The sequence below is a fragment of the Vigna angularis genome, chromosome 6 (assembly GCF_016808095.1).
Source record: "Vigna angularis cultivar LongXiaoDou No.4 chromosome 6, ASM1680809v1, whole genome shotgun sequence".
NCBI lineage: Eukaryota > Viridiplantae > Streptophyta > Magnoliopsida > Fabales > Fabaceae > Vigna > Vigna angularis.
This window is the reverse complement of record NC_068975.1, coordinates 28,707,189-28,995,546: the sequence shown is the minus strand read 5'-3', so window position 1 is coordinate 28,995,546 and position 288,358 is coordinate 28,707,189. Positions and strand designations below refer to the sequence as shown.

The window sequence follows — 288,358 nt, the reverse complement described above, 5'->3', positions numbered from 1 at the left end:
AACCACCACAACCAAGTCAAGATTCCATCCGAGATTTAAGTGAGCCAATACAAAGGCAGAAGTTAAACATTAGAAGAAAAGATCCATAGATTTAGTTGAAAATTTGGATGTATTAATATGTACTCTTCTTAACTACTTTAATTGTGGATGTATTAAGCACTTTCATTGTCTGTGTTGAATTCTTATCAAACACTTTCATTCTGTATGTTGAATTCTTATTAAGCACTTTAATTAAATATGTTGCACTGATATTATGTTGTGATATTTGGAAGTAGTGATATTATGTCATTATATATGTTTTTTGCCAGGTATCCTTAATATGTATTATAGTAATATAGTAAGGGACCAATTTGAACAATTTTTAAAGGAAAAAGGGACCATCGTGAACAAATTCAAAAGCAAAGGGGGACCACAATTAACATTTTTAAATCAAAGGGGGACTAAAACGAACTTCATTACACGAACTCAGATTGTTCACTCATATTACATCCATAACCCTTATTTTTTCCTTCATCATGGGGTGCCAAAACATCACTTCCCACCATTGAAACACCAGGACCAGCCTAAGAAAAGTGCAAAAAGTGCTTAAAACTCACCTTTTTGGCCAATGGTGACCCCAGTTCACCTGACTGAGTACCTATGTTGGACTTTCTGTACAAAATCCAGTTTTCTCTCGGGTAATCGTTTACAGTGTCCTTGTAATCGATTACAGTGTCAAAAAAGGTGTAAACTTGATTTCTAAGGCATAATTCGAAAGGTCTTTGAGTATAGATTCCAACAAAACAAGAATCAACTCATTTGGAGTTCGGTGGAGAAAGTTATGAGCAAAAGAACAAGCAAAGGTCAGAGTTGGCAAAAATATATGAAACGCTAACTTGAAAGAATAAACTGTACCAACTCAGATGTCCAAAAAATACAAATTAGTAGTCATTGGAAAGATTTTTGAGTCTAGTTTCTAATAAAAAAAGAATCACATCATTTGGAGGTCGGTGGGAAAAGTTATCAGTAAAATAGTCAGCAAAGGTCAAAGTTGACACCATGTTATCTCACCCAAGTTGCTCATCTCATAAACATTGTTTTTTTCCTCCATCATGGGGTGCCAAAACATCACTTCCCACCATTGAAACACCAGGACCACCCTAAGAAAAGTGAAAAAGTGCTAAAACTCACCTTTTTGGCCAATGGTGACCCCAGTTCACCTGACTGAGTACCTATGTTGGACTTTCTGTACAAAATCCAGTTTTCTCTCGGGTAATCGTTTACAGTGTCCTTGTAATCGATTACAGTGTCAAAAAAGGTGTAAACTTGATTTCTAAGGCATAATTCGAAAGGTCTTTGAGTATAGATTCCAACAAAACAAGAATCAACTCATTTGGAGTTCGGTGGAGAAAGTTATGAGCAAAAGAACAAGCAAAGGTCAGAGTTGGCAAAAATATATGAAACGCTAACTTGAAAGAATAAACTGTACCAACTCAGATGTCCAAAAAATACAAATTAGTAGTCATTGGAAAGATTTTTGAGTCTAGTTTCTAATAAAAAAAGAATCACATCATTTGGAGGTCGGTGGGAAAAGTTATCAGTAAAATAGTCAGCAAAGGTCAAAGTTGACACCATGTTATCTCACCCAAGTTGCTCATCTCATAAACATTGTTTTTTTCCTCCATCATGGGGTGCCAAAACATCACTTCCCACCATTGAAACACCAGGACCACCCTAAGAAAAGTGAAAAAGTGCTTAAAACTCACCTTTTTGGCCAATGGTGACCCCAGTTCACCTGACTGAGTACCTATGTTGGACTTTCTGTACAAAATCCAGTTTTCTCTCGGGTAATCGTTTACAGTGTCCTTGTAATCGATTACAGTGTCAAAAAAGGTGTAAACTTGATTTCTAAGGCATAATTCGAAAGGTCTTTGAGTATAGATTCCAACAAAACAAGAATCAACTCATTTGGAGTTCGGTGGAAAAAGTTATGAGCAAAAGAACAAGCAAAGGTCAGAGTTGGCAAAAATATATGAAACGCTAACTTGAAAGAATAAACTGTACCAACTCAGATGTCCAAAAAATACAAATTAGTAGTCATTGGAAAGATTTTTGAGTCTAGTTTCTAATAAAAAAAGAATCACATCATTTGGAGGTCGGTGGGAAAAGTTATCAGTAAAATAGTCAGCAAAGGTCAAAGTTGACACCATGTTATCTCACCCAAGTTGCTCATCTCATAAACATTGTTTTTTTCCTCCATCATGGGGTGCCAAAACATCACTTCCCACCATTGAAACACCAGGACCACCCTAAGAAAAGTGAAAAAGTGCTTAAAACTCACCTTTTTGGCCAATGGTGACCCCAGTTCACCTGACTGAGTACCTATGTTGGACTTTCTGTACAAAATCCAGTTTTCTCTCGGGTAATCGTTTACAGTGTCCTTGTAATCGATTACAGTGTCAAAAAAGGTGTAAACTTGATTTCTAAGGCATAATTCGAAAGGTCTTTGAGTATAGATTCCAACAAAACAAGAATCAAATCATTTGGAGTTCGGTGGAAAAAGTTATGAGCAAAAGAACAAGCAAAGGTCAGAGTTGGCAAAAATATATGAAACGCTAACTTGAAAGAATAAACTGTACCAACTCAGATGTCCAAAAAATACAAATTAGTAGTCATTGGAAAGATTTTTGAGTCTAGTTTCTAATAAAAAAAGAATCACATCATTTGGAGGTCGGTGGGAAAAGTTATCAGTAAAATAGTCAGCAAAGGTCAAAGTTGACACCATGTTATCTCACCCAAGTTGCTCATCTCATAAACATTGTTTTTTTCCTCCATCATGGGGTGCCAAAACATCACTTCCCACCATTGAAACACCAGGACCACCCTAAGAAAAGTGAAAAAGTGCTTAAAACTCACCTTTTTGGCCAATGGTGACCCCAGTTCACCTGACTGAGTACCTATGTTGGACTTTCTGTACAAAATCCAGTTTTCTCTCGGGTAATCGTTTACACGGATGCTGTAAACGATTACCAAGCCCTTTTTTGAACACTCTTAGTCATCCCTTGCAGAGCTTGCTCCTCCAACTAATGAGGGGTCACCCCACACTCATTGGACTCACATCACATCACCAACCACCCTCTCCCACCACTGAAACACATGGACCAGCCTCAGACAGGTGCACAACTGCCTAAAACTAAGCTTTTTTTCCAATGGTGACCCCTGTTCACCTGGCTGACTACCTATGTTGGACTTTATGTACAAAATCCAATTTTCTCTCGGGTAATCGTTTACCAGGATTCTGTAAACGATTACCAGACCATTTTTTCAACACTCTGACTCATCCCTTGCACTACTTCGTCCCTCTACTCATCACGGGTCACTCCACACTTCTTGCGTTTATGGAAAGATTAAATGGTTGCTATTTTCCTCTCAAATAAACAACTTTAAGCAAGTGATTAAATGGTTGCTATTTTCTTTTTGTTTGAGGTGCTGACTATGATTTATGTGTAACTTATTGCTTTCCATTTCAAGTCATTTCCCTTGATCGTTTGTTCTGGTGCATCTAACAGGCAACCGCAGGAAAAAACAAGATGGCAACTCTTGAGAATTTATGGTGTTGCAGAAAAATGTTACTATCATGAAGGTGATTTGGAATGTCTCAGTCTGTTTTATACATCTTATTGTTTTATACATCTCAGCTGGAAGTTCACTGATGTGGTGCAATGATTGCATTATGTGCTATTGCAAGGGTGGAAGAAGGAGGAAGAGAAGGAGGAGAAGGAGAAGGTGGTGATGAGAAGGAACGCCATGGGCATATGGGAGGAAGAGAGTTGGGGCAGAGGTTGAAGGTTGCAATTGCAAGGTGATTGCCATGTAGAGTGCCACGTCAACAAAAAAATGTACAGCTCATCAGTTTTCTTCCAGCTGGGCAGCTGTGCCGTTAGTTTTTTAACGCCGTAACCAAAAAGGACTAACTTGCACCGTTTTTGCGAAAAGTGGGATCTTAGTGAACTTTTGAAAAAAAGTAGGACCAATTTGAACAGACCCTACGAAAAGTGGGACCAAAATAGGAATTAAACCATTTTTTTTTCTTCAAATCGCACCTGTTTCATTACATATCTCATTCGTCACCATCTTCATTATTTTTATCGTCATACACTATAATTGAGAACCATAACACCTTTTTTTTTACTTCTTCTTTCCATATATATATATATATATCTTTATTTATATAGATATATCAACAAATTTAAAGGATAGACTTAAAATGAATATATATAATTGAGACTTGAAAAACACAATCGTTTCAATACTTTCTTTATAACGCATTAAAATGATTAATACGGAGACAATTTAAATGACATGGGAAGAAGGGAAGGGAAAATTTAGTAGACATTTTTTAATTATTGTAATTTCTTCGCATTCAAAAACATATTAGGTAGCACAAAAAGAAAAAGAAAAGATAAGCACAACATTAAATTGAAAAAGACAAAGGGTATCAACTTTTATCCATGGATAAAACTTTTTCTCAAAAAATGGCCAAATAGTTCTTTCGTAACTTATGTACCACACTTTCTTTTCACCATCATATACACACACCATTTTCAATAGTCCCCATTTCTATCATAAATAGTATATTTGCTTTCTCTACTTAAAAATTAGCAATGTAAATTCTCTCTCTCTCGAACATTTTCGTGTGATGCACTATTATAGAGTATATACCTCTCGCACTACTAGACCAACTTACGCCAATTATCATAGAATATATATTCGTTTTATTACATGTTACTTTATTTCCATTTAAAAAATTGCACTCTATTTTTTTTTACTTTACCTAATAACAATATTATATTTTATTCACATACAGTTAATTTTTTTAGTCTAATTTAATTCTATATTGAAATATTTATTATTTATATATTATAAATTTATCTTATCTTTACTGTAAATTTTTTAATATATCTCACACTGCTAGACCAACAGTGAATGACATAATATATTTACCAAAAAAGTTACAATAAACTCAAAAAACAACAAATTTTGATATGATTAATTTTTTAAATAATTTTGATAACATTTTAAAGAATTAACTTAAACTTAATTTAATTTATAAGATTATTTTGTAAAGTAAAACTTTTTCATTATTATATATTATTGAAAATCTCATCTCAATTAAATATAAAATAAATTTATAATATATAATATATAAACTCTGTTCACTGTTCAATACGCACCAAAGACACAGTCATGCAAAAACCTAACGAAAGAAAACAAAAATGATAACCAAACCACACCTTTAAAATTCCGTGTGTTTTATGCATGCCTTTCATAATAACCAGACTTGGTATTTCCCGTGCTTGGCTTCAAATAAAAATTACTTACATCTTTATGTTTTGTATCTTTCTTTGAAGCTATACTCCAAACCTTCGTTTGTCAATGCTATTTTAACTAAGTCAATAAAAACATTCCTGTCACAGATATTTCGAACATCAAGAAAGGCATAAACATTATTCACTGTGACAAAAATTAACATTTGAAATACTGTGTTTCATCCACTTATTATATACTAACTATATATCTTGCTTCTAAGATATCCTACCAAACAGGCATGAGAGAAAAAAAAAGACAAGGAGAAGGGATTAATTTCATAATATTCTGAATAATGGGTTTGAAGTTTGAAGAATGTATCAATCGTAGAGTGAGAATGTGGGTTATGGTGACCTGGCCATGCATGGGATTCAAGCAAAATGACAAATATGACGGTTACTGTTCCAGCTGGTGGTCAAATTTCCACAGCAGAACGTAACCATTGATGTTTATTATAATTAACCTTGTCATTTGTAAACCTTTGATCCAACAAAAAATGAATAAAAAACAATGTACCTACCTTCTCTCACACATATACAAAGGTGTACTACGTTCTAGTCACTTCTAGGGTTTTAAGCATAAGATCTTGAACCTTTTACTTTATGCAAAACCATATCCAATTATGTATAAACTTCATAACCAACTTTCTAATGATAACCACCATGACCCAATTCCTCTATGAAACGTTACCAACATAAAAGTTGATAATGGTCCCCTACACCCCAAGATGCACTACAGACATCTGTCACTAGATAACATAAGTAGCACTCAACATCTGCCACATCCATATTATATACAATGTGAACTCTAACTTCAAAAGCTATGGATAATGGTAAATCCTCCAATTTTGAGGCGTTTGACAAATCGTAATGGATGAATACGCAAAGATAGACGTACAGATACATAGAATAATTTGACGAAGACGAAGGGTGTTATTATTATGATTAATTGTGTGTAGTGGGTTCTATAAGGAAGAGGGTGTAAAGGAGAGAGGAAACACTAATTATATAATTTAGGAATGGATTGAAATTAATGTAGAGTTGGAGACAAACATAGTTACGTATGCTTTTATAAAAAAATGAGAAAGACTATGAATGGGTAACATAAGTTCACGCTTAACCTTAAAATATTAATTTGTTAATGTTATGATTTTGTTTTAAGCTGAGGCGTGCGTCCAAGGGACCGGACACTGGTGCATGGTGGTCGTCCTTTTCTTCTCTTCTGCTTTGCATTGGCGGCTTCTTCTTTTGACGCCTTATCAAGGCATAATTGGATGTGTAATACAACTTCATTTGTTTTCACCCTGCATTTCAAGTCACTTACTATGTAGTAATCTAGTTTAAAAGCAATCAATTGAGTTACTGAATACTTGAAATAATTCCGTAGATATTAAATATATAATACTTACAAGATGTGATACTACGTAGTATACAGTAGCTAAAGAGTATTAGTCATTTATTTTATTTATAGTAGTTATATCAAAATAGGTAACTTGATTCGACCCACCATGGTTGATCACTTAGTAAGTCAACCCAATCCAGCTCATTTATTAGCGAGCTAAAAAAATTGAACCCAACTTGGTCCACCACAGGTTGGTGGGTTAAATGAGTTGACTCACTATCTCACTTAATTATATTTTTTTAAAATAAAAAAAATTACTAGTTTTTGTAATTCAAATATAAATAAATTTCACTCTAAAATGATGTTAAACTCCATAGATAATTCAAAATAAAAAAAATACTATATAATTCAAGTGTAATCCAAAAGTAAGCACAAAAAGCAAACAAATAATTTTTTAAAATTGATAGTTTTTATCTCACTTATCAATTTATAATATTAGAGTCTTGAAGGAATAAATCCATAATATTTTTCTCTCTTGAAACATATTTTTCTTTATCCTCGTCTATAACACAATAAAAAAGTGTTAACTAATAATATTGAAATATAAAGTAATAAATAATTAAATCAAGTTAAGTGGGTTGGAGTGTAGATTTCAGCCAACTTGGTTCACCTCGGGTTCAATTCGGGAGAGCCATGTTCTAAGTGGGCCATATTGAAAATTGACTCATATTGAAAATTGACTCGTATAAAAAAATGACATTTTTTTCAAACTCAACCCAGTCTGAATTTGTGGTGGGTCGGGTTGGCTCGCAAGTTCTAACCCATTTTAACAACACTAATTTTTAATATATCATTGTTACAAAATTAAGAAGTTTATTTAGGAATGACAACAAGTTGGGTAACTCGGTCCGACTCATCATGAGTTGGTCACTTAGTGAGTCAATCAAATACGGCTCATTTATTAGCGAGCTAAAAAAATTGAACCTGGCTCGCCCCACTACAGGTTGGTGGGTTAAAGGGGTTGGCTCATTGGCTCACTTAACTATATTTTTTTAAAATAAAAAATTACAATTTTTTGTAATTCAAATCTAAATAAATTTCACTCTCTAAACTAATGTTAAACTCAAAAGACAATTAAAAAATATATCCAAATGTAATCCAAAAGCAAGCACATAAAGCGAACAAATAATTTTTTAAAATTGATCGTTTTTGTGTCACTTATCCATTTATAATATTAGAGCTTTGAATGGATAAATCCATAATGTTTTTTCCTCTTGAAACATATTTTTCTTTATCCTCATCTATAACACAATAAAAAAGTGTTAACTAATAATATTGAAACATAAAGTAATAAATAATTAAATTAAATTAAATTAAGTGGGTTGGCGAGCAAACCCGGTTCACCACGGGTTACACCTTGGTGAGCCAACCTGGTTCACCTCGGGTTCAATTCGAGAGAGCCGGGTTCTAAGTGGGTCAGATTGAAAATTGACTCGTATTAAAAACTGACATTTTTTTCAAACTCAACCTGGTCTGAATCTGTGGTGGGCTGAGTTGGCTCGCAAGTTTTAACCAATTTTGACAGCACTAATTTTTAATATATCACTATTACAAAATTAAGAAGTTTATTTAAGAATGACAACAAGTCGAGTCAGACACATCCAACTATTTGGTCCACAACAAAAAGATTCATATGTTACTAATTTCGTTACTCGACGAATACCCATTTAAAAAATAAAGGTGAGCATTTTAAAACGCGCGATTAATACCCCGTGAATAATTAAAAAATATATTTATAAAATTTTAAAATAAAGTTTAAATAAAATTACAAAAAAATATTTAATTTAATATAAATTAAAATTTAATTTTAATTATATTTAACTTAATAATATATAAATTAAATTTTCTTTAATTTTTTTGCATATAATAAATACTCACAAGTATGAATAGTATGATATCTACATCCCACTCATGCATTAAAATACACACTACTCATAAATAATAAATGTGTGCGAGTACCAACTATCCACTACAAATTTGATCCACGAACGTCACAAAGGTATTTTTATCATCTAAGTGTAATAAATCTAGGAGTAATAAAGTGGTAAGTTCAGAAAAATAATATTTATTCATCAATTTACACTAAGAAATTTAAAAGCGGTAAATTATAATTTAAAATTGTTATTAAGAAGGAAATGTAGTTTTTATATTAAGGTGTATATACTACTAGGATCATTTATAAAATTTTGGCACACTAAGTTCAACTATAAACCAAATACAACAATTTGTTTTCCTAGTCAATTCTAATTTAATGAGTCTTTTAATATTGTCATTCCTAAAAAAGAGCTAAATATTAGTTTATCATCAGTCTCTCACAATTCTAAAATGAAAATTAATTTATGAGATTAGGCAATAATAATAAACAAGTGGCTGAGAAACGTGGAAGTTTTTAGTAAGATCTTTCATATGAAAAAAAAAAAGAGATAAATTTGAAACAACGGTCATTTAAATGATAACATTGAAAAAATGTGGATATAAACAAGAAAAATCCATTTTGTATAATAGTATAGATTACAAAACGAAATATAAATAATTTTTATAATTTATGGAAAATATTTTTTATTTATTTTATAGGTAGATTTATAAATAAAAAAAGTTGTTAAATTTTAAAAGATGGTCAAATTAAAAAAATTAAATTTAAAAAATGGAAAAATTTATAAAATAATTATTTTAATTTAAAAAACTTATATTTTAAGATTAAATTTATAAAACAAATGTGGATAAAAAAAGGAAAATATCCTTATATGTATAGATAATAACAAAAACTAAACAATGATAATTATAAAAATAAATATAACCATTTTTACAATTTGATTATAGATGATTTTTATTTGTTTTGTAGATACATTTTATTTATTTAAATTATAAAATGGTTACATTTAAAGAAACAGTTAAATTTGAAGAAAAAAATCATTAAAGAGTAAAATTGAAAAGAATGTGAACACTAAAAAATAAATCCACTTTATATAATAATACAGATTATTATTATTATTATTATTATTATTATTATCAAAATGGTTAATAATAATAACTGATATTGTTATTATAAGTACTATGATTCACGTGCTAAGGTAGCAATTATCAATATAATGAATGTTAAAAATGTTGTGTTTTGTAGAATAGGTTTTGCGAATCGTTTTAGAAGTCAAACACGACATATATGATTGCTCTCACGCTTAGCTTTCCATTCCGTAAATCCTAAAATACTTGCTTATCACTTCTTTGCATCATTACACTTTGGTGACTTGCTTTGTTCGACGTCAAGGAAAGTTATGTATATTCTTTTGAGTCTGAAATGAAAATGTGAAATTTCATTGAGTTTTAAGAGACTTATGACATTATTTTCAATCAAAAACTTTAAGGAATAAACGGTGGATTTATAATTATATATATATATATATATATATATATATATATATATATATATTAACTTTATTATTTTTATTCAACGTGAGATTGTGAGATTTAGAGTTAGTGTTGGATTATTATTAACAATTTTTTTTAAATAAATCTTTTTTATATGATTTTTCTTTTTTAAGTATAAAGTAACCTTAGTTAAACCGCTAATATTGTGGTTGTGACATTGTTAATGTTAATGTTACAACTGTTTAAACTAGTTACTGAAACAAATTATAAAAATTTTGAAAATAAGAAAGATATACAAAATATGTTGTATGAAAAAACTTCTTATTTTATTTTATTTATGTAAATATTATTTTTTAATTATACAATATTAAATGGAACATAACAAGTTTGATTATTCTATCACCATCCCTAATACTGTAGCAAGAATTTAAATTATAGTCATTTTTATCACCAAAAATAAAATCTCATCTTTTCTCAATTCCTATCACTAGTGCAGCAAGGGGCTTTTACCGCGGTTCATTTTCACTATACGTCGCGGTTTAAGAACCGTGGCATATTCAGCCGCGGTAGTAAGTCAGATACTTTAGGCCGCGGTTATAACCGCGGTATATCGATTGCCGAATATGCCGCGGTTGTCGAGGGAACCGCTGCCTAAATCCCTTTTTTTTAAAAAAAAAAAAAAAAAACAATCCCCTATATGCCGCGGTTCAACCGCGGCAAAAGAGGGAACACGATATGCCGCGGTTGGTGTTAGAACCTTGGCCATATGTCTCGTTTTAAAAAAACGAAGCACTATATGCCGCGGTTGTGGTTAGAACCGCGGCATATTCCCCTGCAGTTTTTTAAAATTGCAGGTCTGTTTTTGTGATATCCACTACCACAAAAACAGACCTGCATATAAAAACATGTACACAAATTCAATTTGAACATAACAAACACATGTTCAAATGTAGTTCAACATCAAATAAAGTACAAAGTCTAAGAAAATTCTATCTAATCAAATGCATTGTTTAAATCTAAGAGCTATTGTATAATCTAACTATATACTTCGCAGCAGCGTTCCTAATGAATAATAGTGACTTCTCAGGAACTGGTGTAGTAGTCTTGAATCTCTGCAAAATACAATTCATTTTATTTAGTGTATAGGAATTCAACATTTGTTAAAAAATCTAAATTTGTTAAAGTTAAATATTACCGTTTCCCAGCGACTTGTGATGTGAGAACGAACAATATGGGTCATCCAATACATTACATAGTATCCACACTCATATGACCCATTTTGTCTGTTACACTACAATATATCATCACAGTTGATAATAGTTAGTTAATAACATTTGTTATAAAACAATTATAACAAAGTATGACTTTAGCATATGTCAAACCTTGAGAGAAATCCAAGCAATCTTTCTACTGTTAACAATTGATCTCCCACCCATCATCATACTTGCTGGAATAGAACTGTATATAAAAAAATGTTTTAGCATTCAGTTATATAACAAAGAAAGTCCAAACATTGAGGTTCTTACCAATCAATTGCTTGTTTGAGTTGTGTGGGAGGAGGCCTGTGCAATGAGCAGAACCACAAAGCATAGTTGTCTTGCATAGACATAACAAGAAGTTGCCAATGGCGCCTGAAATTCATAATAACGTAACTATTAAATATTAAAATCACATATGGAACATTATTATGTTAACAAAGTTGACTTACCCGGATATATAAGGCAAAAAGTATATTTTCTTGCCCCTTCCAAAACTTCTTATCAGACTCATGTTGATATGCTCAAAATCATTTGATTCATGAATTGATTGGGGATCAATGAATCCATAATCATCAGAACGCCCCAACTTATTAGTGACCCCAGACATATACCTGAAATCAAAAATTAACTGTGATATAAGGATACTTGATATACAAATGAATTTTATATATAAATAATTGGTCATAGACTTACATCGTCCATAGTTGAATAATTGAAATATTCAACTCTTGTGTTCCCGACGCAAGCTCACGGACATCTTGGCTATTAAGGTATATTGGGACCTCAGAGCCTGCCCCAAATACATTAGCATCATACTCAACCTCCAAAGGCTTATCATCAAGGATGTCAGCAAGTAGATGCAATGAAGAAAGAGGGTCATCCTCAGATAGAGGAATCTTCTCTTGTGCCTGCGTCTGTTGTTACATGAAAAGATAAGATAAGTTTTGACATCAAAAACCTTTAAAATTGAGAAGTGTAAAGAGGAATTTCATACCGAGGGGTCAGAAGCTGGTTTAACCAAAAATTTAGGCCAACTGATAAACGACTTATATGCTTGTTCCATAGTGAAAATCTCTTCCGTGGACAGAGGAACCGAGGCATCTGGTATGATCATTTCATCCACTGAGACCTTCACCTCATCCTCTAATAGTTGCATACCATGACATACAGTCGCTGACCTATACTCTGTTCCACGAGCTACCAGCACCATCTCAGTATCCTCTAAAATGTATAGCAGACATGGACTACCATCGTCCATGTCATCCTCTGGGATGGCTGATGCGGAACAACTTCCTTTCGCGCTTCTCCCTGTCAGAGTAAATGTTAGATTATACAAAAGATAGAAATAATTGCACATAAATGTTTTTTAAGTTTACCTGTGGGAGGGGGAGGGATAACATGTTCCTCTATAGGAGACGACACCGGGCGCATGCTCTGAAACTGCTGCTGGTATAGCATCTGGAATTCAGCCCTCACCTCGGCCCTGATCTCCTCTTTAAGGTCTTGTCGGACCTTTTTTGTGATCTCTTCTGTCATCCTTTGTGTATCGCTGTATGAATATGAAGGCTGACGAGAAGAGCTCCCAAAGTAATCTGTAATTCCTACTCCAGGACCTGCAGCACGTACACGTCCAGGGTGCTCAGGTCGTCCAATCGCAGCAGCAAGAATATCCTGGCGACCCTCTGGAGTGAATTGGCCTTGGGAGCTCTGCTCAACCAAGGTGTCCTGTAACATTACAAAACACCACTATTCTTTAAATAGTTTAATGTAGTATGTATAATGACAATACTTATTATTTTAGGAACAGTGATAACTTACAATTCTTTCAGAAATCTCTCGTGCAGTGTCGGAAGAGTAGGTGCCCGATGGTCGCATACGGGCCAACTTCCATTTCTCATGTCTAGACGGTGGAGAAGGAGGCTGAGGAGGGCTACCACCCTGAGATGGTGGTGTAGCATCTGTCTTTTGCTTGAGGATTTTCTCCTCAAGCTTCCTATACCCACCACGAGATAATAGGTGGGGGTTTTTGTTGTGAGCACTTGTTCCTTGTGCTTTGCTTCTAATTGCCTGTCACATACACATTAATTAATTAGTTCATATGATATATATTTGTTAATGAGGAATTGAATAATATGAACTACACAAACCTGCCATTCCTCTCACATCCGACTTTCTTTAAAAAGCCGCCAAGTCTCCTCATCAATGAACTTATATGCACTACATGGACTTTTATGTTTAAGGTGTCCAAAGATGTATCTTGATGTCAACTTACTTTTAAAGTTTCTGAAATTTTCTGCAACAGTTGACAAACACTTATTTCTAAGTGATGTGACATTTGGAATGTCAAATGTCATTTGAAAAAAACATAATAAAGTTGTATTAGTACAAAATTATCAATATAAACAAATTTTAATTCAAATGCTATTAACTAACTTACCAATATATCTTTCCAAATAATGTTCCGATCAACCTCGGACACATGATCAAAAGATGGAATGAGAATGCTAATCTTATCACGTGCCACTACTCCAAGGTATGATCGGAAGTCATCTGCATAGGGGCCAGTTGCCACACCCGTGGTGACATTCACATTCACCGGAGTTCTTTCACCACTATTTTTCCTGATCAATAGTTGTTTCATCCTAGTGGGTCCTCTAGTGATTTTGGTTGGGGGAGCCTCATCCCCTGAAGAATGTGGATGATCAGCCATATATCTGTCAAAATAAATAACAACATTAAATTTTATTTCAAGACTTATGTAATATCATATAAATTAACAAAACATGTAATAGTAATCATAGGAAATGTATAAAAGGAAAACTTATGTTATATTAATAAAATACTTATACAGAAATTGAAAATTCATACATAAAGATATGGATTCATCATATGTATATTCCCTCATCATGATCTGACCGAATTGCATGTAAATCATCGTCAACTAGAGATTGGTCATCCAAATTTGTTGTAGTTTGAAATGAATGGTTGTCAGCAATATAAATATTAATCAGATTGTCTTCGTTAACTTCAATTTGTTTTTTGCCTTGAAGAGCAACATACCAATGGTCAGACGCAGTATCTTTGACATAAAAAACTTGAGATGCTTGATGAACCATGATAAACGGTTCGTCTCGGTAACCCACCTTGCGAAAATCAACCAGTGTCATACCCGAGTCATCTATTTTCACACCACTCTTATTGTCAAACCACTTACACTTGAACAATGGAACAAAAAACTTGGTGTAATCAACCTCCCATATCTCTTCTATTATACCATAATATCTCATTGATCCAAGTACAGGAGATTGATCTTTTGATGTGGAAAATTGAAGTGACTCGGCTTCTAAACTGATTCCACTATTTTGTACTGTGCTTTTATCATCCAAAGTCTTCGTATAGAATGTGCAATTATTGACTTCATAACCTGTACAACACACGACATCAAACTTCAAACCATTTGCAAGCCACAATAAAGTTTCAGAAGAATGTGGCTCTTTGTCAATTTCAGATTTGAACCAAGACATAAATGTTTTGTTATGCTCCATCAATTGCCATTTCTCTGATTGTCTTGGATTTTTATTCTTAACAATGGCTTTGTGTGCTTCCAAAAAAGGGATCACCTCATCTGTGTTGTTCAATATATAAAGATGTGCTTACAACAATTCTTCGCAATCTTTTGTCACCACATTGACACCTCGGATGCTTTTACTTGTAGAAAATTTATTCAACCATGCTGTGCGAGGAACTCCTATTGGATTCGTTGATGTCATGTAATCTGAACAAAACTCGATACTTTCTTCAGCAATATACCTTTCAATCATCGAACCTTCAGGACGATATGGATTTTTAACGTACCCTTTCAAAATCTTCATATAACGCTCAATAGGATACATCCATCTTAAGTATACCGGTCCGCACAACTTGATTTCTCTAACCAAATGAACAAGTAAATGTACCATGATGTCAAAAAAAGATGGAGGGAAATTGTCGATCAATATTTTTCCATTGCTTTGAATCAGCTGGATGACGAAGCAGCCCGTCAATTTTTCTCTCATCTGCATGCCATCTAAGATTTTTAGCATCTTTGGGATTCGCAAACAAACGCTTAAGTCTGGGCACTATTGGAAGGTACCAAACTACTTTCAAAGCAGATCCATTTTTTTCTATCTGACCATTATCTTCACTATTGTTTTTTGACTTGTATCGTGATAAGCCACATTTTGGACACTTTGTCAAAAATTCAAACTCTTTCCTATACAAAATGCAGTCATTGGGACAAGCATGTATCCTTTTATACTCCATACCCATTGGACAAAGAATTTTCTTCGCATCATAATTACGAGTGGGCAGTGTATTTCCATCTGGCAACATTTCATTCAACAACGTCAACAGTTCTGTAAAACTCTTATCAGTCCATCCATTGCTCGCCTTCAAATTCATCAGCCTTAACACCGCTGACAAACGTGTGAACTTAGTTGAACCTACATACAAAGGTGTTTCCGCATCAGTCGACATCGTCTCATACACATGAGTTTTGGCAAAATTTTCTGCTCCAACATCGCGGATCATGTCCTCCAATTTGTCTTCATCCGGTCGATCTTCTTCGATGGTGGAATCAGTAACATTTACACTTTGAGAGTCATCGGGAAAATGCATTTCTTCGTCGTGCCAGATCCATGTTGTATAGCATCTTAGAAAATCATCACATATAAGATGTTCTCTAATTTGAGTTGCGTTCAACTTTCTCCCATTCAAACAGTTCACACAAGGACATCTAAACTTCACTTCATCATTACTTCTCCCCTCATTACGTTGCGCAAATTGTATAAATTCCTCTACACCTCTCTCGTACTCAGCACTAATACGTGGTAAATTAATCCAATTTCGATCCATATTCCTAAATATTACATAAAAAGATAAGCTACTAAAAATCAAACTTGCAATTTCATACAAGAACTACATGCCACATTACCAAAACTATAGCAAAAATCATACCATACATTACCAAAACTATAGCAATTTCATGCATTACCAAAATTAAAGCAAAAACTATACCATACATTACCAAAACTATAGAAACTTCATACATTACCAAAACTATAGCATTATGCAAAAACTAATGAAGAAATCATGATAAGAATGCAAAAGGGCATAAATACCTGGAAGAGGAACGGCGAAAACGCTTGGTGCAAAAAAAACGAAATCGTAGTGGAGGGGGAATAACGCGTTTCAAACGATTTTGATCGGCTAAAACTATTTTTTTTTCGTCACAAATGACAAATGACCGAACGATTTTGAGTTTAAACGGTGAAAAACGAGTTATCTGAGGTTGGGTGGTTCGGACGGGAGAAGAAAACGCGAAAACAGTGAGCAGCAGCGCGAAGAAGACGATCATTGTTCCAAGTTTTGTTTTTTAACTCTGAACGGGGGAATCTACCGCGGTTCCCTACTTAACCGAGGTATAAAAGGGGTATATGCCGCGGTTTCACAAGCAACCGCGGCATATACTTATTAAATAAATAATTCTAAATGGCATTTTTGAAATTATTTTCAAACTATATGCCGCGGTTCAGCGGGCAACCACGGCATATACCTCGAAATATTTCAAATACATATTAAATTAATTTCAGATAGGTGAATATGTCGCGGTTGCTCCTAGAACCGCGGCATATACCCCTGTAACGTGCTGAACACAACTGTCTGCCCAACTGCCTTATGGGGAATTTCAGTAAATGTGCAGGGGTATATGCCGCGGTTGCTCTGCGAAACCGCGGCATATACCCCTGTAACTTCTGAAATTCTCTGACTGGCAGAGCAGTTGAGAAGTTACAGGGGTATATGCCGCGGTTGTCCAGAGAACCGCGACATATACCTCAGTAACGTTTGACATTCTCTGACCCAGTCAGCACCTGCAATTAATTGGCAGGGCTATATGCCGCGGTTCTCTGGACAACCGCGACATATACCTCTGTTATTTAATTTTTTATTCACACGTGGCGTCAAAGTTAATGGTTGACTGGAGTATATGTTGCGGTTCTGATATGAACCGCGGCATATGTGTTCGATTTATTTACCAAACTGCCACCGCGCACCATTATGCTGCGGTTTCCTTGTAACCGTGGCATAATGTGCGCTGTAAAAACCCAATTTTTTACTAGTGTATATTTAACGAGAATAAATTTTTTATCTTATATTTATTTTTATTAAAGAACGAATATAATCATATCTTATCATATTCGTTTATTTACTTTTTCAAATATTAATTAATTATTTTTTATTATAAAAGTAAATATAAAAAAACGTATTATATAATCAGTTATTTAGTGTAAAAATAATACACATTTTATTTTCAATCATCAAAAAGAAATTATAATTATATAAATGTTAATTTCAGTAAAAAAAAAAAGATGCAACAATGTTTTTTCCTCTCTTCGCATATATTTTTAGTATTTTATTTCGATTTATAGATTATAATTAATTTCTTCATTATATATTATCTTCAAATGGTATGGATATGTTTCATTAATCAATCATTTTAGAAAAATATATTTATAAAAACTAAATTTTTAAATAACAAATTAAATTTTACAATATTTACATTAACCGATATTCTTATTTTTTATCATCTTCGAGCGTCTCTTTCCATTGTAGTCTTATTAAAATAGTATTTAATGGACACTTGTACAACCATTTTGATGATAGGAATCATTTTGGAAAGTAATTAAATTCAGGAATATTGAATATTAAAATGGACAGACTTAAAAAAAAGGAATTGTACATCAATGAGATGAAATTTCTATAAATTGAGTTGTGGATAGCAATGAACAAAGAATTATACATCAATGAGGTATGGGGGAAAAATCCCTCCGATTAGTAGTAATAATATATAAACACAGTAGACATAATATAAGTATCAAGCAAATACAAATCGAAAATAGGCTTTCTATATCGAATACGTTATTATAAAAGTTTTTGACACACTTATTTAAGAATATAACACAAGGTAGTGATAAAATAATTATCTCTTTATTATTTTGTTATAACTAACTAAATAGTAAATATATATTATTTTATTACTAGCTGTTTCGGTAGGAATTTGTGAGACCGAGACACTAACCTTCGACTGGTGCGCTCCGCTTGTCTGCTTCCAGTTTGAACCGATCGGTCACCTTCAAAATTGGCCGCTTGGTCCTCCTCTTTGTAAAAGAGGAGAGGTACCTGCAAAAGGCACTCCGACGCTCAAGTTAGGAGCGGTTTTATGAACTGTTTGTTACAGTTAAATATTGAAGTCCTAATAGGACGTAAACAGGGCATATGGTAGTATTAGTTGAATCTGTCTTTACCTCAAACCTAAACCCTTATTTATAGAGTTTAAAAGAATCTGACACATTAATTTACCTCTTAATGGTCATTAATGCAAACCTTAATTGTTTAACGACAGTCGTTATAACATTCATTGTACGTTACATGTGTTTAATAATTGTCGAGACCGAACGGCTGAGAAGTTAGCCGAGATCGAACGGCTAAGCAACTGGTCGAGACCGAACTGCTGAACAACTAGTCGAGATCGAACAGCTGAACAACTGGTCGAGACCGAACGGCTGAGCAACTGGCCGAGACGGAACGGTAGAGACCAAACGGTAACTTGCGGGCCCATAGTAACACTAGCTAATCAGTTTATCAAATTGACTGACAAAATATTGAAATTAAACTTCAAATATTTGAATTGTGGGTACGTAAAATTCTAAAGAAAAATAATCCACAATAATAAAATCATTGAAAACCTATATATGTATTTCTTCCCTCCCGAAGTTAGTATAGTAAAGCGCGTAAATTTGTACTGAGAATTGTCAATGGTGCGCATTGTATGGCATTACAGTGTCTAATTATAGTTTACGACAAGACATCACAAAAAACGACATTCTCATGTACAACTTTTCATGAGCAAGTGAATATAATGGATTAATTCAATGTCCATGCCACATTTTTCTACTCCTTTTCAATACCTACCATAGACAGACATACATACATACATATATCTTAGTTCTTCTTAAGAAGGGAGAAAATACACGCTTTGGGTTTCAAAGAGGTCAAAAGATTAGTGAGAAGAAAAAGGGTGGCAGTTAACGAATGTGAAGAATTTAAGTCAAAGACGTTTTCAAAGCGAAAGATGGAAGATATTATAAAAAAATTCACCATCTTCATTTTGAAATGTAACTGTTCTTCAAACAAATCATTGAATTCAGTCTGAAATTAATTTGGAATATTAATTAAGTGTTAATTGTCTTGTCTTAGGAGAAGGATTACACCGTCCATAAAGGAAATGTCAACCCCATGGATCCAGAAAACCCGCTTATCTTTTTGACAAAAAGACCATACAAACTATACATCTTGTCACTCTCATTCGACCCAAAATATTCCTTCTGACACAGATCCCAATTACATAAACCATTATTAACTTAACAATTTTGCAAATTATGGTAATTATTACTTAACTAAATAACCCGATTGATTAGAGTTTGGTCAAAAATGCTCTTATGCATATCAACAATTTCCTTCACAAGCTTCGGTTTCGATTAATCAATCACATGCAAAATTTCCACTACAAGTTTCTTGCGTAACAAGTATATATTGAGTGAGTGATTTAGTACAAACATCTCTTGATTATAAACAAAACCAAAGGGTGATTGAATATCTCTTTGACTTTTCTTCCATCTTTGATCAATGTGATTCTATATTTTCGTCTTTCCCATTCGTCTTGTTCGTTATCTCTTCACTAATATTTGCGAAGGTTGCTCAATTCGAAAACCGTTTGGAAAAAAAACGTGGACGATAATAGTGAAAGAAAAATCAAAGCTCGACTGAAATTACTACAATAATGGTAATGAACCTGTAATGGGTTGTGACCAGTTTTGACCATCGTTGCTGTTCTAAATTTTCTAATTCCTCCCAAAGGGATCGTATCTGGTGGGCGTAGCACGTGTCCAACACTAATTAGATAACCATCATCCAACTTAATAATATGCCATTTTTTAATTTAATCTTTCCTTCTAGTTTCCTTGTGGGGAGTAGGAAAATGATTCTATCTTTAGTGTTGTGTCTTCTGTAGGAGACCCCTTTTCACATTGTGTCCCCAAACAATATCATTATTTCTCTTGGTAACGATAAAATATAAGAAAATTATATTTTAACAAAAAAATTTACTACTTGATAATACAAATTTTTAACACAGTTTTATAGGTGAAAAAGTTGTTGTTCTTAATGCAGAAATCTATTTTAACTGTTACGAAGATTAATTAAGTGTGAAGGATGTTGGAAAACAGCTGTCAGCAATAAATTAAGGAGGATAAATTGTAGTAAGATTCATGAAACGGCTACGTTTTAACCTGTGATTAATTTGTACTAATTTAAAAATATAAGTTACTTGAACCTGGTTGATTATCATGATGGTTATTCACCCTCCACTCACCGTGCAGCGGTAAATATCGCAATATTAGGTAAGGTTAATTTTTTATCTCTTAAATTCATAAAGATTCCTGCTGCAAGATAAAAATCTGATCAGCAACTTATCCGTTACTCCCACGAGTATTTATTTAAAAAATATTTGTATATATTTTAAAATTTACATGTATTCGCAAATATCAAAAAATTAAAAAAAATTATTTTATACATTTTTAAAATAAAACCTGTGAATAATTTTTAACTTATATCTTGTCTTTGGTAAAAGGATAACACACAATTTAACCTGAAAAAAAAATGTTAACGTAAATAATTTCACTAAATGTACTTAGTAAAAGTTAATAATAGATAAATCTAGGGATAAAAATTATAAATAATCTTAAATTATATTTATAATCAATCAAACATAAGATTTTATTGGCACAAAATATTATAAAATATTCTCAACAAAATTTTTAGAAACTTCATAGCTATTCAAATTTAATTTTGTATAAAAATTGAGTTACTAAAAATATATTTGTGAATTTTTTATACTGTCTAACCAATCCAACTCACCACATGTTTAAAATTAGTTCATATCATTTCAAAATGCTTTTTAACTCAACCCATCCCAAATCCGTTGAGGATTAAGTTGATTCACGGATTTCAACCTGTTTTGTCATTACTTTATAGTGTTTGTAACTAAAATTCAAAAAGAACAACTTAATTCAATGTTTTAGACAAATTTCATATAATTAATAATCAATTATATCATTTATATTAAATATATTATTAAAAAATTAAAAAATAAAATAAAAGTGAGGTTAAAGTAAATTCATGTCCTAAAATACAAAGTAAACTTAAAAAAAAAAGCTAAATTACTTTAACCTTAGAAAATTAGTATTTATTATAAAAATATTCAAATTACTTTAATCAATTATATTATTTTCTTGGAGAATTTTGAAATTTTATATAACTTTTTGGTTCGGTTTTAGAAAAACCGTAGCGATATTTCCTTTCTCAAATAAAAAAAATTGAATAAAAAAAGTGACAATTTTGAAACCATATACCTTTTAGATAAAAAATTTAAATAAATAAATTGATAATTTTAAAATTTTCTGTACATTAATTATGGGAAAAATGAAATCTTAAATATACATAATCTCGGTTCTCTGGTAATGAGATCATATACTCCTTTTTTAAAAAAAAAAAGTATTTATATGAAAGAATGGATTTTTAAAAAAATTTAGAATACTTTTAGCATCGATTCTTTAATAATAGAAGACATAATCTTATATATGGCCTCGGTTATTTTGAAACTAAAGTCAACTCTTTTTTTTCTCAAATAAAATAATTAAAAAATTAGCAAAATTTTTAAAAGAATTTGAAAATCTCATGCAAATTACGGTTTTTTTTAAACCAAAACTTATTACACAAATTAAAATACTAAATTTGCACCAACGAGTGATGAAAATGATAGAAGAGTCGAGATAAAGATTTTAAGAAAAAAAATCAAAATAAATAAATCATTGAATTATATTAGGATATAAACACATATCATTTAAATGGGAAGCATGACAGACAAAACATATACCAGAATTGTCTTCGCGTTGATTTTGTTAACAGTTTGTATTAACATAAGTTTCCAAAAAGATTAAGTTTAACCAATTCATGTTTAAATGGTGTTAGGTAAAATGCCAGTGAACATTTACAGTTTTGTAAATCAACGGTATAAATAAATAATGTTACCAAAATAACATAAGTAACATTTTGATGTATCAAATTCACTTACTCTAAAATAAGCACATAGAGGTCACAAACTAGTATTATCATTTTCTTTGTTAAGTTAATTTATTTTAAATAGCGCAGTTTCGAAAACTATAAATTATTGAATAGTTTATATAAGTTTTATTAAAACTAATAATTCAAGAAAGATATTTTTTTATAATTTGAACTTTAAAATATAATTATGAAACTAATTCCAAATTTTGTTGTCTACTTTTTGCAATAATTTTTGCAATAGTATGTTAAAATGATGGTTTTTCATTTAGATAAACATCACAATAATGTATTTTGTTATGGAATCTTTATTAAGTGTAATAATGTATCTTAGTGTTTTATAATTAAGTTAAACTTATAAATGAATTATAAATTCCATCTTAGTTTTTTTTTGTAATTAAGTTAAATTTAAAGTCTATTTCTTGACCTGAGATCAAGGATTAAAGTTTATCATAATGACATTGGATATTTATCTGGTCTATTATGTCATTCACTATTGAATTTTTTTTTTATTTGTTGTCGTGTTATTTTTTTTGGACTATTCATTAATAACTTGATTTATATTTAATATATATATAAGCTTTAGTGGAAATGGAGTATGTTGAAAGTCCTAAATAGATAGATTAGTTATAAAATCAATTTATTTTATATAATTTGATATAAACTTGACAATTTTATGAGATTAAATTAGTCTTAAAATTCACTTTACATGATATTAGAGTCATAAACTAAAACCTATCTTAATAAGATATATAAACTATCATTATTATAAAAACTGCCTATAACGTCACGTATTCAACGTCCAACAACAACTGAATAACTAACGTTAAAAATAATCGGTGACATTTTTGTAAATAAAAGTTCAATTAAGACGTTAGACTTAGTCTTGTCCGACATCAATTAATTATAAGAGGTCAGATATTGAGAAGTCTGACGTTCTATTGGATATTGAGAATGTTTGACGCGAAGGTGAAAATGTATTTATGTATGACGTCGAATGCCCTAAAATTAGACGTCAAAAGATTATAAGACATCGAATGTCCCAAAATAAGATGTTATATGTTTGTGAATTCAATAAAAGTTTGGCCGAAAAGTTAAAAATTCATTCACTTTATCTTAGCGTGATACCTTATCCTTTGCTCAAACTTTTCTCGAACGAAGTTTCACGACTAGCATATGTAATCTTTTTTTCATTTGATACAAATGCATGTTGATTAACTACTTTAGGTATGATTTTCGTTTGTTTTGACCGATTGTTTTCCTGTTCTTCTCCTTCGTAGGAGTGTTATGTTTTCTCTTTCATTAGTGACAACACTTTATTCCAACGAACTCACCTTTTCGAAGGTTAATTTTCGTTTTCGTTTTCAAGAACTTGTTTGTTGAACTTGTTTGTTAATCTTATTTGTTGTTCATACTACAATATACGTTATATCATATATAGTTCATAATTCATGTTGTATAAAATATCAAAAACTGAATAACATTTGTTGTTTTTCTGCTTTTCATGTATCGTAGAGTTATAAAAATGAATCATAATTAATTTAAAAAAACAAAAAAATTAATTAACGTCAAATATAAAACAATATACGATGTTATTTTGTTCTATGTTTAATATCATATTGCTTCATGTCCAACATCAATTAATATCAAATTTTCTTAATTTAGCGTCAATTTAACATTTATAACATGACGTCAGTATTTTCAAGATGTTAAAAGCCAAAAAAAACACATACCTCAAAGGCTTTTTTTTGATATAGTATATCTTAATCAGATTTTGATATTTATTCAATCCATTATAAAAAAAATTATTACTTATTGAACCGTTTATATTTCCACAAACAAATTACTATCAAACCACCCGTTAATTTTAATTCCACATTCAACATTCTAATATTAGTGATAAAATTAATTCATATTATATAAATAAATATAAACTTACTTTTATAAATCAATATTGTACGATCCTTACAACAATAGAAAAGATGAGTAACTCTTCAAACTTGTTTTATGATTTTATGGTATCCACTGTTATAATCTGATGTGATATAAGAATAGTGACTTGCTCAGAACATGGTAATGAAGGCAAATCATTGCCCTTACTACTGTAACGGATAAAGTTAAATACAAGCAGTAGATAAAGTGTCAGCACCACTACTGAATTCTTTTGCTTTCAGCTATTTGGATGATAACTGGAAAACAGTTTCATTGGTTAATGGGTTTGTCACTTTTATCATTCAGAATAATGTATGTAATACTTCTGACATCACATTCACATTAATGGGAATGATCATACATATGCTGCTAAAATTAAAAAATAAAAACATCATTAAGCCTCAAACATTCTAACATAATGTGATAAATCCAACCCAAAAGAGTTTCTAGAAATGCAACATTCTTAAATGAGATTGGAGAAAACTAAGAACATTCTAAAACAAAAATTGATGAATAACAGGAACAGTTGTGGCAGCAGAATAAGAACCAATGAAAGATGAATTTTATGGAATCCCATTTTCCTTTTGAGAGCAACTAATAGGACTTTAAAGAAAGCCCCTACCAACCTACCTAGCTACCTAGCTAACACGTCCTTTTAATCCACAGCAACATACCATTATTTAACCAAACTAGATCCTACTTCTTGAATCTTCTTTTCTTAATATCAATATTAAAATATACACTGCTTTATTCTATGCCCTCTGTTTATACAATAAATAAAACATGAAGTGTGCCAACAAATAGTGCAAAAATATTCAAATACAAACTCATTATAGACGTGTTCAAACATGCTTCGTTTTTTCCTTACCATAAATATGAAATTCGCAAATTTCATATTTATTTTTCTACACACCCCTCTTAACAAAATTTTAAATCCACTGTATACCAACAATTTAATCAATTGGTTAAGAATTATACCTAAATTATTGTTATTAATATTGTATTGTATGGCTAGATGCATAGTTAGAATCGAGCAAAAAGAGTCATTAAGAGGGATCAATTGGTCATGTATGTCTGAACCCATGAATGTGGACAACACAAGACAATGGTCGCTTGGCCAGACATGATTAAGGACCGAACGGACAATCTCATCATCAAAACATTTTTTGTAAACCAAAATTACGGATAAATGTTAATTAGTGTTTAATGGACCTAGATTGGGCGTGATGAGAGTTTTGCTAATCTTAAAGTCATATAAAAAACTATAAATAAAGGTCAAAGGTAAGAGAGATGTGATTGCATTTTTTGTGAGTTTAAGACTTTGCTCCGAATTAATTACTGACTTAAACATTGGAGTACCTTTAACAAAAACATCGGAGTTATCCAAATAACTAAATAGTAAAATGTAAAAGTGTATTTTTGGAATTACTCGACCTCGAAACAATTATTTTTATTATTAATCTCTTGATATTTATGTTAAGTTTTCGTGAATAGTAAAATAACACACTCTCGAGAATCGAGAGGACAAATCTGCAACAATCAATATCTTTGCAATGTCTACCGACCATGGATTCTATTTGTTTAGAGTTTTTTTTTTCAAAAGTAATTAAATTTATTTCATTTTATACATGGTGGAATTAGTTTTAAAATTGAAATTAACTATTTCTGTCGTAGTATCATAGTTTCCTTATAATCGCAGGGAATCCCGAGAAAGAAACAACAAGTTGATATAGTAAAGTAAAATATATAAAACCTGAGAGAGAAACTACTGCACACCGAATATAAAACTCAACAACAAAGTAGCAGAAATCCCGTGGACACTATCCAACATAGTTCATGTTCAAACTTTACATCTGATGCCACATGATTGTCGTGTAATGAAATTGATGTCGCTCACGACCATACGTATCATCATAATCACCCATATGCGCATATACAAAGATATTAGTATATATACATATATACGTATATATAAACAAGTACTTGTATTATAAAGTTTTATGATATACTAATTAATAATAATGAAACAACATGCATGTAGATTCCACGCAGCCAGCAAAACAGCTTGTCCTTGAGACTTTGCAATCTTATCCTAAGAAAATGATTTCTGAAATCTAATTCGAGAAAAATGGTCGAATCATGGAACAATGCATCATTCTTTTCCCCCAATCACATTAAAAATTCCAGTGCAAGCTCATAATAATCATATGGTGGTCCAGAACAAAACTCAATTTATAATACAAAGCATATAAAATCTGAGATTGTGGCAATATTTTAAGAGATATGTCAATATTAAATCATCTAATACATGTCGATATTCAATGGAACTCTAGATTTCTTCCACACCCACTTTGCATTTGGGTTATATAATAAAACTACAGACAAAACAACAAATGCTCATACATTTTACCAATAAAAAATTCTATTCATTTTGATTTCAACTTATGAAGCAGCCCTGTAACCCTAGCAGCCTCATTGGATATGATATGAACATATAGCATACTGGTCGGTACGTAAAAGTATACATGATTTTCATATGGGTCATAAGGGTTTATGTAATTACTCAAATTTTTTTCCTTTTTTTTTCTCTCCTTGAGTTGTTTGAGATATATAGTGCAATTATTGGCACGTTTCACCCTAATTTTTTAAAGGGGAAGAGAGAAGAAGAAAAAAAACTCTTTCTTTGGTTTCTTGCTAGCTACTATTTTGTAATATTTTAAAGAGTGAAAGCCATGCGATTAAATTTAATTAATCTTTTTATCTAGAAAATGTAAAGTGGGATTACTTTATGATCTATATTCTGGTGGTCCAATCCAATTGACTGCTACCAATGTACTGTAATGGTGGCATTTATAGAAATCTAAAGTAGCATTTTTACTAATTAAAGCAATTTGAAAAAAAAAATTAACAATTCAATTAATTCAGCCTATTCTCCAAAACGACTTACCTTATTTAGAAAGGAATGAAATCTAGGTACCATTTTTTCCCAGTAAGCAATGTAGGAACCTATATAATGGAGTTTCTGGTTATAATTACCAGTTACTTGGACTCGACCGTGGTTATTTAAATACTAAAAGTTTATTATATATGTACAAAAAAATATCAGTTTTGATTGTAAAAAATACCTAGCTTCGCTTTTAAAGAAAAATGTAAATAATTTGAACTTAAATGAAGTGATTATTTATTAGGGTGATATCGTATACGTAATTCTCGATCGAGAAGAAAAAAAGTAATAAGTAACTTTAAACTGGGATTTTAGTAGATGGTGTTCCCTCACCTCTCATTGTCAAAATTCAAAGGAATAAATGGAAAATTTATTGTGGCCGTCCTAGTTAATAGCACATGTAGAAGAAACCTTGGCCTTTGAATTATGACAAAGATGTTAGATTTTATAATCCTTATTTTCATTGCAAAAATTAAATCAGGACCATAGATGTTGCTGAGATTTTTGCTGATAACATTGGATGGTACCCCAAAATTTATTATAGTAGAAAAATATACTCATGCAAACGAAAAAAGGTCTATATAGAGTACACATATTCAGATTTCATAAATAAGATTTCAGATTCGAATTTTCTAAATATAAAATATATTACTCAATTATTTTTTTATAAATACTAATCACTATTAAACTTGATAAATGTTTTACATCAACAGCAAATTTCGTATAAATTGTATGTAGCTTACACTAAATAAAACTTGATAGTTTTCTGTTAAACAAAAAATTCACAATTATATGTAAAAGACAGAACACAGTTTTATGCCCATAATTTAAATTATATTTTTCAATTGATAAACAACAATTTATTAACATTTCTATTATAGTAATAATTTAAGTAATCGATTGATGTAATTGTTAGATTTCTTATATGTTATAGGGATTATGTAAGGAGGAGTTTATAGTCGCATTTTTTTTCAATAAAATTCTATATCTCAGTTATTTTAAATCCATCTTCTTCCAATAAAAAATAATTATAATTTTCTCATATTAAGATGCTCTTGTAATTTCTAAGATATTGACTAATTTTAAACAACTTAAGTCGTTCTCGTCTTTTTTTTTCACGGACCATTTTTTCACGGAAGGGAATAGGATCATTATTGCAATAAATTTAAATTATTGGTCCCACTAATAAATTATATTTGGCCCCACTATTAAATTATAATAAATTTTTAAAATTAAAGCATCATTTAATTACGATATTGAACTTTTTCAGGTTAATTAATTGTGATAAAGGAGAGGAATAAGCATTTAGAATCCTAGGGGGTGTAAAGTCATTGGGGAATATCTGGAAACATATTTAAGAAGAAAAACAGATATAGAGGATCTCTCAACAACCCCAGTATTCACTTGAACTTCAATTATAAAAATGAAAATCCTCTTTTAAAAGTACTTAGTATACAGATATATAATTTAATATTATCTTACACAAATTCTGAAGTTTTTTTTTTAAGTATTTCAAAAAACTTATTCCTTTTATTGATTTTTTATTATTTCTTCTTGTTTCTTTCACTTCATCACTATTTATTAATTTATTCATATTTTCGTGCATATTTTATTTCTGATAGCAAATCATCTGTTAAATTGTTAAAATCTCTGTCAATTTTAAAGTAGGATTTTCTTAAAATATAATTTGTTGACGCTTAAACGATTTTATGTTAAAGTTACACTTAGTAAAGTTTACATAAAACACAAAGTTTCAGTCACATTAATTGACAAATAATAAATTTCTACAAAACTACTCAAATAAATCGATAACAAACCAAAGTGCTACTAAGAAAATATTATTCAGAAAATTGAAAGCAAAGTTTCACCGAAAATAATAAGAGAAATTTTGACGACGGAGAAAATTAAGACACTTCAGACAAATAAAATATGAAAAAACTACATATATATATATATATATATATATATATATATATATATATATATATATATATTATATCCAATCCTTAGATCAGAATATTATGTAATTCCTACACTCAATACTAATAATATAGAAGCCAATTATACTATTCATCACTTTAATGACAGTAATTTAATAAATTATATATATTTTTTATTAGAAAAGTTAAATATGCATTTTTTTTATTTTCATTTGTAACTAGGTTAACCATTGTGTACAAAAGGGGCTGCAAAATATTATTATGAGCACGTAACAACTGATAGAGTTACAGAGCGCACGCGCGCACACAACGAAGCCGGAAAAGTCAAACTATAGCGTCAAACTTCGTAGCCTTTTCTTACTTACAAGCCATAATAATAATTATTTTCCTCCTAATACTCGTTTAAGTTTTCGTTAATTAAATCATTATCTTTTTACTACTTAACCTTACTTTCTTCTTTCTCTCTCTCTCATCATCTCTTCCAACTCTATCGTTTTCTCCTTTCTTTCTTTTATTTATTTATTTTTAAATTTTCTCGCAAATTTTCAAAGCTTCATGCTTGAGTATCTATATAAAGGCTCCACCCTTCTTTATCCTCTTCGTAATAAGCCAAAACCCTCTCTCTCTCTCTCTCTCTCTCTCTCTCTCTCTCTCTCTCTCTCTCTCTCTCTCAATCTATCTATCTGTTTCTCTCTCTTGATTTCTTTACCTCTTCAACCCAAACACACTAGTTAGATCAAAAGCTATCTTTGTTGTTGTTTTGGGTTCGAATCAATCAATCAAAATTATTTGAAAGTGGGTGAGTCATCATGGAAGTGAAAGGAAGGGTAAGCAACTCCCCAAGCACCATAGTCCAAAGTGACGATGAGATGGACCTTCGAAGAGGTCCTTGGACCGTCGATGAAGACCTTGCTCTCATCAATTACATTGCCAATCACGGAGAAGGTCGATGGAATTCCCTTGCACGTTCTGCCGGTAACATAACATAACATAATAACTTTCTTTTTTCTTTCTTAGACTTTTCATCCCAATATAATAAAACTACAATACTAGTAGTGATGCACATATTTGATGATTGCAATTGTTGACGGCAATTAGTTCCACTATTTTCTTCAAGCACTGGCTCTCTCTATCTTCCACACCTATATGATTGTGAAAAGCTCTTAACCTCTCATCCCGTTTCGTCACCAATCAATTTGTTGGGTGGAAAAGCCAAAGTTTGCGGTTTTCTAATATATAAGTAGAAGGGCATGATGATATGGTAGTGGATTATTTTGGGTACGACTTTATAATGGCATATACTTGTTCGTGGTGGGGGCATAAAAATGAAATATGTAATTATAGGTTGTCGATACTTGCTTGGCCGCATCCCCATTTTGCCAAAATTCAAAAAAGATGTGTGAATTGATACCACAACTAAAAAATCGCACACTCAAAATATAAAGTACCGTAAAGAAAAAACAAAATGCTCTTTCTTTATTTCCTTCGTTACTTCCTCAAGACTTTACCAATTCAAGCAATTTCTTCTATTGCAGGACTCAAACGAACTGGCAAGAGTTGCAGATTGAGATGGTTGAATTATCTCCGCCCAGATGTTCGTCGTGGCAACATCACTCTTGAAGAACAGCTTCTCATTCTCGAGCTCCATGGCCGCTGGGGAAACCGGTACGAAAACAAATCAAATATCTATAATTAACATAAATATCTTCTGCCTTTTCTCTATCTTTGCATTTACCATTTTTCGAAAGTGTGTACTCATGCAACCAAACGTTTGGCCACTTTTTAAGTTAACTTATGTTTTCAGATTTTGATGATCATTTGCTTTTTTATATTCATTCATCAGATGGTCTAAAATTGCCCAATACTTGCCTGGAAGAACTGATAACGAGATCAAGAATTACTGGAGAACTCGTGTTCAAAAGCACGCCAAACAGCTCAAATGTGACGTGAATAGCAAGCAATTCAAGGATGCCATGCGCTACCTTTGGATGCCGAGGCTGGTGGAACGCATTCAAGCCGCCGCCGCCACCACCGCTGCGGCCGCCGTCCGTTCTCCCACGGCTTCTGCCAGTGCTACTACAACCATCACCACCAACAACAATATAACATACAACTACAGCAACAACAACAACCTTAACAACAGTTTTGAGGTGCACAGTGGGGACATGATGTTGAGTCCAGCAATTATGAACAACAACTTCGGTGGTTCACAAAGTTACACTCCAGAGAATAGTAGCACGGGTGCATCATCTGACTCGTTTGGGACTCAGGTTTCACCTGTCTCGGAGTTGGCTCAGGATTACTACAATAATGTCACAGTTAGTAACAGTAACAGTCACAATAACCCTAATCCTGATTACTACCAACAAGCACAAGATCAACTCAGTTTTTTGGATTGCATCACAAGCCCATCGGGGTTGTTCTCTCAGCAGCTGGATTTCCATTCCATGGAACCAAACACCCCATGGATTCAGAGTAATGGGGACACATCCAACGGTTTCTGGAATGTTGAAAACATGTTGCTGTTCCAACAACTCACTGACAACATATGAAACATTGGTCGGAGACGGGGAATTTACATAAGGGGTGAAAAAAACAGAATGGGCAATATCGTGAAATTTACAGAAGATAAAATCATATAAGTGTAGCTAGAAAAATGAGGAAGCAAATAGAATAAATTCATATGTAGGACACAGAGGTAGGATCCACGATGAACATAGATTTTAAACTAAGGATAATATTATAAGGGAAAAGGGAAGGAAAATGTGAATTACTTTACTTTGTACCAACTTTTTATTGTTCTTTTAGTTTTTCCTTAATTTAGAGGGGGTGTGTGGGAAATATTTGTAATTTGAGTTTTCTTTACAAGAGATTTCATTCTTTGAAATTATTAATCTTGTTCGGTTTTTATTTTATTTGATTCCGGCCATCTTAATTCCCTAGCAAGGTAGCTAGCAAGAGCATCATGGATGCATGACAGTACAAGTAAATTAAATTATATCATAGCCTAAAGACGTGTGCATAAATGATTCCATAGCCGAACCCTTTTCTCATATGTGAAATCCCCATTATAAGTGTTATTTATTATATATAAGTAATAAGTAATCCCACTTGAAAAACCTTGTCCATGGGACCTGAACCAAAGCCCGCAAAGTGTTTCTAGATCGTTAGAAAAGAGGTGGAAAGCAAATGTAATATATTAAGAGGTGGTGTTGTATTATTGGCACCCAACGTTGAAGTTAGCCCTCGGAGACAAAACATAGAAAAGTTAAAACATAAGGCTCCATTATTAGGATGGTTAATGATCATAAAGGTTAAATTGCCACCTAAGTACGATTCCAACTCTCACGCCTTGTTGGATTTCGTACGAACACACCTCCACTATGATCCAAAATCACCAACTTTCAGTCCAATCCATACAAACCAAGATGCCCTCAGGGGTTCTTTCGTAAAATCCTACACTGCACGTGCAGACTGTGAGTTGCAAAACGTGAAGGAATAGTAGAGAGAGAAACAAGATGGTCGTGGCGGCGCGGTATCTTTGTAGGCCGCGTGCCTACACCACAACCCTTCAATGTGGTCCCCAACAAAGCTCTTCAGAACTTGCCACCAGTTCCATTCTATTATATTAATATTATATTATATTCCCACTAAATCATAAAGTAAAGCCCAATGTTTATATAATAATGTAGAAATTTTTATTTTTTAGTTAACTTTTAATTCTTATCATTTTCCTCCAATATAAAATATTTTTCTAATAAAAAAATTTCTTCACTCATAAGACTTATGCTCAAGACTTTTCTTCAGAATTACGTGTGCCTACAATCCAAACTAATAACCACGTGCTTGTAAAGAAAATAACTATGTATACAATAATCATAAAATAGAATGTTTATTTCTTATATAATCAATGTTTTCGTAACGAATTGCAAAAAAATGAATTTTTTTATAATTGGAACGTGACAAAAAGTATTATTCTTTTCCTATCGTCCAAAATAATAAACCTAGTCAAGGTGAATTAGCGCCGGCTAGTTCATTATATTAAGGTAATACTACATGGCTTAATTTATTCAAATACAGAAAAATGTGATTTAAATATTTGTTTATCTCGAGCAAATATGTTGAATATTGAGCGTTTATTGTTTATTTTACATTACATGAATTAATATTAAAATTTACGAGTTAGATAGGTATAAGAAACGTATTCCAGTGGTACAAAAAGAGGAAGTACATAACTGGACTCCACATGAAAACAAAGAACAGTGCGAAGACTTTTTAAGCTTTTATCGTGGAGCCACGTTTGCGATGTTGCAATGTTATGTTTGTAGCTCACGATTCTAGCAGGAAGATGATGAGTTGGGAGTCAAAAAATGGGGCCCACAGAGGAACCACGTGTGCATCGAAGAAGCTAAGCAGACCGGCGAGGAAGATATGGAAGTAAAGTTTGATTGCAGCATTAAGGTATCTGAAAATACTATGTATGATGTTATGCCCACACAACACAACATACATTCTTCCATCTGAACACTGTTGGAAAGACACTTCCCCACCGTTCCTTACAATGAACCTGCGCCCTTTAAACTTATCATTCAACCACACTCACCTGTCGCTTTCTTTTCCATTGCAACATAATAATACCACCTTTTTTATTTCTTTTTTAATTTCAGTTCTTTGTTTTCCTTTACAATCATCAACCCTCCTAAGAATAAACCAACACTTCTTTTTATTAAAACCAACACCTTGCTTATCTTTAATTGATTCTTCGTTACCAGTAACCATGACTATTGGATTTTTAAAAATCATTCTTTTAAGAATTTGATACTTTTTACGTCAGAATTCAGCATATCAGTTTACGCAATCTACTCAAACAACTGAATTAGATTCCTTAATATTTTAAGAATTTCATGTCTATTTTTAATCATGTAAATCTAATCACGATCATTATTATTACTATTATATTAAAAATTATAAATATGTAAACTAACTAACTTATCCTATCAATAGTTTGTTATTATATCCTAATGTAAAACTACTTTATACTGTTAATTCGTAACTTTCTCTATTTAATCTAAATCACAATTCTCTTACAAGAAATCATATTTTATCAAGATAAAGACTGTTAGGAGTGTCTAAGGAGACTTTTTCAATATATTACGAAAATTGTACTATATATTAAAATTTAAAATTCAAAGTAACAAAATGAACCTAAACATTCACATGTAAGTTGATTATAACATATTTAATGAAATAGAATCAATAGGTGCGAACCGAATGGCACTCTACTTTTGTATAGAGAACCAAAAGGAACATTTAGTCAATAAAAACTGCATATATACTCTTAAATTTTGGAATAATTTGACACAGCACAGTAAAATTTCTATAAATTAATAATAGTTATTTTATCGAGTTTTTTTTTCAAAGAATTGTTAATTGATTTAATAAATTCATGATTTTTAATTTTTGAATATATTATTTTGCAATGGACCTCTTTTCTTGAAATCACTTTTAAATTTATATTAAAGTACACCTTTCTAATATCACATGTAAATTAAATATTTATAATTATTTAGATATAATAGAAGAAAATATAGTAATATAACACCCAATGTAAATGTATAACAGGAAATAAATATAAAACTAGTAGTAGGTAATCTATGTTACTGATTAATAAATTTATATTCATTTAAACAGAAATAATAAAAGCTAGTGTAAGAATATAATTATGTGTATATATAATATTTTATTTTTATATAAAAGGTCCGTCGTTCTCTTCTCTTTTAGTGGGCATTACTAGTCGGCGTGTTTCCTTTCAACCGATGGCAAAGGGAAAAGGTCCCCCGGTTCTGGTCCCTGGTCCCTTCCACTTTTCAACGATATTTATATAAAAATATGTACACACTTCTATTAATTAGTAGTGTATAATTTATAGACACAAATTAAATATGTATAATAATACGTATTACTAAATTATAATCTTTAAAACATATATATATATATATATATATATATATATATATATATATATATGTACTGATAAGTCCTCCCACATAGACAGAGCGAACGGTTAACAAGGCCGCCCCCCAAAATGGCAATCAGGACCAAGGCCGCTCGAGCGCCACAAGGCCGAGCGTTCACCCCTGTTGAGTACCAAAGTCGAGCGCCCACCCTGGACGACTCGCATAACACAAGAACCGGACGTCTATCTAAAGTAGCACGTCCGCCTAAAGATTGAACGAGCGTCCAATCACTCAAAAAGGGACGTCCAAGATGGAACGTCCGTCCAAAAATGGAAAACAGGACAAGCGTCCAGCCATTTGGACGTCCGCCCTAAGATGGCAATCAAGACGAACGTCCACCCAAGATGGCATGTCCGTTCAAAATGACGAGCGGCCACCCGTGTCAAGCAACAAAGACCGAACGCCCAAATAAACATTAGTCCGAGTTTGCATGGATCCAGCGGTTTTCCAAAAAGACGCCCATCCAGGCACGGACAACCCCTTCGCACAATAAAATTATGCTCGGGCTTCGGGGGCTTATGTACTGATAGGTCCTCCCGGCATAAGACACGCCCGCCCAGTAATCCGGACGTCCGCCAAATAGTCTAGGACCGTCCGTCCTTAGAAACCGGACGACCGTCCAAGGACGTCCGCCCAGGAATCAGGACCGAACGAGCGGCCAACCATCCGAGAAGTGGAGTGTCCGCCCAAAGTGGAACGTCCGCCAATGTGGAGCGTCCGCCAGTGTGGAGCGTCCGCCAGTGTGGAGCGTCCGCCAAAGTGGAGCGTCCGCCAATGTGGAGCGTCCGCCAGTGTGGAGCGTCCGCCAATATGGAGCGTCCGCCAGTGTGGAGCGTCCGCCAAAGTGGAGCGTCCGCCCAGTGAGGAGCGTCCGCCAATGTGGTAAGTCCGCCCAATGTGGGGCGTCCGCCCAAGGTGGAACGTCCGCCCAAGAGCTGGACGTTCGCCCAAGAAAGTAGGACGTTCGCCCAAGGACTGGACGTCCGCCCAAGGATTGGACGTCCGCCCAAGCAAAGGATCGTCCGCCCAAGAGCTGGACGCCCACCCAGGGTAACATCCCTGACCGACCATCATTCCCAACCGACGCACTTCGATGATTACACGGTTAAATGCTAATGACACATTAAGTCCTTAATAAAGATTAAGGTATTATTGGGCCGTTTGAAGGCCCCCAAAAGGTAAAAGCCCATTACGATCAGTATAAATAAAGGTCTCAGGTATGATTTCGGGACAGATTGCTTAGAACGCAACACATGCATGCATTATTCAACGCCCTGTCATATTACTGACTTGAGCGTCGAAGTGCCTTTAGCAGGTACCCGGCCCCTCCCCACTGGGAGGGTGGAGCAGCGCTAAGGAGAGGAAGGACGCCCGCCCGGCTTGGAGCTGAAAGCAAAGGATCATCCGCCAGGAGGGGAGGACGCCCGTCCAGCTTGGTGCAGAGAGCGAGCGTCCGGATTGAAGGACGTCCTCCCGGTTTGGAACACAGAGCGATCGTCCATCTTGGTGCCGCCCGCCAGTGAAGCTTGCTTCGGTTCGTGGGATCCGGCTGAAAGTGTCCGCCCGTTTCCGACGTTCGTGATCACTCATCCGCCCGTCTTCAGAATTCGTCATCCGCCCGTCCATCATCAACAGTAAGCTCGTGTGTTTTTACAGGGTCCATTCGGACACCGTCGAAACAATATATATATATATATATATATATATATATATATATATATATATAATTCAATTACGATGGGCTTAATTCACAGCAGATTATTCACGGGTTAGTCAACTGTAATTAAATACACTCGGGTGAGAGTACCCCATCCACTCATATATCTTTTTTTTGAAACAAAAAAGAAAAACTCAGTCCACTATTTATTAAAAAAATCATAAGTACATATGTATATATAAAGTAACTTATATATTTTATATTATATAATTAGTTATTATATTATACAACATAATAATGAATTTAATAAAATTATAATTATAAAAAAAATTAATAATAATCAGGATAATTTAACTATTTTATGATTTTTAAAAAAATCAATAAACTTAGTGATAATGATCAGTATTTTTTTTTGTTTGAAAAGAGAACAACCATAATGGCGGCACATTGAAAAGTTATATTAATTTTGGGATATCTGTGGGACGGTTATAGAAGAAATGGATCCACACTATGCAACTAGGCATACAAATTTCTGAAAGCTTCACAGCAAATGGTTACAGAAATTTGGAAACATGAAATTTTATTTCAAATGACAGAAACGATTTTTTGTTGAGTGACATGCTTCACTTTTGATTGGAAGCAGTTCATCATCACTTTCTCTTGTGTATCCGTGAAGTAGTACATCCTCGAGATTATTAGGTACAAACAAAATCTCACATCAGATAAAATAGGAGATGGACATGAGTTTATATACACATAAGATAACTTCATTATTAAGAGATATTTTGAAGTAGTATCAAAAGCAAATCTATGAGGCTTTGACCCAAAACAGATAATATTTCTTCAATGTGGAGATCTATGTGTGTGTTACAAATCACACTAAATAGATATCATATTCATGGAATACGATTCACTTTCAAGATGCCTTGGTGGTGAAATGGTAGACACGCGAGACTCAAAATCTCGTGCTAAAGAGCGTGGAGGTTTGAGTCCTCTTCTTCAAGGCATAATATTGAGATCTCTTATTGAATTGGAATAAGTTCGACAGCGAATCACGAAATCTTGGTGATCTTCTTTATCTAATGAATGGGTAATCGGTTTTGAAATCGTCCGCCCTGCACCCTACCCTCCCCGAGGAGTATATGCTTCAACAAGAATCACACAGGGGTAGATTGATACAATAAAAACCTCTGGTAAAATACCCACTCGTAGCCCAGCGGGCGGATAAAGTACATTAAATAGTTCGTTTTAGGAATTGGCGACTTACCCATTCAATGACTTTGGCACCGGACGTTCCAAAAAAGGATAGTGTACTTTCGGGTCGGGTGAATTCAAAATATAGACGCCTATTGGCATTCCAACCTTTCTTCTCCTTTCAGGGCCTATCCGAAAAAAAAAATAAAATTCAATACTTCTTGGTTGTGAATATCTGAATAGGACAAACCGCCCCGTGGATCTCTTTGCTTCGGAACAAAACAATTCGAATTAGGCTCGGTCAACTGGAATGTGTATTATCGATATAGGGGATCTTTCAAGTGAGAAGATCCATCGACCTGAGACGAAGAGAAAGAAAGGTCTATCTATTTTTTTTTTAGTTATTCAGTTAAACCAATGATTCGTTATTGGAACAGCTAGCAACAACTATCTCATCTGGGAAAAGCCATCTTTTTCTCAACAATGTCTTTGTCATTTGATCCAATAGCGCTTCGTTAGATAGGAACAGATTTGATAAATATTGATAACTCTCAGATAGAGTATTAGAAGGAAAAAATCCTTTAGATGATGAACTATTGATTCTAAGCCATCTCTGGCAATGAATCAACAATTCAAAATGCTTTTCTTGCATATTCTTGATAAACCAGTGTTTATATATAGATGTAGGAAGATCTGTTTGAGAAGTAAGAAGTTCCCTTGACATCTCTTCATCTGTAAAGAATTGTCGATGTGAAAACACCGTGAAGTTTTGTGATGAAACAATCATAGGTAAATAAATAAAAGTGTTGAAACTTTTTGTAACATTTATCACATATTTTCAGCTGTGCTAATATATATGTTATCGTGTCAGCAAATACTGTAAATTAAAAATAAATAAAATCATGCCATCAAATTAGAAAACCTTATTTAATTATAAATAAAATAACAATTAAGCATGTATGGTTTTAGTTATGGGCAATTCAGGTCCTCTCAAACCTTCACGGGCACAAGTATACGCCAACAACAGGTGACAAACTCTTTGTCAACTTTCATTGGTCATTTCCTCAAAATGTAGGAAAGTTGATTCCTTCCCGTAACAAAGAAAGTGGATGCTTTCCTCGGCCTTTCCTCTAAAAGGAAAAATAATTTTGCAATTAGTATTTACTTATTATCACATTCAACCATATACAAATCTATTAAATGTTATGTATATTTTAATTTTAATTCAAGTTTACAAAATTAATTTATAAACTGAAGTTGAAGCTTGAGCCTAAATATTAATATGATCTAATAAATATATGGATTAAATATTAAAACTAAACATTAGTAAATGATTTTATATAGCTGTTAGAATAATTGATCCAACAAATAATAAGTTTTATTGCAATGTATGACGGTTCGGTTAATCTGGAACTGAATAATTTATACAGTAAAAAAACATCAATGAGACCAGCTAGTATCCGAGCAGCTATACCAAACAAACCCAACGCTCACCCTTAAACAACGATTAGACTTGATTAACACCAATTGGGCCATGAGGTCTTCAGTAACCCAAAGTTCATCCTTAAATCTATAAATACAAGTTTGAGATAAAGAAGTAGGAGATTGCATTTATTACGTATTAACTACTGAACTCGTTGAATCTTTACTGACTTTGACATAAGAGTATCTTCTACATGTAACCTCGGTATGAAGTCAAATTTCATTCCGGACTTCGGTGAAGATGAACATCGGTACACTTAGAACTTAGTAAACACATAACCACAACCCACAACTCTAATGTTAAGAAATAAATTTTAAGTTATCTAACTTTGTAAAATAAAATTTACACCAATTTATATAATGATAATGGACTTTTTTGTAATTGATGTGTCATTCTCAACTCAAAAAAATAATATGTTTCGGTTAAATTGGTCTCAGAGTCGGTCGTCCTTCTTTGCTCTACTCTCTTTTGATCTTCAATCCTCTCCGAGAATGCGTTGTTGACCAAGAAGACACTCTGACGCTCAAGTCAGATATGTTTGATAAAGAGAGGTCACTATTTTATTATGATAGAAAAAAAGATGATTGTACCTGGACATCAATTGTATATTTATAGGACTTGTGACACCTAAGTCCATTCACCTAAACCTAAGTCCATTGATTAACCATTAGTGTGCAATATATTTTTAGGCAATCAAACCCAATAATACCGTATATTTGTAAAGGGTAAGAGAATCTGACATATTAATACCTGTTAATTGTTCATAAATGACAATTAATTCTGATCGGTATATTTCATATAGTACATAATATATCATAAACTTTTAAATAACTTTAATATGGAAGACTTTAAATATAAATTTAATTTATATATATTATATTATTCAATAAATTACACAAAATTATTGTCTTATGATAGATTTTGAAAATTATTATTATTCAGTGGTGGGTTTATATTAGACACAAATACTTGTCATGCAATGAATCCAAAATATGAGGATTAGGTGGTCGAAATGTACCACTATAGATTAGAATGAAATTCTTTTGTCCAATCTCTATGTTTCCTCCAATAGTATTTCTTTTTCTCTTAGTATTATTTCTCAATTATAGTGTGTTGTTTTTAGTCGACTTTTCACATCTACCTGCATGAGATATTTTTCTTATTTGCCTATATTTTGGATTTAGCTTCTCCAAAATAAGAAAAGTGCACTTCAAATTAATTGTGAATTAGAAAAAGTTATATATATCAACATATATGAATGTTTTTGAAGAAAAATACAGATACAAATCTTACGTGAAAAAAATCTCTTTTTATTCGTAATCCATCTTCATTGCTGCTAATGTTTTTTTACAGAAAACATTGTGGCCAAGCAGATTCTGGTCTATTATGCAGATTCTATCTTGTGCTTAGCCAAAAGGGTAGCTTAATGAAGTAAAAAGAAATAAACGTAAAATAGATTAATTGGTACAACAAAAGGAAATAAAACCATGTTTTTATGCGTGATTAGTTGGGAATTAGGGAGACGTGTTCTTGGCCTGCATAAGGTTTTGATTAGATAAGACCGAAAAGAACTTTTATAGTCTTATTATTACGTGATGAAACTACTAGCTATTCACTATTCAGTTACGTCTTCTCCAATTCTCCCTTAATCCTAATTAAGATCATAACTAATCCTTTTAATTAGTTTGGCTCCAGATTAAGGATGCTCATCTTCATACGAAATTACCATTTTAATACACAAGCTTTATAACGTAACTATTTGAACCAAAACCCCATTATAAAAAAATATCCTCCTCAGACTCAGTATTAAATATATAATACCTACCATTTAGAACTGTTTGTTATAGAATCTCAAATTAAAACAATTTAATAATCATTGTTTAAAATGATTTAAATTATTTAATAACCTGGGTAACATAATAAATAATGTGTGGGGATAAGAGAGTAATATTTATTGTTTTTCCTGTTGTATGTGTTTTCATCGTCATCGTCGCTTTTCTCTTAGCATTTTGTCACCCCTTTTCAACAACCATTCGTACAATAAACTTCATAACAAGACAATGTTGTAATCAAAACTTTTCTTATATCATTCATAAAAGTTGAGTTGCCAACTCTCAAACCAGTCTTTTATTCTAACAAATAAAAAAATTCAATGCAAGAGATCCACCACACACAGAATTTTGATAAATATGTCTTTGAGCTTTACATATTTAATTAAAAGATACATATTTATATCACCTTGTTACTTATATAAGATATCTCTCTTTGAGCTTCAAAAATAAGAAAAAAAAAATTAGACAAATTTAAGTATGAGTTTAAATAACTTAAACAAAATCTACCTACATTAAATGATGAGAGATTACTTTACTGATCATCAAATTTACGGGTCAAAAATAAGATGGAACAAATTGGTATATATTTTTTTTTAAATATTATTTTTTATATTATATTTCTTTAAGGTGCTAATATATAACAGTATTTAGCTTAAATTATTAGCAATTACAACTAAATTATAATTATTAATTATAATAAAATAGTTTAACATATAAATATAGCAATTATATTAATTTATTTAATTAAAAATATTAATTAATCAATTAAAAACTTAAAAAAATATTTATATGATTAAATGTATTTTTAATATTTATATATATATATATATATATAAATATTTTAAAATTTTAAAAAAATATATTGTGGGCTAGACCGTGAGCTTGCTAGCTCTTCTTCATAGAAGATCACTATTCCTTTTTATTATGATGGATCCATCTTTTGATTGTCCAATAAGAAACTAAACCCAAATGTATTAGACTCACTCATTTTATTATTTCTATTTATCTGGGATCCTCACGAAGTTTATAATTACAATTTGACTTTCTTAAAAAAATTCTTATGATGTAAGGTATAAAAGGAATTTGTTATTTCTATGTAATGGATACTTTTCTTAAATATTTTTTAACTTATTTAAAAGATTGTACACTTGCTAAACATATAAAAAAAATTCCAAAAGTTGATATGCTTGGCAAAAGATCAATAAATGTGCAAGGATTATTGTGTTAGTCAACCTTAGAATGTGTATCAGCAGGCGAGGTTAAAGTCAAGTTGAATGAAAAGTATACAAACATTCAATTGATGTCATATGGACAATACATTGTTTTTAATTAAAAAAATAATAATTATGTAATTTAATGAATTCAAAAGTAAATATTTCTTGGCCAATTTTAGAGACAATTAGGGAAAATGAAAAATACGTGGTCTGAGTTTTGACTAAAATTGGAAAAAAATAGTGATAGTTGGATACTCAAACAAAATAAACACTCCATTTATTATATATTTTATTAGATAAATTCATTCTTTTAAGGGAAAAATCATCATTTAATCTGTCTGTTTCAAAACTTTAACATTCGATCCAATTTAAAAGGGTTTTAATTAAATTGGTTTTTTATTTATTTCTTGCTATTATTTTTTACAAATACTTCTATCTATTTATTTTTAAGGATTAAATTTAGAATTAGTCCCTTATGTAAAACTTTGAACCAATTTAGTCCCCAAACTTTAAAAATGTGTAAATTTAGTCCTTTTAACTAAATTTTATTAACTTTATTTGATGTTTTAAACACATTTCTCAGTTAACATTGAACCAAAAATGTGTCAAACAGTATAAACAACTCAAATGTTCTCATAAAACGCACTTGAAACATCAAATAAACCTAACAAAATTTAGGTAAAAGGACTAAATTCACACATTTATAAAGTTTGAGGACTAAATTTGGCTAAAGTTTTGAAGAGGGACTAATTCCAATTTTCATTGAAACTTAAAGGATCAAAAACATATTTAACCCTATTTTTAATTATCGAATAATCCAGAGGTTTATCTTCACACTTTAAATCACTTCTCGTGACATTTATTTTCTATCTTCCACTATGTCTTATCATATCTTCTTCGTTGAGGTCTAAATCTGAACGAAATGGTACATTTCAAAGGCACTTTGACCCAAGTTAGTTTTCATTTATATCGATTGGTTAGTTAGTTCTCAAATGTTTAATAAATACAATCACATACCTCTCTCGTTATCCAATATTTCAAAAACATTTTTTTATCTTATTAATCAAATTGTGGCATTCTCAATATATAAGATATTGTTACCAACACACTTCATGACCATTCGGTCAATATTGTTTTAAAAATTCCAGGAGTTAACGTTCTAAATAGTTAACAGACCAGATTCCATTGATCGATTAATCTATACAGTACAGTTAAATTTATAATTTTTGAATATTTCATTTCACTTTCTTTTATATTGAATCTATTTATCGACACCCCCAACCACTTATACTCAATCAGTATAAAATTATAATGCATTTCTACACTCTTCAAGAAAATAAGTGTAGGTATGTTTTTATGTTAACTGTAAACTTACACTAAACTCAACTGAATTGTAGGTAATTTATAAAGTTTGGTATTTGAATTGAAAATTTTATTTTCATCTAACTCAATGTTAAAAATATTTATTTATTCTTGTTTGGGTAGTTTGTTTTTCGTTAATAAGGTGATGTTGTGACTGCATTTTGTTTATAATACTTAATTTATCTAATAACCCTTTTGACTTCGTTTTCTTTCGACTTACATATTTAGTGGCTCAGTCCATATTCAAGAGTAGATAGTCAAATTGGAAAAAAATTGAAATAAAGAGAAGCAAACTGATAGACAAGTAAGAAACGGGAAGAAGGAAATGAAGATGAGATTTTCTTATTGGTTGCAAAACCAATTATTTTCGTAAAAAATCCAATTAAAAAGATCGAAACCAATAAAATATATAATACGTAACTAAATCTTAAAATTATGAACAACATTATAAAAAATGTGTTGTGATTAGTAATTAGGGATAAGATTAAGATGAGTGATGTTTGACTAGAAAGAAAACATAGTTGAGTGGAGACTTCTGTTAAGCAGCGGATAAATTTCTTAATTCATATATGAATCATTGCTTACGTCATAAAACACACTAACCAACCACAGTTTCATTCTTAATTCTCACGTGCTTTGAATTATGCACCATACCTACACTAAATTCCTCTTTTGCCTCATAATACAAAATAACCCTTCTTATTAAATTCACTTTTTTTTTAGTTAGGTATATTTTCATTCAGCTATGGAATTCCACACATTTTTCATTTTTTTAAAAATAACATTGTTAAATACATTTAACGACTTTAATTAATACTTTTCTTTTAGTTTAATATCAGGCACTAAATTCTGGATCATTAAGAGAAATATTTCGATATCACTTCTCAGTTAAATTGTGGATTTATATAAATATGGAGATTGTCAATTAAAAAATATCTAACCATTATTATTATTATTTTCTTAAATCTAAAGTTGCATATTAGAAGATAATGGGCCAGCATGTTGGTCCCAGCCCAGGCCTATGTGGAGTGAAATACGAGTGGGCCATAAGAGTTGGAAGACACATTCAACTCCCAATTGCAGCTTGAGTGTTTGATCCTACACCTCCAACATCTCATCCTGCACCTTCAAAAATTCCAATTTTAACCTTCTGACATTTTCATCTCTAACTTTTCTAAAAATTTTACTTTTCAATAAATATATTTTTATTTTCTTCTCTCTTATTAAAGACACTTTAATAAATATCTATTTTTTTCTTTCTTATTAAAATGCACCATCTTAATAATAATCTAATTTAATTTAAAATTTAAATATTATTTAATATAAGTTTATATTTTAATAATTATTAAAATATGATTTATATCATAATAATAGTTATATTAAATAAATAAAAATCAAATAACTAAAATAAAAGTAATAACGATAAAAATAAAAAATAAAATAATAATAACAATAATATAAAATTTAATTTAATATATTCAAATATATTAAATTATATTAAAATATTACAATAAATTAAACAGTTATTAAATTTTAAATAAAAACAAAATTTTTAAAAACTTATTTATTGGATACCGTAAAATATGTTAGTAGTTTTTTATTTAAAATTTAATAAATATTTAATTTAATTAAAAATAATATTATTATTTATTATATTTTTCTAATTTAATAATTATTAAAATATTATTTATATCTTATAATAATTTTATTAAAAAAGTAAAATAAAATAACTAAAATAAAAGTAATAATAATGAAAATAAAAATAGTATTCAAAATCACATTAAAGATATTTAAATATATTACATTATATTAAAATATTAATTTAATTAAATAATTATTAAAATTTAAATAAAAATAAATTTAAAATTTGTTAATCGAATATAGAAATCCGATAATATATGAATCGGATATGGGTATCCGATTAAGAATCTTTCTAAAATTTTGTTTTTTATTTAATTTTAATAATTATTTAATATAATTTAATAATTTAATATAATTTAACATTAAATGTGATATTAAATATTATTTTGTTATTATTTTTATTATGGTTACTTTTAGTAACTTTAATAAAACTATTATAAAAATATATATTATATTTTAATAATTATTAAAATATAAAAATATAATAAATAATATTATAATTTTCAATTAAATTAAATATTTATTAAATTTTAAATAAAAAAACTGTTAGCGTATTTAAAATTTAATAATTGTTTAATTTATTTAATATTTTCATATACTTTAATATATATTAATATATCAAATCAAATTTTATATTATTATTATTATTATTATTTCATTTTTTATTTTTTATTTTTATTATTATTTTTATTTTAATTATTTTATTTTTATTTTTTTAATATAATTATTATTATAATATAAATCATATTTTAATAATTATTAAAATATAAAATTATATTAAATAATATTTAAATTTGAAATTAAATTAGATTATTATTAAGGTGGTGTAGAATGACTTTAATAAGAAAAAAAAAATATTTATTAAAGTGCCTTTAATAAGAGAGAAGAAAATAAAAGTATATTTATTAAAAAAAAAATTTTAGAAAAGTTGAAGATGTAGATGTGAGAAGGTTAAAAGTGAAATTTTTTAAGATGTAGAATGAGATGTTGGAGGTGTAAGATAAAACACTCTAAAAAGAAATCAAGTTCTTAACTAGAATATATAGCACAGTCCAATAAGAGTCCAACCTAATATAAAGTTGAAGTGAAAGCATAATATTTTATTAACTTAGTCTTATTTGAGAGCGTTACTTATAAAACATCAAGAAATTGAATACTTTTAATTAAAAATGTCAAATTTAATTTATAAGATCACAACCTTTTATATTTTGGGATTTTTTGTTCTCATTTGAAGAAACCTAGTTTATGAATGTATCTTTCATTATGCCTAACCTAAAATTGGATTTCTTATAATCTTTCCACAATGGTGAAGGTTTGTGAATCTTGTTCCTCCTTTCATTCTGAGAAATATCTGAGAGTAATGATTGTAGGTTGATTTTGTATGTACCGTTTTAGAAATCTAACGCCTCAATGTTCAAGAAGTCGCCGTCCTTTTCTCCCATCAGAAAATGACACAACCAAGATAAAGTCAATAAAAGACAGTTTTAAATGACCAACTTAAGACCCTTCAGACAAGTCAACATAGTAACAACATAATTACATTACATAACAATCATAATACTTATTATTATTCACCGATTCCTTTCCTAACAATGATTTGCGGCAAACGTGAACCAATCAGAAAACTATTTATGTTTAATCCCGGCAGCGTCGATGTAGGTTTTAAATTTTGGGCTTTTTTGTTTCAGTTAGCATAATTTAAGGATTAAACAGGTTCATCCCGTGAAGGTATATTTGTAATCTAAATGACAGTTTTATGTCAACTAATCCATATACTGCGAGACCTTTTAAATCATAGAGATTAATGTAAATGTAGATTTCATTATCCAAATTTGTGTAACAGTTACAGGTTATTTAATATAACATTTATAGTCTTTTACTTTTACTATTACATTAGAACTTATAAATGATCTCAGTGATTTTATTTTCTTATTTAAAAATTAAAATACTTAATTTCTTACATTAGCTAAGTTTATTAGTTATAAAATAATTTGTGTCATATATAATCGAGATAGTCTCGTCAATTTAGAATAGAATCATATAAGCAGATGCATTTTGATCATAAAGACTTGACAATATAAAATAAAGTTATATAGGAAGGATATCTCAGCCATAACAACAACATATTTCAATCTTGAATTTATACGCAGATAAAATTTAAGTATGATTGACAAGAAAATTAAAACATAAGATGGATTAACAAAACCTTAAGCAGTTTAAGAAAAGTAATAATCTAAATGATAAAAGACCAATCAAATAAAAAGCCATGAAATTAGTATATTTACGAAGTAATTATTACTTATTTATTTTAAAATTTATTACATCTTTCACACAAATCTTAACAATGTAAGAACAATTTTGAATTTGATTTTACATGAACATATACATATAATTTAGTGAGAAAATTTTATTGTTTCCATATATTCAATATTCAATAGTTTCGTACTATTTAAAAATCAAATTAAAATTAATTTACACATACCTTTTCTATTTTTAAAATATTTTCAAGTATAAATTTGTAAAAAGATTCAAATACCATTATAAAAATAAAAAATAATTTTTTTTTATTTTTGTAAACCTCAACTTAGAGAATGATTTAAATACGTTTAATAATCTTATATTGTTTATGTGTAAAGATAAATTATTCATTGGTTGAAAATCATGGTTAGGTAATCAATACTTACAAGGCACAAGAAATTAAATCATACATTTTGAAAAAGGGCTTCAGTTCAATCATGGATTTTTTTGTCACATGGAGAAAGAGTTTGAATTTTAAATCACTCTCGCCCTACTTGAACTTTTAAATCAATGTTGTAAAAAGCCGTTCATGATACGACTTGGAGATATTGTACTTAATAGCTATTTTTTCTAAGTAAAACTAGTAATACCCTACTTAATATATTGCTTAATGGGGGCACTAATGAAAGTTTAGATTAAAAAAATTGAATAAAATAAAGCAGGCAGTGTTGTTTATGTTATTTTCATTCACAAATTCCAACACTTTGACCCATCTCAGAGCAGTGCGAGTTGAATTAAGTTCCCAAATTTCAATGTGTCAATTATAAAAAGATCGTATAAGCTTCTCGTTTGACCCTCTCAGTGTTGCTTTAGTTCATCCCCAACTTCAGCTTAATTATCGCAACAAGTTTTGCTACTAAACTTGTGACAATCTTCACTGTTCAACATCTTTTCTTCTTCCTTTTCTCTTCCCACCACTACCCATCACCATCATTTTTTTCAGTAAAAAGTCCAAAATCTCGGGACAGAATTTCGGCTAAGTTTGAAACCTTTATCTTTATTGCACACTGTTATAATAAAGTATGCCAATTTCATCATCAACGTTCTGGAAGGAACCCAAAACTCAAAATGTACCTCATTCTTAATCATTGGAAACTTACGTGTATCTTTTTCCTAATATCTCACTCGGTGGAATAATTTATTAAGACTTCAATCAGATTACTATCAACATCTAGAAGAAAAAACAGCTCTACTAATCTAGCAATATTCGTTTTCTGATTTTTTTTGACATGTTTTGAATATGGCCGTAATATTTAACATGTTCACTTTTGATTAATTATTTTATTATCAGATATTTAGCGTTTCTTCTATGCTGGCTAAGTATGCGAAAATATATGGAGAGAAAATAGTTAATTTTAAAGGAAAACAAGTTTGATATCTAATGAATCGTGTTAACAGACGTGTCAATTTGAGTTTGTATTTAATTATAAAGCAGGTTTATGATTAGTTTAGGTTTCTGCATTCACACCCACTCAGAAATATTCAATACCCTTATAATTTATACCCACTTGTTGATATAATTTATTATCATCATGCCCTAAAAATGCATATTAAATCAGGACGAAACTATGAGCGGCAAACAAAACTGCATAAAATGGGCCCCTCCGCAACCCCATACTTTACTTTCTGCAACCCCATAATTTCTTCGAACAGCCCATCAAAATTTCAAATGTCAATTTTGCCTTTCGTGAAGTGACTTGCGGAATATATCTTCTGAAAAATATTTCTGGAATAAGAATGTTGGAACGCATGAAATACATTTTGGAATAAGCTTTTTAAATTGAGATTTCGGGTTAAATATTTTGAAACTCATAATACTTTCTGGAATAAGTTTTTCAAAACTACATATAATGTCTTTTGAAATGAGTTTTCTAAAATAATTCCACACTAAATATGTTCCAGAATATATAAAATATATTTTGAAAAAAGCTTTTCAAAAATGAGTTTTTTTTTGGTAATTTTCTTCCTGTGTAACGTCTGTCTCTCCGGCAACAGTAATAACAGAAGCGGCGGTGGTTGGTTTGGTATAGTGATGAAGGATGTTTAAATTTTTTTCCTATTATTATAGAGTGCAGTTAGTAACTGTGGAGATGCAAGAAGCAATAGTTTCAGAAGATTTTAATGTGGTTTAAGGCCCAACCAAAAAAACCGGTCGAACAAATTATTTGTCTCTGGATGCCCAAGGGATTTTAATGCCTATACCCAAATTTTCCTGATACGCCATTTCCTTAAATATCAATTTTCCGCCTTCAAAGATTCCTTGTTGTGATGCTCTTCATGGGGCTATTGTTTTGGCAAAGAAAATTGGTGGAGAACAAAGTTTGTTTATTCCCCCAATAAACTTGATTAATAATGGAGGTGTTATAGATTAATCAAATAAAAAACCATTTTATCGGTGACAATTTTGTAACTTAAATTATCAATAGAAATTTTGTAAATAATGAATCCATCGATTATATACGACAGAAAATTATATTTTTTTTATTATCAATGGATACTTTCATCAATTACCCATCCGACGATCTCTTATTAGGGAATTCCATCAATAAATTATAATTTTTATTTTGAACGAGTTTTTCCACCTAATTTGAGTGACAATTTTCCCACCCAATCTTATGGGATTTACTTTTTTACATATTTAGTCAAGATATGTGTGAAGAAAAAGAGAATAAGAAGATGAAAAAGTGAATGAAGAGGAGAAGGAGGAGATCGGAATCAAGGTGACAACGGATAGTAGCAGAGGCACAATAATAATAGCAACAATATTACGCAGTGGTAAGACAATTGTGTTTGTTGGAGTTAGAAGAGATGGAGGAGACAAGAATGACTATAGGGTTAAGAGGCCCAAAACAAACTTAAAAATAAAACCTTTTTATTAATTACTAAAACAATTTATGTTAAAAACGTATCATAATTTATTTTAGCTTGTTGTTATGCAAAATTATATCAGGTTATCGTAACTAATTTTTTTTAACAAATTTTTTCAATAGATGATTAGGTCAATCCCGTTTAATCTCAAATAACTATTAATGATATTTTAATTAAATTTTATTTTCAAACATAATTTTACAAATAATTTATATAGCTATTCTAGAGTTGTGGAGGTTTTTTTGAGGATGCCTAAAGTAAGGGATTTTTCTACTTGGGCTTTAAGTATCTGGAAGGATGAAAAATAAGAGAAAGAGGGAAGAAGGAGAACGATGAGCCGGAGGTGAAGATAATCATGATTTTTATTGACTATATGTAGACTATTTTAATTTATAATTTTTTATTCATATTAAATGATATTTTAGATATCAATAATTTTTTATTCATTAATTGATTTTTAAATTAATCATTATAATGACTAAGTTTTGTATCTTTAAAATTGGTTCTTATTTAATGTTTTTCGTGTATTAATTAAAAAATGAAACTGTTCAAATTTATGAACTCAATTTTTTTCGATGGACATCTGAATTAACAAGCTTCTTAATTTGAATTTGAGGTAAAATGATAATAAAATACAACGTTTTCATATTAATGAAAACATTATGATTTGAAATAAACTCTTGAAGTTTGGAACATGGGAATTGTTTCATTCTAAGTGAAAATAATCTAAAACACATTGTACATTGAAGTTTATAGTGTTTCTATGTTGATAAAAAGTGATCGACAAGAAATAAAAGACTTTGACAAAAAAAATTACAATTTCTTTCGACAAATTTTGTGAGTTGACCTTTTTAATGATAAATATTCAATCTAATGCATGTTTTAAAATATAAAGATATTTAAGCTTAAAGAAACGAGGAAAAAAATTGGATAAGAATAGTTTGACTTAAAAACTAGTATTTTAATGTAATAATTTTCGTTTATTTATAATATCATTACAGAAAATAATACATATAAAAATAATAATATCAAGAGTTAAATAGGAGTTTCATTCTAATACTATTTTTAAAAATTATGTTTTATGTTTAAACTATATTATTTATCTGTTTTTTCCTTACACTTTATGAAAATTATATAAAATATTTTTTCTCAACAAACAAATGATAAAAATTATACTATAGTTTATTGTATAATTTCATTTATCATATGAAAAATGTCATTTACAAAAAAAAAAATCTTATATGACATTCACAACGTATATAATTTATATTAAAGACACATCATATTTTTAAAATTAATGTAAAAAAATATATTTAAACTAATATAAACAACCGATTTAATTATATAATTAAATTAACAATTAATCATAAAATCAATCATTACTTTACATTATTATATTATTAAAATATAATTATTTTACGAGGTTGGTAAAGTATTATTTTTTGTTCGCATACATTCTTTATTTAACAAAAACAAAATTATCGTACAAAAATTAATCGGTACTTCATAACTAAATATTTTTTGTTATAAATGTGAAGAAGACGAAAGAGGTTGTAATAAAATAATATGAAAAAAGAAAAGAAAAATAGCATATACAAACGAAATGGAGTAAAAGTTATAATAAGCATTCAATAAACGAGAATCCCTGATATCACAACAACGAACAGCACCACCTGAACAGAAAGAACCTCAAACAGAGATTCGTTTGAGTTAAGAAGCAACAAGAGTGGTTAATGGGATCCAACGTTAGCAGTCCATGAACAAAAACTTTTTCTCTTTGCTTTTCCATATAAAGTTAATTCACAGAGTACGACGCAATGGAAAATTTGGTGGCATATTTTGGCAAAGTACATAAGGAACACCATGACAACAACAATGGACACCGCAGCAAAACGCAGTGGTATTGGTCTTACGAAGAGTAGTTTTGAGTGTGGAGTTGCGTGCAGTTCCTGAAAAGGTCAATGCGGCGTTCTCCGAGCCTCATTGAGTAGGTGACTTTCTTGTATTCAGCCCAAGTGAAGGGTTTGAAGAGGGAGGGCCTCTGAGGTGTAACCATAACTGAGGGAGCAACAATGCATGCATCAAGCGGTGGACCCCCAAAATAAGCCACCGACATTCTAGACTTGTGTGAGTTTGTCACAGCCCTGTGTCTCACGCTCACAAATCTTCCATTTGTCATAACCTTAACACATCAATACACATAAAAAAAATCATTCACTTCCCATTTTTGTACCACCTCTTGCACACAAAACCGAAAGCTAATTCGTCACCACCCACCACACTAAATTATACGAAACAATTTAAGGAAATTCAGTCAAAATACCCACCATCTATTGTAATTCCCCTCAAATCCCTAGCTTCAGTACTTAAGTTATTGATGTTGAGCCAGCGCTTAAGTTATTGATGTTAGGCCATAATTGTGACTATGGTTCAAGATATTGTTATTGGACCAATGGTTTGGGCAAATAAACAACTAAGAAATTAATACTAGATTGATTAAAAATATGATTAAAATTATTGATAACTCATTACTGGATAAGTAAGTTGTTTATGAGTAACAGATTGAATTTAAAGGTAAGTTCGTTTTATTTGACTTATGACAGTTTAGGATCCATGAAATAACTTATAAATAGAAGACTACACTGCAAAGGTAAGCAGGTTGAACTAATGATGACTACTTACCCTCTATTAAATATTATCACTATTATCACCCAAAGTCACTAACTTGAACGTCGAAATGTCTTTTGCAGGTAACATATAGGGATCTCAACCCTAACCCAAAACACCCCTCTTACGCCTAAGATACTCTCACCCGTCCATCTCTCAATTCAGCTCTCACAAATGCATATAAATCCATGAAAAGAAACATGAAAAATATTAGTCATTCCGTAGACTATAACAGTAAATATGTTAAAGTGAACATGACCTTAAATTGTTATTTAGCTTCTTAAAGAGATTTGTTCCGAAAAATCTCTAGTATGTAGTAACTAGAGAACAATTCAAATCTCAAATACAAAAACCACAAATAATATATATCAAGAGCATCCACGAAACACCAACTTCTTTACTCATATACGTAGTTTGGAACATGTCCGCAAAGGTTCACTTTGAAGAAAATTAGAGTTATGAAAAAAAAAGTTTCAGTAAAAAATTGTCCTGACATAAAGAAACTCACCTATAAAAGCGAAAATTTGTTTGTGCTTAAATTAAAAATAAAAATTGGAGAAACAAATATAAAAAATGTTTGGGGGTGTATGAGTCAAGTCTTCCTTTTAAGCTGTCTTTTTCAATCTTTTACTTTGTGTTTTTCGATATACATGCTAAACATATTTCGACATCTAAGTCGGTTGAGTATCAAACAGATTAACAATTACTATTATAATAAATGTGTCACAAACGTTTTAACAATCATACATTTTACTCATATTTATAGATTTTTCTATGAATATATGATTATAATCAGCCTAACCACAGCCCAATTCCATCAAACATGATTACTAACATGTTTAGCTTAATCAAATGACTAACAAGATCCGACTAACAATTATCGATTTCATCACAACTTTAGAAAATCGGTTTAATGTGATTTAGTCGATCTATAATGATACATACAGTACAAAAAAGTTATTCCAACTTTTTTTATCGAAAGTTTATTTTCATTTTCATGTTATCCATCTAGTTTATCTAACAAAAAGATGAAGATCCATATTTACCATAACATGTGTTAACTAAAATGATTAAGCTAACCAAGTATTCTTGAACTGAAATGAGAAAATTTGAAACATGATTATATAGATGAATGTTCTTAAGTTTATATATATATATATATATATATATATATATATATATATATATATATATATATATATATATATATATTCTTTAGGTAACTCTTCACATTACATAAAGCAAATCTTATTAAACCTTAAAAAAAGTCTTAATATTAAAATAATACTAAAATAATACGCAACAAAATAACGAAAGATTTAGTGAGACATTGATCAAGAAAACAGTCTAAACTCCAATTAATATCAAGTACGGAATAATAGTAATATGCAAAATAAAATATATATTCTAGCAATTTAAGTTACAAAATAACTTCTATTAATATTAATAAAAAAATCTAAATGACATTAATAAAAAAGTAGTTATTCGATGATTTTGATTTGATATTATCTAAAGTTTTAATGAATGAATAAAATCAACTCGATATAAATTCTTTTGCAAACAGTTAATAAACTTATGCTATATAGGAGTGTGTCACTGTTTATGAATCTTTCATCAAAACATATTTGTAATGCTGTTAAAATGGATTATCTGATCCTGATCTGACTAGTTTTTTTTAAATTCAAAAAAATTATAATTTTTTTAATTTAAATTTAAATAATTTCACTCTAAAATTATGTTAAACTTCAAACACAATTCAAAATAAAAAATTAACATATAACTCAAATATAATCCAAAAGTAAAGTTAAATAACGAATAAATAAGTTTATAACATTGATAGTTTGTGTGACTTATCCATTTATAAAATTAGAATCTTGAATGAATAAATTTATAATATTTTGTTCTCTTGAAACATTTTTTTCTTTATTCCCATTTGTAATACAATAAAAAAAGTGTTTACTAATAATATTGAAACACAAAATAATAAATAATTAAATTAGACTAGGTGGGTTGGTGAGCCAATCCCTCACCACTGGTTCAACCCGGATTCTAAGTGAGCTGAGTTAAAAATTGACCCGTATAAAACCTGAATTCGTGGTGAGCCGGATTGACATGTGAGTTCTAATCCATCTTGAGAGCACATGAACAATTCAATTGTGACATGATTTAATTTCACAAATATCCTCAAATAATTAGTTTCTTTATTAATATATATTTCAATCAAGAACTCATGCAACCTTTTTAACAGTCATATTTTTTGCATTTAGAAATTGAATGTTAAACTAATCATAAAGATAAAATGGAGAAGGAAATAGACGAGAAAGATAGTGAAAAGGTATTACAAAAATGTAAATAGTAATAAAGTAAATTATCGAGGGTAAAAGAACTCGAAAAGGAAATCAGTGAAAGTAGTGACCAAAATTATACCAATTAAAATTGGATTTGTCATTTCTTCCTGTTTAACATTTGAGTTTACTTATTTATATATTTTCCTGTTTTCTAACAATTAAATGATAAAAAATAAAGAAGGAAAAAAATACATAAATGAAATAATTGCCTTAAATCACTCATGCTCTAGGTGTATGTGTACCCATTATTTTCATGTTTTGTAACAGTTATTGTAAATAACAAAAAAAATCCTATTAAAAGCTCTAATCCAATCACATTGCAAATCAAACTCCAAATATTTTATTTCAACTTTGCTACCCCAGGATGCCAAGAGTGAGAGGTTCCACTGCCCCAAGACTCTTTGAATAAATTTTTTAATTTGTGTATGTGATTTATTTTTTATTTTTTTGGCATGCTGCATATTCTCTTTTTTCCAAACTTCTTTTTTAATTTAAAAATGTCAGAAAATTTTACGTCTTAAAATTGCTAAGATTCGTGCTTAAGAAATTATATTTCACCATGTGATTGTTGTCATTCTTCTGCTCCACGAGATAATATGTCATGGGACAATAGTGCAGTGCTTTAAGATAATACTAGACCTGAACAAATGGATTACCTGACCCGTTACAGAGTAACTCCATAAAGACCAAGGTTATCTTATGTTGGGCCTAAACAGTTTGAATTGAATTTTAGGCTCTTTCCTTCAACACCCCATAGTTTTTTCTTGCACCTTTGCATATATGGAAAAAGATTAAATTATGTATGGATAGAAAATGTTATGGATGGTACAATTTATAATTATTACAGATTACATAATATGAAAATGTATTCTGAATTAAGAAGTCTAAAAATGTATTTTAGATTAAATTACATAATTTGAAAATGTATTTTAGATTGTGTCAGATGTAAATGAAATTTGAATTATGTTCTTTGTATCTATAAAGGTATCTTGTATTGAGCTATTTAAAATGCATTAATTTATATCGTGAACCTCCCATCATACTTTCGTACCCTATGTTGTTATATGAAGAATTCATGAAAATAGACCAAGGAAGAGCCCAAATTTTATTTAAATTTTGAGGGGTAGTTTCTTCTAGTACCTCAATATGTTTCTTCCTGCGTCCATGTAGAAGATTTTTTTTTTTTTTTGGATTATGTAATCTGGAATTAAAAATGACTTTTGGAAGTTAAAGAAGGTTAAAAAAGATAATTTTATAATTTACAATTCAAAAGTAATTTGGCTTCCCATTAAATAAACCAGAATCCGTTTTTAAGTTTTAGACTTTGCAATCCTAAAATGAAAAAGAACAAATTTTTTTTATATAGAAGTACATGAAGAAATATTAGGAAATGTAGGAAAAAACTGTCATTTCGAAGATACCCAGGCCTTGCCATGTGAGATGCAACTTTTTACCGAGTCACCACCTTGTGTACGGTTTGCACAAGCTTATTGATGTTGAGTTCAGTAAATTCATCATCAACCTAACCCATCTCACGTCATGTTCATCATGTTAAAGGGTTTTATACTTTTATCTTTACGGTTTAGAAATTGTAATCTAAAAATCTTTAAAAATTTTCAATCGTAAATTTAAATAATTGGAAGAGATAATTTATTTATTTGAAGAATTTGAAATCTTTTAAAATAAAATAATTTGTTTGGATAAAAAATTTAATAGAAAATTAAAATTAAAATTTTTTAAAAAAGTATTTCAAATAACTAAAATAATAGAATTTAAATTCATTAAAATAAATTCAAATTATGTAAGTTGTAGAATTCTTTATTTATTAGGATGAACAATGACAACATGTGACTCATATTATCCTTTAATATTAATTGAATCATATTGTATTAAGTCATATCAAAGTTGAGCTGAGTCGTCAGTTTAAAGGTTAAGATGAGTAAACCTAAAATGAGGTTAAGAGGAGTTTGACCCAGACCGAAGGTTGAGAGGAGTCTGACCCGAACCGAAAGTCGAGTTAAGTCGCCATAAAGTCTAACCAACTTGACCCAGGCCGAAGGTTAAATAAATTATTTGGGGGTAAAGGTCGAATTGAGTTGACCGAGAACAAAGGTCAAGCCAATTTGCATGAATAAAAGGTCAAAACAAGTTTATTTGAAACAAAGGTTAAGTCGAGTTGACCAAGGTAAAAGGTCAAGACGAGTCAATATGGGTTGAAAGTCGAGTCAAGTCAACCAAAACAAAGATCGAGCCAAGTCAATCTAAGACAAAGGTCATGGCAAGTCAACCTAAGACAAAGATAGAGACGAGTTAGCGTAGTCTAAAGTTAGAGACGTGATGGCCTAAGACAAGTGTCGAGACGAGTCAGTCTAGACAGTAAGTCGAAGGGAATCAGTCGTACCAAAGGTTGAGAAAGTATGCAAAGAATGAAGTTAAAGTCGATTTGACACAAGCCAAAAGTCAAGACAAGTTAATGCAGTTTGAAGGTCATACTAATTTTACACGGGTCGAAGCCAATTCAAGTCAAAGATGAAGACGAGTTAAATCGAGAGTGAAGACAAATCATTATAAATAAAAGTTAAACTAAAACAACTTAGATTAAAAGATCAGACGAGTTATTTAAATATTTTTAAAATATATTTTTTCTTAAAAGAAACTTAATTGTTTTATCCAAATACAAAAATTAAATTTTTAAGATATTTTTATTATTTCATATAAGAAATAAAGTGAATTTTATTATAAGTGTTTCAAATACTATATATTTCAATTTCTTAAAATTGTTGAAATCTTTTTGTCCAAACACAAGTAAGAATTTTTTAGTAAAGGACAACACTAAGGATGGCTCCAGTATAGTATACCTATTCAGTCATAGTCGGACAGTGTACACACTGCGAAGATTGGTCCGTCGAACTAAATCAGCTTAACTTTAAAATCATCCACTTAACAATTAAATCATGATTGTCCTCTTTGATTTTTTAGCGATTAGTTTTGACTAAACTTGTAGAGAAGATCATACTCATCGTGAAAACAATGAAAGAACTGAAAAGTGGGACATTCGATGTGAGATCGTTAAAATGTTTTTGATATAAAGTCTAATAATTTATTTCAACTACTTAACGTTTAATAAGATGATTTTGAAATTAATTTGCTTCGGTTGGACTAACCGGTCTCCAGCGTTTAGACCATCCTGGCTACTGATTCGCGGTCACTAAACAGCTATACTGTAAAGCTTCCTTTACTGAGAGGTATAGATATAGGCTTCCCAGACTCTGATATTTTAGAGTATAGAGAGTAGTGTTGAATGTACTAAACTTGAACTCATACTTTCATGTATAATAAAATACTTTCAGTGTTAAAAGTTGCAAAATTGCATCACTGATCCACTGTCATGTAATTATTTAACAAAACTAAAATCGCACGGTCTCCTTGACATGCTAGAAATGTAATAATTAGTTTGTAGCCCTACTAGTTGCACAACTGAGAATCGTTTATGTATGTCAAATTTGGTATAGGCCCTGTGATACACAGTGTGTGAGTTGCTGGAAAAGAAGCATTGAATGAAATAATTTATTAATTGAAGCATCTGTTTTTTCCATGAAGGCATTATTGAGATGTCACTCCCTTAGTCTGGAAAGGGTCATGAATGGAATGATGTTGAGGAAAAAGTAAGAGGTAATGAAGGAGCCATGTTCGCATGTAACCTAAAGGTGGAAAAAGGCTTGACCAAGATGGGGCCAAGGGTGGTAGTACCTAATGCCAAATCACCTCAAAAGGAATACGTGAAGCATATTATCACTGTAACTTAATTCAAGCTCAGCCTTTATGTTGTCCCTCTCTCAATGCCACAAACTACAAACACAAAAAAGAAAAACAGGGTCCCATTGGTGGGGTAAGGGTAAATAGTTACTAACTCAAACCCTAGGGAAAGGCATTTAACTTTTCAATGTCCATTCATAGACATCATCATTTTGTGCCACAAGTCACCTACTTTGATCCCTTTTGGGCACATAAAAAATGTATACAAACCCTTTTTCTTATACCTTTACTGCCTTCTTTACCTTCCACACTTCCATATAATCCATCCCAGTCAAACCTTTCATTCATTCCATCACATTCAATCAACATTTTATCTTCACATTCATTTTCCTCATCTGCCTTTTATGCATGTAGAATGCTTCTTCACTTCTATGTCAGAATTAATACTTCACAAATCTCATTTATTGCTGCATACTATTTTTCCACTCTACTTCTACACCTTCAGGCCTATATAGAGAAAATTCCCATTTATGCTCAATTTTAAAATATGGTCGCCGTCGCGGCTACGTTTCAATTAGTAAAATCGAGAAAAAATAAAGTATAGCAGTGCATAAAAGTTGATGCAGTACATCTGTGATTAAAAACCTGAAAACCATAATAGATTATTAAAGTCAAGTATTCAGTTGAATTGAATTTGTATGCAAAAAGGTTTCCGTAATTGATGCGTCACGATTTCTTTCTTTCTTTCTTTTTTTTCTTTCCCTAGACTTGCATAACCATCACACAAATCGTGTCAATACACAAAATTTTATGCATCCGTTTTGGAATATACTGCATACAGTATGTATACAGAGAAAAATCTTTGTCTACGCTATTAGGTTGGGCTACCACGTGCCGATGATTGATGGAAACAATGTGTTAGGCATCTGAAATGGAATATGGTTAAAAACACATCAATTCCACCCCCACCCTCTTGTTTTTTTTATGATGCCGACATGTTTGATATTTTGCTGTGTAGAAAATGAATTGAAGGAGAAAGTGGTAATTTGAGAGGTATTATTCTTCACTATTTGAGGGTGGTAGGTGTGTGTGGCAGCCCCATCAAAAACATTGGGGTGTGTAATATTCCTTATGGGCTCAGGTTGTATTCTATCCCAAAGTGCTTGTCCTTCCCCTGCCATGTGAAAGGAATGGCTGAAGCACCCTTCCAAATCAAGAGAGCGAAAGGGAAATTGGGTTTTCAGCGTCAATTTTGCTGTCATCTCACTTGCTTCGAAAGTTATCACACTTTCACACTTGGTCTATGCTGTAGATAATTGAACATTTGCATTTCAAATTACACTAGAAAAAAAGGAAAAGAGAGAAAGAAAGGACTAGTACTAAGCAAGAGAAGGGTGGTTCATTCTTCTGCTTCATATGATTCAAATGGAGGGAGTAGGGAGTGATTTTAATGGGTTTCAGTCCTATGCATTGGATGGAGAGATGGGGCTCTAGCAGCCTAGCACACATGTAGTGCCAAATTGAGCTTACTCATGACATTTATCTTACTTGTCTTGCATAAAAGAAGAAAACAAATCAACAAGATAGGGAAAGATCAGGGAATTATCTCTCTCTCTACTTCATTCTGGGTTTTTGTTTGCTTATTTCACCATTTACTAATTCAATGCTCTTTGGGTGAGGCTCTATGATTATGTTGGGGGTGGTGAAAAAACCTATAAACAGCAATCAGCTTTATTGTATTGTAGTTATGTATGAGGGTGAGCTCGGATTTTATTTTTAGCCTTTTTTTTCAAAAAAGAAAAATGTAAGGCACAAAGCTTCCGAATTTCAGAGAGAGAGAAAGAGATAACTCCAATAATACAGCGGATATTTGTACATTGGAGCAGTCACGAGGGAGACCCTTGCTTAGATCTAAAAGAATATGTATGCAGTTGCACACTTTCTCAGCCAAACAACATATAAAACAACGAAACAGATGTCTGCAACAGCATAAATATTCTGCACACAATGATACAAGCGAAATTGATTGCCTTAACAGAAAATTACACAGAAGGCTTTTGAATTCCTCAGAATACAAGCAACATTGATTTATTAACTATGGCCAATCTTTACAACTTACCATACATACCTACCTACCTTAAGGACCACGACCAAGCATGCTAGCTGCTGCACAAAGTACAAGCTACATTGATCTTTCGCAAATAAAAGAACAGCAAATAAAATATACCCAGTTGTACTTTTGGAAGCCATGGTCTCCGAATAGCTAGCAGATTTGAAGAACATTATTTGAGGGAGGTTCTAAGGCTTAATCATTTTGTTTGAAGCCATGGCATGATATTAGTCGTTGCATCTTGGTAGGCCAAAATTGTAACAGCTCAGGAGGGATAGACAAGGAAGGAGAGGATGAGTTGGGTGGCAACAGGGAAAGAAGGAGATCAAACTCTATATCAGTGGATTCTGATATAGGGTCTTCCACAAAAGCAAAAACAAAGAAAACAGATAGGGTGTGAGGTCTTACAAGGTCAAGAAAAGGTCTTACAAGGTCAAGAAGAGTCCAAAGAAAAACAAACAAGTGTGGTAGAAACTAGATGAAGAAGAAAGATGAGAGAAGGTAGAAAAGCTCAGATAGGATAGCACCATATTAGAATGAAGCTCCTGCAGCTGCTGCCAGCACTCCAGGAGAATTGTCAGCTCCAATTTCAGAGCCACTAATGGCTTCTTTTTGGTCACAGCTCCCAATTCTCAGAGGGTTGACCATGGCCACCTTGCTGCTAGTCACGTGCATGATGAGAAACCCCTTATATGGACCTGCATCATGTATCATGCTCTTATTTAGTGCAGAGAATAATGAAGAAGAATGGCAGGGCCAGAAGCAGGAGCCAGCTTTAGATTAGATAAAAAGTAGCTAAGAGAGAAAAAAGTAAGTATAAAACAATTAAAAGAATACAAGAGAATATCTTCCGTTTACCATAAAGTAAAATAGTTGAGTCAGTCACAGAATAATTATCTTATACAGCGTAAGCTGAGCTAGTACAAAAAATTACACCTTTAACAGGAATTACACATATTAAAAAGGTTCAAGATAACTGTGCAAGCTATGACTCTAGGTGATGCAAATTTTATTCTGCAAGTTCAACTCATGCTAACAGTGGTACCTTCAACAAAAAACCCGTCTTTTGGTTTCATCTTTGAGACCCTTTTTTCCTCTCTACACTATTTGAAGAGCGTGAAAGGAGAGAGAAAGAGAAGCACAGAAAAAAGTGAGAGTGAGAGTGAAAGAGAGAGGGAACTTTTTGTTATGGTAAGATGGGAGGGAATGGAGGAAATGCAGAGGTTTATATGGAGGAAAAAAAGGAAAGATGAGTGCATGAGGCGGCCAGTGGGCTTTCCCAATGGACCTGATTGCGACAGGTCCAAGGCCCAGAAAGATCTAAACGGACCTGTGACATCATCAGGGCCCAGTATAAAGGAAAAAAATGTTAAATGTTGGAAATGTAGTTTTCTCTGGCTGACTTAGCAAAGGAGAAGATGAAATCTTTTTTTTTTCCTTTTGCTTTTTGCTTTTCAACAATTTCTGTTTCTCATCAAAGTTATTAAGCAATTATGATGCTTTCCATATAAATATTTTTATAAGCAGTCACATTGCTAAAGTAGTAAAGTGGAGAACATTAGACAGTGAATGAGAGCATTTTTCAGTAAATAATAATATAAATATTAACTGATAAAGTTTTATTGTTAAAATTATTTTATTGAGTGCAGTGTTTGTGCTTGAGTTGAAATCCGTACTTTGGAGGACAAAAGGGTCTTCAGGTTTTGTGTGGGCCATGTGGTGGCTGTAGCTGTGTCCCAGTGTTTGGTCGTGTGGTTTCCCCAAGCTCTCATATTTCTGAGTGCAACTTCAAACTCACCATAGCAGACTACCACTTCTGTAACCTTTTCAATTTTTCATATTTCTTTAATCACAAATCTCACTCCATCTTCATGTTTTCAACTCAATTTCCCTTTTTAAAATTGTTCTTTTTAATGTAACCCTTTTAAAAATTAATGTATACACAACCATATTTTCTATGAAAATTCTTTTGAAATACTTTTGGATTAATTATAAGCATTACAATTTTAAATATACTTTTTCTTTTCTTTTCCTCCTATGCTTTCTAAATTTTATAAATTTTATAAATTGATTACATACTCTTTTATTTATGATCGTAACATTTTATTGTTAGAAGATATCAAGAAAACGCATTTTGTTTTGATGTTTACTATCTTATATAACTGTATTTAGGTCAATAGGGCTCTATATACTAAATTTTAAGATAGTTTCTATACGGTCAATGAATTATTCATATTTTAATATTTATTTAATATATCCATCCAAATCATTAATATTTTTAATTTTTAATATTTCCATTTCCGATTTTGTTTGATATAATACTTTTAAATACGTTATCAACATAAAGTATCTAGTTATTCAATACAGTAACATCCAAAATATTAAAGAAATGTGTATACATGAAATTGTGGAAGTATGACATCTAGGATTTAAGATTTATAGTTAAGTATCTTTTTAGTTACACGAAATTAAAATTTATTTTGATTTCAAATTTTGATTAGGTCACAATTTTAAAAATAAAAGGATATGATTTTTTAATCTAATAAATTAAATTATTTTTAGGTGTCAAATATGTTTCATGGTGATATTTGAATGATTTATACTGATTGACTAGTTTTGAGTTCAAATATCAATATAAACATAAATCCAAATAAATCAACATTACGAGGTTAAAATAATTATATTTATTTATTTATTAAGTTTCAAGACTAAAATATATAAAAATTTGGAACTGAAACATTTTTAAACTAATTTAGAGATATTTTTAAACTAAAAATATATTTTTAAACCATCTAAAACAACTTAATTTAGAGATATTTTCAAGAAAAGATGAAATTATTATACTTTTAATTTGTAGATGGTAGAAAATATATTATGTTACAGTGCTTTAAAATTTCATTTTGCTTTTGGCATTCTCCAAGATGTTTTTTTATTTAATTTTACGTAGTTCAAATAAGGTTATGTTAGAATTTAATTTATTACACAGTTACAATGTATATTTATTATATTGTATTTTATGGGTTTTTTTTTCATGACTAAATATGCTTCTTTTATATACTCTACATGTTTTTTATACAATAACTAGACAATAGCATGTGAGAAAAAAAAGAGAGACTGAAATAATAGAAAGATAAATGCTAAAAATAGAATATAAAAAAACATAGTGGGTCTACATAAAATAGGGACTTATGTATATTACTTGACTTTACCATTTGGAAAAGAAAATGAATTGAGCAACATTTATATCTAATATGATAATCATACATACATATGGTAGATGAAGCCATGAAGGGTGGTTTAGTCACAATGTAGGGTTACACATGGTTGAATTTAAAACAAAAATAATTTTTATAGAAGTGTTAAAATTGAAGCAACATCTTTCAATCATGAATGAAAAATTACAAATATTATTATTAAACTCTAATCATCCCAATAGCTTGTATTATTGATAATAACAATAGCAAAGGAACAAAATGGTTGGTTTTGAATAGGACGCATGTGGTGGAGTTGGAAGGTTGGTAGAATGTAATATCTAGTGAGACAGGAACATGAAAATCCATTGATGATTTCTCATATCGAATATAAGATATTCTGTTTCCTTGTTGTAGTTTTGATATCTGTTAGTATTACCACACTTAATATATTCACTTAGTTTAGGAGTAGTTTTCAGACACTTTAAATATTTTTTTAGTTTTTATCTTTTAAGATGTTCCTTAAAAATAAATTTTTATGTTTTATACTCTAAAATGAATAAATATCAAATAGTTTAGATACTTGTTCTGTTTTTTTTTTTTTCAAAATGTTTTTTAAAATAAAATCCCAAAGAAATTTCATCCTCTAAAATAAACAATATTTATAGGTGATTTTCTTACTACTGATCTTTTCAATTTTATTTTAACAAGTGAGTTTCGTTTACTAACCCGTCATAGAGTAGAGGGTAAACTCTGACGGAATTTGGCTATAGTAGATGTAATGTCAAATCATATAAAATTATGCATCAATTATGTAAGGGTTTTAATTAATACATTTCAAAAGTTGTTCTTAGCTTAAATTTTATATTCCATAATTTGTATTTACAAAATTATTTTAATTTAAAACTATTTGACACTTAACCCACAATTTAGTGCATATTTGGATTTCCTTTAAATCGAATATCCCAATTTTCGATATACATAAAATAGAAGTCAACAATTTTATTTTGTTTTTGTGACTTATGTTGAACGTATCTAAACATGATTTTAGTGGTTTATAAACTAAAAATTAAACCACAACTTTATACAAGGGACAAAAGTATAAGGTTAAAATATTAAATATAAACTTATTGTACAATTTAAATAATGATTAGTAAGTTCAATTCCTAACTCATTTACTTAATAGTTAAGCATATGACCAATTGAGTTTTAATGAAACTGTATGGGAGTGTGTATATGTGTATCTGCATCAATCTGTGTGTTTTAAGTTTTAATGTTTTTATACATCTATTATTTTCATTGTAAGAAAATATTAATATTGAAATTTTGTCAATGAAAAAAAATTGTTGGTGAAATAATATTTACTGATGAATTATACATCGATAATTATATATTTTTTTAAATTTAGATAATTTTATTGATAAATCTTTTAGTAAAATCATTATCAATTAAATAATGAATTTAATTGATACGTCTGGCATGGTTTTTTTATTGAATTTTATGAAGTATTTGGTATAAATTAAATAAAAATGAATAAAATTAGAAGAAGAAAATAAATAGGAGGAAAAAATAAAAGAAAGAGAAAAGAGAAGAGGTGATATCAATAACAATGATAGTTGTGGTTGTAACAATGATGACAATACAAAAATAAGAAACGGAAGAAGAGAAAAAAATGAAAAGAAAAGAAAATGAGAGACTTAAAAAGACATTAGTAAGACAAAGAGAAAAAGAAAGAAGAAAAAGAAAAAAAAATATAAAGAAGAAGAAGATGGAAGTTTAATTTAAAAAAAAATAAAATTTACTTCTAAGTTGACTAATATATTTTAAGAAATGAAAGATTTTAGTATGGAAAATAATTTTCATCAAGAAATCATAAATTCACAATTAACATTTATGTTTTTATTTAATCTATCTATACCTATATAAATTTTTCATTTATGTACACATTTATTTTCTATTTTTACTATTTAAATAATTTTTTTAATTTAAATATTTTTCTATTAATATTATCTTTTAAATGACCATATATTTCAATTTAACTTTTTTTATTTGATATTTTTTAAACTTAACCATTTTTCTAATTAAAATTACATGTAAAATAAATAAAAATTAATTATAATAAAATTATAAAAATTATTGATATTTAACTTTTATTAATATAATAATTTTATTATTTTAATTATTATAAAAATTATATAAAAAATTAGTTTTCACTATTTTATGATAGATTTCTTCACATATTTATTTTTAATTTTTTAATAAAATGTTCATATAATAACATAAGTCTATTTAAAAAAAATATCAAATTACAATATCTATCGATAAAAAAATTATTTATCATAATTATGGACAAAACTTTGAACCTTTAATAATTGTATAAACTTTGTCGACAAAATTTGTATTAGTCAATAATTTTGTTGCATTTGTTAATTTTATCTACCAATAAATTTGATTTTTATGTGTTTCTTTCAAACCTTAATTTTATATCACCAATTTAAAGTTGTATCACAATTATTATCATTTTGTAAATTTATATTCAAAATTTCCTTGCCTTATATTTTCCTCTCAAAACTGTTTAATCTTACCAATTCTTTTAAATTTACAAGAGTAACGGTACAAAAAACAGAATAGTTTCCTTTTTTTTTTCTCAAAACAACTTCAATTTTACTTTGGTTGAGTAGTTATCCTTTCTTTCTCAAAAAGAACTTCAAAAATAGTATAAAATTGGTTTAATCTCATCAGAAGTTCATATTTTTTTCTGAAATCTTAAATAGGTCCCTTTTCTTTTTGCCGTATCAATTGGGTCCCTATTATTGTAAATTTGATTCAATTAGGGATCTGCCGTCAAATTCACTAAACGGCCGTTTAATATTTGGGTCCCTATTATTGTAAATTTGATTCAATTAGGGATCTGCCGTCACGCCTTTTTAATTGATATGCAACTGAAACGAAAAAAAAAATTGGAGATTCTTTATGATTAGGGTTCTTAGATGGTGGGGTTCTTCTTCTATCTATAAAGCAAAGGGAGAAGAAATTACAGATTGTTCATCGTTCCAGAACCGTAATCTTCAAACCTCTCATCGAAATGCGTTTTTTTTCTTCTGGGTTTTCAATTTTCTTCTCTGGGTTTTAGGAATTATGCGTTTATGCTTGAAGGGTTGGCAATCGAAGGGCGAATCAATTTCCACGTTATCCGCCATGAGGGAGCGCCAAAACCGAACCCTGAACCTTCACTCCCCAAGTTTGATTTTTGTTCACTTTAATAATTCCGCAACAAAACGAGAAATTGAACGGTGAGGAGAACGCAGAGACAATACGCGCCGGTAAAAACCCTAATGGAATTTTCAGAAAGCCCCAAATTTTCAGAAAGCCAAGCCCGAAGAACTGAAACGGATCGTTCGGGAAGGCCACGTTGAGGTCTCCAGGGATGGGTTTCCATCATGCTAATTTGTTGAAAGGCCCTTTGTTGTCTCAGTGATTGGTTAATGATTTTAAGCCTCGGTGTTTCGCCCCTTGTTGTTCCTGGTGCAACGGGGTCTTTCTCTCCCATAGCTTTTCTAGTGGTTTGAATTTGTTCCATGATTCCATCTTTCAGGCACCTAAAATGGCGACAACTCACTTTATTGTGATGACGACGATGACATATTTTATATAGATATGAACACCGTGTAAGAAGGTTTTGATGAAGACGGTGATTGTGATTTTCTGGAGAAAATTTCGACTCATTTCAGATATAAATATCGAAGGTTATGTTGAAAACACCACTGGAGGAGTTTCTGGACAACAGGAAAATGGTTCATGTACATCTTTTGAAACATCCATAATTTATGGATGCTGATAAATTTTTACATGTTGCAACTTCACCTGATTCTACTATTGGTCAAGGTTCTCGTGGTTTCAGTGATTTCATTGATTACCATTAACTACCATGGATTTTCAACTTATCATCTACCCTATTTTCAGAGATGGATAAAGACAGACAACCCTTAAAATTTTTAATCTTTTCAGCTTTGCCCTTCCTACAATCTGATATCAACTCTTTCCATAATTTTTTTTTAAAAATAATTCAATTTTAATGTTACATGTCATTATTCATTCAACTGAAGATGCTACGTCACCAAATATTAAACGGTTTAGTCAATTTGACGACATATCTCTAATTGAATCAAATTTACAATAATAGAGACCCAATTGATACGCCCAAAAGAAAATGGACTTATTTAAGATTTTAGAAAAAAATAGGGACTTCTGATTAGATTAAACCTATAAAATTATTATTATAAATTATTTAAGCTATCTTAACATCCAAACAATCATCACAATAATTTTCCTTCACAAAAAACATAAAAAAAACTTATATTTACAAAATTACAATAATAGACATTATCTTCTAAAACTTTAAAAAGCTATTTGCTTGATAAAAAAAATTATGAAAAACTAAAATAAAATCAGTCTTTAACTAAAATTTCTGAAAACACTTTTTACCAATATGTTCCAAAACATGATCCACAAATTCCCCATAAATAAAAATCTACACGCTTAAAAAAATTAAAAAACTATCCACATATGTATCCTAACTTCTTTATTGGCACTATCATATATAACCAAACCTTACGTATATAAATAAAATCACAAATCACTCTACCGTCTTTGATTGGAATATTAAAAAATTCTAATACCAAATAATCAGACACAAATTAAATCATTTGATTCTTGGATTTATTTTCAACAAGATTGTTAACAAAGCTCAACAAGTGATTTCTTTTCCTTCTTTCTTACTTTCAGATTAGCAGTATCTTGAGCAATGGGTATGGTTTAGACTATAAGCTGCTTCACCACTAAACGAAAGCAAAGAAAATATTTCTCTGCCAAATGGACTGAGATCTATCAAAATAGATGAAATTTAAGTAAAATATTTAGAATGTTTAGCAATGAATCTAACAAAGTTTGACCAATTTTACGGTTTCAGAACTACTACCTCAGAATCCTATGGTAATAATTACTACAATGACAAATCCTACACAATGTAGACTGGAGTATTACACAGGCTATCAATTTGACAATCTGCACACTGCAAGAACAAACTTCACAACAGCAACTCTAACAAAAAAGAAACTAAACTCAGAATTACCTTAATAACATTTTATAGTCTAGCTTATTGGAAGAAAATTGGATTAGGAGACATTCCATTACTTCCCAAAAATATGCAGACCCAAGCATCCAACTTTTCTGTTCATCAGTTTTGTAACTGGCTAGCAAGGAGTTTCTTGTAAGTCATGAAGAATTCATTGACCTCTTACTTTGAGAGCAAAATATGAAAATCTCTAGATTGTTCTTGAGAATCTAGCTATGTTTAGCATCACCCAAGAAAAGGGTAAAACGAGTTGAAACAGGATGCTCAGTAAATAGATATGACCAACCTAATCGTACATAGCAAAACTCACTAGAGGCTTAAATTAACAAGAAACTGTAGGTGTCTCTTGCTAGAGTATTCCCTATAGATGAAAAACGTTATATACAAAGAACTGAAATCATTTTATTTACCTGTTATATTCTCGAATAGTGATAAGTCAGCAACCGAAGCATACTATTGAATGTATACCAAAAAATTATATTGAAAGCACTCTTTGACCTAAAGAAGAAAACAGGTTTATAACAGGTACAGAAAAAAATTATTCATGAGTTGATTTCAAATTATGCCTACTGACACCTCGGAAGAAATCAGGGTCGAACCAGCATGTGCAGGCTTTCTCCAATCCATTCTTGACAGCTTCCTTCTTCTCCATGATGTTCTTGTAAAGTTTAACCCATTTGTACATGGCTCGCTTCAATCGAGCACTCTGGCCTCTACCAGACGCAAACTTGATGCAGTCCCTAGCTAGCTTTATAAGTTCTAAGCCATTGATGACAAAAATATACTGGAAAAAGAAGTAGGGTATTATAAAATGGGACATGGCACAAGCATCCTACCAACTTTGTTAATCAACTAATCATATCTAAGAAGGTAGTCAAATATCATCACCAATCTTGCATACAAGAATATTTCAAGCTCAACCACCTTATGCATTCTAAATAATTCAGAAAAAGTACACAAAATTATATTTACGGACACAGTTAGCCACAGTTATTATATTAGGATCGTCACTTTGGTTTCCTTCATTTTTCACACAATAAAACAATAAAGAAATCTTAGACTAAATGAATAAGTAGACACGCACAATTCATGCAACGACAGACCTTACCATTATTACAAAGCAAAGGGTTGCTAAAACAACTTGAAGATTTTCGTTTGACATCCCATCTGATCCCCCAGAACTGCCCCCATCGCTTCCGCCACCACCGCCACGGCGTCCTCCAGGAGGTAAGACTCCACTGCCTCCCTTCTGCATTTGCTGTCGCAATATATCCTCTATTGACTGTCCCTTAAATTGTTCCATAGCTTCTTGAAGAGATTTGCTCTGGAAATCCTAATTATATTTCTAGTATTTAGTAACTAAAGAACAATTCAAATCCTAAATACAAAAACCCCAAATAATATATATCAAGAGCATACACAGAACGCCAACTCTTCTATTCACACATCGGTTGCAACTTGTCCGCAAAGTTCACTATAGGAAGAAAACTAGAGTTATACAAAGAAAAGTTTTTCAGTCAAAAATTGGCCTCACAAAAACAAACTGACCCCATTTCTCTACCTAAAAAAACAAACTTATCCATAAACTAAAAATTGTTCATGCATTAATTAAAAACAATTTTTGGAGCAACAAATATCAAAAGGCTTTCACAATTTTTTATCAAAAAGTTATTTTTATTTTAACCACATAATTTGCATCTAACTGGAAAAAAAAATCAATAACTAGCAATGTAAAAGATAGGTGTATTCGTACCCCATTATTTTCCATCATTCCTTGTCCACCGGCCAAACATATATGAAGAGGTTGGCAAGATTTAAGGACAGGTTGGCCTTGAGAGCGAGATAAAGATTTAGGTCTGAGGCAAAGTGAAGTCACATAGAGAGGGTCAAAAGCCACCGGCAATGAACATGCTTCAGAATTAAAATCGCGGTGCAACCTATACAAGTTGGGGGCATGAACCCCGCGAACACGTGGACCAGGACCAACTTTTATGATGTTCATTCTCACCAAACAGAACCAGCACCTCAAAATTCACGCATTAGATACCTGAAAACAAACCTTGTTTTAGGGTAGATTATTGAACCTTAAAATAAAAGCGTGCATGTTCAAATTGAATGAAAAAATATGCTGCTAGCAGAAAATAATCAAGAATTGATGAACAGAATGAACCCGTAGAGGGAAAATGAGAAGGTAATGAATGGATAGAATGAAAGGAAATGACTCACCCATGGAAGGGTTAGACGATGCAATCAAGAAGGATTTGAAGTGTGTCTTCTCCCAATGGATCAAAAGGTGGATTCTTCTGCAATTTAGCTAGGGCTGTGTTAAAGGCGGTGGCCACAGAGAAGAAAAGAGGGTTCTAGATTCTTTTGCTTGGGCTCGTGGATTCTTTTTAATATCAAACTCCAGCCGTTGGATTGAATTTTAGTTTAAGGATCTCTCTGCAAAAAGAGTTTCTACAGAGGGAGGTGGAGAAATTTATGAAATTTTCAGCGTCTCTTCAGCAACCTATCGATACATCTGATGGATCATATTAAAAATTGAAAATCAGCAAAGGCAAAACATATTGTGACCCCTTAGATCCATCTTACGGTTGAAAATTAAAAGTTAATTGTTTCATTTTAATAAATATATGTTTGATACTATTATTAGGGGAAAGAAATAGATAAATTTTAAAAGTAAATATATTTAACAAGATTATTAGAAGAAAGAGATAGGTAAGGTTGAAGTTTTTATAGAAATTCAAAAGTTATTCAAAACAAAATATCAAAAAGCTATTTTGAAATCAAGGTCAAATAAGTAAATATATAGATAGAATTAGAAAAAATAAAGTGAAATTCCTTTTTAAAAAACTAGATTGTCAATTTTAACTTACAAATATATTTATAATAGGGTGTATTTATGCTATAAATATATTATAATTTTTATAAATAAATTTTAATTTTTTATTTTGATTATAGTAATGTGATGTTTAAACTTTGATCACGAAATCAAGGTTATGATATTAAACCGTGCTTGTGATCAAGGATAAAAACCATTTAATTTGTAATGTATGAAAAAATAATACATCAGTGTGAAATAAGCATATTGAACAATCTTATCAAAAGATTCTGAGAATTAACAGTATTTTTCTTATTTTATTTACTAGTTTTAATATTTGTAAAAAAAAAATTAGTGTTAGACAAACTTCCACGTGTCATTCTAAACTATTCAATTTCAACCAAATTCACAAATAAGTCAGATGAAAATATATAGGTATAATCAATCAATTAATCATTATAAATTATGCAAATTATAATAAATAAAAAATAACGTTCACAATATAATTTGTTTTGAATTATAATTAGTTAAAAAAAATTATTTTTAAATTGAATTCCTTCACCATTTCGATTAGAAATCATAATGGAAATTGTGCATGCACTTAAGTTGAATATAAAAAAAAATCATTTGCTTGTTATTAATGTTAATGATTGACATTGTTGATATTTTCTTTTAATAAATTTGTGAACTACTTCATTTTATAATAAATTTATCACTATAGTTTATATGAACGATTTTGTCACGTTTCAAATAAGTTTTATTCCATTTTGGTTGTAAATTCAAATAGAGTATTCAAATGAACTTTGAATGTGTTTTTAATTTTCTTTTAATATTTGATATTTTGTATACTAATATCACTTTTATTATTATCAAATGTTTGAATAAAAGGGTTGAGAAAATATTTTAAAACATGATCGCTTACTGTAAAAAAAAAATCAATTTTTATTCAAAGTTAATGTTATATATTAATTACTATGTTTTTTTTCATTTTATTAAAATTTTAAGATAATCTTTTAAATTATTATTTATTTTGTAAGAAGCAATAAAATTGTCTTTCTAGAATTGGTAAAGTGATTAAGTAACGAGACTCTAATATTTCAATATTAAAAGTTTATAGTACAAAATAGAAGTTTTATAGTTTCATTAGTTCAATTCACATCATTTCTATAAAAACATTTTTCTCTATTATTATTCCTTTTCTTTAGGTGTTCTACCTGTGATCATCTGTTTGAACATCAGAGAATGCTCAAGTGATTACTGTAACAAGATCTTATAATATAGTTAAACAGTTCTCTTAAAAGAGTAAACAAATTTCTATTCTTTTTCTTGAGTTATATGAATCTTCCATACATGTGAAGATTTGTCTGTGGCATATGTCTTTTTAGTTTTGTAGTATGTTTTTTGTTGATCAGTGGTTCTAATTGCGTAACCTAATCATGATTTCGTGGTTGGTAGGTGTAGATAGAGTTCTGTGAGTTGAGGAAGCGGTTTTATGTCCTTTCGAACTGTTTAAACTTCTATCAGATAAGGGAAACTAAATACCATGTTTTTAAATTTGTAGTAAATTGATAATCGGATTTAGAATGTGAAATTGTATAGAATCATTGTTGAATCTATATTGAATTTTTTGTGATAATTTATTGTATAATATGTCAAATTGATGGTTTAGTATGGTGAATCTTGGTTGAAGACAACTTGTTAAGTTGAAATTGGTTTGAATGAGTTAGCATGATAGAAAATCTGTTTTAGGTTGGTCTTTAGCTATTGAAATGTGTTTTAGTAATAAATTAGAATGATGGTGAGAAATTGGTTAAGAATTAAATGGTTTTTTTAGCCCAAATTAGGGTTTCAACAAATGAATTTCTATAGGAATTGATTTGGAGGAGAACCTGATGTTCAAGGTTTATTGTTGAGTAAATTGTGACTTGTTTGGATATTTAGTTTATCAAAATAAGATTAGAAATGAAGAGAATTGAATAACGAGCTTTTAAATGATGATTTGGATATTGATGAGTCTAATTGATGGGAAAATAGTTTTAGTGGTGCCTAAGTTTAATCATAAACATGTTAGTAAGTTACATTTAGGGTATAAATTAGTGGTTTGATTCATATGTTTATTGGGAAGTACATTTGAGGTAAGGAAGTTTAAGGTTGGTAGGTTCAAATTCTATAGAATTGTTATTCTACAGTCTAACGGAGCAAAAATATAGGTGCTGAGCGATCAGAATCCATGTCTAACTGAGTGAATATAGGCGTTGAGCAAGCAGAACCTACTATTTTTGTACTCGCTAAGCGAGTATAGGCGTTGAGGGAGCAGAACCCACTATTTTTGTATTCGCAGAGAGAGCTATGAGACCTGAACGAGTTAGTTTAAGGGAGAAGCTTGTTGTAGCATTGGATAGGCGAGAGTACTCGTTGAGCGATAAATTTTTCTTTTCACTGAACGAGTATAGACGCTGAGCAACCTGTTTAGATCATATGTTTTGAGTCTTTCTTTCTTTTGCTTTCTTGTAACTTTGAGTTATATTAGGGTTTTGAGGATGTTTTTAAAGTAACTATTGAATTACATAATGGTTTATATATATTAATTACTTACTTGTGTGAAATTAATGAATGTTTTATGGATGGTAAGCAGGGATCTGCATATGGATTTTAGTATGCATTATATGTATGATGATATTCAAATGAAATGGAAAGTGTGGATTAAGTATGATGTGAAAAGGATTCGATGAAAAAATCCTTATGATTGTTATGTTGTGTAGTGTATTAAGGTAAGGGCTCCGGGATTCGGGAATGATTTTGACACTCTCAACAACTCTCAATCTCAAGTAGAGATGAAGGGTTATGTCGTGGAGAATAATATGAGGTCCTTAGTCTAATGGTCATGTATTAATCATAAATGTTTGACGGATTACTTGGTGTGTGGTAGTTTGATGGAGTGGTAATATGATTTTTGGCGAGTTGTTTCACCACACACAGGACAAGTCCCCATGAGTCTGACATCAATACTTGTATCAGGATGGTCGAAGTTCAAAATTGATATAATTATTTTTATATTGCTTGATTTATATCATGAATATGATATTGTTGTTTTAAAATGTTTGATTGTTCTTTTGATACTTTGGCTTACCCTTCTGTCTTTGCTTGTTCGTGTGTGTGTTTGTTTTTTCTTTTGTAATGATCACCATAAAAGTATAAGTTTAGGGGTGTCTCCAGTGAGTAAGACCTTACTGGTGCACTAACACAAAAATAGTTTTTAATGTCGATTATTTTAGGTTTTTGACATATGTTAAATGTCTGACGTTATAGCAGAAGACGTTAGATTAACGTCTATTGCATTTATAATAGACGTCAACGTCTATTGTTCTTACAACATACGTCAATTTATGGGTTTGTGTTTTAAAAACATTTTGTACTATTGAAATCATGGAAAATTAATATACAATACAAGAATACACCACAATTTTTTTTAGAATTTTAGAAGTAGTAATAACCAATAAAAAGTGCAACAACCAATCTACATAAAAAGCCAAAAATGAAACTAACTGTGAGGATGAGATAGTAGACAAGTGCCGCTATAAGGGTGAGGAGAAGACAACCACCGTCAGAAAGGAAAAACAGAGAACTCAACGATGCTCCAAATGGTGTTTATGCACAAAATCAATCAGTTAAAATGAAACTAACTGTGAGGATGAAGAAACATTACCTTTGTTGGTCGTCGAAAACTTCCTCAAAGATGTTTGACCTGCAATGAAGAAAGTGTGCACAAAAATAGTGAAGCAAGTGTTTTTTCTCACGCCCTTAAAATATCTTCACGCTCAAATTTTTATGAATTTGAACATAAATGTATGCTCTTTAACCAATAGACATCAAAAAAACAATTAACATATGTTTCTTTAACTAACCGGCTTTAATCGCGTGATTTTATTTACGATATTGTCACTAATCATTTTTAACCTTGGGTGCTTGATTGTTAGATGTTGTATGTCCATTTTACACTAGTGGTGACAGAGCTAAAATTTAGAGTAAGACGTTTCATAGTTCTATCTTTGTTTTGTAACATCTTTATTATATTTTTGTTTCAGTATAATATATCTTCTGGTAGTATAATATATATATATATATATATATATATATATATATTATTTATTGCTTATATATTAATAATTATTAGTTTATATTTTTTTTAATATTCATTGATGTTTAAAATATTATATCTGACAGTAATAAGAAGAAAATTTGTGAGCAAAACATTAATGCTTACATGGCTCAAATGTGTACATTTTAATATTCATTTATAATATTTTGTATATTAAATAACAAAAAAACTTAAATAGTTTTTATGTAACCAAATTTTTCATTCACTATCCACATTTTCTTCTGAAAAAGTTTGATATATTTTATATAACTATGTTATATTTAGGTACAGAAAAAAATATTAATTATTTCTATTTATATCACAAATTATTGAGTAGAACAAATTTCAAACTCTATTTATATTTATAATTATAATAAATATTCATATTTTAAGTAATATTTGTTTTTATGAATATATAATATTTTATATTAGTTTATATATCTATGTATATATATGAGAGAGAGGTAAATAGATATATAAGAGACTTTAAATATTAATTTAGTCCAGTAATTAAATGTAGTGAAGGATTTTCATTTTAGTGTTTGAATAAAAGATAGTTACTATTTTATTCTACAAGATTTGAAATTACTTTTTTAATCTTTATAAATTACTTAATTTAGTTTTATTCTTTGTAAAATATTTTCTTTAATTTTATTCTTTAAAAAATGTTAAATAATTATCTACAATCTTTAACACAATTTAGTATATTAAATTAGTATTTACCTTTTTAATCTTAAAAGTTTTGTTTGATATGATGTGACATTTAAAATCATCATCTAATTTTTTTTTCAATGAGTGTTGTAAAATAAAAATATATAATTTTTTTATTTTTATCTTAATTTTTAAATATATTTCAAAATGAGACAAGTATTGCATGATTGATGTTTTATTTAATATATTAGCATTTAATACAATAAGAAGAAAATTGATGTTCTAAGCATTGATCTTCATTTATAATAATGTTCTAATATGTCACAGGTAAGAATTAATGTTTTAAAAAATAATTATAACAATAATTAAGCATGAATTACTGGTATCCATGTGAATGCTTACTAATTTCTTTTGTTTGTCTCTTTATACCAAGTTTTATAAAAGAAAATAATAAAATAGTTTTTTTACACATGTTTTTCTTTTTGTTTCTCTCTTGTACCAAGTTTTCTAAAAGAAAACAGTAAAACATTTGGTGATCACCTGCCAATAATATCTTAATAAGATAAAAGAGAAAGTAAAAAGTGGAATGCAAAAAACAAAATTCCACAACTTACTTTTCTTCTTCTTCTAGTGCATTTACCTTCCTATTTTTTCTCCTCTATTTTACTTACAATCACATTTATAATTAAAGGTTTGTGGTCAGATAAATAATTTTTGTATTTTTGAGAGAAATTTGAATGTCACTTTTTTTTTTTGTTAGTTTTTCATTGTCTTGGTAAAATAGTAAAACCCTATATTTTACTTTATCAATTATTGGATGAGACTGAATTTTTTAAACATTTGTAATACAATTTTTTGTTAAGTTAAAAGTCTTTGATTGGATATATTTTATTTATAATCTTAAGAAATTTTGTCAAAACTTAAAGGATGAACTTCTATAAATATTGTGTTAGAGTAAATGACATGAATCTTTATGTGGTATTATGAATTGTTGTATCTCATAGAGTGAGAGTAATATTTTGATGTTACTCTATCATGGTCTGGTTAGGATGGTAAGTTTTAATTCTTAAATCTATAACTATATTTCATAAAAGTATGAGAGACATGACACGTGCAAAATTTCTGAGTCACTTAATACATTAGGCTTCTAGAAGAAAATTTCAAATATCATATTATGAATGATTTATGAGTATTAAGTCATGAGGATTGTATTATATAAATATTTAGTGGTTCTTATTGATTGTGTATGCTAAAGATAATATAATATGTTGGATATTAATTAGAATTATTGAATTTTTTGATTATTGAAGTTATGGACTATATTCACCGGTTTATTTTTGTATTTTTTGTAAATGTGGTTTTCACTTCATATATTTTTGTATACGTGAGTAGAAAACTAAATGAAAATTATTGTAGAAAATCTTTAAAAGTATAATAGAATGATGAAAATAATTTTTGTATCATATTATAAAAAATGAAAATATATTTGTGTATTAAATATTGAAACTAATTTGATTATACTAAGTTAAAGATCTATCGTAAAAAATTTCATATGTATCATAAATAAAATATGTGTTAAAATTTATTAAATAATGTAATTAGTAGTATTACCTACTAATTTGGGTTTGGGTTGTCCCAAAAAAATAACAATTTTCAATTTTATAAAGGTAAAAAACAAGAAAAATTACACAGATTAAATATGGAATAAAAACTATAGTTTTTATCATTACATAGTACTTATTAATATTTATGTCCTAATCAATACACTTTTATCCAAGAAATTACTATTCCCTTTATGTACTTGATTTTAAATTTTATTTTACCTAGTTACTTACTTAATTTTAAATTATATACTATTATATATTAACTACATTTCTCACATTAACCTTATGCATAGAAGTATAACTTAAGACTATAGCAAACTTCAATACTATGTAATTAAATTCACTTAATGCTAATGATTAATATTAAGATATCTTAAAGTTATGTTTGACTCCAAATCTCATGCAAAGAATGTGTATGCATAGAATGTGCAATGAAGTTGAGACACTTCTCCCCTCCTAAGAAAATCTTTTAGTGTTCTCATTCCAAAAAAAATAAAATTCTCAATTTTAATGAAATTATTTAAGAAAATATTTTGGTGTTCTAACTTTTTATTCAATAAATACTACTAATTAATTAACATTTTGTTCTACAGACATTAATATTTGATGTTAATAATTATTTGATGAACTTTAAAATGATAAAATAACACTATGTTATTATTAAAACATCTATTCAATTATGAAACTGATATTAAACTTTGGTGGTACTTAATTAATGAAGTATCACTCTGTTTAGTGTGAAACAGAAGTTGTACTATAAGTTTGAAATTACTTATTAAATTGTATTATCTTTTCCCAAACCTTTTAATTCAATTTAAAAAATAAGAATAACAACACTAATGTACAAATAATTTTTTTCACTTATTAATCCAACTGAACTAGTTTTACATTATTTATCTATTTTGTTTTTTTCAAACATTCTTTACTTTTAATTTTTATTATTTTATTATATTATATATCTTATTATTTTAATATATTATGCTAATATTTTTATTTTTTTATTGTATTATATTATATTATATATAATAATTTATATTATGTTAACTATATAATGTAAAATTATTAAATAGCGTAACTGATAAATACTAATAAAATACGTGCAGGTATGTACATGTATCAACCTTTTAAAATACTAATAAAAACAATTATAATTTTTTTTAAAATAAAATAATAAAATAATTTATATTAATAAAAATATAATTAAAAAAATATGTCACAAACCAATTGGTTCAAATGGAATAATCCATTAGACTGAATTTATTATTTTTCTTTTTCTTTTCCCGTTTTTTGAATGGCTTCTAGCAGTGAAGCATAAAATATGAATTATGGAATAGGGTTTGGGAGCTAGATCTAGGTCCTGGTTGAAGTCTATTATAAGCTTTTATAGAGCTCTAATGGAAGCCTTATCTCTTGTGATATGCTTTCTCTTACAGTAAATGGAGCTTTCCCCTTTCGGCATCTTCAAAGCAGATTGTAATGCTTTCTTAATCTCATTTTCTTCTAATCTACTTTGCAGTGGTTTTCCTTTCCTCTCCGCCGCTGCGATTATGGCTTCTGTTAGATTCCCGAGCCAAAACCATTTGTTCGGATCAAGATGACAGCCGCTGCACCAGAGTTAGCACTCCAGCATCCAAAGCTGGCTCGACGCAGTAGCTCCTTCTCCGCAACCATGCAGCTCCTCCAAACCAAAGACTTCGTGCCTGATCGAACTTTACAAAGCCTCATCTAAAAGATTAATGTTTCGGTAGTGTTGCCTTGCATTTGTTTTATTTTGGCTTGAGATTTCTTATTGCTGTGTATATTTTGACAACTTGATGCAGCACATTTTTGAATTCAATTCAATTCTTCTATTGATTCTAATTTCATTCATCGAAGTAATAGGCATTGGTTAGTGATGGTTTTGGATTGACTTTTGACAAGATCCAAACGTCTTTAGCGTCACAAGTGAAAATTCTAATTTTATAATTTTATTATTATTATTTTTAATTATTTTCATTTTCTAAATCTAAACAATCCCTTTTTTTTATTATCTTTTTCTTTATTTTCATTCTTTTTATGTCAAACTGAAAAAATCCGGAAAAACAAACCCACCTCAAGAAAGGTCTCCTTACTCAGGTATAGATATAGGCTCTCCAGACCCTGATATTTAGAGTATAGACAGTGGTGTTGGAAGTACTAAACCTGAGCACAGACTTTGTGTACAATAAACTCTTTCCAGTGTTAAACCTTGCAAAATTGCATTACTGATGCACTGTCCTGTAATTATTTAAGAAAAATAAAATCACACGGTCTCCTTGACATGCTACAAACGTAATAATTAGTTTGTAGCCTTTCTAATTGCACAACTGAGAATTGTTTAAGAATGTATGTTAAATCTCAGTTGCTGGGAAAAGAAGCATTTTATGATATTATTAATTTATTCAACCATCTGTTTTTTCCATGAAGGCATTGTTGAGATGTTATCCCCTTAGTCTCCAAAGGGTCATGGAATGATGCTGAGGAAAAAGTAAGGGGTAATGAAGGAGCCATGTTCGCATGTAACCTAAAGGTGGAAAAAAGCTTGATCAAGATGGGGCCATGGGTGGTAGTACCTAATGCCAAATCACCTCAATACGAGAATCATATTGTCATTGTAACTTAATTCAAGCTCAGCCTTTACGTTGGCGCTCTCTCATTGCCACAAACTACAAACACAAACATAAAAAACAGGGCCCCTTTGGTGGGGTGAGGATAAATAGTTACGAACTCATACCCTAGGGAAAGGCATTTAACTTTTCAATGTCCATCATAGAAATCATCATTTCGTGCCACCTTTGATTCCTTTTGGGCACATAAAAAATGTATACAAACCCTTTTCCTTATACCTTTACTGTCTTCTTTACCTTCCACACTTTCATATAATCCACCATCCCAGTCAAACCTTTCATTCATTCCATTACATTCAATCAAAATTTTATCTTTACATTAATTTTCCTCATCTGCCTTTCATGCAAGTAAAATCCCTCTTCAGTTCTATATCAGAATTTATACTTCACAAATCTCATTTATTGCTGCATACTATTTTTTCACTCTACTTCTAAACCCCACAGGCCTATATAGAGAAAATTCCTATTTATGCTCTATTTTAAATTATGGTCGCAATTGCGGCTACGTTTCAATTAGTAAAATCGAGACAAAAAAGAGAGTATAAAAAGCAGTACATAAAAGTTGATGCAGTACATCTGTAATTAAAAACCTGAAAAACCAGAATAGATTATTAGTCAAAGTATGCTGTTGAATTGAATTTGTAGGCAAAAGGTTTCCGTAGTTGATGCGTCACGATTTCTTTCTTTCTTTCCCTAGACTTGCATAACCATCACACAAATCGTGTCAATACACAAAATTTTATGCATCCGTTTTGGAATATACTGCATACAGTATGTATACAGAGAAAAATCTTTGTCTACGCTGTTAGGTTGGGCTACCACGTGATTGATTGATGGAAACAATGTGTTAGGCATCTGAAATGGAATATGGTTAAAAACACATAAATTCTACCCCACCCTCTTGTTTTTTTTGTATGATGCCGACATGTTTGATATGTTGCTGTGTGGCAGCCCCATCAAAAACATTGGGATGTGTAATATTCCTTATGGGCTCAGGTTGTATTCTATCCCAAAGTGCTTGTCCTTCCCCTGCCATGTGAAAGGAATGGCTGAAGCACCCTTCCAAATCAAGAGAGCTAAAGGGAAATTGGGTTTTCAGCGTCAAATTTGCTGTCATCTCACTTGCTAGGAAAGTTCCCACACTCTCACTTGGTGGTGTGCTCTGTGCATTAGATAATTGAACATTTGCATTTCAAATTACACAAGGAAAAGAGAGAAAGAAAGGTCTAGTACTAAGCAAGAGAAGGGTGATTCATTCTTCTACTTGATGTGATTCAATTGGAGTGAGTGTGTGACTTTAATGCTTTTCAGTTCTATGTATTGGATGGACAGATGGGGCTTTAGCAGCCTAGGACACATGTAGTGCCAAATTGAGCTTACTCATGACATTTATCTTACTTGCTTTGCATAAAAGAAGAAATCAAATCAACAAGAGGGACCACGACCAAGTATGCTAGCAACTGCACAAACTACAAGCTACATTGATTTCTCACAGGTAAAAGAACAATATACCCAGATTGTACTTCTGGAAGCCATGGTCTCCGAATAGCTAGCAGATTTGAAGAACCCCCATTGAGCGAGGTTCTTTGAAGCCATGGCATGATATTTGTTGTTGCATCTTGGTAGGCAAAAAATGTAACAGCTCAGGAGGGATAGAGAAGGAAGGAGAAGATGAATTGGGTGGCAACGGGGAAAGAAGGAAATCAAACTCTATATCAGTGGTTTGTGATATAGGGTTTTCCATATAAGCAAAAACAAAGAAAATAGATAGGGTGTGAGGTCTTACAAGGTCAAGAAAAGGCCTTACAAGGTCAAGAAGAGTCCTAAAAAAACAAAAAAGTGTGATGGAAAATAGATGATGAAGGAAGATGAAAGAAGGTAGTAAAAGCTCAGATAGGATAGCACCAGATTAGAATGAAGCTCCTGCTGCTGCTGCCACCAATTCAGGAGAATTGTCAGCTCCAATTTCAGAGCCACTAATGGCTTCTTTTTGGTCACATCTCCCAATTCTCGGAGGGTTGACCATGGCTACCTTGCTGTTAGTCACGTGCATGATGAGAAAACCCTTATAGGGACCTGCATCATGTATCATGCTCCTATTTAGTGCAGAGAATAATGAAGAAGAATGGCAGGGCCAGAAGCAGGAGCCAGCTTTAGATTAGATAAAAAGTAGCTAAGAGAGAAAAAAGTAAGTATGAAACAATTAAAAGAATACAAGAGAATATCTTCCATTTACAATAAAGTAAAATAGTTCAGTCAGTCACAGAATAATTATCTTATATAAGCTGAGCTAGTACAAAAAATACACCTTTAACATGAATTACACATATTAAAAAGGTTCAGGATAACTTTGCAAGCTATGACTCTAGGGGATGTAAATTTTATTCTGCAAGTTCAATTCATGCTAACAGTGGTACCTTCGACAACAAACCCGTCTTTTGGTTCCATCTTTGAGACCCTTTTTCCTCTCAACACTATTTGAAGAGGGTGAAAGGAGAGGGAAAGGGAAGGACAGAAAAAAAAAGTGAGGGTGAAAGAGAGAAGGAACTTTTTGTTATGGTAAGGTTGGAGGGAATGGAAGAAATGCAGAGGTTTATATGGAGGAAAAAAAAGGAAAGATGAGTGCATAAGGCGGCCAGTGGGCTTTCCCAATGGACCTGATTGGGACAGGTCCAAGGCCCAGAAAGATCTAAACGGACCTATGACGTCATTAGGGCCCAGTATAAAGGAAAAGGGCGTTGCTCCCTCCACCCCCACATGCTTCTCCCTCCACCTCCCCAATTTTATATAATTCCAATTATGTCCTAAAGTTAAATTTTTTTACTTTTTTTATTTTAATATTTTAATTAATTTAAATTTACTTTTTTCTATTTACTGCCTACACCTACCAACCTTTCATTTCCATCTCTCACTTCTCACTTCCGTAACCTCTCTCTCACTTCCGTAACCTCTCTCTCACTTCTCACTTCCGTCTCCAACTTCTTAATTTTCTTTCTCCATTTCTTTCTCCACTTCTTCTTTGTTTTTCGTTTTTGTAGAAGACCGTTTGGTGTGGAGCAAGACTGGTGCGGAGGAATAGCGTGTGCGGAGGAACAGCGTGGAGGAGCGAGATCTGCGTCCAGGTTGGTTCTTTCACCGTGCTCTGTTTGTCGATTTTACTGTGCACGAAAGGCTAAAACGGATGTGGGACATCCGTTTTCCTTCGACGGATGTCCGACTTCCGTCGACGGATGTGGGATATCCGTTGAAGGCCAATCGGATATCCCACATCCGTTTCGGCTCTGTTGCATTTTTTTTACTTTTTTAATTGTTTTTAAATTATTATAACTGAAATATATATTTATATATTTGATATATTTATTGTTAAATGTTTTTAAATTTTCTTTGACTTAGATTATTATTTGAATATTTTATAAATTTTTTTATTTGTAGTTTGTAAATAAATTGATTAAGAATTAGATACGAAAACTTTTATATATTTAAATTATTTTTATTTCTTAAAATAAATATTATCAATTTAATTTATTTAATATTAGTAAATTTGTAACAAATTCATATTTTAACAAAATTATTACGTTTAAAAACTAACCATATATAACATTTAAAATTATAAATTTAAATATAAATTACTGTAAATAAAATAAACAAATAAAATAATAACGAAACGTAAAAGGAACACTGCCTCTGGACGGATGACATCCTTCAACGGATGTCAACATCCGTTTAAGGCAAAACGGATGTCGACATCCGTTTCGCCTTAAACGGATGTTGACATCCGTTGAAGGATGTCATCCGTCCAGAGGAGGCAGTGTTCCTTTTACTTTTCGTTTTTATTTTACTAACGTTTTGCGGCTCATGTAAGGATTATAGGCTTGGATATTAAAAGGATAATTGGAAGTATGGGAAGGGTTTAGGGTTTAGGATTATTGGAAGGATTATGACTACGTACCTGGAGAGGAACCACGACAAGGACACTACACCACAAACGCACTGCACCACGTACTGCACCGAGAACAAGAGGAAGATTGCTTAATAATTCTTTTCACGATCACCAAGCTTTGCAGAAAAATATTTTACTCATACAAGGAACTACGTAGGTTATCAGTGAAATATGTTATAAATGAATAAAATTAAAAAACAATAATTTTAAAAATAAAATTTTACTGAGGGACAAAATAGTAAAGGAAAGGTGGAGGAAGGGGCAAAATAGTAAAGGGGAGGTGGAGGAAGAGATGTGTAGGGGTGGAGGGAGCAACACTCAAAGGAAAAATGTTAAATGTTGGAAATGTAGTTTTCTGTGGCTGACTTAACAAAGGAGAAGATGAAATCATTTTTGTTGTGCATTTTCAACAATTTCCGTTTCTCATCAAAGTTATTAAGCCATTGTGATGATTTCTTTAAAAATATTTTTATAACCAGCAACATTGCTAAAGTAGTAAAGTGGAGAACATTAGACAGTGAATCAGAGCATGTTTCAATAAATAATAATATAAATATTAACTGATAAAGTTGTACTCATAATATTCTTAAAATTCTTTTATTGAGTGCAGTGTTTGTGTCTGAGTTTAAATCCGTACTGAAGGAGGACAAAAGGGTCTTCAGGTTTTCTGTGGGCCATGTAGGTGGCTGAAGTTGTGTCCCAGTGTTGGTCGCATGCTTTCCCCAAAGTACCAATTTTCTGAGTGCAACTGCAAACTTACCATAGGAGATTGCTCTCTTACAACCTTTTAAATATTTCATATTTGTTTAATCACAAATCTCAGTTCATCTTCAAATTTCCAGCTCAATTTTACTTTTCAAAATTTTTACTTTTAATATAACCCATTTAAGAAATAATACATCACCGAAACTCTAATGTAAATTCATTTTAAATACTTTGAAGTTAATTATAAATATTATTATTTTAAATATATGTATAGTATGACTGCGTGATGAGTGATGGACGAGTGACCTACGATCAATGTGTTATGATAACCGTTTAGTCAGATTTCGAGGATGACCAAATGGTCACAAATCCTTAAAAACTTTAAATACAATTCATGATCAAGTTTACAAGTAAAGCGTACTTATTAGGTATTAAAACATGATTAGGACTATTCTAATCACAAATTCATCTCAAAACCTAGAAATATAAGTATGAGGTAAAGATATAGGTGATTACATATATTATAAATTTAAAATTTTACTATGATAACATATCAATCATATCACTGACTTAAGCGTCAGAGTATCTTTGACAAGTACTCACCCGCATGGGTTGGAGTTGGAACACTAAGGACCTAGGAGAATTTTATAACGGAAATTGAAGACGACGTTAAGATACTTGGAGAAAAAGTGTAAATAAGTGTTTTGATTGTGATTCTTAGCTCCACTAAAAACAATATACATTTTTTTATTTTTCAACCATGCTTTCTAAATTTTATTTAAATTGATTACGTATTTTTTTTTATGTATGGTTGTGAGCATTTTATTGTTAGGGCATATTAAATAAAATATTTTGTTTCAGTATTCACTAAATAAGTGTATTAAAACAACATATTTCTACATACCAAATTTTAACATAGTTGCAATACCATCAATAAATCATTAATATTTCAACTTTTTTTATGACCATTTCAAACTCTATTTGATATAATACTTTGGTTTAATCATTTCGGATGTTCCTATTTGTACATAATTTTCTCAATTAGGTCCTAGTATTTTTTTTATCCCAATTAGGTTCTTTTTTCTCTAAAATTGATCAGTCAATTTTGATCTTGCCGTTAAATTTAGTGGACAACGTTAGAATTTGTGTATGGTGACATGCTGACTCGGCAATGGTTAAGCACGTGGCAGGGAAACTTCATACTCCTCTTGACTCACTCAAATACCCAAAATGTTCAATCCTCAAACCTCGTCACCGTCACCGTCGTTGTCGGTCATGACTTTGTCGGCAACCCTTCTCAACCATGAAACCACATCATCGACCTTCCCAAAGGACGACGATGATTTACGTATCCTCAATTTCACTCCCGCAAACACTTCCTATGGCAAACGGAAAAGGTTCATGGGAGAATCCTCCAACATACCAAAAAATGAGCTCAATAAAAAACAAATGATAATTTTTTTTAATAGTTTTTAGAGTGAATTATTCTAGTGTTGGTTCTAGTTTGTAGGGTTGACAGCGGTGAAAGCAAGTGTTCCGTTCAAGTAAACAAAGATGAAATTATTTTATCAATCATAGTAAATGCAGATATTTTGTTTAGCTACAGATAAGCCTTCAGATAATAGAAAAATTAACAGAGATAAAACATGAGAAAGGTTAAACGAAACATAATATATGATTCCAGTGTCAATAGAAAAGATCTAAAATTTACAAAATTGGAATAGTGACGATGAAAGGAAAATGAAGAATCCTAATAGGAAGGGGTGGGAGGGGGTGGAATGGTCATAGGGTGAGAAGAAACGAAGGGAAGGGTGCGGAGGATGAGAAAACGAACTCGTCTAGGGATAGGGGCGGAACGGAACACTGCTCCATCATTCTCCGCCACCGCCTCAGACTAAGTCCGAACCCACGGTTTCTCCACCTCCCAGTTCTGCCGCATCTTCTACCTAGTCCCCAAGCTCTTGGTATGTCCTCGCTATTTTCATTGTGGCACTTCTGGCTAAAAGGGCTGTTTCGAGATAACACATTTCCAACAACATTTTCAGGTGAGTAGATCTATTAACATTTAGGGCATCAATGGCAGCCCCATCCATCACCATTACTGCCACCACCTCCATCAACATTCAGACACCTTTTTAATTAGGGATTCTCTCAAAATTAGGTCAAATTAGGGATTTAAGAAAATTGCATACTTTTCTTTTATAACAGGCAATTAGGTATACAAAGAAGAATTTGAAGAAGAATCAACAGCATAGGAAGGTGGCCATGGAAGTGTCAACGACACAAGTGTGAGATCCATAGAAGTAGCCATGGAGGATTTACGGAAGGGGATAAGAAACTGTCTTTCTCTTTTGTTTTTTCATTTGTAAATTGCACCTAATGAGACAATTATGTGCAACGTCATCAAAAATTACACAATCAGCAAGCCAAGACACACAAATTTTAACGTCGTCCACTAAATTTAACAGCAAGATCAAAATTGACTCAATTTACAAAAAAAGGGACCTAATTGGAATAAAAAAAATACGATGACCTAATTGAGACAATTCTGCACAAATAGAAACATCCGAAATGATTAAACCTAATACTTTTAAGTACTCCACCTACCATTATGAAAGTTTAATACAACGACATATAAAATGATTAGAAGAAATTTCTATAGTTATGAAAGTGTAGAACAATTGTATTTTGATAAACTAAAAACAAACTTAACGTCTTTATGGATTTTTTTAGGACAAATGAGATTCATACAATTTTAATCTGTACATAGTAGGAAATATATTATGTTACAATGCTTTATGTTGTTTTTAGGAATGTCTAAGATGTTTTTAATTTGACATTACATAGTTACAATAGTATATTTATTACATTATATTTTAGGATTTTTTATGCGTGCCTAAATATACATTCTTTACATATTTTAATAGATTGAACAATGGCCCGTCCTATGCACGGACAAAAGAAAAAGAAACTGAGATAATAGGAAGATAGATGTTGAAGAAAGAAAGAAAAAACTACACATAATAGAGACTTGCGACAAAAAAAAATTGATATCATTGCTATAGATTATATGACTTTACTAGTAGATGAATGCATGAAGGATGGTCGACACAATGTGGTCACAGTGTAGGCTTACGCATGGTTGAGTTTAAAACAGAAAATATTTTTGATAGAACATTAAAATTGAAACAACATCAGTCAATCTTGTGTGAAAAAAACACATTATTATTTAAACGCTAATCATCCTAATGAGCACGAAGATGAAGCTTGTAATAATAATAATAATAATAGCGAAGGAACAAAATGGTTGGTTCTGAATACGACCCACGTCGTGGAGTTGTAAGGTGGGTAGAATGTAATATTCATTGAGACAGTGACACGAGACTCCATTAATGATTTCTCATATCGAATATAAGATCCTGTATTTCTTTGTAGTTTTGGTATGGTTACTTGGAAACTTGGTTAGAAACTCAAGATTATTTTTTATATGATTAAACTCAAATTTTGTTGTATTTTTTTTAGTAAATATCTCTTGATAAATCTAATAAATAGGCTAAGGAAAGAAGGAATCTTAGGTGACCGAAAGAAAATATGTTAAAGTATAGGTGAGAATTCTAAGCACTAAAGAAAGTAGGATGAGAACGATGATGGCAGTTGAAAATCTTAGTTGCAACACAGTCTCCAAAGTAACATGGTCAAACAAGTTACAAAGTCACACCCTCCCCAATTTCTTGGCTTCCTAACTTGATAATTAAATATGACTTTGTATTGGTGCAGTGCTTTTTGGAGTGAGGTATAGCAGTAAATTAATTAATGTGAAGGATTTCATAGGTACTACTTATGGATTGACCAAAAGTCTCTGTACCCTATGGTAGGGTCAAGTGTCCCCACATTCTGCTAAAGTCCAATATCTGAGACACTGGATAAATGTTAGACTCACCAAACACATCATAGAATTCAAAGTGTGTAGTGTGGTGCAGTGGTCATGCATATCTTATATTTTGTAGAATTTTAAAAGTGAATGACAACGCTCATAAACATTTACTCTTCTGTTATTTCCCACTGCTTTCGAGATATTTATTTATTTTAATTGAAAAATGTATTTTATATTCTGAAATTTGAAATGATTTTTATTTTTTATTTCTTAATGTACAATTTTTAATGAAATATAAATTTGTATTTCAAATTATAATAATATTAATGTTTCCATTTTGCTTTTGTATAATTCGAAATGTCTGAATTTAACAGTCTCAAACTAAAACTGAAAATGAAAAAAGAAAAGGTCCTCCGTTCTTTTATTCATTGAGATGCACTTTAGGCCCAGAACATTAAAAAGAGACCAAACAATGACGTAATAGATCCAATGCAGATCTAGACTAACAATAATATATACAAAGATTTTACTTTTTGCAGCCGCAAAATTTCTTGGCACATCCTAAATTTTGAAAATGACTATTTTATCTTTTAGAAAAATGACTTATCGAGTCTTTTCCATGGAGTTGCATTTAGTAATTGTGGGGTGTATAAATCAATATATACACAATTGCAAAACAAAGCACCTTTTGGTTGTAGACAGAACATTTTTTTTACTGAAGAATTATGTGTAACAGAGAGGTTGCTATAAGAGATTGACAATGATGTCGTTAGATTCCATTGTTGTGACAGTATCAGGGAAATTGTTTGACAAGTGAGGTTGCAGAGAACAGAGTGACAAGTAAACGAGCAAGAAAGATGTCAGTAACGAAGTAATTATTATTTCTGTTCTAATTTAAACGAAAGTATTTTCAACGTTTTTTCTATGTTGCATGAAAAGATTAAATATTATCATATGTATTATATTTATATTTATATTTTTGTGACCATAATATTTCATAATATCGTACTTTTCTATCGATGACATTAATTATTTTTTATGAATAATTAATTAAAAAAATAGAAAATAATATAATTTATAATATATTTAATTTTGGAAAAATACTATTACAAAATTACATAGTCATTATTTTCTTAAAAAACTATCTTGTTATTTTTTAAATAAAGATTATTGTTTAAACTATAGAATTTATAATTTTAATGTATATTTTTTTATAAAAAGGGTTACTTTTTGAGAATTGTTTTAGACTTTTAGGACCATTAGACATGATGTACAGGTCAAATTAACCCATTCTATGGGACTTGGCAAGAACAAAAAAAATTTCTTATTAAAAAAGTTCTCATAGTTAAATATTCACAAAATCAATCCATAAACTTTCTTTTTTTAACATAAAAAAGATATAATAATAAATCATAAATCAAAATATAATTAGATATAAGTATAAAATACCACAAACTGTGGTTGTTGCCTTAAGATTGTTGCATTAAGAGGGGTATCCGAAGCAGTTTTAAGGAGTTCATTTACCATCTTAGGACAACACAACCATTAGATATAAGTATAGAATATATAGAAAATATAGACAAAACAATAATAAAAACAACGCCGGTACCAGCATAAATGTCATAAATGTCCCACAAATAAATACAAGAATAGAATTATAATAAATTTCTGCTTTCAGTCCAACTCTCATGAAAAACATCATCCTCTAACATTTTCAGGCCAAGAACATAGAATTATAATGAATCCAAAGTTATAAACATCATCCTCAAACATTTTAATATTCCCCTCAAATCTCTACTTCCTTATGAGTTTGTGTGATGACAATACCAATAGCGAATCACTATTGAAATCTTGTTTCTACTAGATGGCACATTTTTTCTAAGGGAGCACCCCAACACTAGGATCTTTTTCATTTGTTTTTTAACTTCAATAGAGTGTGAATTCTTGATAGCCCTAACGAACATTCACGTAAATCCTATTTTCACATTCTAACCCTCTTTAAAAGTACAGTAAATTGCTTCTTCTGGAACTCCCTCCAAGATCTCAATAAAACCATATTCTGATGATTTACTGCAAATTGGGAGAGCTACATGCAACAAAACTCAACTTTAGGGAGTTTTATACAACAGATGACGGGATAGTTCTATATTAATATGTTGTTTAATCTATTATGTGGAGTGTTGAAGAAGCTTTTCTTCTAACAAGTAATGACTCATTTTAGGACGTGATTTTCCTTTTTGCTTTTCTAGTGCTTGGTTAACAGTCTCTGCAATGGGTTGTTTAGCAAATACTACATAAGTGATTATAGAGCTTTATTGTTTGTCTTGTTTGTTTGATTTTTCCGTTTCTTTTTTATGCCTCTGCAATGATATCCATCCTTGTGAATAATGTTCACAGTATGTTAACCATAACTCTAAACATGATAGTAATTCTTGTATGCTGGATGTTATTCAATTGTTCATTCTATGTTGTATTTTTCCTAAGTAGATACTTCAGTTGTGATATTTAAGTTTTATTCACTAATTTTGAATTTTATGAATATTCATTTTGATTTTGTTGTCGAGTGAAGGTATTATAATTTTATATTGTCCTTTTTAACCATAGGAGTTGAATCATTTTGGGATCAAGTAACTTGCCACTTTCTTGAGGTCTCTTTATTTTTCTTACTGTTTCTTTGGTGTGGCAGTTTCATTTTCATCTCACTGGATATTTTGACATGCTCTTTCAGCTAGCTCATCATTCTAATCCACATTTGAAAAACATGGCGCTTGATGCACTTGATCAATTTATATATGCTGTCTTGGGTTCAAATAGGTTGCAAGACTATAAACAATCCAAGTCTCTTGAAACATCACAGGAAGTGAGACCTTCTACCATTTTTATTCTCAGTCACACATAAGTTATTAAAAGACGACTTAATGTGTGTTCACAATATTCAAATGGAAGTCGATGTGGACAAGTTCAGGTCTCTTGAATGTTCAGTCATATCTCCCATAAAGTTTCTTTATTTTTCTACTAAAGTGTAGATGTTCGTGTTGGATCTTTGAAAATTCTTTTGCACGTCTTAGAGTCACATATATATTTAGAACTTGATTTAAGGAAATAAATGGAGTATACATTGATGTAAATGTTTGAACGCATGATATGTTGTCCAGAATTTTACTCTAACGTGATTCATGAACCCCAAATTCAAAGAAGTTTCTCTTAAATTTTCAATAGTAATCTTTTATTTTTTGTTATTTCAATTAAAAATAATAAATATTAATTTAATCGTTATCATTTCTATATTGATTTTGGTAAATAATTCGGATTAGACATACAAAACACAAGTCCCTTAGGAGAACAATACTTGAAACTTACACTTATCACTTGAAACGATTTGGTTAACTTGTCAAAAAGTTATCAATAATTGTAACGACAACGATAAAGGGAATGATAACAATAATGATAACGGTAACGACAATGATAACGATAATGGTAACAGTAACAAAAATAGTAACCACAACATTAACGATAACAGTAACGGTAACGATAACAATAATGGTAACCATGAAGGTAAAAGTGATGGTGATGGAAACCATGACGGCTACGGTGACAGTGACAGTGAATGTGACGGTTACAATGACAATTATAGTAACAATGACGATGAGAATCACGATGACGATGACGATTATGGTGGTGAAGGTGACAATGACAATTACGGTGACAATGATAGTGACAGTGACAGTTACTATAACGATGATGGTGACGGGGATGGTTACGGTGACAGTGATAGTGACAGTTATCGTGACAGTTATGGTGAAGGTGATGATGACAGTGATAGTGACGGTGATAGTGATATTATGGTGACTGTTACAATGAGGTGACGGTGCCGGAGACATTGACAATAACGGTGACAATGACGGTGACAGTGACAGTGACGGTAATGATGACGGTGACAATGACAGTGACGGTGATGATGACGGTAACAGTGACAATGATGATGACGGTAACAGTGACGATAACGGTGACGATGACAATGATTGTGACAGTAACGGTGATAGTGACAAACATGATGACGGTGACAGTATGACATAGTGACGATGGCGATGACGAATACGATGAGAATGACAATGACAATGACAGTGACAATGAGTGTTGCATAGATGGTGATGTTGCATAGACGGTGACGGTATGACACAGTGACGATGACGATGACGAATACGGTGAGAATGACAATGACAGTGACAGTGAGTGTTGCATAGATGGTGATGTTGAACAAATAATTATTTGCGAGTCTCATTTTCCTATTAACACAATAATTAAATTGTTTTGTTAGCTTCACAAGGTCAACGAGGGAAATACTTTATATTCTAAATCCTACTCCTTTATCCTTTTTCAAAAACTCAAACCGTATTTAGTGTTCAACAACAATACTTTATTACAGAGGACCTCTCAAAAGGAAAACTATCACGGATAACCCATATGGTTACGGTTTATACTTCACATTAGACACTCCTGTCACCATGTCAATTCATCTTTAGTGAGCTTCTACCAAAAATAAGCCTAAAAATACATTATAGAGACTGCAAAATAGTAACTGAAATTGATTACCTTCGTCCCGTAAGGATAGTTAAAAACTTTTTTACATGATAGATTGAAATCAAATAAGATAATGATGTTGCATAAATTATTAGTCGCTAGAAAATAGTTTAACGTATAAGCCCATCTATTATATGTCCCAATATATTGACAGTAGCGGTGGCAATGATGATGACGGTGACAGTGACGGTGATTGTGACGGTAACGGTGACAATGACGATGATGATCAGGATGATGGTGACGGTGATGGTGACAATGACAATGATGGTAACAGTGACTGTGACGGCAACAGTGACGATGACAGTGATTTTGACAGTAACAATGACGATTACAGTGACAGTGATAATGACGATGATAGTGACAGTGACAGTGACAGTGACAATGACAGTGGCGGTGGCAGTGATAGTAACAGTGATTGTGACGGTGACGGTGACAGTGCTGGTGACGATGACATACGTGGTGATGATGATGGTGTCGATGACAGCGACAGTGACAATAACGATGACGATGACAATCACGATAACGATGATAGTTATAGTGACAGTTACGATGACAGTGTCGGTCACGATCATGGTAACGATGATGGTGACATGACAATGATAGTGACGGTGACAATGATGGTGATAGTGACAGTGACAGTGACAGTGACGGACACGACGATGGTGACAATAACGATGATTGTGATAGTGATGATGACAGTGAAGTAATAGTAATAGTGACAGTGACGGACACGGCGATGGTGACAATAACGATGATTGTGATAGTGATGATGACAGTGAAGTAATAGTAATAGTGACAGTGAATGAAACGATGACGATAATGTTGACAGACATAATAACGGTGATAAACACGGTAATAGTAACAATGAGTGTTGCACAAATAGTGATGTTGCATAAATGTTAAGTTGTTATAAAAGAGTCAAACGTACAAGCCCATCTATTATATATCTATATACTTTGAAATACATTAAATCGTTCATCCAAATAAAAGATATACATCAAAATCTGCACCTGATGAAGAATGGAAAAATCTAAAAATTGACTTATCTGTATTCAAAAGAAGATATAAGATTTAAATCATAATTATTGTGATTCTTCGATTTAATTTCATTTACAATCATATAAACTATATTAGGTGTAATTACTTTCATTTAATAAATAGATTTTCTATTAATTTTATACTATTTCAATTTCATTATTATGAATTCTCTAATTAAACAAAATATATTTTACAAAAAGAAAATGAAACTAAAACAACTTATTTAAAATATTTTTTTTTCGATGAACTTTTTAAAATGAAAAAAAATTAAAAATCTTCTTTACTACTAACATTAAGTAATTCTTTTTACATATCTATTAATAACTAATTTTCAATATTTAAATACTCAATTCCAAAATATACATTCATCTTATTATTAACTTTTAATAATTATTTTTAATAAAAAAATATAACTACATAAAAATTAATTTTTTTTTTTACAAAATCCAACCATAAATATAATTTTTCTCATCTTATATATATAACATTTTTTCATCCAAAATTTTACAAAACACTACAAATGTTCCTACATTATTTTTCCCCATATTAAAATATTATATTACTTTATTTAAAATATATTATTTTTAATTAATTTGAAAATAGAAAAATAAAAAAACCAATTCAAAATTTGATTGGTATTCCGACAAAGATACTGCTGAGGTAAATATAGAAAACACTATACTATATGTGTACTTAAAAGAACAAACAGTGTCCTGTCAGCATAAAAAATCCCATAATAAAATATTAAATATGAATATTATAGGGATTAGAAATGGCTTGCTAATATATCTTTTTAATTTTAGCATATGTATTTTGTATTTTTTTTTCATTGGGTCTCTCTTAAATTATTTTCAAACTGAGGTAGTTAAATTTTCATTTTTATTTCATTGTATAAAATTAATATATATATATATATATATATATATATTAAGAAAAATAGATGAAAAATATTGTTAAACACACCCTAAGTTGTGTATTCTTTTTAATAGATAATAACAACAAAGCTTGATATAGGTTAGGCGAAATTTTCACTGACAAATTACTACATATCTTATGTCTAAATACTGTCTAAACACAAACTTATAAGACGAAATATATATATATATATATATATATATATATATATATATATATATATATATATATATATATATATATATATATATATATATATATATATATATATATATATATATATATATATATATATGTGTTGCTTTTGCATTTGAGGTTGTCGGATGAAACATTTGTGTTTGATGAAATATATAATACTTAAAATGTTGAACGAATATAGTTTATTAATTTGTTTTGCAATAGATGATAAAAACAATGTTACAAATATATTCTATTAATCTGTTTTGCAATAGATGGTAACAAAAATGTTTGATACATGTATATTTCCACAATTCATTCATATTATTGTATGCAATAAATAAACTTTTTAATCAAATTAAATATATTCCAATTATCTTTTGATCACAAATTGTAATTTAAAAAATCTCATATTATTAAAAAAGAACTAAAATGTATATTGACAAGATGAATACTTTGTCATAGAATTCAATTATAAGAAACTTTTAAAAGATCATTAAAATAGGATCCTTTATTGAAAATACAAACATATCAAATTTAAAGATAATTATTAACTATAATGTTAACTGTATAAGTCTAACCTCTTTCTTCACCTACTTTGTATACTTTAATTATTCTCAAATATAATATTTTTTTTTACCGAGATACAATTAATTAGTTTATTATTATTCTATCTTATACACTAGTGCATTCAATTGTATCATATATGTGGAGATTTATAATTCGTAAATTAAATTTATAGTGCCCTTTTAAATATCATGTTTATAGCAATTTCTTAACTAAAATTTCAGTTTGATAGCAAACAAGTAAAACAATAAAAATGATTATTTTTGTTTAATACAGTTAAGCTAATAGTGATTATTTTAAGTAGTGTGATTCAGTTAAAAATTAATTTTTAAGAAGTTAGATATTCCTTAATTAATAAAATATTTATACTGTTGAATTTAGAAAAACACCATAATATTATAATTAATAAAAATTTATTAATTATATAATTTTTTTAAATTTATTTGACAGAATACATAGTTCTTATGAGGTTACTTGCCAGATGAACTAAACAAAATAAAACCCTCTATTGGTCTTAATTCTGCATTCATCACATCAAATACATCCTAAGTTTACTCGTTTATGTCTACTTCTCATTCTTCACATACCAAGTTCCTTCGATTCGATCCCCTTCTCTCCCTCTATTTTCATTGTGCGACCAAATTCATATTTCATGCTCCTTCTCATTCCAATCATTAAGTTCTGAACGTTTTCGGGTAAACGCTTAGCCATATTATATATTCAATCTTGCGTGTGTGGCGATAATGACGACATATCCCCCATTATTTTTTTCAAACGTAAACGGAATTTGAAGACCCATTGTTCGCTTTCCCATTCTCCAACCATCGCAAACCCACCACCGCCCCAAAGTTGAATCCTTTCTTCATCGGATACCCCGAATTTTGTTCCGGTAAGAAAAGATCGAAATTTTAACTTTGTTCTTTTGGGTACCCGAGCGTTTATTTCGTGTAAAAAAAATCTGCTATTCATGTTCTGATTTCGTATTTGAGGTTCTCCGTTATGGATATGCGAGGAGATGGGATTTTCCCGGATGAGGTTGTCATTCAGATTCTTGCAAGGTTGCCTGTGAAGTCCCTTTTCAAGTTCAAAACCGTGTGCAAACTGTGGAATAGGTTGTCTTTGGATAAGTATTTTGTTCAACTCTACAATGAGGTTTCTAGGAAGAACCCCATGATTCTGGTCGAGGTTTCTGATTCGTATGGGTCCAAATCTAGCTTAATATGTGTTGATAATTTAAGGGGTGTGTCTGAATTTTCACTGAGTTTCTTGAATGATAGAGTTAAGGTTCGAGCATCTTGTAATGGCTTGCTGTGTTGCTCTAGTATTCCTGATAAGGGTGTCTTCTATGTCTGCAATCCGGTCACTCGCGAGTACCGGTTGCTTCCCAAGAGTAGGGAAAGGCCTGTGACTCGGTTTTATCCGGATGGTGAGGCTACCTTGGTTGGCTTGGCCTGTGATTCTTCTTATCAGAAGTTCAATGTTGTTCTGGCGGGCTACCATCGCACTTTTGGTCATAGGCCAGATGGGAGTTTCATATGTTTGGTCTTTAATTCTGAGTTGAACAAGTGGAGGAAGTTTGTCTCATTACAAGATGACCATTTCACTCACATGAATAAGAACCAGGTTGTTTTTGTCAATAATGCTCTGCACTGGTTGACAGTTAGCTCTACTTATATACTTGTGCTTGATTTAAGTTGTGACGTTTGGAGGAAGATGCAACTACCTTATGACTTGATTTATGGAAATGGTTATAGGATTTATCTCTTGGACTTTGATGGCTGCTTGTCTGTTATTAAAATTTCAGAAGCATGGATGAATATATGGGTGCTAAAAGATTACTGGAATGATGAATGGTGTATGGTGGATAAGGTGAGTCTGAGGTGTATCAGAGGAATGGTACCAGGCATTTTCCCGATCAGTCAGACAGGTGAATATGTTTTTTTGGCAACTCATAAGCAGATTTTGGTGTATCATTGCAAGAGTCAAGTTTGGAAAGAAATGTACTCTGTGAAGTATAGCTCTACACTCCCATTATGGTTTTCTGCTCATGCATATCGCAGCACAATGTTCTCATGCAACTGAGTCACGGTGACTTCATCAAATAACTTTTGTACATATATTTTTAGTTACAAGTGTTCTATATTCATTTAAGCCAATGTTATTTGCTTTAGATATCATTTGTTTCTGTAGTCATGTTAAAACTATGGTGTTGGCTTTGCCATGGAAGCTCCATTATATTGTTCCACCGCTGTCTCTTGTAACTGAGTTGTGGCTTCAATAAATAGCCTTTGTACATATATTTGTGGTTGCGTCTGATACTCATTTAGCCAATTATTGTTTGCTGGAAGATATTGTATTTTCTGATACATTTTATTTTAAAATTATTTCATTGACTTTGCCATGAAGGTCCTATCACAAAATATTTTAGCATCATCTATTGGATTTATCTGTTCACTCGCACAAAGTACAAAACAGGTGAGATTTATCTCTCTATCAACTAAATCTTGTGGCGATATTGTTAGCCACTTTTATGTATTTGATGTGGTGGATACCTGATAATTCCACAATGATTAGGATTGCTAAGGGGAAGAACTGAAGTTAGCTTCTCTTTTGCATAAACTAAATCATAGAAGTTCTCTCATATAAACTTCTCTAAATTTTTAATTTGCACATAAGCTAATTTTAGCTTATGGAGAACTTAATTTCAGTTTTCTCTCCTAAAAGAGTCTATGGAAAAGTTTGTCCAAACAAAACCCTTTTTTTATTTAAATAGTCAGCTATTTTAGTTTTTGTTGTTTATTTTTCTTTCCTTATCTTGATAATATCCGCATATAGAATTCCTGATTTCAAAAACTTTATATCATTATATTTTGTTTGGATAATTGTTAGTTATGATCCTATTGATCATAAATTTCTTTATTTTATCATTTAGGTACCATATTGTTAGAGATTTTATCCTTCAGGCACCATATTGTTAGATATAATCCTATTAATTTGGGTTCTCTTTCTCCCTTGTCAATTAGGATAATTCTTAGTTATGATGCTCTTAACGAGGGACCTTTGTGGCCTTTTATAGGACAGACCTATTTGGAATATTACCAAGACAAATTATTTTTCAGAAAAGGAAAAAACTTACGTTTGTCAAAACTATGAGTGGGATAATTTCTGATCAGTAACACTGAAAAAAAAATTTAAACTAGGAGTGCATGTAAATTATATGTAGTGTATAATACCCTGTTCACTGAATAGCCAGTTATGTATTTATTCTATTTTATGTTATCTAATTTTCTTTTCAAGCTTAAACAGTCCAACTTTAGCATGTCTGGTTTCAGGAGCCTATAACTAAATACTGGGTTTGTTATATTTATTTGCAATATTCACATGCAACTTCCTAAATTACATACTATTTTTCTTTTCTCTTGGTATGAAACAACATGAACACTTCTTCTTAGTCTCATGCACAAAAGACTTCTTCCAGGAATGAGTTGAATTTATTATTAGCGCTTGGTAGATATCCAGACCCTTCTATTTTACGTAGGCGAATTTAGCATTGCTATTTAAAAACAGGTGTGCTTGTGAATAAAACACTTAAACACTATAATCAGCGAGTCAACACTCAGCATCAGTTTATCATCACTGCAAATTCATGCTCATTGATAACACTTGCTGGTTGTTACATGAAATGACAATTTTTTTCACATGTAGTATCTATCTAACTTCTTTAGTCCAAACTATCACTATTTTGTGACAAGCACGAAACACTTTTAGTAGCCATTCTTCTGATTGAGCAGTTTTTTATCTGATATTGTCATATAAAGCCTATGTAAATATTGCTCCAGCAACGAAAAGCACTAGTTGTCTAGGACCTGCAGATTTCACTTTGTTCTGTTTGGAAATTTAATAATGCATATTATGAAATGCTGCAAGGCAACATGGATCTCATGTAGCGGTTTCATGCAACAAAACATTTCTTTGAGACTTTTGGGTGGACAGAATAAAAAACTGTTGGATAGACTGTATGAGCAACACAGTTGAATCACTTCCCCCTTGCAGAATGAAGACGGTTTGATCTTTCACATAGGTAGTTTTGTGCATGTCAATATAGTAGTCAGTAGAGAAAAATATCAGTTTTGGTCTGTATTGGTTAAATGAAGATACGTTTTTTCATGTTCTTGTTTCATTTGACTGAGTGTCCTATTTAGGATGTTTTTGCTATATATTTCAAACTCCAGTTTTCTCTAGAGGTTGTTTGGAAGGTGTGAAATTCATAGGAAATTTGAGTAAAGGTGACCAAACATACCTTATTTTTTCATTAACATTGTTATAAACAAAAGAAAATTATATGGTAGATTCACATTACTGCACGATCCTTTCTTTCTCGTGAACCTTTGACATTTCCGTTTTCTGCACATTCTCTTTTTACACGTCCCCTACCTCTTGCTATGTGCAGTTGATAGTAAGCATACAAGTCATTAATTTAGGCCTATATAATTAAATGTCTATATCATTTATTATTATTATTATTGTTATTATCTGTATTAGAGTGTTGTGATCTGGGTAGAGGGTAATTAGCAACTATGCTAATCATGTTGGTGTTGGCGATAATGAAGACAGTCAGTATTGCTCAAGTGAGGGAGTTACTTAAACTAAAAAAAAAATTTACAATATTTTAATATTTTCAAATTAAATGTAAAAGTTTTTAAATTTAATTTAATTTAACTGCATTTTATTTTTGCGTGCTTTATTTTGGAAATTATATTTAAAACTCGCAGAAAAAAGCTTGCTGCCTTAAGGGTCATTGAATTAGACGTATGATACGTTATTTTACAACTTTTTCTTGTCATAATCACTTTAGATGGATGCTTAAATAATTGAAGAAAAAATGTTTACGTTCAAAGAAACAATTTTACAGTGTAGGGGCGTGAGTTTGAAAAAATATAAAATTTATACATATACTAGAAAGTAAAATAAAATAAAATAAAATAAAATGAAATATAATATATATATATATATATATATATATATATTAAATATACATCTCTCAAGACACAAATTATATGGCCATTTAAAAAAATAAAATAAATAATAACAAAGGAAACACTTTTTCCTTTGAAAAAAAAACTTTTACATACCAAAACCCATTAAATCCTTTTCTTTCATTTTTAGAACATAAAAAATTAAGTTTTGGACAACATTTTTCGTCCCAATTAAATAGAGGGCTTTTTATTTCTCATTTTTTTTTTAACTTTTATTTCTCCTCAGCAGTCAAAACAACCGGAGAATATTTTGGAACCAAAACAAAAGAAACTAAAATTAAAGGATATACAAATAAGAGTAAAATAAAGGATAAATAAAATAAAGAAGGTTCATATTTTTTTTATTAAGATTAAATTAGGCTTAGCATGATTAAAATTACCTTATACTTAACCTCATCAAGATTAATTTAGGCCCAACATGATAAATAACAGGTTAAGTATGACTTAAGTCAAGTTAACTTGAATATTAGTCAAATTGAATTGGTTAAAGTTTATGTAATATTATTATAATTTAAATAATTAACATTCATAAATTAATTTTTATTTTAGTATAATATAATAATTTAATATGTAAATGTAATAATTATTTTTATTTATTTAATTAAAAATGATAATTAATTAATTAAAATTTTAAAAAAATTATATATGATTAAATATGCTTTAATATATATAAACAAAAGATAAAAAATTAAAAAAGAAAATAACGGCCAATCCATCTTATAAAAAAATAAGTTGAGATTTATGATTGTTTTTTTTGTGACGGACCAAACTGTTTTTGACAAATAAAAAACAAAACGGATCAAAATGGATTAACTCGTGTTACCAGTCTTATTTATACGCATCCATTTCCAACGACAGCAATACCAATACCCATTTGTAACAAAATTCTTATTATTATTTGACTTTTCACTTTGAGAATTACCTTTTTGTGTCATGAGTAATATATTGACTTGTAAGAAAAAATAAAAGTTGAAAGTTATTGATTTTAAGATTTTCTTTTAAAATTTAATGTTGCATTTTTAATTACTTAAATTGATGACTCGATTCAATTCCATATTAAACAAATAGGAATCTCTTATTAAACTCAATGCAATTAAACCAATTTAATTTGATCACTCATATTCCTAAAATACATAAGAAAAAAAAACCAAAATAATATTTTATAGCATAAAAAATATTTAAGCCTATTTATAAAACGAAACACATGAAAAATGTAAAGGGAAAAAACTCACTTATATTTTGTTTTATAAAACCACAAAGCTATTTGACATGGAGTTGGTTGGGTTTTAAAGGAAGAAACAAACTTATTACAGTAATTTGTTCAGATAAGTGTAAATTTATCTTTCCAGTATGACCTATTTTTTCTAAATAAGGCAAATACACCTCATAATTTCAAGAGAATTTAGTACCATATTTGTTAAAGAACATTAATATTTGCTAAAGAACATTAATTAAGAAAGAAAAATTAAATACCTACCTCATTTTGAAGTAGATTAGGACAGATAAAATTTCGATATTTTTGTGAAAAAACAATAGTGTAAAAATAATGTAATATGCTAATTACTGATAATGGACTAAAACTTTGTTGATAATCATATTAATTAGCATGAATAGGTAGGGGAACACGTGAATTAAGGTGTGTTTGGTTCGTGACGTGGTAACTCCGTTTGCATTAAAGTGGTTTGCGTTGAAAATGCGAGTAGTGAGTGGATGACACATTAGCCAGTCCTCGGTCAAGAAACAAGATGCACAAATTGTTATTATCTTTCTCTTTTTCTTTCTAATTCCCTTCGCAACACTGATTCTCTCTCACAGAACTCTCTCTCTCTGTCACACACACACACACATACACACACACGATCCTTCTGCGTTTAGGGTTTTTGATGCTCTTTCTCTCGACGTTCTCTAATGGTAGCGCAGCGTAGTTCGAGTTACACGTTCTTCGCATGATCTCTTGGTTTTACCTGTATCGGTTTCTTTTGTGTGATCACTCGATTATTGTTTTACTTCCTTATCTCGAACCCTAATCATTTCCTATTTTTAATTTATTCACGTGGTGTACGGGATTTTATCTATTCTGTGATTTTAGGGTTTATTGTGCACATGTGACGTTGAATGTCAATTTTTTTTTGTGTGGAACTACTTGCTATTTGGTCTTAATGTGTGGATGATTGCGGCACGGTGATTTTGGGCTTAATCTATCGTTTTCCTGTTTTAATCAGGGCGTAGTGCTAATGGAGTTTGGAATGGTATGAGTTGGAGCCTTTCTTTGGAGTAGTTTCCTAAAAGTTTTCATAGCTACATGGCTCGGAAGGGTAATCAGCAGAAGAATGGAGTGGACCGTCAGGGATTGAATCACAAAAAGGGGGTTTCTGATAGTGTGCTTCCGGGAATGAAGGGCCATGTTAAAGGAGGGCCGGTGAAGGTTTTCCCGAGAGAGGACCTCACTGACGGTGATAGCGGTGTTGCGCGGACTGCATGTGATGCCAGTTCTTCAGGTGATGACTTTAACAATGAACATAAGTCTGAAAATATTTCTCTGAAAGAGAAACAAGGGATGGCTGGAAAGCATGACCTGGAGGAGTCCTTGCCCTTTGAGAGAGATTCGAGGGATGACAGTTTGAATTCCGAAGGTTCAGTACAAGAAGAAAATGGGTCTTTACCTAGAAGTGATCAAGGTCTTCAGAGTATAAATAGTAGATTGAGCTGTATACTGGATAGTTTGCACCTGAAAAGTGTGGTGGATAAAGTAGACCTTGCCGATAATGTGATAATTAGAAGATTAAGGTTTTCACTGTTTTCCATGTTCACAGCAATTTCAGAGTGGCTAACCAGGCAGACTCCATTGTTTGTATCTCTTAGAACCATCATGTTTAAAGCCTATCATGATTTCAGAACGAAAGTTGTGCAGGCATATCCTGTTATTCTGAAGTGGCTCATGCATTTTGGAAATGTAGTGCTCCTATTATCAGTATTTTGGTTGGATTGTGCACTTCGGGGTATTGATTCATTTGTACGAATGGGTACAACGTCCTTCTTCTCTGTTATATGGTGTAGCATATTTTCTGTGATTAGTATGATAGGGGTGCTCAAGTTTCTTGCTGTCGTGGTAAGCCTTGTCTCACTTGTCATTGTTTTTTATTATCGAGTTAATCTGATGAAAATAATCTCAATGATTGAAGGTTGTGTTAGCTATTATAAGTAATTAATTTTATTCTATTAGTTTTTTCGAAGACACTCACACACTACTTGTGTAGATGCACTATAAGTATTGTCGTATTTTCTGTTGGTTAATTCCCTACCATTGAATTTAATTACTCTAGGAAAGAGCAGTGAGATGAAAGAATGTTCATTGAACAGGTAGATTGAAATTCTATCTCTTTTTCTGTAGACGTGCATCTTATTTCTTTATTATATATGCATTTCTTTTTGATTTTTAATTTACTGTCTTAAGATGCCTGTTGCAATTTTAGGTAAGATATGGTAGTGATAGTTCAGCGAGAGGGAAGAAAATGTTTTGCCTTGTCCAATTAATAAACAACCGCGTGGGCTGGGAGTGTGCATAACAAATTACAAAATCTATTGTGCAATTTGTTTCAGTTTTTGCATAATTTAACCAGCTTGGGTTGCACCTTCTTGTAACTATTTGACTTTTGAACTCCACATGTAACAAACATGATAATTTGGATGAATTTAGGGAACATGTTACTCTTTAGTTCTAGGTATATGTTCTTACATTTGTATTTGGGATGTTTCGTGCATTTGTTCATTCTATTTGTGTTCTAAATTGGGGCTTGTATTTTTCTTTTCTTCCCATACTGATAGCTTTTGTAATTGATTAGGGCCTGGCTGCTTTGATTGGATTTTTTCTTGGGCTTATGCTTGCAATTTTGATTGTTGCAATCATTGGAGTTGTTATCTTGTGGTTTTATGGTAGCTTTTGGACAACGGCATTTTTCATCATCCTAGGAGGTGAGATGTTTGCCCTTCTGTTTACATTTGAACAAAGTCTTTGTATTTGTGGCATTCTCTCTAGATAGTTGGATATGCATGTTATACAGCCTTATGTATGTACATACAATATCTATTTACGCTGCTTGATGTATCTTCTTTCCAAACTTACTAAATGTTTAATTTTATTTGAATTCAGGATTGGCATTTATGTTTAGTCATGAACGGGTGGCACTACTTATCACCACAGTGTATTCTGTCTATTGTGCACGGCTGTATGTTGGGTGGCTTGGTTTGCTGGTGGCTTTTAATTTAGCTTTTATCTCTAGTGATGTTCTGATATACTTCCTCAAGAAAAACATAGATCAACAGAGTAGATCCAATCCTTTTGAGCAAAGAACTGGAACGTATGGTCAACCTGGATTCAGTGACGGATCAACACATGCTTCTTCCTCTGAAAATGGACCTGGACCATCAGCAGATCGCAGTGCTGGGATCCCTTCAACTAGTGGGGTTGATTCTGATGTAACTTCTGAAGATGAAGTAGTCCGTTTGTTGAACTGCTCTGATCACTATGCAGCACTGGGCTTGATGCGATATGAAAATATAGATGTTTCAATACTAAAGCGGGAATATAGGAAAAAGGTTAGTATTCTATAATATAAATAAATGCAGCCATTCTTTATTTTTTACGCTTCTTTCTAAGATTTTGCATTGTTTTGAGTTATCAGTGGTTGGATATTGAGCTGGAGGATGAAAGTATAGTTTTCTTCTAGAACTCGTACAATTATTTCTTGTACCTGATAATTCTCTAAATAACCTCTGTTTTCACTGATTATCAGGCAATGTTGGTACATCCTGACAAAAATATGGGTAATGAAAAGGCTGCTGAAGCATTTAAGAAACTTCAAAATGCTTATGAGGTGCGTTTCAAGTTTTTTTTTCATCCTGAAAATCAAGGGATAATTCTTCCCTAATACTATATGGTTGTAATGATTTCCAGATTCTAATGGATTCCTTGAAGCGAAAAGCTTATGATGATGAGCTAAGGAGAGAGGAGCTATTGAGTGTCTTTCGTAGATTTCATGACGCATCTGATAAGGTATGATTTATGATATTTTAGTATTTAGGAAGTGGGAAGAGAACATTATGGGTCATGGAATCATGATAATATTGACACATCGTGATCAGGATTAATATTCATTAGTATTTGGGATAAGATCCATGGAAAAATAAGGATGAATGTTGTTGTTTGTGAATGGTAACAAATTAGTGAAGTTTTTCTACTCTGATGTATATATGTCTGTGTGTATGTATATATGTAGCTAGGCAGGTAGGTAGATAATAATTTTCACCATTACTCTTGAAGTAACCTAACCTCTCCGCGTAGGAATTTTTTTATCACTATTGATGGCATGGCTCAAGTTAAGAGACCAGCTTCCCAAACAATGCAATTGTAATGACTAATGTTTTAATGCTGATTTTAGAATATTTGTACATAACTTTTTGGGATATGCAGCTGACTTCTGCTCATGCATTTATTGTTCTGTATCGGGAAGGTGCAGTTAGCTGTTTTTCTTTTTCCCTAGACATGCTTGTGCAGACCATTTAGAGAACTTTGCAATTTAGCTTTTGATTTAATTATACTCGTGTCTAACTCTTGCTGTGAATGCAACTAATTTGTCAGAATGGTAGGCATGGATTCTTTCCTTCAGGATTTGCACGGTCTGATGCAGATGGCAAGGACCCATTTGGTGATTCAAGGCGAATAGCCTGCAAAAGGTGTGGTGGTTTTCATGTCTGGATACACACCAAGAAACAAAAGTCTCGGGCAAGATGGTGCCAGGTTTCTTCTTGATCTTTCTCGTTCTCAATCAAGCCCAGCTTTCTTAACTGACAATTGGCATCATATATCATTAAATTGCATAATATTTGTCAATATTGTTATCTACATATTTTCCCTACGGAGTATTTTTCACAAATATGATAGCAGTGTTTTAAGGTGGGGTCTTTTGTTTTAAAGGATTGCCAAGATTTTCATCAAGCTAAGGATGGGGATGGATGGGTTGAACAATCTTCCCAACCATTTCTTTTTGGTTTATTGCAGAAGGTAAGAATCATTGTATTTTTTTTGAGAATCTTATTAGAAAGCACCTTAAAACCTATAGTTTAGATTTTATCTTGAGCCAATTCCTGGTTCCCGGAGATTTAGTCAGAATACAGTTTTGCTTAATGCTTTGAATTGTTTTTACTTTAGGTGGATGCTCCTTCAGCGTATGTGTGTGCTGGTAGCAGGATATACGATGCCACCGAATGGTATATCTGTCAGGTAATTTATTAGAGGATTTATATGATTGGCTGACTATCAGTCTCTTTGATTATTAAATGGACCAATGAGGTATTTGAACGAGGAATTGATATAAAAACTGTTTTCTCTAGCAATGAAATGTAAAATAGTGATATGGATATTTCTATAGTTTCCGGATGCTAGATACATCATCTCTGTCTTCTCTGGTCGTTAACAATTTCACTTGTTCATGCTGCATAACTTACTCATTGAGACTTATGAGGAGATTAGATTCACAAGGCATTGCTGATGAACAAATTTCTTGCAGGGCATGAGATGTCCAGCGAACACTCATAAGCCAAGTTTCCATGTTAACACCAGTTTAATGTCCAAGAATAATTCTGGTAAAGGAACTAGTTCAGGTCAAAGAGGTGGGCGGATGCCAGCACCTAATATCGAAGAAACCATGACTGAGGAAGAATTCTTTGAATGGTTACAAAATGCAGTCCAGGCAGGTGCGTTTGACAATTTTAGTGGCACTGCAACAGAGAGCCCATCACCCAAATCTGGAAATGGGATGAAAAGTCCTAGTAGTAGTGGTGGTGGTGCTAGTGCTAGTGGCAGTAGCAGCAAGAGAAAGAAAAAGGGAAAAAAGCAATGGTGATAACCAGATAATGTTATATCTTAGTATGGCAGTATTGCCTTGAGCCCTACCAAGGCTTGAAAAGCATGTAAGTTTCGAAGCCGCTATCTGTTAAATGAAGCCCCAAAAATTGAGTTGGAGCCACATTGTACAGCGTTGTCTTTCTCGAAAGTGTAGATTTTGTTGTCCAATAAAGTTTTTGGTAATCTTTTAGCCTTTTTAATACAGCCTTGTACCAATGATTCTCCTGCCCATGATTTTCTTATTGCAAAATTAGAAAATGACCATCGTGAATCATGACCTATCTCCGCCGAAGGAACACTTTAATGGTATACCTAAGAACAAAATTGTATCCATAAGAAATTCTCGACAGCCACGGTATTAGCGTATACCATACCATTGGCCGTGTTTTGACTACATACATAACTATGGATTTCTGGCCAGTGAATTAAATATTTAGTTAGTTTAAAAGTCTTTCTAATTGAGTTCGGACAAAATAGATTTCTAATTTAGTTGACTAAAATTGCTTTCTTCTTGTTCCTTTAGATACTTTTACAATACCCAAATGTTTACTATTTTTGTAAACTACAACTATTTTTCACCAGAAGTAAATATATACTTTAATTCATATAGCTTGTGTATTTTAATCTTTTAAATACCTTATTACATAAATTAGTTTCTAAAGTGATCAATACGTTGACAAGTTCAGCTGGAGAATAATTTGAACAAAATCGAAAAATTTGCTAGATACTTGTAACATGTTATGTGGCATAATTTTTATATTTATGTAAAACAAATTCTTTCAAATAAAAGCTATAAGCTAATTTGCAACTTTCTCCTCTAAGAAAAGTATGCTACTTGTAGATTTACTAGAATGATTTTTTGTAAATAAAAAGAAAGGTAGAAATGATAATTAATATATTATTTTCATTAATAAAATTAAAACTTTAAACCCTCTTCAATTAAATTTCCTAAAAACACAACAAAAACATATTTTAGTTAAATCTATATTTAAAACTAATTCTGACACTCGTTTTAATTATAGTAAAAGCTTAGATTAATTTTTCGTCAGCTTTTGAACACATGTACCCTAAACTTACAATTGATAAATTCCGTTGAACTGTGATTAAATTCATAATTCATGAAATAAAATAATCATAGAGATATGGATTATGTGTCCAAAACAAAATGAACCCCACTCGGTGTTAGCATTGTATCAAGTCACTCGAAGCCTTGAAGTGTGTTTAATTCACTCCACTCTCCATGGACGCGAAGTCACTGCTTCAGGGTTTTTTTCTTGCATCTTCTTATCCCCTCCCTCAGCTTTCAAAAACCACCATGACGACAACCAACTGCGTTAGCTTCAATTTCAACCACAACCCATGCCTCATATTCGCAAATAGCTATCCTACTTCTTCGTCTTTGCTTCCATTTTCTATTCACAATAAGCCCAGAAAATCAGCATCTCTGATTGTGAGTGCCCGCAAGAAAGACAAAAAAGACGATACCCATAGCTCCGTACCCCAACCTGACGAGGCCACGGGTTTCTTCCCTGAAGCTGTCTTATTTAAAAAGGTCACTTTTTTACCCAACCCTCCATTTGCTTTTGTCTTCCCCTCTCAGTTTAATTTGATTTTATCGGTTGGTTCAATTTTTCATCAGTTTTGTTTTTAGGGCAAGACACCCTTTTGAAGACTCGTTCAGCTTAAACTTGGGTGTTTGTTTGAAGGGAAGGGAGTGTTCCTAACAGTCTAGAAAATCTTGATGTTTTATGACACTCATTATTGCTTCATTGTCTGTGGAATTTAAAGTTAACTCTGTTTATTCTTTATGGGATGGAGATGAAGTTTCTTTTTCGTTGATTTCTTTTTTCGGGATTGCGATTTTCAGAGATCAGTTGAGGAAGAAGGGAAGCTGCTCCCGGAGTTTGAAGATGCCGAGGAAAGTGAGTCGTCATGGTTCAGCTATTTAATCTGTCCAGGAATCTTAGGGCTAGTTACTTGCATCTGTATTGTTAGGCTAAACTGTTCGGGATTTCAGAGCTGAGATTATTTCGTTTGATAGTTTTTAATTTTGATTTACAGGAGAACTCTTCGAAACGCTGATGCTTGAGCTGGAAAGTGATATGAATGGTGAAATATGTACGTAGATTCTTTTTCCTTTCTGCCAGAGAAGACAATTTTATCGAAGTAGAAACTTTGTTACATGTCTTTCGTAATTATTTTCATTGTTTAATTCTTTTAGTTGTTTGTGAGCCGTCTAGTCTTGTATGTATACTGTTGTTCAAATACTATAGTCATAATGTGATGGATCGTTCCCTTCGAAGATTTGGTCTTTGCAGGGTATCCAGAGCTCACAAGCTTTGATCATCAACCACAATCTGTACAGTTTTTTTTTTCTTTATCCAATGGCATCTGTTGATTCATACAACATCAACTCCTCCAACCCTCTTCCTTCCAATGACTACAAAGACCTCTTCCACCGGATTGAAACTTCAATGTATATTCTTGTTAAACTAACTAGTGCCAACTATCCTGCCTGACAAACAACGGTGTTCTCTTCTAGTTGTCCAATATCTTGTGAAATAGATTGGTTGTACCAAACCATCCTCAACTGAAACCATCAAGGCCAATGATGTTACTGTGCTTAACCTGCACACAACTTGAGTTGCCCTGAACAACTATTGTATCTCAATCTTCTTAGCTTGTATCTAAATCTCATTTGTCAACGTTCAATCTTTTGCGCTGAACTTGTAGATGTTTGCCCACATTATTTTATAGTTTTGTTACAATCAATTTCCATACATTCTGATAATTTAAGTTACATTGCGTGCGTAGAGGGTAAGTCCTGATGCAACAGTAAGGTTGTTGTCTTGTTTCCTGAAGGTCATATGATCAAATCCTGGACACAGTCTCCCCACTTGTAGGGATAAGGTTGTGCACATCTACTGTTGACTGACCCTGCTTATTGGGAGCACTGTGTAGGGACTGACGCATATGTGCATGTGCTCGCTTGTTTTCCATTTAAGATGTCATATGGCTTCTTATTATAGTTACCAATCTTCCGTCAATGCATAGTAAAGTAAAAGATCTCAGGTGCTAATCTTTACCTATATTTCAACTGCTCTATCTCACACCACACTGCTTTCTTACCTCTGCAGTACGCCACTATGAGGTCATGTACTTAATCCATGAGAAGCATGAAGATGAGGTTGCAGCTGTCAACGAGAAAATTCAAGGTAACCTTCATTGTATACTCTGTATCATTTTTTAACTGTTCATATTCCCTGATGTGTGATGTGGAATGAGTTCAATAGTTTACCATTTCTATCAGCAAGTCACGTTCTGCTGTAGCCATTCCTAAAGTGGCTAGCTGGTTATCAGGTGGAGGATGGTGGTCTATGACAAATGGAAACCTTTATAGTTGGCTTGTTGTTTTCTTACTGCCCTTATTATCGAATTAACTCTAATTGTATTTTTTATTCTAGCTTTGCCAAAAGTTTACAAGTCATAGGTTCATAGCTGGTAAATATAGTCTCTAATGCCCTCTCCTGAAATTTCATGAGGGATTTCAATACTTTTGTTCTTATTCATTCAGTAGGACAAGATAGGGCTTAGCAAAAGTTCTGCACTCGATATACTTCATCCTCTTTCAAGATTAGGTAGTCTCTATGATCCATTGAACTGGTGGTGGTAAAATATGTAACTTGTTGAATTACAACGAACAAACAGTCACTATCTGATAATTGGATTTATTTTTTTGGCATCAAACGAAACAACTGCGGTTCCTTGATATGATAGTAGTGGTTTCTTAAAACGTTGCTGCGATCTGCAGATGAAAAAAAAGATGTTCTGACTAGTTTTTCTCATATTGACAGACTTCATGAGGGAGAAGAAAGGTCAGATTTGGAGGTTGAATGATTGGGGTATGAGAAGGTTAGCTTACAAAATAAAGAAAGCTAATAAAGCCCACTACATGTTGATGAACTTCGAGTTGGATGCAAAATATATCAACGACTTGAAGACTTTGTTGGACCAAGATGAAAGAGTTATTCGGCATCTTGTGATAAAGAGGGACGAGGCAATCACTGAAGATTGCCCTCCTCCTCCGGAGTTTCACACTCTGCGGGCAAATGCAGATGATAACGACGATGAAGAATTTGATGAAGAGTATGATGAAGACTGGGATGGTGAAGATGAGCTTGATGATGATGATGATATTATATACGTAGATGGTGATGACGACGATGACATGGATTCAAGAAATGAGACATCTGCAAATATTAGACAAGCAGAAGATATAAGAGAGTTGAGGACTGAAAACATAGGTAGGTAAGTAGGTGTTATCATTTTATTCTTCATTCTTTTCTTCCTTTGATTCCATAGAAAAATGTACGTAGAGCAGTTATAAACGTTATGCATCTGAATACAGGATCATAACATCACTTTGAAATGATTTGAGTATTAGTGTTCTCGTGTTCACTTGGAAATGATAACATCACTTGGCTTAATGCACAACCATAAGAATCTGTTTTTATTTTTATTTGTTCAAATATGCACTTCAGCTATATAACGTGAGGATGTCAAAAAGCTTTGTATTCATCTATAAAAACCGCCGCAATAATACTAATCATGAATATCTTAATTATCTATTTATTATTGTGTTGAAACAAATATCATAATATGAATCCCCATATTTATTAGTCATTAGTAGTTTTTCTTTTAATTTTTTAATTATTTTTTGAAATTAAATTCTAAAAAAAAGTAAAATTATTGGCAAGAAAAAATTACGTACAATTTAATTTATAAATTTATATTTTGAATTGCATTTATTTATTTGTACTAATGAATATAAAATAATTACAGGAATGGATTCAATTATTTTTCTGCAAAAAGTCACGTGATTTTAATTAATTTTTATGGATTGAGTGGACAATTTCATTTAAAAAAAATATAAAATTGAACAAAGTTAATTAAAATTATTTCAGGAAAAAGTTAAAAGTAAGTAAAGTTAATTAAAGTTACTGTGTCTTTTTTTCGGAAAAAAATAGTCACTTTTCTAATAATCATCGGATAATATTGATTATCTTTTACTTGTTTTTTTTATTACCCTCGTCATTCCTTCTCATCAGTTAAAGTAACTAAAAATCCAATACCATTACTTGGAGTTTCTTAGTTAATTGTGAAAAAATCTAAATATTGACATTACTTAACGAACAAAACGAAGAAATAAAATAGTCTATTCAGATTTCATATTTTATTGAAACTAATCCAAATCCAACTGAAGTTTACTCATATTTGGATAATCTAACTTTTATGCTTAAAAATTTAAACAAACTGTGGAGTGCTCATTCTTGTTTCTTCTTCTTCTTCTAAATCATTCCTTAACTCAAATGCATGTATGTTTATTTATCTTAATTTTAATTTTTAATTAATTAAATAATTTTATAATATCTTAAATCAAAATCACGATATGAATTAAACTGAACCAAATTCACTGACGTTACTCGCATTTCATACACTGACTTAGATACATTTTTTTTATAAAATATGTATTAAGAAAGACAGATAAGTTGTTGATAAAGTGTAACCAAAGTAGAAAGTAGCATTCTTATTATACTAGCTTACTGCAGTAGAATAACCACAACAGTTTGATTGAAGCCACAAGTTGTAAAGCAAATGCTGAAGCTTTAGATGGAATGCTTCAAGTAAGGTGTTGCTATGCGACCACTTGCTCCTTTAGGGTAGAAGCCACCAGGAACATGTTCATCACCTGTTCCATATATTATCCTCAATATTTCCTCTGGGGTTCTTGAATATGCCAATGAATCTCTGTCACCAGCCAGAATGTTCCCATTAACTTCTGTCTCAGCACCATACTCCTTAGCAACCACAAGACCCTCATCTTTCAAACCTGCTTTTCCTAGCTTGTTCCTGAGACTTGAAATGCGATCTGTGAACTCTCCCACGCTCAATCCATAGGGATGCACCAATTGCGTTTTCCGTTCATACAAAAATGCTCTTATAGCTGCATCTTGTCCTGATTCTACTCCCAGGAGCCCTGCCACAAGCTGTTCATGTGCATGCACATATTGTCATTGTGAGAGACATAGAGTAATAATAAGAATGCAGTTAGTGGCATCTTCTATAATAAGAAAAGAAATAAGGCAGATTGTGTAGAATAAGAGTGACTACATCTAAACTCTAACACATGAGAATGATTAGCAGTGCAGGGTTTGAGAAATTACCTTCCTGGAAGTAGCATTTTGCAGCTTTGGATTGGCACCAACATAGCCAGTGAGGCCAACATAGGGAATAACGTAAGAAGCAAGAAGAAAGTTGATTGAATTAGCATAGGGGTCAAAGGGTGGACTCAGAGTTCTCCCAACCGCATTATCCATTACTTTGGCGAACGATGAAGGGCTTAGATCCAGCAGAGGCCTGGGGAATCCTTTCACTGTGCTCTTTATGGCCCTACAACAAATTAGACTCAGCAACACTTCGCAAATGTTCGGCATAATTTTTCATTTCTTGCCTTGAAAGTATAATTATAACTGCTGAGAGTAGTAGTTAGAGATAGAACAAAACCTCAAGTGTCCGACTTCTTGCAAACCAAACTGCAATATGACATCCTTGAAAAATTTGTCGAGTTTGGCAGCTTTGGCACCAATGGGAGGAGGTCCTCCCCCGGCCAGGTTTGGAGCAACCACATCCAATCCATGACCCAAAGCTCCAAACAAGAAGAACTCAGCCTCCAAGTATTCTAAGTTTAGAGGGAATTCTAAAAGATCAACATCTGATTTTGGGGCTGATGCTCTTGCAATGAGCACAGAAGAAGAAGAAGAACATTCTGGGAAAAACAAGGGAAGGACTAGGGAAGCAACCAAAACAGAAAAAGAGACTCTGACTCTGGAAATGCGAGGTGCCATTTCAGGCTTTTTTCAAAGTGATGATGCAGATGCTGATGATCCAGACACCCTTATATAAACCCTTTCGTTTCATGCAGCTATACAAGAAAATGATACGTGTCAAGGTGTGCAACTTTCTCTAACTTTTGGATTTGCTACGTGGGATGATCCTGGCCACGTGGGTTTTGTACATCATATAGGTTTGCGTGCTTAAATATGTGTTGTCTTTTTTGGAAAAACCAAACCGTCTCCTTCTCTGTACCTGAATTGTGCATGCTTGTGGTACCATGTTTAGTCCTCTTTTGGTTCTTGCTTTAGTTTCAGTCAGAGTAATATCACGTACCATATATTACATTCATTTCGCATGAATTTTTGTATTTATAAAAAAATAAAGGTTAATGTCAAATAAATATAAAAAATTTATGTGTGAAAGTATTATTACTTTTTCAATAAATCAAGCCTAAACTTTTTATTGGACTAAATTACGTAAACTTATAATCAAGAAATCCTTTATAATCACGTAATCGCGCAAAGTTGCACTAATCTTGGAAACAAAATGAAAAAGCATTCAGTTATACTAACAAAGAATGAAAAGTCCACAAGTCGACCACCCATTGTAAAAGTTTTAATCTTCAAATTTTTCGAACATTCAATCTTCAATCAACCCACACAAAATTCTATTTTCCTACTCTTTTCAATCTTCACAAAATAAGACATTTTCCACCTCAATAACATAACTCACGCGATATCCAACTAAACTCAAAATGTTGCATATTAACCATGTTTTGCTTTGTAGTTAATCGTTGCAACAGTGTTAACAGATGGGACCACATTAACTCTTCATACCAAAAGTAAGAATTACAATAAAAAAATTAAAAACCAGGTTGAATAATTATGAAAAAAAATTGCGATAAAAAAATCATATTAACCTTTTATTATAACTTGATTTATACTTTTACTCAGTACGTACTCCTTCTCGACCATTTATATATAAATAAAAACTAGTATAAATATATACTTTATATTTACATATTATTACTAGTATAAATATATACTTTGTATTTACATATTATTACTAATATAAATCAATTATTGAAACAAAATGTAATACTAAAAAAATAGCAATCAAATCAAACAAAACATTTCAAATTAGAATTTTGACAATTTAAAATTTATATTTAGTTTTTTTATAATTTAAAATATTTGTGTTTAGATGAGAATTATTTATTACACAAGCATAAGGAAGAAAACACTAAAAACACAACATAAGAAATGTACTTAATTCAATTTTACAAAATTGATTCTTTTAAAGTAAAGTTTGTATTTATATATATATATATTACAAATTGGTTTTATCTCTAGTTGGTGTAAGACTTCAATATATCTCTTTACATAGAGGTATATATACATTGAGCGTGAACTAAACTCTAATGGATGATTTGATAACGAGTGGAATAATAAACCTAACAAACAAGTTTTGTTAAGATAAGCTCTAATCCAAGAATTTGATATCATGTTAAGAAATAAGGGTGAAAATATGGGTTAACCCAACTCGTTTAGGCCCACCGCACACTTGGTATGCAATATGTGGGTCAAACGGTCTGCCTTACATTGGTATTAGCCCATGCACCTGTTGCGAGAAGAGATGCATTGTTACGAGAAGAGATGCACTACTACAAAAAAGACAAAGGAGAACATGGAAAGGTGAGTGAGAGAGGTTGTTGTGTTGTAAGAAGGACAAAGGAAAACAAATAAACAAACCTGAGTAAGTGAGGAGGGGAATTGTGAGAAAGCGGGCAACCCGCTTTACCTCGTCCTAAGCTTGGACTGGCTAAAGATTAATTATATGGGTCGAGCTTCTATGGGCTAACAGGCTCAAAATCTCAATCTGCTTGTGTTTTTTATTGTAGACAAACTAACTTGCCTGATCTGTCTCGCATTGTCACTTCCATTAAGAAGTTAACTTTAAGTTTAACTCAATTTTTCAAAATCAGCTTGTATTATAAATTAGTCTTATCTCTAATCAATGAAAGACTTTTATCAAAAATTTCTAAAATTATAACAAAACATAAGTAAATCAACCAAAATAATCCAATCAACAAAGTTAACAAAAACTTTAAAAAACTCACAAATAAAAGAATTTTATAATAAAAGAAAAACTGTTATTCAAAAATTGATCAGTTGTAAATGACACATGTTAATCACTTTTCTAAATGATTAAATATGTTGAAGAAAAGGATAAAAAAATATTTTAGAGTTACTTTTATTAAATGACTATAATTATTGCTTCCTTTATGTAATATAATTAGGCAGGTTGGTCCTTCTTTAAATCAGATAGTTTTATCAATCATGAAAGGACTTCAAAGAGTAATTTTTTCTCGAGTTATTACATTTTTTTTTCAATTTTACTCTTTAATTAAATATTTTTTAAAATTAAAATATATTTTTTTATCAATTTTACTTTTTTTAAGTAATTATTTCTTTAATTTTATGTATTTTTTTTTTCATTTGACCATTTTTTAATTTAACTATTTTTAATTATAAGATTACTTACAAAATAAATAAAAACTATTTACAATAAGTTACAAAAACTACTTTAATTTTATAATAATATTTTTATTATCATAAAAATATTTGAATTTACCTAAAGAAAATTCTTATTTTTTATGTTTACATTTGTTTTACTATTTTACCTTTTAAATTAATTTTTAAAATTAAAATAATTATTGTATCAATTTTATTCGTGATTTTATTTTTTAAAATTTAAATGTTTTTTTAGATTTGATCTTTCTTTAAACTTAATCATATTTTTAATTAAAATTACTTATAAAATAAATAATAGTTATTTATATTAAAATTATAAAATTTATTTATATTTAATTTTATAATAAGGATGATAATTTCATTATTTTTTATTGTCATAAAAACAGTAAACACACATAATATATGTGTTTTTATTAGTATATAATAAATAATTTTGATTGTTTGTATAATTATAGTTTTAATTATTAATCTTATTTAGAAAAACATTGAAATTTAAGCTGTAGGGAAAATATTTAAAATGATAGATTAAATGAGACAACAAATTAAGAAAATAATTAATTATACAAATAATAAATTATAACGAGTATTAACTGATAAATCTTACCGTTTTCTATCATTTGTCTCTTAACTCAATATTTCAAATATTAAAATCATATTTGAAATGCAAAAATTAGAAAAATATAATATCTAATATACTGTTATGAATAAATGATTGTTAATTAATTTGCAACCATTAATTAACTACTTTTTTACAAGATTTAACTATTTATAATTTGAGTTTATTCTTTGGGTTATAAATAAAATTCTTCCGCCAAAAAAAAAAGCCACACAAAATTAACTTTTATTATCTCTTATAATCTTTAATTTTTTTTTCTCTTTATTATCAACATTATTTATAAAATATATTTCTTAATAAGATAACTAATCGTAAGATTTTCTTCTTAAAATGCTAAAATTTTAAATTTTCACCACTTTATAAGAAATTATATTAAATAATATCGATTGAATTCAATTACTTTTTAAAAAATTTAAATTATCTTAAAAATATTAAATAAATATTTAAAACTTAAAAAAGTACTTTTCTTTCTCAGAACAGTACATGAAACCCTGTATATATTTCACCCAACCGGTTGAAGGTATAATAGTATCACAACCGTTAATTATAATATATAAATATATATCTAACGGTTCCAGATCGAATTTCATCCGTGTGTCACATTCCGGAGATTCCACCCTGTATCTTCAAGTTTTGAAGATCTGTTAAAATTGACAAGAAAGAAAGGGCTAAGGAGTAAAAGGGTGGTGTAAAGTGTGTGTTTTCTGCGCGCACAGCATCAATAACAATTTCTCAAACAGCGTCGCAGAAGGTAAAGGTTTTTAGGTTGTTCGTTTTTTAAATCTGGTATCGTTGTTTTTGTCAATCTCTGATATTTCCTTCCATCGGATTTCATTCGCAATTTCGATTCAAATAATGGCAATTCCATGTCGATTTTTGCTGGTTATTAGGAGACTGCCTTATGTATCTGTGACGGTTCTGTGCTGAACTAAATTAATAATTTCTGGTTTAGTGTTGCCGTAGGACAAAGCTGACGCACTTGATCGGGATTTACTTCCTGCATCTCGCTGAGACTTTCGCATTGGTGTTTGTGTGAGTTGCGGGAGTCTCTGTAGCTGAATGTTTGATTTCAATTCTCTATGTTAGCGCTTAGCAAGTATTTTAGCTGAACTACATAGGCCACGAAACCCTAAATTGTAGCTTTTAATTTTATTAAATAGCCGTTATCTATTATTTTGTTTTTGTTCTTGACAGTTTGTGCATTATATGATATGATATATACAAAGTTATATATGTTTATCCTTTTATTCTGTTAATTTTTCTATGGGGTTGAAATTTTACTTGAACACGGGAGTTTATGTGCCAATTTTGAATGTTCAGGTGGGACGGGCAGCATTGAGGTATACTGAAATTTGATACTAAACAATTTGGGGATTTTGAGAGTTATTATAGTTGGCTTTTGGGACGATTTGAGTTCCAGTTGTTTAATTTTAATTTTGTTTTCCCCTTTTTTGTGTGAGTCAAGCGTCCTAGTTGTTAGTGACGCAACTAGTTAGGTCAGTGGTCGAGAGTTTGTGGCTCATTGTTAGGTTCCTTTATGCAAGGAACCGAACAGCAGCAAATAATACTCACACACACTCAACAGTATAAGAAATATGTATGTATATGTATTGATATTTCCTCTGTAATGATAAGAAAAGATGAATACAGGTATCTCACTCTCCCCCAAGGAAGGCTCCCTTCCTCCACTGGCCAAGAGGTCCAGTCTTAATTCCAAAATCAAAATCCCCTACCTCTCTCAAACCATTTGTTATTTATACTCTCTCTCTCTTCTAACAAACTCACCCTCTCTCCTCTAACTGATTTCCCCTCTACCCGCCACTAACTCTCTCTTCTTTTATTCCTCCTCATATACACTTTTAATGGTCTAACATTACCCTCCTCCCCAAGATCAACCTTGTCCTCAAGGTTGAAATCAGGGAACTGCTGTCGAATGTATTGTTCCTCTTCCCAAGTAGCTCCATCCAACCCACCGTCTTGCCATTGTATTAGAACTTGGGGAATTTCCTCTCCTTGTTGCAGCTGGTTTCTGCGCTCTAATACCTTTAGAGGTGTGTACATAGGGTTGTCAACCTGCAGTTCAGTGGGAAGCTGCCCTTCCACCGAATGATCCCCTATAGCTAGCTTCAATTGGGAAACATGAAAAACAGGGTGGATTCTTGATGTTGTAGGTAACTGCAAGCGAAAAACAACTGGTCCTAATTGTTTCTCCACCAAAAATGGTCCATAATACCGTGCAGAAAGTTTTGGGTGTAAGCGTGTGGGCATAGAAGTTTGTCTATGAGGCCGGATTTTCAAGAATACCCAATCTCCCTCCTTGATCTTGGTGTCCATTCTCTTCCTGTTGGCATAGTGGGTCATCTGATCTTGAGCTCTGGCCAGATGATATTTAAGTTGTGTCAAAGCCTCATCTCTTGTTTGTAAGTCTTGTGCAATGGCTTCCACCACTGTTTCGCCAGGAATGAAACGTGTGAGAGTTGGAGGGGGTCTTCCATACACAGTTTCAAAAGGTGTGCATTTTGAAGCTCCTTGGTAACTAGTATTGTACCAATATTCCGCCCAAGGCAAGACTATACTCCAATTTTTTGGTTGTTCAGAACTAAAACAACGCAAATACGTTCCCAGCACCCTATTCAGCACCTCCGTTTGGCCATCTGACTCTGGATGATAAGCAGTACTCATGTTCAACTGAGTTCCCTGCAGGCGGAAAATCTCCTGCCAAAAAACACTCATGAATGTTGAGTCGCGATCACTTACAATGGTCATGGGTATCCCGTGAAGCCGAATCACTTCCTTCACCAACAATGCAGCGATGGATCTGGCTGTATAAGGGTGTTTGACTGGGATGAAATGGCCATATTTACTAAGTCTGTCCACTACCACCAATATAGTATCAAACCCCTGAGATTTGGGTAATTTTACAATGAAATCCATACTAATCTCCTCCCAAATGGCTTTGGGTATTGGCAAAGGCTGCAACAATCCTTGGGGAGAAGCTGCCAAGTATTTATGTTGTTGGCATATGAGACATGCAGCCACAAAATCTGTAACAGTTTTCTTCATTCCTATCCAATGCAAAGATTGGGCCACCCGTCTATAGGTTCTGTAAACCCCAGAATGCCCTCCCGTGACACTACTATGGAATTCAGCCAACAAGCGAGGGATCCAAACAGATTTTGCTGATAATACAAGTCTCCCCTTGTAATGTAATCTTCCATGTTCCAACGTATAAGCTGGATGAGAGTTAGGGTCTACCCTTAATTCCTCCAACACTTTCTGCAAACTCTCATCTTTTTCCACCTCCTCCATGAGCTCTTGAAATTCAAGCCAATATGGTCGTGATATCATCCGTAGCATCTTATCTGTTTCCTCCTCCTCCATGCCTTTTCTGGATAACCCATCCGCCACATGATTGGAAGCACCTGTCCTATATTTGATTTCAAATTCGTACCCCAAAAGTTTAGCTAGCCAATTTTGTTGACTTTGAGTTGTGATGCGTTGTTCCAGTAAATAACGCAAACTCTTCTGATCAGTAAAAACAACAAACTTCTGACCCAATAGATACGGCCTCCAATGTTGTATAGCAAGCACAAGTGCCATTAATTCCTTCTCATAAATGGACTTGGTTAAGGAAGAGTCAGATAACGCCTTACTAAAGAAGGCTATGGGTCTGTTTTTCTGGGACAAAACAGCCCCAACGCCTGTACCCGAAGCATCACATTCTACAACAAAGGGTTGCTCAAAATCAGGGAGAATCAACACTGGAGCTGTAGTCACTGCCTCTTTAAGCTTCTGCAGTGCCATGGCCCCCTCTTTAGACCATTTAAACATTCCTTTTTTCAACAAATCAGTAAGGGGTTTAGCCATTTTTCCATAATCTCTAATGAACCTGCGATAATACCCTGTTAATCCAAGGAACCCTCTTAACTCCTTGATGTTTCTGGGTTCTGGCCATTCCAAGACAGCTGCCACCTTCTCCCTGTCCATCTCCACCCCTGCTGCCGATATCTTGTGCCCCAAATATCTCACTTGTCTTCTCCCAAATTCACACTTTTTTTTGTTTGCAAAAAGTTCATGTTCAGCCAAGACTTTTAAGGCTTGAGTGAGGTGTTGAGAATGCTCCTCCCAAGTCTTGCTATAGATAAGTATATCGTCAAAAAATACTAACACGAACCTCCTCAATAGCGGCCTTAAAATTGAATTCATCATGTCCTGGAATGTGGCTGGTGCATTTGTTAATCCAAAGGACATCACAAGGAATTCATAATGCCCTTGATGTGTCCGAAAAGCAGTTTTTGGAATGTCTTCCCTTTTCATTCTTATCTGATGATACCCAACCTTTAAATCAATTTTAGAAAAATATGACGCACCTTGAAGTTCATCCAGCAGCTCCTCAATGACTGGAATGGGATATTTATCAGCCACTATTACTCTGTTTAATGCCCTATAATCCACACAAAACCTCCAACTTCCATCCTTCTTTTTTACCAATATTACAGGACTAGAGTAGGGACTGTTACTGGGCCTAATAATGCCCAAATTCAACATCTCTTCCACCTGACGCTCTATCTCAGCTTTCATTCCATGGGGGTACCTGTATGGCCTCACATTGACGGCCTCACTACCCTCTTTTAAAGGGATTCTATGATCCACTCTCCTCTCGGGTGGGAGGCCTTGGGGGTCTCGGAATACCCCTTCAAAAGCACTCAGAATTTGTTCCAGCTCTACCTCCTCCTCTTGCATTAAGCCACTATCTTCCGTCTTCTCATTCACCAATTCTGTTTGGCTTAAGCTCCATACTAAAGACAGCATTTCAATCCCTTTTTCTTTTATAAGAGCTTCAGGAGTCACCACCCTACGTGTCAATGATGGATCCCCCTTTACCTCCACTTCTCTTCCTCCATGCGCCACCTTCATGATGAGCTGTCCCCAATCTACTTTGATCTCTCCTAGGGAGGATAACCAGGTCATTCCCAATATTATGTCCACACCGCCTAATTCAAAGAGATATAACTTATCTCTAACTTCTAAGTTTTCTAATAACACCGAGACTCCTGTGCAATACCCGCTGGTTTCTTTCCTTTGTCCATCCCCTAAACACACTTTATAAGGGCGTGTGTCGGTGCATTCCAGACCCAGCTCTTCCACCAATCGGGTGGATATAAAACTATGGGTAGCTCCACTGTCAATAAGCACCAGAACTCTCTTCCCCTGCACCCAACCTTGCAGTTTCATCGTGTTCGATTGCGAGAGGCCACCCGCGGACAATCCCGACAACTCCATAGCCTTATGTTCTACTTCGACACTTGCCTCCGCTTCTTCATCTTCATCCTCCTCCGCCAATATCATCACCCGCATGCTCCGTTCAGCGCAACGATGACCTGGACTGTAAGGTCCGCCGCAGTGGAAACAACGTCCTTCTTCTCGCCGCTTCATGTATTCTTGATAAGGCAGGGTCCGAATGCCTCGTCCCGCGGTTCCTCCTCCACTGTTACCAGCCTTCGAAGCCATAGTATTCACACTAGCGTCCTTCTTCATTCCTTGCCCTCCGCCGCCATTCACCGTTCCCTCTGACGGTCCGCGAAACGTTTCTGTCCTCGCCACCGTCCCTGAACTCGCGGAATATCTTCCCCACGTCGCTCCGCCTCTTCCTCCCACTCCACTACTTCCTCGCGACGTCCATCCCACTTGTTCGATGTCCCTAGCTCTCTCCATCGCCGTCAACAAATCGCGTGGGTCATGCGGTCTCACAGCGTTTCGTAATCCCTCCTGCAAACCCGCGAAAAAATATCCCAGCAATTGGTCTTCGGTTACTCTGGTCGCCTGCGCCACGAGTACCTCGAACTCCTGGATATACTCATCGACGCCCCCTCTCTGTCGCACCGCGGCCAACTTCTCAAAGACGGTTCCCCTAATTAATCCGCCGAACCTCCTCGTCAACGCCTCCGTGAATGCCTTCCATGTTGGATGTCGGGTTTTCTTCCGCCAGAAGCGGAACCAGTAGTTAGCGCTTCCGTCCATGCAGATATACACTAACTTCATCTTCTCTTTCTCCGTCACTCCTTGGATGTCAAAAAATTTCTCAGCCTTCGCTATCCATCCTGTTGGATCAGTACCTTCAAAAGTTGGAAGCTCAACTCGCTTCATCCAACTGCGTTGTACGTCGTTCCGGTCCTCCTCCGATTCTTCATCAGAGCTCTCTGTCGACCTTCGTTCTCGATCACCCTGGACGGAATTTCGACTCCCCTCAGAACTCCTATCGCGGGTTCCAGAACGTCTTCCGAGGGCTCGTCGAAACTCGAGAGTCATCGCTCGCATTTCTTCCTTCAACTCCTCCATTGTCGACTCCACAGCCACCATTCGCCCCTCCATTCTTCTCCGATCACGCGCACTCCTCTTCCCTCCGAAATGATCCGGCAGGTCGGACCAAATCTGTTAGGTTCCTTTATGCAAGGAACCGAACAGCAGCAAATAATACTCACACACACTCAACAGTATAAGAAATATGTATGTATATGTATTGATATTTCCTCTGTAATGATAAGAAAAGATGAATACAGGTATCTCACTCTCCCCCAAGGAAGCCTCCCTTCCTCCACTGGCCAAGAGGTCCAGTCTTAATTCCAAAATCAAAATCCCCTACCTCTCTCAAACCATTTGTTATTTATACTCTCTCTCTCTTCTAACAAACTCACCCTCTCTCCTCTAACTGATTTCCCCTCTACCCGCCACTAACTCTCTCTTCTTTTATTCCTCCTCATATACACTTTTAATGGTCTAACACTCATCTTCTTTACATTCGACCATCCCTTTGAAATTACCTGTTGTTAACCTCAGCGGACTCTTGGATATTGAATTCAGAATTCAACTGCATGATTTAATATGTATTATTTCTACCAAAAATCATTTGACTCTGTTTCTATTTACAGAAACACATTACACTAGGCAGATAGGTATGGCTGTAGGTGGGATGGGCAGCATTGAGGTATGCTGAAATTTGAAGCTAAACAATTTGGGGATTTTGAGAGTTATTATAGTTGGCTTTTGGGACGATTTGAGTTCCAGTTGTTTAATTTTAACTTTTTTTTTCACCTTTTTTGTGTGAGTCAAGCGTCCTAGTTGTTAATGACGCAACATAGTTAGGTCAGTGGTTGAGAGTTTGCGACCCATCTTGTTTACGTTCCACCATGCCTTTAAAATTACCGGTTGTTAACCTCAGCAGAATTGCTCTTGGATATTGAATTCAGAATTCAACTGCATGATTTAATTTGTATTATTTCTACCAAAAATCATTTGACTCTGTTTCTATTTACAGAAACACATTACACTAGGCAGATAGGTATGGCTGTAGATTCAGCTTCATCAGAGAAGAAATCAAGCAATGCAGTGAATGAGTTGCTGACTTTTAATGCTGAGAATATGCAAAGCAACATGAAAACTATCTATTACAGGTTTCGTTTGACTGTTGGTTATGAACACTATTTTGAATACATAATTTAGCTTGAAATGTTATATTTGGTTTGGACCATGGAACTGAAGGGTTTTTTTTCCCTTTTTCTCTTCACCTAATTATGGAACATGGCGAGTTACCAAGCTGTTTGGGGTGTAAGTTTTAGTATGGGTGGAGTTGTTTGATTTTATCTGTATGAAATAGTCATCTGAGTTCATGGTATATAGATGGAGAAAAAGGGAACTGGTTGGAGGTATGAAAACAAACACCAATATAATGTCCTCTAAGGTATACAATTGAATCTTTTTCTCTTTTGCAGCCGAACATTTTTATCTATAATTGGTGGAGTTGTTGCGGGTATTTTGGGATTTACAGGCTTGAAAGGATTTGTGTTTTACTTACTTCTCATGGCACTCACTTCACTTGGGCTCATTGCGAAAGCAAGTTTTTCAACCCACACATACTTTGACTCCTGGAATCGAGTGCTACTTGACGGCTTTCTTGGTGGCTTAATGGTATGTTGTTTATGTTCATTTCATCTTTCATTTTGCTTGGTGTATGGGACAGTTTATTTTTTACTAAAGAAGAAATTATTTTGGATAAGATGGTTAGAGGCGAATACAACAAAAGAATGAATATCACATGAAAGAAAGGCACACAGTTTAGATTAGCCGAATTTATGAAGCATGTATACTAATGATACCCTGTAACCCAGCTAATGAGGAGAACTGCCATCTGCTAAACTTAAGCTCTAAATCAATGCAAGTGTAGGAAGATCTTTTCCCTTAAAAAAAATAAACATTGTTTTTCAGCCAAAGACATCAAGGAATAGCATACGTAGTGTACTACCAGAACAAATAAGCTTTATAATACTGATGCTCTCAAGCCAAACCTCTGAAAGAATTTAATTAAAAGAAAATGCTTCAACACTAAAGGTACACATACACTAAGCACTCACCAAAGATACACTTGCTGATTAGCTGTTCAGTAATGAAATAAAACAAAGAAATATTATAGAATTTTTCAAAGTTGGAGTTTCACATGACATATTTGGAGGCAAAAGCTTTGTTGGGTATCTGTAACATATCATTAGAATTTAGAATTGATCTTGTTGAACAATGCAGTCCAACAGCTCCTTGATGTTTCTGAAATTGCATACTAGAATAGCGTTTTATGTTATAATAATGAAATTTTTGGATAGGTCTATATATTGTCTTACTGGTCTTATTTGACCGGTTCAACCTTTGATCATAAGATTATGTTGGGGTTTTTCTTCTCTCTGTGATGTTTAGCAATTTTGAATGTGTTCAGCATTATAACTTTCCTTTTTATACTTCTGCAGTCGTTCGTGCTTTTCTGGACGTATCCTTCTCTTTAATAACACTTTGGTGGTGATTTATGACTGAATACTGGTTTAATTCAATTCAATAAATTGTCAAAAAATAGAGCACTTTTTTGTCCTCAACTGTACATAATGGGATAAGATTTTCTGAATTTAACCAGAGCATAATTTACAACTTCCAAGTTTGAAAAACAACTTGATTTGGTGGGGAGTGGGTATTTTCGTAATTTCAAGTTTTAGTAACAGGAATAACTGCCAAATGTTGAGTAAAACTAGAGAAAATTTCCGAGTTTCTTGAGGAGCAGTTCCCATGTTAACTCAACTTGTGCTATGTTTGTTCTAAACTGTGGTTGCTCGAGTTTGGCAGTCAATAAAACACAACATTGTTCTTAACTTGCTGTGTACATCTCTTCTGTCGAAATTCTTGCCATTATGTTGTTCTTTGACAAAATAAAGATTTGCCTATGACATTGTCCACATATTTTGATGGATGGAATGTGCAAGTGTTTCAAGTGAAGACTATTTGGACACCTCTAGCTCTTACCGATCCTTACTGGAATACAGTTGCATTCTACAATTACTAGATAGCTTTTGATGATATTCTCGTTTCTAAACTGAGGTTTACTACCAGAGTTTTGTCTGTTTATGTATTATTTACAATAGTATCTCAAGTGAGAAGGAGGCTTAATGCCGTCCATTATTTGTGGTTGTCAGATTGGCTCTAGGTTATTGTTTTTGAAGTTTGTTTCCTTATATAGATTGCAATTTCGTCAAATTTTATTTTAGGCTTATTGAAATGTTAGACTTCTGGTTTTTCTTTAATAACGGAAGTGCGAATTTAATTCTGTAAATTTAATCTAGATTTTAATTATTATATCAAAGTCGTTTCTTGTTTTCTTTCGCGTAAATCTTCCCATTTTTATTAATTCAAAATATTCACAAATTAATTTTATGAAATGGTTGTGAATATAATGCTCAAAATGTATTGCTTAAAATATCAATCTTTTTATGAGATTGAAGCTTTCTTCTTGTCACTAGATCGTTTAAGTTTATTATATTTTTTGGTTAATTGCCCACTTTAAACGTTTGAAGTTCTTTTTTTATCTTGAATTTGTCATGATTCTTTAATCATCTCAAAAGAACGAGATTTTAAAGGTTTTCTCAATAAAAAAATTGGGCTCGTTTGCTTGCTAAAAGTTTATCATTCTTCCGCGTTCTTTTTTGCGTCGATAAAGTATGGAAAGACATCATGAAGGTGTTATTATCTTTTGTTTTGGATTAGGGTTCGAGGTTAAGTTTCTATACGAATAACCTTCATATTATAAGCTTAGTTCAATGTCTTACTCTTTGGTTTTCTTTTGGTAGGATTGAAAAAAATATTTCGATGTTAAAGTTAGTGTTTGATTAAGTATTGTAATAAAAAATACATAGTAAAAGTAATTTACTGTGTCTGAATGTTAAATTTATATTTGTAGATTTTGGGATGAATTTTTAATTAGTGTTTCCAATTTGATAATAACTGAAATTAGGATTAATATAGTTATTCTTTTTGTTAATTTTGCTTGAGGTTTGATCATTTCACAGATCGAATTTCCATGAAACAAGGTGTATAGTCGGCTTAATCTATGATTAACCGAGTGATTATACTGTACATCTTTGATGTTTTGACCATCGAATTTATGACCAAAATTTAAATATTTTAAATGCCCCGTACTGCTTAAAAAGCTAATTATACTTTAAGGATTTTTTTGGCAGTTTTACCTAATTATTTCGTAACTCGTTGGATTTGTAAAATTGCACAACGAAAATGGTGTTAAGCTGTGTGTTTTAATTCTCAAACTTTGAATTTGATGAGTAATGCAAAAGGACGAACGTAAGATGAATGTTTTTTAATGATTTTACAAGAGGAAGGTAAGAAATTAATCCATGTGACATAATCAGAAGGTTTGAGAGAAACATGTGAAAGTCACTGTACTTAGATGGCCTGCCAGTCCACATAGAAAGCGCGGATACCTACTGGTCCAAATAAAGATATGATATTATAAGTATTACTGGTATTTATTTTTAATTAAAAAATTATTTTACAAATATGATTTTCATGCCTATAATTACAATTTATTGTGGTTAATATAAGTAGAATTTAGTTTTAATCTTTTAAATAAAATAAGGCGTCAAATTTGAATTTTTATAAATATAAAAATATAATTTAAAAAGGAAAATTGATTAACTCAATGTTGGCACGATTGACTTATAAATAAAGGGAGTCCAGGCATGGATGCGTGGAAGGATAAAAAAAAGAAGGTTAAAATTTGAACTAAAAAAATGAAATTCATGTTATTTTTTCATGGAATTGTATTATAGAAAAAAGAATGACAACATGTTTGAGTGGAGAGTGTAACAGTGGCAGGTGACTATGTTTATTTCGGTTTGATGTAAAATTTCATTCATATTTTATCTTTAAAATTTGATGGGTATTAAATTATAAATAAAACTAAAAATGGGAGAGAGAAATACTTATTATAAATTTTGATATAGCTATGTCAGTACATAAAAAATATGTTGCTAATATTTTTCATTTCAGTAGTACCGAAGATGGAAGGAAAAGTAAAAGGTGTAAATTAAAATAACCTACTTTATATTTTAAATGTAATGAATATTTTGGCAACAGAGCCTTTTTATGTAGACAATATTATCAATAACATATGGAAAAGTATACTCACGATTATCACGTAATTAAAAGAAAAAAAAATCTGGGGAGTGGAATTTTGGGTTTAACACGTGTTAAATCATGTTTGTGTAGTTCCTATATATGCCCCCACACATAAAAGAAGACTAATAAATGCTTCAACATCACAATCGAAAGTGAAATTGTAAGGGAAAAGGATAAGAGGGAGAATAAGAAAAGGGTAGAAGAGGAGAGGAGGATGTGGTGGTGGTACACGTCAAGTTTCCGGTGGCCGGATTTAAACCTTTCGGTGCCGTGGTCGATTTTCAGGTGGCCGGAGTTAAGCCTTTCGGTGCCGTGGTCCATTTTCCGGTGGCCGGCGTTGGACTTTTCGTATTGGAACGTAGAAGGCGTGATTCAGTGGAACTTGTCGTTGGTTGATGACGTGTTATGGGCCTTGATTACGGGCCTTGAGTCCATAGCTTTGGTCGCCTTGCTCTGCTACTTCTTCGTCTGTTGTGGTTGTACTCTCTGATCTAATTCTCATTTATTTATTTTGTTTTTCTCTCTCTATATATTTTATATTTAAAAAATGAATTGTAGTTAATATATTTGTAAAGTTGATTGTAGCGGAATTTTATCCTTTTTATATGTGTTGTGCTGTGAATTTGGTAGCTGTGATAACTTTTTGGGTTGTTTTGGTTCTGCTTGATGAATGACAAACGGATAAAACCAGTTCTTTAATGAGTTTCATTTTGTTTTATTTCTTTGAATGTGCTTGATTGTTACAGTTTCAGCAGACATTGTCATATTAATATTGCCACTATAAGTTTATTGATTTTATTATACTTATAATAAAAGTTACATTTGCAATAGTTTATAATTGATTGATGAAGTAGGATCAACACACCACCTTACTAACACTGACATTTATTTCCGCAAAATAAAATTTTAGTTTATCATCTAAATTTTAGGTTTTTGATTTGATTTTCTATATTTTTTTAAACAAAATCATTTCTCAAAGAAAAATTACGTGTTTTGTTTGTCAAAAATGTTTTCGTTACAATTACATATATATGTATATATATATATATATATATATATATATATATATATTACGTAACTTTAATGGTTATACCTATTTGTATTATAATTGATGTGTTTAGTTAGTTTGTAGTGTTTATCTGCAAACTAAGCTCCACCTCATAATTAAAAATACTCAAAACTTCTAGATTCCTTGCGTTTTTTTTTTCAACGTTAAATTTAACGGACTTGTCACATCCAATTTTTTGCCCTGAAGTAGGCACCATACCGAATTCTGTCGGCAAAAATCGTGTGTGAAAAAACTTAATCCAAACTAAGCACATTCACTGTGATTTCTTCTTTCAATAAATAATACTTATAATGTAATATTTATGGCAAGTGTAAAATAAAAAAAAATTAAGGTAAAAATAATATATAATTATTTAAATTTGAATGCTCACTTTTCCAATCGTGAATATCGCATTAACATGTATTTAATTCTATGTAGTATTAGTCAATATTTTTTAATTTTGTTTATTATAAAATTAAAATAATTTGATAGATTTTTTTGAATGAGTATAGTTGTACTGATTGAATTATATTTTTAATATTTTAAAAATATTAATTTTTTTATATATTATTCTTAAAGTATTGTGCTGGCTAACCTTATTAGGAGATTATATAAATGTTTGGTAAATGAGATTCGTCGGATTACTTTAATATTATTTATTATTATTATTATTATTATTATTATTATTATTTATTAATTATTACTATTATGGTTTGAGTTCATAAAAATGAAAGGATTATATTTAAAAAAAAATTAAATAACATTCTTTTATCTCAAAAAGTGGGGACCTTTTTATTTTACTATTACAAAATTGTTGATTTCTAATGTTCAAATTAATAAGGAAGTAATAAAATTAGCATGAAATTTGGTTTTGACGTTGCAAATCCTGATCTACCTCTTCATTATTCTCCAAATATTAATATAGTTTCTAGTACGTATCGTATGTGGTATATGGAAAACTTTTTTAAATCCAAAAAAAAGAGAGTTAATGTTGGGAATCACACATTTCAATTATGTTATTAAAAATCTATTAATAATTTGTCTTCACCTAAAATTTTATTAAAAAATTAAAATACAAAATACAAAACATGAAAAATTATAATAAATTATTGATAGAAACTGCACTCTACCATAAACCAATTATACTTATCATGAAAAAAATAAACTAAATAAATATATTGATGAAAAACGTTAAATTAATAATTTTTCTTTTTACAAAAATACATATCATCTTTTTATAAAATTACAAAAAAATCACTTATTAGTCCAAAAAGTCTAACATATTAAAAATTATTCACTTTCCAACTAATATCTCTAAAAGTCTTTTCTTTCAAGCATGTTCCAAATCATAAATGATGTCCATAAACTCAACATAAATATAAATATGCATTCATAAAAAGCTAAAAACTATCTACATATTCATCTAACTTTCTTTAAAAATATTAATACATGAAACCAAATTAGAATAACTCTTAATTAGACTATTAATATTTACTTGAAGCTAATTAGTAGATAAAACTTGTCATATTTAAAGTTTACATATGTTTTTGAAAATATTTTTATTCTACTCTTTCAAAACATTATAACACTGCAATTTCCTTTGCATAATCAACCCAAAACAACAAAAAATTAAGAACATTCAAAGAACTATTAATAAAGGAACGACAATCCAGATGATACATTCACAACTTTAGAAATCGAAAAGAGGATGATTCAAAAACTTAGAATAAGAAAGAAAAATGACATATAATGATAATTGAAATAGTTTCGAGATAGAATTGATTATCTATAATAAAAAAATTGATAAGTACTTTGATGGGAAAGTGTAATGACAAATAAAAACAATATATGAATCGGAGTCATTAGTCAATCTTCACTCACATTATCACTTTATGAATGAAAAGATGCAAATTGATTATGAGAGGAAAACATAGAAGTAAGATAAAACGAAAATAAAAAGATTTTTTATCTCTGCATCCCTGTAGGATACGCAATGCTCGATACTCTAACTTAGATTCCCATGCATACTAGCTTTAACATTTACTTTTAATTTATTGTTTTGTACGTTTACTTTGTTAAATACAATGGTAATGATATCATTTCATATAGCATTGTCAAAAGTGTCATATTAATAACTGAAATCATTGAACCTTAAATTAAAAAAAAAATACATATTTACGTAGATTAAAATGAAACTAGCTAACATACTTATAGGAATTAAAACAATAAGTACTATAATCAGAAGTACTATATTTACAAAAAGAAAACAAAGTAAGCATTATCCTTAAACTAATATTCAATCACAAGAGATTTTAGGTAGAAGAAAAACTAGATTTAGGTGATGATGGTCTTGAGTTTTCAACTTATGTGCTGTCATAATTAATTGAAGGAGGTAAAGAGTCTAAGGTGATAAATAACTGTAATAAATCAGGAAGAAGTTTGAGTGAGAAGTAAAAGTCTACGCATGGAATGTAGTTAAAACCACATTTTCAACTCAAATATTGATCTCTATCACATTTTTTGAAGTTATTTCTCAGTCAATTTATTAAGTATATAATTTCTCATGTTGCATGTACTGTTTTTTATTTTAATATTTGTAAATATGTTATTTTGTTAGCTATGTATTTATGTTATCTTTATTTGAATTCTGGTAAAATATTTTATTTTTTAAGTTTAGTCTTACAAAACATTCGTTTATATATATAATTTCAATGCATATAAATATATTAAGTTTTTTAAGTCTCTAGTGATGTTATTTGCTCACCTAATAGTTTTATTGATATCACCATTGGTAAATTGACATTTTTTATGATATGAAATACAATAACAGTTGTGATAACATCTCTCTCTCTCTCTCTCTCTCTCTCTCTCTCTCTCTCTCTCTATATATATATATATATATATATATATATATTCTTTTAAATTTGTGTAAGTGATGCATTAAATTTTAGGAAAGAGAAATCTTTATTCTATTAAATCAAATATTTTTTAAGACTTGTTTAGTTATTTCTGCTCATTTTTAGTATTTTTATTTATTAGTTACTTTTTTATATAATAATGTCTCAATTTTAATGTCTACGTAAACCTTTACTATGTCTTTTTTATATTAAATAGTTAATAATATCATTGTTTTATTATCAGTTTTCTTTTTTATAAAAAATTATTTAATTAATGTTTAAAATAGTAAAATGATAGATAAAAAAACACAAGTATAATCTTACAAAACAAAAATAAAGATGAAATAAAAATTTCAAACACATTATGAAAAAAAATTACCTTACTTTAAAATTAAGGACAATATAGTGAAATTAAGGACACTCTCATTATCATCAAGCTCAACAGATTAAGCCGATAAATGGAAAATGCTTAACGGATTAGTTCACATCATTATTAAGTCAACCATGTTATAGTCAAAGAATACGAACTGTTTCATGTAGCTAATACTTTAATATTGTAATAATATTATTATGATTATATCTGGTACTTAACTTTTAATAAAATTAATTAAAAAATATGAAATATACGGTTTAAGTTGATGGACTAATAATTAATAATTTTTAAAATTTAAAACTGTAGATCGTTGATAAAAATAATTAAGGTGCACTTTTTTTAATTATTTTATTATTTTGTTAACAATAAAATACAAATAAACACGTTGAATGTTAAGATTAATGTTATTTTTTTATATTAACAATAAGGTTTAATAAAATGAGATTCATTAAATCTGATCATGACTACATAAAAATTATATGAAATATTTGAAATAAAAATGATTTGAATATGTGTTTTATAATTTTTTTAATAAATTTTAATGTGATAACAAATAATTAATGGGTAAGATAAAATGTCAAAGTTTACAATAATGTTTAACATAATCGTATTTAAATGAGTTTGTCATCTTATTTTTTTATCTCTGTGTTAAAATTACCAGGTTTTGATATAATTAATACAAAACAACATTAATATCAAAATAATATAACTATAATATTATTTTATATTTTAATAAAAACATTTAATAAAATTTAATTAAAAATATCTAAATTTATAAAATCTAGTTTAATTAAATTTATTGTATTTATGTATAAAAAATAATAATTAAATAAAAAAGTAATACACATTTATAAAATACTAAGTCAATAAGATTAGATGCTACATTAATACTTATGAAATAAATATAATGAATGTAGTATATTTAATGCTTTGTTAAATATAGTTAAGTACATTAAAGCTTATTAGAACTAATAGCAATATTTTGATTATACAATAACTAAATAATAAGAAGAAAAGAAGTTTTGGAGAGTAGAAAATGGTATCAATCTGAGTAGTCATCCTCAGTAGTGAACTGACAGTTGGCTTCAAAAGGTATTGCCACGTAAACAATTTTTTTTTATATAACAAAATTTTCTTCATTTAAATAACAGAAAGATAGATCTTCGTTAACCATATTTACTTCCCTCTTATTTTTGTTTGAAAAAAAATGCAAAATGCTGCCATTAAACGCGTGAACGTTAGCAGTTTGAAGACTGGGAGTGCACAGCAAAAGAAAAGCAAGAAGACAGATAGAAGAAGGTAGTGCTATTGCTAAACATAGGTTGCAATGTTCTTATTCAGAATGGTCGCAACGGAAAACCGTTTTCTTTGTGTTTCTTTTTTTGTTTTTAGAAATTCGTATAACGACCGAACGCTGTTTCTTTTTATTTTAACTTTAATTTTAATTCGTTGTTTTATTTTTGGGTTTAGCAATTTCGGAAAGAGGTTTTTGTCATCTTGCATGGAATTTCAATCCCCAACTTCTCGCCCTACCAGCAGTGATGTCGTTTTGAACCATCATCCACCATTTCCGATCATTCACCAGTTTCTGTTGCCGCCGCCGCTGCTGCCAACGCCCTCCACTGTGCTGCTTCCGGTACCTTTCAACCCCTCACTTTTCTTCACGATGGATAATCAAAGGTCCATATCTCTGCTTCAGGTAAACCTTTTTGGTTTTGGGTTATTTATTTATTTTTTTGGGGTGTTTGGGTTTTATTTAAAGTTTATGACTTTTTGTTCTGGGGTTTATTTGAATATACGCAGTTCATGGTTGATGAAGGACTTGTTCCGTCTGCAGAAGAGGAAGATAAACGAAAAAGTGTTATTCGGAAGCTTAAACAGGTTTTCTTGTGCAGCATTCCCCTGCTTGTTCTTAATGCGTGGTTTTTACTGCGACCTTTTAATTCTTTGTTTTCTTTTCGAATGCATGGATTGCATTTTGGATGCGTTCTATGTTTTCCTTGAAGGTTGCTTCTTTATTTTTTTTACCTCAAGCTTTATTTGCATTTTCTTGATTTTTTTTCCTCATGTATGACTGGAAAGTGTTTATTGTGTACGACAACAATGTCCTTACTGGTTACTTCAACTAGGTTTTGTTTATCCTAGAAAGAAGTGTGTGTTTGGCGATGCATTCTGAATTTAGTTTTTCACGTTTGAAGCGAGGAGCTAGCAGTTTCAGCAAACGTAATAATGTCACCTTAAAATTTTTTACCAGTAAGCATGGACAGAAAATTTAAAGAAACTTGTCGTTGCTTGTTGTTTTAATAGTAATAAATTGTTTTAGGTAATGAACTATTTTCTGTGTAATTTATATTAAAAAACCAATAAATAAGTAGATTTATTACTTAAAAAGATGTTACTTTGTTCGTAATAGTGGTAAGATTTTAAAACTGTGCGAATTATTGAACTCATTTACTAATGGCAACACTTCAACAAACAAGTGCACATTTTCCCAACAAGTATAACTTTTTAATTTTGTGTGAATCCAGGGATAAAATTTGTATTTTATGTTAGCAAATCCCTGCATTTCTTTAAATTTAGTTTTCTCAATTTGCATCATGATATTTGGTTAGGTACTTACAGTACTATCTTGATGGTATTCCAATTAATCACAGATCCTGCATTTATATTTTATTATCTAATTACCTTATTTATCATGCTATTCACGTTGCAGGTAGTCTCATCGTGGATCAAGAAGGTTGCATGCCTGCATCAACTACCAGACCACCAAATTGCTGTAACATCTGCCACAGTATTGACTTATGGATCTTATGGCCTCGGAGTAAGTTCTTCCATTTGTTAATCCTGTACCGTTTGATTTTCTTGGTCTATAATAAGATGAGAAATAAAAAAAAAAAAGTAGTCGTATTAGGATTTCTCTTAATTTGCTTGGATGTGATTGTTAAACTTTTTCACATATCTAAAGCTTGCTTTCTCCTTTTTTTACTTTCAATAATGTTTAGGTTCACAGTTCAGGTTCTGACATTGATGCTTTGTGTGTTGCTCCTTTCTTTGCGTCAATTGCAGTAAGTTAATTGTGTTTCTCTTGTGTATCATTCCCTTAGGCTCAGTAACATTTGCCTTAATTTTACTGATGATCTATACAGGAAGACTTTTTTATTGTGTTGCACGACATGCTTAAAAGAAGACCTGAAGTATCATATATTCACTGTGTCAAGAGTGCAAAAGTCCCTCTAATGCGATTTAAATTTGAAGGGGTTTCCATTGATCTTCCATATGCTCGGCTTAACGTACTATATGTTCCTGAGGTCAGTGTGAGGAAACATGATGCAGTTCTCAAAATGTGAAAATACATTGACAAATGTTAGGAGTTTTGCATGTGTGAAGACCTTTTCCAATCATTATGCTCAATATTCCGTCAAATTAATGTCATTGCCTCTTTGCGTTATGCATTAAACCATTTTTATGGTAAACAAACAATGCCGTTTATTTTGCAGAATGTTGATATATTAAATCCATTTTTCATGAGGAATATTGATGATACCAGCTGGAAAAGTTTGTCTGGGGTACGAGCAAATAAATACATTCTCCATCTAGTTCTTAATATAGAGGTAAGGTGCACACCAATAATTTCTTTTCTTAGTAAAAGAGAATAGCTAGATTCATAAGCAATTGGACAATTATCTTGATGATCCAAAGGATGTGAAATATATTGATTTTTGTTGACGTTCTTTGAGTTGAGGATAGGCACTAAGTTCCCTTTATATTTGGTTCCATGCAAGTGGGGGTAGTTTTGCTTTATTGTTCTTGTGCATTATCGTCTCTTTAATGCAACTCATGTATTTCAGAAATTTCAATGCATTCTACGATGTCTTAAACTGTGGGCAAAAAGGCGAGGAGTTTATGGAACTGTAAGTGCATTTGTACTTTCAAGTAATGGTTGCTTTCATAACTGTGCTTTAATTTTATGCTTAACATAAAGTAATATTTTCCTTTGCAGTCGCTTGGTTATTTGGGAGGAGTTCATATGACAGTTCTTGCAGCATATGTTTTTCTGAGACACCCTGATGCCACCTTAAACGCTCTAATTATGCACTTTTTTCAAACATTTGCGTTTTGGCCCTGGCCTACACCAGTGATGTTGCAGGAAGGAATGTTAACAGTTATAGATGGGATAGAGACACGGTCCTACATGCCTATATTTCTGCCATCTAGCCGCTATGAGCATTGTCATACAAATATTACTAAAAGCACTTTCTTTCGGATCAGGAGTGAGTTTCTTCAGGGACATGAAATGACAAAGGTATGTTGCGTTGCTTAAACCACCTAGGACTCCTTTTGATATACATTTTACTTACCTGTGTTATACACATTTTCCAGAGTGACTTACCTGTGTAATTAAACACATTTTCTGGGGTGACTTAATCATAATGTTGTGTGGTAGAATCCACACGGTTTATATGGCTGCTAGCTCTTAAGAATTCTTCGATACAAAATATAACTAAAAGAACTTTGTATTGGACCAGGACTAAGTTTCTTTACGGACATAACATGACAAGGGAATGTTGTGTAGTTTAAACTAGGTGTCCTTTTGGTATAAATTTTACCGGAATAATATTTTCACTTGTTGTATGACTGGCAGTAGATATATAGTCGTTCACATTATCTCATGTGGATTATATATTAGAAAGAATAAAATACTTACTGAAACATTTAAATGATAATAAATTTAGTTAAAATCAACATAACACTCTAGAATATCAACCTGTAATTTACACTACCTTCACTTGTTGTATGACCTCTAAGGGTGAAGAAATACACTTATGACAACTTATATTCTTCTGTGTAATATATAGTATATTAGTGAAAGAATTTCAAAGCTAAAAACATCAATTCATAATATTTTCCCCCAAACAAGCTGTTAGGTCACAAACTATGTAACTTTATCTTCTATTGTACTTGGATATGCAAGGGTAAGGGCTCGCCCTTTTTAAGCTGAAAACGATAAATAATAACTAAACGCTTTGTACTAGATCAGGACTAACTCTATTCGTGGACATAATGCGGCAAGTGTATGTTGTGTTGCTTAACCTAGATCTCTTTTTGGTATGCATGTTTCTTACCTCTGTTGTTATTTATATTTTATCCTGAGCGACTTAATCACAATGAACTGTGATGATCCTATTTAAATAAGTCTCTCATTTTCTGTATCTGGCTGCATTGAAGGATATTTTGAAGCCAGATTTCCTCTGGGATAATGTATTCGAGCCTTTCCCATACACAGAAAGATACTCCCGATTTCTCAAAATTTGTCTCTCTTCTCCTAACCATTATGCACTGGTAGAATGGGTTGGCTGGGTAAAGTCACGCTTTCGAGGTCTTCTTTTGCATGTAAGTAGCTCAAATGGTAAATTTGGTTTCTCATATAATTAAACTCAATTTTACTTTAGAAGTGACTATGATCCATACCATTCATTATATCACACTGGAGACGCTTCACTATTTATTTGTAAATATTTTTCTTTTACGAGACATGATGTTTTCCCATTTAGACCATAACTATATTAAGGTCACTTTTATGGGCTTGGCATAAATATTTATGTTGTAAAAATATCCTCTGCTGCTGTTAATTTTAATGTTACTTTTGGGAACCTCACTCATAATCATGAATCAATCAGGAATGAATTTTGTTGTCATTTCCTCATATAGCTTTGTTTGCTGCAGCTGGAGGCTACTCAAGGATTTTGTGACCCTAACCCTACAGAATATGTTGATAGTGAGAAAACAGAGCCAAATGTAGTTTTCTATTGGGGTTTGAAATCTAACAAGAATAATTTCCTGGACATCGATTCGGTAAAGGGGGAGTTCATGAAGATTATAAAGAATGGCTATGAAGGTTCTCCTGGGAGGATGGAGATGTCCATCCTGTTAGCTTCTCAGCTGCCAAATTGATGATAAGAAAAGGAATCCGGTCTTCCATATTGCCTTGTTTGCAATGTTTCACCAGTTCCAGTGAGGATTATAGTGGCTAGATCTATTTTATTTTGATTTATCTGCTATCTTGTTGTACTATAGACCTGTATATTCTTGTTCCCCTTTCGCCACCTCTTTTTGTCTTCTAACTTCTGTAGGGTCATAGGTTTACTTAGGAACACCAAAAGGATGAGTAGTCTTTTAGTCTTGCAGTAGATGACAGAAATTTTTGAAAAGTCAAAAGAGTTACAAGGGATTGGACATGTAAAGTGAATAAACCTTCTTTTTCCTTTCAAAATATAGAGTTAGATAAATCAATGATTAGTTTGAACTTGGAAATTTATCACTTGCTTGTTTAGTCATAGTATTTCAAGATACTAAGAATTTCAAGACAGATCAATAATATAGCTCTGAAAGAATTAACACATCATATTTATGTGTTTTTGAAGCCATTAATTCTTAATATAGAGTTTGATAAGTGAGCCATTTATTTGGTATGTCAGTAATATGAATTTCTCTACTGTGTGGTCACATTTCACCTTATTTTCATTAGTTAGGCTATTGAGTTACTTAGTTTTCTTGATTTATTTTCTCAGTATGTTGTATTTCCTTCATACTATTTTAGTAGTTTCAGCTACTGTTTGAATATAATGTTTCGTTTATTATCTTTAAGTTATTTTTACATTCCAATATAACTCTAACTAAAAATGTTAGAACAGACATTAAAGGATAAGATAAAAAGTATATTTTGACACGTAACTAGCTTTATTGATTAATTAGAATTCATTATCAATTCATCAGTTAACTGTTTATCCATTATAATTATGAAAATTAATTGCGGTAGAGATTTTTCCAGTTCGTTTGTTTGTTTTAATTTTTCACAATTATTTTGACAAAATATAATATATGTATTGATCATTTTATTTTCTATATTTGAAATATTAAAGTGAAAATTATTTTTTAATCAAATGAAATAAACATAAATTAAGTATAAAATATACAAAAAATGAAAAAAAGCTCTTTATCAACTCGTTTTGGCTGTAGTATGCAAGCTCAGAAGAACATAAACAGGTCACATAATTTATCCCGAGGTATAAATTCTTTGCGTTGTCGGTCATCAATATGGTTTGATGCATATATATTTATATTGCGTCATTAATTAAAAATGTTAACTGACCTATTTTGTTATGAATGTGTTAACTCATCATTGAATATTATCTATATATATATAACAAATTTATTTGTTGTTTTCTTTAACTCATTTCACTTAGTAACTTCTGATAAACTCTAAATTCCATTATCAACCATGTAGTGCCTGTTGTTTGCTGACATATGTATGTGCAATTTGAATATATACAAAACAAACGATAAAAGTAACACAAGTGGATCTGTGGCGCAATGGTAGCGCGTCTGACTCCAGATCAGAAGGTTGCGTGTTCGATTCACGTCAGGTTCAATTCCCCTTTTACATTTTATAAACAAGTTATAACGTAAAATGGTTCGGTCCAAACTAAATGAAAAGTTAAATTTTAATTATTGAGAAACTTTGGATGTTAATTACAATTAGCAATTGATGATATCACTAATAAGAAAAATCACCTACTCAATATTTGGCAAAATAGCAAATGCCAAAGAGCATGAGAAATCTTAAAGTTTTCTTCCCTAAAATCATAAACAGGTCTCAACGAAGAGAATACGAAAGGTACAAAATTTATATAACAATATTTTTAATGTTCCATAGATCACGTAAACAAGATAAGTGTATATTTCAAATAGTAAATTGATAGAAAAAATTCATAAGCAATGTGATGAAGTTTGATCATGTAATGATTCCAGTAATCAAGTTTCCCCGTATAAGTATAATGATCATAATATTGAAAAAAAAAGAAAAATTATTATCAAACAGAAAGATGATTCACAAATTTTTATTTTTTTGATGTTTTTTATGAACTAAACCCAACACAACTTATTGAGCAAGAGACAATTATTTATCTTTCTTAATACTCTAGACTTCATTGCATTATTTCTCTTTTGACTCAAAAATAATTAGAAGATATATAAAATAAATATTAAATTTGTCATAGTACTTTGAAAAATGAAATATATATTAATCAACCAGGAGAATATGTAATAAGAGGAAAAGAAAAGAAAATTTATAAATTAAACAAAAATGAGTCCAATAAAGGACTAAGAGTATCGTCAATTGATCTCAATTTTTGTAGTGTCAAAAAGTGAGTATTTTTTGTCAGTTTATCTACTATCGTCCACAGTGCATCATATCCATGCACACATTTTGACAAATATGTGATAAAATCAATTAAAATGTTGTCTCATTTTCATTGAGAAATATCTTACTGCTGCATCATACCTCTTATATATTATTTTTTATATTCAATTTTAATTTTTTGACATACCAAATAATAATTACACCTTTTTTATAACACATCTCCAAATTATTGTATGAAAATGAAGTGTATAGATATCAAAGCTATTGGAAATTATCGAGTTGTGTGTTTCTTATTATGCTAGTGTGATAAAATTGGACGGTCCAAATTTTTTTATAATTTAATGTGCAATTCTTTTAATATGAGCGACTAACATATTATCATATCATAATTTTAAAGTGAATTTGGAATTTCATTTCCAGCATCCACTCTCAGTTTGTCAAGTACCAAAAAGAAATTTATTAATAGTATATAGCATAAGTCATGATATAATATATTTTGCAAATATTATATGTGGATCCGTGGCGCAATGGTAGCGCGTCTGACTCCAGATCAGAAGGTTGCGTGTTCGAATCACGTCGGGTTCAATTTCCTATTTTTTTATCTTTTTTTGACATTTGCTCATGCTGATGCTCTCTAATTATGATAGGCGAATTTTCATTTGCCAAAGACAAACAATTCTTCATAAATATCTGTAATATAGATAATTTTGTTTATAAATTAAAATGATTTTTCAAAGAGGTTAACGTAATATATAAATATTTTACAAATTAATTTATATAAACCAAATTTGACTTATAAAAACGTAAACTATTATACCATTCTGGACTTAAATTAAGCACAAAATAGATACATGATGAATTCGATTGTAAAAAAAATTAATTAATGTTTTTTCATGATATCATTCCAAAACACTTTTTATTTAATTGCAATTATATTTTTATTAATTTTTTATTTATGATGTCAAGTTTCAATGAATAAAATGAAATAGTATTAATTACCTTTCTTAATTAATCCAACTTTTTGTTTATTTTGGTTATTATTCAAGTTGAGAATACATAATCAGTGCACCCTCCAAGGTAGAGTATTAAAGTTTCTTTCTTTTATTGAAACAATAATTTCATGGCAACAACATGAGAATAGCAAATGAGTTAGAACTAACAAGAATTGAAAGTCTCAAGGAGAGAAGCAGACGACAATGTCGGTTATTCTTGTTAACTAGCACATGTCTTTGGTGCCTACTTCATGATTCGGCTTCGATCTTAGAAAAACAGAGAAACATGGGGCTGCTTTGTTTTAATGAATGAAATCTGCTAGCAAAACAGTGGTCGTGTCTGTCTCAGGCCCTCTTTTCTTTCTTTAGTTCCAAAAGAATGGTTCAATGAAGAAAGCATCCTCTAGAAAGTTCTCAAGTTTGGCTTCTTCTGGTAAAGCAGGGGACACAAAAGAACACGTGGCGTTCACCATAATAGCCAAGAGAATAAGACACCCGTGAACCATTGCCTAAGTCACTTTAAGCAACAGATATATCAGTATTTAACATAAAAAAAAAACTGCAACATTTCAATAGCATTGAAGGTCCAACAATCTTATTTTTTAGATGTAGAAATCAATCTAAGGCATTGGCTTCTTCTAATGTGCTTTCTTTATATACAAAATCTTGAATATAAAACGAAGAAAACTCTGTCAACCACAATAAAGTATGCTTGTAGAACCCTGTTGTTTTACACTAAAATTCTTACATCCACTTCATGTTATTTTTCTCTCTTTTGTTTTACCCTATTAGAAATTCATTTCTCTCTGTTCCCATGTGAGGTATATACTCCCAATGATCATTGTGACCCTAAATATAGGAGCCAAGAAAGAGCCTACACCATCACCACAAGAGAAAATGAAGAGGATCTCAAGTTGTGTGTCTTCTTTTGCAATTCAAATTATTCTTGTAGCTTCTATTTCTGTTCCCTTCACACTATCCCAACCATCTTTCCATGGGGATGGTGACTTGGTAGACCAAATATGCAGAAAAACACCCTTTTACGACCTCTGCAGCTCCATCCTCCACTCAAACCCACTGAGTCCAAAACCTGATCTCAAAGCGGTGGCCCTCTTGATGGTGAACAACATTGTGGCAAATGCAACTGATACACTGAGTTACATCGAGGGCCTCATCAAGCAGACCGGAGACCGTGAGTTGGAGCAAGCCTTGGCCTTCTGTGCCGAGTCATATATCCCTCTTATCAAATACATTCTCCCACAAGCTGCTGATGCTATAAGCCAAGGCCGTTTTGCCTTTGCCAGTTACTGCATTTCTGATGCTCTCAAAGAAGTGAGTAGCTGCGACAAGAAATTCTCTGCCACAACTCAGGCACCCTTGGGGGACAGAAACAACATTGTCCAGAAGCTTGTGAATGTGGCCTCCGCTATAATCAAACTGCTGCTAAAGGGTTGACTTGTTCATCTCTGCTTTGTCTTCCATTCCTTGCAGTTGTAGGTAGTAGCACTTAGAATAGTACTATACTAGCAGTAGGCTCTTGTTATTCTTATTCAGTAAAGGCATTTAGATGGTTGATTTTGCATAGTGTATGCTTCATCGATTCATTGTTTGTGTACTTTGAAGCAGCTCTTGATAAACCATACGATTACTTCTCCACAAAGAAAGTGCTGTGCAACAAGCATATGAATGCAACTCACATTACATAAACCAAAACATTTTCTTTCACTATTTCAGAAGTTTCTTCTTCCACAGATTGAGAGCTGTCACAAGTGTCAATGTTCTATGCTGACAAACTCAGAGCATCCTTCTCTGTTTATTATTATTTAACTTTCAGCCCCTAACTTCTTGTTTGATTGCTAGTCAGTCCTCTCTTTTATTGCACATTAAGAGGGAAATGAATGGAGGAGATTTAGAATGTGCAAGTCAAAAGTTACTTTCTGTTTGATTGATATGCAAATACGGAGAATAAAAACGTACGTTACTCATGAGAATAAGGTCAGTTTGATTGATATCTTTTCTTTCTATAGAAAAAAATAATATTAATATTGTATCTTAAAACACAAATAAATTTATTATTGCGTTTTATATTTTACAATATCTAACATTGTGTGGCCATGTAATTGGACCTGAGATAATAATTAGCAAAGGACTTTCCTTCAAACACAGATTGTAGTAATTTGAAATTTTTGGGAAACCAGCTTTATATTATAAAACTGATGAATACAGCTAGCTCATCCTTATTTCTTTCAAAAACAAGTCCAACTATGAGCACTTACTAGAAGCACGTTAAACGTCTCCCATTTGAAGATAAACTTTACTTTATTTCTGTTGTTGGGATCCCATATGAAGCAATTTCACGTGTTTATGCTAATAAAAGTCAAACTGGAATAGCATAAAGAGAGCCACATCTGACACCTTTTTATTATTAATTGAAAGTTAGAGTGCCACACGGCTGAACCAGAATTTTTCTTTCTGAAAAGATGAGTAATTGATGAAGCCCCTTCTGTTGTGTAATATGCTTGTTGTACGTAAAATATTTGTCACAAAAAGCACATGATTACATACCAGTTGTCTTTGTGATAACAAAAGAAACCAGAACAAATAAATAGAATCATTCATTAGCTTGGTCGCGGCTTCAAAAGAATAATCTCCAACTCTCATTGAGAATAAGCAAAAGAAAGTTGCTGACAAGAAAAGTAACACGTGTTTGGCCCAAGGCAATGGAAATTTCTAGCAGCACCGTTCTGGTTATTTAATTCACCCCAACATTGATTAATATACATAATAGGGATAAATTAACAATATATAAATAAATATATGTTCTAAAAGTCAAGACAAAGAGGCTGTAGGAGAAACAATACTACCGTTTGTCATCTTTGGTTTGAATACAGGAAAATTATATTCTTTGTTATGATAGAAGTGTATTATCCTGAACCTCTTCTCCATTTTTCAGGCAAATCTGAACCGACCACCTGCTGTACAAAACTGCAAGGTGTACCATTTTCGAATACCAGCAATGAGCAAAATTGATATTGGGGAAGAAAAATGAACCAGCAATGTGTTTTTATGAGGCTAAAGAAGGGTTCAAATATGATGCATTTGAGCTTACTCGTGAGATTCTGAACCAGGAACATTTGAGTTGCTTGCAGAAGGATTGAGTTGGTACTCAACTGAAATTAGACCTCCCTCTGCTTCTACCGTAGACACAGGAGATCCCTGGAAACTTGCCACTGAGCTTGTTCTAGATGGCACGCCTGCAAAACCAACGTCTAATTAAAGAAAATCAAGAAAGCTAAAATGTTGTCACTCGACAGAAAATCAAAGAAACATGACTATTGGGAGTTTTTTTATTCCATCTAATCAACCTCTAACTTAAACAAAAAAGTAATAGATGATTGATTCATGGTGTGTCATGGAATTTATAGACTACACAAACTTCAAGAGGTGGGTTCAACTATTATCAACATATAGAGAGATGAAAGGAAACTGAACAGCTGGGAGCCTTGCTGCATACTAGTAATAAAAAGGAGAAATTTTAACAGTTTCATTCCAGGCAACTGGAATGAGAAAGCAAAATCATGTGACCTTCATTATCTCAACAACTAGTTGGGCAAAATGTGATTAATTTAGACCAAAAAGAAGCAGATTGATGAAGATCGTGAAAGCATTAAAAGTACATGCAACCATAGTTAAAAGGTAAGTGCTAAAACCTTGTCTGGTTAGCCAGAAGAATAAAATCCATATGCAGTACATAATGTGGAAAAGAAACAAGTTCTGTAGAGTATGTAAAAAAATTTCTAAACAGTTCAGGTTCCACAAGATTTTCAATTAAGTTAACGATTGTCTTGATGTCTGACAGAACCATGTTTTAAATGGAAGTTTTATCACAAAATAGTACGTAAGTATCAATCTGAAAATTAGGAATCGCCTGGCTTAGGTAGCAAATGCTAAACCCCTCCTACATGTTGTAAAGTGCATGCTTATAATATAGCCACAGCCGTTACAAATCTACTTTCATCCCAAAAGTTACCTTGGAATATTATCACAACAAAGAAGACAACAGTGAAAACCATAGCCAAAAAGCTGGTACTGGAAGATGATGATGATCGTGATTTAGCAATTTTCATCTTCTTCAAGGCTTTCATTCGCTCTATCCTTGCGCGTTTTAACATGGCAAGTTCAGATATCTCTCTGATTAGCTTAAGGTCAGCTGCATCCAATGAAGGAGCTTGTGGAGATCTTGGAGGTTTCGGAGCCTTCTTATTAGAGGCCTTTTTCCGTTTCTCCTTCGTTGGGGTTTGCAGTGCACGGTTCCCCGAATCTTTCCCCATCAATGGCGTGCTTGTTACTTTCATCAAATCGCCGGAAACTTCACTAAAACTTGATTCATTGTGGATTAAACTTGGCACATCATCACCTTTGATAGAACCTCCAACAATCCCACCAGAAACCTTAGCAAATAATGTCTTTCCTTGTTTTGCATCACTTGGGACAGAGACTTTCTTTGAATCGTCTCCAATTAGTGGCAATCCACTTTCAAGATCAACTTCGATATTCCTATTTTTTACACTTTTACTATCCATCCAAGAACAACAAAACCAATTTAACTTCTCCTTGCTTGTTATCCTATAAATCACAAATATACTCGAAACTGCCTCCACAAATTCAATGCTTGAACTCAACCCATCATACAAAATGACCTCCTAATCGGATATTATGTACTAAGGGTTTAATTGCTCGTAAATCATCAAGAAGGCAGTTTTCAATACATCTCAACTCCGATTCGGATACCTTTCTCTGCTTCTCTGGCTTTTCCTAACATTACACAGATCCAAGCAATAATAGCCCAGCAAAATTTTTTCTTTTCCTTCCCAGGGTCTATTTTCCACAAGCAATACCACTCTTTCAAGATCTAAAGATAAAAGAATGTAATCCCAGGAACAGACAGACCCTGCATCATAAATTAGAGACAAAAATTCAATCAGCTGAACCTAACCAAATTAGCAATCTTACTATAATGATACACCTTTAAGCAACCGAAATCCCCGATTCAAACTTTTAAACAGAACAGACAAAGAAACAATCATTGAGATAAAAAAAAAAACATAAAAAGCTTTAGGGCACAAAAAAAGGTGGAGGAAATCTAAGCAAGGGAAATACACGAATGGTTCTCAGGCAGGAAAGAAGCAACGGCAACACAACAAATTATCCCCAGAAAGATTATATTCATACATTAATACCCACCCACATTACATATACATATACATAAACATATAAACTTACACCGCAACGTGCGACCACATATGATTAAAAATGGGCACCCATGAAAACGAAGAAAGTCAACAACTTTAAAGTAGTCACAGCCATGGCAACATAAATAATATAATAGAAAGAAGTAAACAGAAGAAAAAGAAAGTGGAAATAATACCTTTACCTGAAGGGGAAGGAAGGATAGATCCAATGGCGGAAGAGTTTGTAATTACAGAGAGCGATAGATAAGGTATGAGAAAATACAACAGATAGCGAAAGAATAGGGAAAAGGAGCCAAAATTACAGCAAAATTAAGATTTGTTCAAACAAAAATCTCCCTCTGTTGATTTCATGTATGTGCTGTCTTCAAAAACTGTGTATTTATAGAGCGGAGATTGAGGAGGTGATGTAACCATTATAGACAACACTTGTAGACAGTTGGCAACTCCAAATTTCACAGTGGCCCCTCCTATGTACTGTTTTCTGTCCTTTTTCTTTACACTTTTTCGCCATTCGTGCTTCCCTCTTTTATGCCATTCAACGTTACAAAGTTTATAATAACAATATTCTATTTAATCAGCTCAATTGGATTCCATTCTCTTCGTTAGAATGTGTTACACTTTGTTCATACAAATGTCTATAAACTTTTCCATAAAAAAAATTAAAATTTTATTTAATTAAGTAGGCTATCCCTCAAAACATGTTAGACCGGATTTTGAAAGGTTTGAGTTTAACTTTCATCAAAAAAATAAATTATTGACATTTAGCGTAAATATTTTTTAAATGTTCCATATGTATGCGCGAAAGTTTTTAGGTTTAATAGATTAGTTTTATAATTTGTTTATACTATCATGATATATAGTATATCTATTATATATACATAATTATAATTATATATAATATGATATAAGTTATTTAAAAACTTACTCAAAATAAAATAAAATTATTTTCAAGTTTCACAATTATATAAATGTACATGTTTAATAATTAAAAAAGTGAAATAATTTCATCATTAATATTTATAAATGACAAGATGTGACCCAATTAAACTTTTATAATTATATATATATATATATATATATATATATATATATATATATATATATATATATATATATATATATATATATTAAATAGACTGCTTAATTGGATGTAATTTCTTTAATAATTCTGAGCACAATCTTTTTAACGAAATATATATTTTCTTGTTATTTAAATAATTAATGAGTATGTTGTAACTACCATTGTACCAAAAAAGGAAGAAGGAACCTAGAAACAACTTTTATGCCTTTGTTTCCTTCTCTTCCAATGAAACACAGGAACATCTAATCCGCAATCTTTTTCTAAAACTGAGTCTTTTTAAAACGACACTTCGTTTCTGGATTTTCCTAAACCAATAAACTGTGGTCCCGAATTCAATGGCATTATATTTTGTATAGATGTCCCCAATTTCAGTAAACCTAACTTTTATGAATTTTTTTTTTTAACACTCATACTATCTTAATTATTCACATGAATATAAAGTTCTATAAGAAATATATATCCAATAATAGAAATTGATATAATTAATGTACTTTAGAAAGTTACAATAACTATAATGTAAACTATGGTTCAGTTACACCAACTCAAATCAATATTACTTTATCTACACATTGTACAACACTGTTTGTTTAGAAATGTAACTTCAATGAATACACAATAATGTATAAATATTTTTATGTGGTATATTTAGTTTGGGTGTTTTTTAGAAAGCAATACCTAACTTATTTAAACAATTTTTTTTTGTCTAAAAGCAGGGTAAGTTCGTTATACAAATAATTATACAACTATAGTAATATTTAGGCTTAAATACTTACTTAGTCTCCATGTTAAGAGTGAATTTCTGTTTAGTATCCGATTTTTAAAAATATATCTATTGAGTCTCAAAGTTATAAAAATTGTATAAATGAAGTCTCCTCCGTTAAATTGGCTTATACGGAGTTAACTTCTACTAAAAATATGACTTTTTTTCTTCTTTTTCGTCTGCAACTTTTCAGCTTTTTCTCTTTCTTCTATTTACAATCATTCATTTCTACAACTCATTCTTCTCTCTCTTTTGCATCGTCCCTCACATCTTCTTCGTCAATTTCTGTGTGCCAAAGCTTCCTTAAGCTCTTCCTCCCACGAATCTAAAGCACAACAGAGTGCTTCTTCTGGAACTTCCATCGCCACTGCTCCTTCTTCCTCCACCTATTTTGTTGAGTCTAGGCTCCCTAACCCTGCCTTCAACTACGCCATCGCCAACCCCAACGGCAGCCTCCTCGTTAGGTTCATTCGAGCCACCGAGTCTTCCATTGAAAGGGTATTGCTCCATCTTTCTCTCCTTTCTTTCATACCACTGCGTTTTTCATACATAAGAAAAAAGAAAGTACGCCTAATTTTTACCTAATCTTGTTAAACAACCTGGATCTATTCCTTTTTTTTAATATCAGTAATTATATTTATTTTTTCTTTTACGCGCATTATGTACACTAAACTTATATCAGGAAAGACTAGAATGGCAAAAGGCCAAGCCTGTTTAAGCTCGATAGTCAACATTATTTAATATTCTGGATTGCCCTAAAATGAAAATCCAAAAATATAAGGTAAATTTGGAATTTTGAATTTTACGGAGCTGCATGAAGAAGCTGCCATACGAGTATTCTAATTAATGGACCATGATATCCAACTTGTGGTTACTTAATAATTATTAATAAATTATATACGAATATTTAAAAAATAAATTATTATTAATGAAAGAAATATTATTGTTTAAATTTAGATTTTATATATTTGTTTTTATTAATTAAATGAAATTAAAGTTCCCTTAAAATCTTATTTTTTAAATTTATATTTTGATGTAAATTGTTATATATTTCTTTTTTACAAATATCACATTTAATTGCATTAATATTTTAAGATGTAATTTTATTTGCATTTAGTTGAAAAATAACTTTTTTATTTGAATTTATTTCTTAAAGATTTGGTTTTAAATAGGACTTATTGACATTTATAGGAAAAGGGAAAAACAGAGGAAATTGGAATGCATGTATTTTTCTCCCATTCCACTTTTTTTAATTGTGTTGGACTGTAGTTGAGATGTGTCTGCATAATTTTTTAAAATTGTCGTAATATATGGATACACCAAAACATAAATCATCTCATCTTAATTTAATTCACTCTTTCTCTTGTTTGTGTTGAATTTGATGTGAGGAAGAAGAGAAAGAGAAAGAGAGTGTGGAGCAGTGAAGAAAAGTTTGAGTGAGTGAGGTTGGTGTGATGTTGGTGCAAAGTGAAGAAGGAGTTGCAGCATGAGGTGAATGATTGGAAATAGAAAAGAGAGAAAAAAAGCTGAAATGTTGAAGAGAACAGATGAGAGAGAAGAAGAAAAAGTCAGATTTTATAGCCACGTCAGCATGGGCTTAACTCCGTTTAAGCCAATTTAACGGAAGAGACTTTATTTATACAATTTTTACAATTTTGGAGCTCTTTAAAACCGGATACTAAAAAGAAATTCACTTCTTAACATGGGGACGAAGTAAGTATTTAAACCTAATATTTAACAATAATGCAAAAACTATCCATTTTTTAATGTTTGATGTTGATATCTTAATATATGTAATTTAAATGATATGTAAAGACTATTTCTTTTCATTAATGTGTGCATGTATTTAATACTACAAACTATATATTGATATACTATATTACCTTGTGTTTGATCTCAAACCAACATAGCATGCTGAATTTAATGCATTTTATAATTATTCAAATGCAAACAAAGTAGATTAAATACTACACCATTTAATATTACACACAGTAGATTAAATGTTAGGTGGTATGAGCAAGTAGCTATCACTTGAACAACATACTCTCTTAAAATAGAGTTTGCTAACTATCCCTCATTCAATCTACAACATGGTAACTAAGGCTGTATTTGACCATTGCTTATGTCTCATGTAATAGGGGAAAAACAGTTAAAATGACACTAAAAAGCTTTTGGTGGTTTAAATGAAGCATCATCGAATCACCCAAAACATAAATAAAAGGATAAATTAGTTCAGAGAATGAGACTTCCCAAAAAGAACTAGTAAAACTGTCATAACAAATAAATTCAATGAAATTAAGAATATTAGACTTGTTGAAGTTCTTCATTCTTCCATTGAAGCTCTTCTTGCGCTCTGATATCATCTTTCATTCGTTGGCCAAATTCTTTTGTTTCTTAACGTAATACTTTCTGTGCTTGTCATGCCACATTAGCTCTTTGATTCTTCTCTTGATTTTGTTGTCTCTGATAATTCATTATAGACATGATCTTTTGCATAATAGAGGTGTCATCTTTCTCTGATCATGGAATATTCTTCAAGTTTCTTACTTGTTTGGTTCAAATTTTTGTGTGAATGGTTTTATCTATCTTCCAATAAACACCAAAAATATATTATCCAAAATCTTTATAGAATTACTACTTATTTTCCTTAATATATAAATGTTTATTGAACATGCTAGATAACAGCAAGTCATGTAACATGATTCAGTGAAACTTACAAGTAGAGAAGAAAATATTATACCTGTCCCACTAATATACGAAGACCTTGGTTACAAAGTCTTTGTCTACAAATAAAAAAAATTCAAAAAAGAGAGTCAAATAAAAGATCTTAATGGATTAATTAAAGTTCCCTTTGACTTTGACGAGAACAAAATCTAATTATACATTCCTAATATTATTATATATGCCTTCAATTAGTTGATGGAAGGAAAAGGAGTGCAAAATCTTTCAAGCGGTTATTTCTGTTTCCTGCTTTGTTTCTTCCCTCGCACGTTTCTGTTAATGGTCTATATTTTATTGGGTTAGTAAAAGATGATTAATAATTAATACCTCATAGTCAGTATATTTTTAGGAAATCAAACCCAATAATCAATAATTAATACTTCATAATTGCCCATGAATGATCATATTTTTAGGGAATCAATAATTAATACCGTATATTTGTAAAGCGTAAGGTAATTTGACCTATTAATACCTCGTAATTGCCTATGAATGACCATTAACTCCGATCGCTATATTTCATGTAGTACATAAGTCCCCCAAAACCAAGCAAGCTCTTTTATTCGAAAGAGGTGCGTAGGGATTATTATGAACTTTAAAAGAGGTCGCTCACGTTGTATTTAGGGAGTCTATTTTCGATACTTTAAGTCTTCATTGCTCTCTGTACCGAGCGGCAAACTCTAAGAGTTCTCTTTGGATCTGCTCCCTAGACTGAACAGAAAATGCTAAGAGTTCTCTTTCAATATTTTATAATTTATTTTTATAATGAAAAGGCATTCGAACCTCACAAAGTTGAGGGGGGATTTCGGAAGCTCATTTTCGGACTTCCCCCGAGCGGCTTGAGACAGGAGTTATTTTTTCTAACTACCTACCTTGAGCGGGGATTTCTGAAGTCATTTTTCTGACTTCCTACGTTGAGCTGGGATTTCTGAAGTCATTTTTCTGACTTCTCCCGAGCAGTCTTGAGGTAGAAGTCATTTTTCTCACTTCCTGCATTGAGCAGGGATTTAGGGATTTTTGAGGTCATTTTTCTGACTTCCAACAATGGTTATTATAACCTAATACAGTTGAAGGTAGGTCTGAACCTTTCTGCACATGATATTTTATAATTTAAAATTAAGAGTTGGTAGAACCCGACCAATTTGAGTTCTGAACCTTCCTCCACATAATATTTTATAATTTATAATTTAAAACTAAGAGTCGGTAGAACCTGACAAGGTTGAACGCATTTCTGAACCATACTGTGCATAATATTTTATAATTTATAATTAAGAGTTGGTAGAACCTGACCAAGTTAAGGTCTGAACATTCATGCACATAATATTTTATAATTTATAATTTAAAACTAAAAGTTGGTAGAACCTGACAAGGTTGGAGTTGGTAGAACCTGACCAGGTTGAACGCATTTATGAAGGTTCTTCTGGAGGATATTTTTACTCCCAAAAATATGAGTTAAACAAAATAAAAATTATAATTTATAAATTACAATAAAAAGTATTGAAATCTCATAAGGTTGGATGTAGGGCTGAATTTTCCTCAAAGTTCTCAAAACAAAAGACATGCCTTTAGAAATTATTATGGAATCTTGTTGCAAAACCTGGTATTGATATGAAGCAACAATGTCGAGGCCGAGCGCACGTCTACACGTCTGGTTCCTCATGGTTTCATGGGGATGTCGCTCGGCTCCACGGTGGACGCCAAAATGTTTCGGTTGAATTGGTCCGAGGGTCGATCGTCTTTCCTTGCTCTGCTCTCTTTTGATCTTCAATCCTCTCCGAGAACGCGATCCACTCCAATGGATTGTTGACCTGCAGAAGACAATCTTCAAGTCAGATATGTTTCAAAGAGGTCTATATTTTATTAGTATAGTAAAAAATGATTGTACCTGGCATCACTTGTATTATTTCTAGAGTTTGTGGCAGTGAAGTCGATTGATTAATTATCAGTATATTTTCAGGGAATCAAACCCAATAATCAATAATTAATATCGTATATTTGTAAAGCGTAAGGTAATCTAACCTATTAATACCGGATCGATATATTTTATATAGTACATGTGGTAAACTTTTTGTAATTAAATGGTGAATATTTATATTTGACCTATAAATATTATATGTAATTTTTTTATGTCTTATGCTCATATAAAGAAGTAAATGTTTAAAAAAACTGAAAACATTCATTTCTCCTCATTTTCTCCCTTAAGCGAATTATTATGTATGAATGGAGGATGAACAAGAATTTGACGCTAATTTAAGAATAAATAAATAAATTATTTATGTTAGTTATAAAATCAATCAATATAAATTTATGTCTTCCGCAATTATGATTGACCTACAAATAAACATGAAAAAACTTAAAATAATATAGGTAAAAGGTATTTTTTGTGTGTTAGTGTTTCATTATTAAAAAGTCAAATTATACATAAAATTTCAATAAAACTAGATGCATTTTATAAAAAACTTCATTTCTATAAAACTTTTTTATCTAAACCTCGTGTAACTTTTCCTTTAGATCATAACCTCTCCTCTTATTTGTTTGAAAATTTCGGCCTATCTTATAACTTTTGGTATTAAGGAAAACAAATTTGTTTAATCATATTTGTTTATTAAATAAGTTTTTTTTTATTCTTTTCTTGAGTCAATTTTAAATATTGTTGCATGAGACCTCTAAGATATTTGCATGCTCTTTAGGTAGTTGTAGTTATTTTTTTACTCTTTTGTGATCATAAGGTATGTTGAAACCATTAATCTAAGCTTTCTTTATAAATTAGAACTTCCTTAGAGTTTTAGTCTATACGGAGTCCTTAGGAGGGAAGACTCTTATCTAAGGTAAGAGGGACTAGTTTATTTATAATTATTGAATTGTTTTTACATTGATGAATTGAGTATGGTGATGGAATTAAACTATGGTTTTCTTGCTTGAATTGTTGATTTTTTTTATTGAATTGAAGTCATTATTTATGGAGTCAATTTGACTTGGTTATGAGTGTCTAATTTGCTTTATCAAAGGGTTATTTTGAACTAAAATAAGGTATTATAAAACTAAGAAATAGATATAATTGCTTAGATAGTCAAGTTCAAAAATTTATCTCAGTCAAATTAGAAGTTGAGAATCTGATACGTACTACAAAACTGTTGGGTGCTATTCGCAAGACTCAAGTTAGTGAGCTTTAATGGTCTAGGGTGTCGGACATTACTTTGGGGTCATTAGATTCTCACAAGTCAATCACTTCCAATAGTCCAAGACTTTGGGCACCATTTTGGAACTATTGGACACTCACTTAACAATGGGCATCAGGGAGACTTGACTTCAATTCCAACTATTCTTGGGATTCGCTCGAGAACGTTCACTAGGCATCAACTTCTATTTGTGTGTAATTCAAATTTTTATGTTTTCTTTTAAGCATATATATTGATATATGGTTAATAATTGTTGATTTTAACATAAAAAGGTGTTTTATTGTATGGATGATGCTTGTGTAGAGATTTTCAAAGAGGAGTTGCTACGTTGATCTTAAGTTAGAGTTTATTGAATATTGATTTTGTATACGAATTATTATGTCTTTACTATCATACTCACTTAGATGAATATATCTAGTTATGAGAATTGAAAAAGATTTGTTTCAGTTTAAGGGGTTGAGGATATGCCTTCTCACTCAGCTGCCTCCAAACTTGATCGTTAAATAGTCTATAAATCCTTTTGAACTATTTGTTCCATGTGAGAATTACCTACAGAGAGCACTCTGAGGATTAAGTTAGTCATGTCAAATATTTTACTTAATATTTCTATGATAAAAATGGATAATCAGAAATAATTACGTGATCCATTAATAAATGATTTTTACTATTTTTATTAATTTCCAATTAATGACTATCATTCTTATTAGTTGTCCATTAATAATTATTATTATTTAGATTAATTATCAATTAATTATTATTTTGGACCAATCAACCTGATCTTTGACTCATTAGTACAAAATTTATATTTGAAATTTGAAATTTTGGTGAAATACCAAATTTTTAAATATCGAATTCACTTTGTAAAGTTGTGGAAAAGAAAGTTGTTTGACTTTGATACGTAGTTATAATTCTTGTGAATCTCAAAGATGAAAAATACACACTTTTAAGTCTACTTAATATATATATTTTTTGAATTTTAAGTCAATTTAGAGAGAAAAAAAAAATAAAAACATAAATTCAAGATATTGATAAGTATTTAAAGATATTAACACCATAATGTAATTTTAAACAAATTAAAACTCAATTAAATAAAATCATATTAAAAGATAATTAAATACTTGAATATTAGAACTAAAGCATTATTTAAATCTAATACAATAATATCACATGTGCATTTTAATATTTTAATCAAAATTCTCTAAATAATATCAATGTTAATTTAAAAGAAAAAACCACATTAAGTTTTTCTTATTATAAAAAATCAATTAAATAAAAAGTAAATGTAAAAAAAAATTAAATAATGATTAGAAATTAAATACAAAATTTTGATAAAAACAAAATTGTTAAATATTGTTTATTAACTTGTAAATAAAAAAGCTTCGTAATCATTAGACTCTACATATCTGCTTCCCTGCGTAGTGTCGTACACCACTGAGTGGCAGTACTGAGCACAGTGTGCAGTCATGCAGAGTCATGCACAGTGGCAGTACTGCTAATTCTCAGCATAAATAAACCCTTTCATTCATTTTCCCCAATTTCTTCCCTCACACGTTTCCAAACATGGCCAGAGTCATAAGCCACACGCACGTTTCCGGGCACGACTTCTACACCATCGACGTTGACGGAGACCCTGTCAGGGTCACTGTCACGTCCACCGCCTCTGTCGTGCGCCGTTGGATCACCTCCAGTCTCAACCTCCATCGCCGCCACGTTTACCTGCGGCGCCTTGTTGTCGGCCTCGGAGTCCAGTGGAGTCCCGGCGGTTCAGATCCTCCGGCGGATACGTTGCAGCTCTGCGTTGGTCGCCGCTGCCTCATCTTCCAACTCGCTCACGCCGACCGCGTGCCGAGGAACCTCCGCACGTTCCTGAATCATAGGTCTCACACCTTCGTCGGATTCTGGAACCATTCGGACCGCCGGAAACTGGAGAATTCGGAGCAGTGTTTGGATATGTGTCGCGATCCTCTGGATCTGAGGTTTTTTGCGGAAACTGAGAACGATGAGAATCTCGTTCAAGATTCGGTGAATGAGATAGTGGAGAAATGCCTTGGTTACATAGTGGACCAGAGGAGGGAGATCAGCATGAGCAATTGGAATAGAAAATATCTTAGCAGGGAGCAAGTTGCTTATGCTACCGTTGATGCCTACTGTGCGTTCCTCGTTGGAAGAAACAGCAGAGTGTGGAACGTGGAAACCCGTTAGGTATTAGGTAACTCATGCTAATTTCTTACTATAGCACGAATGCTTCTGGTTCAGTTCTTACTTTACTCATTTCACAGTATTATGCTGTTTCCTTATTTTGGATATGTTAGCATGAGAGGGTTTATTTCTCCATTTAGGGGATGTATATTGCGTTCACTACTTTCGAACGGCATTCGGTTTGATGCTTTTTTCTCATTGGAATCGCTGAATTTTTACTAAAAAGGAAGGACTTCTGATCATACGACTGCTTTTATTACCATGGCTGAAGGAGAAAGGAAATTTGAAACTTGATTTACACAGAAAATAAGTAAGAGTTTTTTTTATTTTTTTATTTTTATTTCAATCTTCTTTTTTATACTACTTTATTTTTTCTGCAATCTAATAAATATATATTTTACCACCATCCCTCATTACAAGATATTATCATATATACATCTTCTAAAAGAAAATCTTTCTTAAAAAATATTCTAACTAAAATGTTGGATTCTTTGCTTTCATTATTGATTTCGAATACTAAAACGGTTCATTTTTTAAGGGCTTTCTTTATGTTATTACTTGATCAACTAAGTATATAGAAAGCTTGCTCAAGTAGGAACTATAGACATTTAAGAGAACATTATTACAAAAGAAAGAAACTCCGCATTTTCAAATAATAAAGACAGTATGTATGTGTTGGGGGTCGGGAAAATTAATTTTGAAGAGATGTAATTCATGTTTACATTTTTTATTTCAAAATAAATTTTACAACAACACTAAATGACTGTTTGTTTTGATTTAATTTGAAAAACATGCATGCTACTACATTTTGTACCTCAACTTCGTAAAATATGATAAGCTAACCTTTTATACATAATTTTGGATGAGCAACTAAAAAGATTATATTTTTTAAGTAATGTGTTTTTGGGTGAAAGACCTACCATAATTTATATTTAGACATAGTTAAAAAAAAACATGAAACAAAGTAACCTTTTGTTTACCACCTTTATTTAAAGTGTGTATTAATTAAATAAAAACAATTTAATGTATATTATTGTTTTCATTAATTTTTTAAGTAATCATTTGTAAAGTTCTATTAAAATGTTAACCTAGCTAAACATTCCATAATCTTGACTTGCACCATCTCACATAAAGAAACACTATAGTCCTTTTTACACGAGACGCTAAGACTAATCCATATTCCGAATCCATGTTCATGACAGACGTTAAGACTGATCTCGTTAACAAGAACTAAGATCCAAACACTATTTTCGTTTATTTTATTCTGTTTGTATCTTTCACTATATAATAACAAGGTAGGCACGATTCTTGATCAACTATGTAACATGATAGTTTAAAAAAAAATTGAACTAAAAAATTGAAATTTCCTTATTAAATAATGGATTTGGTTCATATGAAGCAACTGTAAATCCGATTAACTTGTCTTAGGTCTCACATTTTTTAATGCTTTCCCTTTTCTTACTAATTATCAATCGTTACTTCCCACATTTCTTATAAAGCTCATTACATGACATGTGTTCAAACATTATGTTTTAAAAATTACGATCACTTCTACCACTCTTAAATTTATTTATGGTAGATATAATTATATATCTTACATTATAAATAGTATCAGTTTTTATGTTAGATTTAAACTATTATTTTATTTAATAAACATAAATATTCATATCCATTTGTCTTGTGTTTTCTGTAATCATATATATATATATATATATATATATTTATATATATATATGTATGTATATAATTTAAAATATTTGAAAATATTAAATACCAACAAAACATATATGATCGATTATATAAAATACGCACTGATTACGATAATTTCATTTCCTAATCAGTATTCAATTCCATTATTAAGAACGTATGTATTGAAATGCTTAAAAGAATTACAGTAGAATAAGATTGAAAACTACAACAAAAACATGTTAAGAGATATTCTCTTATAAAGTTTTTTGTTTTTGGATTGTGTTTAGATTGAGGAGTGAAATTGAGTGCGAAAAAAAAAACTAAAGAAAGGGAAAAAAGAGAGCAAAAGGTGCAAGCTGAAAAACTGTAAGTGATATTGTTGTGATAAAATTAAAAAAGAGAGTTATAAAGTGATATATTATTATGTGATTAAAATATCTTTCTGTTATAAATTAATTTTAGTTAAAGATTAAATTATAATTATATTAATTTATTTTGTATGATTTTACTTTAATTACAACCACTTTTAATTATACTATTTCATGATTTTATTTATTTTTAATACAAATATTTATTATTTTGGATCTTGTTGTAATATCTCATTTAATAGTGTAAAACTAATAAATAAGACCTTATAAATGTGATAATTGATAAAAGTTAAACATGGCTACATTATTAAGTCATCCAAAATAATCATACTAGTATATAAATTCTTTTCCATCAAGACCTCAAGGATTTGAAACGAGTATTAGTTTTCCAAAAGGTTGAAAAAAAAACGTAGTTTCTATAGTCATATATCTACATAATTACATCATCTTCTTTCTAAGTAGCTCAACCCCTACATCCTCATCTACTCAAACCAATGAATGATGATTATTGCACAAGAAAAATGCACGACCTACAAAAAGCACAAACATATCCGAGGATAAACCAGTTGTAAAAGAAATATTACACATTAATGAATAAAGTTATATTACAATACAATGCATTAAGTTAAGTCATATCATAATTGCAATTCAACCTAAACTAACCACAAAGCATTCATAAAACATACATTTCACAAACAAGGTAAAATTAGGCTAAACTATCCATATACAATGCGTTGATATCAAATTCATTAGAGATATGTGCTTGTGGTGACCTCTATTACTCTACAAAGTCATTGTTAATGTGTTTTGTCCTATTATTCACAATGTTAGTTTCGTTCGTGTCTTAGACCATTATTATGTCTTTAGATTGAGACTTGTCACTCCTCTCACAACATAACTTATTCTACTTTATATGAGTGTGAATGCTTATTAGAGTGTCAAGATATCTCCTTGTTTGAATCTATATATTAATGCATACACTAATGAAACATACATCAAAAGGATTTATTCAATAAAATCCATTACATTCTCATCTATTCATAATTCATTATCATATATACTTTACATTCCATATCATACATTCTCAAGCGTATTGCACAAATTTAACAACACATATACAAATGATTTGAGATTTTAAAAAAATAAAATTGCAGCTTCAAAAAAACTTAAAAGATTATATTTTTAAATTCAAATTAAAGATAATTAAATCAAGAACGTAATACAAAAATAATCAAATTATATAAAAAAAAATTTTATAGCACTAAATAAGTAACAAAGGTCAAAATTGTTAACGATCTAAATTACTATAAACTTATGTTTTAAGAGAATATGGACTCCCCAAGACAACTTATGTTTAAAGAGAATATAGAATTTATGTAAGTTACCAAAGAAATGGAGATTGAGAGTAGAGTTTTTTTTATAAGAAAAAGAGGAACTCCCTTTTGTTGCGTAATGTGCTCCTAAGGAGGGCATTTAAATGATTTCACACTTCTTATTATTATTATTTTGACATTTATTTATTATTATTACTTATAATTTTATGATTTAACTATTAGTATTATTAATTTATTGTATTATTTAACATGATAACCAATTTTATGTTATATGTCATATAATTAATATATTATGGAGTGAAGGTTTGAGTAGAAAAAGAATAAGCATGAGAATATAATGAAAGAATGTCATATAATTACATTCTTTCATTTTTATTTTTTCTTTTTGCATAGAACTGTGCATGTATTATTTTCCTATCCGGGCCTTTATCCAGCCCTATATAATTTAAATAAGGTCACTTACAAACCTCCGGTTACTGGAGCCAAAACAGTATAGCAGAAGCACTGAAATATAAACCATGGCTATACTCCTTTCCAAAACACACTGCACAACTCACCAATTCTACTCCCTTTTCCTCGGCGGCCGTTACTTCAACGCCACCGTCACCGCCAGCGCTTCCATCGTAAAGCGCTGGCTAGACTCCACGCTCTACTTCAGCCGCAAATACGTCTACCGTAACTGTCTTGTCGTCGGCCTCGGCGTTCATTGGACTCCTGGCCCCGACGACCCGCCGGCGGAAACGCTGCAACTCTGCGTCGGCAGCCGGTGCCTCATCTTCCAACTGGAGCACGCCAACCGCGTACCGAGTAACCTCCGCACCTTGTTGAACAATCCTAACCACACTTTCGTCGGATTCTGGAACCAGTCTGACCGGCGGAAGCTCAAGCTTTCGAAGTTTGAGTTGGAGATGCACAGCGATCCTCTAGATCTGAGGCTGTTCTTCACGAACCTTACACAGGCTTCGGTTGAAGAGATCGTGATGATGTGTCTCGGTTACGAAGTATCCCAACGGAGGGAGAATAGCTGGAGCATGTGGTATGATTTTGTTCTCAGTGACAAACAAGTTACTTACGCCGCAGTTGACGTTTACTGTGCGTTCCTCATCGCTAGGAATTTCAAAGTCCGGAATTTCAATTAATGTCAACAACAATAATATTTCATTACAGGTAACTAACTTTTTTTTCATTAATTTCTTAATTAGTGATACATCGATTGCAGGCAGCGTATTGTAGTTTAATTCATGCATGCTTTTGAAATTTTCCGGTTAAACACAGTGATGAAGGTAGAAATGGTTAAGTTCTCGGAGACTGCAGTAAATCTGGCAGCGTTCTTTCAGATTTCACTCACGGCGTCTTTGTTCACAACGATTGGAAACTCCTGTGTAGATTTGTAATGAAAGTGGGAAAATCAATGTGCAAAAGCACGAAAACAATGTATTTTCTTTTTTTGAAAAACTCTGTAAGATGCTAATAAAGTCGTGAAATTCAACGCAATACAGACATAATTGATTAAAATAATCAAATAATCGATATCATAAAAACAAGTTAAAATTAATTAATTTAAATCTTGATAATTTATTTTAACATATTTTAAGTAAATTTACATTTTTCAAAAAATATTAAATTAAAATATTTTAAAAACATTATTTTACTAACTATTATTTAAATATAATAATTTATTAATTAAATTATTTACAAGTGTTCATTTATTTTATTTGTTTACACTTCTCGGTATCTCTACTTACCAACGAATTTTTATAGACTAAATAAATTTGTCTATAAATTTAAAATTGTTGATACATTTTACCTACAAAATTTTTAAAATAAATGAAATGTGATAAAATTTAATTTTTCTTTGAGAAACTTGATATATTTACCATATAAAAAAATGTGAAATAAATGAAATAAAGTTTCCAAGGAACAAGTTAAAATATAAAAGTATCAAGGTAACAAATAAATTAAACTAGGAAAATTTAAAAATATGGAAACCAAAATTATTTAAATGACATGTTCCACCAACAAAATTACTTTTGCAAAAATTCTTTCTACAAAAATGCAAAATCATAATAAGACCCTTTCAATCCAATCATAGGACCAAATACAGAGAATCATTTCCAATTGCTCCGTTCACAAATGGACATTCTATTTCTTTCTAAAAAATGACATATATACTTAATGCGTATTTAGTAAAACAATAAACTAACACTTCTTTGTTTGAAATAAATAAAAAAATGTTACATATTTTATTTTAAGTTATTTTAAGAGTTTCTAATTTATAAAATATATATTATTTTAGCTGATTTTTAACCTATAGTTTACTTAATTTACCATCTTTTATATTTTAATACATTTTTATTATCAATTTTTCAACATTTTAAATTTAAAAATCATTAACAATACAAATTAAATTAACATGTATTTAATTATGTGATGCTGACTTAAAATTAAGAATAATAAAATTTATAAAAAAGAAATTTAGTTTATCATGAGTTTAATTTAATAAATAAATAAAATATTTTTCTGAAAAAAAAATTAACTTACACTTTTTAAGTAAACTCATTAAAAATAAATTAAATTGATTAAATAAAAACATAAAGAAATTTAATATAAACATACTTTTTATATATTTTCAGCTTTAGTAACTATTATAGTTTTATTTAATTTCAATATTTTTATTACATATATGTTTTTATTATAGTCTTTTAAAAACTATTAGAGTTTAGTTTAATTTCGGTGTTTTTGTTACAATTATATACAATCTCTTTATATATATATATATATATATATATATATATATATATATATATATATATATATATATAAATGAGTTTGAATAATTTTCATTTTAAAAAAAATTAAAGAATAAGAAACTCCTAAACTGTTATTCTCATTTCTCTTATCCCTCATTTCTCTTATCTATCATTCCTCTTAATCCTTTCTCTTTTATCTCTCTCACTTCAACCTTCTCTTTGTCATTCCTAGACTAGTTCCTATTGAAAAAATAAAAAACACTTACCAACCCTAATTCACCTTTTTCACTTATCTAATTTATTTTTCTCTTATGTCTATCCTCTCTCTCTCACCCACATACAACAACTCACGACACCGCAATTTGTTGTTCTTGCTCTTAATTCATTTGGTTTTTACTTTAATAACAAAATAATTGATGATGTTGATGTTGATTTTAAATTGGAAGGCTGTGTTATTATATGATTTAATGTGCATTGTAATCTGATTATGTATTTTTAGGGTCTTAAAAGTAAAAGAGATAATCAAGTAAATAAAACATATCTTTGACATTGCAGACTCGGTCATATTGGAGAGAAAAGAATTAATAAGTTACACAAAGAAGGTTATTTTGACAATTATTACTATGAATCATATCCAATTAACGAATATTGTTTCAAAGGAAAATTTACCAAATCACTATTTATTGGAAATGGAGAAAGAACCTTTAAATTATTGGTGTACTCCTTCAAGCTAAAGGAGAATTATTTTATTTTATCACCTTCACTGGTTATGTTTCGTGATATGGTTTTCTATATCTCATAAAACATAATTTTGAATAATTTGAAATGTTTAAGAAATTTTGAAATGAAGTTGAAAAACAAAATGGTAAATTTCTTAATTATTTGAAAGAGAATGAGATTCTCTCACAGTGATACCTCTAGGAACATCACAATACAATGGTGTTTCTAAGATGAGGAATCAAACATTACTAGATATGGTAAGATCCATGATGGGATTCATTGATCTTAAAATAAACTTGTAGGAGTTCATTGAAACTCCAACGATTTCATATCCTTATTATGTTATTTTTCATTAATAGAGTTTCTTGTTTTGTTTGTTTTGTATTTTTTAATAATATATAAATCTTGAAATAAAAGAAAAATTATAGAAGGTGAGAATTTTAAATTTTTAGTATTTATAATTTGCATATAACATTTATAAAAGGAACAAAGAACAAATTCAACAATTTTAATATCAAATAATGTAAATTAATAAATCATTACAATGTCATTTGTTCTAAATAAGAAAAATAAACATAATGAAAAATTAATAATACAATGTTTGATGTTAATAATTTATTTATTTTATTAAGAACACTTTCTTGATAAGATACATAATATATAAAAATAATGATAAATGTATAACTTTCCAAATAATAATATAAAACATATATTAATTTAATTAATTTTTAAAATTTGACTCACTCTTTTCCCTATAAAATTGAAGAAAAAATATATCACACATAAAGCCAGAAATATCTATTCCTGTTCCTGCTGGAGCTATTGCGATCAGTAGATTAATGAGTATTCCAAACCATGACACTTACAAATATCTTAATTAATGGATATGTTTGACAGGTTCTGTAATGCATGAGCAAAAATGTGTATGAGAGAGACAGGGAGATCTGGAACATATATGCCAATAACAAATCCAAAACCATGAAACTTTTTTCAGCAAATCCAAAATCATGCTATTTTTTCAATTCAAAATTTAAGACAATGAAATCTAACTCCTTAAACATTAAAGTGGTGAAATTCATAAGAAAATGGCCAACTAAATCCAATTCCTTAAAATCACTAAGTCACAACAAAAGAAAATTTCTTAAGAAAAATTTATGTCCTCAAAACGTTGGGACTATAAATCATCAATGTCTTTTTTCAAAGAATTCAATAACAGGATTCAAACCTGAAGTCAAAGACAAATTTATATATAAGATTAAATACAGATTCAATAAGAAAACATAAAGAGTGATTCTCCCTGCACCTCACGGTCTTCCTCCTGCACCTCCAAAACATATTTTAATTCCAATGATACCCTTCACAGAGAAACTGCATTTTGAACTGCGGCAACTTCCTCCTGCACCTCCAAAACCAATGATATCCTTCACAGAGAAACCGCAGTTCAATCTGTGGAAAGCACAAACCCACCACCGCAGTTCAAAATGCGTAAAGCACGGAGATCCCACCGCATTTCGATCTGCGGCCGAGACAAACCGCACTTCGAAGTGCGTTAGATTTTTAGGGTTTAGTTTTTTAATTTTTTTATTAAGTTAGTATATATTTATTTTATTAGGTTTTATTTTTATTAGGTTAGTATAATAAATTTAATTTTTTATGTTAGTTGTTAAATAAAATGTTTTGTTTTAATATATTTTGAATTATTTTATTTGTTTGCTAAATTTTGTTGAATTTGTTATTTTTTAACATATTATTATTTTCTTAATATATTATTTATTATGTATTTAATTTTATTTAAGTTTTTTAATTTTTTATGAAATTGAAATAATTATTAAATTGTTTATTGAATTAAATTATAATTATTATATGTAATGTTAAATATTATTTTGGATTTAAAGTGCAACAATTAATTAAAACGCACTTCGAAGTGCGGTTAGGAAACAATTAAATAGATAGGAAACGCACTTCGAAGTGCGGTTAGGAAAGAAACAATTAATTAAAATAGGAAACGCACTTCGAAGTGCGGTTAGGAAAAAATTAATTAAAACGCACTTCGAAGTGTGGTATTAATTTTTGACATTTTGTTAATAAAGGGTAAAAGAGTAAAATTGGGAGTGCAGGATGAAGGCAGTGAGGTGTAAGAAGAATCACTCAAACATAAAACTTGCATATATATATTTTCCGGACGGGAAATGGGTTGAAAGAATAAAAGAAAGTGAGAAGTTTTAGTCTAACTGTGCTCCTAGTGTTTCAAACTACAATTACTTGCTTTAATAGAATCCATATGATATATACATAAGAATTCTCAATGAAGTTTAGTGTTTGTTTCTCAGTGAGCTTCATGAGCTCTGATAAAACCATCCCTCCACTCTGATATTAAGCATCAGGAGCTGAGTCTAATGCAAAGGAAAATATGAAACAATGTTACAAAGACAACCGTTTAGTTGGTCTTACAAGGAACATATAAAACCGTTTAGATGAACACTGTAATGGATCAATCTTATTCTACTGAGTTATTCCCTTTTTTTCCTTTTGCCATATAAGATATTTTAAGCACTCTTCCATTTCAGACTCTGCCCTCATTTGGCCATGAACCTCAGCTTTCCGCACACGAAAATATGAGCTTTTAGTTACAGTAAGCAAATTTTGGGTCAAAGAGAAGTCGTGATGGGTCCAAACGACTTTTAATGAAGAAATCGTGTCCCCTGCACGACTTTATACTGTTTATTTGATTAATGTTGAAGTCGTACACCCCAAAAACGACTTCATGCTGTTGTAATCGATTACCAAACATTGTAATCGATTACCACATCTTTTTTTCGTTAAAAATAATAAAAGTATTAAAGTTGTACCGAGAGTGACGACTTTAATACGAGAAGTCGTACACCCCCCACACACTTTTACTTTTTTTTTAATTTTTAATTTCTTTATTAATTAAAATGATTTATAATTAATAAATAATATTTTTAAATATATTTAAAATAATATAAATTATATCTAATTAATATTTAAAAATTATATTTCATTATAATTTAATTTTATGAATTTTAATTATTATATTATACCTTTTTTGAATTATAATTAATCAATAAATTTTTTTTATTATAAACTATTTAAAATAATAAAAAATTTTAAAAGTTGAAAACGTTTGGGGGTTGACAACTTCTTTACTTAAAGTCGTGCACCCCTTCACACTTTTATTTCTTTAGGTTTTTATTATTTAAAAAGATTTATAAGTTTTATATAATATATTTAAATGTATATAAAACATTTTAAATTATACATAATCAATGATTAATTTTTTTTAATATTTTTAAATAAATATATTTTATGATTTTAATTATTTTTGTAATTAAATTAATTTTTTTATAAAAGATATTTCAATTAAATAATTTCTAACCATAATTATTGTGATTACATAAATAAAAATGTATAAAGTTATTATATTTCATTATAAATTATTTTTTATTATAATTAATTGGATTAATTATAATAAATTAATTATAATAATTATTTTATAATAAATATTTTTTTAAGTAAATTTATTATATTAAAAAATTTATAATGAAATATAATTCTTTTTTTAATTTTTAATTATATAATTACAACAGTTATAAATTATTTAATTAAAATCATTTTATAAAAAATTTAATTTAATTACAAAAATAATTAAAATTATAAAATTTATTTATTTAATAATATTAAAAAATTTAATTATTAATTATATATAATTTTAATTATATTAAATATATTTAAAAATATTATTTAAAAATTATAAATGATTTTAATTAATAAAAAAATATAAAAAATAAGAATGAGAGGGGTGCACGACTTCAATAAGAGAAGTCGTTAATCCCCCATACAACTTTAAATTTTTTTTTAATTTTTTTATGATACGACTTCAACATTGGTCAAATGAACAGTGTGAAGTCGTGCAGGGGTACGACTTCTTTATTAGAAATCGTATAAACTCCCACGACTTGCTTATTTTCGTAATTAAATTTTTTTTTGCCTATTCTCTGATCTCTCCCTCATTTTTGCCTATTATGGTACAAAAGCTCCCTTTCTTCTTCATTTCACTCATACAACATCCCAACACAACATAAAAAAACTAGTTAAGAAATTTTATTAACTTCTTGGGTTAATTACTACTATGCCTAAAAATGGAGGCTTCTTTGTATCTTTCATCTTTCCCTACTATTCCTACGGGTCTTCATCAGAGCAGAAGAAAGGTTCACATATAACGTTAGAGTTCTGAGAGCAAGTTATGAAGGAAATGAAGAGGCTAAACTAGTGGATGAGAGCATTGCTCAAACCTTTTTCTGCTTTCTTATGAAATTTTCATTCTCATTCGACTTCTCCTATTAAACTCTCGAAGATAATTTCTCAAAAACTGAGAGGACATAAACGAAAAATCGGAATTGGACTGTGACCTATATTAAGTTAGTGGTGGACTTTAAAAAGAATTTTGATATATCAACAAATATGTTTAATGTTTAACAGAGCACCATATAAAAAATCTTAATAAACAATATGAACTCTCCGGTGTTAAAAAGATAATAATATTTGTTTGTATGTAGAGAGAGAAAAAAAAAAGAATTTTATAGAAAAACTGTTAGTTGTTGTTGGATGAAACCGTGAAAGAAGGATGATATCTGACCCAGTTCTACCTATCTCCGCATATCCTCTTCAAAGATTTCGACCATGGACGTTTTTAACACTTAATATGCGGAATCAAATTGAAGTTTTTATAAATACATACTATTCTTCTCCACATTCATGAAAACCTCCCAAAGACACGGAATAATGGAATTCCAAAAAGATTTTCTAACTCTCTCCCTAGCAGGTTACACCGACGATGGTGGTCATGAAAATGGCCCTGTAACAGCTTTGTTACTCGCAACAAGTCCCGTGTTATCACCACATACAGCGTCCGGCAGCGGCAGCAGCAACAACAACTCAGATGACTATGGTGGTGCTCCTGTTCCTGCTCCTGAAAAAACAGCAAAGGGAACCATTCCTCCACCTTTTCCATGGGCCACTAATCAGAGAGCGAGGATCCACAGTTTCAGATACCTGATGCTAAACAAGATTAATAGGATCAGCGGGACCGTTCAGTGCAAGAGGTGCTTGAACGTGTTCGAGATGGAGATTGATGTGAGGAAGAAATTATCTGAGTTGAGGAGATTCACTGAGGGGCAAAAAGAGGACATGAAAAATAGGGCACCCGTTGAGTGGATGAAGCCAGTGTTGCCAAAATGTGAGCATTGTGGCCGAGAAAATAGTGTGACACCCGTCCTTGCCGGTGTGAAGAAGAAGGCCATCAATTGGTTGTTCTTGTTTCTCTCTCAGACGCTGGGCTGTTGCACCATTAAACAACTAAAGTATTTTTGCAAGCACACCAAAAATCATCGAACTGCTTCAAAAAACCACCTGGTTTATATCGCCTATTCAGGACTCTCCAGACAGTTTGCGTCTGAATGCTTCGATTTTTGATCGTACGTGTTCCGGGTACGAGAAAATTATCGTATGGTCCGGAACCATACTTGATCTCTTCTTCACAAGCAGTCATCTATTTTAGTTTAAACCCAAAACAAATATATATATTAGCCTGCTATATATTAGTCTACTGGGATCAACCATTTGATCCCGGACCATAAAATAATTTTTTCCTTCGGTACCTAGGTTTTTTTTTTCTTCTTTTTATCTCAGTTGTAGCCATGGATTCTTTTTCTGATTCTATGAATCTATGCCGTCTGAATAAAGTGGTGATTTTGAAATTTGGATTTCAGTATCTATTGTGTTTAATTTTGCTCTCGGTCACGGTCAAGAATAATTATGAGTCTAAGTCCCTCGGTAATGCTGGTTAAGAATCGAGTTTCAGTCACTTGTCGAACAAAAATGACAAAGTTAAAAGTAATGTAAAAAAAAACAATCCAAAAGTCCAATCTCATGAGATTTTTAGTTAAAAGTGATTCATTTGTTCAATTCATATCACAAATTTATAACCTATTCCCATTAAAAATCTTTAGAAATTAATAGACTCTTCATCAGAGTTCACATGGTTTGTTTTAATGACGGATTACAAATTATTTTATATACAAAGAGAAAGTATACATACAGACACGTTATACAAAGAAAAAATATATATATAAAAATTCATTATCAGAGTCGTAATTGGAACATAACAACACAAAAACTATAATAACGACAAGTCATAATACTAAAACTATAATAACGACAAGTCATAATACTAAAACTATAATAACAACAAGTCATTATGCATAGAAAAAAATTATATATATATATATGGACGGATTATCCTGTACATAAAAAAAATATACATACGAAATTTTTTTATTAGAGTCGATGTTTCGTCTTAATGACTAACTTAAACCATTATAACTACGACATAGTAACACTACAACCATAATAAGGAAAAAAAAAAAAAAAACGTGTAGAAATAGCATAAGCCTGGAATAGCATTATATTTGCTCAAATAATAAGAGGTGTTTTATTAATAACCCAATGCTTTATTAAGAAATATATTATATTACCTTCATTGCTAAAAATTAAAAATACTCCGTATACTATTTTTTCAAATTTCAGAATGCTCTAAAGATTATATGGATTGGAAGAGAGAAATGTATATTAAATGCACATATAACAGCGTTCAATTAATGTTTCATCTTGATGACTAACTTAGACCATTGTAAGTGCAACATAGAAACACTACAACAATAATAACGACAAGTCATCCTACACATAAAGAAAATATATATAGATATATACAGGTCATCCTACAGAAAGAAAAATATACATATGAAAACTCATAATTAGAATTGATGTTTTATCATGATGACCAACATAGACCATTGTAACTGCAACATAATAACTCTAAGTTCATAATAACTACAAGTCTTCCTACATAAAAAGAAAATATCACTAGTGTAGAACGGGCTATAGACGTCTGTTCTGTGGGCCTTTTGACGTCCGATCTCTCCCGGACGTCTATGCGAGTAACGTCTATGTAGACGTCCGTTGTGTCAGGTCGGACGTTTATATAAATGTCTGTTGTGTCAGGCCGGACGTTTATATAGATGTCCGTTGTGTCAGGCTGGACGTCTATATAGACGTCCGGCGCCTCGACCCTGGACGTCTACTTGGCTATATTGTTAGTGGTAGGGCTGGGGGGTTGGACGTCTGTTTGTGCACTGTCGGAACGGCCTACGAATGTATCCCAAAAACAGTCAAAGGGAGGGAAATCGAGGAGGGAACGACATAAATCGTAGCCCAAAAACAGTCAAAGAATTCGCCCAAGAACACGCAAGACACTGCAAAAAAACGTACCGAAAATAATTTTTAATCGGTTCAAATCAAAGGTATTTCATCACATAGCAATGTAATCGGATTGAAAGTCAATTTAAACGGTCCAAAAGAGAGAAAACGCACCTGGAAAATCAATGGCGCAGACAACGTTCGCGGGGGGAAGACGAGCATAACTGCTCGCGAGTTCGCGTTTACAATATTAATACTGTTATAGACGTCCGCCCCCCTCCCAGGACGGACGTTCAAGTGGCTGACATGGGGAGTTGAAACGTTCAGTGTTCAGCCTAGTGAACATCCGCCCCCCTCCCACAGACGTACCGCGCCCTCCCAGGACGGACGTTCAAGTGGCTGACATGGGGAGTTGAAACGTTCAGTGTTCAGCCTAGTGAACGTCCGCCCCCCTCCCACGGACGTCTATAATATTATAAACGTTCGCGTCCTCCCAGGACGGACGTTCACGTGGCTGACATGGGGAGTTGAAACGAGCCAATTCTGCACTAGTGAACATCCGCCCCCCTCCCACAGACATCTATAATATTATAAACGTCTGCGCCCTCCCAGGACGGACGTTCAAGTGGCTGACATGGGGAGTTGAAACGAGCCAATTCTGCACTAGTGAACGTCCGCCCCCCTCCCACGGACGTCTATAATATTATAAACATCCGCGCCCTCCCAGGACGGACGTTCAAGTGGCTGACATGGGGAGTTGAAACGTTCAGTGTTCTGCACTAGTGAACGTCCGCGTCCCTCCCACGGACGTCTATAATATTATAAACGTCCGCACCCTCCCAGGACGGACGTTCACGTGGCTGACATGGGGAGTTGAAACGAGCCAATTCTGCACTAGTGAACGTCCGCCCCCCTCCCACGAACGTCTATAATATTATAAACGTTCGCGCCCTCCCAGGACGGACGTTCACGTGGCTGACATGGGGAGTTGAAACGAGCCAATTCTGCACTAGTGAACGTCCGCCCCCCTCCGACGGACGTCTATAATATTATAAACGTTCGCGCCCTCCCAGGACGGACGTTCACGTGGCTGACATGGGGAGTTGAAACGAGCCAATTCTGCATTAGTGAACGTCCGCCCCCCTCCCACGGACGTCTATAATATTATAGATGTCCGCGCGCTCCTAAGACGGACGTCTAGAGTTTCAGTTATTTACGAATATGCCACTGGTCAATTATTTACGTTGGGGCTTTTTTGGACAGATGTTTATGGAGGGACGTTAAAAGCCAATTCTGCACTAGTGTATACATGTGAACGAGTCATCCTAAAGAGAGAAAAAATATACATATGAAAATTCATAATCAAAGTTTGTTCTGTCTTGATGACCAACTTAAACTATTATAACTACAACATAGTAACACTACAACTATAATAATGATAAGTCATCCTACACATAGAGAAAATATAAATATGAATAGGTCATCCTAAAGAAAAAATATACATATGAAAACTTATAATCTAAGTCTGTGTTACGTCTTGATAACCAACTTAGATCATTGTAACTACAACATAACAAAACTACAACCATAACAACGAAAGCTCATCCTACATATAGAAAAAAAAAATAAAAAAAAAATAAATATATATATATATATATATATATATATATATAAACATGTCATCTTTTAGAGAGAAAAAAAACATACTTATGAAAGAGAGTTACTCTTAAGAAAAAAAATGGTTAATATAAATCTAATACTCACACTATATAGAAATAACAAGGTAAACACAATATAAAAAAATATTTTCTACTATTCTTAATGATCAAGATGTTTTAAGAATTTAGATTTTTTTTGTGTTATTCTCTTGTGTTTTTCTTTATTATCATCAACATGCCGTGTACATTAATTTTTATGATTTAAAATATATTTAAAAAAATTTAGTTATATCAACCGTATGTATTTTGAAGGCTCGACTAGCAGATAATATCAACCAATCAACAAAGAATTCGAATTTTGTTTTGAATTTTGGATTTTTGTTGAGTTTTTTTTTTAACGTTTATTCCATTTGCGCTGATTATAATGTTCTAAAATATATTAAAATCTTTTCAAATACATCAACTTAATATATTTTATATATTCGACAGAAGAAAACACCAAAAAATCAACACAGAATTCAAACTCTGTTTTGAATTTGAATTCTCTTTTTTCTATTTCGGTGTTTCTCTATTTTGTCTTCAAAATACAATTATATACAATAATTATGATGTTTTAAAATATATTATTTTAACATACCAACAAGACTAAGTAGAAAAACAACACAAAAAATATTAACAGAGAATTGAACTCTGTTTTATACTGGGATTTTAAAATATATTTTTTTTAAAATTTGTGTCTTGAAAATATACTGATGTACTTTACTGGTTTTTAAAAGCTTAATATCATATATTTAAATTAACATCATCTTGAGTATATTTAGATACGTAAGATTTAAAGGATTTAGTTGGAATACGATTCAACATTAAGTAATGCGGTGTGACAAATTTTTTGAGAAGGAAACTATTGTATAAAAAAAATTAAAAGTTTAGTGCTTTTCTTGTAGAAAAGTGTTTAAGGCTTTGTTCACTTGAATGAATTTGGGAGAGAATGATTGTAGAGATTTGAGAGAATTTGAAAATAATTTTTTGTTGTTATTTATTTAAGTGGATTTGGAGGTAGTGAGAATGGATTTGGAAGTAAATTTTTTTAATATGTCACATCAATCAAATCCTACACTAATTCTTACAAATGTTACTTTCAAATTCACTCTCACTTACCTACAAATTCACTCAAATAAAACAAAAAAATTTATATCCAAATCCTCTCAAATCCACTCAATCACTCTCTCCCAAATATATTATTCAAGTGAATAAGAGAGGTTCTCCCTACACCTCACCAACATCATCCTACACCTCATTTCTTTTTTTTATTTACAACTCTATCCTTTTCAGAAACAATATTTTAATTTAAAAAAACTGACTCATTTAATGATTAAATTGAAGAAGCCCTACACCCCTTTCTAAGGGAGTTCAACCTTAGGCATTTCAGATTATTTTGTAAACACTACACCCCTTTCTCCTCATTGCCTCTCCTTGTCACATTTCATTTCAAGCTTACATTTTTTTCCTCCCGCACTCCTCTCCTCCTCCCTTGTCACCAACTTCATTTGTTTTTAAGTTCTTCTGGTGCAACAGTGTAGATCTTCTTCTTTTCATATAGTTAATTTCAAGGGCAGATTTCCCTAAGGTCATTGGAAATATTGGAGCCTTAATCGTACTTGAAATTGCGGATCAGGCACCGCCACACATGAAACTGCGGTAGGGAGGGATGAGAACCGCACTTGGAACTGCGGTTGACGGGTCGCCGCAGTTGGACCTGTGGTTAGCATAGCCACACTCCACACTTCGACTTGCGACGGTGGTTGTAAGATCCTTGAAAATATTTGTAAGTTAAAATGTAAGATCCATAAAAAAAAAATATTTATAATTGTAAATTTTAACATTTTATTAGTAATAATAATTTTAATGGATAGAAAAATGTAAATTTTTGGATATAAAGTTATAGTAATTCTAGAGGGAGAGCTTCAAATTTTTGATAACTTATTTAGGATTTTTTTTAAGAAAAGTGAATAGTGAATAGTAAATAGTAAATAGTGAATAGTGAATAGTTAAAAAAAATTTATATTAAAATAAATTGTGGAAGAGAACACTCCACGTAGAATTAATCATTCAGAGATAAGAATGATGAATAAAAAATAATTTTTGAATAGTAAAAATGAATAGTAAAAGTGAATAGTAAAATTGAATAGTAAAAATGAATGTAAATTTTTTTGGCTATAAATAGCCAAGCGGGGGAGGCTGAAAATTTGCACCAAAATTCTAGAGAAATTGTGAGAGAAGAGAGTTGGAGGAAATTATAGTTAAAAAGGGGAAATTCTGGAAGTTTCCGGAGAACGGTTTGAGAAGATGAAACTAAGTCTGGAATAGAGGTAAGGGAAGCTAACTTTGAGTATTTCTTTTTGTATTATCTTGAGTCTTGAATATGCTATAATTTTTCTTTTGTCTGATTTTAAATCTTGAATATGGAGTATTTTGTTTCTGTATGATTTTGAATTTTAAATAAGAGTATGTTTTGTGTTAATATCCAAGTGTGATAGTTGTAAAATATGATGTTGATTATGTTATGCCAATTGTATGTTATTAGTGGTTTATTTTTGTATTTTGAAAGGATTAGAAGTTGTCTAACCGGCTCTGCCAGATTCAACTTCTTGTTTCCCCATGAATTTTTATATTAAGATTATTTTTATGATTGTCAAATATTGTATTCTTCTATGACCATTTATAGTAATGTTTTATTATTGTTAATTGTTTATAATTATCTTGTATGAATTCTATTATGGATGTTTATTGTGATGAATTTATTGAATGAGTTTGTTGGCTGAAATTAATCTTGTTGGAAGGTTTGGAATAAGGGTTCTGTAATAGCTTGTATATGGGTATTAAATATATAAACAGTGTTTGAGGTTGTTGTGAGAGGAAGTAAAATTAGGCATTTTAAGATTTAGAGCATAAGAAAACAAGGCAGATAAATTAAATAAATAAATTGTTAATTATTGAAGGCCTCCCTTCGTTGGTAGGATAGAGGAACCTTAAAAACCTGAGTTGGCACATCCCTGATCATAGAGCAGCCCTGGCCTGATCCAGTCAGTTGTGACTAGTCATATGTGCTGGCGTCGAAGGTGAGTTTGATGCGTTCAGACATCTGGGTCCTCTCCGGTGACCAATTGGGGTAAAGAAAAATCTCTACTAGGAAAAAAATAAAATAAAACAAGTTGATTGTAGATGCATAATATTATCATGGTAAAAATTTCATATATATTTTATTTATCATTATATTGAGCCCAGACTTTAATATGTAGTTCCTAAGATATGTTGATATATTTTGGTTGATCCATGATCTTTGTTTGGTGAAAATATGTTGAGTTATACTCGGTATGGTCAAAATGAGTTTATAATATGAAGTATGATATCTGGCAATATGTTTAATTTATTGACACCAAAATAGGTTATTGTCAAATTATGATTAGAGAATGAACATGATTGAGTTATGCGGAGAAGAAGTTATGAATTGTTGATTTGATGAAATGTTGGAGTGGATAAGAGGGTATGAAATGTTGATTTGATGAAATGTTGGAGTAGATATAAGAAATCATTGCTTATGAAATGATGTTTCCTACGGGAAGTAGTATGTTCGGTTTATACCATGGGAGCTTGATATGAGCAAAGTAACACCTGAGGTTTATGAAAGCAGGCAGCAAGTGGTCTGACCATAAGGCTTTGACATAAATATGTGGTTCATAAGTTTTATAGAAGCAGGCAGATAGAGGTCTGACCATAAGGCTTCAGAGAGTAATACATAGTATACAGGTGAGGCTTAAGGAAGCAGGCAGAGAGCGGTCTGACCATAAGGCTTCGTGAGTAAGCATGGTAAAATTGTAAGGTTTATGAAATTGAGGAAGTTGATTTTGATAATGATGAATTAATGACATCGGGGTAATGATATTTTAGTAATTGTAGAAATACATGTTTGAACTATTCTTATTACAAGTTTAATGATTGATATGATATGGTTGGCTTACCCTTATTTGTTTGTTCTATGATCATATAACTCATGTTATATGTGATTAGATAATGTTGCAGATGCGGTTGAAAAAGCTTAGAGATGAGAGAGATGCGGGGAAAAACTTTCAGGGATTTTTGTAAAAAGAATAAATTTGTATTGGGAAGATTATGTTGTGTAAAACTTATAAGTTGAAATTTCAATGATGAAGACTATATTGTTTAAAGTTTGTAAGTTTGGTATTGTACTTTGGAGTAATTGAAATAAAGTTTGATTGTTTATATGAGATATCAAATTAATTTAGTCTCTACTATCAGTAATACCCTTTAAAATATTTGGGTGTTATGGTGGTCGCACTGTGCTGCTTGTGTTTTTAGAGTTTCTTTTATTACTTTATTTTCTTTTATTATATTTAATTAAATTTGTTTAAAATTTATAAATTTTATTTTCATATATTATTTATTATTTAGTATTTTTTATATTTATTTATAGTATTAAATTTGTTTAAAAAATATATGTATAAAATATTATGTTAGTATATTTAATTTATTTTGGTTAATATTTTATATAGTTTTTTGTTAATATTTTATATTTATATATTCTGTAAATTTTATTTTTATGTTATATATTATGATTAAATAATATTGAATATGTTTTTGGAATATTTTTTTATTTTTTGATTTGTTTGTTATTTTATTTTAAAGTCAAAAAAGTAAGAAGATACATGTAGGATAACAAAATGAGATTTAGAATTATTGGTGGTTACGAAATCATTAACTCATTACTAATTTTTATTTGATTTTAATAAATAATTTAATAAATGAAAGACAAATGTATAAAATGGGAGGTATAAAAGGAAATTGGTGAGTTGCAGAGAGGATTGCTCAGTCAACAAAAGGTAAAGGATATACAATTATGTCAGTTTCTACAAGTTTAGACTTTTGTAATATTATGTTGCTTTTTTCTATGAACAAGGTTAGATTGTGTATAGCTTTATTTTTTACTTTTTTTTATGGGTTTTGATTTTGTCTTATTTGATCAAGAAATATTACAATGTTTAACAAGAGTTTTATTAAAAAAAAAACACTTTAAAATAATTCACAAAACTTATATGTATTAAATATGACTTCTACAAAAATAAAAGTAAAAATAATGAATCTCAAATACAATTTTTATATAGAAAAAAGTAAAAATTATAATATTAAAAACTAATTAATAGTTATATTTGTAAAACCCAGCTTATTAAAATCGCTTTTATAGAACACTGTTTATTTAATGTAAATATCTACAAATTTATCTTGTAAAATTTTGTTTTAAAAAATCACCATTGTGATAAAGTTGGTCTAGTACTAATCACTGGATAAAAGTATACCATCAAAATAAAAGTAGACTATGCGTACTATTTTCTAGTGCGAACACTTTACTGTTTTCATCTTGCACCTCTAATTATTTTATTGAAGGTGTATAATGAAACAACCCAAACACTTTCATGTGAGTTTGTTTGACTTTTTTTTTTCTTTCTCTTTCCAAAACCATCATTTCCATATTTAGAACGATGTTTCCTCCACCGCTCTAGTTTCTCGCTATTCCTCTCCAATTTCTTTTCAAATTTCAAATTTATTCTTTTTACTTTTTATTTTTACCAATTTTATTTTTTAATTTTTAAAATTTTAATTTCAATCTCTTCTCACTTTCACTCTAGCCACAAGTTCCTGTCTTTTTGTCATTTTTTTTCTTTCTCTTAATTTTCATTTCTGTTAACACAATATTTTTTATTTCCTTTCAAATTTCGCGAGATTCATCGAACATCCAGTGATAATCGAAGAGAAGTTCAGCTCCTACGACCTAAACGGTTTAGTTTACAATGATAAGGGTTATCTCCTGATGATTCAGAGTTTCAAGTTTAAGCATAGATTTTTAAATTTGATTATTTAAAAATAAAAAAATGAAAAAAAAAAATTTAACAGATTATATTATAGAATCATGATACTTCAAAATTCATCAGAAGTTATAAATGTTTTAAATTTATATCATGCAAAATTTGTTTTTTTTATCAAATTTTGTGTCAACGAAAATGAAAATTAAAGAAAGAGAGAAAGTAATATTACGAGAAGAAACGGCTAAGAATGAAAGGAAAAGTAAAAATGAGAAGGGATTGAAATTAGCGTTTTAAAAAATAAAAAATAAAATTAATAAAAGTAAAAAAAAAAATAAAAAATAGAATTTAAAAAAAATTAAGGAGGTGTAAAGAGAAGATGTAGTACTGAAGGGAGTATCACTCCCATATTTAATGAATTATAAAATGCATGTGAGAGAAGGCAGATTCATTCTTGTGTCCTGCTGACAGATCCTATGGCTTCAACTAACTATGTACGTATATGAGACATACCTTAATGTAAAAGTTATAGATAAATTACATCTTTAATAAATTTTCAAACAAATTTAATCAATCTAACTTCATAATATTATTTTAATGATAATGATTTCACTTACATTTTTATAAAAATCTTAACTAATAATAAATATTTACAGACTGTTACACATATATGTTAAAATTAACTGGTCCAATAAATTTTTGCATAATTTTAAATTAAATGTAATCTTTTAAAACTTTTTAATTCACTCAAGAGAAAATGTGTTTATAATGTTAGATGATGATAACAAGCTTGATACTAAATAATTGTTACGGTTGGATTTACATCATATATGTATGGATATTATTAATTAATAACCTTTTAAAGTCAAATCTAACTAGTTTCGGCTTTACTACACTAAGTTATAACTATTTTTTAAATTGATGTTTTATCAAAGTAAATTAGTGTTAGCACAATGACAAATTAAAAAGAAAAATTGGTATAGTACCTCCATATTTAATAAATACAAATAAAAAAATCATAAAGGATGAAATAGATAAATGTGTAGAAGGAAGCTGAATGTGGAAGGAAGAAGTGAGTATGAAAGAAGGAGATGAGGAGAATAATCTGGATGAAGTAGAAGAGAAGAATAATATGACTGAGGATGTGAAAAAAAAAAGAGTAGAAGAATGTGTGTGAATGGAAGATGAGTGTGGATAAAGGACATTAGGAGATATTAGTGTGGATAGATCATATAAGTGTGAGAAAATTTATAAAGGTGAATGAAGAAGATCACTCTGATGAGCTTTATATAAGATTATATATATATATATATATATATATATATATATATATATATATATATATATATATATATATATATATATATATATATATATATATATATATATATATATATATATATATATATATATATATATATATATATATAAAGGGAAAAAAATGAGTGAAAAGATTTAATATGAAGAGCACACACGTTGAATCCATGTTCACATTTTTTTTGTTTTTTTATAGTTACAATTTGCTAAGCCGATACTAACTTAAATAACTAAAATATTATAAGAAATAAGGTTAGTGTCTGATATGTGATATAATTGATTTTTATGTGTTTTGGTGTATTGGTCTTAGTAAATAAAATCAACTACCAGTTTTTATCTTGTTTAATTCTTAAATTTAATGTGTTTTTGCATTATTTTGTATTCTAGTTATTTTATGTATTTTTACTTATTTAGGATAATGATACTTGATAATATTTTTGGACAAAATTTTAACAGATTGATATTTATGATTATTATTATTGATTATGAAATAATTTTGGATCAATTATAGAATATAGATAATATTAAAATGTTATAAAGAAATGTTTAAATATCATTATTCTAATATTTATTTTGAATGTGCCAAATAAGTGAATTAAAAACATTTTTGGAACAGTAGAAGAAGATAAGACTCAAGGAAAGGACAAGAAAATATTAATTTATAGAGCAAATATACTCGCACCGGGCGCCGCTGAAATTGAGACCAACGCTGCAAAATCAGCGAGCAACAAGTGTTGTAAGGGAGCTTAGTGTCGGGTAGTGGATACATGGCGTTGAGCGCAGAAGTTGTTGGCGCCGAGCAATACATATGTGGCTTTGGGTGGTGGTTTTGCAGAGGCCATTGTTTTATTTGGTTGCGCCAGATAGTAGCAATGCTAACATGTCAAAAATGGATATCTATACATGTCTTTAACAAAAGTTTTGGGCAATCCTCACTTGCACGAATATAAATCACATTTTGGTGTTTGGGAGAACCTTTTGGAGGTTGTTAGGAGTGTTGGGAACCTCTCGCACTCCTATTTGGGTCTTCTCCATTCATGATTGTTTTCCCATTTTTGGATATGTGCGAAAGGAAACTTTATGTTACTTACCAAAAGGCACTCAGGACAAGTTTCAAGAGATTGCCTTTAATAGAAAGCAACCCCTGTCTCGAAAGTGTAGCGAGACCTTTCAAGTTCAAGTGACCAAGTCGTTTCTGCCAGAGTTTCATGGAACAATCCTTTACTACATTCACTTGAGGCATAGACAATTTTGTTGATGTCCAATAGAAAGTATTTTTTTTCTCTTCTTTTGCAACCACCATTTCCTTTAGTGTACCTCCATTTTCCGTCACGAAAGGAATTTGTAATAACCTTCATCATCAAGTACTTGAATAGAGATCAGGCTAAGATGAATGTCAAGAATATGTCTAACGTTCTTCAAATGCAACTTACATCCGATATTTGTCTCCAACAAGATTTCTTTAATGCCAAAAACCTTTCTCATTCCCTGGTTTCTCATTTTCACATGTCCAAAATCTCCACTAATATAGGTTGTGAAATAATCACGGTGGGGTGTAAAGGCAAATTCAATAACCCAATCATACTTTTGGTTGGTGAGCGTTGGAACTCTGAAAGACGTGTTTTCTTAAGTGATGCAAATAACTTTTGTCCGCATCACAAATTAACATTAGCCCCAAAAACCAATTAATTGAGTTTACGATTAATTGGGTTGTTATTCATAATGGCCACACGAGGATTCACTTTGCTATCTTGGCTTTATGCAGCAGATTATTAAGCCTAACAACCAATTAATTACTTAGACACAGTATTAAAAGTATTAAAATACATACCTTCTACTGTGTGCCTATGAACTCAAGGAAATCAATTATCTTAATGTTAATGATTTTAGTCACAATATATATTATCCTTTTTATGTGTCTTAGTTCGACTTATGGCTATATAACCAGGAAGATTGTTGTTTGATCGGTTCCTAAATAAATCGAAATTGGACTTTCTTGTGACCTATATTAAGTTAGTGGTGGAGTACTTTAAAAAGAATTTTGATACATCAACAAATATGTTTAATGTTTAACATCGGACAATATAAAAAAGGTTTAATGTCTCTGTAGGTCTTTATTTTGGTCCGGAATCTCATTTAAGTCCCCTTTCTTTTTGCCGTCTCAATTGGGTCCTCATTTTTGTAAAATTGGAGCAATTAAAGGCCTACCGTCAAATTGGACAAACGACCGTTTAATTGTGCGTTACGTGGCATGGGCATTGTTTTCACTAATCACACGTGGAATTAAAAAAAAGTTTTGTATTAAAAATTTGGATTGAATCAGATTTAGGGAAGGGCAAAGTGGAGAAAATGTAAAAAAAATTTAAGTGCAGTCCCAGGGTCGCGTAAGGGAAAACTCTTTCCCATCTCTTCTCTGTTCCAGTTAAAAGCAAAACTCCAGAAGCTTGAAGCTTCTTCCCTTTCTCCTTTGACGCAAACAGACTCAACGTTGGGGGAGAGAATATTCTGCGTTTTCGAGCACAGGCAGAGACCTTGTGGAGGGGCAGCGGAGGCGCGACGATAACAAATCGATGGAGCAACAAGGTCGCGGCGACTGCACGAGGACGTTGGTCGGTCCGCTTCGTGGTGCAAGGAGGGAGGGTTCGTTTCGGCATCTCAATGGTCGTTCTCGTGGGTGGTGCGGATCACGTTCTTGGTTGAGTTTCAGATTAGGGTTTTTTTTTTTTAATTGAAATTAGGGATTTGATTCATCTGTTTTCTCTGCAGATTGATTCATTTGGGAATTAGGGATTTGATTAATCTAGGAAAGGTCAGGACTTGGGATTGAACCAAGTGGCTTATGATGAGTCAACCATGCCATCGTCTGTATGTTCTTGTACCGGTGTCCTGAAGCAGTGTTACGAGAATTCCATTCATCTATAATTAGTGGATTATTTGATGATCTTCCACATCATTGCAACATTTGTGGCTTTAGACTTAGATGGTAAGACTTGATTTCATGCAAATTTCTTATCAGATAACTTGATTTCAAGTGTCCCTGAGATGATAAGACTTATTACTTGATATTCGTGGACAGAAATGGGGTTTTGTTTAAGTTCAATGTAACACACCTTTCACTCACAACATGATGATGGAACATCAGAAAAGCTTGGATGAGGGAGATAAATGCTCCAGAGATTAATTAACAATATAAAAACCAGAACTTTAACGAATGAGTTTTCCTACTTTACCCTTCCCTAAATCTCATTCAATCCAAATTTTTAATACAAAACTCTTTTTTAATTCCACGTGTGATTAGTGAAAACACTGTTCATGCCACGTAATGCACAATTAAACGGCCGTTTGTCCAATTTAACGGCAGGCCTTTAATTGCTCCAATTTTACAAAAATAAGGACCCAATTGAGACGGCAAAAAGAAAGGGGACTTAAATGAGATTCCGGACTAAAATAAAGACCTACAGAGACATTAAACCTATAAAAAATCATAATAGAGAATATGGACTCTCCATTGTTCGTCTAAACATAAAAATAATGTGTTAAAAAGATAATAATATTTGTTTGTAGAAAAAAACGGTTAGTTATTGTTGGATGGAAAATTATATTCCGTCAAATTATATTAGAACATAATATTTGACCCAGTTCTACTTCATAGATTATGACAACTCCACTATCAAACTCTTTTTTTTCTTCTATTTTATTGTTATTGTTCCTTGATCTCTCTCGCTTGAGGGTTTAGTACTCTTTTATCATATATCTAAGAGTGATTCTTCCTGCATCTCACAGTCTTCCTCCTGCACCTCCAAAACATATTTTAATTCCAATGATACCCTTCGTCTTTCAGAGACATCCGTAGGTGCACAGAAAAATCGCATTTCGAACTGCGGCAAAAACAAACCGTAGTTCGATCTGCGGAACGCACAAACCCACCTACGCAGTTCAAAATGCGTAAAGTACGAAGATCCCACCGCATTTCGATCTGCGGCTGAGACGACAAACTGCACTTCGAAGTGCGTTAGATTTTTAGGTTTAGTTTTTTAATTTTTTTATTAGGTTAGTATATATTTATTTTATTAGGTTTTATTTTTATTAGGTTAGTATAATAAATTTAATTTTTTATGTTAGTTGTTAAATAAAATGTTTTGTTTTAATATATTTTGAATTATTTTATTTGTTTGTTAAATTTTGTTGAATTTGTTATTTTTTAACATATTATTATTTTCTTAATATATTATTTATTATGTATTTAATTTTATTTAAGTTTTTTAATTTTTTATGAAATTGAAATAATTATTAAATTGTTTATTGAATTAAATAATAATTATTATATGTAATCTTAAATATTATTTTGGATTTAAAGTGCAACAATTAATTAAAACGCACTTGGAAGTGCGGTTAAGAAACAATTAATTACAACAGGAAACAATTAATTAAAATAAGAAACGCACTTCGAAGTGCGGTTAGGAAACAATTAATTAAAATAGGAAACGCACTTCGAAGTGCGAAACAATTAATTACAACGCACTTCGAAGTGCGGTTAGGAAACAATTAATTAAAATAGAAAACGCACTTCGAAGTGCGGTTAGGAAACAATTAATTAAAACGTATTTCGAAGTGTGACCACTAGGAAACGCACTTCGAAGTGCGGTATTAATTTTTGACTTTTTGTTAATGAAGGGTAAACAAGTAAAATTGGGGGTGCAAGATGAAGGCAGTGAGGTGTAGGAAGATTCACTCTATATCTAATTGTTACAATAAAAACATATGATATCTTTCTTTTGGATTTGGTTTTCCCCTTGATTTGCTATGATTATAGAATCTTTGAGAGCGATATTAAATTTATGAGAATTTTTACTGCTACCTTTCCTCTTAATTCCTTTTCCTCTTAGTTCCTGTAAGACATTATGATTACTATGTCAAAAGTCATGGGTAGACTTACTCAAAGATACCGTGTCCTACAATAATGAGCTAGATAACACTGGTGTCCCCCAACTGATAAATGAGTTAAGCAATCATACCGCTAGCAGTTCATCTTTCGATACAATTTCCATAGTGATGAACATATTCATAACCTTCTGAACACTAGTCAAGTGTTCAATTATTTAGAAATGTATTTCAAGTTTACTAGGTTTTGAATAAAGAAGGTCTTATTTAAGGAATTTTTAGGTTTAAAACTCACCTAATCTTTTCCACAAATTTTAAAGTCTCACCTTATACATGGTAAACAAATTCATCTTTCCAGTGCCAGATCACACTAATAGTCTTCCAGTTTATCTTCTTTCAATTTCTCTTGAATTTATTTGCTGGTTTGACACGCTTAATAGGATCGTACATATCTTTGCAAAATAATAGATCTTTCATTCAAATTTTTCATATGCAGATGAGGAACAAAGCTCTTAACTAAAACTCTGATAGTAGTTTGGAAATATAACAAAAATTACAAATAATAAGCAAAACAAAACCTCAGATTAAATGTTTTCCAATAAATAATAAGGAGTACAAAAATAAAGAAGGAAGAAATGAGGAAATATTAAAACTTTTATTATAAAATACTTCAATATAAAAAAAAAACTCAGGGAACCCACTAAAACAACTAATAGGTCCAACAAAACTCAACTTGGAACTTCCAAGGATTTAACAAAAAAATATTTTCTCACTTCACAATGAATAACAACAAGAGAAAATACCGCACTGAATATTTAACTAAACAAACAGATCATCATTCTCACTCTTTAATCTCACCATAACACTCTTTAGTGACTTCTTTTGTGTATTTTCATTTTGCTTTTATAACGTTAAAAAAATTATATTAGATGGAGTTGGTGATATTTTGGACAATTGCAAAAGAAACTGCGTGAAGAATTATTTTTATGTGTCCAACCACCTTTATGGCCTAAAGAATCGTGTGAACCAAATATTAATAACCAATTTCTGATTGAATTTTATAAAATTAATTTATAAAATGAGAATTACACCTCATTTATATATCATAAATAAATAAATTGTTAATCTTATTCGTAGTTGGTTGGTGTATATCTCCAACAACTATTTCATTCATTAATATAACATAGACATCACACAAATTTCTTTCTATCACGAAAATAATAGAAGATGTAGCTTCTTCATTTCCTTCCTACATTGATCTAAGCATTCTTCCTTCTTATATATCCTGATAATAATAGCTTTCTATTCCATCTTTACGCCTCATCCATCTCAACTATTACATTGAATTAAAAGCCAAATTAATTAGAAGAAATACCAATAACGACGTCAACTATAATAAATGTGATTCACTAGTCAATGAGTAATCACGCTACTTAAGTCAAATCAAATGTTTCCAATAACATCTTCAATAAATCATTTTTCATTTCCAAATAGCTACAAAACACATAAGAACACGACATCACCTAATAAATTATAGAAACTATAATTTATTGAAGTTATTAAAATAAAATTTTAGTTTAAGTACTGAAATATAGTGTTTTACTATAAGATTTAAACTCTCACGGAAAACTTATATGAATTTTAAGACCTTTAATATTTCACATTACTTTATTTTAATAATTCTTTTTATAAGATTTCAGTTTTGAAAATAACTTCTTTCCTGAAAAAAAAAAAATAGTGAGCAATCGTCATCTAATTTCTTTTTTCTACTGACCATAGTAACTTTCTATAGCCTTTTAAATTCCTTCAACAAGATGCTCACATGTTGGGTATATAAGATTTTGGCACATTTCTAACACATGCTTTTGTCCGACGCGTTCTTAAACTTTCAGAGCAAGCAAACAATAAAGAAATTGTTGAAGGAATTACCTATACTTGCTCTCAGGAATATGTTAATGATTTGCCTCGTTTTATATATTTAATTATTATAATTATACATATTACGTTTCTTCACATGATTAAGATTTCTTGCAATTATAAGATACTAAGGAACCTACATTCCAAGCTTGGACTTAGCAAAATGTAATTCAACTCTATAATTACATTCAAAGTTATATCCATAATATTGCATAAACTTTTGACTTTTATATGATATAATTAAAATTTATATACATAATTTTTCTAACACTGCCTATTCTTTAATATTTTAAATCAATTACGAACCATTAGAGACATTTTAATCGGGTTTAACCTAATAAGATTGTGGATTCGGACCATCAAGTACTAGAAAAGTCAAATTAATCCAATCAAAAGTTCTGAGCTTCTAACGTCTATGTTGTCATTGTACATCTACAAAATTTACTTATAGTCAAATATAATAATTCCTTTGTCAACCAATTTTTTTAATTTGTTTTCGAAATTTCAACACCATATCAATTTAAGTTTTTTTTTTAACCTGCATGCACTTTTATATTATTCTTCAAGACATTTATTATACTTTTTCTCATACAAGATTTTTCTTAAAGTTAATAAATATATTAAAAATTATTTGATGCTTTAAAGATTTTACATCATCTACAAATTTTTTCACATACTAATAAAATATTTAGCTTATAAAAAAGAATAAATATTTTTTAATAATATGTTTTAAAAAGTTTTCTTAATTTTTTTAAACTTTATTATTTGAATGGTTTCCACTTTGATAGGAGTATATGTCAAGTTGATATATCCAGTTTTAAAATTTTTTAAATTATGTTCTAACTTTTGAAAAGTGTCATTTTACATAAAAAATATTACTAACAACGTGTGTCGTCCATTAAATTCACTGCTGAATCACCACTCTGCTTCCATTAACGCCCGGGACACGTGTTCAGTGCCATTAACGACACGCACGTACTCACTTGCATGCGACGGCCAGATGTCATTTTTGGAACGTTCCAAAACGTTAATGGAAGACGGGTGGCAGCAAAAGAGTGGACGCACGTCCTGCCTGGGAAGAGAAACTTAATTTCTGGAAAACTCTCCCCCTTTCTCTACACGATTCATCTTCTCCCCCAGGATTTCTGAATCTCAAATTCTCCACCTTCTCTCTAGAACTCTTCTCCTTCTCTCTTCCACAACTCACCATTCTCTGCTCCGTTCACGTTTCAGCACCGTGAGAACGATCCCTGCAACGTGAGCTTCATCTGGAACCGATCGGTTTTGGATTCTGAAACGGGTAAGTTCCAGACTCTTCATTGTTCTTCCTTAGCTACATGCAAGCCTCGTTCTGAATTTGCATGCACTTTCCCTGAACCGATATTAGTTTTCTGTATTTTAGCTTAAGGAGTTTTTGGGGCTGAACGTTAAGTAGTAGAAGAGTGTACTGGAATCTGGTTTTCCTTCCGTAGAACGAACGCACAATCCGGGTAAGGGAAGCTTATTGTGATTTAATTTATATTGTGTGTTGTATGCATGTTTGATATGGATTGTATGCATGAGATGTATGCGGATGTATTAGTTATGAACGATTGTTGTTACAATGAATGAATATGGTATGTATTGGTTGATTCGTATGCTGATGGTTGCTTGGTGTGAATGATTGATGAGAATTTTATAAAGTATGTAAATTGATATTTTGATATGAGGTATAAAGTATGAACTGATGTATGATAATATGAATTCTGTAATGTATGAGATTTGTGGCAGAGATAAATTATAAGATTCGAATCATGTGAAAAATGAACATTCATTAGCGAAACGGTCATTGACCGTTCGGTATTCATAGTAATTTCATTGAGGTAGTCGAACCCTTTCATTTGGAAAGGATTTCCTTGTTAGGACGAACGCCCCATTTTTATCTAGCTTTACGTTTGAGCGTTCGGCCAAACGTGAACATCAGGAGTGTTTGTGAGAATTTGGAAAGCCTGAAAATATACCTTTGAACTCTTGATCAAATTATTAGAACATAAACTTTAATTATCCCATCTTATGTAAACTCCAAATCTTCTATGATTTTGAATCAGTGGATAACCTCGACCTAAAAGCGTATGTCCTAAGTGGCGCTCGGTCTCAGACCGAACGCTCGCCCAAAAAGTGTAAATGATAAGTAGCGCTCGGTCTTACACCGAACGCTCGTTCTTTTCGTAATTATCAAACGAGCGGAAATAGCGTCCGTCCTGAATTGAAATAGCGTCCGTCCTGAGTTAAATAGCGTTCGTCCAATCGAGCTATTGACGTTCGTTCTCTATTACAAAGAGGACTGGACGTTCGTCTTTTTATGGAAGTGGAACTAAGAATGAAAGTGTGAATAAGAGGAAAGATTAAGATGTGTGAATGGTGTAAGAGAGGAAATTATGATTATTGAATTTGAACGAGCGTTCCAGGGAGGAACGACTCTTGGTTGGAAATTGAGATTGTAAAGTATGAATGTGGCAAGCTTAGCTGGCGGGTCATCCTGATATTCCGTGAGTGCTCGTTCTCAAGTAGAGAGGAGTATGTCATGCGTGGGAATGGCAGGAGGTCATAGTCCATAACTGTAATTTGGACAGAACGGACTTACCTCAGGTGGTTGCTGACGAGTATTACAGCTATCCCACCTGGGTGCACGGACGTCGTAGCTACACAGAATTCATACAGTCCGGACAGTCGGTCTAGTATCAGGATTTTAATTGAGTTATGGATGAATTGAATGTATGTATTATGATTCACGTGATATATGTGATATGTATGAAATGTATGTTTTGGCTTGAATTAAATTCAATAAGCTTACCCTGTGTTATTTCCTTGTGTTGTCGTTCGTCAATGAACTTTCGTTTTGTCTATGCAATGATCATCCATGTGGATGTGAGCAGACGGAGAGGCACTACTTGAAGAAACACTGGAAGAAGAAAATTTGGAGGACGCCAACCTCGTAGAGGTAGAAGTGAAGGCCGAACAGTGAGGACGTTCGGTTTTTAGATATAGTAGTTAGAATAGCGAGCGGCTGTGAGCGAGCGCTCTTTTTAATTGCGTAAATATTAGGACGTTCGGTAGTAGTTTTTGTAAACCGTTCGTCCTCTTTTATTTTGTGAACGCTCGTTGAATTATGTACATTAACGGCCGTTCGGCCACTTTCGTCTTTGTCGTTCCCTTTGCTTTAAAACTGTTTTGAATTATTAATATATGTGATTATTCTAAGTATATAGTTGATGACTGTATAATTTTGGAATGTTACAACGTGTCACACGTATTATGTTATTTTAAATTTTTTTGTAAGAAATTGTATTGTCACATGTAAGTTCTCTAGTGTAATACTTGATGATATCAATGCCATACTTGATGACACTATCAATAGCACGTGGCAGTATTGTCACGTGTTGTGTCAAATGTTATTATTTTGATTTTAATTTAGGTATTATATATATATATATATATATATATATATATATATATATATATATATATATATATATATATTTTTTTATTCAATTTAATACAAATAATTTCAAGATGAAGCAATATTTTCCCTAACAAAATTTATTATTTATATAAATGTTATAATGATATTTTTATTAAAAATAGTTTTTAACATATTATATTATTGTATATTATTAATTCATTTTTTATTTCTTATGTTTTTTTATAAGATTAAAACTAATTAAATATAATTATTTTTACAAAAAAAAATAAGTATTTAAAACTAATATATTATTAATTCATAATTTTTTTTTTAAAAATTAACTAATAAATATTTTTTATAAGAATAAATTAATTAATATTATTTATATAAATAATAAATTTATTCTTCTTTTGATCAAATTTATTGTTTATATAAATGTTATATTAATATTTATATTAAAATTTAGTTATTAAAGTTACGATTACCAAAATTATAAATTAATACTACACCGTAATGTAATATATATTAAAAATATAATATATTAAAAATATCAATATAATATTAATAAAAATCATAAATTTTATTTTAATTTGGATAAAGACCATATTGTTTTATTTTAAAAAAAATAAAAACTAAATTTAAGCAAAAAAACATATATAAAAATTGAATTGAAATGAAAACAATAACATTAGACAATAACTTTTGAAAATATCCTTTCAAGTAATAGGGAAATTTTTTAAAAAGAAATTAAAAAAATTGAAAAATAAATTAAAAAAAATAAAGAAACCTCTATTCACACCCATTAATAATTTTTTTAAAAAAAGAACTTAATGGAGGCAATCTTTTAAGAAATTAGAATATAACTGAAATATTTTTAAACGTACCAACTTGACTCACTTTCATGAGAACCATCTGTTGTTTCTGAAATTTGGATTCATTGCCTCCAAATAAAAAATCATTGGAGTTGTCAACAAATGACAAGACATGCTAGCTATCCTTTTTGGATTTGATTTTGTTTAAGCATCAAACCACAATTGGCATCAATTCAAATTACACGAAGATGCGACTTTTCTGGATCATCATATATACTTTATAATGGCTGGAAAGTTTCAGAATATGGAAAAAGTCACACCCCAAAATCTAAATCATCTTTTTATTCATACATCAGTCAGAAATAAATAAAAATCTACGTGATTTGAAGATAAGAATATTCACATGGGTGAAAAATATTCATGACCTTTTTTCTTTTTCTGAAGCTTCTCTATCACATTTCTTCTTCTTCATCTGCTTCTGTTGTGTTGATTGTACCAGAAACTGAACTTGCATGCCTATTGGGAAGCAATCATGGAACTGCATAATTCAATATTTTGCATTACACCAAACCAAACCACTTCCCTCCTTTCTAGTGGCTACTGTACGTGCAATGCTTTTATTAAGTTATTGCCATTTATCAACTGTCTTTTCAATCGATACCTTTCTACTAACAATGGGCCATAAATAGAAAGGGAAAGAGAGAGAAATTTTTCATAAATTTATAAACTTTACCCAAAACCTTATCTTTAACTCGCAAAATTTTCAAACCCATATCTTCGTCCTTCCAAGAACGTAGCTTTTTCCCATACTCCTAAAGCTCCTAACAAGTTTACAATTTCGTAATTATAAAACCTAAATTCAAATAACACCCTCTTTTTCTTTATTTTCATTCATTCTTTCATGAATTATTGATTGCTTCCCTTCCCTCTGTACGTGCCTGGATGCTGCAGTACTACTGCGCTAAATTATTATCCACTATTATTCACCATGCCCATTTTCTTAATTTCTTTCCTTTTTAAATAAATAACTACACATTCAATTAATGCTTGAACGCTTTAATTTTGAATTTGAAATTTTATAAAATTTAACTTCCAAATTTTCAAATATTGGAGAAAGTAAAACCTGTTTATTACTGTCGTGATTAATCTAGCTTCGACGTCAAATCAATCGTAAAGTGATGAAAATAATTAAATATATCAAAGTAAATCTGGGAGATTTATGTTTATTACGATGATTAAATCATTCAATAGTGGCTCTTCAACCCAAGCAAAAGAGTTTACCAAGTATAACCATTTCTGTGCAACTGATTCTGTGCAACAGAATCTCTGACAAAAAGTTTATAATAAGCCCGTTGCTGAACCAGAATCAATTATTCACGGCCCTATTAATTACTCTTCTTACGACAACGTACTAAACTTTTATTACAAAAAACACTTATTTTTCATTTAAATATGTTTTTATTTTTTGCATGGGTTAATTTTCATCCGGAACATTCCTTTTTTATTTTTATTTCTCTTTCTAACTTATATAATACTAATTATTAATAGTCCTTTTATCATTGTTTTAACATAAGGTTTACATGTATTACTACGAAAAGCTCTTAAGATGCATGAAATGAATGTTATTGTAAAAATGAAAACCAAAACTAAATAGTTAAAAAAAATAAAAGCACAGTGAGGGCTTATTATTTTTCATAGTATCTATCATTTTTTTTTCATGGAAATAGTTGTTGCTGGTTTTTTTTACTAGTACGAGCAGAGCAATAAACTAACTAACTATTCTAAACTAGGGGCATGAATAGGTTGGTCCAACACATTTAGGCTAATAGAGTAGAATTCCAGTCAACCCAAATCAGGCTAAGTAGTCCACCTAACCAATTTTTCATTTGGTTTCCTTCTTTCATATCGCTGTTCAATTGACTTCTCAATATTCATTATTATTTAAAATAATTTCAGCTTTAGATCAATCAAAAAGAAAAATCATGTTATTTGCGTCAACTTTCACACCTTATAAAACATACAAAATAAAAAGTGAAATCCTATATATGACTTGGTCTTAAATTCTAGCTCTGTGTCGTGGGAAATAGTGAAATAGAGTAATGAAGAAAGTAGCAGTATAGAATGCTGGGTTGTAATATTATGAGAAACGTGAGTGAGTAAGAATTGAAGCGAAGGAAAGGTATTGAAGGCAGTGGTAGAGCATGAGAATCATGTGTATCTTTGGCACTGACACCAACATATTGCATTATCCATCTTTAGCTATCAATATGAAATTATTTATGCGCTAGCTATTTTCGTCCCAGGAAACACACATCATCATTGAATGGCTCCATCTTTTTATGTAAGCTTGTAGGGTGAAGAATGATGATAGTAAAAGCCATAGTACAGAAAAGCTAAACGGTACTATGCTCAAAAAATAATGTCACAACTTTTTCCACACCTCGTGCATTCATTGTTTCTAAGTTATGGGCCAATTATAACACTCTTTCTTCTTACCATATACGAAGTTTTTATCAACCTTCTTTTTCTTACCCCTTTTTCTCATATACCCTTAACTCAAGGACCAAATTCCAACCATTCATCATCCACCTCCCTAACTCAGATTCTCTCCTCTCATCATAAAACAACCCTAATGAACAAAAGTCTGAAATCAAATGTCTGATCATCCAACAAAATCTCTAGTTACAAAGAATAGGCATATCAAGTTAAGAAAAAAAATGAAATTAACAAAATCAGAACCTGAGGTCCTCCATAAGCTACAAGGAAAATACTGATATAAAATGTAAACTCTAAAAGGTTTGATATGAACTCAAATCTAGGTGAGGTAGTTTTCTGCACAGAAACTCCCCCAACGGCAGCACCAAACGAGTTAGAGACCATCACAGACAACGTCAAGGTGCGGTGATTACAGACCATATAAGCAATGACTATCTAGTATTATCAATTTCCCCAGCCCAATATAAGTATAAACATCATCAAAATTCGTAACTAGCCTATAATTTAACTCAATCCTTCTCCTCCTTCCTCACCTGCGATGGCACAATAATGTCCTGAAGCAACCCATTGTCCCTCAACAAAGCCTCATGCCCGAATCCTCGACGGTTCGCGTGGTCCTGACCAAACCCACCAAACGACGTCGTGTTCATGAAGTTACTGGCGGAGTTTACAAAAGGAGGGTTGGAGTTATATATCAAAGGCGAAGCTTGGTGTTGGTGTTGGTGTTGGTGTTGGTGTTGGTGTTGATGTGGATGTGGCAGGACGAAGTGTGAGGAGCCGGAATGTCCCAACCCACCAGGCTCGTTCACGAACCCGAAGCTGGCCCGAGACGAAGCAGGGCAAGGGTGCGTGTGCTGCCCCTCGTAAGTGGTAACCACGATGGAAGGGTCGTCGGAGGAACGCTCGACTCGCTTCTTTACGCCGCAACCGGTGGTGGTGCAACGGTAGTAGCTCCTAAAAGGTGACGTGGCACGACGGTTGCGTGTTCCGCAAGAAAAAATTAATTTAGATGGAAAGAGGAAAATTAGTGGGAAACTCTAGTGCTATTTTGTCAACTAGACCGTTCGCTAGGGACAAGCGAAAGAGAGCGATGGATGAATATATATATATATATAATAGAGATAGAGAGAGAGAATATGACGAGTGAATATTGAAAAATGAAAAAAAAAAAATGAAATGACAGTAATATGCTACCTGGGATAAGGGCTGTTTTTCACAGCTTTTTGGCCGTACTTGCGCCACTTATAACCATCGTCTAGGTGATCAACCTCGCTCTTTGTCATGAACGCAAATCTCGGTTCTCTTTGCTTCTTTTGGTTCTTCTTCTTCGCTTTCAACCTGTTGGATTTTCATTACAGAGTCAACAACGATAACAAATCGGAAAAAATATACATCAAATGAAAAACAGAGTCCAATGAGGACACTAACAACGATAAAACCACAAACCCATTTTAAGTTCCTTCGTCACAAACTGTCTCATCACTTTCCCCAAACGCACTTTACCTCCCCTTTCCTTTTTACTTTGCCATTAAGCCATTAAACAAAACATAAATGTAAATTCTCAATATTCAAAAAAGGAAAAGCATATAAAAATTAATAATCCACTGTATACCCACGCGTCTTTCGCTATTTTCATCTATTTTTCACCTTATGTTAACATTAAATATTCCATTATATTTTTCACTCTTACTATTCTTCTTTCTGTTTTCTGTTTTCTTTTTTCATTTTTCGTTCATTCATTCAAAACATTTCAACAAAACGTAAACCCAGTTCTTTCTTAAGAAAGTGTTACTTTCTTGAGCTGTTCTCGGATAAAAGTTTAATTTTTATACATTGCAGCGAAATAACATTAAAAAATCAGAATTCAACTGTGCACTTGTCATTTTCCTTACCCAATACTTACTGTTTCTTAGTCTTGTCTTGATCCTGGTCCTCTCTGCCTCCATTACCACCTTCTTCTTCCTCCTCTGCTTCGGCTTCCTCGTGTTCAAACCCACCTTTACCACTCTGCTCCGCCCTGGTGGCGGTCGTGGCGGTGGCGGTGGCCTCATTCGAAGACGACGAAATCGACGACAAGTTGGGCGACGCGGGAGTGTTCAGCACCTCGGAGGAGTCCGGCACGTTGGAGCTCGCCCGCGACGGCGCAGCGGAGGGGGGCCAATCGAATAGCGGAGCGTGGTAGTCGTGCACGCCGAGCAGGTCGAGGAAGCCGAAGGGCGAGGCCTTGTGGTCGCAGGAAGAAGAGAAGGGCGGCGGCGGCATGGCGTCGAAGATGGTGAGTGGTTGGGAAGGGAAAGTGAAGTTGTTGGGAATCTCGTCGGAGAATGCCATGGTGGTGGATGGTTCGTTGTTGGGGTGCGCTTCTTCCTCTCTTTTCTCCTCCGCCATTGATTTTCGTGGATTGCTTCGGCTATATATCAGCGTGGCACATATTCTTCCTTTTTTTAATTTTTTTTTTTGGAGATCTTGCTTTGTGCTGCGAACTCAAAAGGAAGTGTGCCTCTAAATTCTACCACTTTTTATTATTACAAAAGATATAAAAAGAGACAGAAAGGAAGAGAGAGAGAGAGAGAGAGAGAGAGAGAGAGAGAGAGAGAGAGAGAGAGAGAGAGAGAGAGAGAGAGAGAGAGAGAGAGAGAGAGAGAGAGAGAGAGAGAGAGAGAGAGAGAGAGAGAGAGAGAGAGAGAGAGAGAGAAAGGGATAGTTTGGGGATTAGGAGAGTACTATCTCCATAGATTCAAATTTGAGATTTCTTAACCAATGTCATCATAACTACTGTTAAATTATTATTCAATTTTTAAATATACTATTTTCTTGAATAATCAATAATAATTAGAGGCATTCTATGTTTCTTTAAATAGAAGTACTATTTCAAAGATTGTTAAATAATTTTATTCTTCAATGTTTCCACCATAATTCATAAAATCGAACTGGACTAACTTATTATTTGATTCATCTATAAGTAACTATCACAAATCAAAACATTTCGTAGTCCATGACAATATCTAAAACTGGTCAAAATCTATGAGAAAAATCTGTGGAAAATTAGTTAATTTTATTACTTTTTTTTAAATTACATAAAATAATAAAACACGTATTTAAATAAGGTTAAAGGTTTTATACAGTGTTAATAGTACCGATTTTTTAATGCATGGGATATATATACTCGGTAAAAAATTACATATTTTAACTTATGGTTAGTGCTCTGACTGATGAATATTTTTATCATGAGTTAGTGCAAAGAATATTAATATTTTTGTGTGAGTAATTGAGAAAAAGAAAACATTGATTAGAAAAATGATATGTATGAAGAGAAAAAGTTTGTTGGTTTTATTTGAAGGCTTAGAAAATAAAATAAAAAAAGCGAGTGAGTAGAATATAATTAGGTCGTTGTTGTGTGAAAAGAAAGCTTGATAGGGTTGGGAATTTGGAGAACAGGTATGTATGTATGAAGAGAGTGAGAGGGTTTGGAATTTGCAGCTTGGGACGACGGGCACCTGTCAGTTACGAAGCGTACGAAGAATGGCAGCAAGATGTTGATGGCATTTACCACAAAAGAGGACCGCCATAGGGCCCCACTGCTGCTTGACGCGGATATTTGACTGGTAACCGGCTTAGCGTGTGAACCAAGCATTCTCCCTACTGTACACGTGGGTACTACTTTTTGGTGTGTTTCATAAGATACTATTAACAATTAATTAATTAATATTTTCATCAAATTTAAGTATATTATTTTTGGTGCGTATTCTTAATGTTGTTTTTCTTTTTTATATTAGAACTTTATTGCTTTATATAGCATTTGAATTTATTAGTTTCTACTTTTTTATTTTTTATCTTACTATCTTTTTATAGTTCATTATTTACTTTCCTTTTTAAGAAAAAAAATCTAGAAATATAGTTCATTATTTACTTTCTTTTTATAGTTCATAATATAAAATTCAGTTATAGTGTCTAACTTTTTAGAAACATATTTAAATTTAAAAGGAAGATAAAAATATTAAATATTAAATAATTGGAATTAATTAAGTTTTAAGTCTCTTATAAATTTAATAATTGCTAATTGAATTTTTACTGAAAAAATTTGATATATTAAGAATCCTAATTTTTAATATTTTTAATTGAATATTTATAGTTTAATTTATTCACTAATCTATTGATGTGATTGTTATCCCGTCATATTTTTTAGCATTGTTTTCATACATTAAAAAAGTAAGAGGTTTTGTATTTAATATAAAATTATATAAGATTAATATAAATTGTTAAATTATTTTAATTGTTTTCATTGCAAACATGTTGTATGATAAGGAATCAACGTGGTTACTTATATTAGTGATAATGATAACAAAAATCTCTTGATCATTGTAAAACATAAAAGTTATTAAAAGAGTATGGTAACAATTATACTATCTAATATTTTTCAATTAAAACAATAAAAATCACTTATCATCTCACATTGTAATACCATTTTATATAAAATGGTAGTCTTCACATTTTTTAACATACGAAACAATATCACCAACAAATACATTATCCAACTAAATAAAATAAATGACGAATATTAATTAAAAAATATAAATATTTAAAATATCTTATAAATAAAAATTATTTAATAATTATGTAATAAAAAACAGTTAAAATTATAAATGATTTATAACTTAATTAAATCAATAATAAGATATAAAAAAGTAGTCATAACTAAAACAAAAACATGGTCACCCAACTTTAAATTATGGTAAAATATTGTTATTATATATGACATGATGATAAAAAAGGAAATAGCTCTTTGACATAAGATCCTCTATCTAAAATGTAAAATAAGGTCATATACATCGTAATATGAAATATAATAAAAATTTATTTTTTTTTCAAGATTTTTAAATGTTATGTGAAAGTATATTTCTCTTGGATAAAGAATTTAAAGAATTTAAATTTCATTAAAGTAATTAAATTTTTTAAAATAAGAAAAATTTCAATCTAACCAAAAGATAGAATTTAAAAATTTTCATATACACAAATTCAAAATTTAAATTTTTTGTATTTACATAATTCACCAATTATTGCTATAAGTTCAGTTTAACAGTTTACAAAAGTGAAGTATAGAGGTTTGATCTTTTATCATCAAGATTTTAGTTTGTATCACTAAATTATCACATTCTTATTATTAGAGTTCTTCTTGAACAAAACTCCTTTTCTAAAATTAACTTTTATGTATCTTAAAATTTGTATAATAACGTCCATATATTTTTCACCTAAATTGTGTTTGAATTAACTAACCAAACTAAGATCATAACTTAAATTTGGTTTAGTATGTGGCAGATACGTCAATCTCTCTATAAATCTTTGACATATTTCGATGTTGGTTGAAGTCTAATATTTTTTAGTACACAACTTCAATTCTCCTTCAATTAAAAAAATTATTGTTTTATTAATTGTCATCGAAGTTTCTTTCAATAAATTCATTACATACATTTCTTTATAGAGAAAAGAATAGTCGATATTAATCTCGAGGTCTTAATTCCAAAAAAGTTCTTCAAACATCTAAGATCTTTCATATCAAATTCCTTTTAAAATAAAAGTTGTAAAATTTACTTGTTCTTTCTTTAGAAACAATGTATGATAGTGATTACATCCAAAAACAAATGTTGTCTCAGTGAATCTACCAAATCATACTTTTAGTTATTGCTCTAGTCTATACAATTTTTTTAAACTTGCATACCTTTTTTTTTTGCGTGTATTTGGGATTCCACGTCATTTTGGCAACTGCTTATAAACTTCATCAAATAATTCCTAGTGTAAGAAGATATTTTTCACCTTAAATTGTTTTAAGGACCAACTAATATTTACAAATAGATATAACAATACTAAAATTGTGTTAAGTTTATTATTGAAACTCTTTACCCCTAATATAGCTTTAAAACTCTTAACTACACTATTTAGATTAAATTTCATAGTATACACTCATCGACATCCTACTGGTTTCTTTCCAACTAAACTATCTATAAATTCTCACTCTTTATAAATATCTCATTTCCTCATTCATAAAATCCTTCCACCTAGAGTTAGATAAAACTTCTTACACAATGTTAGAAATAGATACAATACATAATTGGCTTATAAATACAATATTTAAATTAGAAAAATTAGTTGATATATGTGTTAGAATTAAGTGGTAGTCATTTTGGAGTATTTGCAAAGTTGTTTAAGTGTATTTTAGGGGTTTGAACTAGTGAGATTTTGAATTTTAAATTTTGTGTCAAAATGGTCATTCTTGAGAGTATTGGTAAGTCATTTATGACTTGTTAGAGTCCCTAAGTTGATAAAAAATGAGCTAGAACTTGTAGTATTAAATTTTGGTCTATATGGTAAGGTTTTAGTTGTTTAAGTTTTTAAGTTAAAATTTTGTTGTAAAACAGCTAAGAACTAGTTTAAGTTGGATGATACACATTTGTTTAGGTCCATTTTAGTTTAGAATATAATCTAGGAGTGTTAGAAGTTGAGAAAGAAACATAAGATAGGTCATGAGTGGTTGAAGGGTGAAAATTCTGCATTTTTTGTGCTATAGAATTATGAAATCTAGTTGACCAAGTGTATCCGCTAAGCGAGCAAAACTCACTGTTTCTGTATTCGTAGAGCGAGTCATGGTAGCTAAGCGAGTGGGCTGACAGACACTTTTAACTTAGCAAACAGACTTGGTGGTTGAGCTAAAATATCATATTTTCAAGTAAGTTTTTATAAAGTTCTTAAGGTGTATTGAATATATGCGATTGTTTGAATGATTGGTTTATAATAGTTATTGTGAAGTATGAATTGATTTATAATATGAATTGAAAATAGGTGTGAAAGTGATATCAATGGTTTCAAAGTTATGAAAGTTAGTTCCAAGGTGGAACTTCGTGGCGTAGTTTCAAGTATCATTAGACTGAATGTAGAGAGCTCAGTATTGGGGGTTATCTTGACACTCTAATGGTCATACATTCTCAAATAGAAAGGTTTGACACATGTGGTGAGAGTAGTAGGAGGTCTTAGTCTTGGGTGCTTCCAGTTTGATCTAAGGCGTGAAACAGACTAATCTCGTGAGAGTGGAGGGTGAAACCCATTGATAATGGCTTAGCAAAGTAGTAGAAGTCACCACAAATGCATAAGCCGCCATAGTTCGACATTCATTCTAAGTTCGGACAGTCTGGTCAAAGTATGGTCATGCATAAAATGTTTAGTTGATTGGTGTGTTATGTATATCATGTGTATAATGTTTAAATGTTTATATATATAGTTAATTGTTTGGATTCTAGTTTACTTTTGCTTTTGTTGTTTGTTATGTGTTGTTTTCTTTTTGCGATAATCACTTAAATGGTGTGAGTTTAGAAAGATAATCTTTTTCGTTGTTCCAGCAAGGGATTAGGGCGAAGCATATAAGTTGGTAAATGAATCTATAGAGATAGATCCATTATCTTCTTGTAACTTTGTTTTCATGTAATTTCATTATCATATTAGTAACGTTATATTTTAATAGTTTTATAATGTTAAAATGAGATGTTACGTTTATATAAAACTTTAGTATCTAAAATAATAGCTAAAATAATAGATTTTATGTTGTTCTTTATTTTTTTTATTTTTATAAAATAAGTTAATTTTAATTTTGTTCACAATTTTTCTTAAAATTGTCATCGTTAAAATTTGAAATAGTTACTTTAGACATTGATATTTACATTTAAAAATAAATAAAATTTATTTGACGGATTTTTAATTGATGTAAATAAGGTAATCATATTCGATCCCGTTCAACATGTAAGACCCATAAAAAAAATATTTATAGTAGTAAATTTTAGCATTTTATTAGTAATAATAATTTTAGTGGATAGAAAAATGTAAATTTTGGATATAAAATTATAGTAATTTTAGAAGGAGAGGTTCAAATTTTTGGTAACTTATTTAGTAAATTTTTTTAAATTGAATAGTAAAAAGTAAATAGTAAATAGTAAAAAGTAAATAGTAAAAATAAATTTTCAGCATTAAGATTTCTTAGCATGAAAGAAAGTAGTAGGTAGAAATTAGGATCAGATTTGGTGAGAAAATGATTGAAATATTATTTTTAAATAATATTAAAATAATAAATAATATTAAAATATTAATGAATAGTAAATTTTTTTTACTATAAATAGCCATGGGAGGGAAGGGTATTTTGCACCAAGAGAAGAGAAATCAAGTGAGAGCTTGAGAAATAGAGAAGAAAGAGTTAGAGAGAAATTTTTAGTTGCAAGAAGAGTAGAGGTTCTGAAGGGTTTCGGGGGAAACAAATTCGGAGCAGGAGATTAAGTCTGGAATAGAGGTAGGGGAGCTAACCTTTCTATGTTTTTTTTTTATGATTTAATAGTTCTATGATTTTATATTATGATTTAGTATTATTTTATTACTATTCATATATTGAAATTCTGTGTGAATATTGTTAATGTTTACTGTATGTTTATCTATGTTGAAATTCGGTATAAATATTATATGCTGTTGTTTTGAATCTGTAAATAAGAAATTTGTTAAAAACTAGTTGAGGAACACTTTGGCTAAGGAAAGACTTGGTACTTAAGTTGTCCATTGTGACGCACCTCTCTTTCCTGGAAGTCTACTCGACAAGTTTTTAACTTAAATCCTATTGAACAGATTGAGTACTGTTAAATTATTATGCAATATATTGAGTTTGTGTGATTATGTGATGATTGTATTTTATTATATTGCATTTGAATTTATGCATCTGAACATGTTATGAGTATTATGGGGAGATTTTGTAGGGGTATAATGTGAGTTGAGGAATATGAGTATGGCATGAGTCTCGTGGAGAGATTCAGTAATATTATGGTATTTGTGTATATGTTGATGTTGAGGGTCCCGTAGTTGGAGGTTATCCTGATACTCTAATAATCATCTAGTCTCAAGTAGAGAGGGATGAATTATGTGGTGAGAGGAGCAGGAGGTCCTGGTCTATGTGCCGGTTTTGGACATAGTGAGGGGACTAACCTTGTGAATGGTATGAAGTATTTTGGAAGTGTATTTGTAAGAAGAAGTAGAAGTCATTCCAAGTGCATAACCTCCCGTGACCGCTCATCAACGTATCATCCGGATGAGTGTCTATTGGGTATTGTGGTGTCTATTGGGTATTGTGAGACGAGTGTCTAATAGGAATTGTGGTATGAGGGTGTCGAACATAATTATTATATGATGTTTATATCAAGGTAATTATACATGTTTTAAATGATTTGTTGCATGTTAACTCACCCTACTTGTTTGTGTTTGTTTTGTGTTTGGGTATGTGCGATAATCGTATAATTCGTTATACGGGAGCAGATGAAGGATTGTCGTCTGATCCAATGCCAATGAAGAGAGAGACAGAAGAATAAGTTAGAAGAATTCGAATTATATTTATGAGTTTATAGTTGAAATCTGAGTTTAAAACATGTGTAGACATATATTAACTATGAATTTATAAGTGTGAGATTACGGGATATTACCGTAAATGTAATGTTACAATATATAAATTATGAATTATCCAGCGTGAGATATTGGGATGTTACACAACATGAATAATTAAATCTGATTTTTTTAGCCATCAAAATCAAAACTCTTTTAATTTACAAAAGTTAAAAATATATTTTAAAAGGTTAATGTGTGAAAATATTATTAGGAAAGATATTTTTATTAGAGATTAAGAATATATTTTTAACTAATTAATATTAATTTATTTTAAACACTGTCAAATATATTATGAGAAAAGATCATGGGCGAAGTCGTGTTGTCCCGTGCCAGACGAAAAAGAGCTTATTTTTAAGGTAATAAAACGTAGTTGTTCCATTTTTGGTTAAGGTAAAATATCTTCATTTCTAACATAGAAAGTATAATCATTTTAATTAAGATAATATAAGTTTCATGTCTGCCCACATTTTTTTTAAAGATTTATATAGCAAATAATATTAAGAAATTAACTTTATAGTAATTTAAAAATTACTAATTTGAAGAATATTTAATAGAAGTAAGAAAATACTGCCCATCTTCAAGCCCTCAACTTCTAAATCTATATTCTAGTGAATTATTACGAGATACCCATCCAAGTAAAAAAAAACGCAATTCCTTGAATCATCCTTAATCTTTTTTTAATCGCTAAATATTTTAAAACTTATTTTAATCTTAACTGATTTAAAACATAGATTTATTAACTTCATTTTTTATAAAATTTAATCCTTAGAACCTACGTCTATTACAAATAGATGTACTACAATTGATTTTTAAATATAAGTAAATTTTAATTAACTATACAATCAATCCCCATAAATATTTCAATTATTTACAATTTTACATAAATAATAATCGAAATGATATCACGTGATTCGGTAATTAGATTGCAAATTTCATAAAACTATATTCATATAAACGATTTAATATATTGATATCACTGAAATAAATTAATTTCATTCAATGAGTTCCTCATTGGCCAAACCTATTATCCTATAGCTAATTTTGCTACCCATAAGTTTCCACACAAATTTTATAGCTATACAATCTGCATTTCCTTTTTACCCCGCAAACCAAACAGAAGAAGTGTTGGATAATATATATATATATATATATATATATATATATATATATATATATATATATATATATATATATTTCTTGTTACAAGTTTATTTTATGACAAGTCAATCAATAATTCTGTTTGTAGTATTGTTCTTGATTTGATGAATTTATATATGTAAGAAAAAGTAAACATAGATTATTTAGTATATGGATGATCTTATAAATCTTATGAACTTGAAATCTCTAATCACTAAGAATTGATGAGGTTTGTTGGACGATAATGAGTGCATTACCAAATCACATGGTTTAGCCTACACTAATTAATGTTGAATTTCATTACTCTACATTTGTAATTCTATTTAGTAATAAAACCTTTTAATAGGGTTATTGTTTTTCAAGCATTCATTTCAGAATACTGTAAAAGTTGAAACAAAAAGTGATTCAACTCTGTATATACTCAACCAGGCATTCAATTCTAAATTCATAACAAAATCCAACAACTATAATTTGTAAGTGATGGAGACAATTATTTCAGATTGAGAATACTTTGAAGTTGTATGTGAAAGAAATATTCTGAATTGCCATCATTTTTTATAGTCTCAAAAATCAAATATTGAGGCTTTCTCCGTTCATACTACAACCTTTTTTCCATGTACTATATATTCTAATGCATGTGGGTGTCTGTAACAAAAAAAATAAATACACTTTTTATATTCTTAAATATACACAAATATTTTAGTACTTTTGTTTTGTTTAATGATAGTTTTTAAAATATCTTTAACTTCAGATATTCAGTTGTTAGATCTATAAAAACCAAATTCTGCATAAAGTTTTGATAATATAGTAAGTCCTCATGTTTAAATGCATTTTTCAATAAACACTTATAATAAAATATAAAATAAAGTTTTTTCATGAATTAAAATTAGTTTAAAATTAACAATCTTAAATAAGGGAAGTGATCATTTTAATAAATATATATAAATTAATTTAAACTAATTCATTTTTTTCATATAAAATACGGTTAGATTATTACTGTGTGATATCTTAGTCGTTTCTCACCACAGTTTCTATTCGTTGACAGGAATCCAATTGGAAGTTTCGTGGTAAAAGAAATTAAAAGTTGGATCAGGTGGAAGGTACCTCTACAATTACAGAAAATATTAACTTGCATGTTCTTCCAAAAATTACTCTCACAAAATAATTTAATGTGAACTTTTATATATATATATATATATATATATGAGCAAAAGTAATAATAATAATAATAATAATAATAATAATAATAATAATAAATAATAATAATAATAATAATAATAATAATAATAATAATAATAATAATAATAATAATAATAATAATAATAATAATAATAATAATAATAATAATAATAATAATCTTATTGGAATTTTGAGTTGGATTCAAAGAACGGTGACGAGATTTCAACGATAGTTAAATTTTTTTTTATAAACTAGTTATATTTATAGAGTAAACATAAATCATAAATTTATGTTTTTATTGAAACAATACTTACATCAAAATATATAATAATGGTGTAGTTAATAATAACATAATAATATTTCATTATAAATAATAATTGGTTTAATAATTCCCCAGGTCCCTATTTTGAATGGAAATCTCAAATTGATCTTTTTCTTTTTAACGTCTCAATTGCATTCTTATTATGTGAAAATTACAACAATTACACCCCAAATTGTATCAAACGGCGTTATAATTAGGTTGATGTGACATGATCATCTTCGTTTTTAAATGATATGGACTTCATTATTTGGTGTACTTGATTCTGACTTTGATGCGTCTTTTTTATTTTTTTTAAAAAGAAATTTGAAAAAATGAATTAAACATTGGGAATGAATTTAGAAATTAGGAATTGAATTCGTTCAAATTAGGGATTGAATTTGTTCAAATTAGAAATTGAATTTATTCGAATTAGAAATTGAATTTATTCGAATTAAGAATTGGGAAAAAGGTATTGAGCAATTAGTGATTGCCAACCCCCACCTTGTGTTGTTCATCTCATTGCGCCACTGCTTCTTCTCCATCTTCATCATCTTCATCAACCTGCAGAGGATAGAAAGAAGAAAACCTGAAAATAATCCACTCGAAACCTAATTCATCCAAGTCACAATAATTGTACGAGCATCAACCATAACCACAAGTCCATCATGGAACCTTAATCTAGAACCAGGTTTATTCATCCTTGTTCATCTCTATGGCAAATTGCAGGAAAATTAAGCGAGTAGCCTTCGCGAGCCCTAATCGCGACATTCAAAGAACCCAGATTGCGAACATTTTCGCATTGCAACCCCCAAATTTTAGAAACCTAATTAAACCTTAAAGTTGAGATCTGTTCGCAGCACTAAAATTACGCTACAAGAGCCACCACGAGGAACCCTTTCGTCTTCCATTCTCCACGTGACGCCAACCAAATTGCAGCCATGGAAACCTGCAGAGGACCCAATCATAAACTTAGAAAACAGAGAAAGTTCAGAATCGCAGCTAGCATCAGTTCATTTTCCTTACGCAAGACAAACAAATTCAATCCCTAATACATGAGTAAGACGAACATGGATCATCTTCAAACCTCTCTTACTTCAAAACAACTAACACCTTTGAAGAAGAGGCAGAACAAAATTTTCCTCTTTTATTAGGGATGGAAGCAATTAAGGATTCATAAAAAAATAGAAGTTTTCTCAACTTTTTCCTAATTTTTTTATTTGAAAACAACTAAAATCCACATAATGCCCTATGTCTACTAGGTCATTTAAAAACTAAGATGACTATGCCACTTCAACCTAATTATAACAGTGTTTGGTCCAATTTAATGACAGGGGTGTAATTGTTATAATTTTCACAAAATAAAAATTTAATTGAAACTCGAAAAGAAAAACAATTTGAAATCTCATCCCAAATAGGGATCTCTAGAATAATTAAATCATAATAATTATAATATCAAACGGTTAAAATTAGTAATTATATATCGATATTATCTCAATAAACATAAATGTAGGTTATTCCAAAAATGAGAAACTCATTCGAATGTGTTTTTTTAATATGTTTAAGAACAAATACATTTATATATTCACTTTTAAAAAAATATAACGTTTATCAATATGTATTTAGTAAAAAAAATTAAAAATCTGATATAAAAAAATAATGTGGAAGAATCTTTCTAATTATCTTATCAAAAGACTAATTTTAATTATAATTTTTATTTTTATTTTTGTAAAAATGTTGATAAGGTCATTGCTAGTGGTGGAAAATGTGTAGTTTGTGTTTGTGTATTTGTTTTCCGTGTTTCTCTTTTGATTATTGGATGCAGCAGAACCTTGAGACCTTCATTTTATCCAAAGAAGCTTCGGTACAGTCTTTTGACGCCACGCCTTGTTATCTATTTTAAATATTTGGTTACAAATAATATTGAATTAAATGTAATTTTGAATTGAGTATTGGAATTAGCGTTTAAAAATTATCCCCACTAACATTCTTTTAATTATAAGAAAACGCACAAAAACTCATATAAAATTGTTTCGGTTGTATAAGTCTTACCTTTATCTGCGTTGTGTCACGATCCTAAGGAGCTTTTTCTGAGAGAATTATTCTTAATCAATATATAATGAATATACAGAAAACACTTGAAATATATATTTTATAAAAATCTTAATTAAATTAAGAAAATGTGTCTCTACCTCAACATTAATGACATGTGTAACATCCCAAAATACAGTATTCACCATATAATAGAATTAATTACATTTAACAGTAAAACAATAGGTTTTAATTACAGAATTCCATACATTAATTCAGAACTAATAGAAGTTCGGACGAACGGTTTTACAAAATCAAATAACTGAACGTTCAAAAACTAAAAAGCTAACATCTAAAATAAACGAACGCTCTAGGGCTCGGCTTTGACTTTCACGTCTACCAGGTTTTCTTCTTCGATAACGTCTTCTAGCAATGCCTCGCCTCCTGCTCACATCCACACAGATGATCATTGCAATGACAGAACGGACGTACAAGGACGAGACAACACAAGGAAAAACGAAGGGTAAGCTTATGTAATTTAATTCACACATCAACATATAAATTAAACATTTCAACAACACAAGGATGGTTCAATATATATATATATATATATATATATATATATATATATATATATATATATATATATATATATATATCAATACGAAAAATATCATTAGACGGACCGTCCGGACTGTATGAATCTGTGTAGCTACAGGCGTTCGTGCACCCGGGTGATGTAGTAACTGGGATACACTCAACAGCTGCCACCCGAGGTTAGCCCTATCCAAAGTACCCCTAAGGATTAGGACCTCCTGCCGTTCCCACACATGACCTACCCTCCTCTACGTGAGGACGAGTACTCACGGAACATCAGGATGAACTGCCAGCATTAGCATGCCCACAGTCATACTTTACAAAATTCCATATTCATTCATACATGAGTCGTTCCTCCCTGGAACGCTCGTTCAAACATCCACAATCATTATTTCATCTCATATACTGTTCGTTCATTATCATTCTTCACTTTAACCTCATTTTCGTCTTTCATTACAGTTACATAAAATAACGAGCGTTCAGCCCTCTTCATAACGAGGACGAACGTGAAAAACTAGACCGAGAGATTCTCGTTTCAGAACCGAATAAAACCGACACATCAGATTTACCGAACGTCATTTTCTACTCGAATCAGTTGAATGAACTGACTCTAGGAAGATCAAATCATTACTCAAAGAATAATTTAAGTAGGAAGGCTCTAGGCCGAATCCAAAATAGATAAAGATCCTCAAGACGTTTAGATGACCATACCGAGAATAATTTAATTATAAAAGCCGACTGCCAGTCAATGACCGAACGCGGTACACGAATTTACTGAAATTTGGACGAACGCTATTTCCACCCGTTTGGTAATTTAATACTAGGACGAGCGTTTCGGTATAAGACCGAGCGCCACTCATAACGAACGCTTTGAGTCGAGACCCATCGCAGACTTGTACTCATAATAAAAATAGAATTAAAGGTAATACGAGATGGTGAAGATAGAATTTAGAAATGACTAAGTGTCCAAAGGTATAATTATAAACTTCTCAACTCCTTACATAACACTCGGGCATCTACGTTTGGCCGAACGCTCAAACGTAGCACTAATAAAAGAGGGTGTTCGTCCTCAACTAGGATTCTTTCCGAATGAAAGAATCCCTTACCAAATCATTTTCACTGGAAAACCGAACGGTCAAAGACCGTCCAGTAACGTACGTACAAAATCATAAGGGGTATTTCTTATCATAGTCAATATTATCAAATTTCAATTTTAACATATAGTCTCACCCATCTACAATCATACTATATTCAAATAATCATATCTTATATCATCAAATCACAAAAATCTCATACATTTCATGCATCATAACATAGCATCACAAATTTTCATATCCAATCAATTCAACGAACGTTCATGCAACACATAGTCATATAAATTAAATTAATAAGCTTCCCTTACCCGGATTCGTGACTGAAACGTTCTATACGCAAGATTTTGGTTCGTCCGCTTACAGCTTTCTATCCTCACGATCACTTAACAATTCCAACTTAATCTAAACACATGAAAATCGAAATACTTAGACTACACCCTTGCATGCAGCCAAAACTTGGTTTTGGCATGAAACCTAAGAACGAACAACTAAGGGAAGAAACTTACCAGCTTCAAACTTGCACTTGTTCGGTTTAAGAGAAAGCTTAGGACGCCGGGATCACTTCTATGGTTTCTGAAAGTTGATCGGAGAAGAGGAAAATGAATTACAGTAGAGTGAAGAGGAAAGCTTTCTAGAGAGAAGGAGGAGGAAATGAAAAGTCAGTTTTTCAGGAGGAAGAAGGGTGCATGCAGAGAGTGGGAAGAAGTGTTTCAGAAAATCATTTTTTCTTCCCAAGGCAAAACGAACGTGCACTCTCATACGAACACCTGTCTTCCACTACTGATTTTCGAACTTTCCGTTCTTGACACCTGGCGTCAGTGTGCAGAGTTTGGGAGTGCGTTTTAAATGGTCTGATCAGGGTTTTGGGTGCATTTCCAAGGTCTTACAACATGTTTATAGAATTTATAAGAATCAAATTTATTAATTAATTATTATTTGTTAACATACTTATTAACTATCCATTAATAATAATTATTTTATTAATTAGTCTTTTATCATCTATAACGACTGTTTGGACCGATTAGTTTGACCAAAACCGTGATCGGTATATCCATTTAGTAAAAAACCATACAAATGAAAAGGAAAAATGGAAAGTTTCTGTATCAGAAGAAAGTCATAATCTAAGATATTGGACATATCTCATCGGTGATTCTCTAAAAATGAGAGAAAAACTAATAGCCATATATTTTCTCATTCGGCCTATACGCGCCATAGGACACTATGCTTCTTTTGGAAAGCCTGAAGAGTGAGAATTCAGTAGCATTTCAGAAAAAAACAAACAAACAAACAGATTGCCAGCTCATTTTTCTACACGTGATTTAAAGCAATAATTTTATTTATTTTTTAATTGCACTCATTAATTTAGCTATAATTGAGTAATTAAAAAAAGGCTTAAATACTTATGAAAAATGAAAAATAAAAAATAAAAACATTGACGTCCATATGTTATGAAAAATGTATGAATAAGGTTCACAAAGTAAAATTGGGTTTTAAATGCTTAACGCTCTTTCTGTCAATTTAAGGAACACATATACTTTTCATAACATTAAAGTCTACAAAGTAAAATTGGATTTTAAATACTTAACGCTATTTCTGTCAATTTAAGGAACAATACCTTATTCATATACTTTTTATAACATAGAGACCCAATGTCTTCATTTTTAAAATCGGATACTAAACAGAAATTAACTTTTTAACATGGAGACGAAATAAGCATTTAAACCTAAAAAAAATATTGACAAAAAATAGATTTGAACTTTTAAATTAAAATTGTAGGTTTGAATCTAATACGTTATAAAGAAGAGGCTAAATTCTACCCAAACACACCTTCCATGTTTATATGACAAAAAAAATTGAAAAATAATGTTAGGGAAAATAGCCGAAATGTGCTTAGAGAGGAGAGCTTAAGAGGATCAAGTTTATAATTCACTCAAAGTACCCACCAAATTTAATAATTGATATTATTTATTAAGAGTGTCAATAAATAATCAAACTTATAATATGACAACAAAATAAGTAATCATTCTTTTCTCCTTATCTCCTAATATTAAAGAATATACAGGGAGGAAAATAAATTACTTTTTTTAAGCTGTTTCAATTAATTTTGTCAAAATATCTATATACTTTGACATTATCTTCTATTTTTATCAATAAAAAAAAGTATATTAAATATAAGAAATCCTAAAAATATTCAACTCTTTCACAAACTTAAAACTATACATTGAATTGAAAAAAATGTATATAGTCTTTATTATAAAAGTACAAATAAGTATTATAATTAATTGATGTCTTCTTTACTTATTCCATTTAACAATCATATAAGTGTAGTATATGTTTTTGTCACTGATAATCATATATATACTCTGTCATTTTTAAATAATTACAATTACACTTTATTATAAAAAATAAGTATGAAAACATTCAGTTGGTAAGAAGTGAAAGTATATACATATTTTGATTCTCATCAAATTTTATTTATATATAATTGTAAAATATTTTATATAACTCTTTCACTTTTAATTTGAAATTTATAATATGATAATTTATTTCTAAATATTTATATAAAAATATGTCATTTTTATATTAAATATTCTATAATATTATATATTCATTAATATGATTTTTATTTTTTATAAAAAATAAGTAATTAATATTAAAATAGTAAATGAGCACAAGTATGGAGTATATCTGTTACTCAAAAAAGATTGAAATGAGAAAAAATCTTATATTCATTAAATATATAATGAGGATGAATATTGATTTTTACTTTACAAATAAATATAAAGGAGTATGACATAATGAAACTTTTTATTTTGATTCCTTATTATTGTCATTCTTAATTTTAGAGACTGAGAATAAGAAAAAACAAGGCTGAACTCTTGTTTTGAATTTAGAAATTTTATTTTAATTTTTCTATTGAATTATCAACATTCAACATCTATTAATAAACAACCAGTGTAACTTTATCGATAAATTCTATCAACAAATAATTAAACCACAATAACTCACCTCACTAGCCTACAAAAACTCCCATCAATAAATAAAATATCAAAATTTATTAGTAATTTTATTTGATAATGTAATATTACTATCAGATTTTCTAGAGCGGTCAAAACGGGTAATTCGGCCCGACCCGACTTGACCGATCCACCACGGGTTTGGCCACTTAGTGAGTCAACCCAACCCGACTCATTTATTAGCGAGCCAAAAAAATTCGAACTCGACCCGACCCACCACAGGTTGGTGGGTTAAACGAGTTTGCTCATTGGCTCACTTAATTAACTTTTTTTCACCCTTCTCTTCTCAGATTCTTATAACATGTTACATTGATCGATCAAATTAAAACAATAATAATTGGACCAATTGATATAAAAGAAAATGAAACAAAAGAAATATATTATTATATATATTCTAAGCTATGAAGCATAAAATTTTGCCAATTTAATTTACTGAGACATACACACACAACCGTTTGACCAAGAAACTACATATAGCCATTAACAAAAATATATAGCACAAGATAAAACTGTCATGCGTGTAGATAGGTCTAAAAACAAGATAAAACAAATGATATATTCCTGAATTATCCAATCTATAATATTATTCATCTATTAAATTGGAGTCCTAAATGGATAAATCCACAGTATTATGCTCTCTTGAAGTATTTCTTTTTTATCTCCGTCTATAATATTATCCAATCTATAATCTTAGGGTTTAATTTGCAGAGACAAACTTTTGGAAAGACAGCAGCGCGAAAAGCTCTATTGCTAAGTAAAGATTGTACATTTTGAATAATTAATTTAATTTCAATAAAAAAAATAGGATTTAAATAATTAATTTAATTAAAAAAATAGGTGGATTGGTGAGCCAACCCGACCCATCACGGGTTCAACCCGTATGAGCCGGATTCTTAGCAAGCGGGGTCAAAATTGGCTCGCATCAAAAAATTTACATTTTTTTTCAATCCAACTTAAGATTAACTGGATTGACTCACACTTTCAACCATTTTGACGGTAGTAAGATTTTCATACTTCAATAATTTAAGTATTTATAGTAATACTCTGTTACAAAAATATTATATTCCTTGGTCCACTTAATTACTTCGTCTTGTAGCCAACATGTACATGTCATCCTTCGTCATCATATACATAATCTACCAACACATTCAGTCTTTATGTGATCATCATTTAATGCTACAATAAAAAAATTATATTGTATTTCAATTATTTGCCCAACTATAACCATTTGAGCCAATATTGGATAATTCCCTCCACCAGGATGACAATACAAGTATTTTACTCTTTTTCTTTGCGTTTAATCTAATTTTAACATTCTCACAAAATAATCTTAAAGTAGATTTTAGGCATTATACTAGATCAATACATCTAAATACAAAAAGTTTGTTATTATATCGTCTTCTATATTTATAATTATGATATAAGACCATTGAGTGCAAAAAGGTTAGATTAGTGTAATTTAGAAAAATAAAGATACACTAATATCTTTCCCTTTACAAACTAAAAAGCAAAATCCCATATTATTAAAGTTTCTTCTTTTTTATCCAAACCCAATATTTCTAACTTATTCACTGTGCTTCTCTCTCCACTTTTCAACCACACCCGAGGTGACTGACAATAGTTAGAGCTGTTGTAAAGTTTTCATGGATTATTGCATTCCTTGCGCACAAAACTAAAAAGGCAACGTCACAAATAGACCCTTATTTTATTTTCAGAATCGATTTCAATTAAGTAGTAATATCAGAACAATTTTTAATGTATATAAATATTTGTGTTTATAATATTATTTTGACGCGTTAACTTTATTGTTTTCCGAAAAGTTATTAAATTTTATAGAAATTGATATATTTATTTTGAAAAGTTAAAAGTTCACTACCAGTTGGCTTTATAATATAAATATGAAAGCAAACGTACTTTACGCGGTTTTGGAATATTCTGCCTTCGCTTCTAACTCACGCTTTGTATAGCTCGTAACTGTAGAACACCAACAGTTCAACGACCTTTGCTATATGTTCCTTATTGGGAGTGCCTTTTTCTTCTCTTTCTTTATTTATTTTTCCTTTAATATTTATACAATAACATTAATATAATTTTTACGATAATCATAATAAATTAATATTATGTAATTAAATACCAGTGTAAAATTGTAGAGTTCAGACTTTCTAATGCATAATAACTTGTTCTTTTTTTCTACTTTTCACATATTCAGTCCCATCAATGTATTCAATATCATTTCTATTTGTTACTATTTTAATTACACGATGATGATTCCCTTTATTTCTTCTAAATTGTGAATCGTGTGAACATATTATACGTTGTTACTTGTTGGGATAATACGAGACAATCAAGCGTTAATTTAGCACGTCTTTCCTCTGTTTCTATGTTTTTTCTTGTTTACATACAGAAAAATCCTTCATAAGTAGCAATTATATATTTTTCATTTTCTGTTGTGTATAATTACACAAGTTCTTAAATAATAAATATTATACATATCATGAACACCCGAATCAACTCATATTTGATCATCGTTGCTTAACCAGTGATATTGAATATTTGAGTTATGAAGTTGCAGAGTCTGATTAGGGTGCTTTCTGTTTAGAAAATTTGTATATATTTCCATTTTAGGTTTCGTAACAGTGCGCGACAAAGATGTAGTTGCAAAATTTTGACAAGAGTTTCAGCAATGAAAAAACTTTTGAGGAAAGAACTTCTGTAACACGATTTGAAACGGCATGATTTAGAAGAGTGGGAAGAGAAGAGATGGTTCAAAGAGGTATGATGAGTTCGTGGATATCGTGTTATGGATGATTGTGCAGTACAGAGGCAGTGGAGACAAACACATGCAGGGCACGTAATAAACGACGCTAACAGTACTAAAAGAAATAGATTAGATTTAATCATTTGATTTGATCGCATGAGGTTAAGTTCAGTGCACATGCTATTCACGTGCGAAGCGTAGGGCAGTGTCGCAGGTCTTAGCTGGAGAAGAAGAAGAAGGGGAACGTTAAGGCAACGGGTCTCGGCGGCGCTGTCGGTGGTTGCCACTTCATTCTCTCTCTGACCTGTGCTGTGTCAGCGCAACCACATGGGAACAACCGACAGAAAATCCAAGGTCGTGTTTGGTGGTTTTAACAAGAACAACCGATATGTCGCCGTCTCGAGTGATGTGAGATTACCCATGCACACCTTATTCAACAGTCAAACCCTCTCAACATTTTTTCTTCTTCTATCAATCACTAATATACAAGGTACAAGGGAATTTTACGTCAATAATATATTATAATTGTTTCTTTTATGATAATTAAAACTTAATACGTTATTTTTAATAAAGTTTCTCTTTCAATCGTGTTTTTTTTAATTACAAAATTTGAATTTAATTACGTGATTATGGAATTCAAATTAACTTACATATTACCGAAAACAAAGAAAAGAAACACTGTTTCAACTTGTTTCCTAGTTTTATTATTCTGTTCCTGGGCCTAATCAGTACGTTGTGTTGTCGGTCTTCCAGATATCCCTATTTTATGGCGCATGGTATGCTTTTTATATTAAGATAATATGAAAATATTATAGTTTTATTTCATGTCTACTTCATTTCCATCGATATTTTTTTAAAAGTGTTTTGTACCAGAGTATATGTTTTATGACTTCTTTTTTTAATAAAAGCATGTATTTTTTTCTTAATTTAATTGATCTTAATTAATTTTAATTATTATTTTCAACTTTATTTAAAGGAGATAAGAAGACGTAATAAGATCGAATAAGTATCATGTTGAAAATTCCACACCGAATAAAAACAAGAGAAATTTCTCATATATATATATATATATATATATATATATATATATATATATATATATATATATATATATATATATATATATATATATATATATATGTGCAAATATAAATCTAAATTTCATCTTATATGAATCAATTTTAAGATTGGTTTATATATAGTAATTCTTATTTTTACTTGATGTAAAAGATCTCTAAAATATATACTCGAATTTTGTTTATTACTGGGGTTATTGAAGTTAAAAGATTATTTCATTTTATTTTATATGCTTAACGTTTTGATCCATGCTACTTTTTATAGTTTTATATAATGATGTAGAAACTTTTAAGGGTGTATTATAAAGAGGGTGAGTTGAATTATTACATTGTTGTCGGCAAGTTGGCATTTAAGAGCAATTTAAGGTGATTGATTTGGTCCAATTTATAAGCAGTTGACCACTAAATAAAGTATTTACCTGGGTTAGAACAAAGAGAACATGAAACAAAAAAGGTATATAGACTCTCTTTTCTCCATTGATGGTTTCTAGAATTTCTTGCAAGAATCAATTAGAGCCACTAATTAAAGTGGCATGCTCATCAAAATCTTGGTTTAGACTACCTCCAAATTATATAACAAAAAATTTATCTTCCTATTCAAATTTTTTAAGACCACTGATATAATAAATATTTTAAGTACACGTGCATCAAATTGTTATAATTTTTCTTTTATAACATGCACGAGGATTATTGGATGATTTTAAATTCAGGATACTTCACTTTTTCTTTTAAATATCACTAGTTTATGCACCAAATCACATTAATAAATAATGAGTACTTAAACCCTTTAATCAATAGAACAATCCCCAATATTCATAGATTAGTATGTGGAAATTTAGATTGGTCATAAGAAATAATATAGAACAAAAGTATTTAATTTTTTTAACTAAAAACGAGTGTGGCTCTACGCTGGTATTGGTTTACTATTATAATTTTCTTTTATGAAATCATTATAAACTGCGATAGGTTTTGTGACGATATTATTAATTTTGTTATAACTTTTTTTAAAAAAAAAAAAAGCTATCACAAAATTAGTCAAAAAAGAATTAATGTTGTTTTTGTGACAGAAGTTTGTAACATTAAAAAATGTGTTACTAAACTATTTGTCATAATAATCACAACTGTTTATTAAAGTAAACTTAGAATCATATAAAAAAATGAAGTAAAATCGTTTAAAGTAACAGTCGCCTTAAATAACCAAACTTAAATAATATTGTTTTCAATTAAATAACCATTTACAACCATGATGTGTGATTATATATGTATTATTACGGATTATTGTGTGTTACTTTAATAATTGATCATTCTTGCATTCTATCTGTATTTTGTGATCACGCTATATGACCTTGTTTAGGTAATTTTTTAAGAACTAAAGCAAGAAAGAAGCTATTGATTTCTCAATATGTTTTGTGCTATGTGTCTTTGTTATAGTTCTATAAATTTGAACTATGTAATATAAGTTGATTATGCAAAACTAACATTTTGTCTAATTTGAATGTTTTACTATACTTAAAATTATATATTTTGAAGTGTCATATTTATAAATTAAAGTTAATTTATATTTAAAATAATTTGTAAAAGTTTTCTTATATAATATTTTTATTTTTATTTTATTTTCGAACTTGTTATAAGCTAATTTTGGTTTTATGAAAAAACTTATTTTATTATTTATTTACTTCCTTCTTTCAAAAAGAAAAGAAAGTAGAAAATGGATGAATAAGTGAAGGAAAAGGAAATAAATAAAGTGGGAAGTGAAATTGGTTGAATTAAAAGAAAGAGAGTGAGAAGTAAAAATAAATAATATAAAAAAACTGTGAATAATTTAATTAAAGCAATAGAATAAAAAAGTATATAAACTATCATTTAAAAAACATTAAAGAGTCCTATATAAAAAATGAAATGTGATTAAATGTTAAGAAATGTTTAAATTTTTACCGACTATACTGTAAGTGAACTAAGAACTATATAATAGTCAATTAAAAACTTTAAAACAAAATGTTAAAAAGTAGTTTTAATTAGTCATACAAAAGATATATATTTTTGTATGTGCCGTTGAAGATTTTTCAATTTTGCTAATTATAGTTTTTAAAGATAAGGATATGACATTGTTTATCAAGTAGGTAATTTGTAGCTAGTATAATTGATAGGTGGATTATTGGATATTTTATGAATCATGATTAAATATATAGGATTGTATTATTAGATGGAGTATCGTTTATCAGTACCTCTTTGTGTATCTCAGAGACACTTTCATATTGAATAACTTAATAAAAAAAATAAGTGGAATTGCTTAAAGATAAGTTGTCCATTAGATCTTTGGACCAATCGGCTCGTAACTATGACCCATTTAGATGGGTCCAAGATCAACAAAATATACTTATAAATATTATTTTAACCATACCTTGACTTTATTTTTAAAATCAATTTGAATTTGACTAGAATTTCCAACAAAGTATTAACTTAAGCGTGAGAGAATTTTTCACATACATCCTACCTTTCGATAGAGAAAAAAAGAGACTTGAAAAATGAATATCCAATAGTAAAAAAATTGTTGACGGGAAGAAGTGTTTATAGGATTCGATTAAAAAAGCAATATATATATATATATATATATATATATAAACTTTTTTTCTTAATAAAATAGTTAGGTGTCAATCCAACTTAATTTTTTGATAAAAATTTATCTTAAGAATTTTAAAATTAACAAAATTAGATAACAAAAGTAAAACTACAAAACTAAGAATAAATATATAGATAAATAATACAATTTCTTACTATAAGCTTATAACTTACTGGTGGCTGGATAGATGGAAAAGACCGAGTTGTTGACATGTCAGGAAAGCATATCATTGTGGGAACAATCGGTACCGTTATAGAGTCGCGCAATGGAATAAAATATAGATAGCGGAAAGCGTGTAACAATCACAACACAAGTTAAAATAGTCGGTTTCAAAAATTGATTTTCTTAGCGAACTTTTATCGAACAGTTGATGTGCTAAGAGTTTAGGGATCAAGAAAATCAACACTGGATTTTCATCCTGGTTCGAATCAAAAGATTCTACGTCCAGTCGTTAATCACTATAAATAGTGATTAACCTTTTTCACTAAAAATATAGTTGTACAGATTACAAGATAAATGAAATGAGCAAAGAATAGAAAACACCTTTCTTCGACAAACGAACCGAAAGAGCTTCCTTCGACGCACGAACCGGAAGCAACAGCTCTGTCAACTTGAAGAGAACTGCTCCGACCTTTGACACACAAAGCGCGAACTTCTCCTATTCACAAGACCAGACAAGAGCACTCTATCACTTTGAGAACTTCCTCAGAAAAACTGTATTCTCAAAATGGCATAGATCCTTTTCACTCACAGAGAGCTTCCCTTAGGCACAAAGCTCTAATACTCTCAATTGAAAAGTTAGTTTCTAAAGAGCTGTGAAGACCTCTATTTATAAGCCTAGTTTCGTGCATGATCAAAAATTGAAAAGACATCTCCCAACTGCCACTGATAATCGATTATCATAAGTGATAATCGATTATTTGTGTCCGTTATGGGGTTTTCAAAAAAGTGATAATCGATTATCCTGAGCAATAATCGATTATTCCAGAGACTTGGACAGAATTAAATGAAACAGTGATAATAGATTATTCTGTGTAATAATCGATTATTGGCGCAAGCAACTCTCTTCTAAACTGGCTCATGATAATTGATTATTCCTCTTGATAATCGATTATTTGTGCAATGACTCACTAAATACGAAAACTTCTAAGAGTTTTTACATCATTACATTTTATCCTATACATTTGTTTCTACAAAATGCGTTTAACAAAGATGCATTTAGAGTCTTTAATTCTTCAGCTTTTATCATCATCAAAATTTCACAGTAGCTTTAAGAGACCAATGCTCCTCATTGGTAACAATCTCCCCCTTTTTGATGATGATCAAAAATATCTTCTTGTTAAAAGCATTTCTAATTTCCTGCACAGATTTCATACTTACAAACATGTTAGTAATAACTGCACTACTTAAATTAGAAGTTTTCTCCCCCTTTTTTATCATAAGCAAAAAGTAAAAAAGTGGAAAAATTCCCCCTCAAATTTTTCTCCCCCTCAATAAAGGAATTGATGCATTTCAAAACAGAAATAAAATTGAAATTTCATAACATGAAAGAACATAATACCTCATGGAATATAAGAACAACAGAAATTCAACTCTAATTAAGAAGTACAAACAATATTAATTCATCCATAATAGAGATAAAAATAAGATATCTAACAAACTCATATATCTTCCCGTTATATAGGTACCAGTTATCCCATAATATGTCAATCAAAAATAGATTTCCTCATTTTTTATCATAATCAGAAAAACATCTAATCTTTATGCTCCCCTAAATTTGTTAACTTAAAAAGAATTTGGGTCCTTTTAATTCATTAAAAATTACTCCCTTAAAAGTAATATTCCCTTTAAAAATCAAAGACCGATTCCTTAAAAATTTTAAAAGAAAGTTTTGTTTTTTGTTTTTTTTTTTTACGCTGTGACTTAAGATAATCGATTATTACTTTAAATAATCGATTATTTGAGAGCCAAAATGTCAAAATCCAAATTTTTGAGGACGAGATAATCGATTATTACCCTTGGTAATCGATTATTTACGTTAATTTCCGAAAAACACAAATTTGGGCCAAATTTTCAACCTAAGACACATCTAACATTCATAAATTATTTCAAAGCTCTTTAAAAAATACAAGGATACCATAGAGTCTTCTTTTCCTTTTGAAAACTTAACCTGCAAAACAAAACAATAGAATTTTTGTCCTCATAATCTCATTTGGGTCCTTTGAGGTTAGAGACAATTTACTTTATAACAGGAATCCAAACATATTTTCCATTTGGAACATCAAAATGTTTAATTCTACATTTGTTAGAAGTGTGCCCCTTTTTCATACAATAAAAGCATGTGCCAACATTTGGGTTTCTATAAGACACAGTTCCTTTTTCAACCCATACCCTACGGGTTCTTTTAATTTTGTTCTTACTTTTAAAAACACTTTTGTTTTTATAAACCTTTCTAACAGTTATAGGCATTTCAACATTATTATTTCCAGTTGCAACTTCAAGAAGATTTTCAAGAATATCAATATCAAGCATATGACTCTTACATGAAAGACATTCAACAGGATGTTCAACATTTGAAGACTCTTTCATTTCCAAGTTGCAAATTTTATTTCTCAAACTTACTTCCTCATCTAATGCCTTCTCATATTTAATTCGCAATTCTTTAAATTCCTTTTTCAAATTTTTATGAGCAGCATTCAATTTTTCAGATTCATCAAGCAATTCAAGAAAAGCTTTTTGCAAATCAAATTCACTAGATTCAGAATTAGAACAACTTACTTGGCTTGCAGTGTCATCAACATTAACTGTCAAACATAAGTTTGCTTCTTCAACAGAATCACTTGAACTACTTGAGTCATTATCAACCCAAGCAATGTGGACCTTCTTCTTTTTGTGAATTTTCTTGATAATTGGACAAGCGGCTTTTATATGGCCTCTTTCACCACATCCATAACATTTAAAGCTTGATGAGGAGCCTTGATTGTCCTTCTTTTTCTTCAAGAGTTGGCTTTTAGATGATTCATTGTTGGCCATTAAGCATAGATTTTCCTGCTCATTTGAATTGTTTGAGCTTGAGGAGCTTGAATCAGACAACGTCAACTTAACAACATCTGTGACTTTATCATGAGTGACTCTTAAAAATTCCCACATTTCCTGAGTACTTTCATAAACAGAAACTTTGAAAAAATCATCAAGGGTTAGTGCAGATAAAATTATGTTCCTAGCCCTAACATCATATTGTGCCATTCTATTTTCATCCATAGTCCATTGTAAAAATGGTTTTTCTACCTGCATATCATTTACAAAAATAGTGGGAACAATTGGTCCATTCATAACAACTTCCCAAATACCCTTGTCAATAGACTCCAAAAATATTTGCATTCTTACTTTTCAAAACGCATAATTTTCCCGTAAACAAAGGAGGTCTATCAATAGAAGCACCCTCAGCATAAACTTGGTAATGACCGCCCATTTTCGAAAAATTTGAAAAACTATCAAAGCAAGCTTTGATACCAATTGTGGGAACAATCGGTACCGTTATAGAGTCGTGCAGCGAAATAAAATATAGATAGCGGAAAGCGTGTAACGATCACAACACAAGTTAAAATAGTTGGTTTCAAAAATTGATTTTCTTAGCAAACTTTTATCGAACAGTTGATGTGCTAAGAGTTTAGGGATCAAGAAAATCAACACTGAATTTTTATCCTGGTTCGAATCAAAAGATTCTACGTCCAGTCGTTCACTAAAAATATAGTTGTACAGATTACAAGATAAATGAAATGAGCAAAGAATAGAAAACACCTTTCTTCGACAAACGAACCGAAAGAGCTTCCTTCGACGCACGAACCGGAAGCAACAGCTCTGTCAACTTGAAGAGAACTGCTCCGACCTTTGACACACAAAGCGCGAGCTTCTCCTATTCACAAGACCAGACAAAAGCACTCTATCACTTTGAGAACTTCCTCAGACAAACTGTATTCTCAAAATGGCATAGATCCTTTTCACTCACAGAGAGCTTCCCTTAGGCACAAAGCTCTAATACTCTCAATTGAAAAGTTAGTTTCTAAGAGCTGTGAAGACCTCTATTTATAAGCCTAGTTTCGTGCATGATCAAAAACTGAAAAGACATCTCCCAACTGCCACTGATAATCGATTATCATAAGTGATAATCGATTATTTGTGTCCGTTATGGGGTTTTCAAAAAAGTGATAATCGATTATCCTGAGCAATAATCGATTATTCCAGAGACTTGGACCGAATTAAATGAAACAGTGATAATCGATTATTCTGTGTAATAATCGATTATTGGCGCAAGCAACTCTCTTCTAAACTAGCTCATGATAATTGATTATTCCTCCTGATAATCGATTATTTGTGCAATGACTCACTAAATACGAAAACTTCTAAGAGTTTTTACATCATTACATTTTATCCTATACATTTGTTTCTACAAAATGCGTTTAACAAAGATGCATTTAGAGTCTTTAATTCTTCAGCTTTTATCATCATCAAAATTTCACAGTAGCTTTAAGAGACCAATGCTCCTCATTGGTAACAATCATGACCGCTAGGTCCCGACAACCGTTGAACAGAGTTAAGACTCTATTAATGTCACAACGGCTAGTGTTAAACAATTAATTTTTACATTAATGATCATTAAGAGGTAAATTAATTGATTAGATTCTTTTAAACTCTATAAATAAGGGTTTAATTTCGAGGTAAAATTTACTTTTTCTCACTATTGAATTACAAAAGGCCTAAGAAAAATTCTGAGTTGAACGTTAGAGTGTATTTTACAGGTCACTCTCTTACACTGATCGGTTATCTGGAACAGGAAGCAAGGAGTAGAGACAGAAACTCTTCAAACGGTTATCTTGGTCTCATTTCAACATAAACACAATTCAATAACAACTTTGAGATAATTTGATTCAATAACGAATGAGTTAGAAAAAAATACCAAAAAAAAGAAAAAAGAGAATAAAGTTAGTGAAGTAGCAGCGACTAGGAAAAAACTAAAGAGTGCCACAAATATGATGATTTAGATGGCATTATGTGCGAATATTTATGTATCTATTCAAATAAACTCTTTTTTAATTCATTTACTAGAGAAGATGACCAATTCCAAACTTAACTATTATTTTCCAATACACTATAAAATTAAAACAATTGTTTGGTCACCAGTATTTAACCATAATAAAAACTAAATACACCAATTGACTTTGGAATGCCTAAGATTAAGAAAACCTCATTTTCAGGTAAAATTGAAAATCAGAAAATAACTTTATTTGAATTTATTGTATTCTCATTTTTTTCCTGACTTAGATTTTTCTTTAAAATTAATGTGAATGTTTTCATTAGACCGAGAATTGAGGAATATATACGTAACCACAAAAGAATAAAATAAATAAATAAATTGGAAAATGGCACAGTCAACGGTTGTTTTCTAGAAATTGGAGAAGGTTTTAGTTATCTTTTTGTCATTTCCTTTGGAATCTAAAAACAAAGTGTTTCCGTTCAAAATCATTTGACTCTTTCTGAACCATAAAAATATTTTACAAGTGTAGATAATACACTTCTATTCCATACTCAAATACCACGACAAAATAATAATAATAATAACGTATAGTCCAATTGAAATAGTTAACTAATAGCAATTAATTATGCCATTTTTGATAATAAAAAAATCAAAAAGGAACTTTTTCCGTAGAATTAAAATAATAATAAATAGAATCATTAGAAATTGTATCCCAAGTTAATTGGAAAATATTTTTCTAGGGACGCCACTAGAAAAAATAGTTAAAATTTATTATTCTATATTAAGTTTAGAAAGATATTTACTGCTTATTAAAGTTTTAAAACTATCCATAAAGATGCAAAAATTATAAAATCATATGAAAATCTCATACTACAAACAAAAAGTTAAAAGCAAACAATATTTTCATTCCAGGAACGTTTTAAAAAGTAATGTAGATCTTCTTTTACGTAATAAAGTATATTTAAAAGGACATATTAAAGAATTTCATTTATAAAATATTATATAATTTTAATATTTCTATTATAATATTCTTCTTCAATCCTCATATTTTCTTAATATACAGGTGTTAAATATAATTTATAATTTTAACGCATTAGTTCAGCTTATTTTTGTTTAATACTCACTCTTTACTTCTCAATTATATAGAGCTCTTTATCCGACCCGACTCATAACGGGTTGATCACTTAGTGAGTCAATCCAACCCGACTCATTTATTAGTGAGTCAAAAAAATTCGAATCCGACCTGACCCACCACGGGTTGGTGGATAAACAGGTTGGCTCACTAGCTTGATTAATTATAATTTTTTTCAAATAAAAAAATTTTACAAAATTTATATAATTCAAATCTGAACAAATTTCATCCAAAATTTCACTCCCAATAAGAGTGTTTAATTAATTTTGAAAATAAATAATTTAAATAATTTTTTCAAGCAAAAAAAATAATAAATATTTTTTTATAAAATTAAAATTAAATTTTAATAAAATAAAATTAGGTTGATGGGTGGACCAACCCGCATGAACCGGGTTTAAGTGAGCCGAGTTTAAATCTGACCCGTAAAAAAAATATAATTTTTTCAAATCTAACCCAGTTCGAACCCGTGGTGGGCCGAGTTGGCTCGTGACCCATTTTGACAACTCTAAAAGAAAGTAGTTAATTAAGTTTTTTTTTTCTCAAGAGTAGTTAGTTTAGTTGTTAGCAATAAATTTGTCCTAAATTTATATTTTTTTTTAATTGTGTTTGCTATTAATGGTCTTTTAGATATTTGTCAATGGACTCTCTCATATCATATTAGTTAGGTTATTTTGGCTAAAATAATTAATACAAGCCACGTTAAGATTTATGGCTTACAATAATAATAATAATAATAATAATAAATATGCATTCCTTTTAAATTTGAGAGTTATAAATAATAGAAGAGGGAGTATTTTCTTAGAAAGAAAGTATGAAAATTGGGGGGCGAAATTAAAGAAAGGGACGCAACATCTATAGTTTTTATATGCACCGCAATAGAATTTGTTACTTTTTTTTAATAAAATTATTTTCTTTCTAAAGTAAATATTCACTTTAGAAAAGTTCAAGCGTGGCTACGTAAAAACTTATTTTTATGGATTCAGAGAAAAAATATTTAATGTTAATTAAAAATATTTTAATTAAATTAAATTTATAAGATTATTAAAAAAATAATTCTTTGTAAATCACTATTTCTTTAAAATTTATTTTTTCCTAGTTTATTCAAATATCCTAAGAGAATCTTTTATAATTTTCTCTTTCACATTTGACAGGTAATTGATCTATTAAGTGAATTTTCACATTTCTTCTCATATTTTCAGTTTTTTATTTTGTTATTTGTTGCATGTGGATCACAGTAGTAACTGAATGATTTAAAACTTAACTTCCTTTTAAAAAAGATCACTTAGGTAAATATGAATTTAAATTTAGTTAACCAAAATTTAACTTAGTTTACATCATTGTTCTTGGAGAAATTGTCTAATTTTTGTTATATTCTTAAATTTGAATTCCTTGCCATTGTTAATTGATTTTATTTGTTTTTTTATGTTAAATGGTCTATCATGATTTTCTTATTATTAGCAAATGATGGGTTAATGAGGGTCTTTATGAACTATTATTTGATGTCTAAGGTATGTGAAACATTTTTATAGATTAGCATAAGAGTGACTTAAACCCCTTTCTCTAATGTATATGTATATCTTAATGGATGAACAGAGTAAAATGTCTATAAATTATGTTTAGTCTCAATTACTATGATGTGAAATTTTTAGTGTATGAAAGTGAAGTTCAGAAGAAAAAAAGAAAAAGAAAAGTTGATGTTTTACACATTTATAACTTTCTCAACTCGAAATTGTGCTCAATAATGGTCTGCGGAGATTTCATTATCAAAGATAGGTAGAGAGAAACTTACAGCAACAAGGTGAGCTCAACCTTTGTGATTCTTTTGGGCAAATGAATCAATCTTCAAAACCTTTTTTTCTTTTCTCAAACTAAATCAGAACTTAAAATTTCAACTAACTCGATTCATTTCACTTATGGAAACTCGTGTGGAAGGGTGGTATTGACTATGACCCGACTTCAGTTAAGGTCTGGGTCCAGCCAATAAATAGGGAAGGGTCCCATCTAACGAGGTCAACCATAGCTATACCTTGAAGTGTTCTTGGAAATATATTTAGGTTTGACCCTGCCAATATATTTTATTCAAGCTACAAAAACCCTACTTACCAAATTCATACATTAGCTGTGACCCATATTTTGGCCACCAAGACTGCTATATTTTTTTTACCCGGCATCGTCATCAAGACAACACTTCAACTGTTACACTGTAAACTGAAAGCAAGATAAGTTGGCTTTAAACTTAAAAAAGAGATACAGTATAAGATTATATGGTTAGACACTTGGTATAGCTTGGAACAGGAAACGATTACTTTAAGATACTGACGTGTTTTTTATTCAGCAGTTTAAACTTTGACTGTATTTTCAAATGCATACCATTTCACATCTTTCATTCATTGCTGCCATACACACTGAGAGTAGTTGAGCTAAAATTAGTTTAACATATTAGTGTTAGATAACAAAATTTTATATCTTAAAATCAATTTTACTCCAAAATCACAATTTATGATTACCTTAATAAATCAAACAGGACCAATTCACAGAAGCTATTAGACAATAGGAGCAGGTGGTTCAGTTCACCCTAATGAGTAAAGGCTGACCTTATTAAACTTATTGGGTTTTCTGGTTCACACTTTACATGGATAGGGTATGTTTAGAATGCAGATACCCATTATCAATGGTTCCCAATGTAAAGTCTACGCAAAAAAAAATTGACTACTTAGTATGAATATGAACTTCATGTGAACGCTTGAAAGCAGGACAGAAACCTGTTTGGGGAAATGAACAGCACCACTCAACCAAACTCGCATATCATGTCATTCAAACAGGTAGAGCTTTGAGAATAGATCCTGAATATCTCAGTTTTCTATTATTCCGTTACTTTCATGAACTGTGTCAGTAGACCAGTTGACTGGATCATAAATCAAACCTGGCATCATCTCACCCCTGACTAAGATTAGAAATTTAATATTTCGTTAGAAACCGTCCAGATCTACGAGGAAAGATAAGATGACACTGACATCACTAGAGAGCAATCGATAGCGATGTCTTGTCCCGTTTTATTCAGCGTTGTTTAGTCGATGGATTTCATTCACAAACGAAGCTTTCTGTGGGGCCTTTATGATTATCTATCAGATGCAGAATTTGGACTCAAACTCGGCTTACTCAGAGACAACTAAAATTAGCATCAGCAATAGAAACTTAAACAAGTAAAACCACATTAGAGTAAAATATATCCATATGATCACACCGAACAAAACTTTCCCATCAACCTAATATATGGGCATTTTACAAGAGACCAAGACAACAGCCAACATAAATATAGTTCCTCTTAGTCTACTGTGGTGAAACCGAACCGGAGACAGAGAAAACCGCAATTTATCTAAATTATAAATTGGCTAGAGATAAAAATCAAACTCTAAAGAAAATGTATAAGTGCTACATTTTAGATCTAGGTGTGAATAAATTATCCATTTTACTCTTGAGCAGTTGGAGCAGCAGCCTGTTGAATTCTCCGTTGATGCACATCCCAATTATACACGCGAGCAATTGTAACCTGATAAAATACATATATATCAATAACTAGAATTAATTATTTCCAAGAACCCTGTGAAAAGATTGGATGATAGATTACCGATACACATTCTCAACAACCTTTGTGCAATATACAAAAAGCGGTTCAAGTGTCTCAAACGCGTGATATAAAGATAAGATGTGCATGAAAGATGCGAAAATGAGAGTCTAGAAAATGCTGACTGGGCATCTTTGTACGCTTGTTTTAAGAAAACGAAGGAATGAATGGAAATGAGTCACTGTTTTTCATTGTTTGTTTGTGAGTGTACTTTTCCATATTCAACATGAAGATCCAGATTAAATCATTTTCACTCGCTTGTTTTTCCATTTCAAATCAAAATTTATCATTTTCTTTGCCGAAAACTGACCAGTGAAATAAAACATTTTATCTCAATTTTCAATTCCTTTTTTATGTTCTACCTTCCTACAGTCTATCCCTCCTGCTGAAAACTTCCCCTAAAGGCATTAAACGGCCTTTCGCCATGCTGCTATACAAGCTCAATGTTCTTATGTTTATTTGCTTTAAATGGGAAGGTGTGGAAAATGCAGAGGCGTATGGAACCCATAGTTAGCAAGCTGACCTGAGTGATTGTCACCTGGTCCCTCAAGAACTGAAGATCAGCAATCAGAACTTCTAAACTGGCTCTAGCATTATCCAGGTTCTTCTGTAGAAGACCTGTAGCCTGAAACAGAAATATATGCTTTATTTATATAGGGGGTGGGGGATGGGAAAGAAACAGAACAGAAATAACACCTAAAAACTAACATACAAATACCTCTTCTAATGAATATTCAAGCATAACATTTGCTCCCAGCCACAAGCACACCGAATCAGTTTCTTCTATGCGTGCTCGTGAATATATGCCTTCTGATACTTCAAAATCAGTAAGTAGTTCCTGTATTTAAATTCAAATACAAGTTTGTAACATAACTAACGCTTTTCACTTGCAGTAAAATCTTTAAAAAGTTTACTAGAAATACAAAGGTTGTATGAACAAATGCTCAATATTAAACTATTAATGACATGCAATATGATGAGAAATTGATTTACAATAATAACTAAGGACTTCATAGCAACAACTGAGCCTGAAATTTGGGTGGCAGGGAGGTGACTGGGACTGAAGGGAAAGTGATATCCAAAACTGCATTCCAAAATCTCATCAGAGTGGACTGGACACAGACCAAGTTATACAGAGTTTACATTAACATGTGTAAGAGACTGTTCAATGATGGACCAAACAAGCATTTATTAATAATGCTTTATTATTCTGAGTTCTTTACTATTGTGCATGTGCAGATATGCTGAGTGGTAGATATATGTGTTCAGGAGACAATCTCCCAAATACAAATGAAAACCTAGCATATAATGAACAAAAGCTTCTTGTTGTACATGAATATCAGTCCAACATCAGTCCTCTTTCATAGGGTTCATTTTATATCTTTTTTTCTTTTATTCCATTGTTTCCTCTACTGTAGTCTTCCCAATCCAAAAGTTACACAACTAAGCACAAATTTAGCACATCCTTGTTGTACACAAATTTTGCACATCCTTGTTTCAGACCTGCCAGATTTTACATATATGAAAGTATATGTACATCCTTGTTGTTTTAGACCCGCCAAATTGTGCACAATGTGAAGGCATTAACACAAAAGCAGAGTCCAATAGCTTGAGACTTGGAATCAACTATAGGGGATGATGATACGCAAATCCCAACAGACAGAAAGAACTTTATCATGTAGTATAAACCTGACATAAAACTATAACCAAAAAATAAAAAATAAATCAAAAGAACGTGTACAAATAGATTCCATATAACTAGAAAATTGAGATAAGCAGCAGCAATGAAGCCCAAGAATTAAACATGTGGACCTGAACTGGCAACTTTTCATGGAAAGAAGGAAACTACACGCTAGCTGCCAACAAGAAAAAAATAAAAGGATATATCTAAAACAAAGGTCACGACCACAAAATGATGGCATATTTTTTCCGGATAACTATATGTATTGACAGAATAATATACATACAATTTCAGAGTTCAGCTGTCTGATAAAAGTTAACGACCAATAATATCTTGACACTTTGCAAGATAATAACTAAGGGTATATTTTACCTAAATAATTTTTACAATTATTACTTGTTTAGATATAGTTTGTTATAGAAAATCAGGCTCAAGACGAACCTCACCAGTACCCTTCTTAGCTTGCAATGTAGCAACAACATCTAAGCACTTTTCAATATCCGGTATCTTTGCCTGACAACAACCACAGAAAAAAAGTGTCACTGCAATAGGCAGGTTAGATTACTAAAGAAAAAAATATTGGATATACTCACCTTAGAGTAACTTTAGATGAATCATTTTAGGTTTGCATATTTTTTCCAAAATAGAATAAAACCGGAACATTTTCTTGTTTTAGTTGAAATTTTAAAACTAGCAATTGGTAATAAATCAATAAGATTGTTTTAAGTCCATCCTATACCAGCATTCTACTTCAAATATGAAGCCTAGACAATTAGGAATCGCCAAAATTAAAAATATATACAACTTAGTTTGGAATTTAAACCTACCAATCTACATGGCGTCAATGCAACTCAACTAAGCCACTAGGCGTGAACCCAACTGTTTGTTCTGGTTAAATCCCATATATGTTTCAAAAACTATAGAATTAGAACCATGGCACAAGTCCCAAGATGAGTAATATTAATTATGTGTTACAGAAAAAAGAGCTTTCTTGATCCCATCCAGCAGACACCTAAACAGGCATAACAATGTCAAATTCACACTTGATCTTTGACAAGTTAAAGTTTTAATTGGTGCTGCTAATTCTAAGTTAAAATACAATAAGCGTTTCTTCATTTCATGTTTCTAGCTCTCAAACAAAACACCAACAAAAGAATAATAACATAAAATTATAAGTATGTCTCATTGTGGCTTATCTAGAAATATCATAAAGTATTATCTATTATTAGATTTATAGGGAAATTAAACCTGAAGATCCCTTTGCTGAGCAAGAAGCTTCATTTCTACTACCTTGTATTGCTGAAGTCTGCAAGGAAAACATGATGGATCCTAATTCATACAAACACTAATAAGAGTGCATTTACACGGAAACAGGAAATAAATTCACACATATGCGTTTCTTTCAGTTTCCAAATGAACTTTTGGTTTTGAAAGCCTCTTTCAGAGCAAGAGAAAATTAATTTTTCATAGTATAATTAACACATTGGCAGAATTTGGTAGACAATTTAGAATGGAGACCAGTGTTACAAATTGTGGATGGCCAAATTTCTGACAGATAAACACGTAATTACAGGCTATGGATCTTCCATTGCAGGCCTTCCTTCACAAATTGCCTATGGGAATTTGCAGAAAAACCCACTGTCATTTAGCAATGATGGGGGCATTTAGTTCCTTTTCCATGTCTGGTACAATTTTGGTATAACTAAAAGGTTAGAAACCAAGGAGAATAGTTTAGATCACTACCATACATACCATTCAGTTCAATAGTCAAACACATCATATTGCAATAATAATGATGGAAGGAGGTTCATGACATAAACTCCATTTAATAACATTTGTTAGGACAAAAGCACAAGAGAAGAGTACAACTCAAAACAAAACACTAGTCCATAAGGGGAGAGAGTCACGAGACTTAAATATGACATCAAGTAGCTTATCCTACTTAGTGTGAGACACTTAACACTCTCACCTCCCTTAAGGACCAACATCTGCAACAGCTTAGACACAGTCGACACTAACCTAATCGAAGTTCATTTATCTCTGACTGTTTCACTCACCTATTAGTATTCAGTTTGCACCTTAATCCAGATTAAAGGTATCACTTTCCATACTCTAATTCTCAATAAACATATCAATTGCTAGGACTTAAGCACAAAAGGAAAGCCTAACCCGAAAAACTAGTTCTTTAGATGAAAGAGCCTCAATGTTCAACTATATAATTAGATAACTTATCCTACTCAATGTGGATCTCCAAACAAATGGGTTGATTATACAAATTGCACACTTATTAATGAATCTAAAGAATGACAATATTTAAGCATCATGCATTGACATGTTTCAAAGATCTAAAAAAGAATCACGTGTATTGCAACCTCAATGTCACATGAAAAGCTGCATAGTTCATTAACCACTATTCAAATCACAGAAACAAAAATAAAAACAGACTATAATTTCAGGTAGCCTAACAGAGATTGTTTATCCAAAATAACTTCTACGCCATTCAGCCTTTCCTCATTTCGAGGTAATAATTCATTTAATGTTGTACAAGTTTTCTCCCCATGTAGCCAACTTGACCAACTGGAGGCTCTTGTTGTTGTATGCAAAAATTCTATCCATTCCAAAATCCAGACCAAAAGATCCAGCCTAAAAATCAACCATATTGATCTTCTTCAGCTCACATTCAGCTCAGCTTGTTCTGTCATCCCTATTCCCACCTTTGCATAAAAAAAGGTCATTTCACACTCAATCAATTTTAGAAATACCTACCAACTTCACCACTTATAAACTCACATCATTTACTCTATCACATTCTTTTAAAACTTTTATTGGCAAAATTGACTATCATTAGATCACAAACCCCACACATTTCTCAGAGTCGAAAATTAGCACATTTCCTCCAGTTCCATACTCAATTTATAAAGAAAAATTACAAGGCACCGCAAAAATGCAGATTAACCTAGCTAAGAACCAACTGAAACTTAGATATAATTACCACACTGATACAATCACAAAACTCTACGAACGAAAAATATTACGATCAAGACAACCAGAGACAAATAACAAGCAGATCCTTAAAATTTTAGGTTTCGAGAATGTCGAAAATGAGAGAATAAAAGAGAAAAATGAAGATGAAAACCTTTCTTGGAGAAAAGCGAGGGCTGAGCCAACATCGAGGCTCGATTGAGTGAGGTAAGTTTGGACATCCTCCACGAATTGTGCCCCTGGTATTCCTCTTCGCTCCGTCAGGGCCGAACCTGAACCTGAACCCGATGTTGAAGACGAAGAAGCCATGGTTGACGCTCACACGCCGCAATACACCACACGACGCTTTATCAGTTGTCGTTTAAGTTTGGGTCCATCAGTGGACTTCCCTATTAGGCCACGACCAAAGCCCATGCTCAGGTTTGGTTCTTTTTCTTTTCTTAAAGTTACTTTTCACACCACCTATTTTATACTAGCATCATCCTTTTTTGGTAAATTTCACTTTAAATTCAAATATATCCCTAAAAGAGTAATTTTTGAACAGGTTTGTCTGACGTCAGTAATTTATAAAAAATATTTAGTTAAATATTAAAATTAAGAGTAAAAATAAATATAAGCATTTATTTATATGTATCTAAGCCTACAAAGAGTTTACCAATTGCCTATGTTTTGTTTATCAAACATTCAGGGTAAAAGTATGAAATTTTCAATAAAATTATATTTTTTCCATAAATTTTCCATATAGCTATGTTTTTATTAAATAGAAAAGTGGCAGTTCTCTTTTCTTTTTTGGTATAGTAAATTAAAAAAAAACTAACATGCATTTGAGAAGGCCACGTATTTCTATATCAGAATTACAGCATTAATGGGCCTTCTAGCCCATCAGAAATTCCTTCCTTAGTGTACTTAAGCCCTTCAAGCAAATCCAATAAATAAATCTCAATACTAATTGGAACATTCCCACTAGTAGTAACTCTCATGAATTCCTAAAAATATAAATTTTTATACTTCTCCATGTCATTTTCTCTCTTTTAGATAACTCAATTATCTTTAATCTAATGCAAGGGTTAAAAAAAAAAACTTGTTTTCAAAGCAACCCCACAGCCTATCCAACAATAATACCTTTTGCTATTTCAATCATTTAATCTAAGAAATTAGCCGAAAGCAATTAAAAATATATTATTGGAACAATTTGAAATGAAAAGTGAGTTGAAGAAGAAAACAATGACACTATCACGTGGAGAACTCGAATTGCTCTCCAATAATTATTGATTGCTCTCAAGATTGCCCAATGAGGCAATTTTTAATGGAATTTTATCTCCCACTTTATGACAAATCAGTAACCCATATAACTTGTACTTCCATCCCATGTAAAATTTACTTTCTTTGCACAATTTTTGTTAAGTATCACGTTTGCGTGAAATATGTTAAATTAGAGTGAAATGAATAGCAAAATATAAAAGTGAGATGCATTGTGTTGTTAATTAGAGAAACTTTTTAGAATTGTTGAGTTGGAACCAACAAAAAAAACTCACGCAAAACAGAGTTTCTTTTACTGAAGAAAGTGGTTCAAATATTGCTTGAGAAATCAACAATGTAGAGCTTCAAAAAATATTATGGTTATCATTGAGTAAAATCTACATGATCTCATTAAATGATATGAATTTCATCTTCCCCAAATTTATACAAAGCTTATCCACTAACAAATACTATAAATAATAAAAGTTTTTTATGAGTTAAATTTGATAGGATTTTGACAAATATAAAAAATTATCATGATTGGGTTGAGATTCTGATTTTTATACTAAACACAATTCAACCTAATCCTCCGTCTTGTGTCTAATCTGAGAGCGTAATTAAAGAAAGGAATATGCATTAAGAAGCAGAATTGAGATTATATTTGTAAGATTGGTGCATCATTTGCAATAAGGTGGCGTGATGATGTAGTTGAAAAATGATAAGACTTAAAATTAAAGCATAAATCTGTCCATGGCTTACCTAGCAATAGGGAATAGTCTGATATCTGGTGTTGGATTTGGTTTACAGTAGTTTAATGGACATCTTCTCTTGGACCATGTGTTGAATTCATTGCACAAACGTAGCCTCCAAGACTACACTCTTTGCTTAACCAAGTAATGGGTAAGTGAAAAGGATCATAACCTAATAATTTCACACTTTATGAGTTGACAGTGGCGGCTAATCACCCTCCCACATGCACATCAACTCTACCATCATATTCTCCATCAATGATTCCACCAATTTTTTTTTATTAATTTTTCCAAGTCATAGTGAGAACAAGTGGTTAAAGAATAAATCATGTTATTAAAGAATTGGGTGAGTTTTAAGTGTTGTCCAACATAATTAACATGCATGTTTTATTGTCTCCATATGTTTATATTATATCAATGGTTACAAATTCCATTTTTTTTTAATTTTCTTTTTAAAACTTAATGATATAAGTTGAAAAGTACATGTGTGAATTTTTGAGTTTTATTTTTAGTAAAAATAAAAAAATTGAACGTACAAGATAAAAGATTTATAAATTTATTATTTAAAATTTTTTAATTAGAAGTAATGTAAATATTTTATGTGAGTTAAGCTCAAGTCTTATTAATATCATGTTTGTGTTTCTCGAGTAAAACTTCTTTTTCTAAAATTCAAAATTCAATTAATAGTATCAAAGTTGATAATTAATGTTGTGACTTATTAATTTGAATATAATATATAATCATTATATCAAAAGTCTTTTATGAAAAGAAGTTTGGTGAGTGTGTATTGCTAAAATGAACAATATAAAATGAGTACTTAGTTATAATGTTTTCATTTGAGAAAAATATACTAATATAATGAAATTCAATCTTAAATAATTTTTTTTTCAGAATTCAAATATAAATTTAAGTCTCATATTTTATTATTGAAATAAGAAAATTTAACAACACATAAAATAAAAAACCTATAAATTTATTATCTTTAATATCTTTAAGATTTTAAATTACAAGTTATAATAAGTCTTTATGTAGGATCATATTGTCAGAGAAATACAACACCCTACAGTGTTGAAGAAGCATAACAATCACCTTTTTAATAATTGGATTGATGCTATATATGATGTTCATAATTTGGTTTGGTTTGTTTTGTTTAGGATAACATCAAATCTAAACGAATTATATTTAGATTGGTTTTTGGTTTTAAATGCGATCCCGTCCAACTATGAAAGCTCAGTTAAATCAAACTCGAACCTAAACTTAAGCACCCTTTTATTCACTAAGAATAGTGTTGTTCGTGAAGCATTATAGTCTCATTTGATTGTGACATTTTCGAAAGCTTTAACAACATATTTTAAATGTTTTTTCATGTGTTACACGAATTATTTTTCTTACAAAACTTAACCACTGCTCTTTCTATTGGCTCAGCCCCATTTCCTTGACAAAACCCATATAGAATGGTTTTGGCATAGCAAGTATTTAAGAATTGAACCCAATTTATAAAGCCACATTCTTGTACCTGTAGCATTATGATCTCTTGATCATGACGTTTTCAAAAGCTTTTATTACAACATATTAAAAAAAATTTAAATAGTACACACAACGTTTATCTTACAAACTGAAAAAAAAAATTAATCATTATTTATGTTCTATATATCTCTATCATTTCACATCATTGTTCACCCACCTACTTAAATTCTAAGATACTGTATGTGTACGTTACGTTCATACACTCTTTTTTTGTACAACAAAAAATAAGACAGTAAGAAAATAAAAGGTAATTTAAAATAAGAAGATCACTGTGACAGACAAGAAAGATGAGAAAGTTTTGTTAACTATATAAACAACATAACTCTTTAGCCTGATTCAAAAGTGACATGTCCAAATAAATTTCATTGTTGCTAGAGCAATAGTCAATGTTGTGTTGGCTGACCTTTGGAAGAAGATCCATGTTCATCCCCATTGACGATACTGTAGACAAGGGTACACATTATCAATAAAATTTAACTTTATTTCACATCTTTCTCATTTCCATTATATATTTGATCTGAGTGTTTTCAAATTAAAAAAAATTATGAAAAATTTAAGTGTAAGTCAAAATATAACATAAAATAAAGATGAAAAAGTTAAATATCATATAAAAATAAAAATTTAAAAATTTTTGTCTAAAATTTTTAATCGAAAATAATATCAATTTTTTTACACGAAATAAATTCAATGTTTCATTAATGTTATATTTTTTAAGTAATTTTTTCAACTAAAATATTCAAACATTAGACTACTTTCATGTCTCTCAATTGTTTTTATAATAATAAACTGTTTTACTATATAAGCAAGTACTTAATCATTGAGAATCTCACAATTTAATTATGGTTTCCAAGATTATCATTATCGCTATATTTCATCTTTATATTACAAACCAACATTTCTAATCATAATTCTCCTAATTTATCCTAAAAATAAATAATCCCAAATAATATATATATATATATATATATATATATATATATATATATATATATATATAGTACAACATTTCCTATATATATCTAAGTTGTATATTCTTTTCTTCACCTGAACATTCACATGTCCTCATTGTAACATATTCTCTTAACATTACCAGCACATTCATTGGAAACTGATGTATGGTACTTAATTCTTCATGTTTATTCCTTTCACAAAAACTACATTACGCAAAATGCCTGAAAGAAGGAACCAAAATGACTTTAAATTCTTTCGTCGGATTCACTAGTATCTCAATTTGTACCATAATTTTATTCTTTCGTCGGATTCCATTATAAAAGAAAAAGTTTCATAAACTAAGAAACATATTTTAACTAATATTATCCGATTAACTGAACGTTTTTTCCTAAATAATTTTGTGTTCTTTTTAACAAATTGTGAATAACTACACTTCGACAAAGGAATTCACCAAATTTTTATATAAGATAAACGTGAATTAGTTTTGATAATATTTAAAAATAGTGATGTATGTATATGAAGTTGAAATGTGAAGAAGGAAGCAGAAGATGTACAAAAAGATGGATAAGAATATGTTATTAGTATTGGGAATTTTGAGAGATAAATTGATTAGGGAAAAGTAATGATAATGATTTGAAAAGGTTGATGCGAAGAAGTTTACATTGTGATTGCATTAGGCATGTGTGAATTAAGTGTAGCCAATAGAAAATAGAGTTTGGGCACTTAGAAGGATAAGATGGAAAATAGAGGCCAATCAATCTGTTCACAAACTCACAAAACATACTAATCATGCTACTATCATCTTTAAGTAAGATAAACTCTTATCCTACCCACAGAAAATGATGTATGACTCCCCAATTTAATGTCCTCTCTCAATTAATCTATATCAAACCACTAATATCATCTTTTCTGGCTATGCTATTCATGTGTAATTATGAAACCAGTAATATCATGGTTCGATTTTAATATAAGTCTCCTTTTAAATACGAAATAAAAAGAAAAAAAACAATATATATAGTATGCCAAAATTTATTTTCAAAATTTATATGATGATAAATGCAATATAACATCTTCTAAATCGGTCGAAACGCAAGGAAGGGCAGCACGTATGAAGAAAAAAATGTTGTTATTAAAATGGGAAATATTCTCTTGACTTTTGTTGGATGAAGGGGAAAACTAGGTTTAATGTTTGTTTAGAAAGTGGATTTCTTTTTCAAATGTGTGTTAGTGGAACAAGTGGTTGGGTGAAAAGGTTATACTGATTGGCCTGAGTTTAGGAGAGGTCGGCCTCCATCCAATGTAGTGTTTCTAATTAACTATAAAACTCTTTAGGAAGTAACGCAACTTAAATTTTTTAAAATAAAATATTTTTAGCATAATTTTGTTTAAAATTTATTTTTTGAATTCTTTAAGGTTTTCTTTTTTACTTAAAATAATTAGTACTAAGAGAAATTTGATATTTTTTGTGTGGCCTAAATCAGTGATTTTATTTCTTAGGTTATGAGCCGATCCTGCCCTTTGCCATTTCTTTCTCTACGATGTAGCAAAACATAATAATTTCATTTTATTAATTATCACTTAAATTATTGCTTCATTTTTGGGCAAGTTACTCATAAGTATTAAGAAGGAAATTTAAAGTCTAATTTAATTTTATAAAATTAATTTTTAAGATGATATTTGCATTTATTTGTATATTATAAGTTTGTTTTATCTTTAATTTATATAATATTTTCAATGTATTTTTCTCACAATCAGGTATATTTTGAGTGTAAAATTAAACATTAATAAGTAATTTGATTGCAATCCGATTGCAGTAATATGATAAGTTCAACAACAACAAATTTTCTTTAGATAAGTTTTAAATGACTTTAATAGTATTGTTCTAAGTCTCAGGTCGACTAGATATAATGTCAATTTATAATATTTATATATATATATATATATAAATAAGTGGGTGCAAATCTCACTTTACAAGTTGTGAGATTGAGTTAGGTTTAAAGTTCACTTCTTAACATTGTATCAGAATCATGAATTAGAGTCTATTATATCAAGATTTATGTTTATTATGTACCTTAGCATGAGAGGAGTGTGTTAGAAGTTTCACATATATTAGAGATAAAACTAATTTATAAAATATAAGCGAGTACAAACTTTACTTTACAAACTGGTTATATAGGATTGACTTAAACTTAAAATCTACTTAACAAATATTTTAAGGAGTAATCTTTAAATTTAACTCAACTTATAAGATGATATTTGTACTTGTTTGTATATTGTAAAATTATTTTATTTTTAATTAATGTGAGATCTTTAACAAAAACTCTATTATAACTTGAAATTAGTTTATAGAAAAATTATGACTTTAGTTTCACCTTGTAAAAATATTTTTTATATGATCAACTAAATAACCTGAGCAACACTAACTTAGTAAAATTTTAAAATCTATTTAAAAAATTAACTTACATATCTTTTACTCGTATTCAAACTTTTTATTATATATTTGTCAGTCAACAAGTAAAAGAATTTATATTAATTAAAAATAAGATTACTTTATAACAAATAAGGAGAAATAATCATCAGAGAACTTAATTTTATAAAAAAAAAATAGATTTAAATTTATTTTTTAATACATTATGTATGATCTTAATACCTATAGTTTTGTATGAATGATAATGGTTAATTTTTAACCGTAGCGCCTATGTATTTGAAGATGTAACTAGGTGAAACTGTTTATCTTTGGAAGTGATTTAAAGGTTAAAGTTTTTACTTGTCATATCATGTACGTGCTTACCATCAATATTACCACAATTTAGGGTAAATTAGATTTTCTTTTATTTCCTTTGAAAAAGTATTGGGTGCTATCTAGTGACTTGAAAATGAAAGTCAATTTATCCTCACATCTCGAAGACAATTTTATGTTTGGCAAAATTAGGTTACTTGCATTTATCCTTTTAATAAAAGGATTTAAATTCATCTATATTAAAAGTCTTTTAATTTAGACCTCACATAATGGCAGCCACCATCGTACGATCGTTAGGTTGTCTTTTCGGGTTTTCTTTCACTCAAAAATATATAAAATGGATTCCTATAACTTTTAATTTTAAAACCTATATTCGCTTTTCCAACATTTTATTTAAAAACATCTTTTAATTAATTTTTAATTTTTAATTTCCACAAGTTTTATACTAATATATGCTTTTTAAACACTATATTCAATTTTAAGATTTGAAGAGATCAATATTAACTTTTATATGCCTCTACCTTTTTTTTTCTACTTTAGGACTTCCTAATTAAATAAGATAGAGTATGATAATATATATATATATATATATATATATATATATATATATATATATATATATATGCGCCTCTTTTTAATTTCATGCCTTTATACATGCAAGTTGTTATTGTGCAAGTCAAATTCAACATCATCACAATCATGTATGCATCTTAATTATCTCTTAAATCTTACAACTAATCTTAATTAGTTAGTGAGACGGTAATTTCTCTAATTATTTAATTAATGTATTCACCAACTAATTAATTAAATGCAAGTTGCATGACTTTGTATACAGTAGACAATGACATGTAGCACACAAGGACTAGCTATAAAAATTTGCAATTTGTCCAAAATGAGATTAGTATATCCCTACTTGCATACCTTCTGGCTGGCAGGGAGAAGTTAAAAGATTGTATAATTATACGCCTTTTAAAATATAAATTATAAAAAAAGGTGTAAAATAACCATATAAAATTATGAAATAAAAAAATCAGTACTATTTATAACTGATATGCTTTAAATTATATATATTATACTTATTAATTATCATTAAATATGTGTTGATCAAATTACAAATGAAACCCATCGATCATTTTTTTTCTTAGTGCGGCAATTCTTTTAACCTATTTTAAACGCTTTTTATGAAATGATTTTTTTCGATTATCGTATATTGGTGAAGTTTTTAGTAGCAATTGTATTTATGCATAATTTAGTAAGTAAGTTTTGTCATGAATAAAAATTAGGTAAAAATATTTAGAAGGCTTTTATGAAATTTGGGCTCTGTTCCATTTACATAAAAAAAATCCGTTTATTTCACTGGCAAATATTGAATAATTTTTTTTTTCAAATACTTTTTTAGGTTTTTTCCTTACGATGATAATTTTGCTTACATAACGTAGTTTTTTTTTTCTATAGTTAAACCTTCAATTGTTAGAATACAAAAAAATAAAAAATAAAAACTGAAATAAAAAGAGCAGCTGATTAATGAGAAAGCCATCAAACTTTTATTTCACTCTGATGAAATTCGTAAGCCTCTGTATTTAAATCGAGAGCTTTTACCAAAAATATTTACTGTTAATATAAGTGTACAAATAATGACTTTATGTGGCAACAATAACTATCACCACATGCAAGAGTTATAATATAACGCAGGTAACTTTTAAATTATTATTATTTATTTGGGATAAGCTAGTTCTGATAATTATGGCTGCAACTGATAATACAATTTTATAATTTAATTGACATGCATTAACAATATATATATATATATCTCTACATTGTCATTTAATATGAATGATTTTAAAAGTACCTTTAAATATCACTTTTAATATTTTTAATGTAATGCTTTTAATGAGTAGTTTATTAAAAAGAAATGAAAGATAAATATGAAAATTAAATTTAAAATATTTTTTATTTTGATATTAGTTTTTTTTGTATTGTTTATATGTTTTTTTTCTCTCGTTTCATTTTTATCTTTCATATTTTATGCTGTTGAACTTTCTTATATATATACTCAACCTAGAATTTAAATTTCTAAGATAAACAAATTAAACAAATTATATATATATATATATATACCAGTATCTTATTACATCTTAAATATATAATTTATTTAGTAATTTTTCAAACCAATAATAAGATATTAGCAGTTCAAACTCGAAAATTTAACAATCTTCGGAATGGATATTTCCATAATTTTATGTTTCTTCAATATCACCATTACCGAAGGATCTTGTAGCTTAATCACACTTATTTTATTTATTTTAATTAAGAAATTAATTATCAACGAGAAATGTTTGATAGGATTCCAATTTCAACTTCCTTGAATTAGTATATTAAAATCATTTTATTTTTATACAACAAAATTTAAGCCATCAAATCTACATACATAAAAATTTCTTTAACTTAGCAAGTTAGGTGTATTAGAACATACAATCTCATGTTGTTAAGAGACATAGCTATTTGTTTCGGATAAGGTGTTGATGTCTTTTAAGCACTCAAAGTTGTCCTAAAGACCGGATGAGTTTTATGATGATCTTCCAAGTTATGCTATCCTCTCTCTTCTCTTTGTCTTTGGCGTGGGGGTGGATACCTGTCAAAGACACTCTGATACTCAAGACACTGATTTACTCAAATATTCTGTAATAAAGATGAGTAATCATAATTCAAATTATCTACCTTTTGTGTTAAACATATATTTATAAATATTATAATGAGTTTACCATTAGGTTTGACTCATTAATTACCAACAAATGACTTTAATCAATGACTATTATTCTTATTAACTATCCATTAATGACTATTATTTCTTAGAATAATTTCTAGATCGGTCGGTTATTTTTTCACTGGACGGTCCGGTCCTTAACTGACTGGATGACCATAAAGTACACTATTATTTGATTGAGTGTATAATTTGTTATAAAGTCTTTACATATAATTTGCTTGTCAAAGAAGAAAGAAAAGAAAGAAAGTTTATATATATATTTTTTATTTAAAACATACAACTTAAAAATAATTTCTTTTGTAAATTTCCTAAACCCTTCCCTCAAATTATACTATTTCCTAGTTATCTCGAAGGATTTAGAAAGACATACTATGTTAAGTTAATTGTTGTTTCTTCAAATATCTAATTCCTTAGTGTGTGTGTGTTTTTCCTTTAAATGATAACAATTCATCCAAATCAAGCTAAGGATTACTTTTATTTTCTTTCTTTTCTCACCACTCCTTCTGTATTGGTTGTTTCTTCTGTAAATCCCACACTCAAATGGAAGGGAAATTACTTTCAAAGGCAAATCTTAATGTGAATCAATTTTCAAACGCAAATGTAATTGAAGAAAAGGATTTGTAATGAGTATTATTGATAGGAAAAGCAATAGAAAATTTGTATATATGAATAAATATGAATAGAAAAGAAGAATAGCATAAAAAGAATAGACATGGGTGATACTAGAAATATGTGTGGAAAGGTGATTGGCTACATAATTGTAGGAAAAAAGAGCGTAGTATGTGTTCCAAAATCTGGAAAATTTGTCGGCAAGGAAGAAGACGATGGAAATGTGCCATATTTAAGGGATGAAGCTTGAGACATATATGCATAAACAAACACATATGGGGTTGCCATCTCTACATACACTATAGCCACCTTTTTCTTTTTCTCTTTTCCCACTTTATTTATTTATTTTCTTGAGTTTGATGGACAAGCCATGACCCCTCCATGTGGTTTAGGGAAAGCTTTTAAATAAATTATTCAGATCTTTGAAATGCTTGTCCTTTTCTTTACCTTAGCTTTTGTTCTACTCACATGGAGCAGGCCTATGAAAAAAGCATTTTACATTGCAAAAGTAAACATACAAGAATAACTGTTCGTTTCTGAACATCACATGCCAAAGAGAAGTGGCCAGCAACATCGTTCATGGTCTTCCACTGTGTCTTCGGATATACTTTTTTCATTTTTCAACTCTTTCTGTTCTCATATATTAATTATAATCTCTTCTTTTCCATTTTCAGCACGTATATATAAATTACATCCTCAAAGAGGCTTCAGGGAAACAAAAGAAACACCAGGAGGGAACAGATACATCATCATCACCATCACCTTGTATTACCTTCAAAGTGTGTGACATCATCATCGTGTTATTTGGTACAACCATTAATTAAGGTAAATCTAATATAGTACACTATTATAAGCTATAGAAAAAAAAAAAAAATATATATATATATATATATATATATATATATATATATATATATATATATAATTGGTTGATATATATAGGCACCACAGGAGGTCAAATTTACTTATTCATATTATTTTCATCAGTTATTTTATTAATTTAATTCGAATATCTCATTTCACTATAGTTATTTCAAAATTAGAGAAACCTAAAATCATATATGTCCACTCATTTTTATTTTTTGCCGATTTCATTGAGTTTTTTCCTCTTTTGGCTGGTGTATTTTTAAACCTAAAGAATTTCATTTTCACGTGGCAGACATTGAAGTCACAGAAGAAATGACAGAGTAGAAATTTGAAAGCAATGAAGAAGCTTAATGTTAGAGTTAACGGGGACAAAGATTTGTAATCCTGATCAGCACGACGTTATTACCCACCCAAAATTTACGAGGATGATAAAAATAAACGAAAATCATTACGCAATCTATTCTTTAATCCATGTTCTTAAAGGTACTCTAAACTTGGCTTTAATATATAGTTAGTGTAGTGATAAAGCAGAATGTGATGGGTACTTATTTTAAGTAACGACAATTGATTTGAGGCACCGTTGTATGCCACAAACTAAGCACTAATTATTTGATGCTTTGAGGATGTGCTGGTATATTCCTAATTAATTATCATTATGTTCCCAAGGGTTAGTTCTGCAACTTTATTCTTCTTCACAATTTCAAAATCTACACCTAATTGCCCAATAATTAATTAATACCATATGCCTGTCATAAATCACAATTTGCAAGTTTCAGCGATATATTTATTTATTTATCACTTTTCATTTAATTAATCAAAAATATAAAGAGAGAGATACTCAAATATCAAGGCATATCCCTAGTTTAATCAATTGCCTCCTTTAAAAGGTCAAGTGGTATTATTCTTTTCGGACTTTCTTTGATTGTCAGATTATAATAAGAATAGATAGTATAAAAATGATATAAAAGTAGGAAAAAAAATTATAACAAGTGTAACATAAAATGTATGGCATAACTTAAAACTAAAAGGAAGTTATTACGTTGAGCACTCCATGATTAGGGCATGATGAATAGGCAAACCACACATAACCTAGTTCTTCTCTATCTTCATCTTTACAGTATTTACGTCACTACTCGTTCATACAGCTAAAAAAAGCATAGTTTAATTTATGAAATGGTTCTAAACTTTGCATTGTGTAATAGAAATCATCTTTGGAAATCATTAATGTTTTTGAGTTTCAGCTACATGTAATACTTATAATAACAACATTTAAAAAGGCGTGTTTTTTCTTCTTAATTCTTTACCAACATGCACATTTTGTAACGCTCCAGTGTTATAAAAATATTTGTTATTTAATTAAAAATTAAGATTTTTTTTATTGGAAACATTAATTATAGATGCACCTATGTATAAAAAATCTAGATCTTTATGATTATTATTTAACAAAAAAATATAGATGTATGTTATATAGTTTTGTCTATTTAAAAAAGGTTTACAATAAAATAAGTTATTACATTTATATATTTAATGTAATTTAAAAATTAAAGTTAAGTCATCTATGGGTTAAAATGTGTGTATGTATAATGAGAATGAAATTAGGTACATTTTTAAGTTATTCTATAAAATATGTTATTCAACGTTAATAAATAATAAAATATAGAATTAAATATAATAATTAATAAAAACTTATTAAGATTTTTTCTCTCTCTTCTTACCTCTTAAGCTATTTATTGTTTGTGTTTATATCTAACTTGATAGTAAAGTATTAATTTCACCTTTTTTTATCTCTTAGCCTAATTTTGAATATTAATTATTTTATGAACATAATTTTTTTATTATTATTATGTATTTTTTATAGTATTTTTTTTAATTATGATTTTATTATCATGTATTTTTCTTTTAATAATCACGACGATCAATATTTAATTAGATTCTGATAGTTTATTTTTGGTTTTTAATCTATTTTAAATATGTATGCATATAAAAAATAAAATAATAGATATTTTTTAAAAGTGACAAATTCATTTTTTTATTTATTGTGATAATGTGAGTTAATTGTTCAGTTAGTGAAATCATTTCTCATTATTCAAAGAATTACAAACAAAAAATTTCGTATTGATTATTTTGAATGTCATTCAAGAAAATATTATCAAAATTTCCAATAAGTCAAAAAAATAAAATTAAAAAAAATTATTTAAAATAGAATCCATATCAAATACAATTTTATTTCTAATAAAAAAAATACCAAAAGAAATAGTTAAAAAAATAAGTTTTGATTCAATAATTTGAAAATTGGAGGTTAATCCTCTAAACATATATGATTTATTTTTTTAATTATAATTATACTAAATTACGTGTTTATTTTTGTTGTATTATTTACAATTACTAAATATATAATTTTTAAATATATTATTTTGCTTTCTAAAATTATGTATGTATGGGGTAGAGAAAAAAAAATGAAGAAAAAGAGACGGAGAGAGACAAAGATATGGTAGGGACTCATAAAATATATATAATAAGAGAGAGAAAGTTTATTTTAATTATATTAGTAATTTAATACTTTATTTATTTGACGTTAGTAAACAATATTACTCTATTTTTTATCTTTTAAAAAGATAATATTATTATATTTTTATTTTATTTTATTAAAAACCATTATTACATGCTTTTTACATTATTTTTTAAAATTTATTATTTTAAATTTTATTATTTTTATTGGACCTTATTATACAACTTCTTAAAAAGTATTTAATTTATGTTTTGACATTCATATTTTATCTAAATAAAAAAAAAGAAAATTTTAAAAATAAAACATAAAAGCTTCTAACTTTTATATTTAAAAAGTAAAATCATATGTTGTTTGAAAGTAAAATGTTTAAGTTTCAAATTATATAAAAAGACATTTTGAAACGAAAATAATGAAATGAATTTATTATATATATATATATATATTGCACACAATATATGGAAACGAATTATGCAGTTTCTTTACATAAAAATGGCGTAGTTTTTTAGTGGTTTCCTTTTAATTATCTTGAGAGAATTCTAGTCTTTAGTATTTCTTGAACTTATAACAAAGAAAGGTATAGAGTAGTCCATTAGTAATTTCTGTGTATAAGCACAAGTAAATGTGTAAATTAACTTGTTTCCATTGTTGTCTCTTTGAATGCAGTCACTGGTGAGAATTTTCCTGTCTTGTTTCATTTGTCACTTCAAACAGAAAATCCAAACATAATCATCAACTATAATCATTGTTTAGAGTCTTTATCTCTTAGATGTGGATTGAGGAGATAATTTAGGATTTTCTTATTTTGATTTTAGTTAAACTTTTTTAACATTTTCCTACCCTAATAAAGATGAACATAACCTACATAGTTGTTCCAGTAAATAACTAAACGAAGTATTTAATATTGTAAATATTTTTTTATAAATTACTTATAGGAGAAAATAGTGTTTAAATAACTTGTAAATAAATTAGTCTAATGTTATATTGGCACGCACACAACAATAACTAGTCTAATGATATATGAAAGAATATAAGATGGATGAATTGTGAGAATAAAGGCACACCAAGATCAAAACTTCACAGGAGTTTTTGGTAAAGAAATGGATGAAATTAAATCAGAAGGTCATTTTCAAGATCTAGTATTAATTGTGGTAATGATTTATGGATTATAATATGGAGTTTATCATAATTTTCTCTTACACAAGTAATGTGACAGTAATGATGATGTCTATTCGTTTCCTCCTTCCGTATCTGGCCATCTTTTTCAGGAAATGAATTATTGATCACGTGTAAAAGCACAATAGAAGCAAAATGAAACGGAAGGAAAATTTCCAATATTATATGGTGCTTACTAACAGTTAAATAAACAGAGGTGGTTGAAACTTGAAGCCAAAAATTGCTTAACGAGGCTTCTTACCTCTTAACAAATGTTTTTTGTGTGGCATGAGAGAAATTGGAATCGGTTGCTTTTGAGTGGTATTATTATAAGAGGCCAACATAAAAGCCCTTGTCGTTTTCCTTTACAGCGTAATCAGACGAAACCATTTGATCAAAGTTCAAAAGTGATACCCGTAGAATAAAGTATTGGTTCATTCTCGGGTAAATTAATCGAGAATATCTTTGTCAGAAGAAACATTTTTAGGAGAAACTAATGAGCAAAGGAGAGGACAAGAACACAAAGGGAATAAATTTGTTAATTTCTTATTCACTTTTCCCTTTCTCGAACCCGTTTTGGCCGTGATGCTAACATCTGTGTTACGAGTGTTAAACGCCATATTGACCAATGACCATTCTCACTTGTTTGAAAATAGTCTAAGTTTTTTATATGAAGATGGAGCAGAGGATGTGGACAGATACACTAGAACCAAACCAAGGGCTTGTATTTTATATTCCTATTTGGATTTATTTAATAAATAAATAAATAAAAAAAGAAGCACATTTGGTCTTCCTTTTTGCATGTTTTTTGGGCGATGTCAGAATCCCTAATTGGGAGACCCTGGCATGATGTAAAAAGCAAAATTGAATAGGCACATGGGAGGTATTGAATTCTGGGGAGTGATTACTGAAAAAAATGAAATAAATAAGTGGAAGCATCACGTGATAAACTTTAAAGGGAGGGGTAGCAGGAAATGTTAAAGGTTTTGGTTTGTGGGTGGTCCTGTGGTTGAATAATAAAGGCATCCTCTGCTTTTTGTAAGCCATTTTTCTTCATGAATGATGATCCTGAAATGGGGGTCTAGGAGGAGGAAGAGCCACTACTATTGATAGCGATCAAACTCAGGCACTCGTGTGCTCTCACTGCCACCGAAAGTGAGAGGGGGCAGTTTTTTTGTCTCAGACTCAAAACAGAGTGGGCCACGACATTTCCCCCATGTGGAAGGCCATCTCAAGTATTAACCTCAGCTTCTCAGATACGCCTAAATTCATCACTTTTTCTTTTCTTATTTAATTGGGGTGAGTTTTCTGATGAAGGAAGGCTTTGGCTGGTAGAGGTTGGAGGAGGACGTTAATAATATCACTGGGGTTGTGGAAGAAAAGGAGAGAGAGAGAGAGAGTGATGTAAAAATGTCAGCAGGGTCGTACGAGGTGGGGGCGACAAGCCACATGGGACCATAGTAATGTGTCGAATAAGCATGTTTTTTGGCACTTTCGGCAAAACTTTAGACAAGTGCAGTTAGCTATGCAATTTCAATGACACAAACTTCCTTTCCAAAACACTACTCCAACGGGGTAACTAACGGGTAACCTTATCCTGCTCCATGTGCCATTGCTTACTTACTCACACAAATCTCTTTCCACAAATTCAGTAGCACAAAACCAGACCAATTAAGAAAAAGCTGTCGCACCCCATTTTTGTTCCTCTTTCAATACCACTCCCCAAGCCCATCACGCACCACCTACCAAAACCTATATCACTATGTTTTTAAATTTTAATACATATTATATCAAGATAAAACTACTTTCCTAAGTTCTCAACACACATTTATACTTGGCCATAATTTTCTTACAGTAATTAAAATCGCAATGAAAACTCGACCATCACGGCAGAGGCAATTTTAAAACCTTGCTTCTAACACTGCACACCGTTAATTCCTTCCTTACCTTAACAACATAATTTCCATTAATCGGTTATTACTCTCTACGTTAGAATAGCTCCGATTGTAGGGCGTGTAACTCTAATCTACCACCTACTTCATCATCATCATCATCATCATAATCAAAATATCAGCATCCTGTTCTTTATGCAACCTACCACTTTATTTGGACAAAAGAATGAATTATAATATATATATATATATATATATATATATATATATATATATGTGTGTGTGTGTGTGTTTAAGTTTTTTAGGAATGAAAACAGAGCCAGAAGCAAGATTCACGCGACCCCTAAATCATGCTAGTCCGGTAGGCGATTTTTAAATGAACGTTGCAAGCTAATTAGGCATGAGGTTGAATTGGAGGAAAGGTAAAATTGAAAAAAAAAAAAAAAGAGTAGAGGAAGATATAATATGTATGTACTGGACAATTAACATAAGCCTGAGTCGAGTGAGGGTGAAAACGAGGCAAATAATAACAAAAATCAAGAGAGAGAAATATATGACACGTAGCACAGGCGCCGGAAAGTGGATCAACTCGACGGCGCGGAGGTGGATGCGGCGGCGGAGGAAGAGGAGGAGCCCAGGAGTAATCGAGCGAGATCCGCCATGGCGCGAACCTGCATCTCGAGCGCGGGTATGTAATCGATGGCTTCTTCGAGAATGATCGGAAGGGGTTCTTTTCTGCAACCGGGAACCAACCGGCCGAGGACTCTAACTTTGCGCTGAACGGAGGGAAGGGTTTTTCCCTTGAGGCGGAGGACGCTGAAGCGGGGCTTCTTGGGGCGGGGCGGGCCAACCACCTTGGGTCGCCTGTGCGGTGTCTTCCTGAACTTGAGCTTGAGCCGGTTGGTGAGGATGGCGCGGCTCCAGCGCGTCCTCCCGCGGGCGGCGACGGCGAGGACTCTGTCGGCGGCCTCACGGACGGCCCGGCCACGGCGGGGCGTGTCGGCGGAGATGTTGACACGCGCAAGGGCCTGGTGGAGCTTGGAGGAATATAGGTTCTGCTGCGCGTGGGTTTTCCATGTGGCGTGGGAGTGGTCTTGGTGGGGTTGGGGTTTGGCGGGGGATTTCTTCTTCTTCTTTGGGCGGTGAGAGTCACGCGAGCGATCGGTTGGGTTTGGCATGAGAGAGGAGGACATCTGGGACGATGTTAGAAAAGGGTTTCTATTTCTGGGAAATTGTTGGATTCAGATGGATGTGGGAAGATTCCGATGATAGAGTGAAGAAATTATGCGTAGATTCTAGAAGTGAGAGGAGTGGGGTTTGAGGTTTGAAGGGGGTATATATAGATACATATATAGATACATATAGATCTATTGTAATGCAATGCAATCTAACACTGAGTCTACTTTTACAAATGAATGAATGAATATATGGTGTTTGGGTGGGTGAGGTGTCCCTTCACTCTCTGCATCTGCCTCTGTTCAAGGGAGAGAGAAAGAGAAACCCTCCACAACCCTTTTATCAACCATTTTCTTTTTTTCTTTTTCTTTTCTTCTTAACCTCTTTTTCTTTTTTCCTTTTTTTGGGTTTTCTTCTGTTGGGCCTTCTCTCACTTCCTGCACCTCCAACTCTTCCATTAAGTGGTGTTGTTGTGATGGATTATTGCCACTTATGCTTTTTCACGTTAGATTGTCTCTACTTTTTTTTCTTCCTTCTTCCTACCTCCAAAATAGAGAGCATTTCAAATCTCTTCAGTGGAATTCTTTTGCTTACCCGACCAATTTAATTTGCTAAATATTCCTTAGGCCACATTTTATTTTATTTTTTAATTCAAAAAATACCACTTTTTTCTTCTTCCCATATTTCATCTTGCTACTATTTTAATATTTTTCTTTATAAAAGCATTTCCTTTCGCGAAAATGAATTAACATATTTCAACTTTGTAAAGCTAACATTTTAGTGTTATTGTAACTCCCTAAAAGGTATGGCAGCACACGTGGACCCAACTCAATCCTCCAAATCACATCCATAGGATATATGTCTTCACTAAGCTATTATGAATTTCTACTCACTCATCCAGTTTTCACAACTTTATTAGGTTCCAACAAAGACACATTATGGCTTCGTAAAATAAATTTATATAGTTCTTGTACAATGCCAAATGATAAAGAAAAAAAAGGAAAATGTGATTAAGATGGTTTATAATATTGTTTAAAATAATATAATTTTGATTGAAAATTTCACATTAACTAAAATTAAGAATAATTATAATATATAAATAAATATAAACTTTATTTTATAAATTAGTTTTATGATTTTAAATTAAGGTTAAAATTTATATTTATTATAATATATAATATATAAATAAGAATAAATTTCCTTTTACAACTGATATATTTATTTTTTCATTATCTTTATATTTGACATAAAATAAGATATTGAACAATTAGATTTATCAAATCACCAATAATAGTCCTTATTTTTTAAGAAAAAAATAATAAAATAAGTGAAAAACTTCTATAGATAATATGAAATTTAGTTCTTTTGAATAATATTTTTATATTCAACTACTATTGTAAATAGGAGATAAATCACTGAGAAAAAAACACAGTAACATTATTATTTAACTTTTTTTTAAGTAGAAATAGTTGTCAATCTGAAAAATATTTTATATAATTAAATGATTATAAAAAAAATATAGAATATTTGTCCATCTATCCATCTAATTTAATCTGAACAAATTAAATTAAAATCAAACCATCGCAATCCCTTTTGATTAAATCTCACGAATTGGATTATAAGTTTTCTAAGTTTAACTCGATACTTAATCTGGTTTAGTAAAAAAAATTAAATAATAGGATTATAATATATTTTATTTTAATTAATTAATTAATTAAATAGATTAAAAATATTAAATTATTTAAATATTAAATAATGCAAGTTGTTTGAATATATTTTACAAAAGTTAAAAAAGCATAAAATTCAAAGTTTAAAGAATTAAAAGTTATAAGCTAATTAACCTAAGTGAATCTAACTATATATCAAAACTCGGTTACATTAAGTTGAATTGGACCTTTAGAAAAATTCAACATAATTTAATTAGGATTTATTTATTAGTTAAAATGATGGATTTATTTAAACCGAACTTAATGTGGTTATTACATACACGCACTGTTTGTGAGAAAGAATGTAAATTTTGCACTTTTGAATGAAATAGTAATCTGAACGATGAATTGATTTGAATGAAATGTAATACAAACACAAAAGCATGTTACTTGAACAAGACATTCTGAGATTTTTTTTGTGTGTTCATGAATTTGGTGGTTGTTGTCTCTCTTCATCTTACACCTTTTTTTGCATTTATTTATGTTGTCAACTTCCGTAAAATGAAAGCAATGCGTTTTTCTGCTTTCAAAAAATGTCGTTTTTCTGCCTCGGAAATACTGAATCATCCACCAACCTTTTCTTCCCCTGATTACATCACCATTTCAACAATTATCACTTCTTGTCAGACCATAATATAAGTCATAACATAACAATTTTTATTCTACAAATTATTTTTTAAAGTATTTTTTAGCCTTTTTTACAAAATAAAAATAATATTGAATTCTTCATAAAGCTTATATACTAGTTTCAAAAATTTGCATTACTTCACTAATTTTTTTATTTCCAACTGATACATAAACTAATTTCAACCAAATGAAAATCCCATTCTTTTTTCTTAGTTTTCTTTCTGAAAACTTTTGTTCAAACACATTCTACATTCTTTCTCATCCTAGTTAGAAATTTAGTCTAGATAGGAGTTCAACATAACTTTTCCATCATATGCAACACACTCATTTTATTTGTTTATATGCCTTCTTGAAGCACTATCAGTATCTCATAGTTTCCATCCAACCATCTCTTCTGGAGTGGGACATGCACTACTTGTCTTTCAGACCAAAAACATAGGCCCCCAAAATTATTTCTATTCATTTCCGTGCAATGATTAATTATTGGGTTTGATGATATGCTAACACCAAAATATAAACAAGTGATAGATAGATAGATAGATGCATGTGCTTTGTTGTGGCACTTTCTGGCCTTGGCAATGCTTTGAGTTTTGGTTGTGGCTTTGGAGTTTTACTCCTTTGAGATTGTGCTATCAGGAAATGGACCCCCTTTTATGCATCCTCTGCCACAACTATTTTATTGATATATAGTACTCAATTATTTCACTGTTAGCCCATTACAAACAAAATATGGTGTCTCGTCTTGCTTTTTTATTTTCTTTCAGACCTTGCTTCCCACCAAGTTCCCAATAGCATTGTGCTATCAGGAAATGCTTCGTCAAAATTTAGGTACAGTGGACGGACCTTCCATTCCAAATACACCACAGCAGAAACTAGCAAGTTATTCATCTCATAATATTATTAATGGAAATATTAAATGTGATTTTTTTTTCATCTAATAAATGAGTGACGTAGTGTGATAAAAAAAAGGAAGTGAAAAAGAGAATGAAAAAATTAAACATTTAATATAACAAGTTGTGTGTGAATCATTCACAGTTGTTAAAAGTAAAAGGTGAGGGCTGCTAGCTGCACATATAAACACAATTGCGGATATCATGGTAGATGATTTTGATATTTTTTTTTTCTGTTCAATTACGACAGCTACCCTTGTAGAAATTGTAAAGTAGGTTACCTATAGTATAAAGAATTGAATTAATAGCTTATATATGTACTAAACTTTTATACTTAAATGTGTTTTAAACTCACACAAACTAAATAAGTTTCAATTTTAATTTGGTATTTTTTTTTGTAAAGTATGAAACTATTATTTTTTTTATCTTTTTAAACAAATTTTTTATTTATTTTTAGACATTAACACTCATTTTAAAATAGTTAAATGATATATGTATTTAAAAAGATGTACAGAAAATCAAATGTCACGTATCAATCAATAAATGTGAAAAATAATTTCATACTTTTGAAAGATATATAAATATTGTGTTCTTAACATAGATCAAACTAAAATGTTTTTGATTTCATGAAAAGTAAAGATGGAGTAAAAAAATGAAATGCAAGATCTGTAGAGAAATAATAAGAAAAGGTAACTGGATATATTAGTCTGAGGTAAGAATTTGACACTCTTCACCCAGGTGGAGATAGAGATACCATGTGCACGTCAACAGAGAAATGACAGAAGGAAACCTAGAATAATGCCAAATCACTGTTGGGCATCATGATGTGCCAGAGGGGTTGCCTCCTTCTGTGCGACACAATAAAGAAAGGGTTAAGCATTAAATGAACAACAAGTAGTAAAACAGTATACCAAAAGTGCTGAAGGGTAATCCCAGATGATAAAATAATATCCCATTTCTGTCAAATGATTATGAATGGATCAACAACAGGTACTTGTTTTGTGCATGTAATCATTATTTCAATTCACATGTATCAAGAAAACTGTGGACTTGAGCACGAAGAAGACCAAATCCTACATAAGATGTATATGTTCAACCAGATTAAGGATATTGCACCCAAATTAAATGGCAACTCGAATGTAAAATTAAGTGGGAAGAAAATCCTGACAATGTGACCAGTTAATTAATGAAACGCCACGATTGTTGACTTCTTGGTTTGTGTAAACTCCAATGCCTAATGCAGATACTTGTGCTGATCTACTTAATTCTTTAGTTCCACGTTAAACGTGCTTAATACCAAGTTTAGAGATTATTATGCAAGCATTGGACCCTTTTCAGATTTGGCAAGCATATAATCAAATTTATATGGTATTCCACGAGTTTTGTTACCCGAAAGAGGAATAACCGTACAGGTACGGGAGCGACACAGGAGTTATATAACTTCCATATAAAACTGTTTATTCACTGTTTGAACTCGATCGAATTCATGTACCATATCGAGTTCTCACTCAATCACTATGAGTGGGTGGCATGCATGTGAACATAGAAACAAGAGTGTGCACTAAATGCGATGTAGTGCTGGGGAATCAAATTTACTTTCCCACATGATTATGCTCCTACTCCTAGCACGAGCCAGTGGTGAATAACAGCCAGTCATCTCCCTGAGTTTTGGTAAAGAAGAAAGAAATAGTGCAATTTTTGCTGATGCGGATGCACCAAATCCTACTTTAAGCAAAGTTAGTTCTGATATCTTACTCTCACATGCATTGGCTTGAAAAGTGCATTCATGGATTACACGGGTGAATTGAAGCCGTTTTTTCTCAAGCAATCGTTTCCGATGAATCTTAGCTGTAAGAAATAGATCTAATTGGACTTTCTTTAACAAGGCCTATTTATATCTGATCGGTGTCACTATTTTGTCTGCGTTCTTTGTCATTCTCTCCCCTGTTTTTAGAACCTCGTGAATATATTAGCAGCAATTATATTTCATAAACTTATATCATAGTTAAACTCCTCTTGCCCGATAAACAAAAATGTAACCAATGAGTGATGACCAACATCGTTAGCCGTCAACGACATCATAACTTTTTAGCTTCTTAATTATGACTGGCTTCGGTCCTAGCTTTTATTTTTCTCCGTACTTTGTAACAACTCCAGGCCAAAAATTAACACCATTGTTTGAATTAATATGTTTTTCTTCTCCTTTTGAAAAAAATGCCGCTATCTTCTATTCCAAGAACACATATTCTAAAGTCAAAACTAGATTAACAAATTGAAAGGAAAATGGATAGTCATTGATACGCCAGCTGGCCTTTCCCAACAAAATATATATAATCATTGATAACTGTTACTATCAAGGGCGGACAACCGACCGAGAAGGTTCAACAGTGCCAAGCGGGTAGAAGCAAGACTAATATCGGGTGTCTCAGCCTAGTATGTCTGATCGGATCTCTTAAAAATGCAATACGACCGGTCGGGCGGACAGATAGAACTATGGACTGGAGACAGCAGTCGAAAGTTCATGAATGCTTAGTTAATGAGGTAACGGATTGTCGAGTATTTAAGACGCGCATTGAAAGCCATTAAAAGGTAAATTAATGGGTAATATTGTCTGAAATCATATAAATAGCAGTCAAAGGAGAATGTAAACTCTCTGTTCTCTTGATAATTATATAGACCTGCCAAAGCCCCTTCTGACTTGAGCGTCGGAGTGTTTGCTGCAGGTCAACCCATTTGCGTGGAGAACGAGCGCGAGTATTTTCGGGCGGAGACAGCAGGAGTTTTACCCGGTCCCAGCAGAAACAATAACAAAAAAAACCAGAATAGATGGTCAAATTGAAAGTAGAATGGTTAAACCGTACACAAGGATATGCGAACCGGCCTCCCCCAAGTTTCAAACAGACTAGACAGAACATCATGCAGGATGAAAAATGCTGGAAATGATGTTTTCTAACTCAGATGTATCAATACACACCATGTGGTAGATCAACTACTCGTGTCAGGATTTTATTAATACAATTAGGAATCGGTTTTCGAAGGACTAAATATTGACGAGTATTCTGGCAGGGAGTGGCACCCACTAAGGTAAATTATTAGATAAGTTCATAAATAACTCCCATTTTTTTTTTTATGTTTTGGTAAAATGTTAAAGTTAAATTTATGCTAGTTTCAACCTGTGGGTCCTATCATTAAATTCAACGGTGTAAATGATTTTGGAATTAAACATGTTATACAGGGTTTTGCAAATGTTGCTCATGTATCTGAATAAGACTATCATGTACTGGGCCAGAGGATGTGAAATGGCCTAGTGAGGTGTTGATCAACTGACTCCACACTTCAATAAGGAATTTATGATACGCCCCGCAAAAGCCGAGAGAAAGAGAGAATGAAGACATGGACTATAAGCAAGATAGTAATAGCATCGTCAAAGAAAGCAGCAATGTTTGAATACACATTCTCAAGACCGCCAAATACAAAATAGAATCGAATACCAACTCCAGAAAGAAGAAAACAAAAAATGTCAAAAGTTAAGAACGTAGCCAGTTATTGGTTGTATGGGTATGGTTCTTCCTCTTTCATATGGTAGAAGAGAGTTTTTCATCTATTCCTTCAGTTATGACAAGTATTTGAATCTAAATTGATCAACAGTATGTGGCCTCGCTTGATTACTATAATCAGTATCTAACTGTAAGGAGATGATCAATAAAACTTGACCATGAACACTGTACGAGTAACTGTACCTACAATACTTTGCAGTTATGACTTCAAATAAAGCACAAGCCACCTAATTACAAACTATTTTCAGATCTTTTCGCTGGCTGAGTAAAAGGTTCTTTGGTGCAATTTTTATTCACATAAACGCAATTATTTGTCCACTTTCCGTTAGATTAAAAAAACTTGGGCTTAATGTTCATACTTCCATGAGTACAATTTCTAATGAGCAGCAATACGAAATCCAACAATTAAGGTTCGTAAAAGAGGTTTGCATATTTAAATCGGTTCTGTTCATATTTTTAAAAAGCGGATTTCACACACTCCCTTGGTTAAGGTGGGTAAAAATAACCTCAACTCACCAGCATGTGAAATCCATTGAGTCCATGACCAAAGAAAACCATTTCAAGGTCATACCATATGCAGCTGAATATGGTTCCCTTCCGAAACAAAACTGCCAATGACATTATTGTATGTGAATATTGTAATTTTCCCTCTAGAATTGCTCACAATGTGATAATACAGGGAGCTTAACTCAACGAACAAAACCTTTATAATGCATTAACACAAACCACACGTAAAATCAAGATTTTATTAGGATCGGTTGAAGTAACCCAGATAGTTTCATAGATATATTCAGCTAACAGCATTAATCAACCACATCGTACAAATACTAGTATTCGTACTTATTACAACTTCAACGGCAGTCAATGCAACTTCAGGGTAATTCTAAATTTCTAAGTACTTTAAATCAAGTGTACGACTAAGAACGAGCTATATCTATTTCATCAGAATTTACAGTTAAAAGATACATTTACTAGATACATAACTGAAAATTATACCCCTCTTCCCCGTAATCTAAAAGCACATAAACCTTTTGCTATAATGATTCACGTCGGCCTTGGTCCTCTGTAAGGGCTACGAGTATCTGAAGTGACGAAAAGAACAGCTGATACTCCAATTACCCAAATGAAGGTAAACAGAAACAACATGCGCTTTTTCGTAGAGATCAAATGAGCAAACTGATCACTCTCCTCTGGCAGGGTATAGGTTTGGAGATCGCTTATGACATATTCAATTATTCTATCCAAAAGCTCTATTCTACGTTGGGGAGCAGCATTAACCGAATTGAGGAACTCAGTTTTAACATTTCTGAGAAAATTCACAGTAATCTCAGCCTCCACAGAATTAAACTTAGAACAGTCTATTTCATCTGTACCAGTACAATTAGTTGAACTAATAATTCCCGTCTTGTCAGTCAGTTTTTTAGGAGTTAATTCAGATGGAAGCAAAGTCACCGATGAAGGTTCTTCCAATAAGAAGGTCTGAAACATATTAAAAACATTCAAATGAGACTAAGCCTCCACCATGGTACAAAAATGCCTAGTAAATCCAATATTCCAGTAGATTTTTGCAATTACGACCAGAATTGCGTTGAAAAATATGGATATATATATATATATATATATATATATATATATATATATATATATATATATATATATATATATATATATATATATATAAGCCGCACTTTTAAGTGGAGTTATATATTTCCTCACACGACTCGTATGGCATGAATGCGACAAAGAAACATCACAAGAAGCATTGGAAAAAAACAAAACAGTGAGATTTGAACTTACTGTGAGATCTTCGTTGCGATTTGTATCTAAGATCTCGGAGAACGGTGATAAATCCACGGAATCTTTAGAAACCGATGCAAATGCCGCATTCAAGCTCTTTTCGGCGATCTGGCGACAGGAAAGGTACGCCGAGAAATTGAATCTAAAAGTGAAAACAGAAAAGAAAAACGAGAGAAGTGAGAAGTTAGGGTTCATGAATCGTGTGCCTTTGTAGACCTCTTGGACGGTAAATCCTTAGTTCTGCCATGGTGATGCTCTGCGGAGCGCGCGAAAACCTTGTGTGGTGTTTGATTCTCTTTCATTGGCGGGAGTTTAACGGTGTTCTGGGAAATTCATTATTTTAAACTTTATATAGGTGGAGAATTGGAAACAGTGCTACCGTTGTCACGTTACAAATGCTTACATTTTTTCCTTTTCATATTTTATTAACAAATATTTTTTACATGTGTTGTTTTGCCTGAATAATACTGGATTTAAATGTAAATTATATATTGAATTTTTATTTCTTCTAATTTTGTATGTGATTATTGGAAGTACTTAAATATAATATATTCGTCTAGCAGCTTTTATATATGTTATATGGAGAGTTAGGAAAGTGTGAAATGTACAAAAACATGGTAATCCTCTTAGATTTTATGGATTGATACGATAGATAATTCTTTTAAAGGGTAATGATTAAGAATATTGACTAGTTTATGATGATTAAAATTTCAATGTTAATATTTATGTTGGTAAAGATTCACAAATTTATATGGTAATTTGATTTTTTTTTCACGTACATTATATAAAATATAATATTGTTGATGGTATTTTTTATTTATTAATGTTTTGGTATGATTTTAAGTGGAGTATGAGAATTGATATTGTTTTGAAGGTGAATTTTTGTGAAAAATTTATTATCAATTGCTTAAAAGTTGTTTAGGTTAATCTTAATAATTGAGGAATAAACGAGAGTGTTGTATAATTATGAGTGGATACTTAAATAATCATTAACATAAAAATTATATTCCAAGTCACCAAATTTACTTCTGTAAAAAAGGTAAAATATCCCAATGAAATTTTATAAATAAATGATTAATATTTACGTGATTTATAAAAGACAACATTTTTATTAAGTATACATAATTTATTTATTTATTTATACTCAATATTAATAATATTTTTTATTATTAATATTATTAATGTTTATTATTAATATTACTAATTTTTATTATTGATATTATTAATTTTATATTATTCAATTATTAAAAAAATTCAAAATAAAAAAGAATCTTAAAATGCATTGTGTTTGGGTACTTAGATAACCAGCAATTGAATTTGGAGAAATGATTTAAGTTTGAGAAGAGGAGGAACTTGTGAGAGTTTTGAAATTGATAAAGTAAAATATGTGAAATATTATATTCGTCGAAAAAGAGCGTCTCTAGTTCGAGTAGTTTGGGAGATGATGAACCTCAATATTACCCCTGTATTGTCCTTGTACATACAAAATTAAAAGAATCGATTCTCCTCCATGATAATAGATTCTCTGTGCTATCAATAACAAGAAAATCGATTATCTTCCGTAGTTCACCAACGAATATTGATTTTCATCCCTTACCTTTTAATGCTAACTTCCTAATTGTATTCAAGGATAGAAACATGGACAAGAAAGAAAAGCACGAAAAACACATCTATCAAAGTTTCAATGGAAAAAAAAATAATTTTTTATTTTGATAACTTTCTCTCCAAATATGCGAGAAAAAGGAAAAGAACATATTGAAAACATGAAACATTAATATAAGTTTTATATTAAAATAAGTAAATAATTAAAAAAAAATTAAGTGACAAATAAATAATATTTATTTATTTAAAAACTTTAATAATTTATTTCAGTATATTTTTATTATGAAATATACTTTATTATTTATTAAAAATTTATAATAATTATATATTTTAATTTTAATTGAATTTAACTTTAATTTATACTTTTTAAATTTTATTTTTTACATTAAATTATTTTTAAAAATGATTTTATAATTTATTTTCTAAATATATTAATTTACAATCAAACTTTTTTTATCATATGAATCAAATTAACTATAAATTTTCCTCTTTTGCTTTTTGTCAATCAGATAATTATATTTTAACAAATGACACGATGAAAATGAAGGCATAAGGCATAGTGAAAACATGTCTATGTTCGTAAATGTATATTTTAACAAATAATTTTCTCAACATTTCTTCACATACGAGCAAAGACAACAAAAACATATCTTATTTTATTGCATTCATTTTTTTCACAACTTTTTCAAATCTGTGTATATTACCCACTTTATCAAATATTTACTTTTAAATTTTTTTGAAAGCTAATTTTATAAAAAAAAAAAACATAGGAGATTATCTCATTATAGTCCGTCCACTCATATAAAATATTTTTCCAACGCTTCAAAACTTACTCAAATCCTTTTTAAAGTTGACATATTATTTCAGAATTATCTATGTAAATTATGACTTTTATTTATTATTTTATTACTTTTTTATTTCACCATAATTTAACCACAAGTTCATTAAATATTTGTAAAATGATCTTTACCGTATATATCGCTTCCAATAAAAGAAAAAAATATGTACTTTATTATTGAAAAATAAATTATGTCATTTAATTGGCAATAGAAGATATGTTGTGTATCATCCTAAAGTGTGGAATATGGATGAAGAAAACATAATGGCCGAATCCGCGGCTAAATCTAATGCTTTTGTTCCAACCAGTCAAAATTAATATCAAACCAAGAGACTAGTTTTTCAATGTAATTTGTATAGTTATATTCTATTATGGAAAAACTAGCTACCTAGGGATCACTTTCTTCCTCTTCATTGATCATGTTCTGCAAGTGGAATACCATTTTGCATATGTTTTTTAATGCTAAATTTAGTTTATCAGTGTATAAAATTCACAATATCTTTTTTAAATATGACTTTTTTCTAATTTTAGTTCATTGATTTTTAATTATAGATAGTTTTGTCCTTAAATTTCTTTTCACTCAATTTTATATCCGGAATTTTTAATTTGTAACTGTATTCAGTTTCCACTTTAAAGATATATTAAATCATTGTCAATTTTATTGAATAATCTACTTAAATTGGTCATATCAAATACATCAAATATAACTTTTTTTTATAATTTAAAAAAGTTATTAATTAATATTCTACCGATCAACTTCATTTTCACGTGACTAAATGATTTTATCTTTTTTTTTTATCTTCAATGGTTGTATGATTGCAAAATACAAGTTTTTAATTTATCTTCTCATGTTTGCATAATCATTGCTAATACTATTCTACTATTAAGATGATATTACATCGTTCACACTTCTATTACTATTTATAAGTTATGTTTTCATTATTATAGTTGTAATAAATAATGTATTATGTAGAGATAATAATCCTTTTAACTTATTTAATTAAAGACATTAGTTAATTAAATTAAAACTTAATTTTTTTTAATATAATTAAGTGTGTTTTTAAGTATATATATATATATATATATATATATATATATATATATATATATATATATACTACTTTGTTATATATACGAAAATTTCATTAACAAAATGAACTTTGATACTTTAACAATATTTTCATAACAACTTTTTGAAAATGATCACTTGTCATTATTTTATTAATATATTTGAATTTATTTTTTAAAAAAATATTTAAAAACTAATCACAAGCCACCACGTTGTAAAAAAAATTATTAAAGAAACATTTTTCTAACAAAATACTTTTACTATCTTTCCTTATTCATAAAAATATGTTATTTACGAAAATAACACTCATTATATTTTTTATTATTAATATTGTTATAATTATATTGTTTTTATTATTAATATTATAATAATAATAATAATACTTATGAATATTATTAATAATAATATTATATTTTTAATAATTATTATTATATTATTATTTTTTATTATTTCAATTATTATTAATATTATTATTATTATTATTATTATTATTATTATTATTATTATTACTATTATTATAATTAATATTACTATAAGAAATTATTATTATTAGTATATTCATTATTATTATTATTATTTATACTTCTTTCGTACATATTTTGTTGTATTACTCATCATAGATCTCATTACTCTAGTTTGCTGTTAAGATAACCATTTAAAAACTTGAAATGACTAGTTAAGTAATTTTCAAAGTAAAATGGTGCAATGTCAGTTTCTGTGTGTGTAAAGGAAAATGTTTTTTTAAAAAAAAAAGACATTAATTTGGGATTGATGATAGGAGTGATACAGTCGCAAAAAAAAAAAGATTGAACTTTTTTCATTTATAAAGAAAAAGTGAAAGGTGGTGAAGAATAATGTGTTAAAATATGTTATGCTGTGTGTAAAGCAGTACTTGTTGACAGGAAGAAGGAAAATTTCAAACTTATGAGATGATATCGAAAACGAGAATCTAATCTTAATGGTTAGACCAAACAGCAACCAATAAGAAAAAATCATCTAATTCCCCAAAGAGTATTCCCTTTTGCCACCCAAATGATTAGTGAAGTGAGTTTTCCCATTCAATGACCAGGAATGAAAATACGATGAAAGTAAGCTGAGTCTTGAATATCATTTCTAAATGGACAAAACATTGAGGAGTAATCCAGACAGAGATATTTCTTTTGTCTAAATCATCTTAATTTATATATATATATATATAGGAATCTATCCAGAATCAGCAACCTTATATATGTGAAAGCTACAAGACCTTGGGAAGTTCCAAGCACTGCCATTAAAGTCATTCAAAAACAAACTTCACCATCCCATCATTCTTTTCACTCCTCAGAACACTCCTCTTTCACCACTATCAAACTTTATGTTATACAAATGTTCACTGCATGCTTAACATCTTCTTAATTATGGTTTACAAACGTACGTTGTACCATCTTCTTAAGCAACTATTTTTTCCATCCAAAATATCACAACTAAACCTTATTACCACACGGATATTAATCGTTCCTACAAATTGCCAGTCAACTAGTCACAGTAACTCGAACAGTAAAAATATAGCAATTTGTCTCCCATTATTTAATCACGAAGCGGAAATTTTGCCTTTAATGATTGAATAATTGAACATAAAAATCAGGAAAATGCATTGCTTAAAGATCATAACAATAATTTCATTTTTGGTGGCCTTGCCAAGTGGTAGAATGGTAGCGCATCATGAATTTAGTGGCAACTCCACTCATTTCATCGCCATCTATATTGCTTCTCTCGGACTAATCTACCTCTTTCAACACTACTGTCACAACAATCGCCTCTTTCTATAAATTCCCACATTTTGCACCACGATCGTCGTAGCCTTCAAACGTTTAGCATATATATAATTCGGTACTAACTGTCTAAAAAATCTTATGTGTATCATGTTTCCATGTTTTAAATTTAGTTTACTCTTGTTAATTAATCAGTCATCGAGGATCAGTAATTTTACACTAAGTTCTGATAACTCACGGTTATAACTAGGTTAATTTTTCTTGAACTTCATTAAAACTATGTAACTTGTTACTTGTGCATGAAATCTTTGTAAGAACTTTGTTAATTACTTGTACATGTTTTGGTGATAAATAAAATAAAATATATCGCTAACATAGTTTATATAACTTCATCATTCAATTAATTTTGATGGGTGTTTTACGCAGGCTTTTGGGAAATTGTGAAGCATGAGGAGCTTATCAGTTGCACTCTTGTTTGGCTTGATTATGATGGTGAGCATGTTGCATGGTGGTGCAGTGAAGGAGGAAGATGAGCAAAGAGCAAAGGGAAAACGCTATCTACTGAGTGAAACTGATCTTGGTCGAAAGGGCATAAGAAGCGACAGGATTGAGCCAGCCAGGAAGGGTTCTGCAAGTGCAAACACGAACACTGCTTCTGTGAATGGTAACAAAGCCAGTTATAATGATGACATAAATGAGAGTTATGAGAACAATGGGAATGGTTCGGTACCAGTCCTTAACAGCCATCACTATTTCCATATTCGCACTCCACCCATTCACGGCTAGTTCTTCTAAGTGGTTGATGAACATGTATATGTGCATGGTGATGGAGTTGCATCTACTAATGAACACAAAGGTTAAATAAAGTGCAACTATATAGCCTGTGTTTGTGTGTAAGTTAGTTTTACTACGATTAACTATATGTGTGTATGTTAGTTTTTCTTATCATCAATTATTAGCATGCGTCTCTGGTTACTAGGGCAACTGCATGTGCGTATGATTTTTGTGTTTTTGGTTGATTTTCTTGGCCAAGAAGACAGGGAAAGCCTGGGAAAGAAGCTAGGGTAGTTCTTTAGAGTTTCATCTTTTAATTTCTTTCTGTGCTATTGAATTGGTTTGGAATGTCTGGTCAAAGTAACTAAATATACCTACCTTCCGTTTCCCAGCTCAAGAATCAAGAAACTTTAAAAAATTAAGTGATTAAGAACTACTGTCTAATCTCTGTTAATTTTTACATCTCATATATTTAAGTTTACCAAATTTTAAAAAAACTAATAATATAATTTGTATCGCACAAATAAACACGAGTTGATCAATGTAACACCGATTTATAAGGGTGATTGGTCACGTCAAAGACGACTAGTCGAGTAGTCTGTGAAGTGATTTAGCATAAATAAACCTAAACAAATGGATTAAGGTGTGATTGAGCACAATTAAAGCATTGGTAAGTAAAATTTTATAACAAATAGTATAAATATAAGGAATAGATGAAGTATTTAAGTTACATTCATTACAGCATTCAGTATATTTTATATTCAGACACTAAGCATCAAAATATCTTCTTCAAATATATTCTGGAGATGAGATTTAGACTTTCATAACCCCATTATTGAAGAGATGAAAATGATTTACAAACCAAACCATTAAAGAGTTAGAATTCTTTAACCCATAATTTAATTACGTATTTGTTAAAGATATTGAATTCTTTAACCAAGTCTGTCCAGTGAACTATAACTCAAGGCAAACTAATATAATAAAATTGAATTAGTTTGAGATATTGAAATTTACGTCAAAAGGAGTGTAACTTGGTTTTTGTCGGAGTAGTTATTTGAACGTTATTGTTCTCAAACTCCACAAATCTTTACTCATCTAATCACTTCATCTTTATTTCTTTCCATTCAATTTTGACTTAATTTATTGTCAATAAAGTTAATTTTTTTTGCAATCCTAATCTAATTAAGTTTTATCAGTTCAGATTTAATTATTTTTTATTAAATTCAATGTGATCATGTTTACAATATAAAACTACTAGAATTCAACGTGATTACGTGTGTTTCTTTATATATATATATATATATATATATATATATATATATATATATATATATATATATATATATATATATATATATATATATATATATATATATATATATATATATATATATATATATGCGCGTGTGTGTGATATTTTTCTTATTTTATGTTGTCCTTCGATGTACGTGCATTTAGTAAATGAAAAAAGAAAGTATTGATATTATTATTATTATTATTATTAATGTGTAAGCTAAAAACCAATAATATTGAGACTTGATTTCGTAAGAGGAATATTTGTTTTAATAATTGTGAATATATTATACATGCTATGATGTGAAGTAAATTAAACACCTGATTATTCTTCTTCTATCTTGACCTGTGTTAAAATTTAGTTCCTTGGATTTTGTGGCACGACGGGTTTAAAGCCATGACATATTTTTATCTCTCAAAATTTCAAGCAAAATTATGGCATGAAATTAATAATTGAAAATGTTTATTAACTACTTACTCAATGTGATTTTCCAATTAATTTAATTAACAATGTAAATAAATAACAATTAGGAATCTAAATTGTCCTCGATTAAGTTTTGGAATTACTGGTAAAGTTTAAATTTTACTTGCAAAAGTACGGATAATTTATTCATCCATATCATCAACCAAGGAAAATTTTCAGATATGCTGCTACATGAACTGGGACAGTCCACAGATTTCACAGCAAATTCATCTGCAATTTACTTATAATGCATGTATTACTGAATTGGATTACTAGTGTGATTCACATCAAATTAGACCATAGAACTAACAAAGTGTTATATAGATTAAGTGATGAATTAAATTTGAAACCTGACTAAAATTATTATAATTTTTTTAATAATTTAAAAACAAGATACAACTCAATCCAAAACTTATTTTCTGCTAACAAAGAAGAAGTTGATATGACAAAAACTAAGAATTGTGAAAGAGCATTAACAACAGTTGTTTGATGTTCATCATGTATATATTCTCTTACTTACAGTACCCACAACTGAAGCAATTTGTCATTCATAACAAAAAAGTCTTCATGATAAGCCAGAACCGAATATGCCTTTTATGTTTGCTTTCAATATATATGTTGAGATAGATAAAATTATAACCATATATTTTTTGTTAAATGGTATACCATCTAATACCTTTTTATTTAACTATATATTTTTAAAAATTCGTCTTCTGATTACAAATTTATTTCACATAAATTATATTTACAAAAAAAATATTATTCTAAAATGATTCAATATCTTATTTATACAAACCAAAATTGACATGATATATCTATTTTAAAATATATGATTAGTCAACATAAATAATCACAGAAGAAATTATAATTTAACAGCTGAATGAAAATATTTTTATTTCAAATTATTAGTTGATAATATTTAATAAGAATTATATCGGTATAATCTGTTTATATATATATATATATATATATATAATTAGATTAATTAAAAAAAAGAAACGGATTAGATGAAAGATAGAATAACTTTTAGGTTGTTTGAATATAGAAAAAAAAATTAAGAAAAAGGCACTTTGAATTATCAAACTATTTTTTGGTGATAAAGAAAATAGTATATGACATTGAAATCTTCACAATATAATAAAATAAATGTAAAAAGTCAAGGTATCTTGTGTCTTTTCACAAAAAGTATCTTTGTTCTATCATCTTTCCCGATAGAAAGTTTTCATAGGTAAGACATAAAATATCTCGTACTTTTTTCACATTTACTGAAATGAAATAAAGGAGAAATTCAAATTTGTGTTCTTTTCTATCCTTACTTTTGTTCTATATTAACTAGTGTTTTAAGGATTTTAAGAAACAAAAACGATTTTTTTTATATTGAAAGTAATGTGCAAGCGTTTCTAGAAAAATTACAAATTTTTTTTTCCATGCATTCCAATAAAAAATTTTCTCTTTTAAGTTTGATGCTTTTTTTTTAAACCATATATGAGGGAAAAGGACTCAGTGACAGTTTGAGTCCATGAGTCCATTAATATAGTAGTGATGTGATGCATGAAGATGTTTGTCTAAAATGATTCATAATCACATATAAAGTTATACATTATCTTTTACTGTGATAATATTAGAAATTCAATGTGGTGAAAGTTTTATTGAATAAAAGCAAAAAAAATTGAGTGACATAAAAAAAATAAAAAACCTCAAACTTAAAATTTTATATTGGAGTATCACTTTTTTCATATGAACTTATACCTTGATATTAAATCTCCTCAATCTATTCTAGTAAATATAAAATACAATAAAAAATTTGCGTGAGTTGAGATAAATATCTCATTGTAATAAAATATGCTACATATAATGATGAATTTCTTATATAAAAAACTCATACTTCACTAATGATAAATTTTCCCAACCTAATATAGAAATTTTTTTTCAAAACAATTGTAAACGAAATAATTAGAAATCCAAATAAACCCAACGCATACGGGTTATAAACCTCACTATTTATTATATAGTTTATAACTTTTAACAAAACCGCTTAATGTTGAAAAAACATAATTCAATTCAATCATAATTCATAAACCTAATTACACTAGGATGCTTCATTGTACATGGAAGCTCTGATATAACTTCTGATCAAATATATGAATTCATTCAATCACGATGCTGACTGAGGATTATCGATGAACTCATACAACCTTGCTCGTCCACGAAATTTACACCAAGATTAGATCAAGCACTAGCAATGACAGCATTACGTAAATCTAGGGAAGGGATTTGGTGAATTGGTAATGAAAAGTTACTTTCTGATTTCTTTCCCTTTTTTTCTTTTCGTTTTTTATGGATAAATTTCTAACAAGTGTTACAAGTTGGAGCATGAATAAGTTGTCTGGTATGAGTGAGCATACGTAGGAGCACTATGAATGGTATATTCTAGCAACGTACCAAATGAGTATTTTGTGGTTTTGGCACAGTTGACAGAACACCCGTATATGAGAAGCGTACGTGTTTACAATCATAAGAGTGTCAGTGATCGAGTGCACTTCGAACTGTGAGTGGCGAATTTAGAACTGCGCCTCTGGATATAAGGTCGTGGTTTAAGAATAAAACAATGACAGTTATATCGTCGTGAAAATGGCGACGAACCTTCTTGTCAATCTTATAAAGGTCTGAATATCGCATTTCACGTTTTCTTGCCGCTTCTTGTAGGGCAGCCTTGATAAGTCTCTTGGCACTACCCTGCATTTATTCACACAATTTATAAGCACTGATGGAGAATGCCATGACAGTTTAAAATACAAAATCAACAACCAGCAGCCAATAAAATTATCCCCTCAATTTCTGCTTTTCTGAAAAATAAAATGCAAATCCATATTACAAAATTACATTTTTAGAACTTAATGCTACAGAACTACATTTACCCATCAGTACTGGCAAGACAGGTCTCGAGTTTCGCAACTCGTTGACAAAGCTAAAAAAAGCTAAAAGCATAGTTTGACCATGACAGTCAATTATTTTATTGGTACTCCTCTGATCAATAATCAATCCACTATTTTTCTGGATCATCAATCCTTTTAATGATCAAAAGTAATCCAACTTTTTTTTTCATATTTAACAGATCTTCTCAAGTTTCTACTTTGTTTTAATTTTCATTTTCCAAATCTGTAAGAGCATTAAAGGCAATAAAAAAATTATTAATCACAAAAATGGGTAATCCTGTCCTAATATGGTTTATTCCATACTCAAAAATGGCATCAACAGTAATCAATTAAGACTCCAGAATGCTAACATTTATGTTAACCAAGATTGGTTTACAGTGTGATTGTTTTAACCACAAGTATAACAATTATTCTTTTGGGTCCCACGACAGGGAAGAGAAAAAGTAAACAAAGAGGATAAGGAAAGAAAAAATATTTCAAAACTAGACAATAATTAGTTTATAGAATATATTATATTCGTGGAACAATTGAATATTGTACTGTAGAAAAAGGTTTAAATATTTCAAAATGGATTAATGCACTTTTTATCCATATTATATAATACAAAAAAAAAAATTATTTGATCGTCACCCTTAGTGGCCACACATCACAAAGCTCAAAAAATAGCAAAGGAGTACCGATTAAGTAATTAATTGTATTCGATTAAAATAACAAAAGATACAGTGACGGTGTATGTGTGCTCTATTTCCAGAGATTACTTTTAACAAGCGAATTATGTGTTTAACCAAGTTCAAAATACAACCCCGCATTCTGTAGTCGTATTAGATGACGGAAAGACGACATGAACCAAGTGATGTCTAGGACACAACTACGTACTACAAGAAAATCACAAGGCAAAAAAGAATCTTACCGCACGTGGACTGCTGTGAACAATATCCACTGCTTGATCATTACTCAGGTGCTCCCATAAACCATCCGACGCAAATATAAGGAAGGAATCATTTGGTTGGATTGGATGAGAAATAACAGTTGGATTAGCAGACAAGAAAGGCATGTTCATTGGTTCGGGGAGTCTGAATTTCGCATTAATGGGTTCCCGGTTAAACTGCGCATGTTTCATATATACGTCACCTATAGATCTAGAAACCTGCACCAAATAACATGGAAGTATGTATAGCCATTAATACAAGAGTGGAAAGTAACACTGAAAAATAAGTTAACGGTTGCAGTAGTTATCTGGAAAAACACAAACCATTAATATCACAAAATTGAATAAAGGAATGCAGCAGAATATTGAATTAAAAAAGCATATCTACAGTTTGTGAATACTGAATTCCTTTTTTATCATAGGATAACAATGCAAAAAGTTTCTTTTCACAGAAAGCTAAGTTAACCAACAAAAGAACTCAACATATACTATCTCCATTACTTTTTTAATGTCTTTTTAAGGATATACATTACCTAAGAAAAGCAATATAATACAAGTTTACATTTATTATTTCATGATCAATGAGTAAATTAATTTAAAAACAGGTGGCAAGGATATAGTTGACAAAAAAATAATTTGCGTTAACTTGAACTTTGAAAATAAAAAATAATAAGAACAAAAGTCTGTTAAAAAATTTACCCTTAAAAAGAAAGTGAGGGAGTATTCACAAATCAACAGCAAGTTGAGTACATGCGGAATTTCTTGAATAAAAAAGTATTGTAAAGTACCAAATTTTTTACATTAGTAAATAGTCAACTTAAAACACTCCTTCTCAGGCCCTGCACCCAACACTCATCTTTCTTTTTCATATATAATAATAATGATGATAATAATAATAATAATAATAATTTATTTTTAATGAAAATAATTTTCTCATACATTTCTTTAATTAGGGATAACCAACCCCTTCATGCAAAATATAGAGAGAACATTGTTTCCATAAAAAACCTCCGGCCTATTAGCCAAACTCCTTCCCTTTTCTGAAACACATGCTTTCTTATTCCTTGGTCCTCATACAATCTTTCCTTATTCTCAATCTGCCCACTAATTCTATTTTTTTGGGTTCCTTTGCAATCTTTTCCCCAGAAGACCCTGAAAGAATGATTAGAAAATAAACTATGCCTAACAATGCTACACTTGTATATGTCAAGGTTATCAAATCCATATTCAAATAATGAATTCCGAAACTATTTTTTAGGACCGTGCATCGTAATTTCGAATAGTACGACTTAGGTACAGTAAAAAAAATACTTTAAGTATATCATATAGATGATGTACCAAGATTATCAAATTCAGATTCGAATCACTAATCCCTCAGCTATCTTTTGAATCCTTAGTCATAATTTTGAGCAGTAAGATTCAGGTACAATAAAAGTAAACGATTTAAAGTCTAGAGGCAGAATAAAAATTAGCCAGAAATAGATAAAACAACATAAGAAAAAGTCATCCGAAAACCAAAAAAACTATTAGTAGTAGTTAAATTTGAGTACATAAGTGAGTGATAAATAAAGGTAGAATAATCAAATTATAGTAATCAATAGCAGAGAGCGTACGGAGTGCCCGCCTCTAAAACCGCTGTAGCAGGATACCAGTAGCAGAATGCCTGCTATTTTGATCCTATAGTAGATTTAAATTGCATTGTGTATTTAATATATGCTTAAAAATAAAGAAAAACGCCTAAAATTAAAATCATATTCTGATAACTTTCATGACCAAGTTGTCCAAAGCAGAAGCTGCAAAACAGCAAGAAAAGGTTAGGTTGGTAGCACCAACGGAAGTGTCACTAGAAACCTCATAGGGAAAAACTGCTGGAAATAGAGGCAGAATGCAGAAAGACGAGAGGGGAGTTCAGAGGCAGAATGTGAAATGTAAGGACTGATTTGCAAAAGAGGGGAGTGAAAATTGTGGGTTATAGGTTAACAGAGAAAGCTACCCTTATACTTTATTTGTTTCTGGGATTGTATTGTTACAGCCAAAGAAAAGGCGCAGATCATACCCGCAAATAATACATGTTTGTATTCGATGATTTGCTAAAAAAGACATTGAACACGAATTTGGGACAGTGGGTGTCGGTTTTTCACACCCGCGGTCGTGAAAAGCAACTAGCTGAAAGCCAGCTGGAGAAATGATTTACATTTTTATTCTTACTTTTATTTTTCTACCCCAAATGTTATCCACAGCAAGATGTGTTACTTTTTATAATGTAGGATAATAGATTATGAAACGTAACATAATTAATTATGTTATATAATATAATAAATAATAAAAACAATCATAAATGATAATAATGATACTAAAAATAATAATAATAATAAATCATAAATTAAAAATAATAATAAGAATAAGAATAACAATACAACAAAAAGAAATTAAGAATAATAAAATTGTAACTTAATATTTAATTAAAATAAATTTATAACAATAAAGATAATTCAGTCATTTTATAAATATATTATTTTATAATCTTGCTAAAAAAATTACTATCTCGCATTTTCACTTCATTTTTCCTTCATTTCACAATCTCTTTTCCTTAATTCAAAGATTCATTCTTTCCGCTCTCGTACCCTTCCTTTCTTTCCCTTTTCCCTCCTTCATTTCTATTCTTTAATCCCACCACAACCTTAACGAAAAGAAAAAAAATAGTCCCTTAGGTTAAATCAAGTTCATCGACCTTTGTAAAACTGCATGATCTGTCGCAATTATGGCCGCGAAACGCAGCTTGACAGCCTCGACCCCAAGGATGACGCGACAAAACATAAATTAAGCTACTTGCCTCAAATGTCTCATGGTTGGCAATAGACAAATAAAATATAAATAACATAGGCACCGTGAGCAGAATATATTTATGCATCTAGGTTAATTTGCAAACAAGTGTATCCTTAGTCATAAGAATAAAGCTCTATTTAGATAAACTTATCCATAAAAACTTGAAAAAGAAGAAAACAAAAAGGTACACTGAATTGAGTTTCTCATAAACCACAACAAACTTATGCGCCTCAGCTTCTGAATAAGATTAAATAGCTTCTGTAAATGTTAAGTGAACACGTTAATTTTAGCTTATGGGAGAAGCTCAATACATTTTTACATTCATATTTCCGATCTACGAATGCTTATAAAAAAGTTCATCCAAACAAGACCTATAAATAGGAACAACAAGATATGTTCTTCTTGGGTTTTTTTTTATATACTATTAATCTAACACATCAGAATTAGTTCTTGGTGCATGTTAGGCTCTGTAGTGAGTATAATTTCAATAAGCTGTCCCGTTGTTTTGTTTCTTATCAATCAAATTTTCATGTCATAGAAATCAATATTGCAAGCTCTCACTTTCTGAACTTTTAACAATGATATTAATGACACTAAACCTATAATGCACAGACATTTCAAGGATCCACATGTCAATCAGACTTCATAAAATACATGTACGCAGGGTATATATTGTTGTGTTTCTTAACATGTGGCAGTATCATAACCTGTGCACGTAATCAGAGAACCAAGTGAACAATTTTGCCTGATATATGTGACATACAGCACTAGCTAGGCCTCACCATTCAAAAGTTCACTTGTTATTGCATTTTTCCTACAGCCACTTGGATCTGAAATAGGTTACTCCATACTACTGAGTAATCCTGGGAGTAATCGCTCAACTTGGAGCTACTCCATTCATGATTCAACTAGTTTCAAGGCATTTGGTATAACTATGGAAGAAAAACTCTATGCTATTCTGGTACTCATCATGCTTGTATTGCATTTACTGTACTGATGATATCTTTAAAAACCCTTCTCAGACCTCACATTTCATATGGCAGGATTTCTTTACCGGCCTACTCTTGTTTAGCAATTGGAGCAGTTAGCATGCTGACAGATAATCAGATATGTAAAGAGTTTAGCAAGTTTTATTGTCTTGATCTCCTTCATTGTCTTTTATACGTTTCTGGCTTGTTTGTTGCTTGCTTTACGAGGATATTCTATTCAACTCTTTCCTTCATAACGTTTCTTTCTACCACAATCATCTTTTATAGGGGCAAAAAGGATATTTCCACTTTCAGATGGAACAAAAACAGTTTATCCTCGATGGGATTGTTTAATGAATTTGATTAGAATGCACTAACAGCGCTAAAGTTTTTTATACTGGATTAAATAGCTAGTATGGTAAGATTGTCAAATTTTGTAATACTCACTTTAAACGTCATTTCAAGAGTAGTTTCTGATTGATTGATTGATTGATAGTATAAAATTTTGAATGAAAATATATGAAAATTAAACTTTTGTTTAATAAAATGTTAAAACATTGTCACCTAGCTTCAGTAACTATACTTCCCAAGTCTGTCTCTGCTCCTATTTCAAGGAGATGTAAGCCACGATGTCTTCGCAAGTTAATATGATTAAACTTGGGTGAATGTGGGAATCACTATAAAAAAAAAGAATAATCTCATGATTCTTTTATGCATCAATTTCAAAGTTAATGGATCGGAATGAAAATTCTCCGTTTACATTAGGCAATTTGGAGGAATTTCTGGTAACAATGTTGTAGAAGATAAAGGATGGGAATAACAATAGATTGTACGAGGAATATGCCACAAATAAATATATATCTTATAATAATATAAGGTAAAGATAAATTAGAAAACACACGGTACACAAACAACTATACCCTGAGGCTCTGGCTTTACTTATTATTTTGAGTCCGTTAGCATATATTATTTTCATAAACTATGCATGTATTATTCTGTTAACATATATTATTCCTACCTCTTCTCTTTTGAGACCTAAGGAGAAAGGTTCAGTCATCAAAACCCAAAACTCTAACCAAATTCCTTCTTCAGGGAAGTTCAACCAGAAAACTCAATACAGAATTCCCACAACTAATATTTGGCATGTAGCATGATTTCCAGAAATTACCTGAATTATGCCCTTGACTCTCCACACTCCATGTCTCAGGACAACAATCTGGGGGTCATCCGGGTGCAATTCCTTAAGCTCCTGCCTAATAGCCTCAATATTCGCGTTGTGCTCGGTGGACAGCTGAATTGCAGCCATCCCACCAGTGTTGCCAACTCTCCTACCCAACACAGCACGGGAATCTCCAAGACTCGCCACAAACAGCGTCTGCCGACAAATAACTCCAACCAAACAACACGTTCCAGTGGTTGCAATTTGCGGCCGGGAGCTCCACAACTCTGAAACAAGCGCCGTGAATCCCTCCTCGGTCCGCTGGAACGCCTGTTGAATGACCTCAGAAGTCACAACACTATGTGACTCGGCCAATATCGCTGCAGCACAAACACCACTCCTAAGACAATAACAACATACAAATGGCTCCAAAAGATCTTAAACACACAACAATCATCAACTTTCCACATAGACACGTAACAATATTAAAAGAAAAAAGAAAAAGAGGCCGATAGAGACACATAGCTCCCACACAGATAAGAACCAGCACACACCTTTCAACTGTTCGTGACTCTTGTGAAGACTGAAAAGCACAACTACTTTTAAAAGCAAAGATAAATTCAAGAAAAGCGGAAATCACTAAAAAGAGTTAAAACTCACGATCGAGAATTGAAGTGAAACTATATAAGAAAAGAGCGACAGAGAGAGAGGAGGAGTGATTGAATCGCTAACCTTGGAGATTACGGAACAAGTTATCACAAACATAACGCGAACAATCGGGGCCGCCGTGGCCGTCGTAGACTCCGACGAAGGTGCCGAAGGGCCCGGACTCGATCTGGCTCTGGTCCTCGAGGACCTGGTTGGCCTGGACGACGGCCATGGAGAAATCGCCGGCAGCGAACCTTCCGATGTCGCGGAACCAGAGGAGGCCGTCCTTGCATTCTCTTCCGGCATTGGCGTCGTCACCGAGCCCGAACGGTTTCCAACAGCGCGCGATAAGACTCATCAATGCCTGGAGCATCCCACATCTCTCAGAAACCCTAACCCTAGGCCCCCAACACCCGAACCTTTCCCACCGGGGGCGCCGTGCTCCGAATCTGAAGAAGGAGAGAGGAAAAGAGAAGGGTGTGGAAGGGAAAAAAAGAAAGGGTGCGCAGGATAAACAGGGGCGCAGGTTAACGTGAAAGAAAGCGTGTGTTCGGTGGTAGAGGAACAGGAATGGGCTGGTTCCTTCTCTTGTTGGGTGAGGATGCTGTGGGGAAGCCCTTCTTGTTGCGTGCTTTTCTTTTCAATGTCTTTTTTATTTACATTTTCTTTTTCCACTTTCCTCTTCCATTTACAATAATTCTTTCATCATTTTTCTTTTCTTTTCTAACTTCTCTCCTTCATCATCTTCCACAGCTGACTTTATATGGTCATGTATTATTACCTCTGTACCAAAATTTATATTATTTTTATTATTAATTACAAAACAAAATATTACCATATGCAAATTTTACAGTGTAGTGGTTTATCATAAGTGCATTGCACTACCTCAATGTATTTTTACTTGTAATGTCAATGGCCTTTTTTCTTCCCATCATCTTTATTATTTCTTATCACTCAGGTCTCACAAGAACTATAATAATGAGGATACCATTTTCTACACCTCTTATCCTTGTTATCATTGTCACATAACTCACAATAAATGGTTGATGTAATCTCCTATTGAAATTAATTGCTATACTTCATCATGTCACTTTCCTTATCTATCCAAAAACAGAATGAGTATATTTACTTCTTACCTTTTAACCGTGGAAGAAAGTATAACAATTATTAAATTCGTTTTCTAGCATATTGAAGTTTATCCATTCAAAAGCTTGTGTTACTAGTCAAATGTTGTGTCAAATTAAAACAAAGAACGGATTTTCTTAGCTTTAAGAAATTATGTTCTTCTCTTAAGTATTATTGACCATGTTAAAAAAACTCACTTTACTATTAATGTTGACATGATAAATTTAATTAGATAATTGGTAAAACTCAAATGCCTAGTGTTCAATGACATCATTTATTTCGCAATTGTTCCAAGTCATTTATGCATAATTATTGAGTTTTTATACATGTATTGACTCTAAATTCCTCTTAATTTGTAGTGTGTATTATATTCATTTGTTTATCTCCCTCATCATTGTTAAAAATAGTTATTTGTTTATGTTTTATCTCTTTTAATTATTATATTAAAAATTATATTTTTTTATCAACAAATGTTAGTTGTTAGTATTTTGTTAATGAAGAAATTGAATTTATAACTTCTCTTCTTTGCTTCCAAACTTACCTAATTCAATCCTATAACTTTGAAGTGTTAGTTATAACTAAGAATCATTTGTCATTCTCATTCCTGTCCAAAAGGTTAGATAAATGATTTGATTTTGCGTACATCTTGCACTCATTTCTTTATTAGTTTCCAAAAAAATTTCCATTTCCCAGAATCCATGATAAGACTAGGCTTTGGAAAGCTGAAAAATGTTCATAGGTGAAATGTCAGGAGTATCACAATTCAAGAGACGCTCAGCGATAAGAACACTAGCAGCATCACTAGGATGGTAAGTATCCCAGAAAACATACTTGGAACGGTCCTCACAAACTTTTGAACTCCGATTGCAAGGAATCAAGCCTCCAAATCGACCAGCCACGTGACAGCATGCACTATCAGGGTTCTCAAAACCTGTTGCACGTTGAAATCACAATTTTTATTCCCAAAATGACTTCGTAGTTCTGGCTACTGAAACGAAAAAACAAAATGTCACAAACCATAGTCTTTATAGTTCATGAGGATATCTTCCATAATATGGTAAACATCTGCATAAACAAATAATGACCCTTCCAATTTTGTCCGAAGCTCTTCAACAAGGCTCTTCAATTGTGTGTTGAACAACTGGGCCAGCTCATTTGGGAAAGTGACACATTCATCTTCATCATAGAGGTTTAAATTTACATCCCTTATATATGGTATACACCCAATAGGCCCTACATTTGCCACAACAATTTTTCTAGCCCCTAGACTGAAAAGTCGCTGCAAAATTGCAATTGCATGTGATCAACTAACAAAATAAAAACATGATTGAAACAAAGCTTTCTTTTTTAGCAAAATTACAGTGAGTTGTAGTCTGAGTCTTGATATCAATGTGGCCACAAATGATTCTGGCGATACCAGTAATCTCTCCGGAATTGAGAATAAGGGTGTCAGATAGTTATCCAAGAAATCATTTGAGCCTAGTGCTACCGTAAAGAGGGCCTTCTTAAACAAATTCAGAGCCTCAGGGGCACCAATTAAAGAGATGATTTCTTCCCTGGTGTTTGCAAAATTGTCAATCTGTGCATCGAAGTTGATTCGACCACCCTGTTATTTAACATTAATTTTAATGACATTACAAAAAAAGTGTATTCTATTCTAATTTAGGACTATGACTTACAATAATTGCACATAAAACTTCACTATTTGAAGAAAAAACTTACAAAAATTTCGCCAGAGTTATTAAGAATTCCACCTGCACCAGAAGCATAATTAACACCCTTTAGCACTGTTGATCCAGTAGTAGAGGGAGCCAAGTAAGGAGGAGAAAAGTCAAGACCCAGTTTCTGATCTGGTGCCATACATCACACGTTGCTCAATGAGAAATAAATAATAATTGATACAAGCATTTGAACAAAGAAATAAAGAAATATAAAACCTAATGGGAATCCGAAACCCTCACTTATAACATCAACAACTGTTTTTCCATTGCTGAATCGACCCGTGGGCATTCCAAAATCGATCCCAAAGGGGTCATGGTTTGCTTTGGCCAGTGAAACAATATAGTTGTTGTTACCCACATCGACCAACGAATCCCCAAAAACAAAAGACGCTGGTACATCGTTTGAGAACCCAAACCGAAACAATAACGACAACATAAAAGCTCGAAACATAATTCCAAAAGTGACTCTTCCGATGAGAAAAATACCCATTAGAAAGGACATCAGAGGATACTATATATAATTGTATCAAATGTTGCAGCAGGGACTCTGTTTTGGTTTGGTTTTCTGGTTAAAGAGACAGACATGCAGTGAGTTTTATAATGTGACAAAGATTAAGGTGAAACACCCAAATAGTTTCCACTACTGTTACTCTTGTTGATGAACATTGTGGACCCACCAAGAAATTTCATAATATTGTGTGGAAAATGAGCTTGCTTTTTAGTAGGCTGGCAAAATCCAACTTTCTCTGTAAACATTGCTCTTCTTTTTCGTTTTGTAGCATTAAAATCGCTGCACTGCGTGAGAACGAAGGCATTGCCCGTGAAGGAAATTATTTAGTCATAGGTTGATAAGGAAATGCGTTGCAGTATTGAAATTATCATAATCTTCCTAATTTATTCTGAAGGGAAAGCATTTCACTAAATTTATAAATAGTTTATTTTTATAAAAAAAATGAAATTTTTTATGTTACAAAATATTTTTTGAATATTTATTACAATAAAAACAGAAGTTTTAAAATTTATTGGAGTACTTTGGCTACTTACAATTACAAAACTTTAAATTTTATTTAAAAAGTATTGACTTAATTATAATTTTTTTCTCTTTTATATTTATGTCTCTTATTTACTCCTTGTATTTTCAATTTGGTCTTCACGATATCAGTTTGACCAAGATTGGAACATCATTGGCTTGAATTCAATTAGAATTTAACAGCATACATAAGGTTCAGCTTAGCAACTTGCTTGATGTCACTCAGTACACTTTTTTCAATTATTTTCAGGTTTATTTTAAGTTGAAAAGTTGGTCGTAATTATTTTTTACTAACATCAGTTAAATTTATTTTCTTCTCGAAATAGAACAGTATTATTTATGAACAAGTAATGTTAATTATGATTCCTTTCATCTTTACTATCAAATAACGTTCTATTAATCACGAGCCAGAAACATTGAACATTTCCTAGCATCAGGGGTACCCTGCAGCAAAAACCAGTTTATCTGAGAGTATCTCAAAAACATCCTCAAACATTCACGTTAACAGAAAAATCAGATCAAACGTTGAATGAGTTGGCGAACATTCATTGGAAAAATGTCATTATGATCACCATCTAAGAGGCGCTTTGCGATGATAGCATTTGCAGCATCAGTGGGATGCCAAGGGTCCCAGAAAACATACTTGGATCTGTTCCTGCAAATGCTCGAAGTGGGACCACACGGAATCAAACCTCCAAAACGCCCTGCCATGGAACAACAAGATGTACATGCATTCTCAAAACCTGCCACATTAAAAACATAAGGGTCTAATTAGTTCAAAAATGTCACGCCAAGTTTAGCTTCCTGCACATTTTCTTTGTCACCTCTGAAACTCACCATATGCTGGGTAATTGTTGAGTATGTCTTCTAATATGTGGTACACATCTGCATAAACGAACATTGAACCCTTCAGATTTGAATTCAGCTCTGGAATAAGACCCTTCAACTGGATATTGAATAACTGTGCTAGCTGATTGGCAAAACTGACACACCCATCACCCGCAGCTGGGTTTTGTATCCCTCTGACTTGGTATACATCCAATAGGTCCTACATTTGTCACAACAATTTTTCTGGCGCCTAGATTGTATAGCCTCTGCACATATTATAGATAGGAAAGATTTTTAATATCCTATGAAATATTAAGAATTAAGGTCTTCTTATGAGGAACATTACAGTGAGCTGTTCTCTGAACTTTGACATTAAGGTGGTCACAAAGAGTTCTGGAGATGCCAAATTCATCTCGTCAATTAGAACTGCTGGTGCTAAATAGTTGTTGATGAAATCGTTGGAACCCATTGTTACTGAAAACATGGACCTATTCAATAGACCGAGAGTTGCAGGAACACCAATGCTAGAAATTATGTCTTGCCTGGTGTTGGCAAAGTTATCTAACTGTGCATCGAAGTTGATTCTGTCACCCTTCAAAATCGCAAACACAATGTTATTATTTCATTTAAGTTGGAGCTCAAACAGTAGCAGTTATTGTTGAAGCAGAAAACTCACAAAGAGTTTTCCAGTGAGATTGAGGATTCCACCTGCACCAGAAGCATAGTTGACACCTTTCATAATCACTGGTAATACTGCTGTTGGTGCTAAGTAAGGCGGGGTGAAATCAGCACCCATTTCTTGACCTGATGAATCATGATAAAGTTATGAGATGATAGATAAAAGTGACACATAATTGAAATAAGAAGAAAAAGAAAATCAGAAGTTAATCTTGCCAATGATGTCAACTATGGTTCTTCCATTTGTGAACCTCCCTGTTGGTTTTCCAAAGTCAATTCCAAAGGGAGGATAATTAGCTTTTGAGAGGGAAGCAATGTAATTGTTGTTCCCCACATCGACGAGAGAATCTCCGAAGACAAAAATTGCTGGTTGTTCATCTGAAGTCGTAATCCTAAACAAGGATAAGACTATAAAAACTTCAAACAAAATGGCAACAGCAGAGACTGGTCCATTCAACTTGATACCCATTATATAAAGTTTAGAAGCAGGTTTTCTTTGATAATGCTAATGGGGTTGATGGGGTCATGGTGATATATAAAGAAGTTCCATGAGGAAAGATAACTTTTGTAATATCTAGTATTAGTTTGTCCTTTTTCCCTGTATCAAGTTTTTTATTTGGTTTTCAAGTAAAAAGAAAGGAGGGATAATCTTTTATTTTAAAATTAAGATACTTATATAATCTTTACAACACTGGTGAAGGCGGATATGTTTCATTTATTTTACATGAAAAATTAATTTTTAAAACATATCTAAGATTATATTTTCCAAAACTGCTCACAATCTCTCCTATAAATAAAAAAATTATATATAGAAAGAGAGAGAGTCACGATGCTTCACAGACCTTCACCATCTTTTTCAGTAAAATGTCTATTTATTATCCTCTCAACTAATAACCTGAAGACACATTAATGCAATCTGTTCTCCATGAACTTCTTCAACTATATGCCACGGTGTCTGTGCAGCAAAACTAAATCCGTGCAAGATGAAGGCCGCAATCTTACATTTTAAAGGTAGACTTAGTATCTTGGGAACACAACTTAAAGAACGAGGAATAATTTCTTTTATTAATAAAATATACCTTACAAATATTATTCAATTTTGCATGAAACATGTCTTAACACTATTACACATAATAGATATACATTAAATTAATTTCATAACTAAACTATATCTCGAACACATATTAGATTGATTTTGAACAAACCAATTTAATGTCTTTACCTAAGAAAGAAAGAAAAAACATTTTCAAAAATGGTTTCTACATAATTGTTGCATCATTGATAGATATGTTATAATAATTCACGATGATTGAGATGATGTCGCGTCTACTTTGAAGAAGGTTGATGATGGCGTGACACTATTTTGTTGCTTTTTAACTTTAGGTTTATCGCTGGTTAGGTGGCGTTCGAATGGTAATGCAGTGACTTATTGCAGATCTGGTTTGCAAGCTGCATTTGAGGCTTCAGAAATTAATGAAAAAAGAGTTGAAAAAAAAAAACTAGTAATGCGAGTAACAAGAAAGAAGAAATTTCATGAAAAATGAAAAAAGATTTCGTATCTGATAAAAAAATGCTTATTAAATTAATTATTTTTTTAATCTATTTAATATTACATATATTAGATCGATTCACACTATAATCGATTTAATATAGTTTCCAACATTTAAAAATTATCATCCCATTTTGTATTATACTGATTTAATAGTCTTTACAACCAATTTAATAGTCTGTTTTAGTTATTTTGCAATATTGTAATACTATCAAATTTTATAATTTCATGGGCTCTGAATTTAACATAACTTGTCAACTTGTTATTTTCAATAAAAATAAATAAACAAGTTTATTAATGGATAAAATTTGTACCAGTTACTAACAATTCGTCTATAAAATATTTATTGATAAATTTTTTCAATAAATAAAAAAATTTGTTGAAATTAGTTACACTTAAAATTCCAGTGATTAATTGTCTATCGATAAACAAAAATAAATTATTAAAAAAAATTATTATTAAAAAATTTGACCACATCATCATTAAAGTTAAAGTAAAAATTTTAGCATTTATTTTATTAACAAAAATATTTATTAATACTAAAAAATTTAAATTTTCAATAGACTGATAAATATTTTTATTAGTAATTAAAATCTTAAAATTCGTCCATATGATCGAAATTCTACTTTATCAATGAAGTCTTTTTACTAATAAAAATTGTTGATAAATATTACTTTATTGATAAAAGAAATTCTCAATAAAATCTTATCTATAATATATATAATATTTTCCTGTGATATCTCTTTTTCAATTTCTTTACGAATACTGCCCAACATATGAAAGAATCACAAATTTGTTAAAAAATTTGTGTTTATCAAGTTTCTTTCTTTTCTTTTCTGCAAGTAGGTATCCAATTAGATATTTTCTCTCTCAGCAAAACCTTCTTTGTTATATTATACAATAAAGAAAAGCAAATTTCTATTAACAACTTTATCAATTGTGTTAGATTTTACTGACTCGTGAAAGAATCATGAATTAGGATGCATCCTATATAACTGTGTTCGTGACGAACATGCTCAATAGTAGCATGATATAAAATATATGCAGTATTAACGTAATTTCTATGAATATTTTAAATATTTAGTAATGTTAATGTGATGTTAAAATGTTGAATCAGTTTCTCTATTAACAACCTTAATTTGGTTT

The 288,358-nt window shown here is 30.9% G+C and overlaps 22 protein-coding genes, 4 long non-coding RNA genes, 2 other non-coding genes and 1 pseudogene across 42 annotated transcripts; 17 read left to right on the top strand and 12 right to left on the bottom strand.

Moving 5' to 3' along the window:
- The first annotated feature begins 30,042 nt into the window (after positions 1-30,042).
- On the top strand, positions 30,043-32,295 carry LOC108342076 (transcription factor MYB108). The gene is made up of 3 exons (XM_017579780.2): positions 30,043-30,380; positions 30,941-31,070; positions 31,249-32,295. The coding sequence occupies exons 1-3, from the start codon at positions 30,215-30,217 to the stop codon at positions 31,955-31,957; spliced, it is 1,005 nt and encodes a 334-aa protein (XP_017435269.1). The 5' UTR covers positions 30,043-30,214; the 3' UTR covers positions 31,958-32,295.
- A 29,455-nt stretch (positions 32,296-61,750) lies between these two features.
- LOC108342092 (uncharacterized) lies at positions 61,751-63,045 on the bottom strand. Its single transcript, XR_001833346.2, has 2 exons — positions 62,898-63,045; positions 61,751-62,550 (listed from the first exon to the last, which is right to left on the bottom strand). It is a non-coding gene; the product is annotated as an uncharacterized LOC108342092 (long non-coding RNA).
- A 7,514-nt stretch (positions 63,046-70,559) lies between these two features.
- LOC108342043 (uncharacterized) lies at positions 70,560-72,560 on the bottom strand. The gene is made up of 4 exons (XM_017579747.2): positions 72,404-72,560; positions 71,931-72,224; positions 71,286-71,510; positions 70,560-70,961 (listed from the first exon to the last, which is right to left on the bottom strand). Exons 2-4 carry the CDS (start codon positions 72,177-72,179, stop codon positions 70,716-70,718), a joined length of 720 nt encoding a protein of 239 aa, XP_017435236.1. The 5' UTR covers positions 72,180-72,224; positions 72,404-72,560; the 3' UTR covers positions 70,560-70,715.
- Positions 72,561-80,610: 8,050 nt separating this feature from the next.
- Positions 80,611-86,860, top strand: LOC108342372 (uncharacterized). Of its 2 annotated transcripts, XR_008249865.1 has the most exons (3): positions 80,630-81,135; positions 85,075-85,158; positions 86,587-86,860. It is a non-coding gene; the product is annotated as an uncharacterized LOC108342372 (long non-coding RNA). The 2 variants fall into 2 exon arrangements; XR_001833371.2 differs by lacking the exons at positions 85,075-85,158; positions 86,587-86,860 and adding an exon at positions 81,837-82,353 and having other exon boundaries at positions 80,611-81,135.
- LOC108342385 (uncharacterized) lies at positions 83,397-84,602 on the bottom strand. The gene is made up of 2 exons (XR_001833374.2): positions 84,454-84,602; positions 83,397-84,112 (listed from the first exon to the last, which is right to left on the bottom strand). It is a non-coding gene; the product is annotated as an uncharacterized LOC108342385 (long non-coding RNA).
- A 6,456-nt stretch (positions 86,861-93,316) lies between the features above and the next one.
- Positions 93,317-94,632, top strand: LOC108341582 (uncharacterized). The gene is made up of 3 exons (XM_017579249.1): positions 93,317-93,443; positions 93,955-94,417; positions 94,467-94,632. The coding sequence occupies exons 1-3, from the start codon at positions 93,317-93,319 to the stop codon at positions 94,630-94,632; spliced, it is 756 nt and encodes a 251-aa protein (XP_017434738.1).
- A 638-nt stretch (positions 94,633-95,270) lies between these two features.
- Positions 95,271-95,843, top strand: LOC108341581 (uncharacterized). Its single transcript, XM_017579248.1, has one exon. The coding sequence runs from the start codon at positions 95,271-95,273 to the stop codon at positions 95,841-95,843; it is 573 nt and encodes a 190-aa protein (XP_017434737.1).
- Positions 95,844-98,344: 2,501 nt separating this feature from the next.
- On the top strand, positions 98,345-101,997 carry LOC108341869 (F-box protein At5g49610). Of its 3 annotated transcripts, XM_052878980.1 has the most exons (3): positions 98,345-99,760; positions 100,240-100,308; positions 101,761-101,997. In XM_052878980.1, exons 1-3 carry the CDS (start codon positions 98,833-98,835, stop codon positions 101,778-101,780), a joined length of 1,017 nt encoding a protein of 338 aa, XP_052734940.1. In that variant the 5' UTR covers positions 98,345-98,832; the 3' UTR covers positions 101,781-101,997. The 3 variants fall into 3 exon arrangements, with proteins under 3 accessions (XP_052734940.1, XP_052734939.1, XP_017435022.2); XM_052878979.1 differs by having other exon boundaries at positions 100,240-101,997; XM_017579533.2 differs by lacking the exons at positions 100,240-100,308; positions 101,761-101,997 and having other exon boundaries at positions 98,348-98,722; positions 98,823-100,130.
- A 2,531-nt stretch (positions 101,998-104,528) lies between these two features.
- LOC108343042 (uncharacterized) lies at positions 104,529-109,973 on the top strand. Of its 4 annotated transcripts, none has more exons than XM_017581070.2 (10): positions 104,529-104,625; positions 105,092-105,978; positions 106,712-106,841; positions 107,020-107,465; positions 107,663-107,743; positions 107,824-107,922; positions 108,508-108,666; positions 108,844-108,930; positions 109,078-109,149; positions 109,436-109,973. In XM_017581070.2, exons 2-10 carry the CDS (start codon positions 105,172-105,174, stop codon positions 109,769-109,771), a joined length of 2,217 nt encoding a protein of 738 aa, XP_017436559.1. In that variant the 5' UTR covers positions 104,529-104,625; positions 105,092-105,171; the 3' UTR covers positions 109,772-109,973. The 4 variants fall into 4 exon arrangements, with proteins under 4 accessions (XP_017436559.1, XP_017436556.1, XP_017436557.1 ...); XM_017581067.2 differs by lacking the exon at positions 104,529-104,625 and adding an exon at positions 104,632-104,780; XM_017581068.2 differs by lacking the exon at positions 104,529-104,625 and adding an exon at positions 104,632-104,799.
- Positions 109,974-110,934: 961 nt separating this feature from the next.
- LOC108341144 (protein REGULATOR OF FATTY ACID COMPOSITION 3, chloroplastic) lies at positions 110,935-114,270 on the top strand. The gene is made up of 5 exons (XM_017578797.2): positions 110,935-111,325; positions 111,641-111,695; positions 111,835-111,891; positions 112,911-112,988; positions 113,628-114,270. The coding sequence occupies exons 1-5, from the start codon at positions 111,014-111,016 to the stop codon at positions 114,083-114,085; spliced, it is 960 nt and encodes a 319-aa protein (XP_017434286.1). The 5' UTR covers positions 110,935-111,013; the 3' UTR covers positions 114,086-114,270.
- A 957-nt stretch (positions 114,271-115,227) lies between these two features.
- LOC108342006 (desiccation-related protein PCC13-62) lies at positions 115,228-116,718 on the bottom strand. Its single transcript, XM_017579706.2, has 3 exons — positions 116,338-116,718; positions 115,998-116,223; positions 115,228-115,820 (listed from the first exon to the last, which is right to left on the bottom strand). The coding sequence occupies exons 1-3, from the start codon at positions 116,676-116,678 to the stop codon at positions 115,440-115,442; spliced, it is 948 nt and encodes a 315-aa protein (XP_017435195.1). The 5' UTR covers positions 116,679-116,718; the 3' UTR covers positions 115,228-115,439.
- Positions 116,719-120,349: 3,631 nt separating this feature from the next.
- LOC108343596 (uncharacterized) lies at positions 120,350-129,384 on the top strand. Of its 4 annotated transcripts, none has more exons than XM_017581969.2 (6): positions 120,409-120,568; positions 120,770-120,849; positions 127,133-127,268; positions 127,587-127,782; positions 128,610-128,629; positions 129,066-129,384. In XM_017581969.2, exons 3-6 carry the CDS (start codon positions 127,159-127,161, stop codon positions 129,094-129,096), a joined length of 357 nt encoding a protein of 118 aa, XP_017437458.1. In that variant the 5' UTR covers positions 120,409-120,568; positions 120,770-120,849; positions 127,133-127,158; the 3' UTR covers positions 129,097-129,384. The 4 variants fall into 4 exon arrangements, with proteins under 4 accessions (XP_017437457.1, XP_017437458.1, XP_052734665.1 ...); XM_052878705.1 differs by having other exon boundaries at positions 120,410-120,568; positions 120,781-120,849; XM_017581968.2 differs by lacking the exon at positions 120,770-120,849 and having other exon boundaries at positions 120,350-120,568.
- Positions 129,385-131,376: 1,992 nt separating this feature from the next.
- LOC128197424 (uncharacterized) lies at positions 131,377-132,021 on the top strand. The gene has a single exon (XM_052879299.1). It carries the CDS (start codon positions 131,534-131,536, stop codon positions 131,807-131,809), a length of 276 nt encoding a protein of 91 aa, XP_052735259.1. The 5' UTR covers positions 131,377-131,533; the 3' UTR covers positions 131,810-132,021.
- A 4,785-nt stretch (positions 132,022-136,806) lies between these two features.
- On the top strand, positions 136,807-141,903 carry LOC108342364 (nuclear poly(A) polymerase 3). Its single transcript, XM_017580126.2, has 11 exons — positions 136,807-136,936; positions 137,108-137,336; positions 137,441-137,518; positions 138,351-138,458; positions 138,640-138,702; positions 138,784-138,945; positions 139,135-139,248; positions 139,486-139,548; positions 139,638-139,940; positions 140,864-141,028; positions 141,362-141,903. The coding sequence occupies exons 1-11, from the start codon at positions 136,845-136,847 to the stop codon at positions 141,587-141,589; spliced, it is 1,605 nt and encodes a 534-aa protein (XP_017435615.1). The 5' UTR covers positions 136,807-136,844; the 3' UTR covers positions 141,590-141,903.
- A 1,091-nt stretch (positions 141,904-142,994) lies between these two features.
- TRNAW-CCA (transfer RNA tryptophan (anticodon CCA)) lies at positions 142,995-143,066 on the top strand. Its single transcript has one exon. It is a non-coding gene; the product is annotated as a tRNA-Trp (tRNA).
- A 1,284-nt stretch (positions 143,067-144,350) lies between these two features.
- TRNAW-CCA (transfer RNA tryptophan (anticodon CCA)) lies at positions 144,351-144,422 on the top strand. Its single transcript has one exon. It is a non-coding gene; the product is annotated as a tRNA-Trp (tRNA).
- Positions 144,423-144,956: 534 nt separating this feature from the next.
- LOC108342550 (uncharacterized) lies at positions 144,957-146,284 on the top strand. The gene has a single exon (XM_017580341.2). It carries the CDS (start codon positions 145,664-145,666, stop codon positions 146,282-146,284), a length of 621 nt encoding a protein of 206 aa, XP_017435830.1. The 5' UTR covers positions 144,957-145,663.
- A 1,181-nt stretch (positions 146,285-147,465) lies between these two features.
- On the bottom strand, positions 147,466-150,549 carry LOC108341227 (uncharacterized). 4 transcript variants are annotated; one of them, XR_001833293.2, is made up of 5 exons: positions 150,258-150,549; positions 148,860-149,780; positions 147,939-148,083; positions 147,694-147,814; positions 147,466-147,573 (listed from the first exon to the last, which is right to left on the bottom strand). XR_001833293.2 is itself a non-coding variant. In XM_017578915.2 (4 exons), the coding sequence occupies exons 2-4, from the start codon at positions 149,410-149,412 to the stop codon at positions 147,754-147,756; spliced, it is 759 nt and encodes a 252-aa protein (XP_017434404.1). In that variant the 5' UTR covers positions 149,413-149,780; positions 150,258-150,548; the 3' UTR covers positions 147,466-147,753. The 4 variants fall into 4 exon arrangements, 3 of the variants coding, with proteins under 3 accessions (XP_017434404.1, XP_017434405.1, XP_052735297.1); XM_017578915.2 differs by having other exon boundaries at positions 147,466-147,814; positions 150,258-150,548; XM_017578916.2 differs by having other exon boundaries at positions 147,466-147,814; positions 150,264-150,548.
- An 8,696-nt stretch (positions 150,550-159,245) lies between these two features.
- On the top strand, positions 159,246-160,100 carry LOC108318808 (uncharacterized). Its single transcript, XM_017556409.2, has one exon. It carries the CDS (start codon positions 159,380-159,382, stop codon positions 160,019-160,021), a length of 642 nt encoding a protein of 213 aa, XP_017411898.1. The 5' UTR covers positions 159,246-159,379; the 3' UTR covers positions 160,022-160,100.
- Positions 160,101-163,927: 3,827 nt separating this feature from the next.
- Positions 163,928-164,548, top strand: LOC108341580 (uncharacterized). Its single transcript, XM_017579247.1, has one exon. It carries the CDS (start codon positions 163,928-163,930, stop codon positions 164,546-164,548), a length of 621 nt encoding a protein of 206 aa, XP_017434736.1.
- Positions 164,549-171,682: 7,134 nt separating this feature from the next.
- Positions 171,683-172,372, top strand: LOC108341579 (uncharacterized). The gene has a single exon (XM_017579246.1). The coding sequence runs from the start codon at positions 171,683-171,685 to the stop codon at positions 172,370-172,372; it is 690 nt and encodes a 229-aa protein (XP_017434735.1).
- A 24,330-nt stretch (positions 172,373-196,702) lies between these two features.
- On the bottom strand, positions 196,703-199,118 carry LOC108342218 (probable WRKY transcription factor 48). The gene is made up of 3 exons (XM_017579952.2): positions 198,457-199,118; positions 197,748-197,891; positions 196,703-197,507 (listed from the first exon to the last, which is right to left on the bottom strand). The coding sequence occupies exons 1-3, from the start codon at positions 198,939-198,941 to the stop codon at positions 197,063-197,065; spliced, it is 1,074 nt and encodes a 357-aa protein (XP_017435441.1). The 5' UTR covers positions 198,942-199,118; the 3' UTR covers positions 196,703-197,062.
- A 32,063-nt stretch (positions 199,119-231,181) lies between these two features.
- LOC108343451 (prefoldin subunit 3) lies at positions 231,182-236,622 on the bottom strand. The gene is made up of 6 exons (XM_017581754.2): positions 236,429-236,622; positions 234,541-234,598; positions 233,734-233,805; positions 232,330-232,449; positions 232,135-232,236; positions 231,182-231,536 (listed from the first exon to the last, which is right to left on the bottom strand). Exons 1-6 carry the CDS (start codon positions 236,581-236,583, stop codon positions 231,456-231,458), a joined length of 588 nt encoding a protein of 195 aa, XP_017437243.1. The 5' UTR covers positions 236,584-236,622; the 3' UTR covers positions 231,182-231,455.
- Positions 236,623-247,223: 10,601 nt separating this feature from the next.
- On the top strand, positions 247,224-248,346 carry LOC128197574 (uncharacterized). Its single transcript, XR_008250138.1, has 3 exons — positions 247,224-247,435; positions 247,528-247,678; positions 248,013-248,346. It is a non-coding gene; the product is annotated as an uncharacterized LOC128197574 (long non-coding RNA).
- A 5,376-nt stretch (positions 248,347-253,722) lies between these two features.
- LOC108342234 (transcription factor bHLH148) lies at positions 253,723-254,798 on the bottom strand. The gene has a single exon (XM_017579977.2). It carries the CDS (start codon positions 254,464-254,466, stop codon positions 253,858-253,860), a length of 609 nt encoding a protein of 202 aa, XP_017435466.1. The 5' UTR covers positions 254,467-254,798; the 3' UTR covers positions 253,723-253,857.
- Positions 254,799-262,092: 7,294 nt separating this feature from the next.
- LOC108342675 (uncharacterized) lies at positions 262,093-263,328 on the bottom strand. The gene is made up of 2 exons (XM_052879390.1): positions 263,027-263,328; positions 262,093-262,708 (listed from the first exon to the last, which is right to left on the bottom strand). The coding sequence occupies exons 1-2, from the start codon at positions 263,219-263,221 to the stop codon at positions 262,274-262,276; spliced, it is 630 nt and encodes a 209-aa protein (XP_052735350.1). The 5' UTR covers positions 263,222-263,328; the 3' UTR covers positions 262,093-262,273.
- Positions 263,329-273,098: 9,770 nt separating this feature from the next.
- Positions 273,099-281,007, bottom strand: LOC108343063 (probable protein phosphatase 2C 42). 2 transcript variants are annotated; one of them, XM_052879770.1, is made up of 5 exons: positions 280,366-281,007; positions 280,188-280,216; positions 279,643-280,033; positions 274,663-274,899; positions 273,099-273,552 (listed from the first exon to the last, which is right to left on the bottom strand). In XM_052879770.1, exons 1-5 carry the CDS (start codon positions 280,585-280,587, stop codon positions 273,340-273,342), a joined length of 1,092 nt encoding a protein of 363 aa, XP_052735730.1. In that variant the 5' UTR covers positions 280,588-281,007; the 3' UTR covers positions 273,099-273,339. The 2 variants fall into 2 exon arrangements, with proteins under 2 accessions (XP_052735730.1, XP_017436595.1); XM_017581106.2 differs by lacking the exon at positions 280,188-280,216 and having other exon boundaries at positions 279,643-280,013.
- A 971-nt stretch (positions 281,008-281,978) lies between these two features.
- Positions 281,979-283,869, bottom strand: LOC108342450 (GDSL esterase/lipase At4g16230). 2 transcript variants are annotated; one of them, XM_017580231.2, is made up of 6 exons: positions 283,368-283,869; positions 283,129-283,256; positions 282,767-283,012; positions 282,424-282,685; positions 282,238-282,337; positions 281,979-282,128 (listed from the first exon to the last, which is right to left on the bottom strand). In XM_017580231.2, the coding sequence occupies exons 1-6, from the start codon at positions 283,627-283,629 to the stop codon at positions 282,059-282,061; spliced, it is 1,068 nt and encodes a 355-aa protein (XP_017435720.2). In that variant the 5' UTR covers positions 283,630-283,869; the 3' UTR covers positions 281,979-282,058. The 2 variants fall into 2 exon arrangements, with proteins under 2 accessions (XP_017435720.2, XP_017435719.2); XM_017580230.2 differs by having other exon boundaries at positions 281,979-282,337; positions 283,368-283,868.
- A 684-nt stretch (positions 283,870-284,553) lies between these two features.
- Positions 284,554-286,147, bottom strand: LOC108341577 (GDSL esterase/lipase At4g16230-like; annotated as a pseudogene).
- Between the last annotated feature and the right edge of the window lie 2,211 nt (positions 286,148-288,358).

Coding starts and splice junctions, on each gene's coding strand:
- LOC108342450 (XM_017580230.2), bottom strand. CDS start 283,629: ATGTCCTTTCTAATGGGTATTTTTCTCATCGGAAGAGTCACTTTTGGA. Junction 283,013..283,128: donor ATAACTCTGGCGAAATTTTT/GTAAGTTTTTTC, acceptor GTTAAATAACAG/GGTGGTCGAATCAACTTCGA. Junction 282,338..282,423: donor CATGAACTATAAAGACTATG/GTTTGTGACATT, acceptor AACGTGCAACAG/GTTTTGAGAACCCTGATAGT.
- LOC108341869 (XM_017579533.2), top strand. CDS start 98,833: ATGGATATGCGAGGAGATGGGATTTTCCCGGATGAGGTTGTCATTCAG.
- LOC108342675 (XM_052879390.1), bottom strand. CDS start 263,221: ATGAACCCTAACTTCTCACTTCTCTCGTTTTTCTTTTCTGTTTTCACT. Junction 262,709..263,026: donor ATCGCAACGAAGATCTCACA/GTAAGTTCAAAT, acceptor AATATGTTTCAG/ACCTTCTTATTGGAAGAACC.
- LOC108342234 (XM_017579977.2), bottom strand. CDS start 254,466: ATGTCCTCCTCTCTCATGCCAAACCCAACCGATCGCTCGCGTGACTCT.
- LOC108341582 (XM_017579249.1), top strand. CDS start 93,317: ATGGCGCTTGATGCACTTGATCAATTTATATATGCTGTCTTGGGTTCA. Junction 93,444..93,954: donor TTCTACCATTTTTATTCTCA/GTCACACATAAG, acceptor CTTGTCAAAAAG/TTATCAATAATTGTAACGAC. Junction 94,418..94,466: donor ATGGTGACTGTTACAATGAG/GTGACGGTGCCG, acceptor TGACGGTGACAG/TGACAGTGACGGTAATGATG.
- LOC108341144 (XM_017578797.2), top strand. CDS start 111,014: ATGGACGCGAAGTCACTGCTTCAGGGTTTTTTTCTTGCATCTTCTTAT. Junction 111,326..111,640: donor AAGCTGTCTTATTTAAAAAG/GTCACTTTTTTA, acceptor TGCGATTTTCAG/AGATCAGTTGAGGAAGAAGG. Junction 112,989..113,627: donor TGTCAACGAGAAAATTCAAG/GTAACCTTCATT, acceptor TCATATTGACAG/ACTTCATGAGGGAGAAGAAA.
- LOC108341579 (XM_017579246.1), top strand. CDS start 171,683: ATGGAATTCCAAAAAGATTTTCTAACTCTCTCCCTAGCAGGTTACACC.
- LOC108341227 (XM_017578915.2), bottom strand. CDS start 149,412: ATGGATAGTAAAAGTGTAAAAAATAGGAATATCGAAGTTGATCTTGAA. Junction 148,084..148,859: donor TGTTGTGATAATATTCCAAG/GTAACTTTTGGG, acceptor TTGGTTTTGCAG/GCGTGCCATCTAGAACAAGC. Junction 147,815..147,938: donor CCTGGTTCAGAATCTCACGA/GTAAGCTCAAAT, acceptor TACACCTTGCAG/TTTTGTACAGCAGGTGGTCG.
- LOC108341580 (XM_017579247.1), top strand. CDS start 163,928: ATGGCTATACTCCTTTCCAAAACACACTGCACAACTCACCAATTCTAC.
- LOC108342364 (XM_017580126.2), top strand. CDS start 136,845: ATGCAAAATGCTGCCATTAAACGCGTGAACGTTAGCAGTTTGAAGACT. Junction 138,703..138,783: donor CTTTCTTTGCGTCAATTGCA/GTAAGTTAATTG, acceptor TGATCTATACAG/GAAGACTTTTTTATTGTGTT. Junction 141,029..141,361: donor TTCGAGGTCTTCTTTTGCAT/GTAAGTAGCTCA, acceptor TGTTTGCTGCAG/CTGGAGGCTACTCAAGGATT.
- LOC108342006 (XM_017579706.2), bottom strand. CDS start 116,678: ATGGCACCTCGCATTTCCAGAGTCAGAGTCTCTTTTTCTGTTTTGGTT. Junction 116,224..116,337: donor CAAGAAGTCGGACACTTGAG/GTTTTGTTCTAT, acceptor AATTTGTTGTAG/GGCCATAAAGAGCACAGTGA. Junction 115,821..115,997: donor AAAATGCTACTTCCAGGAAG/GTAATTTCTCAA, acceptor GCACATGAACAG/CTTGTGGCAGGGCTCCTGGG.
- LOC128197424 (XM_052879299.1), top strand. CDS start 131,534: ATGTGGTGGTGGTACACGTCAAGTTTCCGGTGGCCGGATTTAAACCTT.
- LOC108342218 (XM_017579952.2), bottom strand. CDS start 198,941: ATGGCGGAGGAGAAAAGAGAGGAAGAAGCGCACCCCAACAACGAACCA. Junction 197,892..198,456: donor CAAGACAAGACTAAGAAACA/GTAAGTATTGGG, acceptor AAAATCCAACAG/GTTGAAAGCGAAGAAGAAGA. Junction 197,508..197,747: donor AAAAACAGCCCTTATCCCAG/GTAGCATATTAC, acceptor GTCACCTTTTAG/GAGCTACTACCGTTGCACCA.
- LOC108342550 (XM_017580341.2), top strand. CDS start 145,664: ATGATCATTGTGACCCTAAATATAGGAGCCAAGAAAGAGCCTACACCA.
- LOC108341581 (XM_017579248.1), top strand. CDS start 95,271: ATGTCCCAATATATTGACAGTAGCGGTGGCAATGATGATGACGGTGAC.
- LOC108343596 (XM_017581968.2), top strand. CDS start 127,159: ATGGCTGTAGATTCAGCTTCATCAGAGAAGAAATCAAGCAATGCAGTG. Junction 127,269..127,586: donor ATGAAAACTATCTATTACAG/GTTTCGTTTGAC, acceptor TCTCTTTTGCAG/CCGAACATTTTTATCTATAA. Junction 127,783..128,609: donor GCTTTCTTGGTGGCTTAATG/GTATGTTGTTTA, acceptor ATACTTCTGCAG/TCGTTCGTGCTTTTCTGGAC.
- LOC108318808 (XM_017556409.2), top strand. CDS start 159,380: ATGGCCAGAGTCATAAGCCACACGCACGTTTCCGGGCACGACTTCTAC.
- LOC108343063 (XM_017581106.2), bottom strand. CDS start 280,654: ATGCTCCAGGCATTGATGAGTCTTATCGCGCGCTGTTGGAAACCGTTC. Junction 274,900..279,642: donor GAGTCAAGGGCATAATTCAG/GTAATTTCTGGA, acceptor TATTTGGTGCAG/GTTTCTAGATCTATAGGTGA. Junction 273,553..274,662: donor TTCACAGCAGTCCACGTGCG/GTAAGATTCTTT, acceptor GAATAAATGCAG/GGTAGTGCCAAGAGACTTAT.
- LOC108343042 (XM_017581070.2), top strand. CDS start 105,172: ATGGCTCGGAAGGGTAATCAGCAGAAGAATGGAGTGGACCGTCAGGGA. Junction 107,466..107,662: donor AGCGGGAATATAGGAAAAAG/GTTAGTATTCTA, acceptor ACTGATTATCAG/GCAATGTTGGTACATCCTGA. Junction 108,931..109,077: donor TTTTTGGTTTATTGCAGAAG/GTAAGAATCATT, acceptor TTTTTACTTTAG/GTGGATGCTCCTTCAGCGTA.
- LOC108342076 (XM_017579780.2), top strand. CDS start 30,215: ATGGAAGTGAAAGGAAGGGTAAGCAACTCCCCAAGCACCATAGTCCAA. Junction 30,381..30,940: donor TTCCCTTGCACGTTCTGCCG/GTAACATAACAT, acceptor CTTCTATTGCAG/GACTCAAACGAACTGGCAAG. Junction 31,071..31,248: donor CATGGCCGCTGGGGAAACCG/GTACGAAAACAA, acceptor TTCATTCATCAG/ATGGTCTAAAATTGCCCAAT.
- LOC108343451 (XM_017581754.2), bottom strand. CDS start 236,583: ATGGCTTCTTCGTCTTCAACATCGGGTTCAGGTTCAGGTTCGGCCCTG. Junction 234,599..236,428: donor CTCGCTTTTCTCCAAGAAAG/GTTTTCATCTTC, acceptor TTTTCCTTGCAG/ACTTCAGCAATACAAGGTAG. Junction 232,237..232,329: donor TTGAATATTCATTAGAAGAG/GTATTTGTATGT, acceptor TTTCTGTTTCAG/GCTACAGGTCTTCTACAGAA.
- LOC108342043 (XM_017579747.2), bottom strand. CDS start 72,179: ATGAACATCATAAAAGTTGGTCCTGGTCCACGTGTTCGCGGGGTTCAT. Junction 71,511..71,930: donor GAATGATGGAAAATAATGGG/GTACGAATACAC, acceptor AAATATAATTAG/GATTTCCAGAGCAAATCTCT. Junction 70,962..71,285: donor CCCTTTGCTTTGTAATAATG/GTAAGGTCTGTC, acceptor TTCTTTTTCCAG/TATATTTTTGTCATCAATGG.